Source organism: Malus sylvestris, chromosome 5 (assembly GCF_916048215.2).
Source record: "Malus sylvestris chromosome 5, drMalSylv7.2, whole genome shotgun sequence".
NCBI classification, from domain to species: domain Eukaryota; kingdom Viridiplantae; phylum Streptophyta; class Magnoliopsida; order Rosales; family Rosaceae; genus Malus; species Malus sylvestris.
This window is the reverse complement of record NC_062264.1, coordinates 36086193-36368188: the sequence shown is the minus strand read 5'-3', so window position 1 is coordinate 36368188 and position 281996 is coordinate 36086193. Positions and strand designations below refer to the sequence as shown.

Below are 281996 nucleotides of genomic sequence, written 5' to 3'. Positions count from 1 at the left end.
TACTCAGAGACCACGAGGGCCGATCTCAGAAATCGAAGAGGCACCTGCTTTCTCAGCCTTGTCAGCACCTGTCACATGCACTCAGCTTTGCGGAAATTACGGGCAATCTGTCGAAGATTTCTGGTGAAGTAGAAAGCACGTGAATCTTACTGTTCAATCATCCACTTTCCACACGCAACATCAACTCATGGGTACCACATATAACTTTGCCAAATATCTCTGACAAAGTTTAGACACGTGAAGCTTGCAGCTTCCACTACATCGCTATGAACAAGAAAGGTAAAAGAATAGCAAAGAAACAGCACTAACAAATTTTAGACACATAAATTTTGAAGGTCTAGCTACCATATTATTACCCACAAGAGTAAAGGAACAGCATCACTACTGGATAATTGGAAAGTCCCTTTGTGTCAACCTCTGTGCTCCGTTGCAAGGTAGACTAGCAAAAATGCCCAACTTTTACTCACATTCGAGAAAACATTCCCAACAAGATTGCTTGCTCCAAAATCGAAGAGGCACCGCCCTCCGAATCTCGAGAGCCAGACTCCCAACAGGATTACTTTCTCAAAAATCGAAGAGACACCGCTCTCCGAATCTCAAGAGCCATACTCCCAGCAGGATTGCTTTCTCAAAAATTGAAGAGGCACAGTTCTCCGAATCTCGAGAGCTAGATCCCCGACAGGATCGTTTGTTCGAAAACCGAAGAGGCATCACTTTCTCAACTTCGAGAGCCAGATCTCATTGGATAAAGCTTGTTTGTAATCTTCACACGCAACATCAGCTTTCCAGATACCACAGACCACTTTTTCAAACTGCTCTGACAGAGTTAAAACATGTGAAGCTGGCAGCTCCCACTACAGTGCTATGATCAAGAAGGGTAAAGGAATAGCATTACTACTTGTTGTTAGGGAGACTCCTATATATGTCGACATTCATCCTCAACGGACAAGCAGACCTGCAAAAATGCTCAACCCTTCCTCATATCTGAGAGGGCACTCCCAACGAAACCTCTCAAAATACTCAGCTTTCTTTCCCCCCGATAATACCTCTGCAAACAAGCTACATCAGAGCAAGAATATCTCATATCATCAGGGTTAAAAGCAAGAGTATCCCATATCATGCTTTTTCCCTGTCTTTTCCTTTGGCATTGTTCTTACCTGCAAGATAAGGAGAAAGAGAGTAATTAGTCAGCAATTGGAATCAAGCTTCCAGTCAGGAACTGACTGCCTAGAACCCTTACCTGATTACTTACCTGGCATTTCTCTCGAGTACTCATCTTCAACATCTTATGCTTCCAGAGAAGATACCACATCTGCCTGAGGAACAGATAGGGCAAGTGAGAAGGATACAAGGAAGCGTGTGGAGACAAGCGTAACAGAACACGTGTCGATACATCCACTACTTTGTCAACAGCAAAAGTATCCCATATCAGCATGGTCGAACATACTCTAGATTTGATGGACTTGTTTTGACCCTCAAATTCTTCAGTCGGCCTTATACTCTGGAGGAAACCAGAAAACCCTCCAGCCCAGTTCAAGAATAAGCCTATGGAAAGTTACTTCTTCAAAAACAAAAGTATCTCATATCATCTTTTCTCATTTTTCTTCTCTTTATCCTTCATGCTGCCTGCAAGATAGGGAGAATGAGAACAATCAGCCGGAACTCGAAATCAAACTTCTGATCTGGGACTGATTGTTTGGAGCTTTGATTGCTTACCTTGTCTGTCACCAGATCCCCTAGCTCGGCGACTTGGGGAACTTCTACTACATGGTTTGTATCGCGCTTGACCAAGCTTGAAACTACAAGTAAGCTTCAAGTGAAATTGATACATTATCTTGTGTATCTCTACCAGTTAAAGATACCACCCCTGGACGGAGGAAGAGTACTTCCAGAGAAGATGCCACATCTACCTATGAGACAAATAAGGCAAGTGAAGACGATACCACACTTCGGTACTTAGAAGTTTCGTGATTACTCAGCGGCTTGGATCTTGCAAGTCCCCAACCGAGGAGCTTCCCTCACTCGGGAACTTAGGGGAACATTGTTTGTACCATACTTGACCAATCCCGAAACTACCGAGCACCGGTCAACGTTATACCGTCAAGGACCCAGAAGAGTTTCCCTCCAACTAGGAGGCCAATCACAGAGCGACACGTGTCGACATCAGATGCCAATCATAGCGCGACATGTGTCAACATCGGAAGCCAATCACAACACGACAGGTGTCAATGTCAGAACAATGCTAGAAACTCTCTTCTATAAAAGGAGATCATTCTCCCAAAATATTTCCTAATGTCATTTGTATTAAATCATTCACTTGTACCCACTAAAGGAGAGCTTGAACCTATGTACTTGTGTAAACCCTTCACAATTAATGAGAACTCCTCTACTCCGTGGATGTAGCCAACCTGGGTGAACCACGTACATCTTGTGTTTGCTCTCTTGTCTCTATCCTTTTACATACTTATCCATACTAATGACCAGAGCAATCTAGCGAAGGTCACAAACTTAATACTTTCTATTGTACCAAAGTCCTCACTGATTTTGTATCAACAATCCTTAAGTCCTTACCTTTTTGCATTGGTAATAGATGAGCTAACATGACATATTCAAGATGTTATTCCTTGGTGTATGCTTTTCGCAGACGATATAGGGTTGATAGATGAAACTCAGGAATGGGTAAATGCGAAGCTTAACCTTTGGAGAAAAGTGTTGGAATCTAAAGGTCCTCGCCTAAGCCGATCAAGGACAGAATATATGGAATACAAGCGGGATGGATGAAATGGAAGAGTGCATCCGGCGTGTTGTGTGACCGTCGTATGCCACTAAAGCTCAAAGGAAAATTTTATAGGACAGCAATAAGGTCGGCGATGCTGTATTGCACATAATGTTGGGCGGTGAAGCATCAACACGTACACAAAATGGGTGTAGCGGAGATGAGGATGCTTCGTTGGAGGTGTGGGCTGACGAGAAAGGATAAGATTAGGAATGAGTGGGTTGGACATGTGCAAAGAAGGCATACTGACGCTCCAATTTAAAGATGTGACTACGGGACAGAGGTTCAGGGCCGAAGGGGTAGAGGAAGACCTAAGAAAACTTTGGAAGAGACCCTAAGAAAAGACTTAGAGTACTTGGATCTAACGGAGGACATGACATAAAACCGAGCGTAATGGCGTTCTAGGATTCATATAGCCGACCCCACTTAGTGGGAAAAGGCTTTGTTGTTGTTGTTGTTGTATTTGGTCTAGTTGTAAGCTCCAATGACACAAGCGCAAATAAAAATTCTACCAAATAAAAAAATCGTTTAACCATTTGATTAACGTTGTCCAAATTTCAGAAATCTATTTATAATAATCATTAGACGACTAAATGATTCCATATTTAGTTTTTTTTTTTTTTTTTGCAAAGATGATCTTTAAATAGTAACTAAATAAATGATTCTAATAATCGTTAAAAGATGAGAAGAAGAGTTGAAAAAGTCCCAATTAAAAGGCTTTCAGCATTTGTCTTTTTATTTTAGGACGGAAGAGAATTGAATTCTTACCTAACCTGAAACTATGACCCTTGCATACAGACGCTAGATCTTGCTTGATTTTGTAAGGCTCTTAAATCCTATGAAAAATTATTGGTTTCAATATATCTCCAAGTTCCCTATAGAAGTTGAGTTCTTTTTTTACTTTTTCAACAGCTAGGAATTGTCTCAGACATACGCATGCCAGTGGAATATGATGTGCGTCGAACTATATACTCGTGTCTTTGCATCGTTGCAATTGCCCATATTATGTGTCGAATGCTGAGTATTTTGCCAGCAGTGTTGACACGAACCACAGGTTACCAACCATGTGTCGAAATTTCCCATGACAATAATTGAACCTCCTAGTGTTCCTTCCCTTTGAACAGAAGGGAACTCTCAGATGTTTGAACTAATTATGTAAGTTGCTGAACTATAGCTAGGGCTAACTAGATAGGCTAACAACACATCGTGCTCTTTTGCCCTGCGGACAGGCTCTATTTGCAATCCAATCCTCTTCCAAAGTCCTGCCAGCCCATTTGGGCAATTAGGCTGAGGGGGAGCCCGTGGAAGAGCTCAAACACAAGTCTAAGGCCCGAGTGCTTAAGAGAGAGTGATGCAAGGCTGACATCAGCCACATTATTAAAAATTTTGCGTCAGGCGCTTGCATAACACGCGCGCGTGGGAGGCACATTACCGACAAGATTTCAGGCGGTGGGGCCCATGCTTTACAGGTTGTCTTAGCCATTACTGGGTGCAACGTGGCACCCTCTCGGCTGTTGGATTTCAACGGCTCTTTTTTCCGAACTGTTCGATTTCCAACTGTCAAAAAAATTTCAAAACTCCCCCAACGGCTAGATGATGTGGCACAATCTGAGCCGTTTGATTCCAGCAACGGTCCACGTTTTTCGGCTTTAAAAATTAAAAAAAAAGTTTGATATGTTACCGTTATGCCATGTGTCACAATCTGGAGGGTTGGATTTCAAATTTTCTGTAATCCAAGAAATTAATTAAGTTAATAAAAAATTAAAAAATGTTAAAAATTAATAAAAAATTCGAAATTTAAAAAAAAAAATTATAAAAAATTAAAATTTTTTTTTTCTATAAATACCTTATCATTATCTTCCACCTTACACCACACTTTCATATTTTCTCATATACTTTCAACCACATTCCAATCTTTCTCTCAAAGTTTCTATATACTTTTGTTTCCAAAAAAAAAAGGGCTAATGATGCATGTACGAATTAGACGCTTATTGAAGTTGTACTTTGTCACATCCCCGCATGGGGTCTACCACATCCTGGGCCCGTTCCACCACCGTAGCACGATATTGTCCGCTTTGGGCTTACCATTCCCTCACGGTTTTGTTTTTGGGAACTCACGAGCAACTTTCCAGTGGGTTACCCATCCTGGGTGTGCTCTGACCTCCTTCTCGCTTAGTTTCGGAGTTCCTACGGAACTTGAAGCCAGTGAACTCTCAAAAAGCTTCGTGCTAGGTAGGGATGAGAATATACATTTAAGGATCACTCCTCTAGGCAATGTGGGATGTTACAATCCACCCCTCCTTAAGGGCCCGACGTCCTCGTCGGCACATTTCCGGCCAGGGATTGGCTCTGATAACATTTGTCACATCTTGGCCTGGGGTCCACCACATCACGGGCCCGATCCACCACCGTAGCACGATATTGTCCGCTTTGGGCTTACCATTCCCTCACGGTTTTGTTTTTGGGAACTTACGAGCAACTTCCCAGTGGGTCACCCATCCTAGGAGTGCTCTGGCCTCCTTCTTGCTTAACTTCGGAGTTCGTATGGAACTCGAAGTCAGTGAGCTCCCAAAAGGCCTCGTTCTAGGTAGGGATGAGAATATACATTTAAGGATCACTCCCCTGGCGCGATGTGGGATGTTACATACTTTTGGATAATGACATGTGACGTAATGAGACCGGTTAAAAATCTTATCCGAAATTACAAATAAAATTAGTATTTTTTATTTTATAAAATAAAAAATACTAATATTTTATTACCTATTGCCATGGGAGCCTTTACACACTGAAGATGATTCAATTGCTAATTACCATGAGGAGCCCTTACACACTGGAAGTGTTCTAAGTATCAATTTGGTTGCTGGGCCTTGCTGACGAGGAGAGGATATAATACATGCATGTTTTGTTCAATGAAGCTAGTGTTTGCTTTCTATATATAGATTTATTTTCTCGACAAGACATCCGTTATATCATGTATTAATACATGCTATTTGGGATTGCAAAGCCAAATACTTTTATTAATTGCAATAAATTTTATTAAAATTGCAACTGGAAATGCAAAACCAAAATTACTTTCTCTCAAATGCAGTCAGAGAAACGCTTTTGATTGTCATAAAATGCAAGTCATTTCAAAAGCAATCCCAAATATAGCTTTAATTTGTATCATTGGCTTTTGTTGTTTTGATATTTAATTTGATATGTATTGACTAAATGAATCTTATATATATGGAACAAGAATCACATACATACGTACGTCCCTTATTATTGCCTAGCTGTGAACAAGGTAAGAAAATCTTTTCCTTTCTATATATGATGAGTTGTTTATTCAAGTTTTGCTTAATTAAGCTATATATTGGTCTCTTCTCTTGCTCTTTCATGCATTATCTTCTTTCTTAATTTCTTCTTAATTAAATTTGTTTTCTAGTGAATCCAAGCAAGCATGCCCTCCCCCCATCCCCAATTGACTTGGATATATAGGGCTTGTTTGAAAGTGTTTTTAAAATGACCAAAAGTTAGCATTTTTGGTGAAAATATTTTTGAAACCAATCTTGATTAAATATACAAGTGAATCTTGAAAAAACACTTTAAGTAAAAACGTTTTCAATCATTTTAAAAGTATTTTTAAATGAACTCGAGTTCTTGGTTTCAAGTTAATCTTCAACCCTTTTATGTTAAACCAAAAAATAAAGTTTTGATTTTCCACACGTTATATATATGCAAGTGTACTTTCAATTGTGTTTGGCATATATTTATCTAATTGACTCTTGGACACGCCATAGGGTTAAAGCACATAAACTTGCAGAAGTTTAAAATTATTATCCCATACATGCATCATACATCTCTATCTATGTAAAGTCTTCAGAAGGATTTTGAATCTAAAACCAAAATTAGTTAACCTCAAAAAATATTATTAAAAAAAAAGGTTTTTTTATTAGTACCCCACATAAGTGTGTGTGTGTATATATATATATATATATATATATATATTATTAAATCACTCATGTATATATCTTAACATGAAATGACTATTTAGCCCCAAAAAATTTAAAAGAAATTGAATACACAAATTATTTACTAATATGAACCCTAACTCTAAATTGGTTGTCATAAACCTGAACCCTAAACCCCCTGATTGGCAAAAACCCCCAAATTGATAGAAACCTAAACCCTAAAAATAAAAAAAACGTTACGAATTCGTAACCAGACGTACTTCATTATGGATTTTGTAAGAACTACAACATTTTTTTGTTGTCAAATCTATAACTACTCCAAAGCAAAATTTCAATTTCTCAAAAAAAAAAAAAAAATCACCCATGTCCTATCATTCTTTTTTGGGTCAAAATTTTGTGAGATGGACTCTAGAGGAGTAACAGAGAAGGATACAAATTCTGGATTTGTGCTCTACCAGTAAAATAAACCAACAATCGAATGTCATGTAGTCGACCTCATAATTAGCATTTACATGTTTAGCGAGAGTCTTGAAATTTGGAGGTGTAGTGAGAATGAACAACAAGAAAATGTTGAATGTATGTGAAAAATGTGGGGTGCATGTAGAAAGTATAGAAAAGTATGTAGGGTGTACTAAAATAATTTTTGATTGAAAAAGTAGATGTGTGGTATATTTATTATGTGGGATGTATTCAACAATACGTGAGATGTTAATAAAATAACCCTTAAAAAAAGTTAAGTGAAAAATAAAACTTGAGGATACAACCGTTGTTCGACAATTAGGAGCGTAAATTTTACACTGAGAGAAAAAACCCGCTTTAGGTCTAAATCCAAAATTTTAAGATTTAGACCCATAAAAAATGTCGAAGGGAATAATAAAGTCTAAACGTTTGAGCTAATCAATAACTTTCAACGTCATTGGGTTGGATAAGAGTGAAGAATTTGATATATTAATTCAAAGACAGAGACGAAAGGGTTCTCACTTAAGGAAAGAAACTCAGGTAAGAAACCATTTTCATACCCTTCAATCTCTTTCGAATCTGATATTCTTGGTTGTTATCTTGCCATTCCTGGAACGGTTTTACTTTTTCAAATTGTAAATTTTTTGGTATATTAACTAAACCACCAAATTCCATTGTTTCTCCAATTGGATTTACAAACATTAACAAAGAAAATCTGCACACACAAAACTATTTGCCACAATTTCTTTAAAAATCAACTAAGAGCTTATTGACTTTTCTACGCAAATATGGAAACCTCAATTAGACCTCATTATGCCCCCCCCCCACCCCCACAAATCATAATTTTTTTGTTTTTTTGTTTTATCAAATCCCATTTATAAAAAAAACTCAATTTACATCACGATGAGTACTCGAATGTTTGACAAAATACCTTAAAGAAAGACTCAGATAAAATTTGACTAGACAACGCTTGAGCATCGTTCGTCCCAACCTTTACCCTAAAATAACTACCAAGGGTCTAAAATTTTCTAAATAAAATGTTAAAAGTTAAGAACAGTCTGAAAGCATGGTTTGGATTAATAGGAAAAGCCAAACCTCAAAGCTATATTAAAAAAAGTGATTAGGGAGGATTAAGATAAAGTCCTAAGATGTAACCTAAGTAAGGGATAATGTAGATTAATTAAGAAAATGAGCATATTAAACAAAGAGGAAAGGATTCGTTCTGCACACGGGATGGCCTATATTTTGTTTTGCTATTGGGCAGATGCATCCACAGAGGCATGGAAGCATGTCAGCATATGACTCAGTGAACCCTAGATACTTGGTCACTGCCACGTGTCCGGTTTTGTGTAAATTATTATTAAAATCCCTAGTTTGTCTGGTGTGAATGAATGGCTAAAATGGTAAAAAGAAACAAACAAAATTGAAAGATATGATACTCTTTGGCTCTTTTTATCTTTTATCTTTTGATTCGATTCCCTCAAGCCCAGAATCGTTTTAGTAAACCACCAATTGAAGGGTCCCCCTCTTGGAAACCCTAAAAAGTTTAACTGCTAGATGTTTGCAATTTTATTTAAAAATGGTAAAGTGAAAAATGAAAATCTTTAACCTTAGCTTTCTAACCACTAACCAATATAATAAATATAACTTATAAAAGTAAAATAAAAGTGGAGACCACACAATGTTTATTATTTAGGTGTTCAACTACCTCATTTTGATATTTACACGGTTTATACCGTTGTGATGTGTATTGTTATGCATGTTACTTCCCTTATCATATAACAATGTATTACTGACTTAAAATGCAGTTAAAATAATGCACTAATTCATGAATAAATCACCCATCAGAAATTCATTTGGTCTACTCATTCCGCTTTCACATTATTTTTGAAATTATCAAGCTTTCTCATTAACTATTACTTCAACAAATTATTTTGAATAAAAATATATATATTTTAGTCATCAAACTAGTTGGATAGAAAACACATAAAACTGAAAATAATTTTGATTCAGGTGAAATTTTAAACATCTTATATGAATTATTATTCTTTTATTTTCATATAATATAGTAAGCAACTTCAACGAAATCCAAATTCAGACTTCTAATCTTAACTTACTATGACAATAGGAAAGTGAAGAATCAAAGAACTTATAAACATGAGAAGTAAGCAAAGAAAATTGATCAATCACTCTACTAGTTGATCCAATTTATGGTCTTCAAGGTGCTTGATCACTAGTTTACAGTGAGACCTACGTCGTTTTCTTTATGTGTTTGTAAACATAAAAAAGTTATGAATGAGAGAATTTTTTTTCGCCATACCCATGAACCGCATCCAAAACTTACAAGTAAGAAAAATATCACGAAATCATAGCGCTGGATGGATTCAGTGGTTACAAATTAATAAACTTATCATGTAAATCAACCAATTAAAGGGTCCTATGTTAAACAACCAACTAAAGGGTCCTCTAGGAAAACCCTAAAAAAACTGTAACTGTTCCTAGATTTTTTATATTTCATTTATTTTAAAGAAGGAAAGATAAAATGGAAATCTTAGTCATGTGGTGAGTTGGGTTTTTTACAAGTCAAAAAGCGAAGGTCTTTTTTGCTTCTTAAGCGCTTGGGTTCCGCCACCCGCCGCCTGGTGAAACAAGAACAAAGGAGAGGCCTTTGGGGTCTATCTTGTATTCCAAGTCCTCCTTTTCGTGTTTCACGATAGCCATACCAATCTCTCCTCCGTTTCCATTATTTCCACAGAAAAAAAGTGCAAAAAAGAAGAAGCAGAAGAGAAAAAGTTGCATTGATTTTGCGGTTTTCTATGGTTTTGGCTTTGGTTTCATACTCTGTGTAGATTTTTGGCGATACCCAGTTGAGTATTTATCTGATAGTTTGTGAACCCATATCAAATCCCAGAGAGCAAAGCTTAGGAGGGGACCAAGCCCTTTGTAAACACCGCCATTGTTAACAAGGTTTGATTTCTCTCTCTCTTTTTTTCATCCCTCTTTATCTATCTGGCCTGCACCCATAATATCTATGCAGATTAGCCTCTCATTGGTAGGAAAATTTAATTATTATTCTTTGGTTCTATCAGAACAAAACACCAACTGGGTCTCACTGGCTATAACTGATTAGCCTTTAAGTAGTGCTAGTCTTACTTGTTCTTGCTACTACATTTATTCTGCATTTTTTTGGGTTTGTCTGAGTCTTAGAGATGTTGGGTTTTCTCAGATTTTGATAGCATCAGTCAGCAGAGGGAGGTTCGTTTTTTGTGTGTGGAAAAGATACAATTTTGTGACAGAAATAGACAAAATGAAGTACGTGTTGGTGACGGGTGGTGTTGTTAGTGGACTCGGCAAAGGGGTCACAGCCAGTAGTATCGGATTGCTCCTCCAAGCCTGCGGCCTTCGTGTTACATCCATCAAAATTGGTACCTTTCTCTTTTATAGAGTGTTTTCCCAGTTGGTTTTGTTTTAAATGTGCAACTTTTCGTGTTGTTTTATCCTTTGGATGTGTGTGCAAAACAAATTTGCAAAGCTTCTTTTTGTTGTATTAGGATTGGTGTCTTTTTTATCAATTCCGACATTGTAACAGTACAATTTTCTTCCACTAGCTTGAGGGCCTGTTTGGGATTGTTTATGGAAGGGATACAAGTTCTTTCTGACAGCCAATAGTGTTTCTGACTCGTTTGGCATAAATTTTTTTAAGGTTCTTATGACTCATAGAAGTGCTTTCTTCAAAAGCACCTGCCAAATGCATTTTAGGAAGCACTTCCAAGTAATTTTTCAGGCAGCACTTCTGATCTTTAAATAAAATTTTCAAAGTGTTCATATGCTAGAAGTGTTTCTGGAGAAGCGATCCCGAACAGACCCAACTCTTGAATATAGTTCTGTTATACTATTTTTGGATACCAATTTCTCTGATGGAGAAATTATATTGAAGTGCGTGTTTTTTATGCATCAAACTTATTGGGTATTTTACCACATATTCTAATACAATTTACTTCTATTTTTATTAAACAAGGGAATATAAGTTTTGGTGCTTCTTCATACTTACGTACTTGCTAATGTGAAGTTTTATCTATGTGTGCAGATCCTTACTTAAACACGGATGCAGGGACAATGTCTCCTTTTGAGCATGGGGAGGTGTTTGTCTTAGATGATGGTGGCGAGGTAGTGTGCCTGATAAATGGATTTAATCTTGCATGCTTTTCTTTAACTTTTGTGGGGTGGTTTCTGTTGTTAAGGTAGAATGCTCTGGGCATGACCTCTGTTTGTTTTGTTTTTGAAGGTGGACCTTGACCTAGGAAACTATGAGCGGTTTCTAGATCTGACTTTGACCCGAGACAACAACATCACGACTGGAAAAATTTATCAGGTTATTTTACTTGCTCCTTTTGGTTTGTGGAGATATGTTTGAAGTTTTGATACAACTGAAGAATCATTTAAGCCATGCCAAACCACTTTCATCATTTTAATTATTATCTTGGTTGTTTTCAGTCTGTTATTGACAAGGAGCGAAAGGGAGATTATCTTGGAAAGACTGTCCAGGTCTAAATCAACATTCATTTTTTTTTTTCACCTTTCCAATATTTGAATAATTTTTCCCCCTTTGTACCTGACTTTTATTTCTCCCTTCACACCAGGTTGTTCCACACATTACAGATGCCATCCAAGAGTGGATTGAGCGTGTGGCAATGGTACCTGTGGATGGGAAAGAAGGTCCAGCTGATGTTTGTGTCATTGAATTGGGTGGAACTATAGGTACATTAAAATCTGTTAGTTGTTTAGGATGAGGTATTTTTCTATTGCTAAATAGTTTAAATACAATCTTATCGAAATAGATTAAAATAAAAATTTGCTTTCCATATTGCAGGGGATATCGAATCAATGCCATTTATTGAGGCCCTTGGCCAGTTTTCATATCGTGTAGGTAAGGCAACGAACGTGATCAACATAGCTTCTTGTATTACATATATGTAAATAAATTAAATTTGTTACCTCTTTGATTTAACTGGTTTTCCTTCGGAAAATGTTTTTTGTTGTAGGACGTGAAAATTTCTGCTTGATTCATGTCAGTCTTGTGCCAGTTCTCAATGTTGTTGGTGAACAGGTAATCGAAACAGCGTCTATTATGCTACATTATAAACATTGTGCAGGTTAATAGTAGTTATCAGTTCCACTGATTTGGACCCTGCCAAAGTATAGTGTATGCATCTTTTTGACTAATTTGCAGTCATATACCTGCTCTATTTAACTTTTTGTTTAAATATTGAATTTGTAGAAAACAAAGCCTACACAGCACAGTGTTCGGGTACTCCGAGGACAGGGTTTGACACCTAATATTCTAGCTTGTAGGAGTACAAAGGTCCTGTCTTCTGCCTTGCTCTCCAGATCTCTTTTTTCAGTAGTTTGTGGCCGCAGAATCTCAAGTTTTCTTTTTGTCTTTGACAGCCACTTGAGGAGAACGTTAAAGCAAAACTCGCTCAATTTTGCCATGTGCCGGTACCATAACGATACAATATGAATGCTAAAGTTTCTCCTTTGACTTTAACTGTTATTTACTAATTAGGTGACGGCCTTTTGCAGGCTGAAAATATTGTAACTCTTTATGATGTTCTAAACATTTGGCACATCCCTTTGCTTTTAAGAGTAAGTACGGTTCTTTTGAAATAAACTTGGCTATATACTTAATTACAACAAGAAAATTTTCATTCTCTCTTTTTCTGTTTTCTTATCTTTTGGTCTTCTGTTGTCACAAATAGGACCAGAAGGCACACGAAGCAATCTTGAAAGGATTCAACCTTCTTGGGTTTGTCTTGCAAACTCATTATTTGTTTTCCTTATAATATCTTGCTCTCTTACTTGCTGCATGGATGCTCCCACATTCTACGAGTAACAATTATATGCTGCTTCAAACTACCTTTTAACCTTCCCTTAATTAACAGTGTTGCTAGAGAGCCAAATTTGAAGGAATGGACAACCAGGACAGAAATTTCTGCTAATTTACATGATCCTGTGGGTTTTCAAGGGTTCCTCAATTTTGGATTTGATTTCTTTTATTTATGTAATACCATTATCTTGATCTTAACCGTTCGTATGCTTTACAGGTCAGAATTGCAATGGTTGGAAAATACACAGGTCTTTCAGATGCTTACCTCTCTGTTTTAAAGGTAAATCGTTTTGTAATCTCATTTTTATTTTATTTCAGACCTCTTATACCATGAATTGCATAGTATAAAAATTGTGAGATCAGATTCTAATATTTAGCTTCTTGTTCCAGGCTCTTTTGCATGCTTCTGTTGCTTGCCGCCGCAAACTTGTTGTAGATTGGGTTGCAGCAGGTGACCTTGAAGATGTTACTGCTGAAGAGGTTGGCACTAATTTAACTTTCCATATTGCCATAAATTTAGTTTAGCGAAACAAAATCTTCCCCAATGAAAAGCATTTTTGTCCTCTCTCTTAATATTTTTAATTTACTAATTTAATGCTTGCAGGCCCCTGAGGCTTACAAGGCTGCATGGGATCTTTTGAAGGTGATCCTTTTATAATAATCGTTTCCGTTGATGGTCCTTTTTCATGATGTTAAATTGGCTGTATATTCAGGCAGTAGTTCCTTCATTGATCCTCTAAATGGTCTTCATTACAGGGTGCTGATGGTGTTCTAGTTCCAGGAGGGTTTGGAGATAGAGGAGTGCAAGGGAAAATTCTTGCGGCCAAGTATGCTCGTGAAAACAAAGTTCCATACCTTGGCATATGCCTGGGAATGCAAATTGCTGTCATTGAGTATGCACGATCTGTTCTTGGTATGGCTGATGCTAACAGCACAGAATTTGATTCTGAAACTACAAGTCCTTGTGTCATATTTATGCCAGAGGTATGCGATTCTATACTAGTTCATAAGGTGATATAACTTTTATACTTGAATGGCTTTAGTTTTTCTAAAGCTGTCTTCTTTTCAACTGGAAGGGTTCAAAAACTCATATGGGAGGAACTATGCGTCTGGGGTCTAGGAGGACTTACTTCAAGGTTAATGACTGCAAATCTGCAAAACTGTGAGGACTTCGAATTGATTTAAGCTAACATCTTATATATACAGTACATATATGTATGATGTATGTGTCTTCATAAACTTCATGGACCCTGTTCTTCAATCATGCTAATATAGCAATTTGTTTTGGGTTTATGTTTAGGTACGGTAATGTGGCATCTGTTGATGAACGACACCGACATAGATATGAGGTAAGTTTTGTTCGTGGTCAGCACATGTAATTTACATGCATTCTACATAGCTGACGTACAATGATAAAGAAGAGGAATTGTCTTGAGTTGTCTTCTCTTTCATGAAGCAGACTTTGTGTTATGTGTAGGTCAATCCTGATATGATATCGCAACTTGAAAATGCTGGTTTATCATTTGTTGGAAGAGATGAAACTGGTCGGCGCATGGAGGTAACCATACGTTGATAGCTATATATGGATCCAAGTTGCTGAACAATTCTTTTACTTATGAAATATAAATATTTAAATAAATGCAGATTGTTGAGCTGCCTACACATCCATACTTTGTTGGCGTTCAGTTCCATCCTGAATTTAAGTCAAGGCCTGGGAAACCTTCTGCTCTTTTCTTAGGTACTTTTTTGTTCTTTTTCCTCTTTTTTGCTCTGAACAATATTTCGGTCAGGCCATGTTACGTTCATGAAACAATGATGCTATCGATAAAGGTTGCAGCTATGAGAAAATTCTTATGTCAAGTGTTAGTTACTCTGTTATGTTAATAACTTATCTGGATGATTTAGTAAGACATCCAAAGGTCTGGATGAAATTTTGGTTGCATCTTTGTGAAAGTCTCCGAATGCTTAACTTAGGGTACGTTGCACCAAATAAGACAATTGTGCTTTATACCGGCTCTTCAGCACATGGGGATGCACTGCGGATGAAGTGTAGGGATCACTTCAGTTTTTTGTGTGCGAGTGGTTCATTGTCAGAGAACGACAATGGTTGTAGCATAGCATTGGCCGTTCTATCTGTTTTCTGTGATGAGGAAGCTTGATTTTAAGTTGCGTCTAGTTTGGCTAACGGGATTAATTTCTTGTTCTGTCACAGGACTAATATCAGCAGCATGCAGGCAACCGAATACAATCCCACAAAACAATGGCCATTTACCAAAGCCAGTTGCAAATGGGACGAGTAATGGACATGTGACGGTGAAACCCCACCAAAACGGACACGCTTTCAAGCCGTCCAATGGCTCCCTAAATGGTGTGTATAGCAACGGTAATGGCGTCCACTTTTGAGAGAAAAGTTGGTGATGGCATCGTGGTATTGTTTTCTCCGGAACTGCTTTTGGTAGGTGTCGGTTATGTGTACAGACGGTGAGTATGGGTAGATGGCGTAGCGCTAGAGGGCTTGTCTTCGGGATGAAGCTGGATTTTGAGTTTTTGAACGACACAGCTGGTAACTCCAAGGAAGATTTGGCTTGGAAGTTTGATGTTGCTCCATTGAACTGTCTTGGTTTTTTGGCTTCTTTTAATATATGTGAGGACTTTTGACAGTGTTGGCCTTTGGCAAAAGAGATTAGAGGCAACATTTTCAGTGCATGTTTTTAAAGAATTAACATGTTTTCTTTAGTCTGAATAATTATCAAAGACTGAAGAGCTGTGTGCCCCTGTGGTAGCTTCTTTTGTTCCCTTTTGTTTTACATCTTTTGGATATTTGGACATTGGAAATGAAGGGGTTTGTGGTTTGAAAATTATCTTTAGAGGAGTGTTACCCACCACTAATCGGTATTTTTACTAAATTTACAATCTTAACACTTTTTGGTGTTGCACTTATTTTTTATTTTTTTTGTTTTCACAAAACGATCTTATTAAAATTTGATCGAGAGATTGAACTCGAATACAAGAAGACAGATACACTGCCCTACCAACTGCTCAAACCATGCACAACCCAACCATAATTTTATAAAAATGTGACAAGTCTGCCAAACTGCCAATTCATCATTCTATTCAAACTCGTTCTAAGATTTGTCGTCTGCAAATGCTTTTAAAATGACAAAGTGTTTTTCACCTTTACTATGGATTCGTTGCAAAAATATTTTCACCAAAAGCACTTTCAAATTAGCCCGATTCAAAGACAGAGAAGAAGCACATTTGCCAAACTGCCCTCATTGCATAAATATCTAATGACTGAGCATCGGATATGGAAATTGGCGTTTTACAAATTTTCACCTTCTGCAGTTTATGAAAAGCACGAAACTTCCTCATTTAAGAGAAAACGAGGGACGTAAATGTCAGACAGGCAGCAAATCATGCCATGTGAAGGCAACTACAATTACGGATTTGATAAGTTGTACAAGCGTTCTTGAATGATGGATTCAACGTTCCAATTCCGTTCGGCGCAGCTGGGTTCCGCGGTGGAGATCCGTAAGTTCTTCTTGTGGAAGTCGTATAGAGTTCGCCGGTGGCCAACGCTTATATATGTTATGCCTGCCTTTTCAATCTGCTGATATAAATGAGCCTGCCAAACCGGGAGATCATCATTATAACTTGGAATTATATCATGTTATCTTCACAGTGATTCAACAACTATGCTTCTAGGCCTCATGGGAAAAAACTGAAGCAGGTGGACATCGTATGCATATGATATCGAATGAGTGGTACAAAACCAAAACTTCGAACAGACTTGGAACAAGTTCAGTACCCTACACTTCAACTTTTTATAGACCAGATCATTCATTTCGGGTGTTCGTGTGCATAGCGTGAAATTTAACTAAATGTTGCATGTATGGCATCCATTCCATGCCAGTAAACGGTTAATGAGGTTTAACTATAAAGGCGTCCAATGCGTTAGAGATATTTCCTGAAGAGTGCAATACATGTGGAAAAGACTAGGAAGATAACCAAATGAATCTTGAAAGTCTTAGGAAAGAGCATGGTAATACCTCATTGGCTTCATCTAAAGCACTGGTAGATTCATCCAGTAGAACCAACTGTGGTTTCGAAAGCAGTAAACGTGCAAAAGCAAGGCGTTGCTGCTCTCCAAGGGAGAGAACACTAGACCATTCATATGAAGTATCCAAACTACTGAATCGGGATAATATGTAGCCAAGTCGGACATCCTCCAAAACCTGTATCAGGTCCTCCGTTGTGGGCTTACTAGGCTTTTCACTCGTATGTTCCGAAATTGGTGCCTGCATCAAGAAAGGAAGTGACCCTGCAAGAATTACAAAACAATTGTCACAGCTGAATTACAGCTTCCTCAGAACACATACCATGATATATGATATACTGAGATTAATATGAAATAACAAATCTACACGTTTAAAAACTTCTATACATGTGGCAAAAGGAATTGAAGTACATACCAGTTGGTTTAGTACTGCCCGCTGTGGAAATCGCATCCTCAGCCCATGTAGGATAAAGTAACTGTTGGCGAAGTGTTCCCAATACCATATATGGTCTTTGAGGAAGGAAAAATATGCCTTTATAATTCCTATTTGAGGGCCTTCCAAGTTCCCCATATTTATCATTACCGGTATCTACCTCAAGAGGTGCCACACCAGAAGAAATGGACGGTTGATTATCTTCTCCGTCCTTCACATAGAATATGATTTTTCCTTTTCCAGTACTCCAAAGACCAGACATAGCTCTCAACAAAGATGTTTTACCGCTCCCACTTGGTCCTGTTGCCTGTTCAAATGATCATGTACCGGAAAAGCTGTTCAGCACCCAGTCAAGATATATTTAGAAACTAATGATAAATTGAATAGAACAATGGAGTTACTAACCAATAAATGCTCATTCTTGTTGATTACCAATGACAAATCCCTAACCAATGTAGTACCACTTGGCGTCTGCACAGTCAAGTCCTGTATATCCACTAACATTTGTTGCTTTTCTATGGGAATGGATCCATTTGACTCCAGTTCAGATAAATTTTTGACGTTACTATATATAAGACGTATCCCTTCTGAGGGGTCTGAATGGCGTTCCAAGTTGCTGCTATCCAACACATCGTCAAATTCACCTGTATGTGTCAAATATCACTAGGTAAGTAAGTTTTTAAAGTTAAAACACATCTACACCAGTAAAGATCTCCTTGCGTGGAACCAGAAGAGAAAGCATTGCCATATTGGACATCATAAGTAAATTTATTAACAAGGTCAGACAGAATGATAACATATATATTATTACGAATCTGTAAACGATAGAATAATCTAATTAACTTGAAGAGTTAACTTCAGAATTTCAAGTATAAAAGATTTGTTTTAAAAAAGTGGTAAGTACAACATAAAAGCTATGGTGAAGAGTAGAAAAGTTGAGATGAAATTTTGATCACATTCTAGTAGTTTTTGCATCCCTAGTCATAACAAATATTATTGAAGATGGCTTCAAATGCCATGAACAAATACAAAAAGTTATAACCATGTGGTCAAATGATGTCTGTAACTATCTGACTGAATCAAGGAAGACATTAACCCTGAATAGAGATTAGAACATCGATAAGAAAACGTGTCATTATTCTGTCAATTTCTTTCTAGTGAGACTCTAATCCACATTCGTTCAATTTTAAGACCCCGTTGTATCACACAAATAGACAGCTTCCTTATAAAGTTCTATCTGGTCAGATCAAAGTAACATAACAGATCCTTGTTATAGCAGATATATAAATAAAGATACAGAAACAATACCAAGTCGATCAATTACAGCTGAAAATGCACTGATAGCCTGAAATTGGTAGACAATAAGGGAGAAGTCTCCAAGAATATGACTGAAAGCAGATACTGACTGATTAATGACACCAAACTCAATTTTGCCTGAGAAATACATAGGGGCAACAACAGCAGCGGGAAGAATCTGAATAATATAGCGGTATCCATTGGTGAAAAACTCGAGATTTCTTGAAGATATCAACAATTTCTGCAAGGTCGGAATATGAGTTAAAACACAACCAATTGGATGTACATGGCATAACAATCTACATGCACAGATTATAAAGCAGTAAAACTACTAAATGCAAACAGAACATCATGCTCTAGATCAAACCTCACAGGCATTTGTGTACCAAAATTAACTTTAACAGGAAGTCCTAAGCATAACGGTATAATTCTTAGGCCTAATGATGCAGCTCAGCCTCGGGAATGAGCCACAGATATCACCGGAAAAATTTGTTTTTGTTGATTACCAAAGGGATAGAGGTAGAGGTGACATCAACAGAGAGTAATATAAGTTGAAGTTGTGTAGGATGCTTTGTTGTTATTAAGTACACAGTACACACACAAAAACAATAATGCATTGCATCAACTTAAATTTGTGAGAGGAAAAGGAGTCCTCAGAGTAAAGGCTGATGACTGCATGCAGAGAAGTGAAAACAGAAGAAGATAAAAGTTATTCATACACTCAGATTATCAAAAGCACTTGTGAAGCGTTGTAGCAAAAGTTGCATTTCATTTGCTTCACCACTATAGAAAGCAATGGATTCAGCATTTTCTCTGACGCGCACGAGCCCATAACGAAAATCAGCTTCCTTTTTCTCTTGCATGAAGTTTAAAGAAACCAAATCCTGAAAACACAGATACAGCATTCTCAATAAACCGAGTTTCAATTGCATGCATGGGAAATATTTTTTATGTTAAACAGGGAAAAAAACTACCTTTCCAAGAAAGACACTTATAGCTGTTCCACCAATCGAATATACAAGTAGAACAACAAACAGCGGAGGATAGATACCGAATAAGATGTTACTGAATGAGATGAGATCTATCACAGCATTGAAAAGTGTTAAGGCGAAGGATAGGGCAGTCCCTGTGAACGAACTTAGATCGTCAACAATGCGCTGATCTGGATTATCAATGATTGATTGGGATTGAATTTTGTAAAAGGTTTGGTTGCTTAGGTAACGATCCATGTAATATTTTGTCATCCAAGATCTCCACCTCAAAGAAAGTGTTTCTCTTGCATAATCTCGCAACACAAAAATCTGCACAAAAAGTTGTCAACACAGGAAACAAATATATCAGCAAGACCAGGTCATCGTTCCAACTTCCATGTAACTGCACATGCAAACGATCAACAACATTCGTACGAATACAAACCCATTGGTGACGATCAAAATGCAAAGAAGTGGAAACTTGCAAACAGAAATACCCGAAAAAACTAATATGCATCTAACAGCTTTTAATTTATTTTTTTCCAGTGTGGGTTGCAATTTACTGACACAAATCTCTGGTAATAATTTCACCATTCATTATTCTCATGTTGTTTTCTTTTTGAACAAATGTTATTACAAATAGCAAGAAGCTGCCTTTTGTATTCTCCTTTCTGGTGATTACAGAAGGATGGGGGCAAAGACGAAGACCCGAAAAATTGGGAAACAAACAAAGCAGAGGGAGGGATACCTAAGTGAAAGTGCAGCAAGCAATTGGTGCTCACCGGAATTCCACCAGCAAAGGCACCCAAGTAGTAAAACAACTGCTTCGTGAATTGTTCTTGATCCTTGTCTTCAAATCATCATCAAAATCCAATTGTTCAAGCAAAATGGAACAAAATTCAGTAAAAGTTTTAACTTAATTAATCACCAATAAGATTTTAACAGATTAGAGAGAGAGAGAGAGAGAGAGAGAGAGAGAGAGAGACTGGCAAGGGCGTTATAGAAGTCACGGCCGAGGAAATTGAAGCCGACGCTGATGCCGGTAGTGGCGAGAGTGAGAGCGAAGACTGCGCCGAGCTGCATCCTCGCTTGCGCCTTGTCGTCGGAGGACCAATAGGGAGCCGCCACCTTCCAAAATCTTCGGAGGAGCGTCTGCAGTTCAGGCACCTCTCTTTGCTGCAGTAATGCGACCAGCTCATGAGGAAGAAGAAGAAGGAGAATCAAATCAAAGAGAAAAGTAGAGAGAGAGAGAGAGAGAGAAAGAACGGACCTTTTCTGCAGGTGGCGGAACTGGTGTAACGGGCGGCGGCGGTGCAGAGCCCGAGGCGGCTGCGCAGCGGCCAGAAGATCTCGAAGAAGAAGGTGATGATACGACGTCGTGGCTCCTCTTTCTCCTCCTCATCATCCAATTGCTGCTTCTACCAGCGCTGGACATGGTGGACAATGATGGAAATCTGGAGAAGAGGATCCAATTAGCATACGACGGCGTTGGTCCTCTTTCGACTCCGACGCTCCCTCTCTCTCCAATTCGGCGGCGGTTGGCGGAGTTATAGGCGGAAGAAGAGCAGAGTGAGAAAGAGTGTGTTTGTTGTGCCTGTATTATCATTTTTTCCATTTTTAACTAACTTTCCTTTTATTCTCCAGTGATTGATTTTCCAAGGGATTTTCCTTCCATCCAAACAGGTTTTCTTGTGATAATTTGATTACGTGCAAATATCAAATGAGTGTATAGTTACAGTGCAGATTCTCAGAAAATATGGATTATCCATTTCAGCAAGTTTTCATCGTACGAATGATCCCAGTTCTGCCACGCCATCACGCCACCCCTCCCTCGCATTTCCATTTTTATTTATTTTATCTAGGGTGCTTGTGTTTTATTTATGAAAAATTAATAAAAAATATTTGAAAATTTTGAGTTTTAACGATAAGTATAAAATAAAATGTATAGTAAATAGTATCAAGATTGACTTTTTAGTGTAAAATGTGGTTTTTCGTTAAAGTGAACAGTATTTGTAGCTTTTCGTTAAAGTTCTGTTTTATTTATCTAGGGTGCAATTTTGCTAGAAATAGATTTCGATTTAAAATATTCTAAAATATTCCGTTCAATTCAAATGAAGTTGAAACTCTGAAATCCAAAATAATCCAAAAATATAAAAAATTGAAATTGGAATGTATTTAATATTTCTAATGAATTGGTTGATTTATCGGATTTTAAATTAGGATCGACAAGACTCGACCCAGTAGTTTCTACCTTGACAAGGTGGTGCTCTTTGATCCAAAATTCTGAAACTTGCATAACTCTATTACGTGTACTTGGTTATGTACTTATTGACTTTGAATTTATAATACAATGTACTCAAACATGTAATAGTTTTTCAAATTACAACTCCGTTGAATATATTACATACAAAAAAATGAGAATTTGAAAACTATAAATATGTAGATAGATCCATGAAGATGAGATATTTTTTATCTTGGTATTGATGAATCATACAACTCCCCTAATTTTGAACATCAATGGCGGCTAAAACCATGGATTATGATAGGAAAATCATATTTCGATCAAACATAAGAGGTTTCATTGCTTGAAGTTCAAATCTTTACCTCTATGTAGTCACCTTTCGTATAGAGTTGTTATCGCTTGCTTATAAATGTTCAAACCCTAACTTCAATACCTTAATCATAGAGTTGTTTATGCGTATTGATACTAGGGTGCAAGCATCTACCAAAAATCCTTTTACAAGGGAAAATGAACGTGTAGCGAAGAAAAAGGATGCGGGGAAGAGTTATGGAAGCTCGAACTGCTGCACAAACTAGAGGCAAACGGAACACAAAGAATAGCTAATTGAACGATTCATACAAGTACACTGTGTCAACAATGGCTCGAAAAGCATAATTCGACAGAGCGTGGCAATAGAGATCGATAAATAACTCCCTAAGTTCTTTGTGCTAGGGACCTCATTGTTGTTCCTGTGTGAACTCATCTGTTATTATCGTACTTGGTAGTTTGAAAATCGAAAATTTACTACTTCACAACTTTACATGTTAATATACATTATACAATTAATGCTTGTGGAGTGGGATTGAAAGTCTCTAGATTTTGAAGTGAAAGGAAGGTCCTAAATTTTATGAGTAGTGTTGGAACTAAATTCACACATTAACATGTTTGGAGGAGATGCACAAACTCTGACTACCAGTAAAAGAACAAACGATCTTGAACATTGAGCATTGGTGGGGTACCTACCAAAGGCCTTTCGACGATCAAGTTAATAACCATATAAAGACTGAAGCAGTGGAGAGAATCAGCAAAGAGTAGAGAATGTGTTCCAAGTCTTCAATGTTACCAGAGTTTTGCCCTAAATGAGGGTATTTAGACTAGCCGGGAGGGAGATCTTTTAAGATATGGAACCGTACTAAAGCAGGAGAATCTTAAATGATATCTAGAGATAGATGCTTCCTTTTAGAAATGTGATTATTTGCAGTGCATGCCAACTCTATTAGCACGTGCCAAAATGTTGACCCTAAAGCTACCAAGTCTACCGGCACATAAGCCGAATAGCTAATGAACTAACTACGTCCTTCTAGTGAATGTGAGTATGCCAACCCACAACCGAGCTCCATCGGCGAGTAAAATGAATGTGGTGGTGGTGTTGAACGCGTTACTGACTCTTGTATCTGAGCAATCATGATTGAGGAAAGAACACATCTCGGCCTTTGGGTTCTAGATCATGAAGACAAGGTCGCTAGTCACTGTGAAGTTCAAATAAGGTTTCAATTTTCAATGTGTCGAAAACTGAGTAACCTGCTAACACCTCATTTCGCGAGAAGGCTAATGAGATGACATCTTCCAATAAGAAGACCCAAGACTCCTCACTAATAGAAACTTGAATAGATAGTCAACTGAACTCGAAGTAGTATTGTTACTCCTAAGGATGGTTTGTTATAGGATCACGAATCGAAAATGGAATCTCGAATCCCAAATCGAAAATTTTTGGGACGGGAATTTGAAGACCAATCCGAAAACTGAAATTTCGATATTCCTAATTTTCGGGACTCCTGAAATGTTTTCGCTATTTCGAGATGGATCGGGATTGGATTTTGAGTTTTAGGCTTTTGGGTTGAAATTTGAGATTTTTTGGTTGTGGGCTAAAATTTTGGCATTTGGCTTGAAATTTTGTTGCCCAGTTTCATATCAATTGAAACTTAGGCTTTTTACCTCTTGCCAATTTGAAATTCCATATCAATTGAAATTCCAATTTATTCATACCAAGTCAAATTGACGTTTCAAAATTCCAAACTACTTAATTTCATACTTCTATTTCTAATATAGTCTACTATCAAATTACTTAAATTCACCATTCAATATGCATGTAACCAAAAAAAAATATATATATATATATGTGCGGATCGGTTAGGAATTCCTGAAGCATTGAATATGTAATCCCGATTTCCGCACCGAAAAGTTTGGTATGGAGCTCAAAATTTTCCTACTGTACATCTTATAGGTCATCACTTAAAGATCACCTCTACAAAAACAAAAAGAACAGGAAACTACATAACCCTTGAATTGAAAGAAAAGAGCCTGAAATACAGATTTTCGAATTAATACGGGTAATGAGTACATTATCCCACTTTATGAGTCTATGAGTTATGTTTCAAAAATCCAACTGTACATCTCATAGGTCATCCCTTAAAGATCATCTCAGCCAAAAATAAAAAGGATACACAACTTATAGACTCTTGAATTGAAAGAAAAGAGTTTAAAATACAGATTTTTGAATTAATATGAGTAATGAGAACATCATCACACTTTATGGTTCTACGAGTTATGTTTCAAAAATCCGACAATGCAACTCATAGATCATCCATTAAAAGATCATCTCTGCCAAAAAAAAAAAGAATACGAAACTTTTAGATACTTGATAGAAAGAAAAGAGCCCAAAATACAGATTTTCGAATTAATATGGGTAATGAGAACATCATCCCACTTTATGGGTCTACGAGTAATGTTTCAAAACTCCGATTGAATATCTCATAGGTCATCCCTTAAAGATCATCTTTGCCAAAGATAAAAAGAATACGAAATTTTTAGACCTTTAAATTGAAAGAAAAGAGCACGAAATACAGATTTTTGAATTAATACAGGTAATAAGAACATTATCCCACTTTATGGGTCTACGAGTTATTTTTCAAAAATCTAATTGTAAATCACATAGGTCATCCCTTCAAGATCATCTTTGCCAAAAGTAAAAATAATACGAAACTTTTAGACCCTTCAATTGAAAGAAAAGAGCCCAAAATACAGATTTTCGAATTAATAAGGGTAATGAGAACATCTTCCCACTTTATGGGTCTACGAGTTATGTTTCAAAAATCCAAATGTACATCTCATAGGTCATCCTTTAAAGATCATATCTACCAAAAATAAAAAGAATATGAAACTGTTAGACCCTTGGATTGAAAGAAAATAGCCCAAAATATAGTTTTTTGAATTAATACCGGTAATGAGAAAATTATCCCACTTTATGGGTCTACGAGTTATGTTTCAAAAATCTGACTGTACATCTCATAGGTCATCCCCTAAAGATCATCTCTGCCAATAATAAAAAAAATACAAAACTTTTAGACTCTTGAATTGAAAGAAAAGAGCTTGAAATGCATATTTTCTAATTAATACGGGTAATGAGAATATTATCCCACTTTATGGGTCTATGAGTTATGTTTCAAAAATCCGACAAGATAACTCATAGGTCATCCCTTAAAGATCATCTCTGCCAAAAACAAAAAGAATACAAAATTTGTAGACCCTTGAATTGAAAGCATAGAGCTCTAAATATAGATTTTCGAATTAATACGGGTAATGAGAATATTATCCCACTTTATGGGTCTATGAGTTATGTTTCAAAAATCCAACTGTACAACTCATAAGTCATCCTATAAAGATCATGTCTGCAAACAATAAAAAAGAATACGAAGGTTTTAGACTCCTGAATTGAAAGAAAAGAGTTCGAAATACAGATTTTCAAATTAATATGGGTAATGAGAACACCATCCACTTTATGGGTCAACGAGTTATGTTTCAAAAATCCAACCGTACATCTCGTAGGTCATCCCTTAAAGATCATATCTGCCAAAATAAAACGAATACGAAACTTTCAGACCCTTCATTTGAAAGAAAATAGCTCAAAATACAGATTTTCGAATTAATACGGGTAATGAGAACATCATCCCACTTTATAGGTCTACGAGTTAGGTTTTAAAAATTCGACAGTACAACTAATAGGTCATCCCTTAAAGATCATCTCTGACAAAAAAAAAATATGAAACTTTTAGACTCTTGAATTGAAAGAAAAGAACCTGAAATACATATTTTTGAATTAATACGGGTAATGAGAACATCATCCCACTTTATGGGTCTACGAGTTATGTTTCAAAAATCCAATTGTACCTCTCATAGGTCATCCCTTAAATATCACCTCTGGCAAAAATAAAAAGAATACGAAACTTTTAGACTCTTAAATTGAAAGAAAAGAGATCGAAATAAAGATTTTCGATTAATACGGGTAATTAGAATATCATCCTACTTTATAGGTCTACGAGTTATGTTTCAAAAATCCGACTGTACCACTCATAGTTCATCCCTTAAAGATCATCTCTGCCAAAAATAAAAGGAATACGAAAGTTTTAGCCTCTTGAATTGAAAGAAAAGAGCCCTAAATACATATTTTCGAATTAATACGGGTAATGAGAACATCATCACACTGTATGGGTCTACGAGTTAATGTTTCAAAAATCCGTCTGTACAACTCATAGATCATCCATTAAAGATCATCTCTGCCAAAAATACAAAAAATACGAATTTTTTAGACACTTGAATTGAAAGAAAATATCCCAAAATACAGATTTTCGAAGTAATAGGGGTGATGAGAACATCATCACACTTTATGGGTCTACGAGTTATGTTTCAAAAATCCAACTGTACATCTCATAGGTCATCTATTAAAGATCATTTCTTCCAAAAATAAAACGAATACGAAACTTTTAGACCCTTGAATTGAAAGAAAAGAGCCCGAAATACAGATTTTTGAATTAATACGGGTAATAACAACATTATCCCACTTCATAGGTCTACGAGTTATGTTTCAAAAAATCCGACAGTATATCTCATAGGTCATCCCTTAGATATAATCTCTACCAAAAATAAACAGAATACGAAACTTTTAGACCCTTGATTTGAAAGAAAAGAGCTTGAAATATAGATTTTTGAATTAATACAGGTAATGAGAACATCGTCCCACTTTAAGGGTCTACGAGTTATGTTTCAAAAATCCGAATGTACATCTCATATGTCATCCCTTAAAGATCATCTTTGCCAAAAAGAAAAAGAATATGAAACTTTTAGTCCCTTGAATTGAAATAAAAGAGCCCAAAATACAAATTTTCGAATTAATACGGGTAATGAGAACATTATCACACTTTATGGGTCTACAAGTTATATTTCAAAAATTCGATTGTACTACTCATATGTCATCCCCTAAAGATCATCTTTGCAAATAATAAAAAGAATATGATACTTTTAGACTCTTGAATTAAAAGAAAATAGTCTGAAATACAGATTTTCGCATTAATATAGGTAATGAAAACATCATCTCACTTTATGGGTCTACGAGTTATGTTTCAAAAATCCGACTATACATGTCATAGGTCATCTCTTAAAGATCTTCTCTGCCAAAAAATGAAATAATATGAAACTTTTAGACTTTTGAATTGAAAGAAAAGAGCCCAAAATACATATTTTCGAATTAATATGAGTAATGAGAACATCATCCCACTTTAAGGGTTTACGAGTTATGTTTCAAAAATTCGATTGTATATCTCATATGTCATCCCTTAAAGATCATCTCTGCCAAAAATAAAAAGAATACGAAACTTTTAGTCCCTTGAATTGAAAGAAAAGAACCCGAAATACAGATTTTCAATTTTAATACGGGTAATGAGAACATCATCCCGCTTTATGGGTCTACAAGTTATGTTTCAAAAATCCGACCATACATCTCATAGGTCATCACTTAAAGATCATCTTTGCAAATAATAAAAAGAATACGAAGCTTTTAGACTCTTGAATTGAAAGAATAGAGACCGAAATACAGATTTTCGAATTAATACGAGTAATGAGAACATCTTCCCATTTTATGGGTCTATGAGTTATGTTTAAAAACTTCAACCGTGCATTTCATATATCATCCCTTAAAGATCATCTTTGCCAAAATAAAAAGAATACAAAATTTTTAGACTCTTGAATTGAAATAAAGGAGCCTGAATTATAGATTTTTGAATTAATACGGGTAATGAGAACATCATACCACTTTATGCGTCTTTGAGTTATGTTTCAAAAATCCATCTGTACAACTCATAGGTCATCCATTAAAGATCATCTCTGCTAAAATTAAAAAGAATACGAAACTTTTAGACTCTTGAATTGAAAGAAAAGAGTCTGAAATACAAATTTTCAAATTAACACGGGTAATGAGAACATCATCCCACTTTATGGGTCTACGAGTTATGTTTCAAAAATCCGACCGTACATCTCATAGGTCATCCCTTAAAGATCATCTTTGCCAAAAATAAAAAGAATACAAAAGTTTTAGCCTTTTGAATTGAAAGAAAATATCCCAAAATATATATTTTCGAATTAATACGGGTAATGAGAACATCATCACACTTCATGGGTCTACGAGTTATGTTTCAAAAATCCATCTATACAACTCATAGGTCATCCATTAAAGATCATCTCTGCCTAAAATACAAAAAATACGAAACTTTTGGACACATGAATTGAAAGAAAAAAAACCCGAAATACAGATTTTTGAATTAATACGGGGTGATGAAAACATCATCTCACTTTATGGGTCTACGAGTTATGTTTCAAAAATCTGACTGTACTTCTCGTGGGTCATCTCTTAAAGATCATCTCTGCCAAAAATAAAACAAATACGAAACTTTTAGACCTTTGAATTGAAAGAAAAGAGCCCGAAATACAAATTTTTGAATTAATACGGGTAATTAGAACATCATCCCACTTTATGGGTCTATGAGTTATGTTTAAAAAATCTGACTATACAACTGATAAGTCATCCTTAAAAATCATCTCTGTAAAAAATAAACAGAATACGCAACTTTTAGGCTCTTGAATTTAAAGAAAAGTGTCTGAAATACAGATTTTTGAATTAATACAGGTAATGAGAACATCATCCCACTTTATGGGTCTACGAGTTATGTTTTAAAAATCCAACAGTACAACTCATAGGTCATCCCTTAAATATCATCTCTGCCAAAAATAAAAAGAATACGAAACTTTTAGACTCTTGAATTGAAAGAAAAGAGCTTAAAATACAGATTTTCAATTTAATATTGGTAATGAGAACATCATCCCACTTTATAAGTCTACGAGTTATGTTTCAAAAATCCGACTGTACCACTCATAGGTCATCCCTTATATATCGTCTCTGCCAAAAATAAAAAGAATACGAATCGTTTAGACTTTTGAATTAAAAGAAAAGAGCCTGAAATACAAATTTTCAAATTAATACGGGTAATGAGAACATCATCCTACTTTATGGGCCTACAAGTTATGTTCAATGTTCTAAAAATCGGCCTATGAAGCCGCCTAGGCGCTACACAATGGTCATTCGCCTAGATTAAGCTCAAATCGGGGAAAAGATAAGATGGACACCTAAGGGGCTTGGGCGGGCGCCTAAGAGTGCTGGGCGGCAACTGGGGCGCCTAGGCGGGCGCCGTAGAATTAGGCGGTCTGGGCATGGGTGAGAAAGAAGCAACACTAAGACTCTGTTTTAACTTTGCAACTCCATAAAGAAAGCCGCTTTTCCAAGGAAGAAAAATACCATGAGCCACACCCACGTGACAAAGCCTCATTTTTTTCAATTTTAGTTTTTAATTGCTGCCGAATAAGGAAGCGCCACCTAACATCCTAATTAGTAAAAGCCTAACAAATATGGTTCTGACAGAAGAACAAGCAAATATGGTTTCACAAGAAACAAAGCCCAGCCTTCCTTTATTTATTTGAAAACGAGGCCTACCAATTATTTATAACATATGGGTTTAAAAATATTACAAAACCAACATTTACCCTAAAATTTTATACATAAATCCATATATTCATACTTATAATTATTTAATTAATAATTGTGTTTTTTTTTCTTTCTATTTTTAAGTGTGCATAAGCACTTATATATATATATATATATATGGTAAATTTATTTAATTGAAATCAAGGAGGATTGCAACAAAACCTCTTAATTGAAATCTGGGATGCTAAAGATAAGTATCTTACATTACTATATTTCCTTATTTTCCTCCTATTTTGCATTTTATGTGGTTTTAAATTGTGAACTTGTTGTACATGTGTCATCCTACAATACTCCTCACTATGGTTATATGGCATATATGCTTAATGTGTTTTTAAATTTTGGACTTGTTAGATACTCTTTTTGCATTCTATCATTCTTTTATTATCTTATCCATGGATTTCATACAAGTATATTTTTTTTGTAAGTGTCAATATGCACTTATTTACAAGATATACAAGAAATTTACCTAAATCCGCCTAGGTCGCCTAGGATCTAGGCGCTAGCTCGCCGCCCGACCAGTGCATAGCGTTTTTTAGAACCTTGGTTATGTTTCAAAAATCCGACTGTACATGTCATTGGTCATCCCTTAAAGATCTTCTCTGCAAAAAATAAAAAGAATATGAAACTTTTAGACTCTTGAATGGAAAGAAAAGAGCCTGAAATACAGATTTTCGAATTAATACGAGTAATAAGAACATCATCCCACTTTAAGGGTCTACGAGTTATGTTTCAAAAATCCGAATGTACATCTCATATGTCATCCCTTAAAGATCATCTTTGCCAAAAAGAAAAAGAATATGAAACTTTTAGTCCCTTGAATTGAAATAAAAGAGCCCAAAATACAGATTTTCGAATTAATATGAGTAATGAGAACATCATCCCACTTTATGGGTCTACAAGTTATGTTTCAAAAATCCGACTGTCCATCTCATAGGTCATCCCTTAAAGATCATCTCTGCCAAAAATTAAAAGAATACAAAACTTTTAAACCTTGAATTGAAAGAAAAGTGTTCGAAATACAGATTTTTGAATTAATACGGGTAATGAGAACATCATCCCACTTTATGGGTCTATGAGTTATGTTTCAAAAATCCAACTGTACACCACATAGGTTATCCCTTAAAGATCATCTCTGCAAATAATAAAAGGAATACAAAACTTTTAGACTCTTGAATTGAAAGAATAGAAACCGAAATACATATTTTTGAATTAATACGAGTAATGAGAACATCTTCCCACTTTATGGGTCTACGAGTTATGTTTCAAAAATCTGACTGTACATCTCATAGGTCATTCCTAAAAGATCATCTCTGCCAAAAATAAAAAGAATACGAAACTTTTAGACCCTTGAATTGAAAGAAAAGAGCCCGAAATACAAATTTTCGAATTAATACGGGTAATGAGAACATCATCCAATTTTATGGGTCTACGAGTTATGTTTCACAAATTCAATTGTACATCTCATAGGTCATCCCTTAACGATTATCTCTGCCAATAATACATAGAATACGAAACTTTTAGACTCTTGAATTGAAAGAAAAGAGCCCGAAATACAGATTTTCGAATTAATACGAGTAATGAGAACATCATCCCACTTTATTGGTCTACGAGTTATGTTTCAAAAATATGACTGTACATCTCATTGGTCATCCTGTATTAGAGTTGTGACCTTATTCAGCTTAGGCCCAACATTTTGGGTTCAAACAATCCTATAGTTAAAATGAGTACCAAGAAAACCAAAAAGATTGATAGTGGACATATTCAGTAACTTCTTTTATCTATTTGAATCTCAGCTATCAAAGTGATGAGTTATGTCAATTTCAAAGATCATTTTAGCTATAAAGTGAAAAAATAAATGATAAAAGATTATAAAAAATGAACCATTGTCGAGTTGGCTTGGGTTCCATTCCGATGCGTTTAGCTCTCAAGGTCCGAATATTTATCTAAATGTTGGTTATTTGGTCCCGTTCGGTGGATAACTGCCTCCATGTTTTTTTATGTTGTTTAGACTTCAGTGGATAACTCTGAACAACCATTACAATATTGTTAGGACCTAGTTCTGTGTTAACACCACCTGTGTATGCCATTTTAGGCACTGTTGCTTGAGATGTTTATTCCCACAAATTTCCTTCGCTTTGTGGTTTAGATTTGTGTGCTACTTGTTTGAGAATGGTGGGTTCAGATTTGTGTGATTCTTGTTTGAGGATGAGGGAGCTTTCTCCTGGTTAGTTTTTAGGGCTCTCTGCAATTGGATTTCAGATGTCTTTAGGGGGTGGGGGTACGTGCTGCTAAGTTTATTTGCTTTGTGCGTTTTAGTTTTAGGCTCCAAAGATTTTTCCGTGTTGGTATCTTTCACAAAAAGCAAACTAGAAGTTTGGGTGCCAATCATTTTCTTGCTCTAGAAATTCAGTGCCAATCATTTTCTTGCACTAGAAATTCAGTGCCAATCATTTCTTGCACTAGTTATTCAGGCATAAAAGCCCATAACATAAGCTATAAACTCCAAACGTGAGATCTTAATTTTCTCATAGGCCGGTTACTTGGAAAAGAAAATGTTCCATACTAAAAGATTCAGGGTCCATAAACATGTCACAATTGTATTGGTTCGGTTAGTTGTGAGTGTCATTCTCACAGAAAAGTGAAATCATATTCATTAAGTGTCATTCTTTCTTGCCAGATAAGAAAGTGTCATTATTTCTTCTGGGGTACGAAAGTGTTAGTCTTTCTGTACTTGTGAATTGTTTAGTTCTATGCCACAGTTTGTTCAAAGTGTCAATTTCTGTTTCTTGTATTGAAGTGTTGATTTGTAGATTATATAATGAGTTCTTCAATTGTGAAGGTGGATGGTTTGTTAGGGATGATTACTATCACTACAGATTTAGGTATTACCAAAGAATTAACTACTGCCTATATTGAATAAGAGTCTACAGATATGGCTTTGCTTAGTTTGTTACTTGCTACATTATCTGATGAAGCAATGGAATCTATTATTTGATGTAGAACTGCTAGTGAGGCCTGGGCTAATTTGGTAGATAGATTTGCTTCTGTTTATAAATCCAGAGTCAATCATCTTAAAATTGAGTTACATACAATTCAAAAGGGTACAGATTCAATTGATAAGTATTTGCTTCGACTCAAGAATATAAGGGATCAGTTGAGTGCTGCAGGGGAAATGATGTGATGATTGTTGGTTTAGCTGGTCTGCTAAAAAAGTATGCCATTATAAGAATTATGATTCTAGCTAGGGAATCTTCAATTACTTTGAAAGAATTCGAGCACAGCTACTTGGGGCTGAGAAAGAGATAAAAGAGGCGATTAATACACTGTCCACAAAGCATGTCTGTAGTGTATGTTTAGGGGTCTAGTTCTTGTTCTTCTATGGTGTATGGTTCTTCTTCAAATCCACAGAATCATAGTTATCTTCCTGGAACAACTAAGGGAGTGTTAACTCAAATTTCATATGGTACACCTCAATAGTTTCCACTAACATAACAAAACCTTGGAACATCTACTTTTCAGCAAGATTATCCTATTGTTTCACCACCATTTTTCCCAATGCCTTATGCACAATCTCCATATTTTCCTTTGCCTTTATATGGATATGGTTTTGTTGGCAATGTTGGTCCTAACTTTGGTCCTCGAAATCAGTCTTCTAATTCTGGGTTCAATAATGGTTATAGGCCTCCAAATGGTAACAATTTCAAAGGATCAAGTAGTTTCAAGAACATGGTGGTTTTAAAGGTAGAAATTTTAATTCCAGTGGGTTTAGACAAACTCCAAATAATGCTGGCTAGTCTGGTAACACTGATACAAGGGTGAATACTGTCATTGAGTGTTAGATCTGTAACAAAAGAGGACATACTGCTGCTAATTGTGTTCATAGAAATAGTTCTAACTCTGGTTCAGGATTTCTGTTAGAATGTCAAATCTGTGGAAAGATAGGTCACTCGGCTCTTAATTGCTATCATCAAGGGAACTATGTGTATTAGGGTCAACAACCATCACCATCAATGAATGCTATAACTGCTCAACAAAGTTCTCAGCTATTTCCTATTGATGCTTGGGTTGTAGATTATAAAGCATCACACCATATGACTGCTAATGTTAGTGGCCTTACACAAGTGACACCATTTGAAGGCAATGACAAGATTACTATTGGCAATTATACACATTTACCAATCAAGAGTGTTAGGTGTACTACACTCCAGACAAGGGATCATTCTCTATTTCTTAATAATACTCTTTATGTGCCTCGTATTGCTAGAAGCTTAAACAACTCTATGCAGATAACAAGAGTTGGTTTATATGTGATGAGTGTAATTTCTTTGTGCAGGATAAGAAGACAAATAAGATATTGTATCAAGGAAATAGTAGGCCAAAAGAGTTATTTCAAATTCATGTGTTTCATTAAGTTGAAGGAATCTAGTCAACTACATCTAGTTCTGTTGCTTTGCTAGGAAAAATGGTGAAGTCTAATATGTGGCATCAAAGGTTGGGGCACCATTCCAATAAGATTTTGTCTTCAATGCTTCAACAGTCTAGTATTTCCAGTAGTATAGACGATTTTGCATAGTATGTGTAGTTCTTGTATTCAAGGAAAAATGTCAAGAATACCATGTCCAACTAAGATTGATAATTGTTTGTCTCAATTTGATAAGGTCCACTCATATGTTTAGGGACCTTCTCCTGTAAAGTCTTTAGACGGATTTAGGTATTATGTACTCTTTGTGGATGAATATACAAGATACACTTGGGTATTTCCAATGTGCAATAAATTTGATATGTTTGCTATTTTTGTCAAATTCTATCAATATATACTGAATCAATTTGGGATATTCATAAAATGCTTAGAAACTGATGGTGGAGGAGAATATGTCAGTAAAGTGGTTAAAGAATTTCTTGCTGCTAAAGGAATTGTACAAATTTTGTCATGTCCTTACACTCCTCAACAAAATGGAATTGCTGAGAGGAAGCATAAACATATTGTTGAAACCACAGATTTAAATATCGATATTATCGGCGAAATATCGCCGATAATATCGATTTTTCGGGTAATGGATATTTAAATAGGTTTCCGTGTGGTTTTCGTCCAAATATCGCGATATTATCGATAATATCGATAATATCGCGATATTTTGGAAATATCGAGATATTTCGTTGAACGGTGCAATCGGACTCCGATTTCGAACGCCGGAGAAGAACGCCGGAGATGGTGTGGCTGTTCCCGAGCCCATTTCGTCCCAAAAACCTTGCAAAAACACGAATTTTAACTTCAATTTCACATATATGCTTCAAATTTCACGCATGCATCAACGATTCAACATATGATGTCGGTTTAGGGCTTAGGGTTTCAATGGAATCTCACCTGAAAAATCGATGACTGGGCCAACTCCTTGCTCAGCGGCGCACCACCAGAGACGACTGAGCCAAGTCCGACTTCGCCAGAGCCACGATCAACGGCAGCGAAGGATCGAGAGAGTGGGCGAAGGATCGAGAGAGTGGGAGAAGGGGGAGATCTGTGTGTGTGTGGGTCGAATGGAGAAGGGGGAGGAGAGGTCAGGCCTCAGAGAAGAAGACCCCGGAGGCCCGGGAAACAACCGTCATCGCCAACACGCGCATCGACTGGAAGGAGACCCCGGAGGCCCACATCTTCAAGGCGGACCTCCCGGGGATCAAAAAGGAAGAGGTGAAAGTGGAGGTGGAGGACGGGAGGGTCCTGCATATCAGCGGCGAGAGAAGCAGGGAGCAGAAGGAGAAGACGAAGAACTGGAGAAGGGAGAAGCTCAGAAGTTCTAGAGAGAAGGAAGGGAGAGAAGAGAAAGACAGAAGTTCTAGAGAGAGAAGGATCCAGAGTGAGACTCTGTGGGCGTGCGTGGTTTTGGCTTTTGGGGGGGGGGGTTTGTCTGTGACACACTGACTCACTGACTCTCTCTTCTACGTGTGATGTGTGGTGGTGTGAGAAAAAAAAAAGAATCCAATGCAATGATCCAATCCAAATAATTCAAAATCAAATAAAAAAACATATAAATAATTCAAAAGCATCTCCAAATAATTTTGACAAGACACTCACTCTACACATAGAGATGATGAAGATAGTGAAAAAATTGAACCTCATAGGAACTCTATGTGGTACTAAAGTGTAAAATATTGTACTAATTCATTATATATAAATGATTATGGTGTGTTTAGACTTCTTTCATTAATTACTACATATTTTCTACACTCACAATGTTTGTCAGCTCGCTATATAATCAACTTGATAATGTTAAATCCATCATGCAATGCATTTCCTTCCAATTTTTTGTGATAAACTAATAGATAATTGACTAAATAAACATCCTGCAAAGTTTCAATAAAAATTTCCAAGTTTTTCTTACAATTTCCGTGGTTTCCATGTAATTTTTATCGATATCGATATTTTACCGATATTTCCATCGATATTTCCGTGTTTTCAGACTACCGATATTTCCGATATTACCGATATTTAATACCATGGTTGAAACTACTATCACTTTGTTAACTGAAGCTCGTTTATCTTTGGATTTCTGGTACTTTGCATGTGCCCATTTTGTGTTTCTCATTAATCGAATGCCTTGTAAGTCTTTGATGATGTCTTCTCCATATAGTGTGTTGTATAAGAAACATCCTGAATTGAAAACAATGAAGATTTTTGGCATTGCAATCTATCCTTGGTTAAGGTCATATAATGCAAACAAGTTGCAGCCTAGATCTTTGTTATATGTATTTCTGGAATATTATTTGGGATATAAAGGTGTTATTTGTTATGAATTGAAGTCTAAGAGATGCATTATGTTTAGACATGTCATTCATGATGAATCTATGTTCCCATATAAACACAAATTGCAATCACAATTCCCAGATATAACAGGATCTTCTACTAGTTCTTCAATGGTGGTACCTATACCTGTTTCGTTTACTCAGACTACAAATGGAAGTGGTTCTGGAGTACAAGAACATACAGATGCTTCCTTGTTTTCTCCATCTCATGTTAATGTTATCTCTTCACAATCCACTTCCATTCATTTTGGGAATTCAAGTTTTACAACACATCTTGCTAATTCTGGTTCTATTGTGCAGTCTAGTAACAATGGAATTTCTTTACATCAGGAATCTGACAATTTAGTCTCAATACGTCCTACTCTTTCCACTTCAACAATACAACTCATTTCCTTTAGGGTAAATTACATAGTAACCCCTCAGGTTTGAGGTCTATTATAACCTCATACAACAACTTTAAAAAATTTCACTTTCATACATCCAATATCATTTTATTTCAAAATAACACCTCCATTAGATTTTTCATCCATTAGTCTGTTAAATGCTGACGTGGCTACCACATTTGTGCTGATGTGGCTGCCACGTGGAAAAAATAATAATTTTTTAATTAAAAAAAAAAACCTAAATCTTCTAAATATTAAAATTAATAAAAAAATTAAAAAAAAAAAATGAAACCTTCCCTCATCCTCCTCTCTTCTCCCCACAACCCCACATCCCACCCCCACCCCCACCCCCTCACCTCTCTGCAACCCACATGAAAACCCACACCCCACCTTTACCCCCTCACCTCCCCGCAACCCAGATCCCCTTCTTTGTACGACCTACCTAAAAACCCACACGACCTACTACCTCCCCCCCCCGCGACGACCCACATCAGATCGAGGTCCCCATCCAAACAACAATCCCGACCCTAACCCTAAACTCAAATCGAGGTCCAAACCCTCCATACCCACATTGCAATTCGACTCAATAACCCCAAAACTACGATCCTCGTCGTCAATATCTTTATAAACCAAAAGAGATTGAGGATGAGGGGTTGGGTCGGAATGGGCTCAACGTTCTGGTCGTCTCCGTGGCGGTGAATTTGGGTCCTGCGCTGCATCGCGGCCTGTACCGCATAGCTCTCTCTCTGATCCCTCTGCTCCTTATGGAGGTCCTTCGTCACCACCTGATCTCGCCGTCGACCGGGATTTCTCATCGTCGCCATGCTGCTCCTGCTCGTTGTCGTCTTCGATGATGATGATGATGCGGGTGAGGATGTCGTCCTTGTAGTTCGGGGGGGATATGGGTTTCGCACCGGAGGGGTGGTAATGGGATCTGGGTTAGGTTTCGTGCCGGGGGGGGCGTGGTAATAGGATCTGGGTTGGGGGGGTGGTCGTATGAGGTATGGGTTTCGCGGGGATTTGGGATCTGAGTTGTTTTCTGGTGCAGGTATGGGGTGTGGGAAGATGGGAGCAGGGAAGAAGAAGGCTGAGGAGGGTTCACGGGGGTGGGGTTTTGTTCAGCTTCTGGGTTTTTATTTTTTTATTTTTTATTTTTTTTAATTTAGAAGATTTAGGTTTTTTTTTAAAAAATTAAAAAATTATTATTTTTGCCACATGGCACACATTTGGCAGCCACATCAGCACAAATGTGGCAGCCACGTTAGCATTTAACAGATTAATGGACGGAAAATCTAATGGATGTATTATTTTGAAATAAAATGGTACATGATGTATGAAAGTGAAATGTTTTAAAAACGTTGTATGAGATTGTAATAGACCTCAAACCTGAGAGGCTACTATGTAATTTACCCTTTCCTTTATGTCTTAGATCCTGCATAGTTACAAGTAATATTACCTTTCTCAATCACATAATACAACTGTTCTAGTTTCTTCTGTTTCAGCTAATAGATATGGTGGAATACAAACATGACTTCAAATTGGAGCTATTACTAGGAATGACTATACTGCCTATCTTGCTACCTTACTTGAGTTATATTCTTTACAATTAGTTGATGATTTCACTGGTGGTTTTTCCTTTATTGATGATGTGTCTGATATTGAAGAACCTAAGAGTTTTAAAACTGCTAGTAGTATGCACTAGTGGCAAGTTGCTATGCAAGATGAGTTTGATGCTTTGAAAATGCAAGAGACTTGGTGTTTATTTCATCTTCCTCCAAATAGGACATTGATTGGTAGTAAATGGGTTTACAAGATTAAAAAGAATTCATATGGGTCAATCTCGAAGTATAAAGCTAGGTTAGTAGCTCAAGGTTATAGTCAACAACCTAGTTTGGATTTTTCTGAGACCTTTAGTCCAATGGTGAGGCATACTACAGTTTGGATGATTCTTGCTATTGCAGCTCAGTGTGGTTGGATATTAAGGCAGCTTGATGTCAAGAATGCATTTTTGCATGGTGATTTGGCATAAAAGGTGTATATGAAACAACCACAAGGTTTTGTTGATGCTACACATCCTAATCATGTATGTAAATTGGTTATGTCTCTTTATGGCTTAAAACAGGCACTAAGAGCCTGGAATTCGAAATTTACCAGTTAGCTACCTTCCCTTGTATTCAAAACCTCATTATCAGATACCAGTTTGTTTGTCAATTCAGATGATGGTGATGTGATCATTCTGTCATTGTATTTTGATGACATTATATTGACTGGTTCATCTATATCAAAGATTCAAGCTATTATGAATACTCTTGCTGAGCTTTTTGAACTCAAAGACATGGGTAAACTTACCTATTTCTTAGTTCTCCATATTCAATACCAACAAGATGGTTCTCTGTTCATTAGTCAATCTAAATATGCTAAAGAGCTGTTGGTTATAGCAGGAATGGAGCATTGTAATCCTACTTCAACACCATCTAAACCATATACTCAACTTTTTGTTGCAGAAAGAACACCATTGTCAGATCCAAGTCATTACAGAAGTCTAGTAGCTGCTTTACAATATTTGACATTTACTTGTCCAGATATTGCTCATTCAGTCAATATGGTATGCCAATTTATGACAAATCCTACTGATTTACATTTTCACTTAGTAAAGCGAATACTGAGATACTTGAAGGGGACTCTAAATTATGGTAAGAGGTATACAAAAAATGAAGATATATCTATTAATGGTTTCTCAGATTCTGATTGGGCGGCTGATATTAACACAAAGAGGTCTATTACAGGCTATGTGGTGTTTTTAGAGACAAATCTAACATCGTGGCAATCTAAGAAATAGTCTACTGTGTCCAGAAGCTCCATTGAAGCAGAATATAAAGCCTTAGCTCATTGTGCAGCTGATGTGTTCTGGATTAGATCACACTTAAAGACATTTTCATCCATTTTTGTCTTCTCCTTCTTGCTTGCAATGTGATAATATCTATGCTCTTGCAATTTGTTCAAATCCGGTGTTTCATTCCAAGATTAAACATTTAGACACTGACTATCATTTTATTAGGGAGAAAGTTCAAAAATGTGATATAAAAATTCAGTACATTTCAACAGATGAACAAGTTGCTAATGTGTTTACTAGAGAATTGCACAGTCCTGTGTTTGTCAAGCATTGTCATGCTCTTGATTTGGGATCCGGTTCTCAGTCTTCATCATCAAAAGTTGACATTGTTTCTCCGGCTATTGCTCCAGCTTTATGAAGCTTCCGAGGAGCAGTTTTCCATGGTTTCTCTGTGCATGACTGCAAACTCCGCAGTTAAATTCCCAGCTTCATTTGAGGGAGGAGTAATAGCTATATACACATGTCACAATTGTATTAGTTTAGTTGGTTAAAAGTTGCTAAGGATAGTTACGTAATAAGTCAATGTAAGGATCCTAATATAAACCCTTGTACAACTCATAAAATCTTATCTTGCAATAACAAATCTTTCACATTACTTTCTCTCTAAGTTTTCCCCCTCTCTCTTTCTTCTTCCTTGTTCTTCACCGGCATATCTTGAGACTTATCATCCACCGGCATATCTTGAGACTTATCATCCATAACCATGGGTTCCAATGTACGAGATCTTGTGTCACTTACCAATGAGGCCCTATTGATACGATTTCTATCGCCTCTAAGGAAGATACTAATCGTAGAGAAAACGGAATTTCGGAATTTCCACATTGACTGCAAATCCCTCCGACATCATTTGAGAATACAAATCTCTATCGACTCAAAACTCAATTTTTTTTACCCAAGATTTAAGCTTTGGTCTTGATGAAGCGCAAACTCGAGCATGAAAACCCAAACATTAGGCTGGGCCGCTTTGATTCCCACCAATTCACCTCACCCTAACATTTAACCAACCAACTAACGCCATCTCTTGAATAAAAGCAGGAGGGTGTCAAAAAAATCCACATCCACTATGATTTCTGATTGATGAAACTTCAAGTCGTAATTCTTTTAGATTAATTTCGACTAGACCATCGTTAGAACAAAATAAAAAGCAAAGAAATAAATTAGAAAACGGGGGATATTAATTACATGATGAGATTGGGCTACATAAACAAGTACATGTACGTACTTTGATTAAAACACACAGAGCCTAAGCTAACTAGCCAGTGCCGGTGACACCGAGGTCGTCTTTCTTTGGATCTTTACCGGCACCAAAGACAGGGCCACCTTTGCCGGCAGCGTCCTCAACCTTGTCCTGTAGTTTGTCAATCTGAACGCCACCTTGGTCCTGCTTGGATCGCAGCTCAGTCCTGCTCTTGTTCTCTCCTCCTTGAACCGACTCGTACGTTGTCGCCGTCTGTGACCCCGGCGGCTGAGCTCCCTGTGCTCCTGACATAACTATGACAAAGATGTCGATTTCTGTGTATCTGCTTAGCTCTGAGCCTCTGATGATTGACTGATTTGAGTAAATATTGAAGAAGATGATTTAATCTTCATATAGTGTGTGAGACTGGTGGAGGATCAAGTCTTACTGATTCAGCTGATGAAGCCTGAATGAGTTGTTTGTACGACACCTGTGAGCCTGCGTGGCGACCATGCATGCCTTTCTGCCGGTGAGCCTGTACGTGTCTCATGCACGCTGCTGCCATGCATTTCATAAGGATAACACGGAAGACTTGTTATCAAAGCATGCATGCTTATCAAACGTGGATAATTACGGGTCTATATCTCCTGTCTGGTAGAATTTTACGTAGCGAAACATCAAATATTTACGGACATGATGTTGGCGCGAGTCGTCTGTTTTACCTTTTACCTCGGTCTATTGGTGCAACTTTATGTTGGCGTGAGTTGTGTAACGTTTTGCACAAATGTATTGGACTTAGGGTTAATGATGCTGAGACTTTGTGTAATAAAATTCAACAAAAGGTGAAGTAATATACAAGTTTAGTGACATTACCAATGTCATTAGTAGTAATTGTCTCAAGAAGTGATATACAAGTTTGGTGACATTATCAATATCATTAGTAGCAGCTGTCTTGTCTTTTTTTAAATCTCAACACATTCCAAGGAAAATAGAAAATACTTTGGCTCTTTAGAAATCAAAGTTTGACAAGTGGTGTTTTTTCCGAAACGCACTGTATTTGTTTCTTTTAAAATGTATTTCAAATGTTTTTTCAAAATTTATTTGTATTTATAATAAGAATTAATTTCAAAAATACTTTTATAAAAAACACTCTCAGTTATTTTTAATTCCAAACACAGAGAAAAAATTTGCTCAATTAATACTCACCTCCAAAAAAAAAAAAAAAACCTCGATTAGTCTTATTCCTTTTTCGTTTAAAAAAATAAAAATTTACACGTATCAACTCAATTAATACTTCCTTTTTTTCTCAAAAGAGGAAAAAAAATAAATTATTTAGCAAACAATGCTCTATGTAACAATACACAGTACAGAAATAATGTGAGAAACCGAGGCATCACATTATCGCATACACCGCCAATCCTACCAAGAAACCCAACAAAGCGCCGGCCGCGACTTCTACTTCAGTGTGGCCGATCGATTCTTTTAGCCGAGTTGAAGTATTGGCAGCTCTTTCTAAACCTTCCTCGGCATTACTTCCTAAGCCCGAAGAAACCTGCGTCTGAGTAGCTTGCATTGTTATCTCCTTGGACTGAGACGCTAAAGGGCCATTTGTTGCTTTTGGTGAGAGAATGTTTGCTTCCTCAGACAACAGAGACTCAACGCTTTCCGACTTCAACAATGGTTTTTGAGGTTGAGAGTTAATTCTACCTCTGTCCTGGGGGGGAACCGAGTTCACCGTTGTGTTCGGAGGCAGCGTTTTGTTCAGTACTTTTGCATGATTGCCAACTTCTCTTCGCACCCCCTGCAAAAGTAAGGATTTGCCTTTAGTTTTGATCATGATGTTGAAAAAATGCACGTAGACGAACTCATGTGGCGGGAAGAATTCAATGCAGAAAAAAACTACTGTCATTTGTCATTTTCCAATCCACCGTTGATGAAGAATTGCAATACGTTCACTAATCTCACAAAGAGAGGCATCCATCTGTGTTTTTCTCCTTTGTGTATTGACCAAGATGGAACTTAAAGATATCATGCAGCCCCTATAAGTTGAATGTACAAATCTATCACTAGCCAACCTCACACTGATATTTCCGAACTAATTATGTGCAATTCATTACAGCGCCTTGCAAGCTGATTCATAGGTAAACTATCAGAATGCTTTTCCATGCAGCAGTGCGGTAGTTTTTTGCAATATATCAACCAGAAAAATCGAATGCAGTCAGCAAGGTAAACCAGTAATGCGCTGCACCTCATTCTTCTTTAATAAAACCTCATGAAGCAAGTTTCCACACAAAAAAAAAAAAAAAAAAAAAAAAAAAACACCTCATGAAGCAAAAGTAACTGGTACTTTTAAACCACCAATCATGACAAGCGAACAATCCCAATTTAAATTTACATTATTCAAAATGTACCAATTAACTTTCGAAACTAATAGGATTAAGGAAGGAACAATGAGAGAAGACATGGATCAGTGGTGTAAAACTTTAATGAATATTTATATACCTGAGCATCATACATCACAATGCCTGCATAAACAACAGTAAGGCCAAATATTGAATCCGAAAGGCCCCTGGAACGAAACAATACAGTTACGAGTAAGATATCCCACAAAGATGTTTGCTTATATACATCAAATTGAGGCCCAAGAAGACGAGCCATGCATACCTTTCGAGGCCAAGGGTTGTTGCAGTAGCCACCATTGCCTATCCAAAAATGGTAACAAAAATCGAGTTCATCAGCGTCAGCTAATCAGTATCCAAAACTCATCTGAGTAAAATGAATCAAGGGCCTGTTTGAAAGTGCTTTTTGTGCCAATAGCGCTTCTAACAACGTTTGACGGTTAAAAATAACTTAAACTCTTAGTAAACATTTATACGTTCTTCCAGCAAAAGTGCTTTCTAGATAAGCACTTCGAAACCGACCCTAACTTAATTACATCGTTTACTGATTGAACATTGAGCAAAACAGTAGTAAAAGTACAGTAAAAGGGGGCTTACAGAGGAATGGGAAGAAGGGAATCCCCCAGCCTGAACGACCGCCTTGAAATCAAACTCTTTCCCATACAAAATCACAGAAGTCACCGGCTTCGTGAGCTGCCCAACTGCCATTGAAACTCCAGCCGCAATCAAAACCTTCCCAAACCAAAACAAACACAAAGTCCAAAACTTTATCTCAGTAACTAACTCCACCACCAAAAAAATCCCCAAAAAAATGCAAAAATTCAGTAATTCCAAGCAGAAGATGGTAAAAAGCAAGAAAATTTAGAGATGCCCGGAATCGAATTCCACCTTGTTATGCGCGAGCTGATCGATTCCGTCCAGCAACTGAGCTCTGAGGCAAAAGGGTGCTGCTGAACGGCGTCGTTTATAAATGGCTTTGTGCTGGGTTTCCGAGTGGGAAAAAGCCAGAGAATTGTGAAGCGCGGTGGAGCTCGAAACGCTCCAAGGCTGCAGCAGCAACATTGTCTCCGACTTTCTCGGCGTCTCTCTACCTCTCCGTCCCCCTGTCCACGTGAATAACTTAAAAAAAAAAAAAAAAAAAGAAAACCTCGAACGATGTCTTGCATCTTTGTATATATCTCCTTTTATTTTTATTTATTAAATAAAAGTTTGACGAAATACTTTATGTACTGTTTAATTTTAAAGAAAAATTACATTTTTACCTTTATTTTATATTATTTATTACACATTTATTTATCATTTTTTATTAAAATTAAAGTTTTTTTTTGGACATTTTGTTATTTTCTTTTTAATTTTTTAATAAAGAGCTATTCATTAAATAAAAATTCATAAATACAACCGTATTCAGAACTATCTAATAAAAGTACAGAAGAAGCAAAACTAGGGGTATAAAGCAGTATTAAGTAACTTTTTCATCCCTACTTACTAAGTCTTTGTACGTATTAAGTAACATTTTTATCTCTACTTACGAAGTTTTTTTTATTTTGAACAATGCATACTAAGTTTTCTTACAGGTATTTTTATCATACTTTATATTCTATTTATATTGCCTTTGGCAACCATGAATATTTGTAATGTTCGTCTAAATTTTTCACAATTAAATTGAATAAATTAAAAAAATTAATTAGAATATATAAAATATAAATACATGTGTGAATATCAATTTTTGTATTTTATCTCAAATAAATGAATATTGACCTGAAAAAAATAAATACCCCAAATACTAAATCTTTTTTTTTCTCAAATAAAACCCTAAATATTCATCTTCTTCTTTTTTTTTTATTTTTTTATTTATTTATTTTTTTTTTCTGGAAGTAAAACCCTAAATCCTTGTTTTTTTTATTTTTTATAATTCTTCTGAATTTTCCCTTTGGTCTAAATGATTAAATCCTTAAAACCCTAACAAATCTCCTGATACAGCAAAATACTCCCAATTGGTGCAGTAGATTTCAAAAACCCACATCTTCTAAGCCTCTCATCCCACTCAGCCTCCACATTTTTCAAAGCCTCCAACCCCGTCTCCTCCATTTCGAAAAGCTCCATGCATAAGCTGCAATTGGCTCCCTTGCAGAATCAAAATGTTGAACTGAAACTCCTCCCTGATTGGTTTTCAAAGTTCAAATTTTCTCATCGATCCGAAACGGATTGAGGGTTTTACAGCGAATAATCCCGACTAGATTGCAAAGCGCAAAACCCAGAAACGAAAAGCTTGAGAATTTACTTGCAGAGATTAAAACACAATGAGAGAATGAATCTCTTACCTCCTATACTTCGACCCATCTGCTACTTCACTCTCAAGCCCCCGTGGCGGCGCCATTTTAGCACCTGCTCGGAGGCCTCCGTCACTGCTAATGAGCTCTTCACAATCCTTGAAACAGCCAACGGTATTGAGGACGCCCTGGAACCCTTGGCCCCCAAGCTCTCCAGTGATGTAGTGAGATCTGTGATTCGAGAACGGGTGAACCCACAACTGGCTTTTCGTTTCTTCATCTGGGCAACCAATAGAATGAAGCTTTGCAGCCGAATGTCTCAGAATTCGGTGATTGACATGCTTGTCAGGGACGATGCCTTTGAACTCTATTGGAGAACGCTGGAGCAGATACGAGAATACGGGTTTCCGATTGGTTCTGATGCCTTTGCTGTGCTGATCAATGGCTATGACAAACTGGACAGGGTCGAAAAGGCTGTGGAGACGTTCGCCCGGATGAAAGATTTCGATTGTAAGCCTAATGTCTCTACTTACAATTCGATACTGCATGTTTTGGTGCGAAAAGAAGTGTTTTTGTTAGCTTTAGCTGTATATAACCAGATGTTGAAGTCGAATAATAGGCCTACTAGAAATACATATGCAATTTTGATTGATGGGTTTTGCAAGACAATGCAAACCCAGGACGCGCTCCGAATGTTTGACGAAATGACCCAGAGAGGCATGGCACCCAATACCGTAACTTATACTATTGTTGTTTCTGGCTTGTGCCAGGCAAAGAGGACCGATGAGGCTCATAGGTTGGTTAATATGATGAAGGGAAGTGGGTGCTCTCCAGATTTGATTACTTACCATGCTTTACTTGATGGTTATTGTAAGACAGGTAGAATTGGTGATGCTTATGCACTCCTCAGGTCATTTGAGAGGGATGGTTATGTTCTTGGACTCAATGGATATACTTGTTTGATTCAAGGTTTATTTAAAGCTAGGAGATTTGATGAAGCACATGGGTGGTATAGAAAAATGATCAAGGAGGGCATTGAGCTTGATAACGTCTTGTGTACCATAATAATTCAGGGATTATCAGATGCTGGCAGAGTTAATGATGCTTTGAGTTTCTTGAGTGAGATGAGCGAGAAAGGTTTGGTTCCAGATGCCTACTGTTATAATGCTGTCATTAAGGGGTTCTGTGATTTGGGTCTTTTGGACGAAGCTCGGTCTCTCCATCTTGAGGTCTCAAAGCAAGATTGCTTCCCTAATGCCTGCACATACACCATTCTCATTTGTGGTATGTGCAAGAACGGGCTGGTAGGGGAGGCGCAACAAATATTCAATGAGATGGAGAAACTTGGATGTGTTCCTACTGTTGCAACCTTCAATGCTCTTATTGATGGACTTTGTAAGGCTTCTCTGCTTGACGAAGCACACTTACTATTCTACAAGATGGAGATAGGACGAAACCCTTCATTATTTCTTCGTCTTTCTCAAGGAGTTGATCGGGTTACCGATAGTACCAGTCTTCAAACAAAAGTTGAGCAATTGTGTGAGTCAGGATTGATTCTTCAGGCCTACAAACTTCTAATGAAGCTAGCTAATAGTGGGGTTACGCCTGACATCATCACTTACAACATTCTAATCAATGGGTTTTGCAAGGATGGTAACATAAATGGTGCTTTTAAGCTCTTCAAGGATATGCAACTGAAAGGGCTCTCCCCAGATTCTGTTACATATGGAACGCTTATAGATGGACTTCAAAGGGTTGACAGAGAAGAGGATGCCTTCGTGGTCTTTGACCAAATGGTGAAGAATGGGTGCATGCCTAGCTCTGCAGTTTACAAAGCACTGATGACTTGGTCTTGCAGAAAACAGAAGGTTTCTTTGGCTTTTAGTCTTTGGTTGAAGTATCTGAGAAACCTTCCTAGCAGAGAAGAGGAAGAAATTAAAGAAATAGAGGAGAACTTTAAGGAAGGAAAAATTGAGAAGGCAATCAGAGGCTTGCTTGAAATGGATATAAAGTTCAAAGAGTTTAATTTAGCACCATGCACCATTTTGCTTATTGGTATGTGTCAGGTGAGAAGAGTACATGAAGCTTTGAGAATATTTTCTGTTCTTGATGAGTACAAAGTCACTGTCACTCCACCAAGTTGTGTGCACTTGATCAGTGGTCTCTGCAAAGAAGGGAATTTGGACCTGGCAATAGGTGTTTTCATTTATACTCTGGAGAAGGGTTTTATGTTAATGCCAGAAATATGCAACACGCTGCTCAAATGTCTTCTTCGTTCCCAAGACAAAAAGGATCATGCCCTTGACCTCGTTAGCAGGATGAGATCTTTAGGATATGATCTCGATTCTTATCTTCAGCAAACTACAAAATTTCTTCTACAATGTCACGGGAACTAAAAAGAAATGGAAACTGTCTCTCGGATAATTTTTGCTGATGTCTAGCACTGAGGAGCTACTTTGGTCCTGAGCCTGCAATTGCTTGTGGGTTTGATTTTTACTGACAAGGTAACATCTCTTTTCTCCTTTTCACTCAATTTTAATTTGTCTGTCCGGTCTTTGTTTTACATGTTGTGGTGTTGTTTCTTTGTTATGATAATGATTAGCATTGGTTTTGCAAGCTGGCAATGTAGTATTTGTTCTATATGTATAAGAACTTCTAGCGTTGACAGTTTTCTACTTATCATGAAATTCTAGCGTTTATGTTTCTAGATTCTGCTAGAAGAGCTGAATTTTTAACTACATTGGACTTCTTATCCTTGTTTTTGTATTTGTTACTGGGTATATGTGAATTATTGTTGCTTATAAGGAAAACATTGGAACTGTGCCTTTTAATTTTTGGTTTCAATTAGCTTGTGGATTTGTTTCATTGTAGTTCTTATCTTCGAAGAAAAGGATAAACTACAAAATACAAATACAAAAACAAATAAGTAACCAGTAATTATCATGTTGTTGATATTTCTTCCTTTCCCTTATGTCTGCAGATGTACCACATGTATCTTTTCAAGCTTCTGGAGTTGTTCAATTGTAGCTCCCGTCTGTGGAGAAAAGGGTAAACTACAAATATAAAAACAAATAAACAAGCAGCATTTTTCGTGTTATTGATATATTCCTTTCGCTTATGTCTACAGATGTAACACCTTATGTATCGTTTCAAGTGCTATATTGAATTTATTGATCATTATTTGATGTGGCAAATAGATAATTACTTGAGAGACCGGCACATTTGTTTAATGCGTATACTTTTAAATACTTAAGCTTTCACCAAGCGCCCTATTCATGAATAAAGGCTTTTTTTTTTTCTCTCTCTTCATGCTGTTTTAGTCTATTTAATTAACCTAAGCATACTTGTATGTATGTGTGTAGTTATGTGTTTGCAGATATGTCTGTGTTATGGGAGGACTGTGTGTTCCACTTGTTTAACCTGAGTTGTCACAATCCTGTGGACTTGGTGTGAAAGGTAGCAGGCTGAGAAGGCCTGAGCAGCCTCTCCATAAATGGGGGTAAGGCTAGCCGACATTCACCTCTCCCTGACCCTGCGTAAAGCGGGAGCCTTGTGCACTGGGTACGACCTTTAGTATATGTTGCTCTGTTTTATTTTTATTCTTTTTGCAACATGGTGAGCATGATATCGTGTTGATCCCATCTATATGTTTACATAGGCATAATTGTTCTGCTTAACAAGGAAGTCAACAGAAATTTGATCGTTTTGGTTTTCCCTTCTTTCTGTCTGCTTAGACATAGTTTCTCTTTGGCATTTTTCAAGTTACTTCCCTGATATGATTGGTGATTTTTGTTTCAGCAGTCCGAAAAAGCCAAGGAAACATTTCACCTGATCATTCTATGATTTCTCAGGCACTTGTGTTATTTTTTGTTTTCCAGATAAACCAAGGAGCAAGTTTATTTGCTGATAGTCATGCCATCAACAAGAGTATTGCCGGGTTTTCAGTTTCTCATTTTTAGACTAGAATTATGCATGGTAACTTGACTTGTTCTCAGTGGTTCTCTACGATTGACTTGCCAAGTGACTTGATATATCTGGGTATGTAGTATGGAGTTTATTTAGTTCAAGTATGACTTTTCTGGAACCTATGAATTTCAATTACATCCCTCTTGTTCTGGGCTTATGGAAGCATAATTTTTTGGCAAACCATTGCTTTCTACATTGCATTGATTGTCAACTTATGGATATGCACTGCTTCTGGTATGGAATTTCTCATTTTTCAGTTATGTTCTCGGGTTGGACAGAATGCATTGCCTTGCTACACTAATTGTCCTAAGTGGTGCAGCAGCAGTATGTTTAGTGTGTTAAAGAGACTTGTTAAAGCATCTTTGAGTTTCTGTAACCATTGTAGGTGCAATTTAATTGTAATTAAATGGACGTATTGATGTGTAATTAAATATTCTTTTCTCATTTATTTCCATGGACAGTTTTCTACTAATTTTCTTTATATCTATTGCTTATCTCAGGTTTGCTCCTCGCTGGCATGCTTCTCTTTCGAATCTCTCTTTTCGCACCCAAGTTTCTACTTGGGGTTCTTTTATTGCCTAGGTTGGAAGGTTGATTATAAGCTGCAACTTCCCAGAGTTCAAATCGAGTTTTCCTTTGTCATGCCGTGAAAAGCATCTTTTCTCCTTAAAAGTATTTTGCCCACTACCAATTTTGACAGGATCACACAAGAGCAGCCCCTTGCTATATTGGATAAATGAATGGTGAAGAACAACAAAGCAGCAGTCACTAAGTCTTATTTCAACGGCAGCGTCATGCTAAGGAAGATGTCTTCACCCAGGAGAGTTTCCGGACAAGGATTGATTTTTTGCCACAGGGAAAATGTTGGCAAACGACAGCTATTCCAGCAATTCTAGCAAGTTATCATGGATGTGCAGGACACCAAGAAACTTGGCAGGAAGTCTGTTAGCAGTGAACTTTTGTAGTTAGGAGGGTGTTAGTTTTGCCAGAAGAAGCCCAGCTGCGAACCAAGCTACAAGGGCGAGTAAGTTTTGCACTTTTTTTCGACATGCTTTGTGTGGTCAAGACTCAAGAATCATTTGTTTCGGTATCTTGGTAGAAGGTTCTGTTATTATCGTCAGATTAGAGGTTGAACAGTGGATTAATGATTTGTTGAAGGTTAATCTCAACTTTGATCTTCTATTTCTGTTGTAGGTTCCATGTTTTGTTGACAATCCTTGTAAGATTCGGTTTCATAATTCGTGAAGGCTGAAGCTCATCAAGTAAAGAAAACAGAGGAATACTGAAGCATGCTCAGGACACTTGCTTGCTGAATCGGCATGTATGTGATAAATGTATACCTAGGACAAGCCATCTTTATGAACTACTGAGAAAATGCATCGTCAGGGCAAGATTACAGTTTTCTCAATTGAATTGTAGGTAGGTCGAAGAGAGCAACTTACATGTCACATGTCAGACGGCTTTTCCCTATCTCTCCTCGTTACGTGCCACCACGTGGAGAAATTTAGCAACTTTGCACTACTTTTTGTATGCACATTGGATTACTGAATTGAATCTCATGACCCAAAACAAGCTGAGGGAATGAGTCCTGAAAGCTGACGCACCTTTTGCACTACTTTTTGTCTGTGCACTTTGCTACTCAACTGTTGAGGGTGCGGTTACCTTACATGGAGACATTTTGTGGTCCGGAACCCAGTGTTGTTTCCTACTGATGAAGAGACAAACAACACCCCATAGCCCGCCCCCTCTCACATATCCCTGTGCCGGGTTCTGCACACAAAACTCTCCACATGAGAGCTTAACGAGTGCTTAATTTGAGTTCAGCAGGTGATAATAAAATTTTTAATTGTGGCGTTTTTTGTCGATCTTTTATCTAGTACATCATTACTGTGGCATCTTGTATTAATCATAAAATTACATATAAGTTTTTTTGACATTATATGTTTAACACGAGACGCGGTAATAATTATATATCCAGGTCATAGGAATTGCTCTCAGAAACAAGGTTCCACAAAACCAAATTTGTAAAAATCCGAATTGGAAAAAGCAGGTTAACGGGCCCCTTTGAACCGACCCGGATTATGGGGGCGGGGTTTAACCGGAAGCGGAACTGGAAGTTGGTAACTTGGTCCGTTGGCGTAGGGTTTTAGGTTTTAGCATAACAACCTTTAGGACTGGTTTGGTATTGATGTGCTTTGAAAAAAAACTGTTTTTGCTGTGTTGTGAGAATAAGTGAAATAAAGCAGTAGAGTGTTTAGTAAACTTTTTTTGTAAAAGTGCTTTTGAAAAAAAGTGTAATAAACTTTTATGTAAAACAGATGTGAAAAAAAACCGATTTTTCAAAGCTGGGTTTTGCAGCTTCCTGGTTTTAGCTTTTTTTCACCTAAAACTGTGAAAAAAAGTTGAAGCTGAATGTTTGCTAAACATAAAAAAGCTGTCAGCTTTTTTTGATACCAGCTTGTTTTTTTTCAGAATCTTCTCAGTACCAAACCAGGTTTAATCTGCTCACTTGAAAATTAGAAATCGTCCAAACCTCCGAGTCAGTGACTCAGTCTCCATTTTTTATTGGTGAATCGGTGACTCAGCCTCCATGAGCAAAAACAAAACTTGGAGAAGCTTCAACGGTGAATCCCAAGTAAGTTCTCTCTCTCTCTCTCTCTCTCTCTTCCCCTTTTGGTTCTTCTGCAATTGGAAATCCATGAAGGCGTCGTTGCTGCAATGAGTCTGAAAATCCTCCATGTATATGTGGCTTTCGTCCATTAGACTGGGTTTTCCCAGAAAATGCATTCACCCCACCCAAAACAATCACAACCGTTTGATCTTCGCCCATGGCGGCAGTGGCGGCGGTGCTTTCAAGTGGGCATCTTCCCAGGCGGCACTTGCCCTCTGGAACTCCAGTTCCTCCCACTCTGATGAATCATCTGATGATAATTCTGTCACTGTTTGTACCACAAACGTCGCCACCAATGGCGCCAATAGAACCCATTTCTTCTCCGAATTAGATACTTCTGGGGTTGTTAGCAAGCTCAACTGTCTAAGAAACGAACCCAATTTGGCGATTTCGTTCTTTCACCGGGTGAAGGGAGATGGCTTTCGACACAATGTCTACACGTATTCCGCGCTTATTAGAATTTTGTGCTGTTGGGGTCTGGATAGGAAGTTGGATTCTCTCTTTGTGAACCTTATTAATTGCTGTGAAGACCTTGAATTCGAGATTTCGTATTTGATGGAAGCGATTGAGGAGGGAATTGAGGTTTCCCCATCGATGATCCGAGCCTATGATGCATTGCTCAAGTCTTTTGTCAGTTTGAACATGTTCGATGAGGCTATTGATGTTTTATTCCAGACAAAAAGGCGTGGGTTTGTGCCCCATATCTTTACGAGTAATTTTCTAATGAACCGCTTGGTTGAGCATAGTAAAGTGGATATGGCTGTGGCTATATACAAGCAGTTGAAGCGGATTGGTATGAACCCTAATGATTACACTTACGCAATTGTCATCAAGGGACTCTGCAAGAAAGGTAGCTTGGAAGAGGCTGTGGAAGTGTTTCAGGAGATGCAGGAAGCCGGGGTAACCCTTAGCGCCTTTGCTTACACAGCGTATATTGAAGGGCTTTGCACCAATCACAGGCCGGATTTAGGGTACCAAGTGCTCCAAGCATGCCATGGGGAAAATGTTCTTATCGATGTGTATGCTTATAACGCTGTCATTCGTGGGTTCTGCAACGAGATGAAGTTTGATGAAGCTGAAAGCATCCTTCTTGACATGGAAAAGCGAGGGCTGGTCCCTGATTCATATACCTACAGTGTGATGATCTGTGGCTACTGCAAGAGTTCCAAGTTGTTGAAAGCTTTGGCTCTTCATAATGACATGGAGTCAAAGGGTATAAAAACAAATTGTGTGATTGTTAGTTTGATTCTTCAATGCATGTGTAACATGGGCATGCCTTCTGAAGCGGTGGATCAGTTTAGAGAATATAAGAGCTTGGGAATCTATCTTGATGAGGTTTCCTACAATATCGCGGTAGATGCCTTTTGCAAGCTGGGGAAAATGGAACAAGCCTTAGAATTGCTTGAAGAGATGAAGTGTAAGCATATGGTTTTAGATATTATGCATTACACGACATTGATCAAAGGCTACTTTCTCCAAGGGCATGTTGTCGAGGCTGTAAGTTTTTTGAAGGAAATGAAGGAAAAGGGTCTGAAGCCAGACATCACTACGTACAATGTACTTGACCTTTTGGATTATATGGGGGCACATGGTTTTAAACCAGACTCTGTTACACACAACATGATAATTGAAAATTTATGTGTAGGAGGAAAAGTCAAGGAAGCTGAAGCGTTTCTATACAGTTTGGAATATAAGAATGCGGATACCTATTCTGCCATGGTCAACGGGTACTGTGAAGCCAACCGTACAAAAGAGGCCTATGAACTTCTTATTAGATTAGCAAAGCAAGGAACTTTAGTTAAACAAGGCGCTTGCTTTAAAGTACTCAGTAAACTTTGTATAGAAGGTGATAATGACAGAGCTATTTTGTTGCTTGAGGCAATGTTGGCGTTAAATGTGGATCCTAAAAGAATTATGTACAACAAAGTCATAGCTTCTCTCTGCCAGGCTGGAGAGGTGAAAAAGGCCCGTTGGGTTTTTAATTCTTTGGTTGAGAGAGGGTTAACTCCTGATGTCATTACCTACACAATGATGATGAATAGCTACTGCAAGGTGAATTGTTTGCAAGAAGCCCATGATCTCTTCCATGATATGAAAATGAGAGGGATTCAACCTGATGTCATCACTTACACAGTTTTGCTCGAAGGTTTTCCCAAACAAAATGTAAGAAGGGTTAATTCCTCTCGAGATGCAAGTGGAGATAAGGATGAAACTTTTGATGCATGTACTGTTTGGACTGAGATGAAGGAAATGGAAATAAGACCCGATGTAATTAGTTATACTGTTTTGATAGACAGGCAGTGTAAAACAGACAACTTTCAGGATGCTATTGCACTTTTTGATGAAATGATGAACAGAGGACTAGAGCCTGATACAGTGACATACACAGCTCTTCTGGCTGGCTGTTGTAGGAGGGGAGATGTGGATAGGGCTGTAACACTCGCTAATGAGATGTCCTCTAAGGGAATGCTGCCAAATGCCCGTATACTCTGAATTCTACAACGTGGAATCCTAAAAGCCACGAAAGTGCAGTATTGGAAGTAGGAACTTTTGTTGATTATCTGTGCCTGGATAGACCCATGATCTGTGAATCAATGAAGCCCCAACGACATAGCATGGTAAGTTTTCTATTAAATAATGTGGATAATTTGTATTGATATGCATAATGCACAGATTTTTGTTGTTCTATTTTGATGGATGGCAATTATTCTGCAGCTGGAGTGGTGTCCTGGAAAAACGATATGGCTTGCCCAAAATGACTTGGCTGTCACGGCAACAAGGATATGTATACATTTAGCCCTCCGCAGATCCCACAGCGGCAACCAAGAAGAAAACTTTGTTTGTAGGCGACCTGGAAGTCGATTATGCCTAGGTAACACTATAGCCTTGCATATGATTAATTTACAGCATATAAGATACTTGTACTTTAACTGTCATATTTGTTTCTATTATTCGTGTCACCCTTCCAACTTTTGATATTGCATACTGAACAGCTTTGTTGTTTCATTATGATGGGTGATATGCGGTGCTCGAAGTGACTTAAGTCGTGGAAATAGGGATATGCATACATCTAGGCATCCCAGGCCCCATTGGTAGGAGCCCTGTGCACTCGAAGTCAGCTAGAGGAGAAGAAAGCTTTGTTGGTCAGTCAGCTGGAGGTCAACCTTGTGTATAGGTATAATACATATTTGCGTATGATCAAACTACATCGTTTGAGAGTTGCAAAGTAGCGTAAAGCGGGAGTCTTGTGCACTGGGTACGACCTTTATACATAAATATTGCATATTTGTTTCTATAATGTCTTCGGTAACAACACAAGAGAATCTTTCCTGTCATTATATATGCTAGCTTGTCTTCTGCCTTCATCTTATCCATCAAAAGAACTTGATTGCATGACTACAATTCTGCTTTCCCCTTTTTCATTTTAAATATTTAGAAGGGGAACGCGAGAGTTGAACACTAGTCATGAGTGTGGTGGTAAGTGCTCTACCGCCAGAACCATTTTAACAAAGTTCAGTAAACCTCTTTATGGGCTTGAAGTTATTTCCGTCCTGTTCTCTCAGCATATACTCACTATATAATGAATCATAGATATTTTCTGTGATCCTTATCGGGATTTGCCTTTTGTTTTATGTCCATTGCAATGCCTAACTCACTGTTTCTGGTCTCTTTATCTATTTTTTAAAACGTCAAGAAAGAATAATCCCCCACTTAGTGGGAGAAGGCTTTGTTATTGTTGTTGTCAAGAAAGAATAATCGAAAAAAATCTGAGCTTTGAGGTATACTTGTTTGCAGGTCAGTTTCTGCATAAACTATACGCAAGTCATGGGATACATTAAGTGCCGAAACAGTGGAGAGAGTGGCTACTGTGACTGAAAAATCATGACCTGAAAGAAGTTGAGGAATCCTGACATGGTTTTTTCGATGAAAAGAAGTTGAGGAATCTTTATTTGCCTTTTGTTTTATATACCACGAGTGAGTAGGGGTGCAAATTTTAGCTTCCAATTAACGAAAAGATTCTGAGACCAAACATGACACTTTATAGTACAGAAACAATACACACAATTGAAACTAGATGAAAAACAACTTTTGAGTCCCACATCGGGTAATTACAAGCAGTGAAGCCCGCGCGATGCTGCGGGATTCAAAACTGTCTGGTTGCACTGCTGTGATGTGTCCCACAACATCTTGCAATTTGGCAATCCAATATCATAAGATTATAGGATGAAAAAATGTTGGCAAACAAAAATGGCATATAGATGTATGTTTATAAATGTGTTTAATTACCTATGAGAATTTCAACTTTATCTACATGGGATAACAATTCACTGTAATCCACTAAATAAAAGCGATGCTCAGGAATGTGTGGAGGTCCTTCTGTTATTTGTTTGCTAGAAAGCCAAGCGTTGTTAGTAGATGATGTTAAATATTTTGTAGATGCAATGAAAAGAATTCATCTCAAGGTAATTACAAATTCTCACTCTCCCAAATCTTACTTTGTCAAATGCTTAGAGAATTACGCATTCAATAAACCCATAAAAAATAAAAACTCTAACCTACAAAAATAAATAAAACAATATACAATCAAATTACAGGAATATAGACAAAGTACCAGTTACATCTCTAATCTTTTATATGGGGTCTTTTCCACATAACAGCGTCAACCAAAGATCGGAGCATACAAATAAACGATATTAAACTTTTCAACCAACAAAACCAAATATTCAATCAATTCAACCTACATATTAAATATTGTTCTCAACCCCAGTTGAAGAAAGGATAATACAAAGAACTGACTAAGTGAATATTATAGTCAATGTCCTGCAAATTTGCACATTAATATAGATGTGATTTAACTGATCAAATGTGATTTAATTTTGTATTTCAATCTGAACAAAGGCCACCCTTCAGACATAGTTCAACATAAATCAACGCGGAAAATATTAAGAATTAAATTAATCAAATACAAAAATAGTTGTAGGTCATGGGATATCACTTTGGGATTTTCGTGGTTTACCTTTTCTTTAAAAATAAGTCAGTGCTTGATCATCTAGTCCTCCAACCTTCTGTTTCTCAATCTTCTGCAAGATGATTCAAATCAGAACCGTTAAGTTTCAGAAGAAACAAAATTAGAGGAAAAAGTGGTGCTTCCTACTTCAAACAATGAAAATGCGAATATTTGATCCCAATTATCCTTGAGTGACCTAAAAGAAGGCTAGGCGTTAGGACTGCTTACTCGAGCTCAACTGAAGCTCAACGGGGTCAGAGACGGAAATAGAACCCAAGGAGGAGAAAGAACGGTCAAAGCCAAATTCATACAACTAATTACCATTCAATCATATTAGGGGAAAATAATTAAACTATACAATAACAGCAATTAAATCTTAGGAATGACAAAATTTTCTGTAGTTCAAAAAACCCATATGGAAACGTGTAAACAGTTCTCAAGGGAAATTACAAAATCATATTGAAAACCCCTATCGAAGCACATTAATAATCTAACTAATGAATGTGATTCAAGAAACAAACCTTGTTCAAGTGCAATCTACATATTTTACAGCAATAATCTAACCATTTGGCAAGTGGCCCTGAAGTAATGAATCAGTATTACTATTAGGCTTTCATGCTTTAAAATAAAAATTAAAAATTAAAAAAAAAACAGTAGACTTGAAGAAACAGAACAAAATTACTGTATAATGCTTAGAAGAAATCATTCAATTGTAAAATGTGTAGGACTTCTGAATTGGGATTCACCTAATAAACAATGCCAAAACCCCCTTGGCCGAGTTTGTTAATGGGTGAGAAGTTATCCGTGGCTGCTATTATGGTGCTCAGACCGAAATATTGCAACTCGGGGTGTCTCCTCGCTTCCTCAAGTTCATCTATCTCCGCATAGTCTGTGCTATCACATGAACCAATTGTAGACATTCATTAAGATGAAATTGCATTGCTTTTATTTAGATCAAACCGTTAAACAATTCAGAGGGGATGACTACTTCTCATACCTTTTGTTTTACTCTTTTTCTTATGCCGCTAGCAGGCAAACACAATGATTAATACCCATGCCAGCAGTACCGAAACTATTGGAATAGCCATAGCACCCCTCCGTCTCAAAAAACCTTTTGATTTGCTGGTATGCTTAGCTACACATTCAAGTCGGACAAAGGATTAGGAAACCATGAAAAACAGAAAATCCCAAAAAAAAATCAATAAGTAACCTACTTAATATATTAATGTAGGCAGATGTGAATTTGAATGGCTTAAAACTCAATAGGTAACCTACTTAACAAACCAATTTGAATGGCTTAAAACCCAAAAATTGTGAAATTTTATACAAAAGTTTCGATCAGACCTTATTTCAAAAACATTCCTCTGTTCTTCTTGAGGCTGCGGAACAACTCCTCCACCAAAACTGATTTACAGCATCTGTTTCAAGCCTAATCATTATGAGTCAATTTGGAGATTTGCTAAAAGATCTCAAAAATTAAATGAATAATTCAAATAACAAAAAAAACATATCTAAAGAACCCATAACTTTAAAAGAAAAATTGTCCAAAACCCTGAAAATTTAAATGAAGAATTCTAAAATGTCTGTGCATGTTGATTTTCCAAGGGTGGGAGAGGAAATTGTACATCAGACTAACAATTCTTCATATGTTTGAAGAAAAATCTACGTGCATGCGACATCTACAAAGGTTTCTAAGCTTACCCAGGGGCCCAAATACAACACAATTAATAAAACTTCAAAAACTCCCACACAAATTCATTCATCAAACCCCTAAAAAAATTTAAAAAAACCACAAACGAAAAGCAAAAAAACGCAGAAAAAATTTATCAACACAACGACTAAAGACACCCAAAAAAACCAAATTGAAAAATCATGGGGGCAAGTATCAACCAAGAACTCACCCAAATAGTATCCAATGAGGAGAATGAATCACCGGGAGATAAGGAGAGCGGCAAGCCAAGGACGTACAGCGAGTCAAACGTGTGGAGGCGGCGTTCATGTCATGGTCGAGCAGCTCGAATCGGCAAGGAAGTTGTCGTAAGGTTGATGGTGAAGAAATAACGGAGGAAGCACGGAGGAAAATTGTGATTTTGAATGGATTATTGTGATGCATGTGGCATTTAAAACCTTAAGAAAAGATTAGGGGTTCTTAATTTCTTACCCAAATCCACAAACTTGAATCAAATCTTTGCAACCCAGCTTGAAATCCCTTTGAAATGACCTACACGAACACAGATCTTACATGCAGAACATTTTAGATGAAGTTGTGAGAAGGGTTGATGGAAATTGAGGAAACAACCAAATTCCAATCAAAGTTAGACATGCATTCAGAAATTCACACCCATAAAAACGTTTCAAAGCTTACCGATGATGTTGGGGTGGAACCGTGAAAGTGAAGGGGAAAGAAGAGGCGGTCGGATTCGTGTTGTGGTTTATGGATTGGCAGTAGAAGAAGAATTATGCGGTGGGGGAGGAAACAGCCAAATGGTGAGGGAAAAATAACAAAGAAGTCTCCGGAATTTCCACGCGTCGCGAAACTGTTAAGCATTTGACAGCAAAGCAATAGGGGCAAGGTTGTAATAATAGACAAATAAGCGAGGGCAAAATCAGAAATCCACTGTACTATGAATAGTGATTCAGGCGTTTTTCTCTTTTAGTATATATATAATTTACAAGGAAGCACACTAAATTTAGGTATTGCCGAGCCTAGTAGCGTAGGCTTATAACTAAGCAGGCATTAAAGCGATTGATGAATAATGGAGCTTAGGTTAAGTGAATCATGGTGATTGAAATCTATTCACTACTATACGGTGTTGTGAGGTCACTTTAAGCACGTCTCAAGTTACTTGGTTTAGGAGGACACTCCACCCACAATGAGTGGGTCGCAAACAAACAATCACACATTTAGAAGCAACTGGAATTCCCATGGGCTTTCGCAGACGAAAAATACCTAGCCTCGGCGTGCTGCTTGGCCGAACTCCTCACCCTACAGCCCCTTTTTTAGAGAGAAGAGGTAAAAATCGGAGGAAGGAGCAATCTTCTTCAATCAACTGTGACATGATCATTGTAACTGCAAACCGTACAAATTCTCAAGGAAAATTGATTTCCCAATACAACTATAAAATTTATCAAGAGTCCCACCCACATCGGAGAAAAACTTATTTGCGCAAGTGTTGATTTGTAAAGAGAGATTTCAAAGCTTTACCAACGAGTATGCTCCACCTATTTATTTTGAAGCTAATGCCGAGATTACAACTTTGCTCTGCTAGACAATCTAACTCTCAACTCATCAGCCACGGCGTCTATAAATTCTTCGGTATTCAGATACTGAGACCTAGTGACCCTGCACAAAACATGAAACTTTTTATCATACAGGAGCAGAAAACGCAGTTGAAAGTAACCAACAAAATACGACTCTTGACAGCACTTACTTAGGCCCATGGATGAGGAGTGCAAGATCCTTGGTCATCTTCCCAGATTCGACAGTTCCTACGCAAGATGCTTCAAGTTTCTCTGTAAAATCCAAGAGTCTGGCATTGCCATCTAACTTTGCCCTGATACGATAACACAGGTTTATTCAAACTCTTTATCTCATATTTCAAACAATTTCTGAACAGACACAAAATCCAAATACTTTCAACCACCGGACCATGCTGGCTAATACCTGTGTGCAAGACCTCGTGACCATGCAAAGATCGAAGCTATGCTGTTTGTGCTTGTTTCGCCTCCCTTCTGGTGGACCCGGTAATGGCGGGTTACTGTACCATGGGCTGCTTCAGCTTCAATGGTCTTTCCATCTGGGCACACCTGGAACCAAATCCAAGTTTTCATACATCCAAAGTCATAAACGTACCCCCACAAGCAGAACGGAAATACAAGACAGAAACGAATACCAGTATAGATGTCATCAGCCCCAGAGATCCAAAACCTGTATCGAAGTTTATTGAAAGGTAACAAAACATTAGCAAACACATTTGCCGGAACCATCAACGAAATAGTACATTTCCATTTGCTTCCAACAAAAGCAGCACCAAACGTTAAAATGGACAAATAGTTGAATACTAACTCACAGGCTTTAACAAAAGTAAATACAGACCTTGGGCCAAGAAGTCACTTTGCACATCCCCATCATAGTTTTTGCATGCCCAAACATAACCTCCCTCACTTTTGAGAGCATAGGCAACCATATCGTCAATAAGACGGTGTTCATACCTTCAAATCAGAGTATTAATTAGTTGAAAATCACCGAAGCTACGCAAACTAATCTGTGTGCTTGACAAGGTATCTCACCAAATCCCTGCAGCCTCATATCTTGATCTCCAATGAGCTTCATAAACTTCCTGGAAGATGTCCTTGAATCTTCATCAAATTCAAGAGTAAGAAAATGGCAATAAATATCCAATAGTGAAACGTTACATCTAGACATACCAACCGATAATGTAACATGGGTAATTATGAGCACAGAGCGTCCCATACCTTTCTCTGTCTCTCACTCTTTTGCATGAGCACGCACAGATACACTCACGCTCTAAGGTTTATGAGGGAATTTAATGGTTTAATTTTTTCCCCAATAACGAATACTTAGAAAAGAAAAGAAAAGATTAAACGGACAAAGATGAAAGGCAAAAGAATAACAGCAAACCTTCCATCATATTTCTTCAGAATAGTATTTTTAGTGCTAAGATAAAGTGGCCACTTTTTCTGGTAGGCAGTGTTCATGGAAGCCTCAGCAAAAGCTCGGATGGACTGCTCTCACATTTAAACATAATAAAAATAGCTGTTAGCAGCTCATTTACATTGGTAACAATGTTACCAGAATTTTTAATATTTTGCTCAAACGAAATTTGAACCTCATCTGTGTTATACATGGACAAAGCTATGCCTCCTGCGCCAGTAAATTTGTAAACCTCCCACTCTGTCTTCTCATTGGACCCATCAGGTACTGCAAAGCAATAGATAAGGTAAAAATGTACCTTTATGATGTGTGTGTGCAGATAAGCAATTTACACAAGCGCACTAGATTTCAACTTCTCTACAAGCAATTTACCAAAAACCATTTTAAGTTTTCCAGGTCCTTCTATGATTGCATCAGTTGCTCGGTACTGATCACCAAAAGCATGTCTCCCGATACATATTGGCATTGTCCAACCTGAAATGAACACTAACTTATAGCTCTTTTGATGTTGATACGAGGACAAATTTAGATGACATAATAATAGCCAACCTGGAACAAGACGGGGAACATTTCTGCAGATAATAGGTTCTCTAAAAACAGTACCTGCAGAACACGGAAATGCATTGGCTGCTTACAATCGATCAAACACAGAATATACAATGGTAAATACTAAATATCGAGGGATTATTCAACTGACCATTTAAAATGTTCCGTATTGTCCCGTTTGGACTCCTCCACATCTGTTTCAAGTTGAACTCCTTCACACGAGTTTCATCTATTATATCCAAATAAATGATTCAGACCATCGCAATAGTACATTAGCCAAATTATGTCCATCAAAAAAGCCAAGTAGTCCATCAATATACCAGGAGTTATGGTTGCACACTTTATTGCAACATTGTACCTACAATGACAAGAACAGAAACGGTAAATTACAAAAAGAAAGTAAAGAAGCATCAATATGTGATAAAGTTGTCTTCATGAAAAAGAAATTGGTATAACAAATATGATAATGGTACCAATAGAATACGGCAAATAATGCCTAGTACGAACCATTTGAATCGTCATTCCGTTCAAATTATGACAAAAACTAGATTGTGTGAGCCCATTTAAACATGTCAAACTCGTTCCAGTAATATTTAAAAATAGTAATAAAGATAAAATGAAGATAAAAGTAGTAATGTTCTTCAAGGGTACTCCAGTATAGCAAAAGAGCAGTAAAGGAAGAATAATTGGACATACTTAAGAGTAGCTTCTGCACTTTCAATTGTGACTCTATCACTGGTGGCATCACGATTAAGGATCCCGAGATCAAAGTACTTGATATCCAACTCCAGAAAGGGAAAGATAAGCTGTGGAACTCGAAAAACAAGTTACAGATTCATCAAGAACATGAAATCAACGGGAACGCCATGATAACAAAATTACCTTGTCTTTAATCCATTTCCAGAACACCCGAGTCATTTCATCTCCTGCATCACGGAAATTAGACATCATAACTAAACACAGCTAACAAGATGCTGAATAAATCTTTCTCGTACAGCTCCGAGCCTCCGGAAAATACTTATACGTCTCAATTCAGATGTAGCATTGCATCTATGTCCTATGATTTTAATAAGGTAGTTTGCACGCAATTCGGCTTAAATCAACAAAATAGAACATTGATCATTTAAGTCTATTTGAAAAAATCTCAGCTCAGAAACATCATAGTAATGGTGGGTAAGGCAAGAAAGCCCTCAAAAATTGATCAAATCCTGTAATTCTATGATGATCATCTACTTTTATGGAACATAATTACTGGGTTGTCCTTAAAACATGGATTGAAGGGCATGCTCTGATCAATGGGATCAATCCAAAAACACAACTTTACTTTGATAATTGTATTATGCCAATCAAATCCATATTTTCCAGATTAATTCAAGCATTCAAAAAAGCAGAGAAACATGCCGTTTTTGAGCAGCTTAAACAAGAGTTCACAGCAAAACAATGGCGGAAAGTAGAAATCAGAGAATCTCATACCGTCCATTTCGACGATTGGGTTGGTCACCTTGATCTTATCGAAGGCCTCCATTTCTCCCCCGACACCAAAAGAGGTGAAAGTTTCGTGCTTTTTGCCTCGCAAGCTTTGGTCTTTGGCGAGAGAGAAATCAGAAGCAGTCAAAACTGAAAAGTGTGTAAATTTGTTGTTAGTTATGGAAATTGAAAGGTCGGTGGACGAATTGGGAATTGAGAAATGAGAGTTGAGTGATGACAAAAACGTTGTATTTCTCGATCAGATTGAAAGTGCAAGTCCGCGCCGTGTTGATAATTGCTCGGTTGGATTGTATTTACGAGGAGAAACTCTGCCATCTTTCTTCCCTGTTTGACTCAAACTAATTTCCCATTTATTACACGTGCATTCCTTTTCGAATATTTGGATTTCTTGTCCAACTATTTTTATCATTTCATCAAAATCCACCCAAATTCATGGTTTGCATTGTTTTTGTATAACGTAATGTGAATATTTGAACCCGAGACGTTTCTTAATATTTAGAAGAGAAATAGCTAGTTGATATTTGTTTACATTTGAGTTGTGCCACAAGCAATCATACATAGTTGATCTCTTCAACATTTATTTTTGTATCCACGATGATCGAACGTTTGTTTTAGTTTTTTTTTTTTTTTTTGAAACTTTAACAAAAAACTCTTGGTACTGTTCATTTTAACAAAAAATCATATTTTTACATTAAAAAGTCAAATTTTTTTCATTAGTTTTTTTTTTTTTTTTTTTTTTGGTACCTTATCAATGTAAAGTGTTTTTAGGATGAGACCCCAATTTCTTAGGTTGTATTGGAGTTGTACATGTTTTTTTCATTCATGTGATATAGGAGAGGAAAAATCGAGTTTGAAACCTCATGTGAAGGGACGAATGCTAGAAATTTCGCCAATTAGTTTTTTTATTGAACTTCAACTTCATGGTTAGCGTTTTAGTTATAAGAGTTTGGTATTTATTAATCACACTTGAAGGCTTGAACAGGACCAAACAGCCGCCTTATAGTTTTCATCCCAACCCCTTTTCTCAAACATTCCTTGTATTCAGTCTTTTGAATATTCACTTTGGTTTTCGGCATATGCCCTTTTTTTGCAGTCCCAAAGGCCTGCTTGAGTAGGCATCTTTACCAAGTGCAAGAAGGAGATGCCTAAACAAGTCAAGGGTTAGAGACACAATATCCAGGAGGAGTTGTGTAATCAAACACGAAATTCAGAATCAATGGAACAAATATTAGTCCTACTGAATCATTTGAGAGTATGTTACACCAGACCAAATACAAATCATACAATGTAGTCCATATCGACAAATCCTTAACACACAAATCTACGTATATACACACATGAAAGAATGACATGCAAAACTTCGGATGCAATTTCCATCCCTATATATGAGTTTTTATTTCCCCTTGCCTAGAAAGAAATCAATAATATTCTGTCAACAAAAGTTTTCCCTGTGAAACCCTCAACATGTAATGCTATTAGTATTTATCTCATTGGGTTGCAACGTTTTGCTCTTTGTACAGTGTAGTTTTCCTCCCGAGAATGTAACATATCATCCGAAAGGAGTGCTAGAAGTACTCAAACTCTACATAAGATGAATCATTGCTACCGTTCTTCTTATCAACTCCCACGTCTGTCATCTTTTTGTCTGCAGAGTTCACCTCCTTGCTGGCATATTGTGAAAAGTCTACCGGTTCAGGAATGTGGGGAGGCATGGCACATCTCACCAGAGCCCAGTTCACTCCCTCGAAAAATGGGTGTTGCTTTATTTCTGTGGCACCCCTTTTGTATGCAATTCGCTTATGTGGTTCTTTCACCAAGAGTCCTCGTATGAGATTACGCGCCACAACGCTCACTTGTGGTGTTTCTGGGAATTTCAAAGACTGGCCTACAACGTTGAAGAGTGTGGCACGATTTCCATGACCCTTGAAGGGGGTTGTCCCATGTAAGAGCTCGTATAAGAAGATACCAAATGTCCACCAGTCCACTGCACTACCATGGCCCTCTCCACGAATAATCTCTGGGGCTAGATATTCATGTGTTCCAACAAATGACATGGAACGCACATTTGTAGGCTCTGCCATCAGTTCAGGGAGGGAACCATTAGCAGAAAGGCCAAAATCTGATTTGGATTTCCTGTTTTTCTTGGTAGGTAAAATGCGTGGAAAGAAATGGGATGGCTGCATACAACCCTGCACAGCAAGGTCATCGTCTACAATGCCCCCACCACCACCACCGGCAGCACCACCATTGCTTACATGGGCAGATGAAGACTTGACTAGCGTAGGATTGACAGAACAACGGAGTGAGAGATCAAAGTCTGAGAGCATGATATGACCCTCGTCTCTTACTAGAACATTTTCTGGTTTTAAATCCCTGTACACAATTCCTAGCATGTGCAGATACTCAAGTGCTAACAAAATCTGTGATGCATAAAACCTGCCAAAAGATACAAAGTAAGAACAGCAATCTAAACGTCTAAACTTTCATCAAGCTTTAATAAAAGAATTCTATCAGTCAGCATATAACATATGCAGCTCTGCAGCTGGCAAGAACCATTCTTCCCGTGCCACTGTCCATAAACACGGCAAGGATAGAGACCTATAATCTACATTATGTATCCAACTATCAACGAAGTAACTCTTGCATCTATAAACGTAATTTCATGACATCTACATCCCTTACAATGCAAGAAAGGTACTTTAACTGTGCAACTTCAAGCAGTGAATTGAAGCGTCAAACTAGTATTTCCAAGACAAACCTCATTGATTATGCTTGTAAGGAAATTTAATAGTACGGATCATAGATCAAATATATTAAAAATTAATCGCAATCAACAATTAACTAAAAATTATGCAATCAGAAGAACTGGAAAGGTACTAACCGTGAAGCTTCCTCTGTAAAATGCTTGTTTGGTTGCTTCTGCCGAAGAGAATGTAGATTACCTCCACTACAGTACTCCATGACCAAGCAATAGAACTTATCAGTTTCAAAGTAAGAATAGAGAGTGGGCAAGAATGGGTGGTCAAGAAGTCCAAGTATCTCTCTTTCTGTCTGTGCTCGCAACAGCTTGTTTCTACTAGCAAGAGACGCCTTGTCCATGACTTTCATGGCAAAAAATGTGTTTGTTCCTCTGAGTTCAACAAGATACACACTGCCAATATCTCCATATCCTAGGCGCTTGAGAAGCCGAAAATGGCTAAGATTAAGTGGGGAACCTTTAGAGACCATGTTAATGGCATCCCACCGCACGTCGCCACCAGTATGAGGCCTGAGGGGTGCACTGGAGGAGCTCTCTAAGCTGTCAGAGCGGGAGCTAGTGCCGCTCATTTGGGTAAGTTTGGTGACAGAATTGTTACTTTTCATACCTCCTGTAGCCATTCCTGTTGAATTGGTTAGAAGTTCAGAATTTGCAGGTGCCATTGGGCTTGGAGATGGACGATTGTTGGTGATTGTCTCAGCTGTAGCCTTAGTACTGAGTTCTGTTCCTTTGGAAACTTGATCCACTTGCTGAGGTCCACCTGATGGATTATTGGTTGACCTGGCATTAGATTTACCTGTTCTATCTACGTTTTTTGGGTCGTAAACCTTATCATTCGATGAATTGGCACCACTCTTGACCTGAGATTTGATCTTGGTTCCGTATTTTGTTTCTTCTGACGAGCTATAACTCATCTGCATTAGAGCAAGAAAATATTCCAAGACATAAAAATTGCTAGATTAACACCTTTACAGAACAAAAATGCATAACCAAGAATTGATATGGAGCGCTTACCTCAGAAGAGTCAGAAAAATTGGCTGGATTTGAAGACATGAAATTGGGGTAACAATGACACAACACCCCTCAAAGGTAATTCCTGATCATATCATCACAAAAATCCATTACTTCTAGCACAAGATAATGTCGATTTAACCTGTACTCACACAAGAAGATAATCGGAGGTCTTTAGCACGCAAAAGTATACTATACTCATCAAAACATCCTCTACCAGCCAATTACAAAACCCTTTAAACTAATATCATCAGGAGAAGAAAGGAGCCCAAACTCCTCATTTTTTATCATGTTTTATATACATATATTTGTAACAATCACCATTAAAAAATAACATTCCTCTGCTACAAGCAACAATATAACATACTTATTTATAGTCAAATAACATACCCTTTGTATGCATATACAAATAAAAACAGTATGCGGCTGGCACGTATGAGACAGAGACACAAAAACCAAAGTCAACGTACAGAAAATAATACTGCATGAAATAAATCAAATTAGAACTAGTCAAATCTACACAGATAAACTAAGCAAAGAAATCAAATGCAAACGCAAAAACAAAAAAGAAACCCGTCTGCAAGAAAAGAAACCCAGCAAAATAAAAGATTGCAGAGAATGCTGGACCAACCAGAAATACAATGTAAACCCAGCTAAAATAAAAGAAACCCATCTGAAATAAAAGAAACCCAGCTGAAACAAAAGATTGCAGGGAATGCAGAACCCACCAGAAATTCAATGCGGCAATGAAAACCAACAAAGCTGCAATCTTTTCCCCTTTGAAGCAGTGATTGTTTGTTTCCCAAGCAATTGTCAAAGGAAGACGAAATCTTTCTTGAAAAGTGGGGAGAAAACGAAAGAAGGAATCATGGGTTGGAAAGGGAATGGGAATTGGTGGGAATTGAGAAGGGGAATGCGCTGGTTCTTGACTCTTGAGTGGACCACCACACAAGCCCGGAATCAGGAGGAGGAGGAGGTGTGAGGAGAAATGGGAGAGAAATTTGTGGAACAGAACCAAACTAGAATTAGGAAACCCCAATTTTCCATTTTCCATTATATAAATGTGAGAGAAATCAAAGATTTTGGGAATTTTGGGATTGTGTTTTAGTTAACTTCAGCAAAGAGAGGGAGGGAGGGAAACGGTCATGGCTATGGGGATGGATGGTTCGCCGTTTAATCCTCTGTGAAATAGTGGTCGGACTGCCTTCTGTGAGCTGGCCTCTCATACTCCAGTGGCTGGTGGACACGTCGGATACAAAATTTTCCAAGTTAATTGTGATCATCGACCAATTTTTAGTTGTGACGTGTTTTAATAGCAGTGGTGTGAAATTTTATTTTTTAAGTTATTAACTTTTTAGCATACATATCCTACCATTTGCATAATGATACGTAATGTATCATCCTGTGTATCGGTCACACTAAAAAATCTCTCGTGATCATGAGCTCTTTGTTAGATATGGGGAGCCAAAATACCTTGCATGTTTACTAATTTGCAATCGGTAAAATTAGAGGAAAAAAGGAAAGGGATCATTTCCATCAAATCTATCAAATCAGGATATTCAGATCCTTAAAATTTAATCCAACAACTAAAGTTATTATAACTTTGTAAATGAGTCCTAATTTTTAACCGTTGGATCAAATTTCAAAGTCTCGAATCCCTTAATTAGGTGAATTTTGTAGAAGAAATCCAAAGATGATCACTTTCCAAATAAAAAAAATGATGAAAAAAAATAGACCCAGAACAATTACTTTCGTAAGCAGTCTAATTCTTAATTTCTATGATATAAAGATACAATATTTTATTGTCGGAGCCACATCTTGTCAATGAGTCTAAATCATTTATTTTTGTCTCTTAATTCATGTTTGTTTGGAAAATAAGTTTATGAGACAGATATTCAGGGTTAAAATGGTAAATGAAGATCTAATAAAATTTTGAAAGAGATTATAAAAAGATATAGAGTGTTAAAAATTTTGCGCAAAACCGAACCTAATAACGTTTTAGACTTGGCGCATAATCTAAACATTTCTCTCATTGTTTTTTGGTAAATTAAGAAATAAATTAATAAAGGACTTAGCCGACGATGAAGATTAAAACTTTGGTAATTGGACGAGCACTAGGCACGCGCGGCAGAGCAGAGGCAAAAGAAGACGAGAATAGCAAAGCCATTTTTTACTGTTAGCCTCAGCCTGCTGCCGGAGATAAGAAGATGGAGGGTGTCACTGCTACAGCATCACCGGACATACCCATGCACCCAGCAATAGCACCAATCTCGTATCTGCTGGGTACATGGAAAGGACAAGGAGAAGGTGGGTTTCCCACCATCAACTCCTTCTCTTACGTCGAGCACCTCAATTTCTCTCATTCCGGCAAGGTACGTACGCCCGGCCCTCCCACTTTCTCTTTTCAGCAACTGAGTCAGCGAGTTGACTCGGTCAGCGAGTAAACAGTAAACTCGCTCTCTGATTATCTTATCTTCTTTGCTTGCCTCTGACGATCTGGTTACAATTTCATCGCAGCCCTTCATAGCTTACACTCAGAAGACATGGAAATTGAATTCTGGGGAGCCAATGCACGCTGAGAGTGGGTTTTGGAGGCCCAAACCAGATGGTTCCATTGAAGTTGTCATTTCTCAAAGCACCGGCCTTGTCGAAGTTCAGGTGACTGCTTCCTCTAACTCTATTGAATTGCCCCTCTCAAACTTTCTTTTGTTAATTTTGACCAATATGTCGCTGCCCTTTTGTTTTTTCTTCTCATTTCTTCTGTTATTTTTGAAAGGAATTGAAAATTTACGTGCTTTAGCATTTACAAACAACTCCATTCAAATAAAGATCGAGTCTTTTGATGACCCAGATTCACTAATGTACATACCCATGTGGGCCATTTCCAATGCAACTTTCGGTTTCGTAGGATTGGATTGGAATGGAATGGATAACTTACCATATTCAAGGTGTATTGAAAAGAGAAGTGTTATTCACACATCTATTTTTACCTCTCACACACCGTTGTTAATTTTTTACTATTTATCTTCTCCAATTCATTCGCTTCGACGGCCAAACATTGAGAGGGGTGTGTGGGAAGTAAAAATGGGTGTGTGGTTAGCACTACCCTATTGAAAATAGTGGGGTTATTCTTTTTCTTTCTTCAGAGCTTCTAATTTTTGTTGTCTCTTCTGGAAATCAGGTATATTTGAGATTTCTTTAGGTATTTGCTACCAAGGAGTTGATTTGATTTGATTTGGTTTCCCCATTTGCAAAAGAAATTTACTTGATATGGAATTTACAGTTCCTAATTTTGGAATGCTTACTTTTGTAAAAAGTGAATGCAAGTTTAGCTGATAATTATGGCTTCTATCTGCATGACTCTGAAAACAATTGTATGAATTTTTTTCAACAAGTTTTCATGTCTCCTACTTGGTGCTTTATTTGATCTGCTGAATTTTTTGTTCATATAATTCCTTTAGAAAGGGACGTATGATGCAGAAGAGAAAGTAATAAAGCTTCAGAGCGAGCTTGTGGGCAATGCTTCTAAGGTAATTTAAGCTGATCTTTGGATACAATAATTACCATTATTCATGTCGAAGTTCCATAGAACTGGCTCAAAAAATGCATGCTGTTTATTTTCCTGCTACAAGTAATCTTCTGTAGAAGAAATAAATTGATATATATAAATATTGAGGCAATCTATCTCTTACGAAGATTGATGGAAAGATATAGAGATGGGAAAAAGGATTTACACATGGTCTTTATAGATTTGGAAAAAGCGTATGATAGGGTCCTAAGAGACATTCTTTGGAGGATTTTAGAGAAGAAAGGAGTACGAGTAGCATATATCCAAGCTATAAAGGATATGTATGAAGGAGCAAAGACTGCCGTAAGAACTCATGAAGGACAAACCGAAAGCTTTCCCATAACTGTAGGATTACATCAAGGCTCATCCTTAAGTCCTTACCTTTTTGCGTTGGTAATGGATGAGTTAACAGGACATATTCAAGATGATATTCCTTGGTGTATGCTTTTCGCAGACGATATAGTGTTGATAGATGAAACTCAGGAAGGGGTAAATGCAAAGCTTAACCTTTGGAGAGAAGTGTTGGAATCTAAAGGTCTTCGCCTAAGCCGATCAAAGACAGAATATATGGAGTGCAAGTTCAGTGCAAATGGAGGCCAAAACGAGTTAGGGGTGAGGATCGGAGATCAAGAAATACCAAAGAGCGACCGTTTTCGTTACCTAGGATCTATCTTGCAAAAGAACGGAGAATTAGATGGAGATCTCAACCATAGAATACAAGCTGGATGGATGAAGTGGAAGAGTGCATCCGGCGTGTTGTGTGACCGCCGTATGCCACTGAAGCTCAAGGGAAAATTTTATAGGACGGCAATAAGGCCAGCGATGCTGTATGGCACAGAATGTTGGGCGGTGAAGCATCAACACATACACAAAATGGGTGTAGCGGAGATGAGGATGCTTCGTTGGATGTGTGGGCACACGAGAAAGGATAAGATTAAGAATGAGGATATCCGGGGTAAAGTAGGAGTAGCCGAAATTAAAGGCAAGATGAGAGAAAATCGGTTACGGTGGTTTGGACATGTGCAACGAAGGCCTACTGACGCTCCGATTAGAAGATGCGACTATGGGACAGAGGTTCAGGGCCGAAGGGGTAGAGGAAGACCTAGGAAAACTTTGGAAGAGACTCTAAGAAAAGACTTAGAGTACTTGGATCTAACGAAGGACATGACACAGGACCGAGCACAATGGCGTTCTAAGATTCATATAGCCGATCCCACTCAGTGACTTGGATTTTCCAAGTCTCCAATCGAGAAGTTTTCCTCACTCGGGAAATTAAGGGAACACTACCCCAACCTACATGCTCCACTCAGAAAGCTTCAACATACAAGCTTCAACAAAAGAAAATTCAAAGAACTTAGCGAAGAAGGTTTTGGTGTATTTAACACAATACGTTGAAATGAAGGAAAACTTATTTATTGATATCCCCGATAAGCTACAAATGTGTACATATACATGAGTCAAAATAAACAAACAAGAGGGAGCCTTCACAAGGGTTGCTTAGGAGAAGTCTCAGCAGTCGGTAGAGCCCCAGAAAGAGAAGGCACCGGAGGGGGATCATTCGGAACCTCAGTACTGGACAGAACCCTAGAAGGAGGAGGCATCAGAGGTTGATTATTTGGAGCTTCATTACGCGGTACAGCCCCAGAAGACGAAGGCAATAAATGCCTTTGGAACAAACCCACAAATCTCTGATGATCAAGTAAAACCTGACCATCAGTTTCCTTCATCTGGTCAAGCTTCCTCTTCATGTTTGTAGCATAGTCATGTGCGAGCCGGTGCAACTGTTTATTCTCATGCTTAAGCCCTCTAATCTCCTGTTTGAGATTCATCACCTCAGCCGCCAATGATTCAACTTGGCGGGTTCGAGCAAATAGGCGTTGGGCCATATTAGACACAGAACCTGCACACTGAACACTGAGAGCCAGCGAATCCTTAACAGCTAACTCATCAGACCGTTTGGAAAGTAGTCTGTTATCTTTGGGAGTGAGAAGGTTCCTGGCCACCACCGCAGCAGTCATATCATTCTTCATCACGGAATCCCCAACGGTAAGAGGACCAGTAGGGGAGACGAAGGATGGGCGCCATATGTTGTCTGGAGAAGGCGGGGCTGCCTCTTCAACAAGGTTCAAGTCAAAACGACGGTCGGAGGGGCCAGACATTTTCAAAGGTGTTGAAGAGAGAAGAGGTTGGACAAATCAAGATCTTAGAAGTGCAAGAATGGAGCTTCTACTGGTGGAGATTCAAGTGTGCTTTGGAACTTAATGCCAGCCCCTATAAAAATCTGCACTCGACGGATCTTCAGAAATCGAAGAGGCGCCTGCTCAGAAATCGAAGAGGCGTTTGCTTTCTCAAAAGCTGGGCTGCTTAGAGACCACGAGGGTTGATCTCAGAAATCGAAGAGGCGTTTGCTTTCTCAAAAGTTAGGCTGCTCAAAGACCACGAAGGCCGATCTCAGAAATCGAAGAGGCGCTCGCTTTCTCAAAAGCTGGGCTCCTCAGAGACCACGAGGGCCGATCTCAGAAATCGAAGAGGCACCTACTTTTCCAGCCTTGTCAGCACCTGTCACACGCACACTCAGCTTTGCGGAAATTATGGGCATTCTGTCGAAGACTTCTGAGGAAGTAGAAAACACATGAATCTTACTGTTCAATCACCCACTTCCCACACGCAACACTAGCTCATGGGTACCACAGATAATTTTGCCAAAGTTCTCTGCCAAAATTGAGCACGTAAAGCTTGCAGCTCCCACTACATCGCTCTGACCAAGAAAGGTAAAAGAATAGCAAAGAAACAGCACTAACAAAGTTTAGACCCATAAATTTTGAAGGTCTAGCTACCATATTATTACCCACAAGGGTAAAGGAACAGTACCACTGCTGGATAATTGGAAAGTTCCTGTGTGTCAACCTCTGTGCTTCGTGGCAAGGTAGACTAGTAAACATGCCCAACCTTTACTCACACTCGAGAAAACACTACCAATAAGATTGCTTGCTCCAAAATCGAAGAGGCACCGTCCTCCGAATCTCGAGAGCCAGACTCCCAACATGACTACTTTCTCAAAAATCGAAGAGAGGGTAAAGGAACAGTACCATTGCTGGATAATTGGAAAATCCCTGTGTGTCAACCTCTGTGCTTCGTGGCAAGGTAGACTAGCAAACATGCCCAACCTTTACTCACATTCGAGAAAACACTCCCAACAAGATTGCTTGCTCCAAAATCGAAGAGGCACCGCCCTCCGAATCTCGAGAGCCAGACTCCCAACATGATTACTTTCTCAAAAATCGAAGTGACACTGCTCCCCGAATCTCGAGAGCCAGACCCCCATCATGATTGCTTTCTTAAAAATCGAAGATGCATCGTTCTCCGAATCAATCGAAGAGACGCTCGCTTTCTCAAAAGCTGGGCTGCTCAGAGACCACGAGGGCCGATCTCAGAAATCGAAGAGGCACCTACTTTTCTAGCCTTGTCAGCACTTGTCACACGCACACTCAGCTTTGCGGAAATTATGGGCATTCTGTCGAAGACTTCTCGAGAGCACAGACCACTTTTTCAAAGTGCTCTGACAGAGTTAAAACATGTGAAGCTGGCAGCTCCCACTACCGTGCTATGACCAAGCAGGGTAAAGGAATAGCATTACTACTTGTTGTTAGGGAGACTCCTATATATGTCGACCTCCATCCCCAACGGACAGGCAGACCTGCAAAAATGTTCAACCCTTCCTCATATTTGAGAGGGCACTCCCAACGAAGCCTTTCGAAATATTCAGCTTTCTTTCCCCCCGATAATACCTTTGCAAACAAGCTATACTAGAGCAAGAATATCTCATATCATCAGGGTTAAAAGCAAGAGTATCCCATATCATGCTTTTTCCCTGTCTTTTCCTTTGGCCTTGTTGTTACCTGCAAGACAAGGAGAAAGAGAGCAATCAGTCAACACTTGGAATCAAGCTTCCAGCCAGGAACTGACTGCCTGGAACCCCTTACCTGATTACTTACCTGGCATTGCTCTCGAGTACTCATCTTCAACATCTTATGTTTCCAGGGAAGATACCGCATCTGCTTGAGGAACAGATAGGGCAAGTGCGAAGGATACAAGGAAGCATGTGGAGACAAGCGTAACAGCACACGTGCCGATACATCCATTACTCTGTCAAAAGCAAAAGTATCCCATATCAGCAGGGTCGAACGTACTCTAGATTTGATGGACTTGTTTTGACCCTCAAATTCTTCAGTCGGCTCTGGAGGAAACCAGAAAACCCTCCAGCTCAGTTCAAGAATAAGCCTGTGGAAAGTTACTTCTTCAAAAGCAAAAGTATCCCATATCATCTCTTCTCATCTTTCTTCTCTTTATCCTTCATGCTGCTGCAAGATGGGGAGAAGGTGAACAATCAGCCGGAGCTCTGATTGCTTACCTTGTCTGTCACCTCTTTCAGCAGATCCCCTAGCTCGGCGACTTGGGAGACTCCTACTACATGGTTTGTATCGCGCTTGACCAAGCCTGAAACTACAAGTAAGCTTCAAGTGAAATTGATACATTACCTTGTGCATCTCCACCAGTTAAAGATACCATCCCTGGATGGAGGAAGAGTACTTCCAGAGAAGATGCCACATCTACCTATGAGACAGATAAGGCAAGTCAAGACGATACCACACTCCGATACTTAGAAGTTTCGTGATTACGAGATCATTCTCGCACAATATTTCCTAATGTCATTTGTACTAAATCATTCACTTGTACTCACTAAAGGAGAGCTTGAACCTATGTACTTGTGTAAACCCTTCACAATTAATGAGAACTCTTCTATTCCGTGGACGTAGCCAATCTGGGTGAACCACGTACATCTTGTGTTTGCTTTCCTATCTCTATTCATTTATATACTTATCCACACTAATGACCGGAGCAATCTAGCGAAGATCACAAAAAGCGACCGTTTTTGCTGCCTAGGATCTATCTTGCAAGAGAACGGAGAATTAGATGGAGATCTCAACCATAGAATACGACCTGGACGGATGAAGTGTAAGAGTGCATCCGGCGTGTTATGTGACCGTCGTAGGCCACTGAAGCTCAAGGGAAAATTTTATAGGACGACAATAAGGCCAACGATGTTGTATGGCACAGAATGTTGGACGGTGAAGCATCAACACGTACACAAAATGGGTGTAGCGGAGATGAGGATGCTTCGTGGGATGTGTGGGCACACGAGAAAGGATAAGATTGGGCATGAGGATATCCGAGGTAAAGTAGGAGTAGCCGAAATTGAAGGAAAGATGAGAGAAAATCGGTTCCGGTGATTTGGACATGGGCAAAGAAGGCCGACTGACGCTCCGGTTCGAAGATGTGACTACGGGACAGAGGTTCAGGGCCGAAGGGGTAGAGGAAGACCTAGGAAAACTTTAGAAGAGACTCTAAGAAAAGACTTAGAGTACTTGGATCGAACGGAGGACATGACACAAAACCGAGCGCAATGGCGTTCTAGGATTCATATAGCCGACCCCACTTAGTGGGAAAAGGCTTTGTTGTTGTTGTTGTTGTTGTTGTACAGTTGGCAGTAAGATTGTGCTGGCAGGATATTGGTGCTGTAGAGTTTATAGGTATAACATATAAGCTATATTGGCACAGTTGAGAGCTTCTTTGACAAGTATGATGATTTTGCTGCTAGAATCATGGCCGATGAGGTGCCACAAGGATCTTGAGATATTACAAAGAGAGATGAACATTTTACAACTTTTTTTCTTTCGAACCTTTCAAGATCTGTTCAATATGAATTTGCCTGGTGCAATGTGTCGAAAATTTGCAAAATGGGTGGGGGTTTAGTATGAACAAAAGCAAAATAGAAAGTATAAGAATCGGATGAGGTCAGGGCCTTAAAATAGGGAAAGACAAAACCGAAGTATATCTACAGAATAGGTGACAGAATATCATATCTAGATTCGCTTGGAGTCCTTTCCCTTGATGTTTTTTTAGTATACTAGTTATTCTTTTGGTTTAGAGATTTATGAAATCTAGTATCTTATCCGTGGAGGCGACCACAAGTTGAAAAGAAATATGAGTTAGTTTCTAAGATGTCTGATTTTAGATATTTTGTTCTATGAATTATAAACCAATCTTGATGGTTTCAATAACAAAAATGATTTATCTGTCCTTAAAAATGAACTTTGAATAAATTATGATGCTTTTCTGTTTTGGGCATAGGTGAGAGAGATAACCCGAGTTTTTAAGTTGGTAGATGAAGAATTGTCTTATGAGGTTCAGATGGCCACAAATCTCACCAGTCTTCAACCACATCTGAAAGCCTCACTCAAAAGAATCTGATGCATTTATGTTGAAGAAAAAGTGAAGTTTAGAAATTAGCATCGGCTTAAGTGCAAAGGGCATATCAGAGTTTGAAAGAGAAAAAGCACTACAGGATACTATCTTCTGATATTTTATGGTTATGTGATTTATCCCCTGTACTGTGACTCGAATAACCCCTTGCACAAGCTTTGGGTGTATTTATCTCAATATGACAGATATTATTGAAGGCTGTAAGTTTTCGGCAAGTTACTAACTTGAGGATTACAATGACATGTATTTGCTTTCTCAGTTCTGACCTCAGGATGAATTTATTCTTCCAATTCAAACATGGTAGATGAAAGGTTTAACTTCAGTTTGTTGATCAGCCGATAAAGCTCAGTCTGCCGGTCTCTTCCACTTGCCTATCAACATTGAACTAGTGCAGAAGGAATCATGCAGCAGCTGACATGAAACCCCTCTGGTAAGACTCCAATCTTTGTAGGGATGATCCCTTCCATAGTGTGGTGACGGAAAACATGACTCGGTGTTTTCTCGGACATCCTATGTAGCAAGTTAATCTGTGGTGGTTAATAAATCCTTAATTACCAAGCAAGTCATGAAAGCATGCTTGGGAATGGCTCTACCATGCCAAACAAGGTGCCACCGTTCCTCAGGGGCCAGGGCTGCCACAACTCTGGAGCTTTGGGCTTCAAATTGGGCCAAAACCATTGCTGGATTATATCTTATAAGGGAGGTTGTGTGTACACCGAAATTTCATCTCTGGACACTCTTATTTCTCTAGACACCTAATTTACTCTCACACTTTTTTTTTTTTTTTTGGAGATTTTTTTAGGAAAACTAATTAAAAGAGATTGAAAACTTTGAGTTTTAACCAAAATGACAAAAAGGTGTTGTAAGTGAAGAGTACTAGGAGTGACTTTTTAGAGTAAAAATGTCCTTAACGTTAAAAGTGAACAATACTATGAGTGTTTCATTAAAACTCATTTTTTTTTTTAGAGAAGATGATTGGTTACAATGGAAAAAATAAAATCAGAGTTTAGGGGTTGATGATTTGTCGAGAGAGAGAGAGAGAGAGAGGAGAGTGTTGCTGCTGGAGAAAGAAGGTTGATGTTCATGGGAGTCGTCGGCGATGGCGATGGCAATGGCGGCACAAGTGGTGTTGATGGTGGTTGCTTTGGGGTGATGAGTTGATTTACCAAAGTTGACAGTTTCTAAAATCAAGTGTGATATCACATGAAAACGAGCACCATCATCCAACATTATTTTTCTTTTAAATAAAATTGACCCGTGTATAACGACGAAACGTGAGGATACAAAGAACCACTCATCTCGTAATTATTTGTCCCCAAACCCACTTAAATTTATAGAACATTGTTTGTCTTGTTCTCTGGAATGATTCTTTCCTCTTTATCTACTTATCATATATTGATACATATATATATCTGGCGACAAGTCTTTTCTTTCGTATTTGTATCGTATTGGCCATGAACTGCACCTTTTAACGAATCACTCTTTGACGAACCATTATGCTAACCGGTAGAGAATGTCCAATCCGAACTTGAACTGCTTGTTAACAGTTCCTTAACGGGTGATTTGAGAACTCTTTGAATCCATGACCAAAGTTACTGAAAAATGTTCTCTTGCTCTTTAAAGTTTAACTAGTGACCTGCAATTTGACATGAACCGAACCATTTCTTAACGGATTCAGTTCTATCAATCTGAACCGATACACCCAAGCTCAAAACTGTAATTTTCCAAAGATATCAATTCAGGTAAGGGTAGAAGGAAGAGGTCAAAATCTCCATCTAATAAGGCAGATTTGGTGCTACTAACTCACAAATTCTCCCAACATCAACAAACATGCCTATGAGTCTGCTGGTAGTGCTAGTCAATTTTGCTCTTGCAATTTGCAATTTGCAAATTGTGTATCAAAACGATGACTATACACTTATTACCCACCCATTCTGCTTCCTTTTTATTCAATTCACAAGTCACAACAACTACTCTTTTGATATTGCTTGTTTGGATAATTTAAACAAAAAATAAAATAAAAATAAACCCCAAATCTTTGTTGTTTTATGTGTTGGGACATATAAGAATGTCAAATCTTTGATGATAAACAGCTAATTTTTCTCCATTGGTGGGATTCGCGTACGTATATTTGTACTATATACACATGTTTGGTAATTGGTGATTGGTATAGGCTTTGAATTCCAACAATGTATAATTTCGTTTGATTCACAAAGAAAGATATTTAAACTCGGGTGCTAAAAAGCGGATAAACTTGTATGTTCAATTAGACCAACCCACGTAAGGGGGAAGTTTTTAGTTTCTTGTAAACTAGAAAGATTGACCTTTTCCCATTGGCTTTGAATGTCGATAGCACACCAAGTTATATAATTAAATCAAAACACTAAATTTCCACAATAATCTTATTGGAAATATGAGCTGGAGAGTGCAAAATAGAGTAAGCTAATTAGACGCATAGTACTGCGATTATGCCCTGACAGTTTGACTGAAAAAGTTTTAGATCAGACAGTCTAATCACGTATCTTGTTCGACCTCTCAATAAGATGTTATTACATTGTTATTTACTTTTGATCCAATTAGCTATTAGTTTTGTGGTTTTTATTTGCTAGTTCAGATGGTCTAACAAGCATATCAACAATACCAATGGTATGTCAGTGGTCATGCATGTCACGTGAACAAATCACCTGACCTAAAATTCTCTAAAGGGCATGTTCATATGCTTGTCGAGTGGAAATACATTTTTTCATGACAATTCATCTTCTACCTTCATCTCAGACAACATTTCAAGTTGACATCTGTTTATACCATATTTAGGGCCTCGTATTTAGACCTCGTATAAATACTCGAGGGACTTAAATGTAATTATGTAATAAAGGAAGGGGCAACTATGTAATTAGGAGATGAGCTCTTATTCTATAAAAGGGTCTCCTCACCCTCACAAACCCTAAGCCTCTCCTATCTAGAGCAAAGCTCTCACACTCTCTCCCTCACAAATACTCTCAAATAAATACATATTCAGTGTGGACGTAGCCCAAACCTTGGGGTGAACCACGATACATCTTGTATTATTTACTTTCTTGCAGATTCACGGTCGGATTTACGTTGTTCCAAGACCTCTGGTTTTGTGCATCAACATTGGCGCCGTCTGTGGGAAACGATACGAAAAGTTGTGTCGGTCCTCTCTCATTTTTTTCACCTCCGCCGTGAATCTGCAAAATCACACATCCCAAATTACTCAGAAAGCAAAAGAACACAAAAATGTCAGTGGCATCTTCCTTTCCCCATACAAAAATCTCACATGCATCATCATCTTCCCCCTCACATTCATCTTCTTGTTCATCAAATCATTCTTTTATGCTGTCTTCCTCTTCAACAAAGCCTTACCATGTAAAAATTAGCATGAGGAGCTCCCATACTGAAGGGCCTATCAGAAGACTTGATGCTCCTTCCAAGAATCGAAACGCGTGTTTGCCTTATCGATCAGCTATCAATGGGGGCGAAGAACTTCAAGTACGTAATCCTCGGCGGTGGAGTCTTAGCCGGATATGCAGCTCGGGAGTTTGCCAAACAGGGCCTTAAGCCTGGCAAACTAGCCGTCATTTCCAAAGAGGCAGTGCTCCCGCCATCTCGGGCTGACCCGCCAGAAGAACGGCCTGACTTGTGATTTTCTCTCCAAGACATTAGCGATAGCCAGATTTCCAAGTTGATAGAAGAACTTCTTTCCATGGCCTCGCCGTCCGAACCACCACACAGGAAGTTGCAGAGAAGAACATAATCCGCAATTCAATGTTGAATTAATCCAATTCTGTGATTAACTTTGCGATTCAGCATTTGCGTTCACAAATGATGTCTCTGGAGGTCTTGCTTGGACAGCATTAACCAAATTGTGACAGTGAAAAAACTTGACAGGAAGGGATTGCAAGGGAGCAGAGAGTTTTGTTCTGAAGTTATCATGTTGAGTTTGGTTCAACACGCGAACCTCGTCAATCTTATTGGTTATTGTGCCTCTTGAGATTCGTAACTGGCGAACCCTTCAATCGACTCCTCGTTCGATCAGGCCACTCTGATCTGCGAGTGCATCGCGAGGAAGGTGTTCCCGCGTGAATCGTACAAAGATTACGATTTATGTACGAAACTATACCACATCAATTCGAAACCATGTGTTTTGCAGCAACCACCAAACTCCTCTTCAAAGTCATCTGCTTCTTCCGCTTCTTCTTCCCCCTCGACCCACATGGCCATGGTAGAGCTCAAGCAGAGAATCCTCACCTCCTTCTCCAAACTCTCCAACCGAGACACGTACCAAATTGCGAGATCTGTGCTCCAAGTGATGGGTGCCGATATCCTATGTCTTCCGGTCAGGAGTTTGTTAACTCTTCCCAAGAAAGTCACAGGAAGTTTGCGCTGGCACTGTTGGAGAAAGCTAAACAGATCTGTGCTAGTCGTGGGGTAAATGCTGAGACAGTCACGGAAGTTAGAGATCCGAAAGAAGCCATATGTGATGCTGTCAAAAAACGCTGGCACTCTTGAATTAGTGATACAGGGTGGGCTTCACGTGGAGGTGACAATGAAGCTGAAGCTTTTGGTGTGATAAGATGATGATTGGCTGTAAGGTAAGGTGAGTTTATGATTGATGAAGACATGTTCCCACTTTACTAAAAACAGCGAAGGAAATCATTTCCAACTGCTCCACCCCATAATTGATGAACTGGCAAAGCAATTGGAAAAGGAATACAGAAAGGAAAAAGCCAGTACTTGTGCTTTTGTCGACCACCAAAGAAGATGTCCATCAACATGCTGAAAAAGATGAAACTTTCATCATGAAGGGAAGTGTAGTCCACCAACGAATGCTTTATTTATTTTTTAATGATGTAATTTATTTTTCTTATATTTCGGAAACATCTGTATAAACCCCATCAGAGGTAAAAAAAAATATATAAAAAAAAAAAGGCAAAGCCCAAAATAAATGGGCTAGAATGTTGTGTGGAAAGCGAAGGCCCATAAGCCTAAAATAGCACCAACCAGGTCATCAAAAGTACGCCCAGTACTCCACAATTATTCAGCAACCCGCCGCTATTACCACCAACCAGGTGATCAAAAGTACGCCCAGTACTCCACAATTATTCGGCAACCCGCCGCTATTATCGACAACCATGTGATGAAATGTACAACTCGTACTCTAATATCATTTGGCAACTAGCCATTCATGCCACCAACCAGGTGATGAAACGTACAACCCGTACTCTCCATCATGCCACCAACCAGGTGATCAAAAGTACACCCAGTACTCCAAATTATACATGAGCATTACTCATGTCATTCATACATAAACATTCATAAGCATCACTCATGACAATCATACATAAACATTCATGACCATCATTCATGTCAACATTCATGAGCATCACTCATGTTAACATCCATGAACATCACTCATGTCAATCAAACATTCATGAGCATCACTCATGTCAATCAAACGTCCATGAGCATCACTCATGTCAATCAGCTTCAAAAGCTTCATTTATAAAAGCTCTAGCTTCAAAAGCTTCATTTACAGAGCTACAGCTTTAAAAGCTTTATTTACAGAGCTCTAGCTTCAAAAGCTTCATTTACAGAGCTCTAGCTTCAAAGCTTCACTTGCAAAGCTTCACCTACAAAGCTTTAGTGCAGGGAATACAAATACCACCTCCGAACGACCGCCACTTCGGCCCATACATGGATTCAATTTGAAGTCTCTAGCCAACAGACTCTATTGACCGAAGACTTGGGGGACTACATTATGTACTATATATTGGGCCTCAACTGGGCCTTATGAAAAATACTTGGGAGACTTAGCCTATTATTTATGTATTAAGGAGCGAGCCCTTATTTCTATAAAAGGGACTCCCTCACTTTCATTAGAGAGCACCTATTATTCATGTACTGAGGAGCGAGCCTTTATTTTATAAAAGGGACTCCCTCACCATCATTAGAGAGCAACGCCGCCAGCTGAGCAACCGCCTCGCCGCGAGCATCACTCCTAACCCATCACTTATGTATTGAGGAGCGAACCCTTATTCTATAAAAGGGACTCCCTCACCACCATTAGAGAGCATCGCCGCCTACTGAGCAATCGCCTCGCCGCGAGCATCAACTCTAGCCCATCATTTATGTATTGAGGAACGAGCCCTTATTCTATAAAAGGGACTCTTTCACCATCATTAGAGAGCATCAACTCTAGCCCATCATTCATGTATTGAGGAGTGATCCCTTATTCTATAAAAGGGACTCCCTCACCTTCAAACGCTGCAAGCCGAGCCAACCAAGGCAACATAAGCCACGAGCCGAGCAGCCGAGCAGCGTGTGCTACTTCTAGTTGAGCGTCATTTCAAATTGAGCACTGCCTCATATCGAGCATCAGTTCAAGACAGTATCTAGTTACTTTGACCCACACATGGACTGAATTTCAAGTCTCCAGCCAAAAGACTCTCTTGACTGAAGACTTGGGGGACTACTATTTATACCATATTTAGGGCTTCGTATTTAGACCTCGTATAAATACTCGAGGGGCTTAAATGTAATTATGTAATAAAGGAAGGGGCAAATATGTAATTAGGGGAGGAGCCCTTATTCTATAAAAGGGTCTCCTCACCCTCACAAACCCTAAGCCTCTCCAATCTAGAGCAAAGCTCTCACACTCTCTCCCTCACAAATACTCTCAGATAAATACATGTTCAGTGTGGACGTAGCTCAAACCTTGGGGTGAACCACGATACAACTTGTATTATTTACTTTCTTGCAGATTCACGGTCGGATTTACGTTGTTCCAAGACCTCCAGTTTTGTGCATCAACAACATCTATTTCTTACTTTAACGTACTTTAAACCTAGTGAGTCATCTAATTCAATCTAATTCTAGTGATGATCAACAAATGAGGCCTAAGTTGGTGCGCAATCTAGTGAGTCATCCAATTCAATCAAACTCTAAGATTCAAAATTATACCATCGTCATCTGCTATATTGCTACTTCGGGAACCTTGTAAAAATAATCATTTTTACAAGTGATTTAATCATTTTTTGTATAAGAGATTTTGGACGGAGGAATTGAAAACGGGATCTCAGCTACATACTATGAACCAGTTGTTTACAAGCCCTTTGCCTGAAACCCGGTCGAAGAAATGCATGGATTCAACCACCTTCAAAGTTCATGTCCGTTGGAAGATGAGTTATAAGACAACTGGATATAAGTTATGTTACGAGACCGTGAATCAGTTATTGAACGGTGAAATTCAACGAATTTATAAACGAGAATATTGACATTAGGCAAACTTTTACTTTCAGCCGACTGGCCACGTTGAGCAAGTGAAAATATCACTCGTCTTACTCCTATATTAGTTAAGGAGGCAGTTCTTACTTATGAACCTTCCATGTATTTGTTTTTAATTTTACGTTACAGAACGTCTTCTTCAAACTAAAACCGTGTCCATCCACCAAGTTTTCTCATAGCCATGCATCTAAAATTAGATCTTTAATCATATTTATCTTAGTCTCTGCTATATATATTTTTTTAAAATCTTTTCTGTAAAGCACAAGTTTTATGCATGAGTTGGCAGATGCCTGTCCTTCATCCATTTCAAACAAACAAATAGTTTTTAATGACTAAAATATTGCATCAAGTCTTGTACAAATGGCATCATTATATTATTAAACAAAATCATATGATAAAAATCTCATATATTAAAAGAATATTTGTTCATTTCAACCCCTGAAGTTATTGATCATGGATGACGCACACATACATTATTGTGGGAAAATTGACCAAATGGTACGTGAAGTTTTTTAGTCTTGTGCAATTACCATTTAAGTTTAAATTTTGGACCCTAAATGGTATATGTTTATGTCACGTACCATGTGGATTTAGGTGCCAAACACAAGATTTTTTTTTTCCAAGATATAGTAAGGCTAGACATTTACATATAAAGGGAATAAAAAAAATTATGTGGTAGAAAATAAAAATAAAAATAAAAAGACAGATGAAATCCAAAAAATCCAAAAAATAAAGGCCCCTCCCTTTATGGTTTCCAACCTCTCACACTTTAGATACCAAACAAAAAAGAAACCCTCCAACTCTTTCTTTTGGGCCTCTTGTTACTCCTCCTTACTTGTTAATTAACATCCAAAATTTACTAATTAGGCCTCAACTGCAAAACCAGAAATCCCAGACTGGCATTTGCTCCTCCTCCCAAAATATAAAACCTAATTTTAGCTTTCTTCCGTTTCTCCTCTCCTGTTTTTATACATTCCCATTTCTACACTTTTTTCATTTGTGAGTTTTGTTTCATTTTTCCGACGATGAAGATGGAGCAAAATTCAACCCTCTTCATCATTTTCCTCCTCTCCGTAATCCACAGCTTCGTGTTCGTTCATGCACTCCGCGGCGCGAGCCCGGAGAAAGCCTTGAAGCTCAAGCTAATCCACAGGTACTCTCCACATTATAATGGCCTGCATGGGGATGAGAAGCCTAAAAACCAGCAGGAGCTCCTCAGGTTGCTCCACCGCCACGACATTGTCCGCCATCAAATGATATCGTACAGAAGGCAACAACAACAAGAAGAAAGCCTTCTTGATGCTGAAGAGGTAATATTAAACAGCAGCCGGATCGCGGCGAGGCGGATGGCTTGGGAAAAAAGAGGCTCCATGGCAATGCCGATAAGTTCGGGTTCGGATTACGGTTGGGGGCAGTACCTGGTTAAAATTAAAATCGGAACGCCGGCACAAAAGTTCTTGTTAGTCGCGGATACCGGCAGTGACTTGACGTGGATAAACTGCAGATACCGTTGCAGAAACCGGTGCGAGAAGCACCAAGGAAGGTTGCAACACAAGAGGGTTTTCCATGCAGAACTTTCTTCTTCCTTTAAAACTGTGCCGTGTTCTTCGAAATTGTGCAAGGTTGGTCTGTGGACTATGTTTTCTCTCCAACAGTGCTCCACCCCATCGAGCCCTTGCAGATATGATTACTCGTACGTACGCTTGCTTCTCAATTTCCATTTTCCTGCTTATTGATTCTTTGTTTTTGTTTTAATTTGCTTGTGAAAATGTCAAATTGGAGAACCCAGCTGTTTCCAGTTTAGGATGAGGTCCAAAAGTTTGGTTCCAAATTGGGATAAGAGAATCTTAATAGTTATGATTTGACGCTAATTATTGTGTGGTATTAGAACATAACTAATATGCTCATGCTATAATAGCAGACTGATTATACTACGTGACTACATACCATGCATTGTATTTTTGTTAAAATTATTTTAAATTAGAAATGGAAATGGAAGAGAAAATCCAAACCAGAAGTAGTTGGAAGTGTCTTTTCTGAGGTACATACGTCCATTTCATTTTTAAAGCCGACCTAAAATTGTTCTACAACTTGTCTTTAGGGAACTTGGTTTTAGTTGTGTTAACAATATACATACTAAATATTAAAGTCGGTATAAACAGAAATTACATGGTCATGTGTTTGTCCAGGAGTTTTATAGGGTCTTTTGTTTAGCATCATCCTCTTCGTCACCCTTGTTGTTCATGGACCATTTTTGCTAAGGCTAAAGGATAATTAGGGTTTTTCTAAAAATCAGAATCAACACAGAGTTAGCTAAATTTTTTAAGAAGTCTCTAATGCAATCAGATACAATTGTGGGGTACTCCAAATTCATCAGTTGCAGAAGATGTAGGCGCTGCATTTTACCTACATTCAGCAAAAAGATTTAAATGGCACTTATTGTAAGTAGTTGAGAGTCACATGATGCACATTTTTTGTACCAAACACAAAGATTTAATATCACTCGCAGGTGGTAGCTTGATCTGTATTTTGTAACGGCGTAATCTTTTAAAGAATATCTAGAGTTTAGGTTGTTGGACATCCTAAATTCAAAACTTAAGATCCAAAACCCTAAATGTAAATCTTATAACGGATGTATATGCCTCTCCACATGCTGAATGAGATTGAAAGTGTGGAAAAGTGTTAACCTAGTATACATTGTTGGTTCATACCCTAATAACAACTCAATCTACACCTATTTATGAATAACCAACAACTTAATTTGTTTTTCACAATGCTATTGTGTTAGGTACATAGAGGGGGCTCATGCATTTGGGCTGTTTGCCAATGAGACTGTAAGAGCAACCCTGGCAAGTGGCACGAGAACCAAACTGGAAAACGTGATAGTTGGTTGCACAGACCACATCAAGGGCAGTGGAGGCATTAGACATGGTGATGGTATATTGGGGTTGGGCTTTGGCAGGAACTCATTCACTACCAAGGCTTCCCTACACTTTGGTGGCAAGTTTTCTTATTGCCTGGTTGATCAGCAAAGCCCCAAACATGTCTCAAATTTTCTCACATTTGGTGGCCACAAAGCAGCTAGATTGCAGAAACAAATGAACTACACAAAGCTGGTTATCGGTGACTCCGAGGATAAGGGGTCGTTCTACGGCGTAAATGTGCAGGGAATCTCAGTTGGGGGGAAAATGTTAGATATACCACCTCGTGTGTGGGACGAAAATCTTAAAGGTGGAACCATTGTTGATTCAGGCACAAGCCTCACATTTCTGAAAGTGCCGGCATATAAAGCTGTCATGAAAGTAATGACAATGGCTTTGTCGAAAGTGAAAAAATTGTCACCAGATGATGACCCTTTTGACTTTTGCTTCAGTTCCAAGGGATTCAACAGGTCTTTAGTGCCAAAATTCGCAATTCACTTTGCAGATGGAGCTATATTTGAGCCACCAGTGAAGAGCTATGTTCTTGAGGTTGCTGACGGGAAGATGTGCCTAGGGTTTGTGCCAACTAATGTTGGTCCCTCTGTTATTGGCAACATAATGCAGCAAAACCATTTGTGGGAATTTGACTTAGGGAGGAGGACACTGGGTTTTGCTCCCTCCACCTGCACCTAGGACTTGTTCAAATACTGGAATTGGATTGATTATGTTCTTGTAATAACTTTTTCTATTTCTTCCCATATATAATTGTGTATGAAATTCATTGCATTCTTATGGTGACGTCTTGTACTTGATCATAAATCATAATTGGGTTTTCACACTTGTATCCATCCAAGTGTTTCACATACGTATATGCCTTAACAATTCTACAAATTAAACTTTTGTACATCCAAGTTATTGACCGACTAATTCTTGGTGTAGTGCGTTATCTCTCTTTGTAATACTAAAAGAAAGTTCAAAGTCGAATTCTTGTTCTGTTACGAATAACTATGGGCTGGGTGAAATAAAGTTGAAACTAATGGGCGTGGGATAACATAATTTGATTTCTTGGACATATTCAATATATGTTGGAAAAATATAACTTCTAAGAGAAAAATTTCATGAACTGACAGATGCATAGGATCAATAATGTATGCAGTTGCTCTTCTCCGCATTCCACATTATTGCTAGACACGAAATAACGCAATGTTCTTTTTGAGAATGACTCTCCTGGGCGCAAGATGTCCACTCTAAAAGGCTGAAGGGGGTAAGAAGCCAAATGCAACTAAGTTTTGGTCCTATCTAATTTTACTTCTCTTGAGAAGAAAAGTTCTTGAATCCGCTTGTGCTTCTATGTTATGCTTCTATCTAATTTTACGTCTCTTTCATTTGATAAGTTTAACGATCACGAGCAAGTATGAATGATTCTATTTCCAAATCAAGTATGAATGATTGAATTAAGAGCACAAAATTATTAAGCATGAATGATTGTCTACATGGGAAAGTGAACACAGAGTAAGTGTGCCTGAATAATTGAACACATATTAGATATATCGAGTCCATTTGAAGAGCACAAAATAGTATATGGTAGCTTCCAAAATGTAAGTCCACAGGAACAGATGCTTCATGTAAATAGCTTGCATGATTAGTTTAGCAGTAGAGTGAGCTTTTTCTTCTTCTTCCTGCAAAACGTGAGAGATACCACTCCTGACGTGCACGCTTGTAATACTAGGATAAATGCCATTATTAATCACCAATCAGACTTTGTCGTTATAAAAGATTGATTGGTTGGTTGGTTGGTTAAGATTCTTCTTTGTTTGTCGTTAATAAACATGAAAATGAGTCATTGTAGGCCCCGATTAATCTATTAGTACAACATATCAATGATCATCCATAACAGTTTAAGACAAATCTATTGCGTTAAGCGACTTATACATCTTTCAGAAAGGATAATTGTCTAGATTATGCATTTCATGTTTAGAGTTTAGATCAGCTATGCGTTAAATAGATAATTTCTTGTCGTTATAATACGTGTATTTGTTTATTAATATTGTATTCTATGTCTTCTTTCATGATGTATCAACTTTGTTGCTAACTCATTATAATATATGGATATACAGTGATAACAAGTGACAACACGGTGATCTACCACACATTCGGTGATCTACCACACATTAGTATATATGTACCATCTTATATCTGAAGAACATAAAATTATGACCCATATTATGTCAATCTCTTTTTGGGAAAGAATATTTATGTTCAACTTTAGAATTGTTGTATCGTAATATTAATTTCTTGTCAATCTAGTATGTTATTGTTAGACAATATATTTAGACCGTTGTGTGTGATTCAAATAATAGTGTGCACATAAAACATATCAGATTGTTTTACTTACAATTAAGGGATATATATACTGATATGCGGTTTAGAAGAATAGAGATCAATGAGAGGGTTGGAAAGGGCATCACGTAAATTTACATGAATCAAGGTGCTTCTCCCGTTACCCTAACAACTCTCATCGCTCACTATTTTTATCATGTTGTGAATAATTTGGCCATCACTCTAATAAGAACAAGTACCAATCTATCTATCTAGCTAAGATGTAAACGTCTATCTAACGGCCATGTGCATTGAGTGATTGAGGTCAAGCTTCATTGTTTAATTCCCTTATATATTTTTTCACATTAATATATAAAATCTGCAGGAACTTTGTTGTCTTCTTCTCTGTCGTCATGCATATACATACTTGGCCTTTTGAGCAAAATCGTGAGTTGTAGATGGGAGCAGGTAATTAAGACGCTCATACAATCAGCTTAAAGTCTTGATCGAACTCCCTCCAGCAGGAGAGCGACTAACACATTGTTAGGAGTATTTAGAAACTCCATTGTTGAATTAGGGTTGGAATTTAGATCCTTTTTGTGGAAATCAAAAGGTGGGCCTTTATTTTGAAGATGAGTTTGAAATTTTTAGGGTTTAGTAGTGAGTTTAAACTTTGTAGTTTAAATTAGTTTAAAGTAAAATATTGCTAATAAATAAAACACTATTTAGCACGGTATGTAAAGTCATCTTGCAACGAACTGAGAATAGATCCATAAAAACATCCAACCTTTCCCAAAATCTTCCCTAATTTAGAATTTGGGAAATTGACATAAACAGCTCCAACCATAGTCTCCCAAATTTAGGGTTTCCCTAAAAATTTACGGGAACTCTTTCCAATTTTGACTATATGCATACAACAAACATACAATGAGATAAGTCTATTTATTGGCGTGGTATGAACAAAAATATGATGTCTCTAACATTTCATTTCCTAAAAATTAATATGAGACAACATCAGATAAAGGATTGGAGTTGCTCTAATGTTATCTCAGTTTCATGTTTTGTAACTGCACATTTCGAGCTTTGTTTGGTGTTGTTACACAAATAAAAGAATGATGAAAGATCAAGTATGTTGCGTTACCATGAAAGCATCAAATGAAGTTATGAACCATGAACTAAAACAAAGCCTAATGAAAGAATGTCTAAATGGGCTGAGCATTGGGCCCAAGTTTAATAGTTTGGTATAAAAGTGGACTATCTGGCCCGTAAAACTCTTGGGCTCAATTTTCAATTGTTCAACTTAAAAACTATTATTAGAGAAAAGTTATATAACTAAATACCACTTCTAAATCACTTAGTATTACATTCTAATGATATCATCTTCACTTGTAAGTGAGAGGTCTTAGGTTTAATTCTCACTAATATTGAAGTTGAACTGCATTATTGTTAACCCATTGTGAGGCTAAACCCACTCCTTCCTCATTAGTGTAGAGAATATTATTTGTTAAAGAAAAAAAACCGGTTCTAAATGGCTTATAAGTTATAACATTTCTTTTTTTACTGCGCATGACAAAGATCTTTTGAAAATTCAATAATTCATTTTATCATAAAAATGTTACTCATGATTTTTAATACATTTTGCAAAGTTGTACAAAAACAAGAATAAAACATATTTACTAGCATTTACACTGCACCATAAGTTTCATTACATTTTTTTTTTCTTTTAATACATCGATATATTTATACTGAGTGGTGAGCAAATGGTTATTAAGCCACACAATGAGTCATCACATGATTTGGAATCGAACTTGCTGTATACAAGACTTGAACATAAGACTTCTTACTTACAAATAAAAAATAAAAAAAAAGACCTTCAACTTATAAATGAAGAAAAATATCTTTAAACCGTAATGTTAAGCAGTAAGGATTCATAAAGCTAATGAAAAACATTTTAGAGATATTTGTAAAACCGATTAAAACCGTGAGTTGCGCTACTTTTTAATAACCCTAGCTGAGTGCAAACCAATAAAAAAAAGTGTTATTAGTGAGTAGTGACGCGATCTTTCCCTCCTTTGTTTTCAAGGCAGATTAAATGTACCTAACAATTTGATTAGGACAATAGACCCAAAATAAATTAAATATATCCCAACTTTGCCAGGTATGCTGATGAAAATTCAAAAGAAAAATGAACACCTGGTTGTGTTGATTGGAGAGCAAGAATGCAAGTTCATTAGGCACTTCTGTGCTGTGTATGGATCAAGTTGTTTGATCAGCCCTCAGCAATAGGAAGTACCTGCATCATGAAACATACATAAGACAATTGTGAGGTCAAATTTCAAACTCATGACTCACAATAAACTGGAAGCCTCGGTGACATCGATCGGGGATTGCTTAGTTTTGTTTACAATGGACAATTTTTTGGATGTGATGAAAGTATAAAAATAATATGAGACGTAACAGTTATTGCATTTTGCAACCCTAATGGGATTGCTTAGTTTTGTTTGCGATGGACAATTTATAATCAAATCGAAATTAACACCATATTCAACGTACATTATTTAATCTTTACGCAAACAAAAGTATTTAGCACTTGGAGGCAAAGTTAGTCAACAATTGAAGGAGATCTTGGCCATGTATGGGGGTTCTTAATTAATTGGTATCACAATACTTATTTATAGACTTTTCTTTTCCTAATATTCAATTCACTAATTAGGGTCAATTGACTTGGTTTCGCTTTTTCTTTTTTCTTATTCGAGATGATAAAGTACAAAAATTTTGACACATGAGTGAATGTTTTTAATAACCATTTGAAATACAAACTTCTTACATAGCTACACCATCTAACCAAACAGGTTCTATGTTTTCCCTTAAGGTTTTTTTTTTTTTGCTTTTGTTAAACAAAAGGCCAGACTAAAAGCAAACAAAAGGGAAATTACAAGATAATGGCGCAAGATCGAGAAAGATGGAGTTTGTTCAAAATAGACCGGATCCAAAGTACAAGAGACGTTCAGGTTGACCAACTCATCAACAACAAAATTCATTTTACGATAGACATGTCGAATATTACATTCTCAATCACGTTGTAACATCACACAACAAACTTAAATCAATTCACCAAGAAGATGATTATCAGTGGCACCATGTGAAAACCCTAATTTCAAAAGTCTTACCAAATTATGTAGAAAACCCTAATTCTAAATGGTGTAAATTGCGTACAATCCAGATTCAATATTTCAAGTGTGCAATACACGGAGATTGAGTTTTATAATAAATTGTGGCTGGCCAATGTCAATGGTTTTAAATGGTTGGAAATGGATGGATGGATGGATGGGTGGGAAGGAACCCTTTCCCACTAAGAAAACTTTTACACGCCCTCTTCTTCTTGGTCCTTCTTCTAGTTCTAGATCTCTGGCTTTTTAGAAATTTCCAGGACACTACCTAAAATTGTTCTACTTCTTTTCTACCGTCTAGTTTATTTTATTTTTAGGCTGACGCTTAACCTAAATTATTGAACTATTCAAGGTCATTTTTATTTTAAAATTTTGCCTCCCCACACATTTTTTTTTTAAATTATAAAAAACCAGGCCAAAGCATTAAGCATGGTATATTTAAAAGTTAATTAGGGACTATAAAAAAATAATAATCCAAATTCATGCAGCGATGTTGCACTTACACCTGCTTGATGCAATTTAAAATCTTAGATCGATTGATGACTTAACTACTATATCTCTTTCTCATTTGCGATTATTGCTATTTTCTAGGTAAGATCGTTCTAGATATATAACTTATAAGTGCTTATTTTAACCTAATTTCTGTGTAGTTTCCACAATGATCATTGTCTTTTTTTTGTCAACACACAATTATCATGAATTGTGCAAGATTATAATTGCCGTGTACTCATAAACCTATTGTTTTTAGAGCAAATAAAATTACAGTTTCACATTATGTGATGCGAAAATTCTACAAAGCACCGGTGTATTACATATTGAACAACTTGATTTGCATGACTAAATTTTAATAATTATTCAACCTAAACATTGATGCATCTCATACGTCTGTGTATTTTAAAAAAATTTGACATCGGTATACAACATGATGTGAAAAATAAACCACTAGCTTTTGATGAGGTATCATTGGTGGCATCAAATTAGTCTGGCTACCAGATAAAAAGCAGCATAAAGGCCAAAGATAATGCGCCTGTTGTAGGAAGGCATCTCAATCGGGATATGTGGATCGTTGCATTACGTTACTATGAGTGTTTCGGGGCATCTTGCAAATATGTTTCAAATCCCGGGTATATATAATTGCAATTTTTATTCTTTAAAGGAAAAGACATATTGTGATTATATAATAGTATTTTAAAAGGAAAACTAATGAAAATGGCTTGAAAACTTTGAGTTTTAATGATAAGGACAAAATAAAGAGTAAAGTAAATAGTACCAGGATTGACTTTTTAGTGTAAAAATGTGGTTTTTCGTTAAAGTAAACAGTACCGGATACTTTTCGTTAAAATTCTATATTTTAAATGCTTATAACATTCTTTTCAAGACGTGCTCATAGTATAATCATTAATTACAATCTCCCTCTACTTAAAGTGATTTGTATCATTGATGGACTTGGATTGTCTGCCCTCCCATTTAGGTGCTTTCTCCGTGCCCTCCTGTTTTGTGTGGTCACGGTTAAACCACGTCAATATTTTATATTATTTTTTTATAAAAATAATGAAACAAAAAGAAATAGTTTATAAAATGTTGACATGGCTTAACCGTGACCACAAAAACAAGAGGGCACGAGGAGGGCACAAAAATTGGAGGGCAGACAATCCAAGTCCATCATTGATGCACAGTTCAATGTATCATGTTATTATTCAATTTTCTTCTTTTATATTTTAATAAAGAAATACATTATAAGTATACAGTAGTAAGTTAAGCATATCTTCGAGACATCCTAAAGCGTTTTTAGTATCATCATTAATTCTATCTTTGCTTAAAGGTTTTTATGCATAATTCAGTGTATCATGTTCATTTTAAGGAGTTCATTTCCATGTACGATTTTGAGGAACAATTAAAAGAGAATTTTAAGATATTAAAAATTGGATAAAATAAAAATGGAGGATGAGGAATGTAGAGAGGATGAGGAATGTAGAGACCATGTAGAGGCTGTAGGTGGTGGTCCAGGTGGAAGAGACGTGAACTAGTATTGGTTTTATAGAGGCCATAATATGTTGAATGGTATTCATTTCACCACCAAAAGAAAAAAAAAAGGAAAAAATAAATGAATGGAGATTTGGAAATTGGGATTTATGAATATGAAAGCTACGTGTATATATTACTACAAATATATATATTTAAAAAAGGCAGTAGCTTCATGCTTGATGAATATTGATAATGTTATGGATCCATAAAAGTTAAAACCTTTAAGCCATGGTGGTGATAAAAAATAGAAAGATCCCATCATCCCACAAATAGGCAAGAAAACAGTAACCTGAGGCAGAAAGTACAACCAGAATAGTATGTCAGCATAGTTGCAGAAAAGCAATATCATTAAATATTTAAATGATTAATTTCCATAAATATTTAACAAGAATAAGGAGAGAACGTGGAGGCCTCAACACCGTCCATTTGCCATAAATTGTTGTTATTGCTGTTGTTGACTTTACTGTGTCTGTCTGCTGTTAGCTGTTTGAAGCTCTTTCTTGTTCTTCTTGTTCTCAAGTAAAACCATTTCTCTCTCTCTCTCTCCCCTTCCAATTCAAAAACTTTATGTGTTTTCTGTGTGTGTGATTTGGTGATTGTTGTTGGGTTTGGATTAGAATTTTATTTTGTTTTGGAAAAACAGAAAAACTCCAAAAGAAAGAAAAAGTGGAAATTTAGTAGTAAAAGCAGCAGAAGAGGAGTGGGATTGTTGGAGTTTTGGGCAGCAGAGATTACAGAGCGCCAATTTTTAGCCGGTTTTGTTGTGTTGTTACAACGTGAGATTGTTTTAGATAGATAGATAGATAGATAGATAGACAGACAGAGAGACAGATACTAATATTGTTTGAGAAATTATAGGATTCTCTTTCAAAAACAAACACACCCCAAAAATATCTTTGGTTTTTATTTTTAGTTTGATTTCATTTGATTGATTCAAAGGGATTTTCTTTTACCTTTGGAGAGAGGCCATGGCTGCTGCTGCTGCACCTCAATTTCATCACAACTGTATGCAATCTCCTCTCCTTTTCTTTTCTTTTAATTTCTTTTTCTTCTGAATTTCGTGTTTTTATTTTTGTTTTGTTTATGTGATTGATTGAGCTTTGTAATCTGATTTTATGTGATCAGCTCTTAAAAAAGAGCAGGAAGAAGAAAAAGATTCAAACCCACATGTTCAATCCTCAGAATTGTTTAGTTCCAATCTGGTAATTTTCAATTTATTTCATGTTTTTTTGAATTTCAATTGTCATGTTGTATATCCAAATAGTACAACTCTTTTTCACACTCCCTTTTTTCCTCCTGCACTCCCTTGTTTGTTTCTGTCTCTTGATTCACCGTCGATTTATTCGAGTCCAAGGGACGAAGAGGGTGTGAAAATCATTTCCCTTATTTAATTGCAATAATTACTGGGTGCTTTTAGGCCTAACCGCTTAAGCTTTCAAGCTTAGATTGAGTTGCCATGTTGAATATTTAGATTTCGATGCGCGATTAGCAGAGTTTTTATTTCTGCTTGCTTTATGATCCATGAAAATCTGATTTATGAATTTTTGGGTTTGTTTGTGTGTGTGTGTCTTAAGGCCCTCAGCAAGGATGGGAGCCCATCTGATACAGCATCATGCATTTCAACCGTGGGAGATACAAATGCTAGTGTCAAAAAAAGTGATGCAGATGCAGATTATGAATCCTTGACTTCTTATCCACCCACCACATATTACGGATACACGTATCCAGGTTTGCTGCAGCTTCTCATAACTCCGGTCCACAATTCGTGTTCATAGAATACTTTTAACATCTAATTGTTACCATGTTCGCAGGTTATGAAATGGAAAACAATGGATACTATGTTGGTGGAACCGGGGTGGAGATGCAATACCCGGTAAGTTCCCTTACTATCTCACAATTGCGCATGAAAAACATTGATATGTATATGGATTCATACGGCTGTTGATTTCAACGTGCCTTTTGATTACTTCTGGTATTCTGCGATTTGTAACAAAATGATCTTATAGTCACTATTGCTTCATTTAGGTCATGCAAGCAGATAATGGATCTTTTGTCTACTTGATGCCAGGATTTCAGCCTGGTTATGATCCCTACTCGACGTACATGCCCATTTCTCCAATCGGTAGTGATGGGCAATACGTTGGTCAACAGATGTATCCCCCCATGAGCCCCGTGTACCAAGCCCCTATTTCCCCTGGATATAACCCTTCTCTTCCTCCTCATGGGGAGTTCGTCCAGTCACCCTACTTGTGGGATCCATCTCTTGTTAGAGATGGAACATTCGGAAATCCCTACAATGGAGTCTTACAAACACCGCCCTATAAACCTAATTTCTCTTCCCCTAGTCACACTCGTGCTCCACTCTCAAAATCTTCCAAGCCGTTGGATGTTGAATCAGGTTATGGTGCGCGAAATCAGTCAAAGCCAGTAAACAAGGTAGAGTACTATTTCTTTCTGCCGGTGGCATTGTATTCTCTTATCTTGGGCATTTTGATGGATTTTTCAATGATGTCTAGGCCTCGCTGCGTCCCTCAAGTCTTCAAACAGAAGCTCTAGCGAAAGGTTACTTTTCGGTAGCAAAGGGTCCGGTCTACCAAGAGACAGGCGGACTTCTCTATCCAAACAATTCTCCAACTTTAAAAACAAATGCAAAGGGCTGGGGTGGCTCTGACAAGTTGAAACCAAGAAGTAAGGCTAATGGTGTTAAAGATATTAATCTGTTTAATGAGAAGAACCATGGTCCCAGAACAACCAATCCTAAAGGTGCATTGGTGTCCGGAGCTGACAAAGAGAATGGAAAATCTGATGGCATAGCATCTGTCATTAGGAAGGATCAATATAACCTCCCCGACTTTCCAACCAAATACGAGCAAGCCCTTTTCTTTGTGATCAAATCTTACAGTGAAGATGATATTCATAAAAGCATTAAGTACAATGTGTGGGCTAGTACTCCTAACGGGAACAAGAGGCTGGACAATACGTATCAAGATGCACAAGAGAAGGCGGCACAGAAGGGCTGCAAGTGTCCTGTCTTCCTTTTCTTTTCAGTATGCTGGAGATTTAGACCTTATTTTTGAAGCAGGAATTTTCTACTGCAGACTTTTAGGCCTTCGGTCTCTGAAATGATTTACTAATCCAATCTTTGCTTCTCTGTTTTATGATGTGCTTCAGGTTAATGCTAGTGGTCAGTTTTGTGGAGTAGCTGAGATGATTGGTCGTGTCGACTTCAATAAGAACATGGACTTCTGGCAGCAGGATAAGTGGAATGGTTATTTTCCGGTCAAGTGGCATATCATAAAAGACGTCCCAAACCCACAGTTACGACATATAATACTCGAGAATAATGAGAACAAGCCTGTGACCAATAGTAGAGACACGCAAGAGGTGTGCAAAACCAACTAATTGTTTGATTTAATTTCTCTGCATTTTATCTCAAATTACCAATCTCAATCTGTGATTACATTTATATTTTGCAGGTGAATTTTCTTCAGGGTATTGAACTGCTGAACATATTTAAAAATCATATGTCAAGGACATCGATACTGGATGATTTTGATTTCTACGAAAACCGCCAGAAAATGATGCAGGAAAAGAGGATCAGACAATCTACACCTTACTACGGACTGCAGGTATGCCGCTGCTCTTCCTTTCTCTCGATTCTTTTCAGTCAAAGAAAAAGACAGATTAAGTAAAATTCTTGCACGTATAAAGGATCAAATGCAATATTGCTGTTAGAAAGATGATTCTCTTTAACTACAAAAGGATTAAGAATAAAGCAAGTAATAAAGTGGAGAGTGCGGTGCCATTCAAATTTTTGAAATGGGGATGACTTTATTCTATTCTTTCAGATAGGATTAACATTTATTATATTTTGTGGGGAATTGATTTCCGAGAGTTTTCTTTCCCTGCATTCCTCTCATTTCTTTGGGCATTGGATTGGATAATTCAAAGAAAAAAATATATAAACATAAACAAGGAGAGGAGTGCAGAAGGACAAAGCGGGAGAGTTAAATTTGTTCTTTCGGTTTGCTTGAAACTTGTTTTCTTCTCAGGAATGTTAACCAGAAATTGTGTTTTATGTGGCAGCAAAAAATAAGTGAGTTAAGTATCAGTGCTGAGTAGGGGCCTCAGGTTAAAGGCAAAGGAAAGGGTGCAGAGATATGGGCATATGACAGATTAGATTATACACCAGAAAACCAGAATCAACGTTTCGAGCAGTTAAAAGATGTAAATTTGCAGATGAAATCCGAAGGCGTAGCATCGCCATCGTCGTTTTCCCATAAAAAAAATAGAGAGATGAAATGGTGGCTTTGGAATCCAAGTCCTCTCTCCCTCCTCTGCCTACATACGTTAGCATTTGTTCTCTCAGCATAAAAGTGTATTTGGTTCTTTGTTTAGTGTTCACAAATGTAATTCGGAAAAAGAAAAAAAATGCTGATATCTTTAATTTCTTAAAAATATCTTGGTGGGAGAATAATCCGTCGATTTTCTATTAGTGCAAAATATTGATGACTCAATCCTAATATTGTGACCTCCTAACGGTGTTCTAAAAATCCCCGCCTACTGCTGCCTAGGTTCCGTCTAGCGCCGCCTAGGTGCTAGGCGGTTGGCCATCACCCTGATTAATGCCTAGACATATAAAAATTAAGAAAGGGCGCCTAGAATTGTTGAGGCGTCCATCTAGCCCGTCCAAACCCGCTTATGTTGTGACTCATATAGACAGAAAATAGATAAATTTTATTTTGCATATTATTTTTTGCAATAAATTGTAAGAGATTTATTGAATACTTAAATGAACACACATTATAGATTTGTTTTCCATATTTTCATAATATATATGTCATTCTATTTTGTAATTTATTTATATATATTTTAAGTATAAATAAACTTATTTACACGAAATATAATAAATTTACTTAAATCTACATAATCCGACTAGGCGCTAGGCACCAGTCCACCGCCCGACTAACGTATTTTAGAACCTTTGCCTCGTAACAAATTACCCGTATTTCTGTTTAGCATTATTGGCCTCTCGCCTGATTCACCAAATATGCAGGTCAATCGGGAATGGATACATTCTGGTGAAGCGCAAAGGTAACCGGAAAGTTCGAAACTAATTGTTGCCGGAAAATTTGATATCACGAACGAAAGAGGGTCAATTTCGCGTCCTTTTTTCCCCAACGAAAAAGTAAGCCACGCGATAGACTTTAGGATGCAAAATAATAGGCAGGTGCTCAATCTCCATGAAGTAAAAAAGGATTTACATACGACTCATTGAGCACCAACACACTTATCCTCAAACCAACTTCTTTCCAAAATCCATATTCTACGGACAGTGACCATGTAAAGTGAGTGGTAATAATGTCCTTCAAAATGCCTAGAGATTTTCGCGACACCGTAAATCGCAACAACACGTTCAACTACAAAATGGATGTAAAAATGGAGACAATCCCCTTATGCTCATTTCAATGGCAGTATGGGGGGATATATAAATTTTGGTCTCAACCTTGATTGCCTGATGTTGACCCACGAGAACGTCCGCGCCCACGCCCACGTCCAGGAGGTCCACGTCCAGATCTTCCAGTTTGTCTTCCGGCAGGTCCTCCACGACCTGTGCTTGGTGAAGTAGAGAGCCCTCTGGCCTGTTGTCTTCGGCGTGCATTCTCCAGAGCTCGTGTTGTTAAATTTATGGTAGTTGACGGAATAATCACAGGAGACACCTGTCTCACCTCTCCTGCAGTAACACTGGGACTAGCTTGTTTTGAAACGCTTACTTCTGCTGTGGTACTTGTTGAAGTGGTATCTACGATTACTGAGGTAGCTTCGGCAGCCTGGTCAGTCTCCGTCAAAGTATGGTCATTACCATCAATTGACTTATCGGAACCATCAGCAGCTTCTTCAGTTGCATCAATGTCATCATTTTTCTCATCATTAAGAACCTCTGGAGAATTAACCTCACCGATATCCACAACAGAACCAGCAGCAACACCGTAATCATCGCCCCTAGCTGGGGAAGCCTCGGGAGTTGTTACAGGTTCAGGTTGAACTTCCCCTATTTCAGGACTGCCCATCGCATCACCACCTTCAAGCTCAGAAATATCAGGGACCAGCTCTCCCTCTTCTCGGTCTCCTCCAAAATCACTGGACTGTTGCTCTAGCTCAACCTGATCTTTGGCTCCATCGTGCGATGGTAGATCTTTTCCATCTGATCCATCCACATTCTCCACTAAATCACTATCCTTCTGTGATTCAACTTGACTCAAACCATCAAACTGTCTTTCATTTGGCTCTTCAACCTTCTCCCCAGCAGTCTCAGTTTCTTCTTTCTCGGCATCAACAGCAGCTTCCTCACTTGAACTTTGCGGCAAATCAACAGCGACGTCTAAAGGTTCATCTTTGACTGGAACACTCCCAAGATTTTCCGAAATAGCAGATGGCTGCCCTTCAGTCCCTTGTAGAGAATCTGAACCTTTGGCCTTCTTTGAAACAGGTGCTGCCACCTCAGGACAAATTTCCCCTTGGTTATTTGATTCCTCACGGGACTCAAAAGTAGATGAAGAAGCAAGACGTTTCCGAAGCAGCTGTTGTGGCAAAGTAGCATTGCCTTGAACTTCCATTTCATTCGATGGTGCTTGTTTGCCCCCATTGCGGGTCCCTTCCATCTCTGACATCTCTACATCACCTTGTTGTTCTTCAGGTCTTACAAGCCGGGGCCTAACCAATCTCCTTCCTTGTTTACGGGTTTCGACATTGCCTTTGGGTAAAGTGATTGTTTTTGCGCTTTCTTCAGTGGCTGTGGATGCTAAGCCCCTCTCTTCAGTTGCTTTGGATACTAAGCCCCTTGCAGGACTCGTTGAAGACATAACCGTGGATGCTTGAGCGGTACCTACATTGGCACACAAAGTTAACGAATTTACTCATGAATAAAGAAATAGCGGCATTTACAAAATGAAGGATGGGAATGAAAAATGAATAAACCAATCCTCAGTATAAAAAGAATTGCTTAACAAAAGTACCAGAGGTAGCCGGTAATGAAGTATCTGCAACTGGAGGAGTGTTTGCAAGAACACCGTGAGCACCAAACTCACTGTGAACTGAATGTGCTGTCTTTTCGAAATTTTCGACAGCTAAACCGTAGGCAGCAGCAAGACCATCCAGTATGGTTCCCGAAAGCATTTGAACAATTGAGGTACCCTAAGTTACATGGAATATACTATTAAAACAAACCCAGATGAAACAGCAAGTATAAACACGGTTTTGAAATATGATGAACAAAGTACATAAAACAAGTTAGAATATAGATATTCATAAGGTGAGTGAAAGGAATCTGCTTTCCAGTTTGATAAATAACAATCAAACCTGAGGGAGACTGTCTTTTGCATGTTTCAGCTTTTCAAGTTCATCTGAAAGCTGCTTCAAAGCCTGCTTATGCTTCTCGAGTTCATTCATGAAGTTCGACTTGTCCTAAAGCAAAAAATATCACATGCATCACTTTGTAATGCAGCATATATTCATATTGAAATTGAAGTACCAAGAACACGTCCAGCTGAATTTCAGAAGTAAACCCTAGGATGTATGGGTAGAATGCATTAACTGATATGGAATTTACAACAATGGACAGATAGAAAACCTGGTCAACATTATTATAGGAATCTGTTACAGCCTTCTCCATCTTCTTGCGCATTGCTTTCTCCATCCGATTTTCATCCTTCTCCTTTCTCAGCTCCTCTCTTTGCCTCTCCAAATGCTTTTCCAGAAGCTGAGCGAGCATAGTAAATGAGTCACAACTGGCAAAAGAGGTTCAAAGAGAGAGAGCGAAAAAACAAAAATGACTATCAAGTTCAACCTGAATTTTCTGGTCTTTCTCTTCCCTAATTGCTTGCACCCCGGTAGTATCTACTGATGCTCGTTTCACTGTAAGACAGTCAAACAGATAATGAGCGGATTATTTTACAACTGAATGGAAAAGGACTGATGGATGGTTTAAACATACCTAATTTGACTTCCTCCAGCTGTCTAGAAAGAGCTTGATTCTCCTTGCTCAGTTCCTCCTTTTCCTTGGACAGTGTCTCCTTTTCTTTTGAAACGGTCTCTTTTTCTCTTGAGAACATTTCGAGCCTCCTCTGCAGATTGATGAATGGTTAATCACCAACCAACAAATAAGAAAAGTTTTCACCTTTTAACACAACACTTAAATGTCAAAAACTAGTCAAGAGAGGATTAGAAATAAAATATGCATTTAATTTCAAGTAATAATTGTTCATTATAAAGGACATGAAAATTTAAAAAACCTTATACTGAGTGGCCATCTTCCTATGCTTCTCGATTTCTGATTTTAGACTTGCCTGTGCATGTCAGCCATAAGAAGGTTATACAGAGAATCGTATAAGAAATCCAATGACAAGCACTTCTACAAATCTGATCTTAGAATACAGAAATTAAGGTGTACCTCAGCTTGCAAAGCATCACTCATTCTCTTCTCCATCTCAGTCAGTTCCAATCTGCAGTTAGCAATATCTCGCTCCAGACGTGATACAGTCTCCATCTTTTCTGAAAGAAGTTTCTTGACTTCTAGTATTTCAGAATCCTTCTCCTCCAATTTTTTCTAAGAACATAAAAATTAAAATTAAAATAAAGAAGCATACAATAACAATGATAAAATAAAGCACAAGAAATCACATTAAGTATTTGATATTTGAAGGGAACTGAAACAAAGTAAGATACAAATGCACTTATAAGCACACCTTAGTTTGTACAGATAATCAAATTATAAAGTAAACCAATAAAGGGACAAACAAGTTAAAGTTTATCACATGCATAACATAAGTTACGTAACCACTGATAAAGCATCGAGGATCAAAATACTATCATCATTTGTAATGTTTTTCAACATCTTTTAAATGTGGACAAGGATTCACACATATCAACGATAACATGTCAGTATATCTCAACTAAGAGGCGAAGATATAATAACTAACAGGAGAAATGCAAGCTTAAAGCAATTAATATGCTTATAAAGGTGTCAGCCTACCTGCAACTGACGAACATCATCCTTTGCGCGATCATAATCTTGAACATCAATATTTCTATACCTTTCAAGTAACTTCAAGAAAGAGAGTACATTAGAATATTGAATATATTTATCAATGAGCTCATTTGTACTTATATCTGCAACAGGTACTACCACAAAATTGGCACTTTTCTACTGGTATTAAGGTCCAAATGAGTCTTTCAGATGCCAGGCATAGATACACAATTATTGATATCTAGCTCTCTGGAGTCTACACAGGTCTCAGTTGGGACTTTTAGTATGTTTATAATAGGTTGAAGTGTGCTGGGAAAGTTTATAGTTCTCAGAATAAAACAAAACCCTTTTTTTTTTGTGGGGGGGGGGGGGGGGGGGAGAGGGAGTAGGGGGCGAGAGAGAAAGATAGAATCCCCCGTCATGAACTGTATACATATTTTCACAGTTACTAGATGTACTTAAAACAGAGAGACAGAAAGCAGTTCCGAGATCAATACCTCACGAACCCTCTGTTCTGAGTGTTCTTTCTCTGTCTTTTGCATTTCAATTTCTTTCTTACAGGCTTCCAACTCAATCTGCCTCTCCTGTAGCAATCTCTCTAGGTTCTCAGTCTCAGCACTAGCTTTTTGTGATATTTCACGGAATTTCTGAAAGAAAAAATAATGAGTCATGTTTACATGGAAGAAGAACAATTATCTACATGGAGGGAATCCTTTCCAGTAAAAATTTGAAATACCTGGCATTCCTCAAAATTGTGCTTGTTTTCTTCTCTGAGTTGGATATTGCTTTCACGAAGTAAGTTCATTTCTCTAACCTGCAAAGACATTTCATCATGACAGCATAAATAAAGTTAGAAGGGGAAAATAGTAGGTATTGGGATATAATCTCAAAATAGTCTGCTGTACAATGTCCACAGAAACACAGAATAGAGTTCAGTGTCGAATAAACAACGGTCAAACACTTGAGTGGAATATACTGACACTGCACATGTAGTTTGAGAAACACCATATTACAACAAAATAATGGAAAGAGATCAAGCAATAACAGCTAAGAAGTATAATATACCTCTGGAATTTGAGAACAATAGAACACAATGAAAAGAAACTAACCTGTAGTTGCAAGGATTTCATTTCCTCCTCAGTGAACAATGATCTTGAATTAGTGCGCTCGGCATGAAGTGATGACTGGGCTGTTTCTGAAGCCTTGAGGGCACTCTCAAGCTACAAAAGCAAATATAAAATAAATGCATGAATTCAACCAAGGACAGATGAAATAACCATGATAACACAGAAATACAAAAATCACAACAGACAAACATCCTCAGGATAAATGCAAGAGCACATAGTACCATCAAATGATAGGAACAAAAACAAAGAGACCTCCTAGTCAGAAAATTTATAGGAAAACACAGCAACATGACAAGGCTTTTTTCAGTCAAGAGTTAAAAGTTCAATCACAACCTCATTTTTCCATTTGTAAAATAACAAATAATGGCGGATAAGCAAAAAGAAAACGCCTTTTACAAACCCACTTGTGATTGTAATCGAAGCTTTTCTTGTTTCATTAAGGAAATCTCTGTCTCTGCCTGTCAAGTTGAAAACAATAATAATATCAAATTATAATATATATAAGTCTCTGCCTGTTAAGAGAGAACATTGATAACAGCAAAAGAACTTACAATTTCTTTTGTCCGTCGAAGATAACTTATCACATTTTGTAAACCAGCATCACCTGAAATATCTGGACCAGTGATTGCAGAAGTTCCAACTGAACCACGATCTCTTTCAGTCAGTTGAATGTGCAAAGCCTCAAGTTGACTGTGCAGTATTTTGTTCTGCAAACAAAGTTGGAGCTTCAGAAGAAGACAAGGGAATATGAAAAAAGAAAAATTCAAATATGGAACAGAATTCCAATAACATGTGCTAAATGCAAGGTTCATTCACAAAATTTCATCTAACGTATCAAGTCCTAAAATTGGTTATCAAATACAGGACTATGTTTCAACAAACTTGACTTGTACTGATTATTAACAGCAATTTACTCGACCTCAAGATATTGACATAAAACTGACCGAAAAAGAGGACAGTCTGCAAATCATGATAAAATGCACTGCAATAACCTGTTCGTTGATTTCAATGTACTTCTTCTCGGCAACATTTTTTGATTCTTCTAATATTGCCTTCTCAAATTCCCACTTAGACTTGAGTTCATTCTGTAAGTAAAATAAAACAAAATCAGCTTGCATAACACAACCAAACAAGACTTATGGCAAACTGACATTTCCCATGAGAGAGTAAACTGACAATTCCCATGAGAGAGTAAAGTTACATTTTCGCCTTTGAGTGCATCAACCAATTTACGCAACTCTGACATTTCTTCCTGGAGCATAGCCAAATCTTGCGATGTCTTGGTCAACTCCTGTATTGTCTCGGACTGGAGGATAACCTGAACGAGATAAAGAATCATTTCTTAGCCATCAGTGAATAAAATGTATATACAATATGTAAAACATGTCAATCTCAGGTGCTCAACAGCTACTGAAGGAAGATTATAGTAATAATTGCTGACATCCTTTTATTGGGATAAATCGGGGTATCAGAGCCTTTGACGACTAATTTACAAGAGCATGTACAACTTCTTAAACAACAGTTAATTACATATTCATAAGAAATATTCAGCTGATTGGACTCGATCACAGCCTTAAAATTCAATTCCGACAAGCAACACAAGTAAACGAGAAAAAACCACCTGAAAACCCACTATCAAACCACAACCCTATAGAGTAAAAGACTTAAAAAAAAAACTGCTGTCAAGAAACCCCCAACATTTCAAACCTTGACAGGACAGGCCCATTGGAACAGTTTAATCAATGAGCATCAATAGTCCCAGTTTGGATAAGTTTATAAACCATTTTTCTAATTGAAAAGCAACAAATCACTTGACCCCTAATTATACAAGAAACAAACACATGCAGATTAACCTGTCTTTCATAATTGGCCTGAGCAGAACGTGATCGCTGACGTTCTTTCTCCAAGTCTTCTTTCAAAGCAGATATCTGAATCTCCAGTGACACAATTTGGGAACTACAAATAAAACAGAGATGAGATGCCAAATGGAATAATCAAATTCATGACGTAATGAAAAATATGAGGAACCCACGTTTTAGTTAAGGTTTCTTCCTTTAAACTTGTAATTTCTGATAGAGTGGAAGAAAGAGCTTCTTCCCTTCCTGCAGCCGCTGAAGCAACTTCTTGAGAATTCAAACTACACTCGTGTTCAAGTTCAGATACTCTCTCTCTTAGAGAAAGAAGTTCGACTTCAAGCGATTTCTTTAGTTTTTCGGCCTGTAAAGTATTTGGGATCATAATTCCGTATAAACTGATGGACATTGAAGTACTAATTCATCCATAAACTAAATACAGAGAGTAGTACCTCAATCTTGAAGTTTTCATGGGCAGATTCCATCAGCCTCAATGCATCTTCATTTACCTGAGCTATGCTCTTATACTGTGAAATTAAAATAGAGATAAATCATAAGTTTCAGTAGGCTTTAAGATATTAAGCAAGTCAAGGAACAGTAAGTACCTGTAGCATGTGATCCTTGTTAGCTTGCACTTCCTCTTTCAACTTTTCAATCTCTTCCTTTGCAGCACGCAATGTCACCAAAGCCTAATCAACCAAGGCAATGTCAGGATCAAATGACTCAAACTCAATACAAAAGAATGGTACAAGCTCCCAAAATAAAAAGCAACCACCGTCTACAAATGAAAATAAACAAATGCATAGGTTGGATCTATGGAAATCGTTAAATATCAATGTCAGTAACAAAGAAAACAGAATAATATTAGAAATGGCAACCCCGGAAACATCAATTAACAAAGAAAAAGTAAGCAACATTCAAGAAATAGGCAAGTAAACGGCAGAACTGACCTCATCACTAGTCAAGGAGGAGGATCCGCTCCCACCATCGACATCAACAACCTGCATCAGTACGAAAAGAGATGCAGAGGAAAACTATATCAGAATTACTTCAGTCCCAAATTAAGGAAAATCAAAGCAGGTTAAGAATATGACATATATCACAGACGAACTTCAGACATGTCAAGAACACCGCTTATTAGAAAATATACCTTAACGTCAGAGGACTTAATCCTTTTGTTCAGATCAGTCAGTTTAGCCTGTGTTATCAACAAAAAATTCATATCTTATCTTGTAAATCATAGACATTGAACGGGATAACAATGATACATGAGCTTATTCTGTGAGCCAATTGAAATTGCGGTTACAAACATATGGTGGAGATTATATATATAGAACATGAAAATGAAGGGAAAAAGGACCTCGGCTACAGCAGCTCTAGTCTCAGCAGATGCAACAGCATGCAAAGCATTAGCCAACTCTTTTCCCATTTCTTCAACTTGTCTCATAGCATTTTGTACGGACTGCTCACGGTCAAGTGTGAGAGTACGGGCATTGTTTCGCTCTTCTTGTAGATCTTTCTTGACATCAGCCCACTCCCTCTGAAAATGTAATCATATTGTAATATTTACGCCCTTGAATAAACAGACCTTAACATTAAGTATGGTTTCTATTTGAACACTTCCACATGGATCAAATTAACAACCCAAAGTGAAAAAACCCATAGACAGACCACCCCATCAACCCGGAAGAAAAAAAATATCTGAAGCATCACGTGTACACATGGAGCTAGAGGTGGAACATTATGACTACATACCTCTATTTGTTTCGTATACTCTTCTTGTCTTCTCCTCTCAGCAGCTCTTGCCTCCTGTAGTTGCATGATAGAAAATCAAATACAGATATGAGATGTGAGGGATGAGCATAAACATCCAATTAAAATTAACTTAAAAAGAACAAAGTGAGATGAGCTACCTCACGAACTTCCTCGGCACTCTGAATAGTGTCCAAGCTGGCCTGCAGTCTATGGACCCTTTCCGACAAACTACGAACTTCGTCACAAGCACGCTTCTCAGCATGTTCCAACATTTCCTTTTCATGCTTCAAAACAGACACCTGTATTGATACAAGATGTTAAGTGAGGACTTTCAAAAGTGACCAAGCTTTGTAAACTAAGATAATAAGCGTCACCTCCATAGTCAACTTCCTAGTACGCTCCTCAGCAGTTTGAACAGATTCAGAACTTTCACGCAGCCTTCGTTGGTAGTCAACTATCAACTGAGAGAACTCAACGTTTCTTGCTAAAACACCATTTGTTTCATTTCTCTGATATTTATGCATTACAAACAAGAAAACATAAATTAACACTTGAACATATATTGGTTATATGACTCATATCACACCGCACCAATATTAAAACTTAAAAAAAAATGAGCCATGGGCAGAGAAATATTTGACAACACATTCTATCACCTGATGCTCAAATTCTTTGATAAAGCTCTCAAGTCTCTCTCGAGAAAAATTTGCTTCCAAAGCCAACTTGTCACGCTCTGACCGCAACGATATGATCTCACTCCTGACCATAAAAACCAAAGTGTTATTGAATAGGCAACTAAATACATGAGGTTGACAGTATAACAAACTAACCAAAAAGGAGAGCAAAACTGCATTGCAGAAACTTTTACTAAACCAATAAACCCAAAAAAGATGGATTATATTGGGAAAGAATTGTTGCGCCTGCCGAAAAGCAGCCATCAACTCCCACCGAGCTTCATCCAGCTCGTTGATCATACGAAGGCACTGCTTGGCTTCGTAGATCTCGAGGCTGATCCACTCAACTATTGTAACAAATCAAAATAATAGTAGGCGCCAAGATTATCACAATAATAACTAACTATTCAAAAATTTGACAAGAGGTCAAAAGTCTAGATGAATACCAAGAGACGTTTACGTATGAAAAGCATACTTAAGAATACAATAAAAGATCTCTGAGGAGGAACAGTTAACAACTTTGTTTACCTGGTACTTGCCAGATCTTCCTCCAGACATTTCACTCGTTCTGCCGTCTGGTCTTGGGCCTTTCTTGTAGCTTCCTACATTAGTTCATATTTTCTATCACATCTTATGGCAGTACAAATTACCTATTAAGGGTACAAGTCAGCAATACAGTTAGCAATACAGTTACCAAGTTTGTTAGTATTTGGTTAGAGTTGTTAGGCTTTCTAGTATAAAAACAGAGTGTGTAATCTTCATTCTTTGAAGTCAATATACAAATCTCATATTTCTCTCTAAATTCTCTCTAGTTCATCTTTCTCAGTTACTCTTTCTTTTCCATTTTCTTCGATTCTCAAATATTTCAACGTAGTTAACATGAATCAGAGCCACCAAGGCTTACGCCATGGATCTTGGTGGTCGATTCCTCTTCTCTCATTTTTTTTTCTTCATTACTTTCAATCGTTTCTGCGTATTTGATCGTTTATGCCTCCGTATTCATAGTTCGATTCTCTATTTCTTCTACTTTGCGGTTATGGGTTCATACTGTTGATGCAATGAGATTTTGATTACTTTCGAGGCTCTAAATCATCTGGATCGGATCTTCATCGTCTTCAACTTTTCAAGAATTGAATTATTTCTGGGTTTTTCAAGAGTTGAATTGTTTCTGGGCTTTTCCTCTGGGTTTCAAGATGAAGCGGTGAATTGGAAGCAGTTGTCTAGTGCATTCTTGCACATTATATGTTCGACGAAATGTCAAGAGTGATTTGTTGGTTTCTTGGCTCTATTTCTTTCCTCTTGGTGGAGTTCGCAGATCACCTCTTTGAGCTCTATTTCTGCCACTTTGATCAGTGCTCAGTTTTCTGGTGTGGAGGAAAGTTAAAGAAAAAAAAATAATTGTGCAGTCCACATGTTCGACGAAATGACAGCTCAAGATTTTTGTGAAGGTTATGTTTCCGGTCACTTTCTCTGAATTCTTTGAAAAATTAGAATGATTTCTTATTGTGATTACTTCTGGGATGTGACAATCAATTGTTTTCATCCAAATTAAGGCATGAAATCATCTCATTTTCGATCATCTTTTCTGAGTTTCATGTTGTTTTTCTGATATTGGGGTTCAGTATTGTCAGAATAAGTATTTTGTTGATGGTTTGTGGATTTTACTCTCAATTGGGTGATTCTTGGTGTCCTGCTGGTGAAGTTACTCATCCTTGATAATGCAGCTGTTGCTATCATAATTTGTTCTAAATGGGACTTAGTTTCAAGATTATATACCGTAAGTCCTTGAATTTCTGCTGTCTCTTCATTGGGTAGGAATTGTTCAGGAGCTTATCTCAGCCTATAATTTCAGAGTCTAACCAGCTTAATTGTAGCATGTATCTATTAGAAGTCCGGTTGTATGTTTCTTGAAGAGATGAAGTTTGAAGAAGTTGTTGACGGTAAATCCCACGAAGGGTAATCCTACATAGATGTTGGTTTTCTGTTGTTGAAATTGTGAAGGCCGATGCCATTGTTCAAAGAAGTTGTTTCTAGTAAAATCCACAAAGGGCGATCCCGTGGTGCTATAGTTAAGGCCGATGCCACACTATAGTTTGTTAATTTTCTGTTTTTGTAAATATTAAAGGCCGAAGCCAATGTTGAATGAGATTGTTGATGGTAAATCCTGTTGGGTTTTTGGCTCAAAATTAGGATGATGCAATAAATTAGGTTTGTGTTACCTATTTGGTTTTGGTGTCTACTTGGGTTTGGATTTGACTTCTTAGTTAGTTTCCTTGGTGGAGAGATTTTGTTAATTACCTATTTAATTAGGTTTTGGATTTATTTCCTATTAAGATTCTCATTGTAACCTAAGTCCTATGCACTATAAATAGGACCTTAGGGTTAGTGTATTGAGTGTGCCTCATCATGGTTTAGAGAGCTTTTCTCTATTTTGGTTTTGGGTGGAGGTCACCGTTTGGAGTCATGAGTGTGGCAAATTCGTGGCTCATTCGTGTGGTAATTTGGTGAGAGTCAATTTGTGAGTTTGTGAGTTAGAGAGCAATTTGGGAGAATCTTCTCCATTAGTTTTGGGTTCTCTATTCGTTTGGTTTAGGGTTTGTAATTTATGGGATTTGGGTTGTGAGAGTTTAAACACTCTTTTGTAATCTCCGTTTGTTTAGTGAACTTCCTTCCGTGCTTCGCTCGTGGATGTAGGCTTTACGCCGAACCACGTAAATCTCTTGTGTTAGTTTAAGATTGTTTATTTTATCTTTCACCTACAACGTTGATATTGGTACTTTGTTAGAATTCGCTTCCGTTTGCGCATAAAAGTACAACAAGTGGTATCAGAGCCTAGGTTGGGCTTTGCTTGGCAGTCACTATGAAGCCTTATGTGTCATCAGTGAAAGTTGATATTGAAAAGTTCGACGACAATGACTTTGGTATTTGGCAATTGAAGATGCGTGCTTTGTTAGTTCAAAAAGGGCAAAAAGAAGTCGTTTGATAAGTCTTTTGCTAGTGTTGATGCAAACATTGTAGAAGATAGTTGTTCTAAACTCCTCTAAAGGTTATGTGAAGAGGTGGAGCTTGGTACTCAAGCTCTTTGGGTGGAGTGCAATTCGCACTTTTTGTTCGTATGTTCAAGCTTTTGCTTGGATTTTGTTTCGTATTTGTTAGTTTCCATAATGGAATTTGTTGGAGAAGGCGTTGGAGGAAATTTCAAGTTTGAAGACTTTTGGATTTTTTGAGTCTAGGTGGAGATCAGTTTCGAAAGAATTTGGTGCACGTTTGAATTTGTATTTTGGTATCCCAAATTTGGAAGTTTGCTAATTTCTCATCGAGGTGGAGATTGTTGGGTTTTTGGCTCAAAATTAGGATGATGCAATAAATTAGGTTTGTGTTACCTATTTGGTTTTGGTGTCCTACTTGGGTTTGGATTTGACTTCTTAGTTAGTTTCTTTGGTGGAGAGATTTTGTTAATTACCTATTTGATTAGGTTTTGGATTTATTTCCTATTAGGATTATTATTGTAACCTAAGTCCTATGCACTATAAATAGGACCTTAGGGTTAGTGTATTGAGTGTGCCTCATCATGGTTTAGAGAGCTTTTCTTTATTTTGGTTTTGGGTGGAGGTCACTGTTTGGAGTCATGAGTGGCAAATTCGTGGCTCATTCGTGTGGTAATTTGGTAAGAGTCAATTTGTGAGTTTTTGAGTTAAGGAGCAATTTGGGAGAATATTCTCCATTAGTTTTGGGTTCTCTACTCGTTTGGTTTAGGGTTTGTAATTTATGGGATTTGGATTGTGAGAGTTTAAACACTCTTTTGTAATCTTCGTTTGTTTAGTGAAATTCCTCGCCGTGCTATGCTCGTGGACATAGGCTTTACTCCGAACCACGTAAATCTCGTGTTAGTTTTAGATTGTTTGTTTTAGCTTTCACCTACTACGTTGATATTGGTACTTTGTTAGAATTCGCTTCCGTTTGCACATAAAAGTACAACAAATCCCACGAAGGGTAATCCCGTAAGAAGTTGTTATACCGGCATGAGGGTGTGCTACAACTACTTTATAGAAGGTTGTTCTTGTGTAAAACTCCTGATAGAGGCAGAGGAATACATGGTGTCTTTATCTGTAAGGCAATGGAAGAAATTTGGACTGACAAACATAGGCTTTTGGTCAACAGCTACAAAGTGGTCATGGGGTACGCTTGTTTGATAAAGCTAGAAGCTTCAGTGATATGGTTTGAGTATTTTTTGGCATAAGATAATAGGCTTTGTGGGTAACACGCCTCACCGAGTTTAAGTCACTAGGAAAAGTTGCAGTTAGGCTCATCTTCCTTCATGCAACGTCATGTGGGTTCAAATGCAATTGATCTCTATTGAGATGGGTGTCTGCCTATGGCCACTCAAGGGTGGGAATGGACAAGGCACATAAATTGATATTCATTGCAGCTCATTCCAAGCTCGAAAGGCGGGATTTTTCCTGCGACGAAGACAAGGATGCGGAGCTACTTGTCTTAGCAAAAGTCTAGCTCTTGCAATCTTTATTTGCCTATGTGCGGTTCTTAATTGCCCATGCACTTACTCTCTGTCGTATGGTCGTGTGAAGAAACTAAGGATGAAGATAGGGTGCTTTCTTGTTTGCAGCAGGCTAATCCAAAGTGGTGACTCTAGTCAAAGTGCTACATAGGGACAGATGTTTGGGTATCAATCCAATGGTGGTTTTCCTAAGTCTACACTTTCAGCGCTACCATGTCTCGAATCTTCCAATCTCAAACTGGGTTTCCCCAGTTGAGATTGAGGGGGATTATTAAGGGTACAAGTCAGCAATACAGTTAGCAATACAGGTAGCAAGTTTGTTAGTATTTGGGTAGAGTTATTAGGCTTTCTAGTATAAAAACAGAGTGTGCAATCTTCATTCCTTTAAGTCAATTTACAAGTCTCATATTTCTCTCTCTAAATTCTCTCTAGTTCATCTTTCTCAGTTACTCTTTCTTCTCCATTTTCTTCGATTCTCAAATATTTCAATGTAGTTAACATTACCGAGTAACAACAATTCCAAACATGCACTTCCTTATATAATGTCCAATGATCACAATACCTGAGAACTCTCAAAGAGAAGCTTGACGTCAGTTCTTCTTTCTTCTGCAAAAAACAATAAGTAAGTTGTACCACAGTACCTTTTTTTTTTTTTTTTTTTTTTTTTTTTTTTTTTTTTGCATTGAAGCAAAGTATGTTAAGACCTCTCAATCTACAATACTACTCCATCTACTAGCAAATCTGAAGATAGTCAGCTTTTTTAGAGGTCTATATCATATATGTGTGTGTATATAATATGTAGAGAGAGAAAGAGACAGCGTATTTATGAATTGTACTTCCTTTGATCTTCAGACTTTTTTTCAAATATATAGTTTGCGAGAGGCAGACCTGGAGTAGCCTCTTCTATACAAGGACTAGACGAATGAAGTTTATGCTCCTCTTCATATAGCCTTTTGTACATTGCAACCTAGGCAGAAATTATGAAGATGCAAGAGTCAGGGCAATTGTTTCATCACCAGTATGTGATTGCCATCACAAAAAGGAAAAAAGAACTATAGTACAAATAACAAATATGTGCGCCCTAGCTACTCAGAAGGCTTAAGAAGAGCTTACAGAGGTGTGAAGGGATTCAATCATGCGCCCTTGCTCTTCAGCTCTTTGTAACACTGCCGCAACTCTAGAGGCAGCTTCATCAGTGTGCTTCTTGATCTCCATTTCAAAATTCTCCTGTAGTTCAACATTCGCATCAGCTTATCAAATAGTTTTCACAAGCAAAGGTGGTAGTACTAACTACTAAGTTAAACAAACAAGTTCCATACTGACAAACATTGAAATTTGAAACTCACACCAACCTTGAACTCCATTTCCCTATTTTCAAGCTGGTCAGAAAGATTCCGAACAAGGCTCCTGAGCTGCACATTCTGATCAACTAGTCCATTTATGTCCTTGAAGGTCAACTGTTTGCATTGTTAAACCCAAAAGAAATTCGATACAATCAGCCATACACAAAAAAGAAAAAGCATATGTTTGAAGTGTCATATTAAAGAAAATGCGCATCAAGCTTACAAGATGTTCAGATATCACTCTCTCGGCATCAGATTCAGTGTTCATCTCAACAACGGCGACAGTATCATAGTCATGACTATCATGACCAGATGATGTCCCACGAAGCTGTATATCACGGCATTCCTTCAGAAGGATTGTCACCTACATGTTATCGTAGAACACAAGATAATTAAATAATGGCATAAAACAAAAAGGACCAAAAATTTAAACTCATAGTGACCAATAAAGCTTGCACATTTTTGCAATTAGCGGGAGTGTATTTTTCAAATAAATATTGAAAGACTATAGGACACTACAAACTATGGCAATAGGTTATCTTGTAAAACATCATGCAGTGTAGTCAGGCAAAATGTATACAAGCACTCGATGTAGTACAATAGCATATTGATGCACGTGTAAGACATGTATTATTAATAGCATATGATATAATTCTCGAGGCAAATAATAGCACGAATAAATAGCATATGATCTTGAAATATAGAATTGGATATTTGATTAATATAGTGAACTATCTTGTCATACCTATGAAGCATAAATATAGATACGGATATGGATATGGTGTGATACGAATTAATGTTAGTGCGTAATGTGTTACCGTGATCCACTTAAAGGTCTGATTAGACAGTAAAATGAGGATGATGACCTGTATGGAGTATTTTTACTACTGGTATGTTGAACAAATGAAGGTTATATAACATTGCCACTTGCCAAAATCAAGAATTTATTAAAGAATAGTCAAGCAAACGATACATGCATCTTATTATCAATCTGCACTTTTATATTACCTCTCGCTGGAGATCAGCAATCTCTTTTCGTGCAAACGTGTAGTCACGCTCATGCCTCCTTACCTCAGCCTGGAAAAAAATGCGTAAGTATATATGATAGATAAAAATGAAGTATGTACAAAAATCAGGATAACGTCAAAAACCTTTAACTCCTGGATGGTCTTCTCCAAGTTTGCCTGTTCAGAAATCGAGTTCTGCAATTTCTGGTTGATCATAGAATATGCCTCAACCATTCTCTCATGTTCATCTACATAGATGACAACAGTAATTTCAGTGCAACAAATAGTATGCTGTAAGTTGCAAGCAAAAAGTTTACCTCATCCACTCACCAAATAATTATTATAATTTTAATAATAAACACATGGTTCAACCATATGGTCAATCAGAAGTAAAAATAATAGATCTTTTTTTTGCTTTTGTTAGCCTAAACGTGGATATTTATATGAAAAAATTACGCAGCAGTAGAAATTGCCCAGAAACAACTAGATGAGGTGCCAAACCCATAAACCAGAAGTCTAACTCTTTCTTATATAGCCTAACTGTGAAGAACCTAAATGACAGCAAACAGTGTCATGTTGAAATTGAGATGTACAATCCTGCTCAGGGAGGCAACAAATGTCTGTTTTTTATAATGGCTGTTTAGAACTAAAGCATCACTAGTTGGACTCTTAGTAATTCAGGGGAACGCCTATTCATATACCATGTAAAACATTTCAATAATTTACTTTCATTCCCTACAGATGCTATTTACATCATTGGTCCTCATCCTAGCATGCAATAGACTTCTCAAACACATAAAATGCCAAACAATAGAATATAATGTCTCAGTTCCTGATGCAGAGTAAGTATTAATTCACTTAATCCTTATTCACGAATCACGAAAAATGATCATTACTATCATTAGTAAAACATGATTGCTTCCAAAATAAGAATATATATATATATATATAAGAATATACCTCTTTCATCAAAAATGACTTCTGCTTTCTCCTCTAATTCATATAGAACCTGCAATAATTGGAGTCAACACAGAAGTAAATCAGCCTAAAACATAAAAACTTAGGTTAAAAATTTGATACAAAGGTTTTATCAGGAAAAAAAATGTCTGTATGCAAACACAAGTCCCAAAATGTTATGCAAGTTCAACAAACACAGGCACTATATTGAGTATTGTCCACTCCTAAAGAGGACGTATTAATAATTTGATAAAAAGGTTTTATCGGGAAAAAAAAAGCCTGTATGCAAACACAAGTCCCACAATTTTATGCAAGTTCAACAAACCGAGGCATGATCTTGAGTATTGTCAATTCCCAAAAAGAGGACGTATTATAAATCACAATATAGATCATACCCGTTGCAAGACTGCCTCAGATTCCTTCCTTCCCAACTGCTCATGACGAAAGGCATCAACAGCCTCTTGGTACTTAGCATACATTTTTGCAAGCTATATAAGGAGGGGAGGCATTCAGTAGAAAAGGCAAGAAAAAAACCACAAACAATAAACCGAAGAGATGACAAAATATGACTCGCAGTATATTGAAATAACTACTCACACTCCAGCCATCCCGCAGAAGTGAAGCTGCTAATGCTGTTCCTGAAACACCAGCAGGAATCCTTGGGACAACCGCTTGATCAGCCTCCATAATGTCGGTAGATTCAAATGAATTCATCCATCTGCAACAAAAAAATCATTTCAGACAAAAAGATACATGCGTATCAGTACAGTCTCATAAGAGCTCGAAACCAAAAATTCTTCAAACGTACGCTTCGGTACTAAAACTACTGAGTGGAAGAAGATTAAGCTCAGTTGATTTCCTGCTAGCTTCGATTTCTGCTTCACATTTTTCAAGTTTCACTTTAAGATCTGCAGCTTCCTATAATCATCATAACCCAAGGGGCAAAAAAATACAGTGAAACATTGTTACGCACTGCCTTTACTAACAGAAAAAAACTAAACATCGTAATGAAAATGAAACTCAGACACCTTATTGTCTGGAGGTCCAGAGAAAATAAACAGAGCCAACAACATTATAACAAACGAAAAAATACAATTACCAGCAATATCCCATCTCAAATCATCATACCCAAAAAAGATTGCAGAATAACAATGCTCATGAAAATTTAAAAATAAAATAAATAAAATTACCCCTTGCATCAATGGGAATGGGGGAAGAAACGCACATACCTTCTCAAGTTGATTTCTTGCAGACTCTGCTCTTTCAAGTCTTTCCTTGTAATCATTTTCCTCTTGATTCAAATGTGTCTACATGATAGCACACAGAAAATTATAATACAGAAACTCCAAATAAAAACTAAATTAAAGACAAACGAGATTAACCAAGAAATTATCACCTCCAGAGCCTTGATCACACCTTCAAGGTCTCCTGCCTTTTTGGACCATTCCTCAGAACTTTCTTTGTATAGTTCAACAAGCTTATTTAACTGCAAAAACAACAAATTTTCACATTAAATATAACAAAATAAGTAATTAAAGAAGCCAACCATTGTAATACAACTAACTCATCCTCCACATTCTCAAAGCAGAAAACAAGTTACTAGTACTTTATTAACTAATAACATATAAAACTCAATTCACAACGACTCCAGTCGAACATATGGCTAAATAAAATAAATTTTAATATAAAAGATATTTCAAGGAACTCACTGTTGAGAGTTCAGCGGTTAATCGCTCTTCATTGGCTGCAGCAGCATCTTTAGATGAGTGGAGCTCCTATAAGTGTGAAATAAGTATGAACATGTCAGTTAAAACATAACTGACAAACCACACAAAACATATATTAGAACACCAAAAGGAATATATCCCCACCTCCTGTAAAGACGTCAGCCTGTCGCCTAATTCCCCCACTCTTTGCTTGTGCCATTTTAAAGAGCTAGAGCAATCATTGAATTGTCTCTCAACCTGGAAATGTTAAAAATCAAGCAAAGAAATAAATACATAAATGTATGTGTATACTTCACAGGCATGCTTACACAGACAAATGCTATGTCCATGTCAGACAAATCTGCCTCAACATCATGCTTTATAGATGCTCACATAAAACATAGAGAATCTATTTTCATAATGAAAATTACACTTACATCTGCAAGTTTAGAAGACAAATCTGCCTCAACATCAGCATGCGTTCTACGCAGCCGAACGAGACTGTTAACTTTCTCTGTTAACTCATCATTAAGCCAGACATTATGCCTCTCAATAAGTTCTTTCTCCTGTAAATTATAGGATTTGGCACGGTAAACACATTTACGCTCCAGAAGATGTTGAAAGATAACATTATTTTCCAATGGTGAGCAACTATCTAACTAAAATGTAGCAGCATAAGAGATAGTGGAATAGTGAACTAAAAATAAGTTTCATTTCTTGACGTGAACTATAAATAAATTTTACTTGGACTGACCTGTGATAGACGAGTACATGCAGCCTTGGTACGTGCTAATTCTGCCTCCGCTTCGCTCAAACGGGCCTCCCTTTGAGCAGCATTGTCAGAAGATAATACCTTCAGAATCAACAAAGAGGAGGCGAAAATGTCACTAAATGTATGGCGGACATGGTTTCACCTCGGAAATGCTAAATAGGAAAATGCAGGAAATCTTACAATCCTGTCGATATAGGACTTGATGGTGGCGTTCTTTTCACTAATTTCCAAGTCCTTTTGCTCCACCAACTCTATCAACTGCCTCTTCGATTTGTGCAATTCCGACACCTCCGCCTTAATCCTCTCTGTCTCCCCATCCTTCCCAATCTGCACACACAGCAACGCACGACCGAACGCATCAATACACCAAGATCAAAATATATTCATACGTACAAAAAATCGAAAACCGAAAACTAAAACCAAACAAGCATAGAATTGTAGGCTATAACTATAACAACCTCCCCAAAAACACTAACAAACACAAGCATTTGATTAAGCAAACTCTAAAACAGAAAGCAACAGAATGAACACAGAAATTAAAGCAATATCGAGCTTCGTACGGATTGGAGATGGAGCTGGTGCTTCTGCGACTGGAGCTCGGCGACCTCGGAGAGGCGGCTGTCGAGGGAGGACTGAAGCTGCGCGTATTGAGACTCGAGCTTGGAGAATTCGTCGGCGATGGAAAGGTACTTCTGCTCGAAGAGGGAGCAGGTCTGTTCGGCCGTGATGGAAGCGGCGTCGTTCTGGGCCCTGACGGTCTCAAGCTCCTTGTACAGGTCCCGAATATAGGCGTCGGCCTTGTCCGCCACCCAGACGGCGTCGTTGCCGTGGCGGGAGAAGTCCTCGTCGGAGACGAAGAGCGGCATCGTTTCCGGGTATCAGGTAGGGGTTGGTGTTTTGTGTTGTGCCCTACTTTTAGAACGATCGATCAGAATTCATGGGAAAATGGAGAGAAGATGACAAATGGGAGGAGAGAGTGGGAAAGTGACGACGGAATTGATTCCAAGGAGCGCACTGGAAATATGCGGCGGTTCGGGTTTTTTCTGTAGGCCCTCCTCCGACCCTGGTTTGTTTCCGTTATTGGACCGGGACCTGGGCTGGTTCGGATGGATCTTATTGGAGAAGGAGACCGGGGCTTATTGTAGACCCTCTTCAGCCCATCAAAATCTGTGATTATATTTCGGGCAGGCCCAACATAGAGTTTGCTTCACTCATAGATGTGGTCTTGTTTTTAATTTTGATTTTTGTTTTTCCAGATACGCGTAAGAGTGATATTACCATCTCATTGTCTTATTTTTCCAACCTATTTTATTTTTTCACCCACCAAAAGTGTTAAAAGAAGAAAGCACTCTTTTCTCACCCCTACTCCCTCCTCCCTCCTCCCTCCTCGGTTGGAGTGCCGCACCAACTCCCAACACCCAACCCAAGTCCCCCAACCATCGGAACACCACCATGGCAACAAAACTGCCTCACCACCCATCTTCTTGTTCCCTACATAATCTAGATATTTTATTTTCCTATGAATTTCAAGTATTGCAATGGAATTCAATGAGTGGGTTATGTATTTAAAGTTTTAGAAAGAAGGGAAATGAGAGAGAAGGGATGTCAGGTTTGGGTTGGGATTAGAACCAAAGAAGGGGCTAGGAGGACATAGAGTTTAAAGTTATGGATGTTATGAAGCAGTGATAGGTGACATATGATCGGTTGGTTCATTTTGATTAGATCCCTGGAATTCGGGTTTTGGAGAAAGAAAAAATGGAAGTAGAAATATTTGTTTACAAGAGACAGGATTTCATCCTAGAAAGGCACAATAATTAAATTCAAAGAGAGAAGAACTTTTTTTTCTTTTACAGAGATGGTGAACGGGCATAAGGAAATGGGCAATTTGGCAATGTGTAGTGGGCATAAGGAAATTGGCAATCTGCAGTACATTTTTGTTTTGGTCCTTACATGTCATTTTATGAGGGTAGAATTGGCATTAAAATTTATACTAAAATGTGGATGGAAAAATAAGACAATGGGATGGATTTATCAGCACCCTATGCGTAATTACAATTTTGTTCTCGTTTTATTATTTTTAAGGAAAACTAATAAAAATGGCTTGAAAATTTTGAGTTTAAATCAAAATGACAAAAAAGTGTTGTAAGTGAATAGTAGGAGTGACTTTTTAGAGTAAAATTGTCATTTTTTGTTGAAGTAAACAGTACTATAAGTGTTTCATTAAAACTCCCTTATTTTTATTCAATTAAAATTTTAAAGGATTTTAAAAACCCTTTAAAAATTCATGCAGTGGTTTAATCAGGATTTTAAATGAGTATATGACAATTTATGTATCAAGATTTTTTGTAGCACTCCTCGACTAACTAAGCATTTCAAACATTGATTCCGCTTGCATTTGCACTCTTAAACGTGGCCCTAAGCGCATGTTAAATTGGCACGTAGCTCCCTTCATGCAAGGGGACAGAGCTTCTGCCTCTGCCGTAAGAACAGTGGCAGGCCATGGGGGTTTTGCACCTGCAATCGAAGGAAAGGTTAAACTTTGAGAACACCAGTCAAATTAAGGTGCATAAGTATGATCTTTTTCTTTGCAACCGAGAAATGATGACCTCAGAGTCAGAGGTATTTTATTTTAACTGGTCCGTTGTTGGAGATACTCTTTTAAAGAATTATAATTTATTTACTTCCTTTTATATTCTTTCCTTTAACTAAAATTTATGTGCGCATCACGTAGCTTGCTTATGTTTCTCGTTCCTGCAGGTGAGAAATCCCCCCTCCTCGGGTGGAGCTCCTTTGTTTACAAGAATAATAGGTATACCTTTAGTTTGCTTCTAGCTTGATAAGGAATTTGTTTTCCGGTCTTTTTGTTATGAATTGCCAAAACCATTTTGGAATAGACATGGTTTTTACAATAACTTAAATTTGCAGTAATTAGCAATTCAGATTTGAATGGTCGAGATCGTTTTAATATCCCACATCAATCAACAAAGATGGGGTGATGTGCCTTATATGTACATGCCCACCTTCTATAGCACGAGGCCTTTTGGGGACTCACTGGCTTCGGATTCCATTGGAACTCCGAAGTTAAGCGAGTTCGGGCAAGAGCATTCCCAAGATGGGTGGCCCACTGGAAAGTTCTCGTCTAAGTTCCCAGAAACAAAACCGTGAGGGCGTGGCCGGAACTCAAAACGAACAATATCGTGCTACGACGGAGCCGAAACTGAGATGTGACAATCGTACTATTTCTTTCAAAACCTGGGTCTCCTGGGCCTCAATTGAATATTTATCGCTCTTCCTCACACACCTGCAACACCAAAACAACTCGAATTCTGAGAGAGAAGCCAACGGCAAAGTGAAGTAATAGAATTCTAAGAAAAGGAGACTTATTGCTTAGAAATTGCTTGTCCTCTTTCCTTCACTTCCCTCACTATTTCACTTGAACATTTACCACATACTACAAACAACTTTATTTTTTCCTCAAGTGCAAATTTTGCCAGTGGTGATGCCATGGTGGATAAAGTAGGTTGGTGCTATCCATTTTTTTACTTTTTATACACTTTTTACAATTTATGGCTGTCGAATCAAATGAATTAAAGAAGATAAAGAAAAAAATAACAAATTATGTGTGAAAAGTAAAATAAATGTGTGAATATCACCACCTACAAAGTATTATTCTCTAACCCATTTTATTCCTCGTTCAAACCATTCTCACTCTTCTTAGTCTAACTTCATAACAATAAAATATTACTTGTATAAAAATAAAGATAAAAAGTACAAAACCGATGGCTCTACAAAAAAAATTTCATTGTGGGACAGAAATATTAAGGTCCACTATATAATTCCTTTGTCAACACTAATCAAATGAGGCCCTCTACTTTGTGTAAACATATATACAACTTCATCATATCCTCTCAATTATTGCACTTGAACACCCCCAACCACTGTGCAAAATGCCCTTAAAAATGTCAAGCAATCCTTTTTAGAAATTGATAGGCAGAGAAGATATATAACTTATTTAGTTAATAAACATTTTAAAAAGGGGTATATATAAGTCACTATGCAGCAATCAGAACAGAAGCACATGCCATTTGATTGAAAAACACTCAAAACCTCTCACATCAAATCCAAGAATACAATGGCGGTATAATATTTCCCCAAAGCAAAAAGGAAAAAAAAAGTTAGAAAAATACACTAACAACTCAATTAACAAAGCGGTTGAGAGATACACATAATGGTAGTATCCCACACAGGACACAGCCTGTTAAAGGAATTCAAAAGCAAAAACTGACATCCAACACATGCCTTGCCTCCCAAATGCATATGCACATGATGTCTGTCTCCTTCTTGAGCTTCCACTACACCACCACCACCTCCCTCCATCCCAAACCTTTCCTTTGTCTTCAATTATCAAACTCATCTGTCTACTTCAAACCCATTAATTAAAAGAAATTAAGAATACTACAATCAATCATCTATACGTGAAAACTAACCGTTTGATACATTTTCGATGTTGATCGCAAATTTTGGCTGTGGACGCATTTCAAACCCTAATTAAAATCTCACATCTAGTCACAATTCTTTCCTCTAATCTATATTATACACACAACTCACAACCATCAAAAGTAACTACTTTTTTGTTTTTCTGAGATATAGTTAGCAAACTATATGCACACGCTTCTCTAATATTTTGAGCATCGAACACACTAGGGTTATAAATTTTGTCCATGACTTTCTTCTCCTTCTTCTTTTTCTCCCTTTGATGTCAATAATTCTACAGAACTTCTTCCAATGCCGGGCGGCGGGCTGCCAATAAGGTGCATTGGAGGTGCCTGTGGCAAGTGATCAGATGGTCGTTCGTGAGGCCTGAGGCTTGTATGAATGAATGAACGACTGTTGGACCCACAAACCTAAATCCCCTCCGAACCATGTCCTTGCTAATCGACTCTGATTTTGAAGTTTTCACTGGGATTTTGTAGCCTAATTTATACTGTGGTGAGATGGGCTTTTGATTGACAAATCCCCAGATGTACTTGTCAAATGATCCAAATTCCTTCTTAATCTGCAAGAAATTATACAAAAAATGAGTTCATTAGTATAAATACAACACATAAGTACTGCTGCTAAACCAAACGATATTACTTTTCCAAGTGCTAAATTAAAAAGGGATACTATATGTAATATTTTCAGAAAAAAAAAATTGTTATTAACGATCCAAGATAGTACTCTACAACTGAGAGATAAATACATATAATTATTTTGAAACGTCAATGACTCAATAATAATTATATATTGCAAACATCATGCATTGCATCACAGTTGGAGCTCACCGGTCAAGCTTTCCATCAAACAATAGAAGAAAAGAATCATAGATTATGGTTTAACCCAAAAAGAATAATAGATTAATTAAGATTCTACCCAAAAAAAAAAAGATTAATTAAGATGTTAATGATGGTTAAGTCAATATTCTCTTTAATAATATTACATTATTTTAATGGGTTTCTCAAACTAATCAAAATGTTTCTTTAACAAGTCCATGAAAAGAAGGCGTGATCATTGATGAGAAGAAGAAAAAAGGTCCTTAAAAGAAGGGGACAGAATAGATGGAAAAGATTTGATAAGAGGACAAAAAACAAGAAACTGCAGGTTTTGATAGTATTTACCTCAAGAATCCTGTTAGAGTTGTCTACAACTCCTCGGATCCTGCTGATTTCAATGCCATATTCAGAAGCAATTGACATCATCTGTTTCTCACTTAAATTTGCCACAGTTTCTGCATCAAATCCTGAAAATGCATTCCTGCAGCGATGGAATATAAAAATGCAATTTCTTAGAAACACACATGTTTGATCCCATCTGCTTAATTAGTAAAAATAAGCAGGATAGTAAAATAAACAACAACAAATGACTACTACTTGATCGTTCTTGCTTTCACTTTAATTGTTAAGTGATCAGTTATTGTGTGAGTATCATTATATACACTTGTCAATTGTTTTTATTAGAAAAAATAAATGACTACAAAGGCTCACCTGAAATCTTGACGTTCCTTTAAAATGGAAGTCCAATCTGAGCCAACTTGAGCTCCACTTAACACAAGGAGTTCAAACAACATCCTGCAACATGAATCAATTGAAACCAAATGAGTAAAAAAAAAAAAACAAATGATTACTTTATAAATCTTTTTTTCACCCTAATTTGTTGCTTACGTGATCAGTTATTTTCAGATAAACGTTATATACACCTCTTAATTTTTTTTTGTGTGCAAAAGATGCTCAATTGGACTTACTTGTCATCATGGACAGGAACTCCCCATTCTTCATCATGGTAAGCAACATAGATGGGATCTGAGCATAAAATAAAATTAAAATAAAACAATTAATAATCAGTTAACAAACATTACTTATAATTTACATTTCACAAATTGAGTCCAATAATATAATTGAGTATAATTTTACCTGAGTTAGCCGTGATAAAGCTGCACCTTTTCTCTTCTTCAGCGGCCTTGGCTTCTACATTACTAGAAGCGTCAACAGGGACAACCCTCTCAAAGTTGGCAGACTTTGACCTACCGTAATGCGCAATTCTCATCTTTCTCTGTGCATGTTGAAGCGCCATCTGCTCCCTCCTCCCAGCAGCAATGCTACCAGGTGCCTCAATGATCAAAGAAGACGAATAACTCAACGACGCCTCGATATTTGAAGGAGAAAATCCACCATTACTAAAGCGGCCATGATCAGCACCAACATCAACACCAACGCTAGCCCGCTTAAAACTCTTGGACTTCTTTCTCTCCAATGTCTTAGCTCTTGTGGTACCTCCTGGTGTCACAACTTTTTCGGAACTCGAATTCAACGCATTAGGGTCATTTCCTCTCTTGATTGCTGGTGGCCGTGGAGACTTCGATTTTGGAGAAATGGGAGGTGTTAACAATGGTGAGGCCTTGTTGGTAGTTCTAGGACTTGTACTAGCAGAAGAAGCTGGCAATGGTAGTGGAGGTGGTGGTGGCGTCGATATTCTCTTAATCGAACCACGCCGGTCTAGGCTAGGAACCCGGTTGCAATTAGGCTGAAGGACTGGCCTGCCATTGATTCTAGCCACAATGGGTGTGACTTCAATCCCTAAGGTCACCTTGGCCTTTGAGCTGCACATAATTTCTTATGTTTATATATGTATGTATTTTGGGTTTGGAAATGCAAATAGCTAGAAGAAGGATAAGGAATCTAGGGTTTTGAGGAAAATTTGGCTCAATAATGTGCAGAAGGGAAGAGATCAATGGAGGAGGTGGTGTGGGAGTGAAGGAGGGGGAAAGGGAGGGAATGGGGATTTTATAAAAGGAGAGGAAGGGGGGACAGGTAAAAGAGGAAGTTGTGTAACATGGGGAGGTTGGGGCCTGCCTTCTTACTTGGCCATTTGGGATTGTTTCCTACTAATTATTGTTAATATTATAATTTGTTTAATGATTTATTGCATAGGAAGAGAATCAAATTGAAATTGAAATGGGGATTTGTTGGGTGGGAGAATTATGGGACTATGTGCTGAAGCCACCATGTTTTTTTTCACTTGGGACTTCCCCCTCTTCCAACTTTACAGATGATTTTTGGATATATTCTTCTGTGATATGCCAGAACTTAAAGCTTGAGTGGTGGACAAGGAAGGTAACAATGCAAGTGAAAGACCAATTATTGATACCCTCTTTTTAGCTGGACGGAATCTCTCATTCTCTCTCAAATATTTTTTTGTTGAGTTGAAGCCAATATGAAAATACTCGACTTTTATGTGTAACAAGTGTGAATTGAAGACCTACAAATGCTCCAGTTAAAAAATGCGTTCATGAGACAAAGACTCAAGGCAATAGGGGTAGAGAAAGATCTAGAAAGACTTGGAATGAGACTTTAAGAAAAGATAATGAGTACTTGGAGCTAACGGAAGATTTGGCGGAAAACGAGTGTAGTGACGTTTTAGGATTCATATAGCTACCCACTTAGTGGGATAAGGCTTTGTTGTTGTTATTGTATTGTAATGAGTTATTTTTGTATACATGTACGTAGTCAAGTAGTATTCAAAATAATGTAGGTTACATAACGTGTAAGGAGCCGAGCACTGTTCAAAGTAACGTAGAGAGTGATTATTTTATAATCAAAACCTAACGGCCCTTTTGAGTAAGCACAAGGTCACTGTGGTTCGGATTTACTAATTGAACTAATCAAATGAAAGATATTAGAAGTCCATACAAGACCTTTCTGAACTTACACATGTAACACCATTTCATTAACTGATATCTTTATGTAATCATAGGATTCTCACACTTACTTTCCAAACAAACTGGGCTGCTTTTGTTTCCAATTAGGTCATTATCCAGTGAAGCTCTTGATACCTTTTCTTTCTTTGATCTCTTTTTTTTTTTTTTCCTTTTTCCAATTTGTTTTGTTTCTTTTGTATAGAAAATGCCGAAAGGATACTTGCAGGCTGGAATATGGGCTTTTGAACATCTGCAAGAAGGGATGAACTAACAAAATAATGTACATGAAGAAAGGAATAACCATACCCTAACAAGGTTTTACACACAAATGTTATGTAAACATATTAGACCTGCATATTTCAACCATATTAGTGATAAATATTAGGGAATTACATCAATAATGACTCCTTTATGGCGTGATCAACTTTTTTTTATTGTGGAACCTAATGTTAAACTATTCTAACTATTTGGTCATTTCGGACCAAAATGCTCCTATGTTCGACCATTCCCTCGAGTCGGATTAGTTAATCTTTTCACATACTAAAAGAGTTAATGACTCATTAAATTAAGTCATTTCATACAATATTTCTCCTCTAATGTTTGCTGGATGTGGTTCCAGCTCAAGCAGATATTATAGCTAATCTAAAGCATGGTCTCTAAGATATGGTGCTGTCATCACAGTGCAGAAAAACTGTTTTGGGATCTTTGCACCTTGTGTACATTGAGCGGATGACATGTGTCATCTAGTACATGTAGTGTTTTGTGAAGTCATGAGCAATTGAGATTTGTACTCGAGCTACCATATAAGACTTGTGAAGCCTCATTGATGGGTTGCGGACCCTTAATTTTGTAGCTTAAGCTTTTCTATCCTCTCAGACTTTTTTACAAAGTCACAGACTCACAGGGCCTGCAGAGAGCATAAGAAACTTTGCTTTAGTCCCAAAAGTCAGCTGGATTCAGGATTTGAAAACTTGGAACTGCAGAAGCATTTTTTATATCTTAGAATTTATTGCTCTTGGCCTAATTGATGAGAACTGACTTACCTATATTTGGAATATCCAAGCTAATAACGCGTTGTTATATGATAATTGATAAACACAGTACATGATTGATTTAGAACTAATATCATCACAGTAAATTTCGAGTTTTGGTAAGTTTCTCTCACAACTGAACTGATAATAAGATCATCTTGAGCAATGTTAACTGGGTATTATTAATCAACAAATCACTCTAAACTTTTTAACCCATTAGGCTAGTGGTCAAGTCTAATTGGGTACACAAAAACATGTCACATGGAAAAAGAACACCTACCTACATGGGGTGTTATAAGTTACAAACCCTATCCTTAAAGAACAGATAGCAAGCATCTAACTTTTCCTATTCATCTCATTTTAACATTCTAATTTGTATTTGGAAATGGGGTTGGTGTGGACCAAACCCTTGTCTAATGTCTATCTACAAATCACACCTCTCACCACATGAATTTTCTGGGTAATTGATTATGATTGATTTGATAATTTATTGAATTACTTTTATTTTAACAGACAAATTATAGTTTGACAATGATATATTTTCTTTTTTAGTAAGGACCCATTATTTTTTTACACAAAATTACAATTTAACATATATGCCAAGAAGAAAATTGTGTTAACAAGCAAGATTCTAATCACTTTAATAGTGAATACTTTACAAATTCATGAATGCCAACAACCTTGAACCTTTCTCGACTCCTCTTCTCATCTTACAACGATAATTTAAACTGTTATTTTAAGTTCTAACCTACCCAAACCATAATCTATTTCAGCTATAATATCACACCAGTGAGACATCCCATGTGATACAAAACCGACGTTTAAGCAATAATTAGTTCTCTTCTCCACAGACAAAAACAGGCAAAATCAATCATCTGACAACTTCCATTATGCAACCCCGTGTGTCTACTTCTACTTCATCTTTGTATTCTTCTTTTTTTTAGTTATTTCCTAGAGCCTTCCCTTTGGAATCATCCAATTCGGATTGTACGTTTTCCCTTCAATAATTTGTTAAATCGTTGAGATTGAATCGATGAGTATTCTACTTTCATTATTTTGCTTTTTCAAACGAGCATATGGTCAGACCTAGTGGATACTTCATCATTCAACCTCTTTGGAATCATCTTTACTAGTTAATCACATTTTGTAGAGATGAAAAACATCAGATTTAATTTGGTAGACACGTTATAATGAAAAAAAAATCTATATGCCTTGTGGTTTTAATTTAATTTGATTAATCATTTCTTTTTATGTCAAACTTGGCAACCTATTTGGAATCATCTTTACTAATTAATCACATTGTGTAGAGACAAAAGACTTCAAAATTTCTATATATATAAGCGATGTTGTACACTAAACTACATTAAAATGCGGAGACAGACTAAAATTCGAGGTCAAACGAGCAAACACACTACCCTAGTCAACTTATTTAAGCTTATATATGCAAAATACACCAGATTTAGTTTACTAGTCATATTACTCTTAAATAATAAATATCTGTCTGCCTTCTGGGTTATATTTAACTTAAAATAAATATTGGGAATACTGTTGAAAAAAATTAGAGATTTAGAGGGAATTTTGAAAACGCAATTATGAAGCTCATTTGTGCTTAAAATATTAAACCTAAAATCTGGTTAAGGATGTGTCTAGGGTTTTGCCTTTTTGTTGTATTCACCGCCACTACGAGAAGCTTCAAGGACATCACATAACAAGCATATATGCATTTGCAGATATGGAAAATGTGAAGCACTTTCTGACACATTCACTTGCACAGAAAATCATATTCGTGGCAGAGATGATGACTTTTGTTTGAATTCTTGGAAAAGAAAACTCCATTTCACAGCCAAAACCCTGCATGAGAGCATTTTTATATGATTTTGCACTATTGTACGGACCAAATGGGTGGGGAATATTTGAACTTGCATTAAAGACGTGCAGGTTAGGGCACTAGTGGACATGAAACCATGGGAACAAAAAGGATATAATTTACCTTGTTTTTTGTTGGCACGGTTCATGATCATAATGTAAGAAAATGAGTATGAGATTGAAGAGTTTTAGGCCAACTATATTGGATTTAATTGGTATAGAAAAATCTCGCTGAAAGAGGAGAGCTAGTCCTTATTCAAATTGGATTGTATTATAGCATTGGAATTGATTTCCCAATAGATAAGGGAACACATTCAGTTTCCTATATGGATTTAATACGGAATTCTTATTGGTTTTGGCAAGAATTGTATATCTATATATAGTGGACGCTGCTTTTGCATATATTACGCTCATTATTGGACTTAAACTTATTGTGAGTCAAGCATTTGACTTTCGGTGAGAGAGGAGAAGGTTCACTGAGAGTTTTGCTGCTATGGCTTCGACTGCAGGTGCTCTTCATACTTGGATTATGCTTTTGTGTCTTATTGTATTGTGAATCATGCCTTGATCTTAGTTCTCTTATTTAGTCTAACGCATAAATTCATGATCCAAGAACAAAACGTTTATATGAAATTGAGGTACAATAATTATATCAATATATGTACCTGTGTACGTGAAACACATTATATTTGGTACATTTTGTTTTTATTTTTGTTACAATTATACATCGGCATTATTGGAGAGAGATGATGAGTACGTACTAATTCAAAAAGATTAACGTGCATTGGAAGCATGATTAGGAATTTTTCGAGTACCATTTTGTTTTTTCATGTATTATACGCGTTTCTGATCATGGTTTAGGATTTTCCATTTCGCTTTGGTCTAAACTCTGAAGTCATGATTTAGGAGTTAAATAGAATAAATTGGTCATTTTCATCGAATATTATTGGCTAGGTTGGGAACTCTGCAGGATAATCCCACACATGCCCCTAAATAGTGAGCTTTTTGTTTTCAAACCCTGAAAAATGTTTTGAATCTGAACTTTTTTTTGTAAGGCTGTGCGTGGGCTGATCAAAATTAGGTCAGATGTGGAGGCCTAAGAACTCTTTTTCTAGGCTGTGCATGGGCTGATCAAAATTAGGTCAGATGTGGAGGCCTTAAGAAACTACTAAGCCCATACATATTTGAGAGGATGACCATCTTCGATCTGGTTGTAAAATCATGAAGATTCATAAGATTGTCGGGGACTAAGGGTTGTGTGGCTCGGTCCAGGCTGCTGCTGTGGATGGACATAATCTCTTCTTCAAAAATACCACAATAATCTACAAGTTAGAAGTTGGTGTTAAATACTAATAGCACCCACGCCCAGGTTGTTTAGAAAAACTTCATATATTGATGAGTTCGTTGCGGCTAAAGTCACCCAAAATGTTGAATATATGATTAAGTTTGAACCAATATCAACGTTAAATTAATTTCTTACACATGTGAACCATTTCTCGTTGTAATTAAAGGCTAACTTATTTGTTAAAGTGACCAATTCTCATTGGGGTTGTAATTAAAGACAAACTTACATCTTGAAGTGACTAAAAATATTCATTCTTGCACTTGACTCTTGCACAAATTTCATATAGTGCTTTTTGATTTAGATAATCAAAAGTGCTTTTGATAATATTGAGGCATACGAAGTCTATAATGCTTATAGATTGTACAATATTTTATAAGATTTTTATTAAAAATTTCAATGTGCTTTTGAAAAGAAAACCGTTTGTAAGCAGAAATGCTTTATAGAGAAGTATCAATTGGAGCTTGAAAACTTCTAGAAACCATTTCGAGGTTCTCCCAGAGAGTTCTCCAACATTGACTTCATGCTTATCCGTTAGCTGAAAAAGCACTTAACGAAATGGACCCAACAAAGTCCAAGCATCAAAACCAATATCATCAAATTCTCTAGGAGAAGCCAAAGACTATCCAACTCCAGAACCTTCAAGAAAATTACCGTCTCCTATTCCCTTCAGATATAAATACTCATCAAACAATTCACCAAAACCCTCACTTAGCAAAATCTGCAAAACCACCATCCTTAACTAAAACAAGAACGCAAATTAATAGCTTTTTTCATCCAAATCTCTAAAAATGTCCCTTTTATTACAATCTCTCTTGGACCAACCCAACTTTGCTCCTTTCAAAGTTTTCGACCCAGAAATATCCAACCAAAACAACACGTACATGGACTGGAAGGAGACTTCAAATGCACACATCTTCGAGATAGATCTTCCAGGCCTTACAAAAGAGGACGTGAAGCTGGAGCTGCAAGAAAACCAAGTGCTTCATGTTAGTGCAGAGAGAAAAGCGGAGCCCGAAATGGAGGACCCCAAGAACGAGACGTGGCACTGCAGGGAGAGGGAAAGTGGCAACTTCTCGAGGAATTTCAGGTTGCCTGAAAATGTCAAGGTTGATGAGATTAAGGCTTCAATGCGCGACGGGGTGTTGGTAATTACAGTGCCTAAGGAGGACTTGAAGAAGAAACACAAGCATAAGAAGGTTGAGATCTCTGGGGATGATGAAGGACATGCTTCCAAAGGACTTGGACGTTTCGTGTGCTGCAGAGCTTAATTAGAGAACATAATTTGTCTGATTAATTTGCTTTTTTGTTTGGAGGATGTAATTTTTGTTTATGATTAATTTGTATGGTGTGAATTTGTGTGGTGATGGGGTTGTATGTGTTCGATTAATAATACTTGTAAGGGCCTGTTGATTTCACGTATAATTGCAGATTTAATATAAGGAAAATTAATGAAAATAAGTTTATATTCTCTGATTAGCCTTTTATATTCTCTGAACTCATCCTTAATTGGGTGCTATAAAATGTACCCAAAATAGTTTAGGGCCAAATCATTGAAGGCTTGCTACATTTGGCCCGTTTCAGAAAAAAAAAGCAAATAGTAGTTTATAATTAATTTAAATAAAACAAAGTAGTTGATGTGTGAGTGTGTACCATAATATATCTTAATAGGCTAAAAAGTAATAAAATATTGAGAGGAATAAAATGTAACTACTAACTGCATGCACTATTGAAGATGGAAAATTATATTTGCACTATTTCTTAAAAAATTATATATTTTAGTATACTAGAGTGGTTGCAAGAGTCCGGACCCAAACTCTCCGGATCCTTCTTCTTTAAAGGTCGTATTGGCGTCGTGGCTTTCTCGGAATCAGCGTCGTAGGTTTTTCGGAGCTAGTTACCGGCAACATCGTAATAGTTGTCGACAATCGCGATTCTATATAAAACTGACCATGTAGAAGTTTCCTATAAACATACAAAAAAAAGTGAAGAAGAAGACCCAGGAGTGAAGGAGAAGGATTATTGAAGGAGAAGAATTGAAGAACCAGCAGCAGTAGAAACAAAACTGCAGAAAAGAAAGAAGAAGAAGGAGGATCCGGATAGGATCCTCTCCCGTTGCAAAATATGGCCAACCCATTCGAGATGGCCTTAGGGCTTGTTACTATGGTCATCTCCAACCGAATGATCTAGAGAGTCAGAGAGTCAAAAATAGCTTGAAAACGGTTTCAAACCGAGGGCCAGGCCAAAGGGTTTGTGGGCCCTATTAGACAAAAAAATGTCAAAGGGCCAACCGACTAGCCCAAACCAGCTAGCCGACCTCGGGCCAGGCTAAAATTCAAATTGCAACATCTAGTTGCTGATGTCAGCTAGCCATTATTTTTAATTTTTATTTATTTATTTTTTAACTAAATTTGTTTTTAAAATTGTAAAAATTCTTTTTTTTCCCCTATAACTTCCTAAATCATTAAACATTACATAACATTAAGTAACATTAAACAACATTAAATAACATTAAACAACATAAAAATAAAACATTTAACAACATGAAACTTAGCCATTGGATTTGAATTTAAGTTGTAGTTTTTAAATAATAAATTATGTTTGGCACTCGGTTGGAGATGATTTTTTGTGACAGGGCTAAAACAAGCCATTTGGCCAGCCTTCGGTTGGAGATGGCCTTACCATCTCCAGCCATCTCCAACCGAGGGTCATAGGGCTCGTTTTAGCCCTCTGGCCTTCAAGATATTAATATTTTAATAAACAGTACATAGCTATATTTGCCTCCATCTCCAACCGAGAGCCAAAAAGCCAGATGACTCATTTTAGTCCTGTCACAAAAAACCATCTCCAACTGAGGGCCAATTGGCTATAGTATGGAATGTGAAGAATTGAAATAAAATAAGGTAAGACAGTATGAAATGGTGAAAAAAGTGGGCTATTAAAAAATAAATAAATAAGTGGGCTTTGACCAAAAAAGTTCCTAACCACTAAACCTAAAGTGGCCTGAAAGAACAACAAAATAAAATAAAATAAAATAAAAATAATAATAAAAAAAGATTGGTTTGGGCAAGTGGAAAAAAAAACAAAACAAAATGGGTTAGCCAACGGGCTGGCTGACTAGCTGAAGATGGCCAACCGATTGGCCCTCTGGCCCGTTTTTGTCCCATGGGGCCAACGAGCCATTTGGTCTATCCCTCGGTTGGAGACGATTTACAGGCTATTTTCGGCCTTCTGGACCCTTTGGTTGAAGATGGTCTAAGAAATATGGTCATGCATTGTTCATTAAAATATTAATTTCTTAAAGGATTAGAGGGCTAAAAAGAGTCATTTGTCCAGCCTTCGGTTGGAGATGACCTAAAGCTTCCACATTTTTTGTTTAGCAATTCGTGACCACTTTTCAAGATTTTGAAATATAGTCACTCGTGGCTTCTCTAAGGAGTTATGAGCACTTTCAACATGTCTTGAGGAGTGCTCAAACCTCTCTTGAGGTCTTTAAGTAGTTTATAAGCATTCTCAACACGCCTCAAGCAATGCTCCAACTCCTCTAGAGATGCTTCGAGTGGTTAAAATTTTTAAAAGTAGAAGGAAAAAAAAATGCTAAAGATCTTTGGAACTCAATTAATATAACCAAAATTTAACTCCTTTCGAGAAGCATCTCATAAAGAAACCCTAAATCCTAGAATATCCCTTTATAAAAAAAAATATTAAAAAATGGAAAAAACTTCATTTGACAATTGGAGCAATACAGAGATGATTACCGCCATGACCTTTGTGCAAGGATGACATGCATAAATTGAGAGATGAATTCAAAATTTAAGCCACTTAGTATATGATCCAGTGATATTTCCTTTTTACTTGTAAATGAGAGTTTATAAGTTCGATTCTTAACAACGGCGGATTTGAACCATATTACTATGGTTAGCCCATTATGAGGTTATCTCACTTCTTCATCTCTTAGTGTAGATAATATCGTATGTATTGAAAACTTCATTATTTCTCTTTCTTTTGGAAATAACTAATAACTTAAAATCTAAATGACAATATGCAATTGAAGACAATAATTTGGTGTTATGACAAGGGAAATAAAAACAAACAAAACAAAATCCAAATACTAAACGCCCCTAAAAGGGATGGATCGGTAGGACACTACTGACTTTTCCCTATGCCATTTTTTTAAACAGGATAAAAGGGAAATATGCGTTTTGGACTGCTATCAAAATACTTGATTACTCAGCCCTCTAATTGTTTTTTGAGTAAATTGTAGCAATGGTCTCTTAACTTTAACTCAATTAGAGCAATGGTCTCTCAACTAAAAATCAATTACCATTGGTCCTTCAACTCATCAAAATGTGTGGGTATGATCATTTTCGTCAACTTCGTCAAAATTTTGTTAAAATAACTTATGTTGGAATGACCATTGCTACAATTGGGTTCCCTCAACTCATCAAAATGTGTGCCTATGATCATTTTCATCAACTTCGTTAGAATTTTGTTAAAATGAGTTATGTTAGAAGGATCATTGCTACAATTGGGTTAAAGTTGAGGGACCATTGATCCAATTGGGTTAAAGTTGAAGGATCGTTTCTCCAATTGAATTAAAGTTGAAGAATCAATGGTAGTCAATTTTTAGTTGAAAAATCATAGCTGCACATTTTGATGAGTTGAGGGACAATGGTAATGGATTTTTAGTTTAGGGATCATTGCTCCAATTGAGTTAAAATTAATAGATCATTGTTACAATTTACTCTTGTTTTTTAGGTTGAGAAACTTTAATATAAGACGTTTTGAGAAGTTCAAATAAATATATACAAATGTTGAAGGCCTAGAAATCTTGAAGAGCTAATACACACACACACACACACAAATTAATTTGGGATCCAGGTGTAATTTGTGCTGGAGGTCTGGTGTGGGTTCTTCTCCAGTAGGACCTTCCCCTAGTGGGATGGGGTGGTCTCAGCTAATGACCTCAATTAAAAGCAGTCTCAATCTATTAAAAGAAAGAATGGCAACTATGGTTAGGTTAGGTTGCATGTTCACCGTACAAAGGATTTTAGGGTGATAGATAGTGTTGTCAATTCCCTTAATTCAAGGGATGTGTCTCTTGTTGTCAATTCCTTTAATTCAAGGGATGTGTCTTATTTGTTCTTTTTTTGTTAGCTTTAGACGTAAATCAAGCAGGGATAGGTAGTCTTGTTTTCTTCCCTCTAACACATATATATTTGGTATCTCTTGTACCTGATTGTCTCATGATGAATTCACAAAATTCAATATGGTATCAGAGCAGTGACCCCAACCGACCTGTCTCTGTGGTGTTCTCTTGAGAGAGTTGTGAGCTTATTTTTGTCCTTCAATCATGGCTGAAGAAAGCTCAATAAATTTGGAAAGAGACGGCTTTCATGCTACTCCACCATCACCACACTCAGATATTAATATCAACCCAAATCAACGTCTTAGTTCTGTTTTGCTAAATGAGTTTAACTATCTTCCATGGGAGAGAGCAGTTTCTCTTGCTCTGGGAGGACGATTAAAGCTTGGTTATGTTAATGGTGCTATTCCAATGCCTGAGACTACCTCACCAGAGTATGATGCTTGGCTATGCAAAGACCAGTTGGTCATGTCATGGCTACTCAATTCCATGGATCGTAAGATTGCATAAATTTTTAGCTATGCTGAATCGTCCATGACTTTTTGGAAAAATCTCAAGGAAATGTATGGAAATCAGAACAATGCGGCTCATGTGTTTCAGTTAAAGAAGGACATTGCTGGTTTGCAACAGGAAATGAAGCCATTTGTGCAACATCTTGGAAAGTTGACCACTATGTAGAACGAGCTGAATATGTATCGACCACACACTATCGACGCTGCTGTGCTAACTAAGAGAGCCGAGGAAGACAAAATATTCCAACTCCTAGCAAGCCTGAGCCTTGAATTCGAAGATCTTCGAAGCCATATCCTCATGAATCCCGACCTGCCTTCTTTTTCAAGTGTGTGTGCCACAATTCAAAGAGAAGAGGTTCGAAGGAAAGTCATGACCTTGGACATAAAGGCAAATATACCAGAAGCTATGGCTTACTTCTCTAACCAAAAACTTGGTGAGGAGAGAGGCTACAAAGGAAAGAAAACTGGCTTAAAATGTAGCCATTATGAAGTTGGTGGGCACTCAAGAGACCGATACTGGATTCTTCATCCAGAGTTAAAACCAAAGTTTCCTAGGGATAACAAAGGTGTCTCAAAAGGCTCGTACAACCCTTCTTACAAGGCAAATCATGTTGCCACAACTTCTTCTGAGGGAGCACTGAAGTTCACCACTAATCCAGCTGCACTGATCAACGAGTTTACTATGTTTCTTCACAAGAAACAAGGTTTTGGAGATAGTGAAGGACCACTATATCAGTGTGACAACAATCAAACTGCACTACTAGGGTAGTTTGCTGGCTTCCTGGCTGGAAATGAAGGCGTGGTATAAAGGGACATCCTAAGTATCTTACACTCATTCTCAACTGCTTTCAACATTGGTATTGTGCATGATTATTGGATTATAGATTCTGGAGCCACTAATCATATGACTAACAAGTCTACAAACTTGCATAAATTTGAAAATTTTTCTTTTCCATCTCAAGTGCCAGTTACTAATGGAAAAAATGCTATGGTTGTGGGAAAAGGAAAAATACATTTGATCTCAAGTGATGTCGAGTCTGAGGCTCTTTATGTTCCCTCATTCCCTTTTTAACTTTTATATGTTGGCAAGATCACAAACTCATTAAATTGTCTTGTCATTTTCTCTCCCAAAAATGTGATCTTTCAGGATGTAGTCACCAAGAAGACGATTGGTGAAGGATTTTTCTTAAATGGTCTCTACTATCTTTCCAAGCATATTCAAGTTCCCAAGGTTTTTCAAGTCACTTCAAGCTTAGCTCAAGAACAACAACTTTGGCACCAATGTCTAGCACATCCTTCTGAAAAAGTTCTATCCACCTTGTTCCCAAACATGTGCAAAGTTACAAGTCCTTGTGATGTTCATCATTTTTTCTAAGTTTACTAGATTACCATTTACTTCCTCTTTGTCTAGGGCTAGTAATCCTTTTGAAATCGTGCATTCCGATGTTTGGGGACCAATTCTAGAGTCTTTTGATGGATACAAATATTTTGTAACTTTTGTGGATGATTTCACAAGGATTACTTGGTTGTATCTTTTGAAATTTAAAAGTGAAGTCATGGAAGTTTTTCAAGATTTTCATAGACTTGTGGCCACCCAATTTGCTTCAAAAATTCATATTTTACGATCAGATAACGGCACAGAATATATGTCTTATAGCATGTCACACTACTTGAGCACGCATGGTATATTACACCAAACAAGCTGTGTTGGAACACCTCAACAAAATGGGGTGGCCGAGAGGAAGAATAGAGATCTACTTGAGAAGACTAGAGCTCTTATGTTTCACATGAATGTGCCTACGAAGTTTTGGTCTCAAGGAGTTCTTACTACGGCATATCTCATCAATAGATTGCCTAGTAAAGTGTTGAAGTTTAAATCACTCTATGAGGTCTTGAAAAATAGAAAGATCAACTTTTCCCATTTGAGAGTCTTTGGGTGTACATGCTTTGTTCACATTCAAGCTCAAAATCGTGACAAGCTAGACCCAAGGGCTACCAAATGTGTCTTTCTAGGTTATTCATTTACCCAAAAAGGTTACAAGTGCTATAATTCAACAACTAGAAAAATGGTTGTTTCAAGGGATGTTAAATTTGAAGAACATGTTCCTCACTTCTCACAATCACTGGATTATTCTAGACAGGGGGAGCATTTGATGGACTTATTTCCTTTTCCATATCCAAACGGAGAAGATGCAACATGCACTCCTAGTGATCATGTGCCGGATAATGTTAATCTTCACTCGGTGGAACATCTTGAAGATGAAACCCCTTCCTCATCGGAGATTCACACTGCACCCTCCAGTGATCCTTCCAACCATGATGTTGTTCAAATACCTGTAGTTCAATCTCCTACAGTTCGTCGCAATCCTGCACGAGAGAGGAAACTTCCATCCAAGTTGCATGATTATGTGACCTACACTGCTAGGTATCCCGTGACTGATGTTATTGACTATAGCAAAGTCTCATCTTTTTTTGCTACATTCCTAAGTGCCATTAATGAAGCTCGAGAACCCCAAAGTTTTCAAGAAGCCAATCTTCACAGTGAATGGAGAAATGCTATGGCAGATGAGCTTCAAGCCCTCCATGAAAATAACACATGGACTATAATGAAACTTCCAAAAGGAAAGAAGGCAGTGGGGAGTCGTTGGGTGTACAAAACTAAGTTTCATTCAGATAGCACAATCGAAAGAAATAAGGCTCGCTTGGTTGCTCGAGGTTTTACACAAACCTATGGCGTCGATTATAAAGAGACATTTGCTCCAGTGGCAAAAATGAACACTGTTAGAGTATTGTTGTCGGTTGCAATTAACAATGCATGGCCTCTTTTTCAAATGGATGTTAAAAATGCTTTCCTGCATGGTGAACTTGAAGAAGAGGTTTACATGAAGTTACCCCCAGGTCATCCTCAATCAAACAATCCAGAAATGGTGTGAAAACTCCATAAATCCATTTATGGTCTCAAGCAAAGTCCACGTGCATGGTATGCCAAGCTCAGTCATGTTCTGGAAAGGGTTGGTTTTTGTTGAAGTATTACGGATTCTTCCCTATTTGTTCATTCCAGCTCAGTGGGTAAACTAGTTGTGCTCATTTATGTTGATGATCTAATTGTGACAAGTGATAATATGTCAGAGATTAATGCTCTTAAACAGTATCTCAACAACAAGTTTGCTATCAAGGATCTTGGCACTCTCAAATACTTTCTGGGCATCGAGATGGCACACTCTTACAAGGGTTTCTTCCTCAACCAACGCAAGTATGTCATGGATCTTCTTCACGAAGCAAAAATGACAGATTGCAAGCCTGCTCGTACCCCCTTGGATAGCAACTTGAAGCTAAAAACTCACGGTGATCCAGTTCCCAATTTAAGTTACTATTAAAGAATGGTTGGCAAACTCATTTATCTGACTATCACACGTCATGATATATCATATGCCGTCAGCATTGTTAGCCAGTTTATGCACTCTCCAAGCATGGATCATTTGAAGATTGTTCATCGTGTGCTACGTTATCTTAAGGGTTCCATTGGTAGAGGAATTCTTATGCGCAACAATAGTCACACTCAGATCTCAGGCTATACCGATGCTGACTGGGCAGGCAAATCTCTCGATCGCAAGTCTACCACTAGTTTTTGTATGTTTGTGGGAGGCAACCTAGTTACCTGGAAAAGCAAGAAACAAAGTGTTGTTGCACGCTCTAGTGCAGAGGCAGAGTATCGTGCTATGGCGTCGACTGCTTGTGAACTTATTTGGCTCAAAAGCCTTCTGTTGGCTTTAGGTTTTCCTCATTAACAACCCATGTCCCTACACTGTGATAATCAGGCCGCGATGCACATTGCATCGAATCCTGTATTCCATGAGCAAACTAAACATATTGAAGTTGATTGTCACTACGTCAGAAATTAAGTTCAATCCAAGGTGATCGATACTCACTACACGCGCAGTCATGATCAACTTGCGGATATTTTCACAAAAGGATTAACCTCTACTAATTAATCCATTTGATCCAGCTTGAGGGGGAGTATTGGAAGAAAGAATGGCAACTAGGGTTAGGTTAGGTTGCATGTTCACCGTACAAAGGATTTTAGGGTGATAGATAGTGTTGTCAATTCCCTTAATTCAAGGGATGTGTCTCTTATTGTCAATCAAGGGATGTGTCTTATTTGTCTTGTTGTCAATTCCTTTAATTCAAGGGATATGTCTTATTTGTTCTTTTTTTATTAGCTTTAGACGTAAATCAGGAAGGGATAGGTAATCTTGTTTTCTTCCCTCTAGCACATATATATTTGCTATCTCTTGTACCTGATTGTCTCATGATGAATATACCATTCACAAAATTCAATACAATCTATACAAAAAAATGAGACTTCCAAAAGCTACATGTTTGCATGTTACTTTTTGTGTGTTAAGACTCAATAGTGCTTCTCACGTATTTTCGAAACCCCACAAACATATCAACTCAATCTCTAGAGCTTTATATAAAATCATGGGCGGTCTAGGTTAAAACTAAGCATACACAATAGTACCAACTACCAAAAACAAGTTTTCTTAAACATGAAGTTGTGTATTTCTACACTGTCTGTTGTTCTTGTTCTGTTGGAGCTGTTCTTGATCGATGTTGTATTGGCGACTAAGTTACCTTTAACGGCAACTCTCAACGTAAAAAAGCTTCGGGCAAAAGCTGTTCGTGCCGAAGATCTTTCGTCTTTTGATCACTATGTTAAAACATGTCCACAAGCTAAGGGAATCATTCAGCAGAAAGTCAGAGATTGGATTCAGAAGGATTTCACTTTGGCTGCTAGCATTATTCTCTTGCACTTCCACGACTGCGTTGTGAGAGTAAGCATGCATTCGCATTAACTTTACTTACGGTTAATAGAACAAAGGCTTAGCATATCAGTAAATGACATGCATCATATGATCATAATGAACATTGCATCGCAGGGCTGCGATGCATCGATTCTTCTTAACCATCGAGACAGCGAGAGGAGGGCATTTGCTAGCAGGACACTCTGAGGTTTTGAAGTAATCGACGATATCAAGGCTGAGATTGAGAGGCAGTGTCCTAAAACAGTCTCATGTGCTGACATTCTCACCGCTGCAACTAGAGATGCCACAATCATAGCTGGAGGTCCATTTTGGGAAGTCCCCTTTGGGCGCAAAGATGGTAAAATTTCAATCCTCAAGGAAGCTGACAGTGTTCCTCAGGGATACGAGAACATCACTCAATTGTTCGATTTTTTCCAAGCGCGCGGCTTGAACATGCTTGATTTGGTCACCCTCTCCGGGGCACACACCATTGGCAGAAGTTCTTGCTACGCCTTCAAGCACAGGCTCTCTAATTTTCCATTTTACCGGTTTGAGAATCTAATTGCATTTTAATAAGTTTGAGCTTGGATTTGTGTTTCTGATGATTATCTTGTATTATGATAAATTTACAATATATTTATATAAGTTATGATTAAAGGGTAGAAATTTTATCAAGATATCCTACTTTTAATTTGTGCTAATATGGAAATATATTGTGCCAACATGGCAAAACTTATCACACATAAAATGGTAATGCAATTAAAATCAATACGTGAAGCTGATAATTCTTTGACTCGAAGTTTGAAAGAACGTATGTCATTTGACTATGATTATAAATACGTTGAAATACTTTTAACTTTTTTAGACTCTACTGAAAATTAATCTTACTTTTCGAAGTGTGAGATATCTCAAACTTGGAAAGTATAAAAAATCAATACATGGAGAAGAGATCCTCTTCAGATCTCTTCCACCAATGTCACCAGATCAATTGATCCAAGCCTTTCAAAGTTCATCCAACGGTAAAAAATTATTACAACTTTAAAGAATCAGAAAAGATGGACCGTTGGATGGAACTTAAAAAATTCAAATCACTTGATTCGATGATCTTGGTGGAAGAGATCGAAGATGATCTCTTCTCCAATACGTGCATCCAAGTCATCATCACTTTCTTCTTTGCCGACGCCCACCCAAAACCCAATTAAAAAAAAAAATTAAACTAAGATTTGTATTATCAAAATGTTATTTTAATTCCAAAAAGAACTTTTTTTAAGTCAATTATTGTCGGAAGCCAATCCCAACAATCAGTCCAAGAACCAATCAACAAAAAGCAAGAAAACAGAGAGTGAGAGTGATCGGAATTCGGAGAAAATGGCGAGGAAGGCGGTGCTGATAGGATGCAACTACGCAGGAACGAAGGCGGAGCTCAAAGGCTGCATAAACGACGTCAAGCGAATGTACAGCTGCCTCGTCGACCGCTACGGCTTCTCCGAGGACGACATCCAAGTCCTGATCGACACCGACGACTCCTACACTCAGCCCACCGGAAAAAACATACGCCGGGCCATCACCAACCTCATCCGATCCGCCGACTCCGGCGACGTCCTCTTTGTCCACTACAGCGGTCATGGGACCCGCCTTCCCGCCGAGACCGGCGATGATGATGATACGGGATATGATGAGTGCATCGTCCCCACTGACATGAACCTCATCACTGGTTTGACTCCGTTTCTCTTATCTTTTCTGCGCAATTTTGATTATTGTTGTCACGATTGCTTTGATCTGTTTGGAAAATTGACTGAAATGATCGTTTTACGAATTTCAATTGCTGAACTGATGAAAATTAAAGATCGACGACATATTGATCAAATATTGACGGACATATTAATCAAGCATTGACGATATATCCATCAAATGCTCAAAAGGATTTGTAAATTGATCATTTCAGCCAATTTCCTTTGTTTTAATCTCTGGTGCAAAATCGGTGGATTATAAATAGAATTTGATCATATTTTAGAAAAAGTTGAGATCTTGCTTGATGATCCAAAAAAAATTGGATCAAGTGAATCCCTTTGGTTGGAATTCTGGATTTAGTCTTTTGGTTCTTGATCCGCTTTTCTGCTTTTACATTGCGTGTAAGCATAAAGTTAAGTCATTTCTATCTAGTGTTCTTTCTAATATAAATATGGGGAAAGGGATCCGGATCCCTTCCTCCTAATCCATCAAATTTGGAATCCGTGCTGTAAAAATTTGATCAAACAGCTGAAGTTATTATAACTTTTAAAGTGGGCTCCTAGTCGTTGGATCAAATTTCAATGGTATAGATTCCTTAATTTTGTGGATTAGGAGGAAAGGGATCAGGAGAGGATCCCTTTCCTAAATATGGAATGCTGAACACCGAAAATATAGGAGTAGATTCTCTCCCCTCCTATTCTCCTCGCCCTCTCTCTCCTCCTCTCACACTTTCCTCTTTTGTCTTTCTCTCTCTTTAAAGATGTTGACGTGGGGAGGGAAGGGGAGGGAGATTAGGAGGGGAGAGAATCTTACTCCGTAAATATAAGCGTAGTGTTGTGTTTCAAAAATGTGTTAATATGATATGGTCATATTTGTATAAGATTGCTTGCTTTGTTGTCGGGTTGATATTACAACTGTTTTTGGATGGTACTTGTCAACAGATGATGACTTCAGGGGGTTTGTAGACCAGCTGCCAGCAGGTTGCAGGCTGACAATTGTATCAGATTCGTGCCACAGCGGTGGGCTCATTGATGAAGCGATAGAACAGATAGGAGAGAGCACCAAGGGGCAAGAGCGCGAGCGCGAGTCCGGCTCCGGCAGTGGCAGTTTTGGTGGATTCAAGAACTTTCTCAAGGACAGGGCGGGAGATGCACTGGAGTCTCGTGGGATCCGAATGCCATCTGCATTCCGCCGCGGTCGACATAATGAAGAAGAAGAAGAAGAAGAAGAAGAGACGGAATACAGAGAGATCGAAACTGAAGATGGGGACAGGGTCTATGTCAAAGGCAAGTCTCTACCACTCTCTACTCTCATAGAGATACTCAAGGAGAAAACAGGTAAGGACGACATTGATGTTGGGCAGCTGAGGCCGACACTTTTCGATGTTTTCGGAGAGGATGCCAGCCCTAAGGTGAAGAAGTTCATGAAGGTGATCATAAATAAACTCCAAAGCCAGGAGGGCGGAGGCAGTGGGTTATTGGGGAAGATTGGAAGCTTGGCTCAAGGGTTTCTTGAACAAAAGCTTCAAGACAACGATGAGTACGCAAAGCCTGCTTTAGAGACGGAAGTGGGCAGCAAGGAAGAGGTTTATGCCGGAGCAAATCATCGCGGCTTTCCTGATGGCGGGATTCTCATAAGCGGTTGCCAGACAGACCAAACGTCTGCAGATGCCACTCCTCCAGGAAATGCAGCTGAATCTTATGGAGCTCTTAGTAATGCAATTCAGAAGATACTCTCAGAGCAAGACGGTGAAATTTCGAACCAAGAGCTTGTTCTTAAGGCGAGGGAGACTCTCAAGAGACAGGGTTTCACTCAGCGACCTGGCCTCTATTGCCATGACCATCACGTCGATGCTCCTTTCGTTTGCTGATCTGAAAGTATATATATATGAGAGTGAGGTACTTTGTGCTGTGCAATATATATAGCTATTGTGATAAATAACTATGAGTGGGTTACTTTGTGCTGTGCTTGTGGAGAAGACTTGCGTAGAATTGTGGTTCACCGCTACGTAGCATCTCAGTCTAATATTTGCATTGCCGCCACATGGAGAAAAACCTGTACCTAGCAATGCATTATAAATTGGGATGCCAGTCTGATATTTTCGCTGGTTTTATTGGATATTCCATCTTATCCATTTGATTTTTAATGAATTTGTTCTGTATTTTTTTTCTTTTTTGACAGTATTTTTCTATTTCATCTAAGCAATATTTGCATGTCATAAATTGTATTGAACAAAAAGGGGAATTTCTATTTCCTCTACCATTTGAATAACTGTATGGTAGTGATACAAATTGATTCTGGCAAAACTAATGACCAAAGACGGCCTACTACTCTAACCTCCAATGCCGTAAAACGTCATCGGCGATATACAAAATAAATAAGGCAAAAAAAAACAAAAGGAGCAATGGAGGTTGAGGAACAAATACAATCAAAATCAACGACTGCACGGTTCCGTTACAGTGTGCAGAAAAATTATCTTCGTTTTTCTCTTACTTGGGTATTTGGCTTCTGCCTTCGTTCTGGAACTATTCCTGTGCTTCCAAGATTATCACGGCATAGAGGAGCAACTCCGCAAAATTTACAACCAGACTCTACCGCGTCATCTCAATCGTCGATTTCTTGAACCCATGCAAAATCTGTAACATCATCAGAGCAGCCTCTGTCAAATGAACTTCTAAGGGGAACGAATGAGTTCATATCGTTAGTCATTGACGAGTTTTACTTGCATAAGAAATTATCTTAGTAAATGCTCATCGTTAAAACAGTTTGAATTGGAGTGTCCTGGAAATTTCTTACTGGTCAAGGGCACTGAGCAGAGGAAAAAAGAAATTAACAAGAGAAATGGAGAGACCTTGAAGTACGGATTCCACTGCCGCATTTGGGACAGATAGACCAACGATTCTGCGGTTATCCGTCGTGGTTTCTATACGCACAACACGTAGCCGCTTGTGGCTTTGCCGTTGCTGGAGAAATTGTCATAGGAGTTATCACTGGTTAGAAATGCTTATTTGTACTTTCACTAAATATAAGTTACTCGGGAAAAATTAAGTGCAACTTGTAAGAGAGGCAATCTGTACTTTATTCAATTTACGTCACTGAGATCACCGAGTCACATTAACTAGCAGATCAAAACAAGTTACCTGCTTCGAAAGAGCCTTCTCAATAGTGCCCCAGACAGGAAGAATGAGGCCACCTAATACATTTACTTCCTGCAGTCTTCTGCCAACAGTACAGAAGTTGCCAAGCTTACAATTGCGTCCATGCATGCACTGCAAAGTAAAGGTGAAGTCACAAGATTATTACAATCAGCAAACGATAAGTATAAACAGCTAAGGAATTTTCAACTAATCGGTTTGGAATGTGAACTGCTAAATACACAACTAGCGGATATGTGTCGTTATCTGATACGGAAACAATATCCAAGTCTTCCAGAAAGAAATAACGAGTCAGATGTGCAGGTGTATGTTTAAAAAAGGTCAAGTTGAAGGTAAACATAATATACATGACGATTTGACAAAATCAGTGCCTTTTTTAACATTCTTGATTGATCAATAGTTGATTTGAAAACATACGAAATACAGATTTTCACCATCACGTTATAGATAACAGCAACAAAGTTATTTAATAACAGTACAGAACTATTTGCACCAAAATAATACAGCCATTTTGAATTAAGTTCATCAAGTATCTACACCTGTTTGGACGAAACTTCATATTCATCTTCCCAACCACCGCGAGCCTTCTCCACCGTTGAAGTTTTTCTGTATTTGCTTTTTAGCTCTGACAGAGGCATTTCTCTGGATAGGGGAAAAGTAGTATGTGAAAGTGAAATATATGTATTTTAGAACAAGATGAAGGAAGAACATAAAGCATAAATTTAGTACCTCACTGACTCTCCAACCGCAGGACGGACTATCTTATACAATCCAGAAGTAGAACTGAAACAGATTTAAGGTAAAACAATGAAACTAGAAAACGAAACAGCAAGAATCACTAATTGAAGTACAAGAACTATGAAGGGAAGGTACATTATAATAATGATGAAGAGAATCTCAAAAGGGAAAAAAGTAATAAAACATATATATATATATATTTCACTCAAGCAAATATGGGTTCAGATGCAGACCTCTCAAAGGCTAATATGACATGACGTCTCCCCAACCATTCCCTCCTAGATTCATAGAACCCATCATTGGCAGAACCAAGTCCATCCTTTTGTTTCTCTTCAACCATGGCACTAGCAGACTACCAAGGATAAACATAGTTTAGTATGGTGAATTGACATAGTGATAAGCCACCACTCAACTAGTCACTTGAAAAACAAAAGTACCTCCCACGTAACCCCACGATCCAGGGTAAATGTAAAAAGCACTGTTGACGCTCCAGACATTTGATCAACATAAACAGTCTGCATGAAATTGGAAGTCAATATAAATATAATATCTAAAGCAAACAAGCAACAATTAATTAATTAAGCAATGCTTGACCTTTGGAGTTCCTTGTAGCTCTATAACATTGGCTTTCATATCAACAATCCCAGAGTCAAGATTCCCTTCAATGCGTGCATTATGGACAATAAGATCCAAAATGCTAACGAAACACTCAAACAGCCTGTGTATTGCAATGATGTCAGCATATGAAACCCAGCTCTAACTGCTATAAGGAAACTATATTTTAATTGTAATGTCAATCACAGACCTATTCTGTATATCGGGCGGTACTCCTAAAATCCGATTGAGGAAACGTCCAACATCATGCATATCTGATTCAATTATACGGCCAGTGAGCCTGCCATGATCTTTCCCATGAGCTACATCATAAGAAGTAGAAGTCACCATCAAGAAAATAAAATATAGCTAAAAGCAAATTCTCTGCGACATTCTATCATGTAAAACAAAAAATTTAAATCAATTAACTGCACAAACAAAGTATAATACACGCCACAATAGCTCAAAAATTATTACCATCCCTAATTATTCCTACTAAAACAAGAGCAGCTTTAGCCCTCTCGATAAAATCTTGGATTGTTTCCGGTTTTTCTGATGAACATCCTGGCGGTACAACAGGCAGAGAATCCTGAAAATTGAATTCTAGTTATTTTCCATCACAATTTAATTTTGACTTATTAATAAATTATGGAGCGATATTATTTTTCAGAAGAAGTTCATACAAACCTGCTCCATGATTCCTCTATACATCAACATCAGGGCCTTCTTTCCATAAGCACTATCGTAGTTATAGGCACTCAATGATGGCCCTGCCCTGCAATACATCAGACCAAATAATGAGATAAGCAAATCACTCACAGGATGGAGAATAAAATTACAATACATATTCTTATACCACAATAGTAACAACTACCAAATGTACATATAGATGAAATTCAAGTAACCTGCGGTCACCCTGTGTTAGTGCTCCTAGAGATTCTAATCTCTTTGCTACAATGGATGCAAATCGACGCTCTCCACCAAGGTTAGTAAAGAGAAGCCTGCAAAAGAAATAATGGAGTAAACCACATCAACTTGAAAAAACAACTAACCATGCATGATCCTTGTATCCATAATAGCATGCGTTAAATAACTAATTAGTAATCATACAGATCAGAAAACGATAAATGAATAAATAGAAAATTTTATCGTGTAATCTTAATTTTATTGACTCCCAAGAGACAACTCATCTGGTCGTAAAACCACCCCTTGAGTTGGTTTGACCATAGATTCAACCAAAACCACTCATACATCAGCTTTGGTTTCACTAAGTAAGGATATTTGGTTTCACTAAAAAACTAATGAAGGATATCTGGATCTGATACACCAAAGTGTACTGGCACAGTGGACAAGCCCTTGCTTCTAAAAGTAAGAAGAAACAAGTCAAGACTAATATAGCTACCAGCCTACCAGCATAACACCGGTGACCCAAATAAAAGAAACAATGTATACATGTAGTGTCTATCTACCTGTATTCAGGAGCGGAGGCTTGATTTGACCGGTGAGTTCTTCCAAATTGTTGAATCGCACGATCAGCACTCCAAGGAAGTTCCAGAGTAAGATGCACCCTTCGTCTCTGTTGTTAAATTAGAATGCAAGGAATTAGAGAGAGAGAGAGACAGAGAGTGACAGAGAGAGACAGAGAGACAGACATAAGACAGCAACTGTTCAGAAGATAAGTTCTATAAAATATAGGCATACCTGATTTGTAGCTCTTCTATCTGCCTGCAAAGACACGCCAGCAGATCCAGCTTCAGAAATGATGGCAACCAACTTCTTGCCTTCCATGAAAAGCTGCTTCTCATGCATGTTTACCATTTCCATGGAAATTTCCTTCCTAAACCGATTTACAGTTTAGCCAGTTTAAACTTAGTTCAAATAAGTAAGAGAGTGAAAAAAATACCATAACTTACGTGTTCCGTGCCTGATAGGTAACACCTTTTCCACCAGATGCCCTCACAAGCATACCTCTCCTTCCAGTCATTTCTGCTACTTTATCAGGGCCTCCAAGCTGACACCCACGCCAAAAGAAAATTAAGAAAAAAAATTCTGCTTCACAAACATAAAAAGTTGCAGTATACTGTCGAGAGCTGTGGAATATGAACATTAGTTTAGAATCTGGAAAATAGCAGACGGTCTTGGCAAAGTGACTGTTAGATGGGATCAAGCAAGTGCTTTGTATACAGAACAAGACTGATTGTCAAGTAGAGACTGAAAATGGAAATAAAAAACAATGCAACCTTTGGATCAATGGCCTCTTTTGTCTACCATCTTTTTTTACTGGTACCTTTTACCCACCAATATTAAGTCTTTGAATTAAGGCAGGCCGGAATATTTTCATACGAAGTGTAAGAAACCGACATAGTATTGTTATAAACAATTAAATATGCAGAATGGGAATTAGCATTTCCTTTGGATCAGTATGACACAAGCAAACCAGCATGAATGGCAGGACCAGTACAATAAAAAAAGAATGGTGCAACTTGGTGTGAACAAAACCAAAAGTGTAACACCATTCAGGGGTTCTCTATTATGGAGCAAGTTTAAAAAAAGATCTAAAAGCACCATTAGTAATGGAATCATACAGGCCCTTAAGATTCGTCGTACCCAGTGCACAAGGCTCCCGCTTTACGCAGGGTCTGGGAGAGGTGAATGTCGGCTAGCCTTACCCCCATTTTATGGAGAGGCTGCTCCCAAATACAGGCCCTTAAGATTAAAAGGGATAAATTTATTATTTTTTCAAAGAGTCAGCTTATTCCAGTAGGACTTTGACTAAGCTCATGGATATTGTTTCACCTATCTATTTCCTACCATGGTCATCCAATTTTTGAGCCGTAACTAAACGGACTCGGAGGTTAGAAAAAATAAACCTATCAAAAGTTGAGAACTGGATTTAATTCTGAGTACCCTCTCCATTATGCCTACATAACTTGCGGCACTGTTATGAAGACTGAAGAGTAAGATATTCTTCATGTCTCAGTTGACAGAATCCTCGCCTTCTCTCTTTGTAGCGGCAAGAAATCTGTCCTGGAAAAGAGCGGAGGTGTTCTTTCCCTTTGGTACAAAGGAGAGCACAAGAGGTTTTTTTGGAAGGCCAAATTTGTTAGCAACTTCCAACGATTGGGAGTTGGACAAGATAGCTCATTTCTTTGATATCCTTTATGATGTCAATTCCTAGGAAACATTATGCCAGAGACATACTCCACAGATTTACAATTAGAGATGGTTGTGCTATAGATAAATTTATGACCAAAACTTTCCTTTCAACAAGTATGTTCAAACTTATGTATGAAAAATGCTTAATATAATATAGCATATACTGCACGTTATAAGAAAAGACTTGTTCAGTTTGGACTTTGGACCTAACTCTTAAGTATTTCAGAATCTAACACTTTCACAAAATGAGGATAAAATTAGACTACAGCATGGCATAACAGCCTACAATAACTAACAAATCATAGGCAAGCTTTTCCAGTTGGATTTTATGGAAAAAGAGGACAAGCATGGAGGTTCTACGAAGGTGGATCCAAAATTTAACAATGAACATGTGATTTAGTATTTTCAAAACTACATGGGAGAGAGAGAGAGAGAGAGAGAGAGAGAGAGAGAGAGAGAACATCGCCACTACCTGATCAATGATATCATCCAAAGGATTGTTCGGAAGATCCAAAGAACGAACTATCTCCAAAATGTTTAACTTACGAGCCAAAGCTTCTTCATACCTAAAAGGTTATGAAAATTGCATTGATGTGGTTAAAAAATTACAATAAGACAGTGCATATCAACATGTCATGAAAAAATAAGTTATTAAACATGAAACTCTTGTGAGGAAAAAGAATCAAATTAAACTAACATCTTCGTAAGTACAGCTATATATTCTTGTCTTCTTTTCAAAAATTCCTCTGTTTTTTCCTTGCATGAATGACATGACCAATCTACTGATACTTCATCTGTCACAGGTGGGATAAGACATGCAGCATGGACCAGTTGGCCACAACAGGAACAATGAAGCAGTTTCTTTCTTTCCTGCAGCAAGTATCTAATGGATAAGTAACATATTGCAAAAGCAACCATCTTAACATGCCAAATGGAATATATGGCTGGAAAAGGGAAAAAATCCAAAGCTTTGTGGGGTTGCCTGGTATCGGCAATTTTCTGGAATATATGGCTGGAACGCAACAAAAGGATTTTTGAAGACTATACTGGAGTGGGGGCAGAAGTACTTTGGGGGAGAGTTAAATATTGGGCATCTTTTTGGGCTTCGGTTACTAAAGAGTTTAATAATTGCTCTCTATCTCAAATACTGTGGGATTTGTTAGCAGCAGTTAAGTGAGCTTGGTCTAGAATTGGCTACTGTAGCCAATTCCTATTAGGATTTTCCTTTCTAATTTGTTGGTGGACTTCTTATCCACTTCTGTGTTTTTCTCTATTCTTTAATAAAATTGTTTCTTCTCAAAAAAAAAACATGCCAAATGGAATTACCTCCTCAGATTGGCAAATTTCACATATTTGAAACTCGTCGTCAGATTCAGTAGATTCCTGAGCAGAATCAGCTGCATTAATCAAACGATGCTTGAGAACAAGAAAAGGTACCAAAGTAGTTGCATCATTTCTCAACTACATAAAATACAACCGGTTGTAATTGATGTGCCCTAAAAGGAAAAAGATGTTGAATAAACATATATGAACAAGTTAAGCTGAAAACTTGGGTAGGTGCACTCTGCAAACAGGCCAAAAGTGATGCACCAATAAGAACCATAGCAATATCTCCTTCAAGGTGACTGAGAATCCAAACAAAACATGCTTGTGGCTTATTGTGAAGAACAAGTAGTTACCAAAAACAAATAATATTAAGGGCCCAAATACAAGCGTTAGAGTCTTGGAGATAAGCCAGTTTCTAGAAACTCACTTTCAGAATCTTCATCACTTGCAGGTTTCCATTTTGCAACTTTCCTCACTCTCCCTTTCATTGATACACCAGGAGTTGCTGAGTGCCTCTTCCGCTGCAGCTCCTTCACATTATCTTCTCCTAATATAACTTTAGAAAGTAAATTGGTAGTGACATTAAAATAAATGATTGCAAATAATAGTAAATCACATACATACCTTCGAGAGGTTCAGGCTTTTCAGGCAAAGGATAATTTTCCTCAACAAATTTCAGTAAAAGTTCTCGAGGTCCGGAAATAAAATCATCAAGTTCAAGACCCTGCTTAAGCATGGAAACACAAAATAAATAAAGACGTACAAATCAAAAACCAAGTCCAAAAGAAATAACAATTGGCTCACATATTTGGTCACAGCTTCCTCAGTTCGCGCCTCTCCAGTACTCTGAAGGCCAATAACCACACACTTGCCATCCATCAATGCTTGCTTAGCCAGTCTTACAGCAGCCGGCACCTTAGCTGACATGCACATATGTCTAAAGAAACGCTGCAAGATATGCACAAAACCAAGGACAACAAAAAAGTTATTAAAAAAAAATTTGAAAACGTATTTGAAAAGTTTAGAAAACTGTAAAATTTTAAAAGAAACATCCAGAACAGAGACTATTGAATACCTGATGGCTAGCCCAATATAATCGCCACACTTGACTAGAAATTGGCTTTTCATTAGTGAGAAATTGAGATGCTGTTAGTATATCCTGTCGCAGCTCTGTCCAAAATTCTGCTGCTTTTTTGTACATGTCCTAAAAAGACAACAAAGTAACATAAAAGAATAAAAATCTTTGCTTATAATTAAAAAATCAAGTAATCAAAGATAAAAATATGCCCCTCAACATCAGAGTTACAAATAAGAGATGAGTATGTTAAACCATCATTTCAGCTTCTAGCGGTGCTTCAACAACTTCAAACTCTACCCCATTGTAGCTAAGAGTTCGACATACATACATCCCCCTGAAATATCAAAACACACACATTTTTAGATCATAAATGATGGCATTTTGACATGGGCGTCAAGGACTTGCATATCAGTTATTATATGCTCCTAATTTAAACTTTACACGTAATTATTCTCAGCCTTGTTACCTTGCTTTCATATCCATGGCAACAAGTTCCAGTGCTCCAACACCTCCCTTCTCAATAGCACCTACACACATTGTGCTGTTAGAAAAAATATTCTACTTTCTGTAAGAGAGTAAAAGTTTATAAATATGACAAACAAATGTATAGGTATTCTGTGAAAAACCCACCTAGAAATTCACGGAAATCAGCAAAAGATGTTCCAGGCCCCCAAAGACCAAGCCGTACCATGTAACCCAAATTTCGTGGTTCAGATGCACCAGTTGCTGAGCAATAAATAACACGAGCTTCAGGAAGCTTAGCCTGTGACAAAAGAAAGAAAAACATTATGAGTTAATACACTCACTTAATAGTTAATACTATTCTGGCCCTTTTACTGCAAAAATTTATTTAGTATTGTACAGAAGAACCATCGCTATTGCAGTCAGGCATAATTGCATAATGTGTCAGAAGAGGAGTTGTATCAGACTTTATAAAGTAAAATACAAAATGGGGACTCTGCAAAGTCAAATATCTTAAATATGCCTATTATTTATTAAATTACCCAAAACTGAAATTACTGATCTAAACCTTGAATAAATAAACAATAGGCAATATTTGTGCTTTCAAAATTCTGATAGGGCAAACCTGAATTTCAAGAACTGCTTCACCAGTACGTGTTGGCTGACTTCCAGATTCAGGCACCAGATTTTTGGCCTTGTGGCACTACAATGAAGCCATTGACCTTTAGAATGAAAAGCAGAACATATTGGCACCATGGAATATTTCATTCCATCAATTAAAGCATAGGTTAAAAGTCATTGGAAAAACATTTAAAACAAAAATATACTACCTCATCAAATATGATGAGACCATTAAATCCTGGTCCACACCACTGCACAAGCTGCCCCATACGTGAACGACCTTTCTCAGAGGATGCAATGAGGCTGCTGTATGTCAGAAAAATAACGCCCTCCTTGACGCCAACAGACTTTGAATCAAGTTTGGAATAAGGCAGCTTGTTCAAGGCATGTACTGCAATCAAGATTATATCAATTGTGATATTGTTCAGAAGCATAGAACCTCTCATGATGGAAGAAAGGCTTAATTCCAATTGGAGATTTATGAAATTCAAAAAACCAGTAACCTGTAGCTAAATCTAATCAGAGTCCTGATGCCCTACCCTATCTGAAAATTTAATCTTTTTTGAACTCTCATCCTTTTTTATGATTGGCACATGATGTCATCTCATGCCACAACCTTTTACCAAACAATGTAATATAATAAGTACAACCAAATGCAAGCCTAATCACTGAGTTTCCAATTATAAGTGAAGAAAAGGTAACAATCCTTCAATTTTTGAATAAAAGCAATCAGATATTCTTTTCTAGAATAAGGAAATCCATGACTTAAAGCACAGTTTCAGTAGGATTCTACAGAATCACTATCACCAATTACTTGCCAGTTGCCAGTACAACTTTGGCCAACTGCATCAGTACCATCTTTCCCTAGCAGTTCTAAACTTCTTTCCACTATTAAACCATCCTCACAGAATTTTCAAATGTCAATAAGCTTGAATCAAATTATAACACCACAAAACAAAATCATTAACCACAGCAACACACTGGGCAGAAACTTCATGTACTACACAGATGAGGAAGAAATTTATATATGCAATTTTATATAAATGATTTTCACAATTCGTCCCAGTATACAAAATTGTACTTCTAAATACAAAAACAGAATTAGACCAAGCATGTTTAGAAAAGCACACACATAAACACAAACAAGAAAACACTAGACCAAGCATATTTACCTTCAATGCAAGTTGCACATACATCATCTAAGTCTCTTCTTGCATCAAACTTCAAGTCTGAACCAACAGAAACCCACCTGTTTTAGAATCAACGCAGAGAGGATAAAAGCATTAAACAAAGAGTTGAAAAGCATAGTTCCGGCCTAGGAACACATTCAGTATTGTAATTCCAACCAACAAAACAAAAGGCAGTTACGGATTGCTTTTAAAACAATATCAAAGTAAAGAAAAATACTGAAACTCCCACGAGTGAGATTCTCTGATAAAGAAACCCACGTAGTTGAAATTTCTCTCCAGTCCACAGAGCAAAACTTTGTATGAACAGGCCATGTTTTAAGTGTGGCACTTTTTGTTGTTACTGAACAGACAGTACCTAATATGATATTTTTTTGTCAACATTGAGTATTCAGTGTTTCAAAAAAGGAGCCTTGAGGCGCACCTAGGCGGCCTTCGAGGCAGGGCGGTGAGGAATACGCCTCTGCCCAGCGGGAGTAGGCTTAAACTCGCCTAGGCATGGTCGAGGCATGCCTAGGAGCCTGAGGCATCAGCTGGGGTTTTTATTTTTATTTTTAACGTTAGGGTTTCTCACCCACAGTGAAGAAATTTTATATTTGATTGTTGATTATTCTTCTATAATGTTTGATTTCGACTCTATTGTTGATATATATATATATATATTAATAATTTTAAGTTATCCATGAAATGCCATGAAATGCCTTGGCTTCGCCTTCTCCTTTTAAAACATTGTGTGTACTTACTTCTGCTGCTAGTGTTTTAACTTCCCACATGTACCATGTATTAAAAAGACACTTCTATAAGTGATTCTCATATGTAACTGGCTATAGGTAATTGACTGACAGTAACAGTTACAATTATAACTAGCAATAACTCCAATTGATGGGAGTTTTCCATATCATCCTTTTTGGTCCATGGGGGCACCCTTTTATCCTTTTATGCAAATGACTCTTAAAAGCCGCCCACAAACTGCAACCAAAAACTTACACTGCTTTCTTCATCCCACGGTGCCAATTCTCCCATATTAACCCTGCTATTGTTCGACCTTTCCCCACACCAGCTCCATCCCCGACAAAGAATCCCGCCCTCTCACCACTTGGAAGATGTTGCAGGTGTCTCTGTCAAGGAAGCAAACGCAACTTTACAAAGGAGCAGACAATTAACAAGTAATAAAGAGTGGCAAGAACAGGACGGCAACCTGACAAGCATAGACCAATGTTTCAATCTGTAAACATGACAAAGCCTTTTTATTTTCCAAATCATCCTTGATTTTCAGATCATAAGTGGGCTCAGGTGGCTGCACAGCAGACAAGGACGATGTTTCCACAACAGGATCTGGATGAGGTGGGCCAATGGATAGTTTTGGAGGGCGCTACACAAAAGCAACATAAAATGTATCTCAGATGCCGGTTCCAGTGGTTTAAATAACAAGTAAAGACACTGACATTGTCAAAGAGAAAGAAAACTCCAAAATAGAACTTGTAACCATGAAGCCTTAGCAGTTATGAACGTAAATTACATAGTACTTGTAGAAGAAAAACAAAAAAACTCACATAGTCCGTAAATGTTTCTCCTGCCATGCCACCTTCATCCTCTTCTCGCTCCACTTCAATGGCAACCTGACATGTCAGAAGCAGCAGTAAAAGCATCAGCCTATGTGTATCTGGCAATAGCATTTCCAAAGATAACGTTCTACAAGAATGCCCAATTTTTACTGTCGTAGAATATCCAAAGCCACCACCAAGCATGAATTTGCTTTGCAGACTTAATATACATGCACCTCACTGACAGAAAATTTCATAAATGGACACCAAGTAGTGCAGCATCATAATGCTACAGTCGTGATCCTATATAAATCATAATTGGTCCAAAAGATATGCAGCTTTTGGTGTACTTTACTGGATAACTTTAATAGAATTCAAAGATTTAATATTTGAGTCCCTAGGCTTTGCAAGTTTTGTTTTATTTTTTAACAAACGATATTATCTACACTAAGGTGGTGGGGGAGTGGGCTAAGGAGTGGTTTGGGAGTGAGGTGCTTAAAAAAAAAAAGCACCCATGAAAAAAAGCTGTGAGAGTTTTAGGTGTTTGGTAAACTGAAAAAAAAGGGCTTATTTTGGAAGCTGCTGTGAGAATAAGCTGAAATCAAAGGAAAAAGCTGAAGCTGCTATTTGTAGCTTTGGAAAACTGGCTTTTTTTCAAAGCACACGGAGCTATAGTGCTCCTTTAATGAAAAGACCCACTATCTGCTTTTTTTTCCAAAAACACTTTTACAAAAAAAGTTTACCAAACACTCTGCTGATTTATTTCACAGCCGCTTATTCTCACAGCACAGCCGCTTAGACCTAGTTTGGGAGTGAGGTGCTTAAAAAAAAAGCACCCATGAAAAAAAGCTGTGAGGGTTTTAGGTGTTTGGTAAACTGAAAAAAAAGGGCTTATTTTGGAAGCTGCTGTGAGAATAAGCTGAAATCAAAGGAAAAAGCTGAAGCTGCTATTTGTAGCTTTGGAAAACTGGCTTTTTTTCAAAGCACACGAAGCTACAGTGCTTCTTTAATGAAAAGACCCACTATTAGACTGCTTTTTTTTTCAAAAGCACTTTTACAAAAAAGTTTACTAAACACTCTGCTGATTTATTTCACAGCCGCTTATTCTCACAGCACAACCGCTTATTCTCACAGCAGCTTTTTTTCAAAGCACAGCAATACCAAACCAGCCCTAAGCCTCACAATGGGCTACCAGTAATGTGATTTAAATTCGCCTTCGGCAAAAATAAAACCTAAGACCTCTCCCTTAACATTGAAGAGGAATACCAGTACTAAGTGGCTTTGCAAGTTTGAATGCTGCAGTTTCTGACCTGAAATAGTATTCTTTAATTTAAGTGACCTGGTAGAAGTTTATCCCCCCTATCCCACCCAATAAATTTCCATTTTGTGCAATTAAATTACTTTAAACTCCAACGGTAACCAAACATGCAGGAAAGGTGGAGGTTTTGAGCACATACGTGGACAGTTAACTATTGTTAGTGATCCATCAGCCAGTCACTTCGAAACCGGAATCAAAGAACACTGTCCCCAAATACAAGTCCCCTAGTTGAAACCTCCAATAAATACTAGCTAGAAACCGAAATCATCATCGAGGGAAGTAATGGAAGCACACAAAAGTAAAAGTTTCTAACATACATTGGTCGGAGTCTCTCGCAAAAATAATTCACAGTATTCGCTCCTACGTCCTAAACCTTTTACTTGTTATAACACTATCAAGAAACCATATCTGTAAGGGAGTATGGTAACAAAGCAAAGTATTTCTAGCACTCATAGTATTAGCATTAACACGTTTCAAATTCATACTTCCACATTCCCGAAAACTCTCAGCAACCAAACAATTACCTCATTGACCTCCTCGGGCGGAGGCGGCAGGGGCAGACGGGGAGGGAAGAACTGCTGGAGCTTTGACACATCGACGGCGAGGTCAACTTGGCACTGAGGGCACCGGAACCTCGCGAGGCCATGAGGCACGTTGAGGATGGCCTTGCAGTTGGCGCAGGGGATCTGGATCTTCGAGGGATCAACGCCGTGAGGCGCAACATGGGGCGGTGGAGGCGGCAGTGGAGGCGGAGTACGGGCCTTGTTGGGCCCAGGGTGGGCTTGGGCATGGGCCTGGGCTCGGGTCATGAGCTCGGGCGGCAGCATCTGGGGCAATTGGCAGTCGTCGCAGGCGAATTCGGTGACCCCCGCGTCCAAAGTCAGGATCTTGGCGCAGCCGGCGCAGCGGACCTGCACTCCGCCTGGGGTTCCGGCGGTCTGCGATTGCAGTGGGACTGGCGGAGGTTGATGCTGCTGCATCATGGTGGATCAGTATCTCCGCCCTCCTCCTCCTCCTCCTCCTCCCTTTGCTCTCAAACGGCTCAATTGTTCAGGAAATGGTTTGGATTGGATTGAGAGAGAAGGAGGTTAAGGCGCGAAGAGAGGGTTTGGGAGTTTCGGGGTTTCCCACTTTCTTTCTGTGTCTGCGTTTTTTGCCTCGGTGGACCGTGTAAATTATGGAGACCAAAGTGACGATTGAGATTTCGTTCTATCTCGCACTTGTCTCAGCCTGGCACGTGCACTAGCACGTGACCTTCCCATTTTCATTTCTTTTTCACCAAGCACGTCAATAACTTGTAACTCGAGCGGTTAAAAACTTTTATTCTAAACTCAGATTGAACAAATTTGGACAAAGAAGAAACAAAACAACTTATTACTACGATAAACTATTGTTGAAAAAAACGTTACTAGTTACTTTCCACATCCACAAACTCCATTAATTTTGACATCTAAGTGCCACTTAGTATTACAATCTAGTAGTATTCATCTTCATTTGTAAGTGAAAAGTTTTAGGTTTAATTATCGTCAAGGCGAATTTGACCTACATTATTGTTGGTTCATTATGAGGCTTAGTCTACTTTCACATCCATTTAATGTAACTAATATCGTTTGTTAAAAAAAAATGTAACAATGCAAACAGAAAAGTATTCCCAAAGCATCTCCATGTGATGGTTATATTTTTGTATCTTGTATGATTTTGATGAGAGAAATATCATAGTCATAGTGTCTGTAATGCATCCTAGGTTTTAGAGATTTGATTGGACATTTTTCAATGTGGACTTTCATGGTTAATGAATGAGATAACAGGACTCATTGCGTATTTAGTAATTTTTTTACTGTTGCTAGACCCATCGCTCTACTCTTATTTTTCACTCACGTTATACTCACCTCACATATAATGTTAAAACATAAAAATATTGTTTTTCCACCCACAATATTACTAAAATTTTAGGTGGCTAATCTAACATCTAATCTAACAAAATCTATTGTTAAAAATAAAAATAAAAAAATAAAATAAAATAAAATAAAAAAACTAACCAACCCACAACACCCCCTCCCTTATCCCAAAAATCATAGTCCTAGGACCACCTTTTAAAATCCTAGACCCTCTCCAACCTACATCCCACCCAGAAACCCAGTAGCAAAACCACATCCCTAAGAGGCTAAGACCACCGGATGCAGACCTAAACGGCGCATATTTACGAGGAAAATAGAGACTGGGAGAGAGAAAAAGAGAAAAGAGAGGAGATTAAGAGAGGGAGAAAGAGGAGGCGATGAAGAGGGGGAGAGAAATGAAGCAATGAGTTTTCATGTCATCAATTTGGCTCTGCCATGAGGGATGCATATGGGTGGACTTCTCGTTGTGCGATGGGGTTTTTGTTATTGGTTTTTCCTTTTTATGTTTGATATTCTAGTTTTCTTAAATATATGACTCGCAAAATATAATTGGTTAATATATACCTTTTAACAAAATATATTGTTTGACAAAAAAAAAAAAACCAAACCTACCCCAACACCCCCTCCCTTATCCCAAAAATCATAGTCCTAGGACCACCTTCTAAAATCCTAGACCCTCTCTAACCTACATCCCACCCAGAAACCCAGTAGCAGAACCACAACCCTAAGAGGCTAAGACCACCGGATGCAGACCTAAACGACGCATATTTACGAGAAAAATAGAGACTGGGAGAGAGAAAAGGAGAAAAGAGAGGAGATTAAGAGAGGGAGAATGAGGAGGCGATGAAGAGGGGTAGATAAATGAAGCAATGAGTTTTCACGTCGTCAATTTGGCTCTGTCGTGAGGGACGCATGTGGGTGGACTTCTTGTTGTGCGATGGGGTTTTTGATCTTGGTTTTTCCTTTTTATGTTTGATAATTTAGTTTTCTTAAATATATGACTCGCAATATATAATTGGTTAATATATACCTCCTTAGTGGTAATTTTCAAGGGGGGTTAAAAAAATCGAAAACTGAAAAAAACCAACCCAAACTCTGAACTGAAACCAAAAATTCGAACTGAATTAAACAAAACTAAATCGAACTGAAATGATTTGGTTTGGTTTCAGTTTTAGTAGTTCAGAAACCAAACCAAACCACATTAAATATAATTACTTTTATTTATTTATATTGAATATTTATTTTCTAAACCCAATTTTAAATCAATCATTAATATAATTTTAGGCCCAAATATGTTGAAAACTTCAAGCCGAATAGAAATCCCAAACAAAAAACTTATGTGTACATAATTCAAGTTTTCTTTGTTGTGTATTCATTTGCGAGAAGCTTTATTTGTATGCATGTTTTCTTGGATTTATTCTTGTATATTTTTTATACTTGGAGATTTGGATGGTTATGGTTCAGTGATCTCCTCCACTGCAATTGAGTGAACAACTCCATTGCAATTGGCGTCAATGGTGTACTTAAAAAAACTGAGGAAGTTGAAAAAAAAAAAATTGTACCAAACTACAAAAGTAACAAGCAATTTGTGACTCAAAAAACTCAAAATTAACACTGATGGTAATTACTAACTGGTTAAGTTTTTCAGTAAGGCAGTGTTTTGTGTTCCATATCTGATTGTTGTCAATAGCTGTCATTTGAAAGTTTCGTAGAAATAAAAATAACAATCGAACCAAACCAGAAAAAAAAATCGAACTAAATCAAAACTTTGGTTTGGTTTTCGATTTCGGTAAAAAACTAAATAGATTGAAGTCGAACCCACCCATAGTCTTTTCATAGGAGGATAAATTTATCATTAAAAAGTGGGTGAGAAAATAGGATTGAGAGGTGGGCATAACACCACTCTTTTTTCTGATTAAGACAAGAATAAGAGGCTCTATTTTGTTTATTTTGAAGAGAAATATCTGAAACTACATATATCCTTTAGCGATGCATTTGTTTGCCTTCACTAGATTGGAATGGCTTAGCTACGGTTACTAGTCCGCGTTTGATGCAAGCAAAAACTGATCTTATGAGATTAAGTCATACTCGATTAAATGCTTCATTAGGTGGTCTTAGCGGCACCTCTTGAACAGTAGAAGGCTTGCTAAGACCGTTTCGCCCTCGTTTGCACCGCTTCACCTTGTTTGCTTTGTACCTCAGAGCACTTCCATCATGCTCTTTAGCCCTGTAGACAGGCTCCATTTCCAATCCAATTACCCCCCCCCCAAACTAGCTTTAGCCTATTCGGGCTATTGGGCTAAGGGGGAGCCCGTGGGAGAGGGCAGGCGGGAGTCTAAAGCCCAAGTGTCTGATGGGAAGGGACGTCATCAAAAGGTCAACCATGTTCTGAAAAAATTTGCGCCAGGCACGTGGGCAACATGTGCGAGTAAGGGCGCGTCTTGGGCATATTTTCAAACGATAGGGCTTGCGTGTTAGTCCCACTCAGTTACTTTGAACTTGGACTGTTTGATTTCCAGATCAACTGTCCAATTTTTTAGGCTTTAAAATTTTTTTAGAAAAAGAAAAAAATCAGAAATGCCACGTGTCTCATTTTAGACTGTTGGATTTCAAATTTTTTGTAATCCAACAATCCAGATTAATTAAGTTAATAAATTTAAATATAAAAAAAGTATTTAAAAACCTGAAAAAAAATTTAAAAAAAAATTATAATTTTTTTTATATAAATACGTTACCATTTTCTCCCACCTTACACTACATTTTAATATTTTCAACGATTCTAAATAGGTAAGGACATGTCGCGTGACGGAATTGGTTTTCGAAATCTATTCACAAAAATCATACTTTCGGATAATGACATGTGGCATGATGAGATCGGTTAAAAATCTTATTCGAAATTTAAATTTAAATTAATTTTTATTATTTTATAAATTAAAAAATACTAATATTTTATTATTTATTGGCTATTCAGTTTATGGGTGGAGATGCAAAAGGCAATTACTGTTCATTAAAGGCAGTTACTATTTAGTGGAGGAGATTCAATTGCCAATTGTCATGGGGGCCTTCCTACACTGGAAGTGCTCTCATGTGCAACCACAACTTCTTGAAATCATTTGCAACCACATCTTCTTACTCGAAACATTCTTGGGTGGATCGAGTTTTGAGAGTTTGTGACTGCTAAGTTAGGGTTTTGAGGTTTCCTGATAAAAATCATTTGTTGCCAGCAGCATCGAACATGTTTCTAGTTTACATCTCAAAGACGAGAATTTTTTTTATTGTGACAGAAACACGGATGGTACATCATGTGTTTTTATGTAAGTAGTGGAAATTTTTATTTTTTAAGTTATTAACTTTTTAACACACATTTCCCACTATTTGTATAATGACACGTGATGTACCACCTCGTGTGCCGATCACACTGAAAAATATCTCCTCAAAGACGCCCACTTTATATTCCCCAATATTTCTTCTACATTTGCTTCCAAAAATACGAGATTAGTGATTGGAAATGTAAAACCCTCACATTTTTTTCTTCAAATCCAGTTGCTTTACCAACCCATCACCTAAAAAATCCAAGAAAACCAACACAATTTCAATGTCGATTACCTCATAAACTCATGTGGTTGTACACAAAACTTGCAAGTTCAGCCCCAAAGGCTTATCAGGTCGCACCTGAGAGTTCTGCTAGCATTTTCGAAGAACCTTTTTGCCAAAGCTAAAGTTTTTCAGTTCCCTTGGAGTTTCCCGGGAGGAGCTTGTTAGCATCAAGAAAGAGGGAAGTTTGATGGGAAAATAGGGTAAAAAGATGGAGAGCTTATGAGAGAGAGATAGAGAGTTCTAGAAAGAGAATTAATTTTTATTATCTTGTTTCTTAGTACGACATTATAACAAACATTTTATTAAGTCAATCTAGCTTAATTTATTTTAAGTCAGTCCAGCTTAGGTTCCTAAAACTAATTCAATCCAATATAATCAGGTACAAAAAACGCACCCTTATGATCTTTGTTTATACCATATTTAGGGCCTTGTATTTATATCTCGTACAAATACTCGGGGGACTTAAATGTAATTGTGTGATAAAGGAAGAGGCAAATATGTAATAAGTGAGGAGTCCTTATTCTATAAAAGGATCCCTCACCCTCACAATTAGGGGAGGCCAATTCCTAGGCCTGAGATCCCCTCTCTCACCCTCAGAAGCTCTCAGAAGCTCTCACCATCTCCCTCTCCCTCTCTATCCTCTCAGAGAAATACAATATCAGTGTGGATGTAGCCCAAACCTTGGGGTGAACCACGATACATCTTATGTTATTTACATTTCATGCAGATTCACGGTCGGATTTACGTTGTACCAAGACCTCCGGTTTTGTGCATCAACAATCTTGATAAGAGAAAATTTGTTTTGCATCATAGATTATATAGTGTGTGCTTAAATAACCAAGGATTTTTTTTATAAAGTTCCATCAAGTTTGTGTTGTATCATATATTCATGGCTTTTTAGTCAAAATGGTCCATGAGATTTGCATAACACATCACTTTGGTCCTTGAGATTGAAAATCAAAAGAAATGGTCCTTTAGATTGTCCACCATCCATTATTTTGGTCATTCCATTAAAAACTCCATTAAGTGTCTCAGAGCTCTTGATCGGAAGTTTGGGTAATTTTCAAAGCTTCGTAACTCAATCGTTTCTTAACCAAATTCGACTAATAATATATCAAAATGAAGATAGGAAAGTGTAGAACAAGATTATACCTATTTGTAAGCCCAATGGTTGTCGGAGATGGCCGAAAAATAGCCTGAAAGGTGACTGGTCGGCGGGAAAACTGGAAAACTCGGCGGAAACTGGGTAAACTAGGTAAACTTTAAACATTCATAACTTATTCAATCAACTAAATTGTAATGCCCCTTCCCGAAATATTTATTTTCGGAAAAAAATATCGGTGATAAGGCCCAAACTAAACTATTGTTTAGTTCACTACCAACATCCACGATTCTTTAATTAAATTTCTAGATTCCACCCACAATATATAACCATAATTCACTTTTCCACGCATACTATTATATTTTCGTTTTATTATTAATTCTTTCTCTTAGATCAAAATTTCAACTAAAGATGTAATTTCGATTAATTTACCTCATTTATTTTATGGCTGCATCTAACTTCACGTTAGACTGCTTACGTACCCTAAACAGGGATCAAGCCATTCATAGTTCGCCAATTCAAATTCAATCAAATTCCGAAATTCATACAAGTGACTAACAATCATCAACTAGCTTCAAACAAGTGAATCACACCAAATGCTTATCAAATTTGTTTCATAACATCAAAATTAGCTTAAAAATATGGCGTCGACTCACAGGCCATGTGCTGCTGCACGTGCCGCCGCCGGGGGTGGTCAGGCACCTCGATTTGTTGGAAAATTCAATTATTTTCAAAAATTACAAAATTTTACATGCAAGTATATCTTAGTGAAGGGAACAATTTTCATACTTGTGGCAAAGTCCAATTTGGCCGAGAAATGCCTCAATTTGCCACGAACCCGCCGGAACCCAAGAATTTGGATGTCCTCGATTCGACTCCATAGCAGCTCCAACGCCCCTATACTTGTTTGGGCTTTGTTCCTAGGTTCCAAATGAGTGTTTTGGTGGTGGTAATTAAAGGATTTTGCTTCAGGATTTGAGGGATGGCCGCCATGAACCCGTAGCCCCGCCATCGGGTTTTCACAAATTCACCCCCAAATTCATTTCTAATTTTGGGTGGGAATGGAAGAGGGAAGGCTAGGGAGTTGTTTCCAGGTGATGATTTGCCTCGATTTTCCATGAAACGTCGTGAATGGCGTAGATTTTTCATACCTCATTCGGGTCGGGTCGGGTCGGGTCGGCATCCCCGTTTTCTCCCCCTTTCTTCTTCTTTCATTTCCCCTTATTTCCCCCTTTCTGATTGGGCCATCCATCCTCTCTTTTCCCTCCTTTCTCTCCTTTCTCTCCTCTCATTTTCATCTCAGCCGTCCACGCGGCTCAATGGGATTGCTCCAGAAATTGGAGCCTTCTAGAGTGAATATTAAATTTACAAAAATATCTCTAACTTCAAACGTTAATAACTATTTCATTATAATTCTGTTTCACAAACGGTTTACACCTACACACTCGTGAGGTCGAGCTCTATCCAAATATATCAAGAAATACGATAAAATATATGAGGATAGAATATGTCCTTATATAATTACGTTAAACCAAATAGGTTTTTTTCGTCATCTTCCTCTTATCTTTAAATTTTATGACGTAAATTATATAAATTTCAGGAAACAAAACTTTAAAAATCTCAATTCAAATTTCCATACCCATAAATCAATTTATTTTCGGTTTTTCTCCACATATTCATATATTTAAATTTTTAGGGTATTACAGAAATCAAGTGATTCAAAAATGAAAATCATACTTCTTGACGAGAAAAAAAAAAGAATGGTACTTGTCTCGACGACTAACTCGTCATGATTTGGCCGGAAAACAGTTCAAAAGTGGATGTCTTGGTCTTGAGTTAGCCTCTTTTGAGCCCTTTTCAGCCAAACCATGGTGAATTAGACATTGAGAAAGGTACCATTCTCTTTGTCTTGTTGATAAGTATGATTTTCGTTTTTGAATCACTCGATTTCGTTGAGTATTGAAGAAGTTATGAACGTTTAAAGTTTACCCAGTTTCAGGCGAGTTTTCCAGTTTTTTCTAGTCATCTCTAGCAACCATTGGGCTTACAAATAGGTATAATCTTGTTCTACGCTTTCCTATCTTCATTTTGATATATTATAGGTTGAATTTGGTTAAGAAACAATTGAGTTACAAAGCTTTGAAAATTGCCTAAACTTTCGGCAAAGAGTTCTGAGACACTTAGCGGAGTTTTTAAGGGAATGACCAAAATAATGGATGGTGGATAATCTCAGAAGCCATGTATATTGATTTTCAATCCCAGGGACCAAAGTGATGTGTTATGCAAATTCCAATAACCATTTTAGCTAAAAAATCTATATTCATTAAGTGAGTCACACACTTAGGAGTTAAATACAATGAATAACGTTGGATACAAGAAGGTTGGTGGGCAAGGTGTAAACTAAAATAAACTTTATGAAAAAATCTAAATTATTTTAAATTGTCTTCATTTTTAATATTTTGTTTTCGTTCATTCTTCTTTGCTTATTTCTCTCATATACTTTCTTATATTTCAAGAACAAAACCATAAACCAAACACAAAAATGAAATGTTCATGTAACAAACCATATCTCAACTTCAAATTCCTCATTCTCATTAACAAAGGAAAACAAAAAATTCAAAAATAAAATAGTTTAGAAGGTTTGAGATTGTACTTTTGGTATCGTTTGGTATGCAGACGAGACAGGACGGAACGGAATGAGACGGGACAAGACGGGACGGAACGGAGATGGAGCAAAGATGCCCTCAGATGGAAACAAGGAGAAAGAAGAAGGAGACAGAGAGGCTATAATTTTGTGCTCCACGGCTGTGGAACGAGTCGTTTCAGAGGGGTAAGGTGGAACAAAAATTTACCCAAAATTCGTCCCATGGAACAACTCGTTCCACCCGTTTTAGGCGCACCAAACGTAGGACGGAACGTCTTGTGCCACTCTGTTCCGTCATGTCCCACGTAGCAAACGGTACCTTTAGGAACGTTGCGATTCCACTACAACAATGGATAGGATCTTGTGCGACACATTTCTTTAACTTCACTTTTTATAGGGTTTTTTATATGACCAATGAAGGAGAATATTGTAAGAGAAACTGATTGGAAACTTCCCAAAAGTATTTGAATATGAATATAATATTAAAAGGCAAAATGCTTTGTTAGAGCATCGAAGCAAACAATATGCTTATTAGCAACGGTTATATTTTCATTCATTTAATGAGGTCTACTTATTGACCAAAAAAATTAAGGTCTATTTATAAATTATTGAAAACTACTTGGCTCTTTGTACGGATTCAAATCTTCTGCACTCGTTTTATGGAATGTGACTGGAACACGATATGATACATCATATGTTATTATACAAATGGTGTGATTAGGGATGGGCAATGGTTATGGCGGGCGAGTAACCGCGGTTAATTTACCCATAACCGTTTATACTCATACCCGCGCAACCGTTTACCCGTTGAGTAATTGCCTAAACCGTTATACCCATACCCATAACTGTTTATAAACGGTTAACCATACACATAACCGCATACCCATTTAACTTTAACCGTTTAATACCCGTTTACCCATTTATCCTTTTTAACTCGTTTATCTTTTTTTTTTTACCATTACCCTTTTTTCACCCGTCTACATATTTTTTAACAACTTGAAAATTAAAAAAAAAAATTGTCATAATTTTTTTTTGACAATTAACACCGTTATAGGTACATTCATCATACATTTCCATATTTTAATTTTTTAAGTCCTTAAACCATTCCAATAATTGAAATAATAGTTTACGGACGTTATTTTTAACTGTTACCAATGAAGGTAAATATAATATTTGCTAAGTATTATTGGGTTACAAAAATTGTTTAGAAGACATTTCTGTCAAAGCATTTCTTTCAATTTTACGGTTACCCGCAATGAATTTAAATTAATTTGGCCAATTCCTTGATGATGAGAATCATCATTCCTGTAGTAGTGTTATTGAGAAAATGACCGATGAATTCCTTGCTAATTTATTGGGTGCTAAGTATTATTGGATCGATAACATGGTTTTTGTTAGTTTTACATATATAAAATAAATGGGTAAACGGTTACCCGTTTGTAACCGCGGTTAATACCCATAACCGCGAATTTAAATTTCACGGGTAAACGGTTATACCTATAACCGTTTATTTATCTAAACGGTTACTCATAATCGTAACCGTTTAATTTAAATGGGCGGGTAACCGCGGTTACCCATAACCAATGAGTATTTGCCCATCCCTAGGTGTGATATGTGTGTTAAAAAGTTAATAACTTAAAAAAATACAATTTTTCACTAGTTATATAAAAACACGTGGTGTACCACCCATGTTCCGGTCACAATGATTTTTTTTCCATTTTGTGTGTGACCTTTATTATTGATTAACGTGTGTTGAGTTTATGATAGCAAAATTAAAAATCATTTTTTGTGTGGCTTCTATCATTGATTGATATGAGTTAAGTTTATGACAACAAAGTTAAAAAGAATTAAAATTATTAACATGTATAAATCAATAATAGAGGTCACGAAGATGCCACATACAAATGGGCATAGAAAAATTTAATCTTCTCTGTACGTAAGGAGTTATTTCTCATTTTATAACAACGTGACTTCATTTTACTTTTAAAATATTATAATTCACATTGTTGCTCTTTATCATCATTTAAATATCATTTATAGAAGATTCATTTAATTTTGAGATCATGTAGCCATTTATGTTTTTTAAAAAAAGACAATTATGGTAAAAGTATTCTTTTGACCGTCACTTTGTTTTTTTTTTGTTTCATATAGATGATTAAACAATCACTAAGTCGAAAGAAATTTCATACAAAAAGATCTTCAAATATGATTTTATGCGGTAAAATAATATCCCATCGTCATGTCAAAAGGCTTGACACCTTACATATAAGAAGCCAAATAGTGTCATAGTTTCTAAATTACCTAGGACTAGTTTGATAATGCTCTAAAAATCACCGAAAACATTTTTGATGAAAATGTTTTGAAGGCCAATCTTTAATAAAATCCTAATTGGATTCCGGAAAAACACTTTAAATGATTCTTCCAAAAAGCAAATATCTGGTGTTTGTTTCAAAAAATACTAAAAACGCTTTTAGAATTCAAAATTAATTTCATCAAAAACATTTTCAGTTATTTTAAAAACATCTCCAAGAACGGCCCGTTGAATACTCCTGGAAAAAAAAGCATGTGAAGTGTAACGGTCACCTAACGTTCACTTGCAAGAAATCTCATTTTTACTCCTCAGAAAGTCTTCTGCTTCCTTAGTCTTCATAGGCAGCAACAAAGCAAGGCACATATTCCTAACCTCCCTTCCCTGCAACTCCTCTCCCATATGTTCTTCCTTTTTTCCCTTCTTAATCGAAAGCAGACACAGTGCATAGTTTCACTCTCACTGCTCTCTACTTAAAAGTTGCATCTCTCTTTTGCCCTTTGTTTTCCACTATATTTACTGGCCTTGCTTTGAAGAACAAAGGAAGAGTAGATGTTGTTATGGGCAGCCTCTTCTCATTTTTCAAACACAAGCAGAACAACAGCCGTGGAGTTTCAAGAAGTATCTCCGGTAGCACCGCCGGCAGCAATCACAGCGTAACTGGAAGAACGCCGTCGTATGATCCAAAGATGTTCAGAAAACGGAGCACAAATGATTCAAGTGGAAGCAAAGCAAAGAGCGGTACAGAGAAGAACCTCTCCACCCAGAAGAAGGAGAAGTACGCTTATATTCCTGATAACTTCACATCCATTGAACAGGTCTGTCTGTCTCTAATAATTTTGTCTGAAATTAAGCAGAGAGCATATGAAAATTTTCCTTTTTATTCAAGTGCATGAAAATTAATCATTAATTTCACCTAAAATTTAGGGAATATCTGTTTTAATCAGAGGATTGTTTCTTCTCTCCTTTAACCGTCCAAGGTTTTGTTTTGGATAGAATTTTGTTTTTGTTCTTCTTCTCCTCTAACTATCCTTCGTAATTGGTAATTGACCAAAAATCTTTGGTCTTGTTCTAAGGGTTACTATGGACTTTTCAACATAAAACGTACAATGAGTCAATGACCATGTAAGCCTGTAAGTCAAAACCAACACCAATGGTGTTAGTGGTTGATGATTAATTTCAAATCAGTATTCTTAAATAGTATGTTATGAGTTCGATTCAATCACATGATGGTAGTTAGAGGGATACTGAAATAACTTTAGGATTTGGATCCTTGTCGGATCATTTTCTTGAAGATCCTAAAGATCAACAAACACGGACTGTTGATAAAAAATCGTGCGGTCCCAATTAAATGCTTTTTATATTTTTAAAAATAAAACAGTATCATTTTACGTAAAAAATATAAAAAAATGAAAAAATTGTCACCGCATAGTTTTTTATCAACGGTCCGTGTTCATTGATCTTTAAAATCCTTAGGAAGGGGATCCAGCGAGGATCCAAACCCATGACTTTATGAGTCTTCTCAACTTTCAAAAGATGAACTGCAATGGTGATGAAATCACCAATTAGTCCTTTTTTTTTCTTTTTCTTTTTTTTTTTCGAAAAAAACATCCTCTAAATCAAAATTAACCATTTTTTTCCTTTCCGATTAATTGACTTTCAATGATGGCTCTAGACCAATTTACACGACTATTCGAGTACAGTTTAGACTAGAATTAAGAGTAACAAGTACCACTACCTACCACTAGACTGAAAACTAATTGGTTAGCTACATCTTTCAACACCATTTATGGTCGTTGGAGTTGGATCTGGAGCAATTCAAATGACTAAGATCCAAAACCATTCGATGATCTCAAAGACATGACATCATTATTGAACGTTTCTGTTCTCATAATGGCTTTTGGGAATATGTTATTGGATGAGCTCAAAGTGGAATCCAGATCCTCTCCGGATCTAACAAAATTGAACCTAAATATCAAATGATTCGGATAATTAAAATTTGATCAAACGACTATAATTATTATAATTTTTAGAAATGTCTTAACTTTGTAACTATTTGATCAAATTTCAATGATACGGATCATTTGATTCTTAAGCTTAATTTTTTACATCCGAAAAGGATCTGGGTCCCTCAAAGTGTGCCCCTTTTTTCTGTTGATATAATATTGGTACACTTGCTTTAAACATACTTTACCACATGGGTTCCACTAAAATAATTATGTTTTTTTTTATTTCATTAATTAAAGAGTAGGACCTACCTTTTAATTATTGGTCCTAACTTCTGGGATAGGAATAGTATCCTCTCTGTAGATTCCTTTGGTCCGGATCTTCCAGATCCTCCCCCAACACGGGTTTTCTCCTTCCTCCTCTGCGGTTCTGCTTCTTCAAATTTTCTTCTTCTTTCTTCTCGGTGATTCTGCCGCGTCTTTTTCAATTCTTCTCTGGGGCCGTCGTCTCCTCTGACATTCGCCCCTTCTCAACCGTCCCGCCGTCTCGAGGCGGAGGATCCAAGGCTGCCACTGCCATCGCAACTTCTCACTTGGATAGCGTCAAGGTCGTCTGATCGTGCCATCAAAAAAACTGTTCTGTAACATTTTTTTTTTATAGTTTTGAGTGAAAAAGAAGCCAAAAAAACACAATGCTACAAAACTCAGTTTGAAAAATCAGTTTTTTTTCACATATTTTTTACATAAAAATTTATCAAACACTGTAATACTATTTTTTTTCAAAAGCATTTTTACAAAAAAAATTACCAACACTCTATTATTTTTTTTTCATAGTACAATAGAATTAATTTTTTTTTTAAAACACAACAATACCAAACTAACCTTTAATTCTATCAACTTAATTAAACTCGTACATTGATAGCACGATATTTTAGTACCACTAAAAAATCCAAATGGATATCCACTCATTTAGTGGAGTTGTTGTCAGTCCTCCATAGTGCTGACTTGGGGAGTCTATAACTTATTCAAACAAGTTTGGAGGTTTGGATGGTGCTTTGAGTTGTATTCCAAACTTATTCCTCTTAGTCCTATCCAATTCTAAATCATCACAAAAAATAAATGATTTTATTTTTCATTGAGTGGTTAATTTCAATTTATTTAATTAACCATGGCCCAAGCAGCTATCACCATGTCAATTATTAGAGAAATTTTTCATTGTGACGATAACAAAAGTGATACATCACGTGTTTTAATAGAAGTAGAGGAAAATTTTATTTTTTAAGTTATTAACTTTTTAGCATATATATTCTACTATTTGTATAATAACACGTGATATACCACTCTGTGTACCGTTCATACTAAAAAAATCTCTTCAATTATTAATCATGCATGTTGCACGCATCCTTCTTTCTTTTGCATTAGTGACGTGTGAACGCGTCTCTTTGAAGAATTAAGAATCTTATTTTTAAGGCACACAATGGCATATTGGATTTCTTTAGCTTAGCCAATGGGGCAGTGTCAGCACATTGACCACAAGCAAAGGCAGTGGGGATAGAGATCCACTCCGGATCTCGCTGTTCGGAGTCTGAGGATCAGACAATTCGGACCGTTCAAATTTAATTTAACAGTCTCCATTAATTTATTTAGCCGGCTCACCTTACACAAACCAAGGCCTCCAATCTCTCTTTTCCACAAATTATGGGCCCCGATTTTCTGGTCCTTGGCTCTAGATAGTAAGGTTCGGAGAGGTGGTCCCACAACCTTACTGCTTGGATATTTTAGCGTACTGCTGAAACACAAGTCGGTACATCACGTATTTTGATATAAATGGCTGAGAGTATATTTTTGAGTGTTCCTCCACTTGTTTCATGATCATGATTATGACATGCGATGTACCTCCTTGTGTTTCCGGAACACTTAAAAATCTCTCATGCTTATCTTTGCGAATACGACTATGCGACTATGCGTCTATCTCCCTCGTTGTATGATGTGTAACAACTGAAAAAAATAAAATATGAACATCTTTAACATTGTAAAAAATGAATACAATTGATTCATTTTGCAGGTTACTGATGCCTTGAGGAGAGAAGGTTTAGAGTCATCTAATCTCATTGTGGGAATCGACTTCACCAAGAGCAACGAATGGACAGGTTCACGGACGAAAACTAAAACTGCAATGGCCTTCATATACATACACTTTCATGCATCATGTATTTTGTGTATGGACATCTTTGAAGCTGATGATTTGTTGTTGTTGTTGTTGCTACTGCAGGGAAAACTTCATTCAAAAACAGGAGCCTGCACGCCATTGGCGATGAACCTAATCCATACGAGAAAGCAATCTCCATTGTCGGAAAAACTCTAGCTCCATTTGATGAAGACAACCTAATTCCTTGTTTCGGCTTTGGTGATGGTAGGGGCCTCTGGTTTGAAGCTCTGGACTATTTTCTTTCGTTTCATGTTTTTTTATCACTGCAATGACTTTGCCTCCCTCCCAATTATTTTCTAGGTACCACTCATGACGAAGGGGTGTTCAGCTTTCACACCGATCATTCTCCCTGCCATGGCTTCGAAGAAGTTTTGGCCTGCTACAAAAGAATAGTTCCAAATTTGCGACTTTCGGGTTGGTGCAATCTTATGTTTTTGTGTTATAATTTAGAATATCATTAGGGTCAGAGATTTATAGACATATTTTGTGTTTAAGGGCCAACTTCTTATGGACCTGTAATTGAAGCTGCAATGGATATTGTGGAGAAAAGTGGGGGGCAATACCATGTCTTAGTTATCATTGCAGATGGCCAGGTTTATATTTGATGCTCTCTCTCTCTCTCTCTCTCTCTCTCTCTCTCCCTCTCCCTCTCCCTCGACTAAGTACGAGTTTCTTAATTGTAAAGGTCACGAGAAGTATCAATACTAGCGACAAAGAATTGAGTCCACAGGAGGAGAAGACGATCAAATCAATTGCAGATGCAAGGTAGAATCTGGAATTTGTCATTTCCTTTGTTTTATGTATATCCATGCAATGCAAGAGTTTTAAGGATATCAATGCAATTGAAAACTTATGTGAGCAGTTTCTATCCACTCTCGATTATTCTTGTTGGAGTCGGCGATGGTCCCTGGGAAGACATGAGGAAGTTCGATGACAAGATCCCTTCACGCGATTTTGATAATTTTCAGGTATTATAATCTATATACCACTAACTTAGCTGTCAATGCAGAAATTTTAAGCAGACATTAGTTCACCAACTAGTTTGTTTTCGTGTAGTTTGTTAACTTTACCGAAATTATGTCTAAACGCGCGACTTCCACTGAGAAAGAAGCTGCATTTGCTCTGGCCGCCCTCATGGAAATCCCAATCCAGTATAAGGCAGCTGTTGAACTCAGTTTACTTGGGTATGGTTAGCATAAACATCATTTTGATTGGAATAGCTACGAGCACGCGTATGCTTACTAATATAAGTTTTATTGTACCTGGAAAAAGACGCACGGCAGGGAACGGCAACAGAATTGTTCCACGCCCTCCACCAGCTCCTTACTCTCCTCGTGCACTGCCAACTCGCGAACCAAGTGGTCTTTCAGCACCTGGGGGTGATGAACGAAGCGAGCTGGTATATTTTCTTGTAACTTTTTCAATTGCTGTACGTAGATGACCAAAGCAAAATGTCTTTGAGCTCCTTACAAATTCGGATTACTGATTTTGTTTCCTGCTTTTCAATTTGAATGCAGGTCTGTCCAATCTGCCTAACTAATCCAAAGGACCTAGCCTTTGGCTGTGGACATATGGTGAGCTGCACTAGCACAACCATTTGTCTTTGTTCCTTCCTATTTTACATGGCACTAACAGTTATTTCATTGCAGTCCTGCAGAGACTGTGGACCGAGATTGTCCGCCTGTCCAATTTGCCGCCAGCCAATCCGCAGCCGTCTCAGGGTTTTCGCTGGATAACCGAACGAATCCTGGATAACCGCACAAAAGGATTCGTTCGTTGTTTATCAGATTGTGTATATATAGCTTTTAGAGATTGTCTGCCTTCCGTCAGTGACACCCGGGTGTTGAATTGCACCAGATCGCACAGCCCTGCTTTCTAACTCTAATGTGTAATGCTGCTTTATTTTTAATCATCTGTAAGATGTTTGGTTTGCTTAAAATCATCAGAACTCGTGAGTTGTGCTTCTTCTTTCAACTTTTGCGAATTAGCGAGAAAATTGATGGAGTTATAATTCGTTCAATTTGCTGAAGAATCAAGTTAATACGCAAATGAAAAGCGTAAACTTCCTAGAACAAAATGTATTAGGTCAATAATCCAGAGCAATTGCTCTAACAGTGACAATGTTGACTATCCGTAAGCTTATCAAATTGTATAACTCGTCTGGGATACGACAATCACTTTAAACCATCACTGTTTCAGTGTTTCTTCTTCCATTATCCTATCCAGTCTCTGCAATGTGTTGAAAATTTGGTCTGTATACGGGTGAGATTCATCATCTGCTCCAAATGTGTGATACATACATTCCACCTCGATCGAACTACTTCCAGTTGGTTTCTTGACGTTGTTGTCTCTCAGTAGCTTCCTCACTCTACCAGCATCCTCCCATCTACCTGCATCTTCATACATGCTGGCCAGAAGAATATACCTCCCAGCATTTTCAGGGTCCAAAACAAACAACTTTTCTGCAGCTTTTTCGGCGAGTTCTATGTTATTATGTATTCTACAAGCTCCCAGTAAGGCCCCATATACATCTTTACCTGCCTCCATGGGCATGGTTCTGATAAGTTCAACCGCCTGGTCAAGTAAACCAGCTCTTCCCAGAAGGTCGACCACACAAGCATAATGTTTCTTGCTTTTCGCTACTCCATATTCTCCCATTTTCTCAAAAAGTTCCAAGCCTTTTGTGATGAACCCCGAGTGACTACAAGTGGACAGCAAACACAAAAATACAATACCATCCGGGCGTAGGCCAGACTCCGCAAACTGTGAAAACATTTGGAGTGCCTCATCTGCATGCCCATGCATTCCATAACACCGCATCATTGCACTCCACGCCCCCACATTTTTCTCGCTGATTTGATCAAAAATAACTCTGGCACTGGTTTCGCGACCACAATTTGCATACATTGTAATGAGAGCGCTGCCTAAAACAGCGTCTACTTTCATACTTGACTTTATAATGTAAGAATGAATCCAAAAGCCAACTTCGATAGCTGATGCTTCAACACAAGCCGGAAGAATGCACACAAGAGTGGCATGGTCAGGCAAAGATGCAGCATGATCTTGCAGCATGGTGTGGAAAAGCATTAGAGCCTCGTGAGGATTTCCATTTGCCGTATACCCCGAAATCATGGAATTCCAACTTACAGAATCTTTCCCAGGTATTTCATCAAACACTCTTCTCGAAATCTCAATCTCCTCAAACTTGGAATACAAGGCAATAAGAGCATTCCCAACAAACAAATCCGAGTCGAGTCCACATTTCACGACATGTCCATGAACAATCCGACCTCGTTTTCCATCTCTCATTGCACCACAAGCCTTGAGCACAAAAGGGTAGGTGTACCTATTTGCAGGCACACCACTCAACCGCATTCTATCATACACATTGAGTGCTTCAACAAAAGGACCCACATTCGCATAACCCTGAATAACCATGTTCCACACAAAAACATCTCTCTCGAGCAATCTATCAAACACCTTCCGTGCAGCTTCCATGCTTGATTCACTGCACTCAACATACTTGCCAACTAGCTTTGCAACGACAAATGGGTTTTGCTCAAAACCTCCAGTGGTTATCTGGGCATGGAGTTTTTTGATCGATTTGGTGCTTTTACAGTGTTGCAGCAAGTAGGTATAGTGATAAGAGTCTCTGCAATGAAGTGTCGTGTATGTTCTGCCACCAATGAAAAACCCTAATAATCTGAAGGGTTCCTTCCATGAAATTAAAACCTCCGCTTGTCTGGCTAAACCATTTATCTGGGTCTTGAGTAGCAGCACCATTACAGAAGGTACAGGAAATTACCAAGATGCTACCATTGCAGTAGTCTATCTGTGTCAATGGCAATACAAGCTCACAAATTGTTAAATGAATGCAAAAGGGAATGAATTCTGCTTCATTGCCCTGTAGTCCAACCCCCCCAATAAGCAATTCTAATATTTAATTCAAGAAGTAAGGTTGCATGAGAATTTTTATCGTTCTATTTTAGACACTACTTGACTCCTTACATGTAAAGAGTCATTCTTTCTTACACGACGACCCAACATCACTCACTACATAAATATCATAATCTGAACCATTCATTTTCTTTATCCTCGTCTAAAGATCATCTCTAGAAAAGTTCATTTTGTTTAAAGATCGTTTAGTAATTCATATATGTCAAACAAATTGATGGTTATGAACCATCTACTTGTTCAATTTATCCGAATGGTTGAATGGTCTTTAATTGAATGAAACATTCTAATGACTTTTAGATTATGATAAAAAAATGGTTTGAATTATGATAATAATTTCTTCCACTTCAAGTCTAATTAAGTTTTTTTTAGTTGTATTCAATTTGAATGAGGTCCTCTAGTTATTGCTACTACAAGCACACACATTCTATGGTCGAAGGCACTTTCTCTTTAAGGTATTGTATGGCGTGGCATCGTCCGATCACTTCATCTTCGACTTCTTCGATGGCGAGGCCAAAACCCACTCCGGCAGATCAAGTACATGACATGTTCAACGACACATCTAGGCTCGATACACTGCTACTTCTGCTACCTTCAGCTGGTGATGGGGGTGTCACAGTTTCACTCATGTTACAACATATCAATTTTATCGTCCACCCATATTCTAGCAGCGAAAGAGTTGCGTCAAAGTCATCCTCCCTCGTTCGACCAAAAAAACAAAAAACCATCCTTGCTCACTCCGTCGATAAGAGATACCATCAATTAAAAGTGTTTGCACCAGCACCAGAAGCCCCCAGTTCAACTTTGCCATCCCAATATCGCTTGTATAAAAATAAAAATGCAATTTAGAATTACACAGGATCACTCAAAACTAGTTAGCAACTTAATATGGCACTAACCGCGCGTTTGGAAACACTCCACAATATTTTCTCATATTCCAAACCGTTCATGATCTTCATTCACAGTTTATCCTTGCAAAATTTCGTCTAAATCGCAAAGCGTTTCAATATCTAATTGTGACAAAAATCAAATATCTAAAGTGGAAAGCGTCTTAATATTCATTTAAAAAGCAGACACATCCCACAAAGTTGTGCATAAGTATAACATCAAAAACGCAAAAACCCATCATCCATGTAGTTGTTCTGAAGAAATGTACAGATACCCCTGACAGCATAACTCCATCTACTTCTGTTCTTTCTCAGATTCAGTATTGCTTGGCTTCGGAATTGGTTGAATTCTCACATATGGATTCCTAGTCAATGTCTCTCCTTTCAGTGCAGCAACATAGCGGTCGTTTGTGTTCTCCTTTCGCTGCAACTCCCCAAGGAATTCTGCCAATCTTTCTTTATTTACTTGCCCCATCCTCTGATTCACAATTTCAAGCAAAAAACTGTCAGCATTTGCGGTGATTCAGAGTACGAAACCGTTTCAAGAACAACCCGAAATTGAAATCCATTTGAAATAAATAAGTTAGCTTAGCTTTCGATAACAAGATGTTATAAAACTTATTATCAGCAACAATGATGATGCTGTTGATACTAACATGAGATTTCTTCACTTTTTCCGATCCAATAGGGATCAGTACCGAATGCCTTTGTAATAGGTGAGACACGAACGAGCAATGGTTCCTCAACAAGATTTGATTTGATTTATTCACTGTTTCTGATGAATTAAGCTAATGGGAAGAATATGTAAAATAAGGTAAATGTTGGAACCGAGACCAACTTAGAGGGGTTATCGACGAGCAATCATCTGTTCTAGAGCCGAATGAGGAAAAATGGAAGCAAAACTTGCCTCAAGACTTCCAATACGCTTCACGATCACACCGAATTTTAACAAAGTGTAAACAATAAAGTAAAAGGCAAGGTCCTACAAATTTTGTGAGGCACAATCTTAGCAAAACAACCTTGTTATAGATATTGGAGAAGCAAAACTACTTGGTTGAGTTGGTTCCATATCATCAAACACCACAATTTTTCGACATTCTAGCATATGGATGTATGTGCTTCTTGCGGGAAGCGCTTTAAGAAAGTAAAAACATTTTTTCTAAAAGCACTATCAGTCATTTTAAAGGCATTTCCAAACGAGCCCGTACATGTGTTGTAAACTCGTGAATGAAAATTAATCAACCGGATGTATATCCTTTACCTAAAGTAGTTTGAAGCTTACACACATTGGTTTCAACACACCAAAATTTTCAGGTCACTTCATAGACGAAGACGGTTCATTTTATCAAACACATTACTCATATAACATATTACAACTTCATGAACAAGTCAAGATTGCAGCTTTGAATTTGCATCAAACAAGAACAATCCACACAAACCTAATCATCAATTTGATCACCTAACTTCCTCGCGATTCGAAACGGGGTTCGTCTAATACTCCACAAATTAACAATTTTTGCGGAATTACAAGCAAAACCCATTTCTTAAAACCGAATATAATTTCAGAAAACCATGGAGTTTAACAGAAACGCACCATGGATTCGGGTCGGGCGTTGCGGCGGAGCTCGGCCTCCAGCTGTTGGTTTCCGGAGTTGGTCGTCTGCATAACGAAGTAACCAATAACGCCCGGAACGACGCCGCAGACGGTGGCGAAGGCCAAGAAGAAGGGCGTCGAGTCACGGGTCTTGTTCACTATCCACCTCCACAGCATCGGCATTCTCGACTTGAAGCTCGTCGGTCCGTCTCTTTTGCCTTCTCTGGTTTTCGGTTCGTTTTTCTTCTGTTCAGGTTGGATTGGGCTCTTATTGGACTTGACACGTGTCTTTCTTCCGTGGACTAAAGACTTAGTACGTGGTCTCTTTAGCTGGACTGAGGTGTCACAAGTGTCTGAACCTTTACTCTGTACGGCCCATTGGTTTCGGCCCAATGACAATGCTTTTCTTACAATTTTTGAGGTGGTTTTTGGCGGTGAGTATTTATCCGACCCAACTGGCTAGACCAGCCTATTCGAATTGTATGTGAATAGTTTGACCAAAGATACAAAGAAAAATTAATGAAAATAACTTGAAAATTTTTATTTTTAATGATAAGGTAAATTGAATAGTATCATGACTGACGTTTTAGTGTAAAAATGTGATTCTTTGTTAAAATGAACAGTACCGGAAACTTTTCGTTAAAGTTCGCAAGATACAAAGATACATTCAAACAACCTATAATACCAAGGGCTGGTTGGTATTGCTGTGCTTTGAAAAAAAACTGCTTTTGCTGTGCTGTGAGAATAAGCGGCTGTGAAATAAAGCTGTAGAGTGTTTGGTAAACGTTTTTGTAAAAATGCTTTTGAAAAAAAAAACAGTATTATAGTGTTTGGTAAACTTTTATGTAAAACAAATGTGAAAAAAAGCCGATTTTTCAAAGCTGGGTTTTGCAGCTTCTTGTTTTTAGCTTTTTTTCACCCAAAATTGTGAAAAAAAACTGAAGCTGAATGTTTACCAAACACAAAAAAGCTCCCAGCTTTTTTTTATACGAACTTTTTTCAGAATCACTTCAGTACCAAATCAGGCCTAAGATGCACATATAGTATTGTCGAAGTCAAATGCGTGCAACTCAAAACCATCAATCTTTAGGTACGGTCTAATATCTTAGTGGATAGGATGTTAACCTTCTACAGTTCTTCTACCTATGGGTTTAGGATACGAACTCCCCCCTCTCTTTAATAATCCTGAAATAAAACTAAAAAAAAAAAACCATGAATCCCTATTAATTGATAGATTGGAATTTAAACATGAACACTAGCAAAGAGTCATCAAAACCTGCGTCACTTTATTAGTTTAAGTTAGATGATTAACTACTTTATTAGTATAACTAATTAACTACTTATCTGGTGGTTTACACTTTTATTCCAATTGGTAAGGAAAGAAAACTGAAAATCAAACCCCCTTGGTCTTAGTTGCGGCTGCAAAAGTGCAGACCACCACCATGTCTCGGTGTTTGAGATTGAGTTGATCCAACTTTAACCCTTCAACTTCAAGTTGTTAGATAGGCATGAGTAGTTTAGGTCAGAAAACTAAAGCTGTTTTCATGCGGTTACCAAATGACAGATGTGGCCTCCCAGAAGGGGCAGAGAACCCACTTGAAAGATACATCCCCAACAATTTTTCAATGTGATCGGTACACGAAGTGGTACACCACATGTTGCTATACAAATGATAGGATATATGTGTTAAAAAGTTAATAACTTTAAAAATAAAATTTTCACCACTAATATAAAAACACATGATGTACCCCCTTAGATTCCGATCACTATAAAAAAATTTCACACTAGAAGGAAAAATAAGAATCTAATTAAACATTTGTCTTTTCTGCACAAAATAAAATGATGTCGATAGAGATAGATAGAGAGATATAGACACAGAGGACATTTGAGAATCTTTTGTAATTGTTCAAAGCCAACCTTCTCTCTCTATTCTCTCTACAGTCTTCCACAAGCGCCCACAACATCCCCACCACCATTCCCCTCTTTGCTTTGCTTTATCTCTTACCCTTATGTAAGATCATCATCGTGTGAAAGGTTGCATGGCTTTAGAACCATTTAAAAATCCACCTCTCTCTCTCTCTCTCTCTCTCTCTCTCTCTCTCTCTCTCTCTTTGTGTGTGTGTTTAATATTGAGTGACTAAAATACATGTTAGGAAAGTGGTTTACAAATTTAATATTGACTGAGAGTTAGAGTTTGAATCATGGTTATTATTTTATTTCATAGTATTGCGAAGGACGGTTGGCAAATACCACAAAAAAGTAATTCTTTGCAAAGACCTTATAACCCTCTAGCTCCCTCCCTTAATTAATCTCTATCTAAATGTAATTGGTTATGTACAACTCATTTGTTGTTGTGGTTGAGGTGTAAAAGCCATAAAGCCATTTAAAGAAAGAAAAACAAATATAAAGGCCTGTTTTTCTGTAATCATGACCATATAAGTTCACTTCTCAACCTAAGAATTACTGTTAAATTAAGAAATCAATGCTAACACTTTAAGCTTTGCACATATTCCTAGTTCTCGCTTAATTTGATGAATACATAATCACATCTCTCATAACTAAGTTTTGCACATACGTGAAGAATATGGTCAATAAATGTGGCGGATTTAGCATTTTACCTTAGATCGATCGAAAGCCAAAATTTTTACACCATCATCTTATACTAAGGTCAACTTTCATTCATGCTCGACGAGTGAGTCTTGCAATCTAGCTCCCTCATGCATTTGCACTTGAGGGCATGTGAACAACTCTCTCGTCACCTTTTTGGCTAAAAGCATGTGTATATACAAAATAATTATACATAGGGTTTAAGACGACTTCATTCCTTATGATAAGTTATAAATATCATATCTAAGGCTACTCTATAATGTATTTTAATGATTGGAGTCCCCAAAAAATGATATCCGAATTCAAAATTGTTTGGTCATCTATGCTAAAAAACGCGGTTCATTGTGGATAATAAAAAATTGAATGGATAATCCTTGACAGAAAACAAAAAATTGAATGTTCTGATTGTTGAATCACATCCTAAAAAAAAGAAAGATATTGAATACCATAAGGGGGATAGGGTTCCACCAATATACTCAATATGTCTTCTATATTACTGATATCCTGTAAATATTGTGTTGATATAGGATGTTGGCCGGGTACCAAATGGGTGCGGAAATATCTCATGACATGTTGTCGTTATGGTTCAGTGATGTCCCAATACATTATCACAACATGTTGTCCAGAATCTCACTTCGTGAGTAGGAAAGCGAGATCACCCTTAAAAAGGAGCTTATACATCACTTAATGGGAAAGAATAGAATCCTATCCATGACCTAAACCTAATTAAGTTTATTATGAATAGTATAATTTCATTGATATACACAACAAGAAGATACAACCATTATATGTAGTTGTGGGTGCAAGTGGTCCTCTACCACAGTGGTTAAGAGGGTGTTGCCCTTGCACCACCGCATGGGTTTGAACCTCGTTAGTTCCCTAATCTAACAAGTTTGTCATTTGACAAAAAAAAATATACAGTTGTGGGTAGGCTAAAATAAGGAAATGCAATGTAGTAAATACAAAAGAACCAATTGCAATCAACTAGGAAAAGGAAAGGCAGTCTATCAAGGATTAGATGGTATTTGAACATTCCCGTCTGGCGATGGAGATGTTGTTGACGTGATCTGAGAAGAGATTTTTTAACCTTAACATATTTTCCACACGCACCCACCATGCAGCTAACCACAATGGCTTTATCTACGGTACACATAGTACTATTTGTTAGTTCTAAATTCTAATATGTTCATGTAAAAGAATCTGATCCACAAAATGTAGTACAACTACTTCTATAGGAAATTTTGGTTGCGTAGACAAAATCATTGAACTTAGGATAGTGTTATTCACACATTCATTTTTATTTCTTACACACTCTTTTTAATTTTTGGTCATTGGATAAGCATTGAAGAAGATTAATGACAAAAAATTAACAAAAATATGTAGAAGGTAAAAATGAATGTATGAATAACACTTTCTCAAATTAAGCTAGTAAATTGGTAACCATCTTCCTAAATCTTGCATTGTGAAGCACAATAAAACATATGTAATTTCAACTTTTTTTTTCTGTGTGATTGCTATATATATATACACACACAGCGTTCTTTTTCCTTTCTAATCATGCGCGACTCGGTTAATCAGTATGAGAGTCATGGAGAGAGAGAGACCAGTCAAAGATTTGTGTCGTAATCATGAAAGATGTTAGCATGTCTTTACCCAAATGAAAATGATATTTTAAGGAAAGGAACTAAAGGTTCACTATAGAGAACAAAAAATGGTAAAGAAAAAGCAGTTTGGATGGCAGGAAAAATAAAAGGAAAATTATTAAAAAGAAAAAGAAGACTGTGAAGGTGTGTCAGGTATATTTGTTCAGATGATCAGGGGTCCCCCACCAAGTCATCAACTGTTGAATGATAAAAGATTAAAAGTGTTCTTTTCCCTTTGTGATAAAAAATAAAAAGAGATCATAATTGTCCAATGGCCCCATCAAACTCATCCATGGTAAAGCTGAAAATAAAAGAAAGAAAAAATATCCTCCAATTTGTTGTATGATCATGAGTTCTACTTCTTATACCGTAACAACTTGGTTTTTCCAGAGTTAATGTATCTCTTTAATTTAATAATATAAGTAAAATTATTTGTATGAAATATATTCATTGGCGTGTTACATTTTGATTTAATAATACAATGCTAAGAATATATATAATGCTATTTAGGTAAGAACGGTATAGTGGAAATAAAATCAATTATAAATAAGTCCTTATCCAACAAGAGGGCGTATGAGAAGATTAAACATGTGATCGTTTAACAGAGTCTCTGTTAATTATTACTTGTTTATTCATGTCGAAATACAATTGGATTAAAACTGAAAAGGATCATTTGATGCTGTGACTCATATATATCATTACTACTTTTATCTGTTCAATACAATGCATGAAGTACGTATGAACAGAATTGAATTGGGGTCCTTTTTTTTCGAGAAATATTATACTCTGGATAATATACTTGTGCCCTATTCATATACCATATGAATATTGTATAATTATGTTCCCATCTGATTTTCATGCTAAAATATTGTATTAATCCATTACGACCCACATCCATTACGACCCACCTCCTGGAAAAGTAGATCATCGTCATCAATCGTATGCTATACTAAAAGTACCAATACATGTATTGTTCATAGCTTTAGTTTTAGGGAAGACACTCTGTTATTTGTCGTTCAAGACATTACCGAGAATTGTATGCAAAGCGTTGTCCTATAAGAGAATATAGCTGCTATATTTAAAGTATATTTATCAACTTTATTTCTTGTCCTCTTTGATGTTTTTTATTCACGATTATCTTGATAGAGTTACCATATGATTTCTCTTCACTTAAGTGTGATTTAAACCTAGCTAAGAACTTCTATTGTCCCCTTCCTTTTTGTTCCATGTACTTTACATTATTCTCTAGTTTTTCAGATCGACTTCTTGTGCATTCTTTAACGTCAACTCGAAATTGGTGAATAAATCGTAAAACAAAAGGCCATAAAAATGTTTAACCCTATTTATTAGGTTAATTGTTTTGTTTGGATCAATGGTAACATAATATTGTTTCAACGTGAAAGTTTACTGTGTAAGAATTTGAGTATGATTTGGTTTATTGTGGCCGGCTGTTTGGTTCAAATTTAATGCAGGAAGTATTGTAGGAAAATGTTTGGTTTAGTTTCAATTGAATAAGGATTGGAATGTAATTAACAAACCCTGTGAATACACTCATTATAGGACCATGATTACTTGTCAGTTTTTCTACTTGGATTCTAATAGGAGAGATAAGTACATGTATGTATGTGTGTGTGTGTGTGTGTGTGTGTGTGTGATGGCCTCTACTCTCACAAAACTACGTTTTTATATATTGAATCGAAAGCCTATTATCGATTAAGCATATCAGAGTTTTGACAGAGAGGACTGCCATTGAGCTCGATTATGGCTTCGTCTTCTACAAGTCCTGGATGTATGATTGTTGGTTCTTATCATTTTGTCGCTTAGGGCAATTATAGAGACTTCATAGTGTCATCATAGTGCCCATATAGAGCTTGTGCAGTGCATTTTAAAGCCTTTGTAGTTTTGATTAATATCGTGGTTTATTTGCTTAACCTTGGTCTTGTAATTGAGCGTGTTACTCTAACATACTCTACAAGGTTATTCTCATTGTTCTCCCTTTTCTTTTTAAAAAAGGGGACAATTGGTGGCAAACCACGGTTATCCACCTATTTCGGGGGCCGAAAAGACTCATAGAGACATTTCAGCCTCCCCTAGCCACATGTCTAGCTTCCACACCAGCAGCGGGTTTTGAACCTGAGACCTCCAGTTTTTAGTTTTAAGGAAACCTCGTAATTCGTCATTTACCACTGCATGTTCAGATTATGTTATCCATAAATCTCTTACCAAGATTGAATAGCATGAGTGGCAAAATTATAAAAGGCTAATCGATATATTACTAGTAGTTTTGAAATTTGAGGAGCTCCCCCCCCCCCCTCTCTTTTTTTTTCTTTCTTATCGCATGAATCGATCACTTGAACCAAAACCTTTAATTAGAGGGAGACATAGTTTTTTTGTTTGTTGAGTCGATTAGAGAGAGAAATAGTTGAACAAACATACTGCCTACGTTTATGATGATCTCCAGACCTCATCAAAGAGCTACTCTAATCCCAAATGTTCATAATCTAAGCCCTAATCTATACCTAGGTATGCAAAGAATATAAGAATGGATTGCAAAATAACCAAAAAAGCTGTGGAAAATGATAACGTCATTGATTAATGTATTCAATAGTACAATACATCAAATATTGTGTGTATAAAAGTAAATAGATCGATCGAGTAATGTATACAATAGGGTTTGTGATTGGAGAGGGATTATCAAATAGAAGAATAGCCTATTAGGGCATAGTATTGCGTGTTGTAGGGTATGGACGGTTGAGTGGCCCACGCAACCTTTTGAGGGGGCCTCTGTTTTTCGTTAGTTTGCGAGCAGACAAAAGCAGGGAAGCTTCTTATCCCTCCCTCAGCGTTTTCACACAAAACCTTACACATGGAATCTCTTCAAAAGCCAAGATCCAAATATCACCATCCTAATATAGTAATATTCCCTCTCTTTTCAACCCCACTTCACAGTCTTAACTACCAAAAAAACCATTCTCTCTTCTCTTGGATCTCATCAGTCGTGGAAACAGCAATATAAGTAATACTCGGGAAATCTAAGGGCAAATGTTAATTGTAGCTTTGATGCCAACAGTGGCCTATAAAGTCCATTGTCGCACAAGCCAAGCCAGTTTATTAGTTCAAGACCAGTGTTCTGCTCTCTCTCTCTCTCTCTCTCTCTCTCCGTGTGTTTGTCTTCATCTCTCTCACAGTCACACACTCGGAGAGTGCTAGCTGCAATGGCACCCATGAGTCTTCCTCCTGGATTTAGATTCCACCCAACAGATGAAGAGCTTGTTGCTTACTATCTGGATCGAAAAATCAATGGTCGGACCATTGAGCTAGAAATTATCCCAGAGGTCGACCTCTACAAATGTGAGCCATGGGATCTGCCTGGTAAGTATTTGATTTTGTTTCTTGCCTCGTGTAAATATATAATTCCAGTAATAATAATATGAATTTCAAGCGAAATTAATTAAGAAAGTTGAGGTTTTATCACAAAACCAATGGAAAATATATGGAATAGTCCAACCCTTATAAGTTCTTGTAAAGTCCCTCGATTTATCAACGTAGGATTCACACTCTCAACACTTGAATCCATTACAACAGGACTCCAGAAATCCTCTAACTGTGCGTAGAGTTTGACATATTCTGTTTACTGTAGATAAGTCGTTTCTTCCGAGCAAAGACATGGAGTGGTACTTCTATAGCCCGAGGGATAGGAAGTACCCCAACGGGTCGAGAACGAATAGGGCCACTCGAGCTGGGTACTGGAAAGCCACTGGAAAAGACAGGGCGGTGAGTAGTCAGAGGCGTGCTGTCGGCATGAAGAAGACATTGGTGTACTATAGAGGTAGAGCCCCTCATGGTATTAGAACCAACTGGGTTATGCATGAGTACCGGCTGGTCGATTCTGTGTGTGCCAATGCGTCATCATCTCTAAAGGTATATATAAGTATTGTAGCACATCACTGGTTGTATGGTTTAATATGCATATAATGACAATGAATAAGGGCTAGCTGCTTCACTGAATAAGATATATCAGTCTTGCACCCTTATAAATTAGGGTTTGGTGAGTTTTCCAAGAGAAAAAAGATTTTTAGGGTTTCTGATTTCTAGAGAAACTTTAATTATGTACAAATTATTGTAACTACCATAGAAGAATTATTGGTAAATTAGGGTTTCCAATAAAGATGTACATGAATCCAGTGCTTGACTGATATATTAAAGAGCACTTCCCAGTATGCACTTTAACTAGTGCACAAAGCAGTTAGCTAGGAACATTAATTGAATATGAACATCTTCCTGTATAAATATCATAAATATCATCATATACAGGTCATAGTTTACGGCATCATTTGTACATATGTAATGTCTTGGACTCGAATAAAAGCAAATTTCAATATCACTCTTTGTATTTTTTATTGCTTTAATTTCTTTCTTGTCCTTTAAAAGGAATTAGCTTATCAACATGATGATTAAAGACTCTTCAGTCTACACTTAGGTGTACTTGCTAATATCTTTTTCTAGACTTTAGCATCAGATATATTTCTGCTCTTTTTTTCTCTCTTCTTTCTGGATTTGCTTTTCAGTTCTTGTCCTTGTTATGCTTACATGTATATATGTAATTTTATCATGCCATGTTTAACTTTTTGGTTATTTTGAACTACCACAGGATTCTTACGCATTGTGCCGAGTGTTCAAGAAAACAATACAAATGCCCAAGAATAACAAAGAAGAAAAGCCAATTGGGATTAACAATGCAGACAAGGATTCAATCTGGGTCTCCAATGAACAATTGTTTGGGGAAGAAAATAGTGGCATTAATGAGGGAGCTTCAAGAGGGATTGAAACTGATCAAGATGAGAATTATTCCACCCATGGTTATCCCAAATTTCCATCTGACACCTCTTCTTCAGATCTCACTCAAGGCACACCTACTGAAAATGGCATAGCTGATGATTTACAAGCTACATTTGCTTCTGATGAAGCGAACAGTTCTGCTGATCTATACTCTTTTGGTGTCCACTGCTCCTCAGATCTAGTTCAGGTTTGTACTAAGTACCATGTACAATTTCATTTCTTTGGAACAATACATTTACGCGCTCATGATAGGAAGTGGTACAGTGGCATTAGTTGGGTCATAGGATAACAGGATCATATGATAATAGTCAGGGTCACTTGTTTTTAAACAGTCTATATATTATTATGTTATCAAACTATTAACTTAAACATTATATTTAAGCATACATGATCACATAATCAATGATTAAGATTAATAGTTTTGCAACCATACGCCTACATTTATAACAAAATAATATGCTCTTTTAAAGTCTTTTATAATCTTCCTGATATGATTGCTTCCTTTGCCAAGGCTACATTTTGGGAAATATTCTACTTTTGTAGATAGCTAATCTGCTTTACCTCTAAGGCTTCGTGTTCACACCCCCGTATATATATATATATATAAAATTATAAGTTGAAGCTACGTAAATGAATCATGATCATGGGCACATTCAAACACACGCAAACCCTACTATGATTGGTTGGATGTGGCCCACAAAAGAAGGCATTGGAGTTTTCTTTTGATCTTAAAGCAACAAAAGTTGCAAGTAATGAGTTTTATATCTTTTGCTAAAGCTTCATTCAAAAATCTTTATAGTAGACTGATCCAAATGGGCTTTCTTCATCAACTTCTATAACTTCTTTTGACTGACTCAAACGTCTTTCTTCCTAATTTTCCTCAGAAGTGCTCCTCTCCAACTTCTCTATCCCCAATGCCTTTTAGTTTTAGTCATCTCCCTAACAATTTGAGCGCTTCCCTATTTCTCTTTTTTGAAAGAAAAAAAAAGCTGTTTGAAATTGATTATGTATTAACTTTCCAGTAATTGCTTATATGAAGTTCATTATATATATAATTTGTTTACAATAAACTTCGTCATGTTATTTTCCATATATACATGTCTACTTAATGTGTGTGTATGCACCAAAACACTAATTTATTGTATCCGCTTGCCAAATGATGCAGGAAACGTATATACCACACAATACGAGCGTATTGAATAGCTATCAATTTCCTTACCCACCCTTACAACTTGAAGACTTCCCGCAGATCAATTTAGCTGCAGAGACAAAAACAGCAAAGCCCGAAATCATCGACGAGTACATGTTGTACGACAAGTTCAAGGATTGCATGAATGGAACGTTTGAAGAGATCTTCTCTTTATGTTCCTCTCAAGACAACTCTGTGGCCCTCTCCATGCAAGACTAAGTACTATACATACTAACACTCACATTTTCATACTACAATTCATTCATACACAAAGGTAGAATTAAAATATTGTGTTCCACTTGCTAAATAACTAGCAATTGTGGAGATTTCGTATTGCCAGAAAATGAGATTATCATGATAAGGCTATATATAAAGTACTTCACAATGGAGAATGAAGTACTTTATATTATTCCCAGAGCATAAATTTTTTTTTTCTTACATAATTTTCCTTGTATTGGTTAATTCCCCCCTTTTGCATGTTGGTGTTGAATCGTGTTAGGTCAATTTTGGGAAGGGAAATGGATAAGCTGATTATTGTAACGGTATTATTTGGAAAGAAGAAGATTGTTGGAACAGTGTACGTGTCTCTCCATTGGAAAATGGTTACTATATTTACATGGATTATATACTTAAACTAAGTACTTAATTAAGTAACCAGTTAGATAATCATGGGGCATTGAGGGAGTGCGAAAGGTGCAGTTGCACAGGGCCTCAAATTTGAAGAGGCCCTCAAAAATTTTGTCACCTAATATTTGTATGTAATAATATTCTATATTTAAAATTGCTTTTGTTATGAAATAATGTTCTATATTCAAAAATTGATTTTGTTAGAACTTTAAAATCACATCTTAAATCTCATCTTACACCCCTTATAAGTGTAATTTTTTTTCTTTCTAAATACAAAAATTTAGAGTACAATAATACACCATAAAAGACGGTATTTTTTTATATTATTATATAATAATGTTACATATTCAATTGAAACTTTAAAGTTAGAGTTTTTGAAGTTTGTTTTCTTGTTTAGTTGTTTAAGATTGAACTGCTTTTGACTATTTAGTGAACGTTGTGTTTGTAGCTCTTTTTACTTATTATTAATGACATTTTTAAACTTGCAATCAGTGAGTGTTAAACTTTGTTTTGATTTAAGTGATTGTTTTCTAGTGTCAATACATTGTCCTACATTTTTTAAGACTTATCTTAAGGAGGGGCACTTTAATAAATTTCGCACAGGGCTCCCAAAATCTCAGAGACGGCTCTGACCATGAGACTTGGACAATTAACTCAAAGATGATGGTCGAGGTTTTGAACTGACTAGGAACCGTATAGTAATTCTGATACGATATTAGACCACTACTGAATCCAATTCGAAATGCATCTTTTAAGTTATGGAAGTGATCAACAGTATATTTAAAGTAACAGTTTACAAAAATTATGAAATCATTTCTCAAACAGTACAAACTACAACTATTTTAGACAACAGACTTCCAAAGCTTCCTGCCAATTCTGCATGTTTTTAATTTTTTAATTTTTTTTATTTTAATTTTAATTTTTTTATTTTAATTTTAATTTTTTTTATGGAAACTGATTAATATATTAAACCAGAGGAAAGCCACAAAGGGCAGAAAGCCAACAAGGGCAACCGAAATACAACTAGAAGTGAGAGAGGGGGTACAAACCGACACACCCAAAGCCTTGGCGTCAACCCAAACTCACAACCAAAAACTAACTCAGGGGCAAGGAAGGCCGTCTTTGTTTAGAATGCTTCATGATTTTCACTGCAAGTTTTTGTTTTGTAATGGAAACCATGAAGCATTTTATCATGGGGTGTGACGGTCCCGACTACAGAAGCAATGTTTATGTCTAAGACTACGCCATGTTTATGTCCAAGCTCGTATTACATATTTTTAACATATCATAACCTGAAGAATATGTTTGACCAAAAGAAAAAACCTTAAGAATATGAATATGTAAATCTTTCAAAGGAATTATTATAGGAAACATATGCATTGGGCCGCTGTAACAACCAAAATCTACCGGTGCATTAGAGAGAGGTCAACATGAGCAGTGTGATGAGGACCAATGTACATGTTGGGATTCATGACATTTATTTAGGAAGCCCAAGGGGCCATAATCTACATTATTGAAAAATGAATTTGCTTATAAAGAAAAATGGGTATATCTAATCATGGACAGCTGGTGCCTTTGAGTACTCCTTGAGAATTAGTTAGATTATTACAAAAAGTCAAGCTTGTTGTAAAATCGACTATGGGTGCAGTGGAATAAATGAAACAAGACACAAAATTTACGAGGTTCCTTTACAGTCAGTGTGACTGGAGTACGTCCTCGGGGCAGCAGTGGTGCTTTCATTATAATTTGAAATAATAGGAGTACAAAGATAACTCTCTCTATTATCTCCTCTCATCTTCCTCTATTTTCTCTCTTCCTCTTCCTTCTCTCTCTTCCTCTTCCTTCCTTCCTCTCTTTCCTTCCCGTGAACTCTCACATCCATCTATCCCTTTGTTGTGTTTCATAAGGCTTGTTTTTATACAAGTAAATCACATGCTAAATAGTGGAAGGGCAACTTGCCCATTATTTGAGTGGACATCCATTTCTACAACACTCCCCCTTGGATGGCCACAAGTCTTCGATTGACTCGTTAAAATCTTGATCTGTTTTGGATGCTCCCCCTGATGAGTATCTCCTCCTGATTTCAAATCATTTAGGTTGATCGTTGATTGTTCTGCTTTAGTCTCTTAGTAAGAAGAGTTGCTGAAAGAGTTGCTTTACTTGTTGTTAACTTTCCACAGGCTTTTTCTTGAACTGGGTTGTAGGACTTTCTGCTAGACTAGCATCCAAAGGTTTGAATTTACTCCTTTTATCTGGAGCGGAATTTGATTCAAGAGTAGTGAACACTTGATCTTGAATCAGACTTGTGATTTCTTCAAGGACCTTCAAGGCTTGATCTTGAATAAAATTGGACCATGAGGAACTTCATGTGGCAAGTGATCTTCAGTTTTGTCAGGGATGAATCAGCATGCGTTTGTTGCGCTTGTCTCCACATGCTTCAATGTATCATTTTCACTTTCTTTACTTGCTCCCCTTGCGTAAGTAGTATTTTCCCTGCTTTTCCCCCATGCATGTGTGGCATCTTCTTCGGCAGTATTTTCCCTCTGATGTCGGAGTGGAGTGCAACCCTTGCATTTGGATGGTTCATCACTTCTTGGTGACTGGAGACCCAGCTCCAACCGTTGAAGATGACTACTCGAGAGCAACACTAGGTAAGCAATCAGGAAATGTTCCAGGCAGTCGGTTCCTTATTGGGAGTTTGAGTGGAGGTTCCGACATATTGCTTTCTTTATCCTTGTCTTCGCAGGCAAGAACAAGGACAAAGGAAAGGACAGGGAGATTGCATGATATGAGATAATCTTGCTCTGGTCCCTGAAGATATGTGATAATCTTGCTCTGGTGTGACATGTTTGAAGAGGTATTCTCGGAGAGGAAGAAAACTGAGTATTTCGAGATGCTATGTTGAAGATGCATTCTCGGAGATGAGGAAGAGTTAGGTATTCTTGCAGTGTTGCGGGTCTGCCTTGTTATGGAGAACAGAGGTCGACATATATAGAGATTTCTCAATAGCAAGTGGTGGTGCTGTGCTTTTACTCTTGTCAGCAACTGTGGTGTAAATAGAACAGTAAGATTTACGCGTTTTCAACTTTGTCAGATATCTTTGACAAAGTTGCACGCGATATCTGAAAAAGCTGGGATTACGTCTGAAAAATGCCAACGAACTTTATTCAGGAAAATCTGGCTTTTGAAATTCGGAGAGCGGTGCCTCTTCGATCTTTGAACAAGTGGCTCTGCTGCCTCTTCTTTTATAGAGACATCAATTGTGTTCAAGAGTATGCTCAGAAAGTTGCTGCCTGTAGAAATTTCCTCTATCTTGCACTTCTGAAATTTTATTTGACCTTTGTTTTTCCTTCATCATTTCTGAAAAATGACTTGCCCATCTAACATTTGCTTAGATTTGAGTCTTAGGAGTGATACAGACGAGCAGCGTCATGATAATATATGGCGCCCGTCCTTCTTATCTTCTAATGGTCCTCTTACGGTTGGGGACTCTGTGATGAAGAATAACATAACCGCTACTGTGGTAGCTAGGAATCTTCTCACTCCAAGGGATAACAAGATCCTTTCAGAACGGTCTGAAGAGTCGGCCGTGCAAGACTCCTTGGCTCTCAGTGTTCAGTGTGCTGGCTCTGTGTCCAATATAGGCCAACGCCTACTTGCTCAAACTTGCCAAGTTGAATCATTGATGGCGGAGGTGGCAAGTCTTAAACAAGAGATCAGAGGGCTCAAGCACGAGAATAGGGTGTTACACGTGCTTGCAAATAGTTACTCTACGAGCATGAAAAGAAAGCTCGACCAACTGCAGGAATCTGAAAGTCGAATTCAAAGTGATCACCAGAGGTTCGTTGCTAGATTCCGAAAGCAACTGATGCCTTCCCCTTCTGGTGTTTTGCTAAGTACTAGGGTGCCACATGATCAATCTCCAGTGCCTCCCCATTTTGGGGTACTTCCGAGTACTGAGGCTTCACATGAGCAACCTTTGTGAAGGCTCCATCCTGTTTACTTGTTTTAACTCATGTGTATGTACATATCTGTAATTTCTTGGAGATGTTAATAAATAAGCTTTATTTCATTCAATGTATTGTGCCAAATACAATAAAGCATATACTTTACTAAGATGTGGTACTTCTGGACCAAGTATTAATTTATCTTTACCCTCACGAAGATAAATGATTATTCTTAGTGTCTTCATCATATGAGTATTCAACTCATAATCTTCAATCCATATGGTTCTTTTAATATCATAAATATCATGGATAAGATTCGTGTTGGTAGATTGTTCAATCTGCAGCTCGAGACAATAATTCCTTCAACACTTTATAATTTTTCTAGACTCTTCAGGAGTCCCAATTTAATATCATCAACTCTTCAAGAGTTCTAATTTAATGTCATTGACTCTTGCAAGAGATTTTAGTATGTTGCAACAATATCATACTGATAGTACTCACTAAGGCAATTTATATCATCCATTGATATTGAGTATATATTTTATGCTTTACCCTTCAGGGGCTTACTTCAAGATTTTGAATCCTTCAAGGATTTTCTACACTTCATGACACATTTTCCTTTGGAATTCATACAGAGCAATTTGCTCCCATGTATACTTGAGGGATTTACTTATGGAGATATGATGTGGGCGACTCACAACCCTTCGTATATAATTCTCCATTTATATGAACTCGTTTATAAGAGTATAATTTCAGGTTTCAATTAGTAACCTTGTGTCATATTATGTGAGTGTATTACAAATGCCGATATGTAACCTCCTTGGTTCAACATCTTTTGGCTATTTGTATTGTATTCAAATATATATAGGTTCATTTGTCCACGTTTTTACAAAATTGTAATGGAATTGCCTTTCTCCATTTTGGCCAATAATTTTTCTTTTGTCGACGAACAAAAGAACGTGACTCAATATTAACACAGCTCATTGATGAATTTAGTAGCTACTTGTAAAAACCAAAATTACCATTGGTTATCATCAATCTGTGATCCCATATTCTCATGTGCATGCGCATGCATAAAAACTTTTCATTTCTTTGGATATCCATTGCCTCTTCAAGGGCATGATGCTATCTCTTCCAGGATAGTCATAATTTAGAGAATGTGGATCATAACCTCCTCTTGAGCTTTATAGAGCTTGGATTTTAATCTCCACTTCCGGGAGTTGAGTCTTTGGAACCTATACATCTATCATGCTACATGCATGAGACATCAATATTCCCATGTCTGTGGATTTTCCTATCTGGGACGTGTATCCATGCGGCGACTGTCATGCTTCTGGCATGCAACAGTTATGCTTCGAGAATGCAATAGTTCAGTAGTGCCATATTATTCTTCTTTCGAATAACTGAACCTTTTGAGTCTAAAAATCTGCCACGCTTCAGGCGTGCAACAGATAAATCATTTACTGTCTCATTATTTTATCCAACAGAGACATCAATTCTTGTAGACACATTTGCAGTAAGTATATATGATTTCATCACTTTCGTTGCATCATTCAATTATTCATATTTCATTTTCTCATTGATTGCTTCGTGAATCAAAATAAAATAAATTCTCTTCGTTCTTCTGGAACGATCCTTTCTCGTCATTCTTCTGGAATGATATTTTCTCCCCCTAACAGCGGAAAAATTGTCTTATCAAAATGACAGTCCGTAAACCAAGCGGTAAATATATCCCCAGTCAAGGGTTCTAAATATTGAATGATAGATGATGTTCAACATCAATGCCTAATCTACGATGATGCCTCATTTCAGTACGTTGTGGCAGTCTTACAGGCACATAGACAACACAACCAAAAACTCGTGAAAGTATAATGCTTGGTTGGTTCCCAAACACGAGTTGTACTGAGAAGTATTGATGGTTGGTAACATGTCTCAATCGAATTAATAATGCATCATGTAAAGTTTACATGTTCCTATGTAGAAAATTGGCAATTTCGTTTTCATGAGCAGAGCGTTGGTAATTGATTTCACCCACTTAATAAATGCTTCTGCTAAACCATTTTGAGTATGGACATGAGGAACTTCTGGTCCTTGTTTAATAGTCTGTGAACTGAGACTCTTATGTCCTTTATTATAGTTAAGTTGAGGCACTGAGGCACTTTAAACTTACGGTACTCATCAAGGAATTTCATGTCCTGATCTTCAGGATCAAAGGACTTCATGCCTGATCTTTTTGTATGATGGAACTTCGGGTCCAATCATTTTATATGATGAGGATCAAGAAACTGCAGGTTCTGATATGATCAAGGAACTTTGGGTCTTATATATACTCATTGTAACAAAAGATAAGTACAATAAATAAATTAAAGCAATATGCGGTAATTCCAGCCATAATGAATAAATTGCATTTAAATAAATAAAGCTTGTGACAAGGGCTTTAATTCAGCACCATCAAAACTTAAAGCAATAGGCGGTAAAACCGTTCATGATAAATAAATTGCTTTAAAGTAAATAAAGCTTGTGACAAGGGCTTTGATTCAGCACCATTCACATAAATATCAAAGCTTTAAAACAAAGGGTAATAATTCTACCCACTGTAAATAAATTGCTTTAAATAAGTAGAACTTGTGACATGGGCTTTAAACCAACACCATGCACATAAATATGCCAAAACAGAAAATGCAATGATTAAGTCCTCATGTTTTGCTTTTTCATTTTGTTGGTCTGCCACTTCTTTTGTTTCATCCCTTTTATTTTTATTATTATTTCACAGTTCGAAGTCATTTTGGTTACTCAGTAAATAATAGTAACAATAAGTTCCAATTGGTGTTCCTCCTCCTGTGAGTTTCGAAAAAGTCGAAACGGTTCCTATAAGTTTTGGAGTCAAGAGTGTCTGCAACTTATGAGAAGATCAAACCGTTAGATTTAGTTCAAAATTTAGTATGATATGGATAAGAGGATACCAAACAACTTTCATGAAGAAACAATTTCGATTTGAGCTACCGAAATGGAGTTTTGGTACTCATAAGGTGGCTGCCCAGTTTTCTGCGGAAATTGGAAACTGGTTTGGTATTTCAGACATCTGCGACGATCGCACCGTTAACATTTTCTGAAATTTTGATATGTTGTAGATACTGAGCAGACGAACAACTTTCAAGAAGAAAGTATTTCAATCCGAGGTCCGCAAGTTGGAGTTCCGAGGCTATTTACATGGCTGTCAAATTCTCTTACAAATTTTGAGTCTTTTACTCTTTTGCTTCTGCAAAGGATGATATACAGTCATATAACAATATATATAGTTGCTTCAAGAAAATCAATTGTACTGAGATTTGAAGATGAAATGAAATTTTTTTCTTATCTACGAGATTCCAACTGAAGGAGGTGAACAGGATTTGTGGCGTTGTGCTTTCCACTGACATGAGAGCTTCTCGTGCTGATAACGTGTTGTAAAATCGACTATGGGTGCAGTGGAATAAATGAAACAAGACACAAAATTTACGAGGTTCCTCTACAGTCAGTGTGACTGGAGTACGTCCTCGGGGCAGCAGTGGTGCTTTCATTATAATTTGAAATAATAGGAGTACAAAGATAACTCTCTCTATTATCTCCTCTCATCTTCCTCTATTTTCTCTCTTCCTCTTCCTTCTCTCTCTTCCTCTTCCTTCCTTCCTCTCTTTCCTTCCCGTGAACTCTCACATCTATCTATCCCTTTGTTGTGTTTCATAAGGCTTGTTTTTATACAAGTAAATCACATGCTAAATAGTGGAAGGGCAACTTGCCCATTATTTGAGTGGACATCCATTTCTACAACAAAGCTATAATATTTGTTGGCTATCCTAGATCGGTGAGGGAATAAGAAAGAAAGAGTTTACATATGATTACTTCACTATAACTAATATCGATGTTTTTTGCGATAAAATCTTGCACCTGACGGATTGGGCAGGTAGTAATTATGGGCCCTCGCTCCATAGATTTGAAAAACTCAACTTGGTATCAAGCCCCGTGCAAGCCGAACAATTTTGGACTCCATGGAGCCGACCTCTGAGTTTCATCTCCATGTGTGACCCAATTATTGGTGTCCCACGTGCGGGGGCGTGTTGGCTATCCCATATCGTGAGGGAAAGAAGAAAGAAAAAGTTTAAATATAATTACCGCGCTAACTAACTAATACCGAGACCTTTTGTGATAAAATCGCACCCCACACCTGACGGATTGGATATGTGGTAATTATCAAGTTGGAGAAGTATTGGTGTTATTAAAGTGGGACCCTCGGCCCGTAGATCTGAAAAATTCAACATATATATGTATATGTCATCATTTCCTTTGGATTTTTCTATTTAGCCATTGGCAAAATTTATTTCAAATATAAACAGTCGAGCGCACTACAACAATAAAATGTTAATATGTTTAGCAAAGATTTTTCCCTAGCTGAAAGTCCAATTCCTCCAGAAGTATATGTTCTGGGCAGTTACTCTCGCGCTGTTAAGTTTCATGCGACGATTAATTCGCTGAAAAATGGTCAAAGAGTCGCCAAAAGGTGGTTCCCTCACCATAGGATACCTCAAAACGTGTAAAATCTGGAAAATATGGCGAGAAAAGTTCAAGAAAACTTGGTTAAATTGTTTGAACGCAAAACAAGTCTAATATCTCCATGCAAAATTACACATAGAGTTCAGATCCTGAGATATTTCTCCACACGACATAAGTGTAGACTCGACAAAGCTAAAATCAACACTAGAACTTTCAAATATTGAAGCATGATCCATATCCTCAATACCCTTAATTTCCATCTGATCCAAGAGCGTATCCTTTTCTTGCTGTAGAACTACTTCTTCTCCCTTTGACTGCTCTCCCACTAATATTCTTGGTGCTTCAAATGGTTCAGTACCAGAAGCCCAGATGTTACTATTTTCCAAGAGTCCAAACACTGATAGGTTCACCGAGGAAGACGGCGATGAAGAGGAAATATTATTGATCAGTGTGCTGTGATCAGTGGATTGTTGATGAGGCAACCTGGTGATGTCATTGAAGGTAGGATCGTCAACCCTAGTCCAAGAAGCATTACTAGGGTTTTGACCATGATCATGATATTGATCAGTAGATAATGTCACATTAATAGGTGATGCATTTATTTCAGTTAAATGTACTGAAATGGGTTGCTGTTGATTATGTGACTGTAGCAGTGGAGATTGGCTGCTGCTTGCAGCGTTGTTAGAAGCTGACCTCTGATGATGAGATTTAGGAAGCAAGTTGTGGGTTTTTGGGTCTAAACCTTGTGACATGAGCTTTTTCTTAATGCATGAATTCCAGAAATTCTTCACCTCATTGTCTGTTCTTCCAGGGAGATGCTTGGCAATCTGAGCCCATCTGTCACAACCAAACCAAACAACATCAAATTGTGATGAATCCACTTTTTCTTTCGTCCTTTTGGCATATGATGGAATAGAGTAATGTTAGAGTGAACATTAATTTTATTCACATAACGTTAGTTGAAATTAATGATGGGTGGTGCTACTGCTAATTAATTAACAACTGATCATAATAGTTGATGTAATTCAACAACTGAGCATAATCGATGCCTCTAATCTTACATTTTTAAGAAATGAAATATTGTTTGACAAAAAATTGGTTAATTAAATCCTCACTTGTTACCCAAAATTCTGTGAACATCAATGATAGTCTGTTCTTCTTCAGGAGTAAAGGATCCCCTCCTGAGTTCAGGTCTCAAATAGTTTATCCATCTCAACCTGCAACTCTTGCCACACCTCTGCAAGCCTGCCAGTACCCCAAGCTAAAAATAAAACTTTCTCACTCACAAACTCATGAACTTGATAAATGTAATCAAGTATATGTGTGTGTATATATATAAATATATATGTATGTATGTATACCTGCATGTTTTGGGACAGAACTCCAGCTGCCATGACCATGGGTGGTAATGTGTTTCCTGAGCTTCTCATCTTCTTCAGGTGACCATAGACCTCTCTTCACCTTCTGTTTGCCGCAGCAGCGGTGGCCCATCTCAACCCAGCTTCAACACGCTCTTCCTGATCTACATTTGTATATCATACATACTAAGGGCCATCACTCTAACGGGCGGTCTCTCTGCTTGTCATTAGTAATGAATTATCTACAAACAATATATGTACTTATATATAGACATATACTTGTTTATAATCAGACGTAAAATATATCAGTTTTCAAACCAAGTAGATAGTCAATTATTTGATTAATTAATTAATGTAACAGAGAGACTCCTATATGTACTACTGTGTCTGACATATGCATGACCAAGGCCAAGGCAATCTTTAAGTATAACATATGTTCGATATTCATAATTGATTGCTGCACAATTACATTGCTCATTCTTTCTACAACAAGGATCCTCATTGTAAGGATAAAAAAAGGGATGTGTTATTCACACACCCCTTTTTACTTCTCCTATACCCCTTATTAATTTATTTCATTTGATCTTCTTCAATTCATCCGATCCAACGGTCGAAAATTAAAAAGGTGTGAGAGAAGTAAAAAAAGGTATGTGGATATCACATCCCTAAAAAAATGCACCCAGCTTTCTTAGGACTACCTACCCCATAATGCACTTTAAGGACTGAAACCATTCATATTTTAGGTTCTCAATCAAAGGTTATCTCTAAAAAAATTATCCAAATCCAAAACTATTCTTCAGATATATAGCTAAAATGAAAATGCGGATAAATAAAAGAAGTGATACTCACACACCTATTTTAACTTCTGCACATCATTTTACCTCTCACCATGTAACATGTTTTTAACACCAAATTTTTATAAGGAAAACTAATGAAAAATGCTTGAAAACTTTGAGTTTTAATGATAAAGACAAAATAAAAGGTAAAGTAAATAGTACCATGATTGACTTTTTAGTGTAAAAATATGATTTTTTATTAAACTGAACAATACCAAGTGTTTTTCGTTAAAGTTCCTATTTTTATATCTTTTAAAATTTGGAGTGTGCTAGAGCCCTGAGCAGACACTAGCTGGCTCCGCCCTTGCCTATAATAAAAATATGCACCTTCTCCAAAATTAGAGGAAACCCGAGCCCACATGTACAATATATAACATTTGGGCAACATCAGGGAGATCCCTTTAATTTATCTTCACTTGTGTTGTGTTTTTTTAAGGGAGTTTTAACGAAAAGTATATGGTACTGTTCATTTTAAAGAAAAATCACATTTTTTACACTAAAAAGTCAAACTTGATACTATACCCTTTACCTTTTATTTTATCTTTATCATTAAAACTTAAAATTTTCAAGCTTTTTTCGTTTATCTTTTATTTAATTGAGATTATTATGGGCCTCATCAAAGAGTAAGAATCCGATTGACCCCAGTTCAAAACACATTTGAGAATTGCCGGAAAACATAGGATGCAACCATGAGAGGGAGGGCACAACATTTAATTGATTGACTGCAACTTTATTGGCCTTCTCTTAAGCCATCGGTCGCTAATTACAACTCCATCACAAAACTCATGTCAAAGCTTATGTTCATGTTATACCAGTGTTACTCTAATTAAAACAAATAAAAAGCAAATATATTAGGGCTAAACAAGTAACTAAAATCTATTTAATAAAATTAATAGAAGATCTCTGCAAAATTTGGTCATTACTCTTTCTCTGTACTGTTTCTTCCCATTCAATAACTGAGAAAGCTTTCTAGTCACTAATGCTATAGGCAAAAACATATGTGCTTGCTTAAACAAGCAACGTCTCCCCCTTGGTAAATTGCTTTGCCAAAGTAAACAAAAAGCCTCCACTTCAAGTATATACAAAAAGTTGGGTTTCCAAAAACGTGCAAGTCATCATCAGAATATTCAAAACAAAAGAAAAATACATTGATAAATTGTTTGAGGTATGTATATCATAAGTTAATGAGAGAAGAGGGCACTGCTGATTAACCCAAGAATGTAACAAGAGGCCATTATGTTGTACTAAAAGCTGAAGTTTCCACGTTGATCATCTCAGATAAAACCAAATACTGGCTCTTATCTTTCAAGCTACCTATGCGTGTTTTCCCTTGTCTTAGTCATGCTTCATATTTTAAATTAAGTCTAACTAAAAAAAGTAGAAGCATAATGACTGGGAGCAATAGAATTTGGAGTACAGTTCAAGAGAGCACATTCCAAAATACTATTATTCCACAATTACAAATTCATCAAAAGTAGAATAAAATTCGTTAGCCACATATTTGACTTCTTCCGATACCCAAAATCCTAATCACGAGGACTGAACTTTGCAAGTCGCATTACTGAAGGCACCACGAGATAAGGTTCGCACCAACCTTAGGTGATCTTGCAATCACCCACAAAGAAGCCCTTCAATGACTCACCTCCAACAAACATTGAGTGTTCTTCGCATAGTCCTTTGTCAAGCACACAAACCATACAAACCATCACCTCAAATTAGAACAACAGATGTCAAAGTCGCGACTACTACTACAACTATGAAAACTCTCCTCGGCATAATGGGAGAGCAACCACAATGGGAAACAGAGAGGGAAAGAGAGGGAAGAGATCAAGAAGGATTGTCGCCGACTTCAAAACCAAAGACAAGGAGTCGGTGGCTAGAGTTTTTCTTTAAAGGGGTAGGGTTTTTCTTTGAATGTTTATTAGTTAGAGAACAAAACAATTCTCATAATTTTATTTTAATAAAAGTAGAAAACTCAAGAATCAAAATTATTCTAATTCTTTTTCTTTGTAAGTAAACATGCTCTGAGATTGCATATATATGTGAGTGTCATATAGTCTTTTAGCATGATAATGATTTCCTTTTGAGAGGGACAATATATCAAATCTGTTGTGGATTTAAGAAATGAATCATTCATGGATGCTGGCTACAAGAAATTAATCACGTTTTTCTCGCAATGGCTTCTTAAAGCAGGGGAATCATGTTATGAGAGTCTTGTGACCCACTAATTAGTGGTATAGTTCAGTAATAATTATGTTTTAACATATTATAAGAGTTAAAATATAATTAGTCAATAAGTTCTGTGGAGTTCATAATTGCATAAAAGGAGTCAAAGTAGTGTGGCTGCTGCGCGCCGAGGTACCCCAAGAGAGGGATAGTGCAGGGGAGCAATTGCGCTAATGGATGGGAAATCTTGAGTAGAATCTCTCCGATAAAGAACTTTACCATGCAGCTTTAGTATTCTGTACGTTCTTCTTATTTCATGGTCATAAACATGCATGTGGTTCAATGAATGTATTCAAACTGTGGAGTCGCCATTATGCCCAACGAGCTTAGGTAATCATTAAAAAATGGACCAAAATATAAAAGAAAGCATTAGAGAAAGGACAGACTTTACATACATTAACTCCTTAAACAAATAAGGAACACAAACTCAAAACATAATTAGCTAACAGACCACAGATAAGACTAGTCGAGTCACTAATATTACAAACTAATGGTACATTTTTTGTATTTATAAGTAAGAGAACTTATGTTTGATCTCATGAATAGCGAGTTCAAATCCCCCATTCCCAAATGTCTTCGTACATAAAAAAAATATTGACCAAAATTTAATAAAAAATGAAAACACAGACAATATTCTATTAAAAAACAGACGTCTTGAAGCCTAATTAAACACAAGAATTCTCAGTTTTTAAAACAACCCAACAACTAATTATCTTCTAAGAATAGGATCGTCACTTTCTTTCAAACCCTATTCATTAATGTCAATGTACATTATTCCAGATATTTTAAATTAAAATGACAACGACTCAATCTGAATTTGAGGTTTCTTGTGGTTGCATACATGTTTTGTTTTCAACAATTTAACTGTCTTTTGCAAATTAATCCTTGTCTTGGACGTCAATATATAGATAAAAAGGACCAATAGCAACTCATTTGTTTGCTAATCTGATTACTGCAATTTTTGTCTCTTTATAGACCAAATTTTTAAATTTTTACAAATCAAATTATGTATTACCAATAGAAAATAGGGACATTAATCAATACTTCAATAATAATTCAATCATCAACAACTACATCATCTGATTTACAAGATTTACAAATTTGATATCGCTTGCATTACCCCTAAAATAATTACTGATATGAAATCTTTTCGTTCTCATTCCTGCTTTACTCTTGTGATATTATGAAAAGATCTGCAGCCAAATCGAGTTGCTCGCTGTACGTACTGTCTTGCTTGACATGCATTGTTAATTAATTTATAATTGATAATGACATCATTTGGTTAGAGTTGTCACCTTTAACCTAGGCTTATATTTGAAGTTTCATAACAATCATATACTTTGTCTTCTATAGAAAGCGATATAGATATATTATTTGTTAAGAAACTTCAAATATAAGCCTAGGTTAAAGGTGCAGTTTGTACAATTTTGAATTAGTTCATACTTAGACGTACACTTAATCTTTGAGACAATCATACTACTAAGACGATCTAATGGGTATCTAATGGGTAGCATTCAAGAAGAAGAAAACATGGAATATAGACAACAACAAAAGAAGTAATGGGTGACGTCAAAAGTTTGTGCATGTTCAGGCTATTCTTTTTTGGATGCTAGCTCCGTGTATGCGAGACAAACGACCTTAGAAGGCTCATACATGTCAAAAAACAGACTCTTTGAATAGACCATTAAAGACTAAAGACCCACGTCCGCTTAAATGTTCCACATGATCACAAAAATTAACCAGCAATTCGTCGACAAGAACAATCTCACAACAAAGTATGGCTTTCATCTTTTAATCTTACGTATACATGATTAGATCTGATTTAAACAAAGTCAAATCGCAAAGGCACACGTATATTATATATATAATTCTTTATCTTAGCCAAGTAATATCCCACTAAGAGTTAATGGCCGCAACGCCGTCCCTAATCAGTTACTATCAAATTCATGGTTACTTCTCCTATACGTCACTTCTCTAAAATGAAAATTGTTTTTCATTTTTCTTGTACAAATGATTAATTATGAGCATAATTAATAAATATTCAATAACACGATCAAGATGTCACTTCATCGATTTAAAATTCATCACTTTAGCTTCTGATTCAATTCCTTCCTCAACGTAAAAATATGTATTAGTTAGCAACTTAGCATAATTTGTATCGGATAAACAGTTTCTTGTAGAACAAGAAAAGAAAGGCTAGGCATATTAAAATTCTAAATTTCACGTCGAAGAAAACCGTGTTGGAGTGAACTAGTGGATAATCAAGCATACACTTTAAACCAACCAAATATTCTAGTGAAGATTAGAAACACCTCTATCCTGAGTCCTGACTGACCAATTTGACAAAATCTGACGACCAATGTTGCCCTACTTCTGCAAGTTTGCAAATCTTTGGTCTCTGTGTCTCTATGTTGTTCCAGAATATGAGCAGCTGTAATTACAGAATAATTAGCTACAGACACTTTAACAATTCTTCACAAGGTTACCAACTTAACTATCTGCAGCAAGCAAAACCAACTGGTCAGTAATAGTCTGAAAGGAAGAAAGTCAAAGCGTTTGGAGTTGAAAGTAATTGCTATTTACCCTTAGTTAAGCTTTAGCTCATTGATGTGGGGTTTTTGGTAATTAGGGGATGGAAGAAAGTTCATGATTAGATGATTGGTAATTTTTTAGATTGTTAGGTAAAACTTTTTTAATAGTTGTAATATGTTTACATTAGATTCTGATCTGATTGGAAATTTGGAAGGAAGGCAATGAACTGTAGTGAACTTATGATATTTTTACTTTCTGTCTAAGATCACTCATGAATAAAGTCGGATGATTAGTGAGACTTGATGTACAAGGCTTACTCAGATAAACTATCCCATGCCTCATGATCAAGGCACGCATGTCAGATGCTCATGACCAAAGTCAAACATGTTCACGTCACTTGACAAAGCCAACCACGCACTATCAAACCCATAACATGAAATGAACTAAGAAACATGAGATTAAGGGCTGGTTTGGTATCGCTATGCTTTGAATAAAAACTACTTCTGTTGTGCTGTGAGAATAAGCTCATTTTTGCTACTTCACGTTTTCAGTTTTTTTTCACCCAAAACTGTGAAAATAAGCTGTTTTTAAGTGTTTACCAAACACATTTTTGAGCTCAGGTTTTTTTTTATACCTATTTTTTATAAAAGCACATCAGTACCAAACCAGTATTTAGAAGCGAAAGCAAAATATGATTACAAAGACCAATTAAATCACAAAGCAAAATATGATTACAAAGACCAATTAAATCACAAACAAAAGAAGAAAAAGGGATTTGACGTTATGCTGTATTGTAATCTTGTTAAACTACACCGACTTAAACATCAGAGTATTTTCCTGAACAAATGGGAAATAGCGAGCAGCAAGTAGCAGCGCACAAACTATTGTGGTTAAACTGGATCAGTAGAGGTTTGCAAAAGACTATCATCCCAAATACTTGGGCTCATCACTCATTAATCTGTTTCACTAGGCTTCTTTGTCGCTATTTAATATTTGGGCCTCTTTTTTTGGTTGTTAGAACTTAGTCCTTGGGCTTCCCTTCACAAAAGCTAAATATTTGTAGTGTACTAATTTTTTTAGGATTAAGTGCCGTTTTAATCCTTAAACTATCATTTTAGTGAAAATTAGATCGTTGAATTATTTTTTTGGTAAAATAAGTCCATAAATTCATTAGAAATTGCTAATTTCATCCCTACTGTTATATTCAAAGATATTTTATCCAATTTTTCGTCAACTTAAGTCACTTTACATATTTTAGAGTGCAACACCGTCATTTTCACGCCTATAAGCCCTTAACGTTTCATATACGTTTTGAATCTATCATCTAATGTACCCTCCAAAGTTAACTCCATACATTATTTCATTATGAAAAATTGTCAATCTACCTCAATGTATATCACATGCAATTAGCGTGACTTAAATTAACGAAAAATTGAACATAGTAGTTTTGAATCTAATATTAGAGATGTAATTGTCAGATTTTTATAATTCAATGATCAATTTTTTTGAAAAAAATTGTTTAGAAATCTAATTTTCATTCAGATGATAATTCATAGACTAAATTAATAGTTCAACCATTTTTTTATGTGAATAATTGCAACAAGTGGATAATTCCATATGAAAATCAAATTTTACTTGTACACTTATCAATATTTTGCACAAAATTTATATTATTTTTCAATATTTCATAGCAATATTAAATGATACAAACAATGAATGACTGGAAATTTTTTTGAACAAAATATATTATCAACACTAAAAGGGTGGGAGACTGGCCAGTTAGTACTATAGTCTAGTAGTATTCCTCTTCACGTGTAAGTGAGAGGTCTTAGGTGTGGTTCAAATTCGCCTTTGGCGTTAATCGAACCTAAGACCTTCCAGTTAAAAGTGAAGATGAATACTACTAGACTATAATACTAATAGCATAAATGACTGAAATCAAAATTAAAAAAAAACAATCTAGTGATATTTATCTTCACTTGTAAATAGCCACTCAGTACTACGGTATAGTAATATTCCTCTTGGATGACAAATTCGATACAAAATTAAGTTGCCCATAGCCGAACTCCCCCTCCCTTTAGTGTAAAAATATCGATGTATTAAAAAAAAGATGAAAGGTCTTTTGGACATGTAACGCTTCGTGCATTCGCTCACGCTACTTATTGGAGATACTATTGTTTGTTAAAATAAAAAAAAATTAATTGTGTAAATAAACATTTGAAAAAAAAGCTTTTTTAATTAGCACTTCACATTAAAATTTAATATTAAGTGGCTTATGTAACCTACTATGCAATGCCAATTTTGACCTATGAGGTTTAAAGAAAATAAGAAATTTTTAAATACATCCCAAATTACTTTTAACGTATTATTTATCTTCTTCAACTATAAAAAAACCTTCTCACACTCCACTCAATTGTTGAATAAAATTCTAACTATTGAAACTATAAACACATTGATTGAGAAAAAAAATTAACGAATGGAACACGATATCAGTATTTCAGAAGCTTCACATAAAGTAAAATTTCATATTTGTCATTTTTTTAATTATTCAACGATATCGGTAATTATTTAAGTCTGCTTTTGCTTTCCATACTACCCAATTTCATAGGAGGCAAACCCAACAACGCCTTTTCCGTTCTTATTCATCTTATGGGGTTTACTTTTGCTCTGTTAGGTTCCTCCTAGTTGCCATGTTTTAGCAGAAATCCTTTTTTGTTAGCAAAAGGCTTAAGAGACAGAGAAAAAGAGATTGGCTGTTATGACCCAATGAAACTCAAGCTCAACAGATCGGATTGTAGACTTCTCTTTTTAGAGAATGTTAAGGTTTTAATCCTAAGTCAATTTAATTTATAAAAATTGAAAATGGATGTTATAAGATTTGAAGAATGTGGGATGTATAGAAAATGTGGGGTGTATGTGGAAAATATTAGGCGAATGAGAATGTGAGGTGCAAGAGTATTATAAGAAAGTATGTGGAGTGTAAGGATATTATGATAAAGTATTTGAGGTTTAATCAACAATATGAAATGTGTTAATAGAATAAGCCTTGAAAAAAAAATGATTGAAAGATGAAAAAAGAAAAGAAAAAGAGGGGGCTTCCGGAGTGAAATTCTCCTCAGCGAGTCACAGTTCACCCTGTCTGTAGCGCAGAAAGACTCTTAAACCCCGAAAATCTCCCGAGCCTAAAACCCATAAATCGCAGCAGAAATGAGAGGAGGAACCGCCATTGGAATAGGTAGGAAGCTCACCAATCCATCCAACCTCTCCATCTCCAAAGTAACCCTAATCCCCTTCTCCACTTCCTCCAACAGCGGCGGCGGCCGAGGTCGTGGTCGCGGCGGCCCATCTCCCCCCCGTAAGTTCGACTTCGTTGCCCCAAATCGCGTCCCGGGTCAGTCCGATTCTGACGAGCCCAAATCTGACACTCCCGCGTCCGTTCCCGGAATCGGCCATGGGCGTGGCAAACCCTTGGCTTCGTCCCAACCACCGTCGTCCTTCTCTTCCCTCGTTTCTTCCGTCAAACCCAATTCACCAGCTGGGCGTGGCCAGCTGGGTCAAGTGCAACCGGGCCCACATGCACGTGATCCGGTGGCCTCTGACGCCGGCCCCAGCAAACCCGCTACACCCATTTTCTTCAGAAGGGATGATGGGTCGGACCCGCCGTTGCCGGGTGGCGGGCGTGGGAAACCAATGAGTCAACCGGGCCCGGAGCTCCTAATGAAGGAGGTGAACACGCATTTTGTGGCCCCAAAGGGCAAAATTGAGAAAGAGAACCGGTACATTCAGGCCAGACCCGACCAGGATCCGGCTCAGAAAAGAACCGCGCCGAGAGGTCCCAAGTTGACCCGGGAAGAGGCGGTGGCGAAAGCACTTGGGATACTGCAAAAGGATGATGTTGAGGGTGGTGGTAGTGGCGGTGGCGGCAGCGGAGGTGGTGGAAGAGGCAGAGGGAGAGGGATGAGAGGAAGAGGCCGAGGCAGGGGAAGAGGAGATTTTAGACGGAGTGACAGAGGCAAGGACGTGGATGAAGGAAAAGGTTCGGGGCTTTATGTTGGAGACAATGCTGATGGTGAGAAGCTGGCTAAGAAGCTTGGCCCTGAGAATATGAACAAATTGGTTGAAGGGTTTGAGGAGGTGAGTAGTGAAGTGCTTCCTTCGCCGTTGGACGAAGCGTTTGTGGATGCCATGCATGCCAATTATATGGTGAGGAGTTCTTCCATGTTATGTATTTTATTGCTTGCTAAGGAAGTTTAGCTAATGAGTAGCCTGGTTCAGATTGTGTATAATATGTTGTCTGCTTATTTGAGAATTTTGTAGTTAACTGAGCCTAGTAGTGCATTTAGGTTGATAATTTTGGATAACTTATGAGCTTCAACTATTTTATTCTTCCGACAGGTTGTGATAGTTCATTGTTTTTTCTGGATTGCAGATAGAATGCGAGCCAGAGTTTCTGATGGGGGACTTTAGTAAAAATCCAGATATTGATGAGAAGCCGCATATCCCTCTTCGGGATGCGCTTGAGAAGATGAAGCCTTTCTTGATGGCCTATGAGGGTATTCAAAGTCATGAGGAGTGGGAGGTATGTTTTATTGGTCTTTTGTTATCTTGTCTGCTGATTTTGTTATTCTGCAATCAAATCCTGCATCTTTGTCTACAAGTCAAGCTATACGCCTGTATTAGGAGCTTGGGTTTTGTTTGGCCTTCTTTTGTGGCTAAGCTATTGTGGTTCCATAGTAGTTAAATTTGATCTTTGGAAGTTTGGTTTGTTTGAAACAAGAAACCTTTTAAAAGTTATATCTTATTTATCTTTTGCTTGATTGGGCTATCATCTTTTCTTTGTTAGTGAACATGTGCCATCTTTTTTTTTTTTTGTTTTGTTTCTTTTCTTTTTCTCTCTATACTTTACCGGGTAGTGATATGATAAATTGAACTTATTTATGCTTGTCTTAGAATTCATCACCTTATCTGTCACATAATAGTTAGTCAAGGTGTTTAAAATCAGGGAGTTCTAGTTGACAGAGTGAGAGTGACAAAGATTAGACTTTAACCATGACACAGAATGTGGGGGTTTTAATTCATGTATCACCAGATCTGTTTGTTCTCTAAGTTGACATTTTTTCTCTTCGTCATGGATTTTTATTACCTAAATATAAAGAGAAAAGTTGACACTTCCTATTGTACTTGGTTTTCTGGTTATAGTTTTGGACATTTCGTATATGCCGTTGGTTAAACTTTTGTTGACCTATGCTTATGGTTTAAATTTTCTTTCTGTTGTTAGAACCAGGCGACTGTAAGTAGTGATGGACTTTCAATTTTAAAACTTTATTTTTCTGCCTCTGGTTGTATTTGTTTAATTCATGGAAATTGGTCTGGTGATCTTCAAACTTCTAGCGTACTTGTGAATTATAAAACTACAGATCTAGTAAGTGTGTGGCTCATTTGTGTCTCTTATTCTATGGCCTCTTTGATATCATCAGGAAGCGGTGGAAGAGGTGATGGAAAGAGTTCCATTGTTGAAGGAAATTGTCGATCACTACAGTGGACCAGATAGGGTAACTGCAAAGAAACAACAAGAAGAGTTAGAAAGAGTTGCTAAAACTTTGCCTGCAAAGGTACCTGAATCTGTAAAACAATTCACTGATCGTGCAGTACTCTCTCTCCAGGTATGTATTTTTCCTTGTGCACATGTTATCTCTAGCTCATCTATGCATGAAAAACAGCATTATAATTATTATTTTTTTGGCTTGTTGATTATGTTGGTTCTTTCGTCAAACCATCTTGTGTCACGTTTTGGAGGTACTGTTTATTTTGTCTAGTAATTGTTTCACTGCCTAGTGTGAGACTGTGAGGACTGTCTGTAAAGAAGAGTTTGGCAACATGGATTTGACTTGACTGTATACTAGGATACATGGTAAAGGCTCTGTTGGGATATTGTATATGTACACTCGTCGAGGCAACATATTTAGAAGCATTGCATTTGTTAAAGTGGTAAACTGTTTGATATTACTAGAAAACACTCCTTTTAAATAGCATTTCACAAGCATGTCAGTACATTTTGCTGCTTGTTTACCGGCCTTTGGTCGAGGTGTAGAAGTAAGAATTAATCATATTTACGAAGTAATATTAAAATGCAATGCCAATTATGTACACATTTGTTGACTAAAGATTTTTTGCAATTCCTTTTAACATTCGTATGTTGCAACTTAGGGTTTGCTTTTTATTTTCGTCTATTTTTATTTTGTTTGTACTAAAATGTTCGTGCGAGAAATGCTACACAAGCATTTGCTCATCACTTTCCTTTGATGTGCAGAGTAACCCTGGTTGGGGATTTGATAGGAAATGCCAGTTCATGGATAAACTAGTGGACAAGGTTTCCAAGCACTCCAAGTAACCTCAGAACTTTTATTGTTTGACGCTTAGTGCTGAAAATGCCCACCACTAAGCTCATACGGAAAAAGAAGTCGTAGATTGTGCTTTAATTTTTCCAGTTCAATTTTCTTTTCCTCAGAATTTTGTGCTCGTGCTGAGCTTGTTTCGTTGTCATTAGCAAAGGAAAATGTTAAGTTGTGTTAAATTGTCGTCTGCAACGGTCGCAGGAGAGTTGCACCATTTTTTTTTCTGCAATAATTTGCTCTCTATGCATCATTGGACTTTTGCTGAAGCACTTAAAGGCTTACAGCGTCCGTAGGGAGAGCGTGTCTTTCTTTTTGATTGAATGCGAATAGCATATTTCCCCAGTTAGCTGATTATGGTGCGGATTTTATACATATCGGTTATCATGTTCGTGCATGTTGGTGCGGGGTTGTTGCATTAATTTTCATCAGTGAGATGAGCTACCTGTGCAGTAACAAACCAACCTGAACAAGGCTGTTAAAATTTAGTGCAGATATCAAGATAGGCAATTCAAGGGCCGTTTGATAACCATTTTGGTTTTAGTTTATGGTTTTCGACCTTTATTGATAAAGATAGAGGGAATGCATATGGAGGAACGATGATTGAAGAATGGTGAGATGAGGGGTGGAGGGAGGGAGGGAGGAGGGTGCAATGAAGGAGAATGAGAGAAGCAAAAACCTACCCAAAATTGTTTTCCTTTTAGTTTTCGTTTTGTCTATTTCTCCATGTACGTACTTTCCACTTTCTTCCCACCATCCTTCCTCGCTTTTGATTGTCCTTATTTTCTTTCTTGTATTTCTCATTTGTTCCAAACAAAATTGAAAATTATATATACTAAAACTCAGTTTGAAGTCACTGTTCATTAACAGTGATTTGACGAAATTGTCCCTCATTTGCTACCTAATTCTCAGCCTTTTTCCTCTGTTATACAGTGAAATCACGTATTTACCCCCATTGTACGCGTGTTGGTTATCGTGGAAGGAAATGAGGCTGGATGTACGCGTGTTAGCCATTTGGGAGGGGAAGCAAGTGTTGGGGATGGTGCAAGCATCTTCTTCTCTCTCTCAGATCTCTCGAGCTCTCTCGAACGTTTCAATAACTTTTCCATTTGCTTCCCTTTTATCTCAACCTGAAACCAACAAATCCCAAAAACCCTCGAGCCCTCCAACAAAATCAGAAAAAAACACCATCTTCGCCCAAAATTTTGAATTTTCTCAAGAATTCTCGCATTTTCCTGAGATTTTTTTCTATGGGCTTTGGTAGCAGATGAAGATCGATGACAGTGATCGGAGTTCGTCACATGACATTGTGGTAAGCTATTGAATCTAATTGGCGATTTTTTTGTATGATTGTTTGTTATTGGGATTTGGGATGTTGGGAATAATTTGTTTGGTTTTTGTGTGGATGCAGCTTGGCAACGAACAATTTGATCACATCCTGAGTTTTCCGACTAATTTATTCAATCGGATCGGTTCTGATTTTGTCCCTCCATAGCATCTGCAGCACTATCTGCCTTGCTTTCGTCACAGCTTGGCTTTCGGTTCCTCAGGTAAAGTTTCCACCTTTTTTTCTTTAGGAAAATAACAAAAATTCCAAATTTATTGAATTATTTAGTGATTTTCTATTGAGTTTTTTCTTAAAATTTTTAATATAATTTTTTTGAATTGGAATAGGGGGAATGGTGGATGTGAGAGTTTCTTTTACAGCAGTTCAAAGGGAGAGCTTGAGAGACAGTGGACTCTTCCCCTATTCCTCCACAATCGCTTTTACCAATTTCCAAGAACACATTAAATTCCCTCAAAATATAAGCCGAGGTATGGAAAAGCTTCGAATTCCTTGGTTTCCTCCAATTAGTATGCAGAACTCTCAAAAAAGAAAGTAGTGAGGGTTGAATTTCTACTCTCATATATACACAGATAGATATGGAAAAGCTTAGAATGGTGAAGTGAGGGTTCAATGACTTATTACTCATTTTGGTCTATTTAAATAAAGTTCTCTGATTGGTTTGATTTGTGTTGTGTACATTTACTTCTTGGGTATATTTGTGTTTTTGGACTTATTTGTTTCTGTATCGGTTTCTGACAGAATGGATAGGGTGCCAAAAAGAGAGGTGGCATTAGGAATAATGGCTTTTTTGAGAGAATTAGAGTTTGATCTCTTCATTTGGGTTGTGCATATTTCGTTTGATCTCTTACTTTGGGTTGTGCAGATTTCATTTGAATTAATTTGGGTTGTGAGGAAGTGAATAATTATTTGAATTAATTAATTTCTCTTGGGTTGTGCATATTTCCTTTGAACTAATTTGGGTTGTGTTTGAGCATTGTACATGCATGAACGTGGGTAAAGAGTATGAGGATAAAGGGAAGAGAAAATGTTGTGATCATCCACCTCAAACGATTTGTTGAGGTATTTTTTGTACCTTTTTTTGTTTAAAATTATATGTTTTTCATATGTTAGGAGTATGTCATCGAGGAATGTTAGTGCCTCTTTATTCAATTTTTTCTTTATTTAAATATATATGTGTTTAGAAGTGTAAATTTGTATAATTGAATCTTTGCTCCAATTTTATATTTCATTTTTTTGTGACTTTCTGCAAAACTTGGAATCAGCTTTTCACATAATATAGATGATGAATATAAGAAACTCATACACAGAATTACTCCACCAAGGTATATACAAATTAAAATCATAACTTGTGTCAATATAGAAAAAATTATTTTTTAGCACAAAAGTTTGACATAATAATTTTTCTCATAATTTATAAAATATTGTACAGATTTATGCTACCTGGCAATCAACGACTAATATTACTTTCAAGAAGGCAAGACCAACATATGGCATGTCACATCGGCATTTTTTTCACAAACAGATGGTAAAATTGTACACATCACTTAGACAAGTTTCAATCTTTTTTGCTTCCATTGTAACACATTTCTAATTAACATTTCGTACTAAATTTTGATTAAACTTTATTTAAATGTTTGATTTCAGAATTTCACAAGTCGAATTACCACCTCAATAATAGGAAAAAAATACATTTGATCTTCGGTTATAAGGTGACCTCACCTCTCCCTCCCTCTCTCTCTCTCTCCCTCCCTCCCTCCCTCCCTAAACTCAATTCTGAACTTTTTATGCATATTTTTTTTTGAATCATTGGCTGTCTTTATTATTTTTGTAGTTGTATTCACAACTGTCCAAGAGAGTACAACAAAAGGTCAATTTTTCCATTGGAAGCACCTCAAGTTAGGAACAAGTCTGTTATCCAATTACATTCATGGCATATAACACTTGAAAGGTCAATTTTCCATTGGAAGCACCTCAAGCTAGGAACAAGTCTGTTATCCAATTACATTCATATGGCATATAACACTTGAAAAAGCTAATGATGTATTTCAACATTGTTTAGCATGTAGCAAGCTTTGTTTGACTGATATACTCAATACTACATTTGTAATTTTATCATTGGTCCAACTTTTTGAATAAACAATTTCTCTTTCTTTGCACTTTGAAAAAATGGATTTTTATATTTTTTGTTAGTATCTAAATTTGTTCCGTTCATGATAAGGTTTAGCAAAATATCTCATATGATTTTCAATCCCGCAGCATCGCGCGGGTGCAAATTTCTAGTTAAAAACTAAAAATGGTTTTAAGTGGAGCCAAATGTTTGTTGGGTTGTAGATGCTTAAGCGGGGCCTAGGAGGTTTTTTAATTTTAATTAAATTTTTTATATAACAAATAAATAAATGTCTATTTATGTTTAAAAAATCATTTATATGAGGATATATAAATTGCAAACGAAAAATGACATATAAATTCTAAAGTACTAGAGCATATTGAAAATATAAGGAACAAACATATAATGAATGTTCATCTAAGTATCCAACAAGTATTTTTCAATATATTGAAAGAAAAAAAAATGCAAAATGGAAGAATCTACTTTTTGTTTAAGTTAGAGTTGCAACTAGACGGTCGCTTAGGCATGTTTAGTTGCTATTTTTGATTTTTTTTAAATGCCTAAAAATTAATCGTGGTGGTGGCCAGTTGCCTAGCGTGTAGGCTAGGCCTAGGCAATATCAGTGTTTTAAAAATCGTCCTAGGTGTTGGATGGTAATTGACCACTGCGATTTCCTCCTAATCAATCACAAAATCAAAAATCATATTAAACGGACGGTTGGGCAGCGCTGAGCAGAGTTGGGCAGGGGCTAGGCGAACGTATGTAAAGACGTTGGAATATGAAAAAAAAAATTGCAGAGTAGTGTCGCGCGCGAGGAATAAGAGGATCCGAGTCCCATCATTTCTTAATTGCATGTCTCTTCTAAGTTGGTCCCACCACTTCATTTTAACGAGAGATTTTTCAGTGTGATCGGCACACCAGGTGGTACATCACGTATCACTATACAAATGATGAAATATGTGTGTTAAAAAGTTAATAACCTAAAAAATAAAATTTCCCACCACTTACCTAAAAACACGTGGTGTACTACTTATATTCCCGTCACAAAAAATTTCTCCATTTTCACAATGGTTAACAACATGTTTTCTTTTATGATGGTCCCACCATCTTCCTTTTTACTAACTTTTATATGTTTTTTTTTTTTTTTTTTTTTTTTTTTTTTGAAGAAGAAGAAGAAGAAGAGGAGGAGGAAATTTATATGCTTTTCTTAGCAAGCGGAAACACTGCAAACCATCATCACTCTTTTTTTTTGGTAGTGTTTTATAATTATTTTTTATTTTGAGAGCATATATATGCAGGTATCCCCCATCGCAGTTTACTTATTTTATATATACGAGGGATCTCATAATGAAGTTGTGAATATAGGGGAAAAGAGTTGCACATGCCGATAATTTGATCTTGACCAACTACTTTGCTCACATGCTTGTGCTACATATAGACACCGACAAATTTCATGTTATCCTGTGTGTTCTTATTATTATACTACAAACTCCTTGGTTATTGCGTATGCAAAAGCTATCTGGATAGTTGGTGATCAAACTGATTAGATAGTAACTAATGATGTGCGTGAAAGAATTATCCGACAACCAATTACACGAAGAAGAAGATATGGCAAGCACAAAGAAAAGAGGATCCCATCACACGGAGAAGAAAAATCTACTCGAAAGTGTTCACAATGTGGTTCAAACGGCCATTATAAGCAAACTTGTAGGAATCTCGTTCAACTTCATCCTACTTAGCAGAATCCCTTTAAATTTACAGTTTAATGAATATAATTTTTTTTTCTATCATTTTATTATTTATATTGGTTATACAATCCTTTAAATTTGAGACAAGTAAAAGTTAATTCATTTTTATTTGTTCACTATGGTAGTTCACTTGCTGCTATGTGAAAATAGTATATTGCCCTTCTAATGTTTTGTGGTATGTTGCCCTTCTAGAGATTTAACTTCTTTATGTTAATTCCTAGCAAAATAAGAACAAGAGATCTAATAAGTAGGATGTTAATACCACTTTCTTTGATTAATTATTAAAAAAATAAAATTAATAGAAACTAAAAATTAGAAAAATATTAGTGAAAAATATGAGAAAAATATTAGTGAAAGCACTACTTGATTATCGCACAAGAATCTTTTAATCAACAACTAGTTATTTGTATGAATTAAAGGTATTTGTGTCTATTTAAGTGATATTTTGGATATATTTGAAAGTTTTTATAAAAACTGACATTTTTGAAATTAATAGTTAATATTTGGTTATATTTAATAAATACTCCTGTCTTCCTTTCTTCATATCCAACTACCATAAAATGAAAAAAAAACAATCCAACACAAATTTCATTTAAAAAAAATAAAACTGGTGTGTCCATTTTTTTTGTTTTTTCACTCATGAGCAACATTTCATTGAAGGTTTGTTTCATATTAGAGCAGTTATATAATTGTTTGCTTCTTAAATTTTGTGTTTGGGTTCTTTGGATATCCAACTCAGACTTCAATGCAATTTTGCATCAAATTTTCCGGACCAGGATCCTCTCCTGAGCTAAGGATGAGGATCCTCCTCATCAAAGGGTATGGGCCGTTGGATGAAAATCCAACGGCTACAATTATTATAACTTTAAAGGGATCCCCTGTTTGTAACCGTTGGATTTTCATCTAACGGCCCACATCCCTTGATGAGGAGGATCCTTATCCTTAGCTCACGAGAGGATCCTGGTCCAAATTTTCCAACTATTCATTCTGAGAGAAGGGCCGATATGTTCTCATCCCTGTACATAATAGATTTCTTTTTCAATTATCACCAAGCTTGAAACACCTGTGAACGAATAATGAGTTACGTGGCAGAGAAACTTTGGTGCCTTGGCACAACTGAGAGTTGTTGGGAAGATCAGAATGATTAATGGGTTGAATATGACATTAATGGCTTTTCTTTTCTTAATAATGTTTCTACAGATTTTTTGGGAACAGGAAACCTAGTTGGGGAAGAACGACTGCTAAACGGTAAAGGGAAAGTCAGAGAAGAAAAGAAGAATGGGAAGAAAATAGGAAAAAATATGGGTCATTAGATGAATCTAACCGTGTATGTTAATTAGAAGAAAGATTATTTATGATAAATTTAAAGATGAGTGGTCTCCCCACATCTAAAGAAGAAGGAATGAAATTGAAATCTAGAAAATAAAAATAACTCAATTTTCTTTTTAGTTTATATTTTGTGCACCTTTCTTACACATTCTTCCCTACACTTTTCATTCCTAATTTTCTCCACACATTTACCCATACCTCAAGCACAAAAAATAGAAATTGAAAAACTAAAAACCAAATGATTATCAAACGAGCTCTTGGTAGTTTGAATTATTTATTAAATTTTAAATAACAAAATAGGGTATTAGAACTTAGAAGATCATATTCAAGGATGACAATCTAATTTTCACAATTAAATTTGCATGAGAATTATATTTTTTTCTTAAATTTACATTATTTGAAACCTAATAAGATAATTTACAAAGACAATTCAAACCAAACTCTACCTCTACATGTCATCCACCACTCAAAAACGCAAACCTTAGATATTTTAAGAGACAAGCCTTACAAGACAAAGAGCTAATTAACAAGTTGGGAAATCAATCTAGGCATGATCATCAACCGCATTACAAGCAGCTGTCTCTTTGTACTCTTCTTCATCCATCGTATCACAAATTCCTCTCCCTCTTGTCTCTGGCAAACAAACCACAAACCACCCACAAACCCCAACCACAACCCCAAACACTCCATACGACAAAAACCCACCGTTGTCTCTCCCCGCGGCCGCCAGCATGGGACTAAAAACGCCTCCTACCACCACCGCCTGCCTCACCATCGAAAGAGCCGAGTTCCTCACGCAAGTGGGAAATAGCTCAATTGTAAATAGAAGCAACACATTGAAAGCCAAGCATGCGCTGAAAAAAGACACCAGCTCGAACCCTATTTGCAACCCTGTCCATATCGGATGGATACCTTTTAACACGGACATGATGCTACAGAACCCACTAAGAACAGTGTAAACCAAGATTGAGGTTTTTCTGTTCATTTTGTCGATGAAAAAGAACGCAATTAATGAAGCTGGCAATTCGGACAAGGCGTTGAGCGTGACGCCTAAGTAGAGATCGATTTTCAAGCTTCCCAAAGCTAATGGCATGCCATAATACACCATTCCGATACCACAGCCGATCGCCATAACCGCGGACAATCTCCGAAAAGCCCATTTTCGCTTCACCAAAGCGTTGATTGCAGAGTAGAGATCGACGTTCCCTGTTTCATGCTCGAAGGATAATCTCGAAATAAAGCTCGAGGTAAGTGCTGTTTTGGTTGTAGTACTATTGACGGGTGCAATGCATTTTAGGGTTTCAATTGCGTCTTCTTTTAGACCTCGCACAAAGAGCCATCTTGGTGACTCACGAACCAAAAAATGAACCGTTATCGAGTACAATAATGTGGGGATTGAGGTCCAAAAATAGAGTGTTCTCCATGAGTGAGCTCTATGAGCGTATGCTATAATTGGGAGGGAGAGAAACCCTAGAGTGAAGCAGAAGAATCCAATAACACCAACCTGTCCCCGCCACCGCTTTCCGACGAGCTCTGTCGATAAGACAAGGGCGGAAGTACCGATGGTGGCACGGGCAAACCCGGTGATGAATCGGAGGACGGAGTACATCCATATGTTGGTGGAAAAGGCGGTGAGGAAGGTGGATAAAGACATCAGGAGACATGAGAGAAATAGCATGTTTTTGCGACCTAGTGAGGTGTCAGCAAGTGAGGCCAGGGTCAGCCCGCCAATTAAACAGCCTATGAAGAAGGCTGAGGCCGGCAGTCCCGTGATGAGTGACGACGAGCACTCGAGGCCCCATTCGGAGATGATGGAAGTGTGTTTGGCCCTGTCCCAGGCCCATGCGTTTTGAGGAAGTTGACAAATGTTGGAGGCTGAGTTGCATGAGTTGGGTAGGTCAGTGAGGTGGGTGCAGTGCCATGTTGGCACAGAGTCGGTGAAGACAGCGATGAATGTTTGTTGGGCATCAAAGAACCATGAGAATGCTACAAGGGTGGCTTGGAGAAATTGGGCCCATCCAAAATCTCCGATGCACCGCTCGATCACGGAGTCGAGGGATGGGAGGTGTTTGTAGAGCACAGGGGGTTCTGGCTCAGCCGAGTTTGGTTCGGAGAGAAGAGGGGTTGAATCGGCCATTTAGTTCAGAGCTAAAAGAAAAGGTTTGAGATATGATTGTGAAATACAATGAAGGTTTTTATGGAGCTAAGAAACACACGGAGCTAAAAAGAAAAGGTTTGAACTCTGGGCCAACTTTCTCAAAGTTGTCGTGTTAGTTATCAATTGTCATTGATCATGTAGCTCAATCATTGTCTTAATGCCATTTAAATAAATAATGAAGATGTGAAAGAAAAAAAAAAACGATGTATCATACAGCTGTTTCATTAATTCAGTAGGCTAGTACAAAGGCAGGCCAAAGTTGGATTATACAGATGTAAAAGAAAGAGATGTATCATCAAGTTGGATTATATAGATGTAAAAGAAAGAGATGTATCATCGTTTCTCAAGCATATCACATGTAATTAGTCTAAGTGCGATAATAAATGGCAAACATCCAATTGAGTGTAAAGTATAAAGTTTTTAGCCGGCTGCGCACAATGTGACCCACGTTACTAGATATTGGCTCCTTACAAGTCAAATTTTCATGACCTCATTTAATCGTAAAATATCATAATTTGAATTATTTATTCTATTTGTCATCATGTGAAGATCATCTCTAAAAAATATTTCATTTGATTTAAATACTATTTAGTTATCCATACAAATCAAACTTGATGACAGTAAATCATGATAATATTACTTGTTATCAGAATCATCTATTTATTCAACAAATATGGATGACTAAAAATAGTCTTCACCTTAAATAGATTTTCTAAGAGATGATCTTTAGATAATGAACGGTTTGGATAATGACACTTGTATACAAGGAAAAAATGTTAGGTCGTCAATAGGTCCTGACATGTGAGGAGTTAAGTATATCTCATGTTATTAACCCATCTTGACATATATTTCTCTATTTACTTATCATGTGACAAGTCGTGTAATGAGTTAAATAAAAACGATTAATAAGGTTATGAATCCGTTGCAAACAAGTTTGTTCTTGCCACAATGAAAAAAAGATTTATTGTTGAAAAAGTACTTGTATCTTTATACATACCTAAATACTCGTAGTGTAGATTTGATCATTTCATGGATTTGAATATTTGGAAGTCCATTGAATACTAACACAGCAACACAAGACACATATTGTTTGAAGCTCAGATCGTATAATATTAATAGAAAACTAGTTATAATACAAATAAATTGATGACAATGTGTGTCAGACCATATGAATTTTATACCTAATCATGCCTGGCACATGGAAACGTTGTAATTAATGCCTGAAAATCGCAAGGCTCAACATTCGTGAAGAGAAACATACAAAAAAGGGTAGTAGGTCGAAATTGATGAAATTAAATTAATTAGCAACACTTTGGCATAGCCTTTTAACCGGAATAACATTCAATGGTTTTGAGCTTTTGGTTATCAAGATGATCAAAACTGCTTGCAAATTAGCTAACAAAATCTTTTATTATTAAATATATGCAGACTTTGCAGCCCACTGGATATGATTTTTATATCCCACTGGATATATAATTTGCTTGTCCATGGTAACACAAACTGGAGCTCCCCTGGCAATGGACTAAACACTGGTCCAAACAACAAACACCAAGGCCTGCCTAAACAATGAGGTTGCAAGCAAAGATCCTCACACATGTGGGGAAAGACTGTTGTGTAAATCAGCAACACAATATTGTATGCAGTAGAGGCAGTAAAAAAATGAAGCCAACTAATCCAATCTATTCCCTTTTGTTTACTGGCTATTGCGCCTCACAGTACCAGTGTTGAAATTTTCCTATTTCCTATTTCTCTATCAACACAAAGTTCCACTTGCTATTTACTAAAGGTCGTACCCAGTGCACAAGGCCCCCGCTTTACGCAGGGTCTGGGAGAGGTGAATGTCGGCTAGCCTTACCCCCATTTATGGAGAGGCTGCTCCCAAGTCTCGAACCCGAGACCTACCGCTCATGGGCGAAGGCACTTGCCATCACACCAAGTGCGACCTCTCCACTTGCTATTTACTAAATTACTATAAAAAATCCCAGTGTTAAATCTCAAGGTTATGCAAGTGACTTGTAGCTGAAATGGTTAAGAGTGTTTATCCCTACACCTGAGGTATGGTGTTCATTTTCCTTTTACGCAGTATCGTTGTACAGAAAAAAAATCCCTAAGTGATCAACCCCCAATCACATCCTATGTTTTCTCAAATAGGGTCTTATGTTATGAGTATATAGCAGTAGTTATTGTTTTGAGCATATATGCATCATGCATGCAATGTGATGAACAAATCTTACCAAGAAAAACTAACATTGAATAACAATTTTGTGTTCTTAATTTATTTGATGGATTACTGAGTCCCTCCTACCATTATTCCATGAGAAAAGAAAAGTTCAACATTAATTGAGACATGAATAGGCCAATGTTTTCTCCTCGATGAGCTCTTTTGCAGTTGCATCTAGCTTTCCCCTTGAGAAATCGTCAATCTTGAGTCCTGCTTTCAAAATAATTAAAAGTTGATCAATTGGTGAGTGCACAGAAACAGCCTCATATAGAGGATGAGTTTTTACGTAGAAAATGTCTTAAACACTTCAGAATATTGAATGCTGAAATATCAAATGGGATCGATACATGGTTAAATCTATCCATGAACCGTAAATTGAGATTGGCTATGAAGTTTTCAGCAACGACAAGTATCAGCTCAATGCGTTTGAATCTATTCCAACTTTATTTTCCAGAATCATTTCTCGGATATGAAGATATTTGACCATCCTTAATGACAGTAATTTGTTGCTGCCTAAACATGATTTGAGTTCAACACTCGGATTTTTAATCGCTGAAGGAAGATAAACAGTAGTCATGAATTATAACTTACCCTGCACAATTGACCATTGTCCTTTATCACATGTAACAGGGAAGGAGTAGATTAGGCCTTGCTGGATTCCATAAGAACCATCAGAGTACACACCCATTGAAACCCATGTCCCCTGGATGACATTCAAAGAAGCAAAGAAATATTAAATTTGTATAAAGTATATGAAGAAACAAAAAAAAAAGGTTAGCTTTGAAAGAAAAGAATACTGATAAAGATAGCAAGCAACCTTAGGAGTCCCAAGAACCCAATCACGTATGTGATCACAAGCAGAACTGGCAGCAGACAATGCACTTGATAGCTTCCGAGCCTTAATAATGGCTGCACCGCGCTGCTGCACAGTGGTGATGAACTCGGTATTTAACCTAAAGAACAACAAATGACAGCATATTAGTGACACAAAATGGTAAGTTGATGAATGAAAGGTCGAAAATTTTGTCCTTCCATGGTTGAACAACAAATAGACACCATTTCATGCTGGCCCTTTCTATGTATTAAACTGGATGAAGACTTTGTGCAAAGGAGAGGACGAGTTTCTAGCTTCGAACACCCAAAATTCTCCACGTTATATATTTGAGCATTTTGTCATTTCAAAATATTTATAATGAATTTTAGGGTGAGAAAAATTAGAGTTACCATTGATCATTAGCAACAAGTTCCCTGACAGGTTTCTCTCCGCTGCTAGTGGTGACAGTTGCATGATTGACATCAGGATACTGAGTTGAAGAGTGATTTCCCCAGATGATAACATTCTTTACATCCCCAACATGAACATTTAGCTTCTCGGAGATTTGTCCCAAAGCTCTGTTATGATCTAGTCTTGTAAGACATGTGATGTTCTTCTCTGGGATTTTAGGTGCATATTCTTTCAAGATGAGTGCATTAGTGTTTGCTGGGTTCGCAACCACTAGAACCTATTGTAGAAGCAATGAAACTGCATCAGCTTAAGCATAGCAACATTATCTCCAAATTTTCACAATAAGTGATGAGCATGAATTGCTTCAAAAAATTAACCTCCAAAGTCATTTTATCTTTTTTTTTTTTTTATTTAGGGTAACTGGTAACGCATTGCTAAAATTCTTTGCCAAATAGATAATTAAAAAGTAATGTGATATGCACGTATTTCGTATGGCTTCTCACCTTGACATCTGAAGCAGCATGCTTTTCTAGTGCTGAAGCTTGAGCCTTGTAGATTGATACATTTTTCGACATCACATCCTTTCTTTCCATACCTTCCTTCCGCGGGAATCCGCCCACCATAACAGCAATATTGACATCTTTACAAGCTTCCTGAGCATCTGTTGTAGCAACAACACCTACAAAAAGTATAAGGCAAAGTTTAATTAATTATCCTCAAAGTGAATATTATCAGTTTACAATAAATTCGTGTTCAAGATCAGACTTTATGAAGCGTACCTTTGAGAAGAGGAAAGGCAGCATCAATTAGTTCCATTTTCACCCCATTCAAGGCTTCAGCTGCAGGTTCAATATCAAGCATGTGCAGAATTACAGGCTGGTCAGGGCCTAGCATGACCCCCCTCGCAATCATTGGAACAATAGCATACCCTATTTGCCCTGTTCAACATCAAGCATGAACCTTCAGCGAGTTTTCAAGAATTCGGAACTACGCAAGTTTTACATTTAAAAGCATGACCCCTTTCATAACCTTAAATAAACTCATCACAGACAATTATTAGAATTGTATGGCAAGTATTTTCAATATAATAAAATTGGACATCAAGATTAAGCTATAAACTCAGGAAATCATCCAAGACTGGTTTATTGATATGAGAATATATAGCATGCCTGCAGCACCAGTGACCAAAACAATCACAGGATCCTTCTCCATACTCAAGAAGCTCCACATGTATTTTACGAGCTTCCAAAAGAAGGCAATAGTGAACAGAACAACCAAACTTTTCTGAACCAGTACAACATTGATATTCTCCATTTTCTGAAGCAATGCTACAAAATTCTCCATTTTCTCAAGAAAAAACAGATATGCAACAAACAATTCCTGTTAAAATCAAAATAATCCAACCCTAAGTTTTTATAGAGGTCTAAAAATACCATCCATGAGACGAAGAATCTACAGCTAAATGGGACACCTCTTCAACAAGGCAATCAGATACCAAAACAAAGTCCACAAGATATTTATAAATACAGAACTCTTAATAATTATATTCCAAAGAAAAGAACATGTCCTTCTGTTTGGTCTCCTCCAAAACCAAGGAACACAAGAAATTAATAATAATAATAATAATAATATGAAATCTTGGAAAGTTAAATAATCGTGTTAGACTTTGGGACGAGATTTGGGTTTTCTGGATCATGCATTAGAATCCCAAATTTAATGATTTCATAACAAATATCAAATACATAGAACCAAGATTTTGAATTCTTCTCAGTACATCCACATTTTATTTCAATCCAAACAGGAAAAAAAGCTGGAAAAAGAAAGTTAATTTTGAAAAGATGATCATACCAGCGGCACCAGTGACAAGAACTCGAACTGGGTTTTTTGCCATTGTTGCAAAGAGTGGTTCTGGATAGAGAAAATGAGTGCAGTTAGGAGTGTGGATGAGTGAGAAAAATGGCGATCAGGAGTGAGGAGGTTGTTGAAAATAATTGGAGTGGTTTTATAGATGAGAAGGAGATAAGGAGGTGGACATTACAATGGCGGGAATCGAGGATAAAGATAATCCGATAAGCGTTATGATAGGAGATCAGAGTGAGACCGTCAACTTACACAGTTACGCAGCAAAAATTAGATATAGTCACCATGCAAATACTAGTGGGAGATGTCCACTTGTAACGATCTCGTCTCAACGACTGCGTCACTGTGGCATGTTTGGCTTTTGTTTTATTTTTTGTTGCCTTTTCCGCCAAAATGATTATTGAGAATGATATAACTCTTCATTCTGGTTTTTGAGATTTAAAATCGATAGAAGTTGTTCCGAGTTTGTCCACCTTAATCATTTTGGTCATTCCGTGAAAAATCTCTGTAAAATAAGAACAAACATGACAAAAATATTCGTAAAATAAGAATGAAAGTAGGGGACATGAGGGGAGAGATAATGCAGGGGAGAGAATCTGAATCCACAGAAGAGGGACAAAACTGTTCTGTTACACTAAGGGGTATATTGGAAATAATGGTGGGTAAAGATAGAGTGTTGTTTTTCTTTTTACTGGGGTGGGACTATAGGGGGAGTGGAGAAATAGAAGAGAAGCACCACTCTAAAAACATAGTGGTTAATTATCAGATATTCTCTAACCAGCAGACATATCATGTTTTCACCTACTTCGGTACCATTTTACAGTATCCTACATTCGCTTTCACTTTAATTTTCTTCATATTCTACATAAAAAATACAATAAACATATATATTATGTTTTAACTTGATGATATTTGTGGTTAACTTGCTACGTGACATGAAAACCATACCAGTTATATATGTAATTTTTATTTATGTTTGCAAGTGTCTCTTTCTTATTGACATCACACGCAAATTGTAGAACCGGCTGCACATTTACTCATCCATTTTTTTTCCTCTTCTATCTCATCTCTGCCTTTTCTATTCTTCCCCTCTTCCCATTTTCGTCTCACACCCTCTCTTTTCTATCTCCATCTCTTTCCCTCTTCCCTAACCAAACAACACTGATGGAATCGAACCACAACCAATAACATTGGCTCATTTATTCCGTTCAGTTTTTATCTTTGAGATGAAGTGAACCAAATCGGACCATGTTCACACTTATTTACGAGTAGGAAAATTTAGTGGCATTTAGTGGTAAGGTAAGTCTCAGTTTGCAACCTCTTCATGTGTTCCAAATTCAGGGCTCTGTTCTCTTCAGATGTAGGGGCTTCTTTTGGGAATTTTTGTTAGCCCACATCCATGCCAATGAACATTCTTTGCAATTAATTACAGATTGCGTATTACTTTGATGAAGCATGGAAACCATTTATTAAAAACGTTAATCAAATCCTTTTTTTTTTTTTTCGGAAATTTACTATTATTGAGGAGAGGAAGAGAGTTCGAAACTCTTATAATAATTTAGGAGAGAGGAAAGTTTCGAATCCACATGGATAGAAACTCACTACCCTTCCACTAGGATATTAGACCACATGCAAACATTATCAAATTCACAGACTAGACCAAGATGCCAAGATCTGGTTTTATTATAATAAACTGATCAAGTGATAAATTTGTTAATAATCTCACTTCAAAATCCCAAAATCTCACCTCAAAATCATATTCTCTTTGCGTTCTTGTTCATCCATGGTGTCACAAAGCATTCCACCTCTTGTATCCGGTAAAAATCCCACAAAAAATCCAGAAAAAAATATAGCCAATCCAAACACGCCGTAAGAAAGAAACTCATTGCTGCTCCCAACAGAAACCAACATCGAGCTAAAAACAGCACTCAACACATAAGACTGCCGCAGCAAAGATGTAGCAGAGTTCCTCACACAAGTCGGAAACAACTCAACTGTGAACATAGAAATCAGATTCCAAGCCGTCCGTGAGCAAAAGAAAGAAGCCAATTCCAACCCAATTCTCACCCCCTTTTGCCCTGCAACTGCACATACAATTCCACAAATTCCACTCACTAAACAAAATCCGAGCACTGAAAATTTCCTGCTCCATCTTTCCAATATAATGCAAGTAATTGGATACGAGGGTATTTCTAACAAAGCATTAAACATAACACTCAAATAAATGTTAAACCCCAAATTTCCAACCCCTAATGGCATTCCATAGTACACCATTCCGATTCCAAACCCTAGTACCATTACCGTCAGGGTTCTCTTCATAGCCCATCTTTTTGCAAACAAGTCCTTCATTGACTTGTACGGATGATCACTGACATTTGAAGAGTCGACCTCCACCTCATGAGATGAGACCAACAACAATTTTAACTCACTTGGGTAATTTTGTCCGGCAGATTTCAACAGTATCGCTACAGCTTCCTCTCTTTTACCGTTCTTGAACAGCCATCTCGGAGACTCGCTGACAAAGAACTGAAGCAGTAAGCAGTATAAAACTGCAGGAATCGAAGTGCACAAGTACAGGGCTCTCCATGAGTTAGCTCTGTTGAGATAAGCAATCAGTGGTAGTGACAAAAACCCGAGAGTAAAAAAAAAAAACTGCATGATTCCCACTCTAGGCCTCCATTTCTTCCCAACTTTTTCCATCAGCAAGACAAGAACACATGTACTAATTGAGGAGCGGCCGACCCCGCTTATGAATCTGACTGCTGAGTAAACCCAAACGTTTGGCGAGAAAATGGTGATAAACGAAGCTAAGGACATCGTTACACAAGAGATCAAGAGGAGCTTCTTGCGACCGAGTGAGGAGTCAGCTAGGGTTCCTAGAAGGAGCCCACCAACCACACCGCCCATGAAGTAGGAGGAGGCAGGGAGGCCTCTGATGAATGAGCTAGAGCATTGGAGGCTCCAATCAGATATGATTGTGGTGGAGGAAGTTGAATCCCAGGACCAATCGGAGTCGGCCAGGTCACAGATGTTGGAGTTTGTGGTGCATGAGGTGGTGGTGGTGGTGGAGCAGTGCCATGTAGGGATTGCATCTGTGTAGACACTGATGAAGGTTTGTTGACCATCAAAGAGTGATGCCAAAGAGACAAGGATGGCTTGGAGGAATTGTTTCCACCCAAAACTTGATTGATTTTGCTCAATTATTTGATCCAAGGAATTGAGGAGATTGGTCCTCAGAGTTTCTGGGTCTTCCATGTTTGGATCAAGGCCAAAAGGGGTTGGATCAGCCATTAGATATAGCTGCTAGCTAGAGCATCTTTGACAGACTAGCTAAACACACACTTTTTACAGTTATTTTTTCCCACATATTCTTACGACACACTAATTTAACAAATTAGTTATTCACGAGTCAAATTTAACTTAATTTAGGAACCGGACCAAATGAATTTGTAATACTATAAAAATATCTGAATTGTGTTGGAGATTTCACAGCTGGCCATGGATTCAAAAGACTTACTAGTCTTCTTATTGCATCGGTTCTTCGTAGACACATGTACAAGGTGTGCACTTTCACTTTCAATATTTAAGTTTGCTATCTTGTCCTTACCAATAACAACAACGTTTGTTGTCAGTAGATATGACGTGTACAATAACAAGTAGCAGATGGAGAGTTCAAGTGCTGTATGTCCCTTGGCATAACGAAGAGGCCAACTGATCATACAAAAGAAAATGGAAAAATAAATTCTGATTTTCTAAGATTTATTTTTGTTCATTATTCTAATTCTGAATTACGAGTTGTGAGCTTCGACCTAGATCACATTTTGGGACGAGTCTATATTATTCAGTCAGAGTTTCATAGAGAGAGGCACTTGGGTTAAGCCACATAACAGATGTGGCAGAATTAGAATGTGCCACATGTTCAATTTCTTTTTTTTTAGGAAAACTAATGAAAATGACTTGAAAATTTTGAGTTTTAACGAAAATAATAAAAATGTGATTTTTCGTTAAAGTGAACAGTACCAAAATCTTTTCGTTAAAGTTTCATTTTTCTTCCTAATTATTTTTGCACCATAAAAAGTGTATACCTCCTCATTTTCCCTGACCAGAGGAGAGAATGATAATGTCATGAGGAAGAAGACAAGATATCTTGATGTGGTTTGTGGGTTTACTCTGCATGAGAGCTTTTTAGGAATAAATACCAGTCTAGGGATAATCATAAAAGAATTTTTTTGACAAAAATGATAGATTGATATTTCATTGATCATCTCAAATAAATAGAGGTGTTAGTTGCGCATCATGCTGTAGTGATTAAGAAAATGATTTGGAGTTAATTTGTTCAAACAAGACAACTATAATAAATCTCTAAATGGCTACCGCATATATGAAAACTACACACGGTACCCATACTAATCTATTACATAACAATAGATGCAACATATTCGTATCAATGATTACAATAGATCATTACCTAATAGCAAAGCCACATAAATCATCCGAAAGAGCGAGACCACATAAAATCATTGTTAATTAGTAAGGAGAATCAAAACTTTATTAAAATAAATTGCAGAGTGTAGACGAATGTTGGATTAAATGACGAATTGTTGAGTTCAAACAAAATTTTCTTTAGTTTATTAGACATTGCTTTACGTGCGTATTTCCTTTGATAACTTTTTATAGTAGTGAAAGTTAGGAATAAATATATTTTGGGTGTAGCGTATTAAGGTTTGTATAGACTTTTGTTGAGTTTTTTTATTTCACCATGTAAGTAGACTTTTATTGACTATTATAAACTCCATAATATTTTTCAACCAAAAAAAATAAACTCCATAATCTTTCATATGCTTTTTATGATACACTTTTGTGGAACTTTTGCATAATTTTAGAGAGTTCAATACTATAATTTTTAGATTATATGGATTGTCATAGACTTTTAATGACCAATTTATTAATAAACATTATTATTATCAAGTTTTGGGAACTATTATTAGTACTCCAAAAATTTCATTCTACACTCATCACAAGTGTATTTTTCTTTCTAATTATAGAAAGTTTGGAGGGCAAAATGAGATTTTTGGAGTGCTAATAACAATTCCTAAGTTTTTACTATTAAAATGTTGATGATGACCATGACAAAGTGGTCCTATGAGGTGGTAGTGGTAACAATGGTGGTGAAAGTGTCACATTGTAATTGTTAACAAGATGGTGGTAGTAAAGTTGGTGCCTTTAGTGGCATCAATAATAATAGAGGTGGTCATTGTGGTGGCAAGGTGTTGTTGGAGTGGTGGAGGAGTAGGGATGGGGACGGTGGTGATGGGGTGGTGATGATGGTGGTAGAGGTGCCGGTCATGGTCATGGTGGTGACGGTGGTGGTCATAGTGGGCTTGGCAATGATCGACATGGTGGTGTCAGTGGTAGTCATAGTACAGTTGGTGATGATGTTCATGGAAGTGACGGGGGTGGTGGCTATGGGGGTGGATAAGTGGTCATGGTAAGGTGGTGATGGCGACATGGTGGTGAAAATAGTAATAATAATAGTCATTGCATTATGATTAGTGGTAGAGTTTATCATTTCAGAATTGAGAAATAAAGAAATTCATCAAAAACATAGATGGAGGGGTGGGATTTGAGATAACAAAAAACTTACCATAAAAACACTACAAGCCCATAGAACCGGCATTGACAAACTATAGATAAGGAAAAGGTATTTGGTTTGTTGGATTGAATAGCAGAATGACATTTCTATGGAATGATCGTTCCATTGTTTATATGTATGTATGTATTTTGTCAATCATACATATATTTAGAATTGCTCTTTAATTTTCATTCCCAAACCAATGGAATAGGCATTAACAAACTATAGATAAGGAAAAGGTACTTCCAAACGGGCGTTTCTATCATTCAATTGGCCCTAAGGATTTACTCGAACTCTAAACTCGAGACTCAAGACCCAAAACCTTTGAACTTGAGACTCAAGACCCCAAACTTGGAATACAATATCCCTGACTCAAGAATTGCGAACTTATGGCTCGTTTACATACCCATAATTAAAATATAAGAAATTGAATTGAGGAGGAGTTGAAATGAGGAGGAGTCACAACCAGATTCTTGTTGAAATTGTGTACTTAAATATTCTAGAATTGGAGTAAGAATGAAACTGAGTTCATATAAGTTGTTTACTAATCCACCTTAATTAGAATAGAATTGAATATGATTATTAAAATGCCTTTATTCTAAATAGCATATTTATATGCCAATTAATTGGATAATATTTTTATTCAAATTAACTGTATAATTACTGATCATTTTTGAAATAAAATAAAATCTTAATCAGTAATTACCCTAAAAACATTAATTATTTTGTTACTTTTTTTAATTCATATGTTTATAAACAAGAAATTCAAGAAAATTAACCCAGCAAAAAAGGCCGTTTGCTAGGCAGTGGACAGAGGTGGTTGGCAAAACTGAAATTATAGTAAATATCTAAGGGTATAATGGGTAAGAACAATGGATATCGATTCCTCCGTACATCCAGAATTAAAATACCACCTCAATTAGGATGTCCAATTTCTTCAAAATGAGGAATTGAATTCCTTATTTTGTGTGGATCCCATCTTTCCTTTTATTCCCCCAAGTTTAGTAATTAAAATTCAATTCCGCATTTTGATTTTAATACGCTGTTGTAGTAGACCCATAACTGACTGTTCAAAGAACTACATCGAAGAAGCTAGGACAAACAATGACATATGTTTGCCTTCACACAGTGGGCTTGTCCTAAACCCAAGTCTCATTATCATTTCAAGCTATGGACCAAACATCAAGGAACCCAAGCCCTAAGTTCCTAGCTAGTTATTTTTTAGTATTGAGATACAAATTTTGAGTAAATATCCAAAGGTCTGCGGACATTGACAATGATGGACAAGCTTGTTATCCCAAACTCATATGCCACACGGGCTGAAATGCACAATTCCTTGAGGATCTAAGCCAATGTGGCAATTACAAACCTCTCCCAACAACTGAAAGCCACACTTGAACCTTTCCCAATATAATATAAACAAACAAAGAGAGAGCTTGGCTTGAAAGATCACCCATACCTTAAACCCATCACATCCGCCTCTCCAACACCACTCACACACACCCAACCTCTCCTCAGTCCGCCATATACCCTTCAAATTTCAATTCCCTTGTCTTTGATGCCGACCTTCCACCACCACCACCACCACTTGCCACTTTGCTCATTTCATTTGTATTTGCCTCATTGGATTTGGGACCAGCATCCGGCCCGACTCTTGTAGGTCCCACCTTCTCTCCACTATCCCATCAGGGCTCCACAGCCGGCCACGTTGACAAATTAAGGTTAGTGTTTACTTGATCATGCGAAAAAATGGTATCAATTATGTAAACGAGGTTTCATTGAGTTAGTAAGAATTGTTTTCTTTCGTTAGATCAAGACTTAAGTTGGAGTCCTACTACAGGCAATATCTTTTGACGAACGATCTGTAAACAAATAAAATAAAATAAAATCCTTTGTGTAAGTCCTAAAAAAGATTTGTAATATATTCTGATATTAAAATGGGTTAGCCTATTTTACTAAAATTGGTATCAATTTTAGGGTTTGGTGTGAATTATATTATTCTTAGGTTGGGTGGGGCCCATTTTGGAAACTGTGAACAAGTGTTTAGTGTTTTGACCGAGAGAAGAATCAAAAGATGAGAGGCACCCAGATACCGAGGACTAAAGTGCTTAAGCTAAGCGGAACGAGATCCTTGTTTTTGGATTTGATTTTGATAATTTGCTCTGAGAGAGTAATTAACGTGTAAAAGAAGATTTGGTAAATTTGTCCTATATGGGAGTGGGTGCAAAGCCTGCAGTCATTCAGCCTGTGTTACCAACTTACCATAATAACCTTGTGTAAATTCACGAGAAAAAGTACTCCCAAGTTCCCAATACACGCATTTAGCGGGGAAGAAAAACACTCGTTACATTTGATTAGCGTATTACTCTTCTTATTTTCAAGTTCGAATATTTTTCTCGTAGTTAAAATATTTGCCTTTTTACGGAAAAAAAAAACAATAGACTAGTCTAACAAATGAGACTACGACGTGTATTACCAAAAACTGTGTCATTATGTTCGTACTACAACTATATACCATTTAGCAACTTTATGTTTGCACTTGCCAAAAACCAGAATCAGAAATAATACTCCGTAATTTGTTTGGAAAGGGCATTAGGGTCTTTTACTACTTGAGATAGGCCAATCCAAACAGACCCTCTCTCTCTCTTCAGTTGGGTAAGAGAGAGGCTTGAGCAGCTCGAGAAAGAGAATAATGAATATATAAATAAAACGACAAGAGAGAGAGACCTAAAGAGAGCAAGAATAAAGTAATAGACAGGCCAACATGCGATAGTGTAGTTTTATTATAACCCTACCATTCTCTGCCGTTGGACAGATAAGCTGTCCCTTTTGTCTCTCTCATCCCCAAACAATCCCCTTCTCACTCTTTTGCAATCCCACCTTCATATAACATAATCTCCCTCTCTTTTAAAACCTCACAACCCCAAACCCTACTTTAATCCCTTCATTCTTTCCATCTTTCTCTTCAACCATATATCTTCATCTTCCAAATCAAGTAACTATGGCCTCAAAAGCAAGGAAGAAGCAGATATGGTGTCCACAGCCACTGACGCCGCTCATGGAAGGGCCGGACCCCGAAATGCAAGAGGAAGGTGGCAAAAAGGAGAGCTCTTGGGAAGTCATACGTGAATGGTTTAGGGCACAAAAGGGTGGCCCTCCTAGTCCCGGGAATAACTTATCGGCCTCAGGATATGGGAGCGGTAGTACTATTCCAGCCAAAAGACAAGACTTGAGGCTCTTGCTTGGTGTTTTAGGCTGTCCTCTTGCTCCAATTCCACAAGCCAATGACCCAGTTGATCCTCACCTCCTTCACATTAAGGACATCCCATTTGTAAGTGAAAAAACCCACATTATATTATCATTGTCATTATCTTGTACAAGCGATACAGGAATAGAGGGGTGTTGAGCGCAGAACCACAGATGCATGAGTGAATCTTCTCTTAATTTTCTGGTATATGTTGTTTTAGTTAGTAATTAATTAGTTAATTTACTTTTTTGCTAAATAATGTGTAGGAAACTTCTATAGCGCATTACATTATAAAGCAGTACTTGGCAGCCACGGGGTGCTTGAAGCAACAGAAATGTAACAAAAACATGTATGCAAGTGGGCGTGTGAAAATGGTTTGCTGTGAAACTGAGGTTTCTGCAGGAAGAAATGTAAAGACTTCGGGAACAAGAAGTGGGGAAAGCGGGTGCTTTGTTCTTTGGCAAATGTTGCCTGGCATGTGGTCTTTGGAGTTGGTCGTTGGAGGCAACAAGGTGGTGGCTGGTAGTGATGGCAAAACGGTTTGGAGGCACACTCCTTGGCTTGGTATTCATGCAGCCAAAGGCCCCCAGCGCCCACTGCGTCGCCTCATACAGGTATACATATACAATGTTCCTCTCACAATAATTTTCTTGCATAAATCATACCATTAAATAATGTTAAAATGTAGAATATACGCTTGTTATATGCAAGAAATTTTGTCGTAAATTTATGATGCTACATATTAATGATTTCTATTATGATTTTGGGCATAAACAACTTTTGATTTTGAACTATAAAGAGAAGGAACCGTAGCGTTCAATTATTCGAAATAGCCTTTACCAAACAAAGATAGAGATTGAGGAACAAATCACAATCCCAATAAAATGATACTTGGCTGACAATGATAGGGAAACTGTCGCGTGCTTTGCCCTACAGACTCTTTTTTTTGGTACAGCTCCAAAGCGACCTAAGAATGGCACGTGATTACCGTTCTTACGTCATATACTGGTCAGATGTATTATGTACATCTTGTTCTTGGGATTACCACATATGCTGAACTAAAGTGTCTATGTATTATTTCTTGCTTTAACTTTTTCTTTTTCCCTTTAGTAAATGCTGCCGGATCTAGTGCAGCGTACCTACATGCTCTTTCTTTTTCGTTCTTCTTCCTTCTTTTTCCCTTTTATTTTTCCTTTTCGTTAAGAAAAATTCCCTTTGATAAAAAATAAATAAAATACTATTACCTAATATATATATGTATATACTTAGTATTGGTTGATCAATACTTTGTAGAAAATACTTCGAACGAAGATAAAAAGGCATTAAAAGAGATCAATAGTACGATGAGAATGTGCATGAGCCATTCAATCAAAATGAAGTATTGGTGATATATACTCATAATTTCATAAATTTGACAAATATTTCTATGTTTAATTTGCAGGGCCTAGATCCAAAGAGCACAGCAAGCTTGTTTTCCAAAGCACAATGCTTGGGAGAGGAAAGAATCGGAGACGATGATTGCTTTGTACTAAAAGTCTCTGCCGATCGAGCGGCGGTGATGGAAAGAAGTGAGGGTCCTGCAGAAGTAATCAGGCATGCATTGTATGGATATTTTTGTCAAAAGAGTGGTCTCCTCATATACTTAGAGGACTCACACCTCACCAGAGTTGAAACCCCAGAAAATGAAACTGTGTACTGGGAGACCACCATAGGAAGCAGCATTGCTGACTATAGGGATGTGGATGGTGTGCTCATTGCTCATCAGGGCCGCTCGATCGCCACAGTTTTCCGGTGTGGCGAGGTGTCGATGGAATACACAAGGACTAGGATGGAAGAAGCTTGGAGCATTGATGATGTTGTGTTTAATGTACCAGGGCTTTCCATGGACTATTTCATTGCTCCTGCTGATATATTTGATAGTACTGTACCATCACCATGATCATTAACTGTCTACTCCGAACTGATGGAGCTTAATTACTAGGATATTAGTTTGGTTTTAATTACAAAAATATTGGTGGGTACACTTTGTTAATGTGATGTAATATTTTGGGGGTTTTTTCTTCTTTTTTTTTTCAAGTGTATTATGTAATATGTAGTAGGGTTTGAAGTAAGCTTAAAATGACAAATTCAAGCATGGGGTGGAATAAGGGATCTTGTTGTATTCTAATCTAATTCATTGTCCTTTTTTTTTTTCTTTCTAAATCTAATGCATTTAGGAAGTGGCCTTTGTTTATTTAAACTATTTGTACCATAATCACTAATCAGGTCTCTTATATACGTATAGATGCGATCAGTAATGCAATTAACAAATGAAATGTGTACGCAAATAATTAATATTCTCTAAATACAGGTTAAATTCATTATATATAAGTACAAAAAAATGTAATCAATAAATGTGATTGTACACAAAATAATTAAAGTTCTCCAAATTTACATTTGGTGGTTTGATAAGAAAAAATTGAAATGATGAATTGTCCTTCCACAATGGATGGGTGGCAAAGTCAAAATCAAGGAAACTGGCAATCAAGAACATGAAATGTTTAACTTTCTTACTTCAGGTGGGCTATCTAATTTAACAGAGTAGCCCATATATAGTTTTATTTTTCCTTCGGCTGACTAAATTTCGGTTCCTTCACACTTAAGACCCTTTTGTCATGCGGAGATCCAAGCATGAAGCCCACCGAATCCACGGTTGAAAACCTCTAAAACAAAAAATAAATAGATATGGCTGGCCTCCTTTAAGATGAAAATGGGCAATGGTCTAGCTTCAATCGACGGAGAGGTCATTTGCAAGCCTTCGTTCTTGAGAGTCACACACAGAACTTTGTAAATTTGGGAAGTTTGTTTGTAGCATGTTCCCTAAAGTGTTGTGCCTCAAAAAAACCAAGAATGCCTAACATAGTAACCAAACATAACCATATACCATAATTATAAACATTAGACATAAGAAAATGTGTGATGTTATTCACAATGTCAAAAGTGTGTATAGTGTACACATACGTACTAGCTAGATCCATGCAGAGAACCGCTAACTGGTTAGGGTTGCACTCCAGTTTCTTTCCAAATGAGAAAATATTTCACATAAATAGCATCAGAGTCGATTCTAAGTTTTTGAACGCGCAAGGTGAAATTTACAAAAACCTTTCTTTGTTTGTAGCTAGATACATCTTTCACAAGGAAATAAAGCTTCGAAATAGTCCATAACTTCATTCAAATACAAACCTTTATTTCAACTCGTTAGATGCATCCAAAACTCGATATCTCTTCACCATGACAAGTAATAAGGGAAACATTTTGATTTGCCACCTATAGTTTTACCAAAGTGCAATTTGCAACCTGAAAATGGAGAACGAAAAATTGAAGCAATGTATCACTTGAATTATAATTAATTAATTGCAATCTGCCACCAAAAGAGGTCACCAAAACATGCACTGCTTCAATTTTTTTAATCGAAAATTTGACTAAGTTAACGATAGATTGTTGATTGCAATTGATTATTGATTCATGTGATGCTTCAAATCCCTTCCAGGTGAAAAATTGTGACATGAGTGAATTTCCAGTGGCAATTTAAGAATTTGTGCAAAGTATTAATAAAACTGACTGGAATAGAGTGCTTGCATTTGTTGTAAATTATGTGGTTATCCATATAGAGAAAAGCATTAAGGGCACGTTTGGTGGCCCGGCTAGGATTGGATTTGGTAGTTTGGATTGATTAGGCTAGGATTGGAGTGGATAGGTTGGGAGAGTTGTGTCTGTTGTTTGATGCAGACAACTCAACCAAATTCAATTTGGGATAGGCTGGGAGTTTTCTTGCTCAACTCTTTGAACGGGAAGAGAAACCTCACCATGTTATCATAATAAAAACCATTGTTCTAAAAATCCCCGCTTAGAGTTGCCTAAGCCCTATCTAGGCGCTATTGTAAATTAAACCAAAAACCAATGAAGCAATAAACAAAACATAATAATTTCAGAGTTCCTCCAATATAGGAGTATCTCTCTGACAACGGAAACTTTATTGATTACCAACAAATACAAGAGAACTCACAAATACAAAGTATTCTCAAGTATACAAACTTATGCATCTAAAAAACTTTCACACACAAAACTCTATCCCACATCCATCTATTTATACTAATAGATGTCATAGGTTTACACAAAGTCCCTAGAATATAGGAAACCAAATCCTATACTAAAACCAAATCTCAAACCAATTAGGAAACACAAATCCAAATATCTTGAGTCCAAGATATCCTAATCCTTGTTTGATTCTTGTTTTAGTTTAGGCATGTTGATTTAATGCCAGATCCAACAATCTCCATCTTGGCATGAAATCCAAAATGAGGCATCAAGATCAAACTTGCTTCAACTGCACCAAATCCAAGCAGTGCTCGAACTTAGCTACATTAACCACCGTTGTCAACATATCAGTTAGACTATCTTCTATAGCAACCTTTTTTTAGACGAATCTCACATTCAGCTACCACTTCTCTCACAAAATGATATCATACATCAATATGCTTAGTCCTAGCATGATGTACCTGATATCTGGCCAAATAAATGGCACTTTGGCTGTCACAATATACATCCAACTTGTGTTGTTCTACACTTAAATCTCCCAACAACCCCAGAGTCCACATTGCTTATTTGATAGCTTCAGCAATCGCCATGTATTCTGCTTTTTTGGTTGATAATGCCATCGTTGGTTGTAATATTGATCTCCAACATATATGACCCTTTGCCATAGTAAACACATACCTAGTCATCGATCTTTACTTGTCTAATCTCCAGCAAAGTCCGAGTACACATATCCAACTGAGAACTTATCAATTCCTTCATCACATTTTTCAAAACAAATACCTTTGTCCCTCGTTCCATGTAAATACCTTAGTATCCACTTAGCAGCATTCCGGTGCTTTCTTCCAGGATTATGCATGAATCTACTAACAATTCCAACTGCATGTGCTATATCAGGACGAGTACACACCATAGCATACATTAATTCTCCAACCAAATTAGCATATGGAATACCATTCATCTTCATCAGTTTTGAGACATTGTTGATTGCTCAACTTGAAGTGAGCACCTAATGGAGTTCTTACAGGATTAGTGTCTTTTGTTACTCCAAACTTTTGTAACAACTTCTCAAAATATTGCTTCTGAGACAAACACACCAAACTTTTTTGTCTATCCCTTGTGATCTCTATTCCCAATATTTTCTTAGCTTCACCAAGATTCTTCATTTCTAACTCCCTTCTCATTTGCTCCTTTAACTTTTCTATCTCTGAAATATTGCTTGAAGCTATGAACATGTCGTCCACATAGATTAACAAGTACACGAATGAACCATCTTTCAACTTCTTGTGATAAACACAGTGATCATAGTGACATCTTGTATAGTCTTGACCCTTCATAAACTTGTCAAATCTTAAATACCATTGCATGGGCGACTGCTTCAAACCATAAAGAAATTTTCTGAGCTTACAAACCAATCTTTCTTTGCCCTTCACTTGATACTGCTCGGGTTATCTTATATAAATCTCTTTATCCAAATTACCATGAAGGAATGCAGTCTTCACGTTTAGTTGTATCAATTCAAGGTTGAAATGTGTAACTAGGGCAAACAATATTCAAATGGAGGAGTGCTTAACCACATGAGAAAAAAAATCTAATTGTAATCTATTCCCTCATTCTGAGCATATCCTTTAGCCACTAGCTTAGCTTTAAATCTTACCAAACTCTTGTCATCCACTCCATCATTCTTTGCATAAACCCTGCAGCCAATTGTTTTCCTTCCTCTAGGCAGCTCCACCAATTCCCAAGTCTTATTCTTGTGAAGGGAAAACATCTTATTGTCCATTGCATTATACCATTTACTCTCTTCTTCATTATTTACTGCCTCTTCAAAAGTAGTGGGAATTTCAGCCTCAATTACTGGCAATACATATACCATGCAGGCCATGCAATCTTTATATCTCGTAGGTAAGGATATGTCTCTTTTCCCCTTCCTTTGGCTATTCAATCATCTTATATCTTTAGTTCTTCTGATGGTGTTTCTTCTTCGCGATCACTCTCTTCATGTTCAAGTTGATCGCCTTATTTTTCTTCTTCTAGAGCTTCCTTACTTGGCAGCGAATTCACAATTACTCGTTCCTAAGCTCCACCATCTGAACATCTTCCTTCAATTTCATGTGACTTTCATCAAATGTCACATCTCTACTTACTATAATCTTGTTCAACTCGGGATACCAAAGTCTGAAACCTTTCACACCACTATTGAATCCCATAAAGATAGCTTTCTTGGCTCGTGGATCCAGTTTGTTTTCCTTCACATGAAAGTAGGCATTGCATCTAAACACTTGTAGCTTATCGTAGTCCTGAGCTGGTTCTCTAGACCACACTTCAATGGGTGTTCTACCCTAAAATGCTATTGATGGTAGTTGATTAAGCACATGACATGCATAGCTCAAAGCTTCTGCCCAAAATATCTTTGGCAGCTTAGCTTGAGATAGCATGTAACGAACTTTCTCGAGCAAGTAACTATTTAGTCTCTCTACAATCCCATTCTGTTTTGAAGTATGTCAAACACTGAAATGCCGAGTACTCCCTTCCTTTTTACACTATGAAGAAATGATCAAAGGTATATTCCCCTCCATTGTCACTTTTCAGTATCTTAATCTTCTTTCTAGTCTTGTTTTCCACCATGTTCTTCCATTCCAGAAATATGTCAAGAACCTTGTCCTTTCGTTTCATCATATATATCCTTGATCTGTGATAGTAGTCATCAATAAAAGATACAAACCATCCTTTTCCACCTAAAGAAACATTCTTTGCAGGCCCCTAAACATCAGAGTGAAAATAGTCCAAAATCTCTTTTGTTTGATTAACAGTTGAGCCAAATTTCACCTTTGTTTGTTTGTCGAGAACACAGTGCTCACAAAACTCTATCTTTCTAATTTTTGCCCATTTTAAACACCCTTGTTTGATCAATCCTTGCAATTCTTTTTCTCCTACATGTCCCAACCTCATGTGCCATAATGCAGGCAAGTCATTTTTATCAATTTGCACTTCATCAGTTACCATAGCCGCTCCATTTTCCAAATTCTTTCCTTGTAGAATATAAAGTAAGCCATTACAAGGAACTTTCATTATGACAAGTGCTCTTTTAGCAACTTTGAGCACATTGTTATCGGAGTAAAACTTGTAGCCTTGTGACTCGAGAATGCCTAGTGAGATCAATTTTTTATTCAGATTTCAGACATACCTTACACCTTACAATTCTCGAATCACACTATCATGATGTTTAATCCTGATGCTTCCAATTCCTTGAGTTGTACATGGGTTATCATCTCCCATATACACAGTTCCATTCATAACTTTGAAGTTTGAAAACCAATGCCTTTGAGAAGTCATATGATGGGTATAACCTATGTTAAGCACCCACTCATTCATATAATCCACAGTGCTCGATGTAGTTAGGGCATAGACAAATTCCTCATCCACGACTTCAATCATATTTGCTTCTGAGTCATCCTTATTCTTTCTAGTCTTTTATTTTATTTTAGGGTAGTACTTCTTCCAGTGTCATTTTTCATGACAAAAAGCACATTCATCTTTGTCCAAGAACTTCCTATTCTTTAAGACTCCTCTAGTATGAGACTTACTATTTTTCATGTGTGAACCTTTCTTTTCTTTCAATCTCCCTCTCACCATCAAAGCTTCAGAGTTATTCATTTCTTGCTTGTCAAGGTGTCTCACCTCATGATTCATAAAAGCACTTGAGATTTCGTCATACTTAATTGTCTCCCTGCCATAAATCCAAGTAGTTACGAAAGGCTCATAGGATTCAGGAAATGAGTTCATCAGGATCGAGACCTTGTCTTCATCCTTGATTATCTCTTTAAGATTTGCCAGTTCAGCTAGAAGCTTATTAAACTCTTCTAGATGGTCAATCATCTTCGTGCCTTCTTTGTACTGGAACTTGTACAACTTGCTCTTGAGATGCAGTTGATTCTCTGCACTATTCTTTATATATTTTGTCTCCAATGCACCCCATAATTCCTTCACAGACTTCTGTTGCTTTCCCAAGCATAACCGAATTGTAGAACATGCATGAGCATTCAATCTTTCCTATTCTTATTTTTTCATCAAAAACGACATGTCTCCTAACACAACAACCAAACCTTGTTGTATCAGGACATCTCAAACCTCACATTGCCACATAGCAAAGTTCATTCCGTCAAATTTCTCAAATTCAAACCTAGCACTCTGAACCGTCATATTGATTCCACTAGTGCCAGACTTTTCTTCAACATCATCACCATTGGTAGAATCTGTGAAATCCCATTCCTGGATTTCACTGTTATAATCTACGTATTTGTATTATTGAGATTTTAGATTGTTTTTCGAGAATTTATTTTAATTTGTTTGAAATTAGATTTTAATTAAATTAGTTTCGAAGTTTGAAGTTTGGAAAATTAATTATTTAAAATGAGTAGACTATTCGAGGTTACAAGTTATATTTTCGAATAGAGATCGATCTCACAAATGAGTAGGCGAAAACTGTTCGTGAAATGGAGTTATAACGAAGAAATTAGAAACGTTTTAGTGGTTGGGAAATAAATAAATAAATAAATGCTTAGAAGCTGCCATGTGGCAGCAAGGGAGAGGGGAGAAAGGAGAGAGTGCGGGAGAGAAAAGGGGAGGAGGAGACCAATCAGAAGGGAATCAAGGAGGGGAAAGGAGAGAGACCCGAAATGGGTCATTTTTGACCTGCGAATGATCGTTTTTGACCCGACCATATCTCCTTCATACGAACTCCGTTTTGGGTGATCTTGGTGTCCATGGAAAGCCCTTGACGAGCCCTACATCCTGGTGGTGTTAGATTTCCAAATTTCTTTCCCATTTTCCAGTTCGAAGCCATAAACCCACGGGTGTTCCGGCAACTTTATCCCTTTTCCCGGTGGCTCCAGCAAGTTTCACCATCCATGACCACTACCAAAAGACTTCCCTCAACCCTAGGAACAAATCCCAAGTAGTGTTGGAGGCGCCTGAGTTCGATTGGAAGCCGAATCAAAGCACACCATTTTCTAGGGTTTCGGCGGGTTTGAGTGAAATTGAAGTGTTTCCAAGCCAAATTGGACTTGGCCACAGGTATAACGTTTGTTCTACTCTTTGAGATCTTTATTTCTGTAATTTTTGGTAATTTTCAAAAATAGTTGAATTTTCCGGCAAGTCGGGGCGGCCAACCGCCACCCGCGGCGGCGGCCTGACCAGTGGGCCGACGATGTCCTTTTAAGTTCAATTAGATGCTCTGATTTCATAATTGATATTCTTATGATATGGTTTGATTGTTTGAACCTAATTTCATTACGATACGTGGTTAGGTCAAAAATATGAATCAACGATCCGACCGTTGGATCGTCACCAAACCTTAATGCGTGATAGAACATAATATTTTTAGATCATAGAAACCTAAATATCAAGAATCTGACGTATGGATCTTCCCTAATTGGATTTCTAAGTTTGTAAAATTAAATGTCGACCACCACTTGAATTTTGAAATTGGCGGAGATTCGACCGTCGGATCGTGTTGAGATTTTAGTATGTTGTTATTTGAGCATAACGTGGACTTTGGAAAGTTACGGATCCGAAATTCAATGTGTGGATCTTCTGGATTGAATTGTGTAGAATTGTGGACCCTACCTTTGACCGAAAGTTGATTTTTGATCAACATGTCTCGAAATGTCCTAATTACTAAAATTAGTACTGTGGGGGACTAAGTGAAGTCTAGTGGGCCTACATTGGTTAGATAGCGACTTGAATATATGAAATATGATTATTATCTTAATTTCTTATATTAGTACATTTATGAATATGAATTGGTCTTATAAATATGATTTCTATTGAAATGTGAATTTTATATATTTAGCCATAGACCTATGCTAATTAAATATGATTTGGCTTGTGTATTGATGATGTTTGTGATATACATGTGCTTAATTAACTTTTAATAATGTGAATGATAATTATGAAGAATGTTATGACAATTATGGGATCTAAATATTGTTTGATAATTATTTGGATATGATTGCCAGCTGAATACTTATTTAAACTTGGCACTATTACCTAGCATGAGATGGAGATGAAAGTCAGGAGATGAGTTAGGTATTTTATTAGATTTTTAGTATAATTAGTAATTGAGGGAATTCCTTGTGTTATGCTCCATATGACTAGATGCTGGTTGATATGCGGAGTCGATAGCATGTATGCGTATAATTATGTATAAGGTGTGATGACGAGACTGCACCATGTAGACGTGGTGTATGGCTGGTCCTGCTTGGTTAATTCGCGTTAGGGAATCACTACGTACTTGGTTATCTTGACCCTGCTTGGTTAACCCGCGTTGATGGTCCTGCTTGGTATATCCATGTTGGGGGACCATATGCATTCTAGAAGTGAAGAGGATTAGTTATACTTGGTACATTTAATGGAGGAATCATATGCTTGTTTGGATTCCGTTGAGTGATGGTCCAGAATCGTATCCACTCGGATTCTGTTGAGAGATGGTATGGAATCCCTCATACTCCGCGATCTCATTGAGTGATGGTCCGGAATTGTATCCACTTGGATTCCGTTGAGAGATGGTCCGGAATCCATCATCCTCTTCGATTTCGTTGAGTGGTCCGGAATCATATCCACTCGGATTCCGTTAAGAGATGGTCTAAAATCCCTCATACTTCGTGATTCCGTTAAGTGATGGTCTAGAATCGTATCCTGATTTGGATTACGTTGAGTGGTCCGTTATCCCTACTCTTGCTTATTTCCAAAAGTTAGACTTGTTCCTTGGATTCGAGTGAATGGGATATACCCACAATAGATCTTTTGAATATAAATTAGATTTATCAAATTATTACTTGAAATCCAAGCAGGGAACTATGTAGAATTCCTTTATTAATTTTGTGCATTGAGGTGTGATCTGATTGACTGATTAACATAATTAAATGTTAATATCGTGCCTCATTGATATCATGGAATGGGTTACTTGAGATGATTGTGAAATGATGTTGAATATGATTGTTATTAATATGATCAGATCAGTGATTAATGCGACTAGAGGATACTATTGTGCTGTGTTGATTCTTTGATATATTACATGATATGAATAGCAATTTTATGTCAAAACATAATGATTTATTTGATGGATGAAATAGAAACCTTGATTGTCATGCGGGTTGTTATGTAGTTTGAATCGAATAATTCATGCTTGTCAAGTCCAAATGTTTGATTGAGGAATGTTATGCATTTTGGCTTGAATAGAATGTGTTATATGTCGAGTTATAGCGAAGTTGAACTACGAATGACTTGATCCCTATTGAGGGTACGTAGGCAGTCTAATGAGGAGGTTAGATGCAGCCATAAAGTATAAGAAAAATTATCACGAAATTCGAATCTTGAGTTATGCATTGTCCATATCCCGGAGGCGGGGCATGTGAGTGATATAAGTATTTTGTAACGTCACGTGTCAATCATGGACGTATGTTGGGATCGGGGCGTGACAGAATCACCAGTCTTCATCATTGCTTGATAGTCACAACCCACGTAAGAACCTAAGCTCTTGATACCACTTGTTGTAAACTAAACCAAAAACCAATCAAGCAATAAACAAAACACAACGATTTCAGAGTTCTTCCAATATAGGAATACCTCTCTAACAACGGAAGCTTTATTGATTACCAACAAATACAAGAGATCTCACAAACACAAAGTGTTCTCAAGTATACAAACTTATGCATCTCAAAAACTTTCACACATAAAATTCTATCCCACATCCATCTATTTATACTAATAGATGTCATAGGTTTACATAAAGTCCCTAGAATATAGGAAACCAAATCCTAAACCAACTAGGAAACACAAATCCAAATATCTTGCGTCCAAGATATCCTAATCCTTGTTTGATTCTTGTTTTAGTTTAGGCATGTTGATTTAATGCCAAATCTAACAAGCGCTAGGCGGTTGGTTACTACCCCGATTATTGTCTAGCTGTTTGAAAATTAAGAAATGGCACTTAGACATGTTGAGGAACATGCCTAGCCCGCCCAGACCCGCCTAGGCACCTGCTTAGGTTGCGACTCACTTAGATAGAAAATAGATAACTTTCATTTTGTATTTTATTTTTTTCAATAAATTGTAAGAGACTTATAATTAAATGAACACACATTATAGGCTTGTTCCCTATGCTTTCATTATGTTCCAATACTTCATAATATATATATATCATTATATTTTGTAGTTTATGATAAAATTATATATATTTTAAGTATAAATAGACACTTATTTACACGAAATATAATAGATTTACTTAAATTCGCCTAGCCCGCCTTGGCGCTAGGCCCAGCTCCCTGACTAGGACCTAACGTCTTTTAGAACCTTGATAAAACAAATAGAAATCCCTAAACCCACCACCCACCACCCATTGACAATCCACTACACCTGAAATCGAAGAAGCGGACTGCCGCCAAAATTGAATAAGATCGCTAAAAATTTGAAGAAAAAGGTCAACCATGAAATCGAAGAAGATTGCTGGAAAATTGAAGAAGAACGACAACTAAATTTTTGAAGAGGATCGAAGGTCAAATGGAAGAAGATGTTCGCACAAGAAAGAAGAAACCATGCTGATTAAGAAGGAAATCCCGGAGACATAATTGTAACCTGTGTATATGAGGGTTAGTTACATAACCCCTCTTATTTTAGATTCATAACCAATCAGTCCTAACCTGTCCAAAATACATTTAACATCGTCAAACATCGAACTGGACTCATAACCCTTTTAATTGAACATAATATGCTCCATCCAGCCCACCAAATAGGCCGTAAGGCCTTCTGCAATAGGCCGAAAAAAGTTAGTGTGATACTAATATATTGAATTCATATAAGAATCATACATCTATAGTGGGCCGAATTTTGAGTGTGACACCAATTTATTGAATCAATGAGTTCAATATATTAGATTCATGAGTCCAATATATCAAACTCATGAGTGTGGTACCAATATATTGAATTCACACTATTACAGCAGTAGTGTTATAGAAATTAAACTCAGGATGTCTAATTCCTGTATATAAGTATCACACTCACTTGAACCACTGTGGAAGGCCTAATCCTATATATAGGGATTTAATGAGAAGAAAATGATACACTTTGATATTTCCAGTTCCTCTCTTATTTTTTGTATTTTATTTCTAACACGTTACCAGCATAATTTTCTAATGCACACATATTTTTCTTCATCAACAAAGTCATGTGTCACAATAATATGCAATACTTGGTGTTGGGATATTTTCTTTAGTTACCGCACCTATTGGGAGAAATCGCATTGCTACTCAATGTCTCCTAGTCAATTATGGATTGCTTGAAAACTCAATTGGAGTTTGAAATATTAACTTTGAATATCTCGTAACTATAAATGTTTAGTGAATATCTTGTAACTACTAATGTTTGAAAACTCAATTGGGGTTCCTAGTCTATTTGGACTTAATTTAAGGACGTATAGATGCATAAGGATTCTTAATGGGCTTATGATGGGTGTATCCTATTAGAGTTATGTATTCTATATTAGTAAGGGTCTTATTAGTGTGCTACAAGCATTAAACATAATACTCCCCCTTGACGATAGTACTCTAACGTGTTTTAAATATATGAGCACCTTAAATTAAATGTGGATGATATATATTGCATCCGATCATTACCAATTTGTATGTGTGTGTGTATACACACACACATACGTACATACATGTACAGCATATTAAATACAAAGCATAAGTTCTTTTTCTTGTTAGCCGATATATGTGTATCAATCAAACTACAATATCTCAAGATCATCACTCCCTATTCGTTATTGTGCCAATCCCATATGATCAAATACAAAATAGCTTTTTCGAACTTTGAATTAACTAGAAATTATAGGCTTCTTCAGATACTAACTAAGTTAAAGGATGTCTCTTTGTCTCCTTCATTTATTCTATGGATCAAATAAATGCTATTGGTTTTTCAATATTTTTATTTCGGTGATTGCTTTCTCTTTTGGTAGGGGGTGAAAACGCAGAGAACTAGGCATGCCATTCTCAAGAGGTGGTGTCTTAGTAGTGGTGGTACTAATGCTTTGCGAGGGTTCGAGAGACCCCCCCCGGGGGGGGGGGAGGGACAAAAGAAGCTTCTGGTGTATACTTAATAAGTAGCAGAAAAATTCTTTACTAAAAGGTCCCAAAGTTGCCAAATGAGTAATGCAGAATCCAAAGTACTTGTGAATTGGAGAAGTACTGCAAATGATTTGCATTTGCATGCATGGAAGAATGTGCCTTGAATAACAGCTTCCTCAAATCATAATCATATGCTGATCATGATTCCTTATAAATTAATCAACATGCAAAATATTATTATTGCATGCAAACTACTGTAATATTATATAAAATGAAAAACCTAATTAACCAAGATAGCTTCATATATATAGCAGCAGCTTTCGATGCAATGAGAGTACCCTTTAACTTTGCCCACATAAAGATAGAAGCTTCCTCGATATGTGCACGCGTGGGAGTGCGTATTCTTCCTTGCTTTTAGGCTTTATCATCTTTTCCTCTCTCTCTCTCTCTCTCTCTCTCTCTCTCTCTCTCTCTCTCTCTCTCTCTCTCTCTCTCCCCTGAGTTGTGTCTATGTGAAGATCGGACAGGAGCTTTCCTGCCAACTTGCAGTGGCTAAATTTTTCCCTGCAACCAATAAAGCTATTATGGCATCACTTTCTTTTTCCACACACGAAAGAGAAACCCCCTCTCACTCTACATGGATCTAATCTACTTAGTTAGTCCTTAATGAGATCACCTGTTAGAGGCAGTTAGATACTCACATTACCTCTGTCTTACTATAATAATGTTAGTAACTGGAATCCATGCATGATAAAAAATCAAATTAAGTACACCAATCAAGAGGACTTTTATTTTCTTTCAATAAAACTTAGACACACAATACCAACATTTGTTGACACATTTATGTAATAGATGTGAACTTTATGATTGCATGGGGGACTCAATGTATCTAACATTTGTATTAACAAGTGTGTTGATTTTGTGTGAATTGCGAGATAAAATAAATTACTATATACATCACCTAAATAAGTAGTTGCGTTAAAAATTGTTGGGTAAAGAGGATAAAGTCATGTACATACTACTTGTTGGGTAAAGAAAAAAATGATGAAAGGTACACTTGTTGTCCTCCTTGTATGACACCCAAGGAATGTGAAAGACTAAAGAGTGAAAAAGGAGCTTTGAAAGATAGATACTATTGGTCGGCTCTTGTAGAAATTCTTTCTCATCTTTAAAAGGGAGCCTGTCCTCTATGAGATCTTCCCATGCCAAATGAGTATTGTTCCTTGAAAATTATAGAAATCAATTTTTCTTTCTTTACTGTGCTCTATGCATGTGTTCGTTAGCGCTTATACGATCTTGTACTTTATTGGGGTTTATGTTTTGTTAAATTCTTGGTTATTATCCCAATAGTTTTGTCTGCAATAAGAAGAGTAACTAACTTAAAAAGCAGCATTATTCCTATTTGCTAGTCTTCCTGCATGATTTAACAAGAGGTTCCACCATAAAACTAATTGGCAATATGGGGAGTAGCCCAAGTCCATATAAGCACATAGCAAACCTTGTCTCTCACCGATGTGGGACAACTCTCAACACGCCCCCGCACATGTGGTAGATTTTCAAGCCTACACATGGACAACAACTGGGTGACGTGGAGCGCATGTGGCCGTTTGGCTTCACACGAGGACAATCCGCTTTGATACCATGATGAAATTGAGGTTCCACCATAAAACCAATTGGCAATATGAGGAGTAGCCCGAGATCATATAAGCACATAACAAACCTTGTCCCTCACCGATGTGGGACAACTCTCAACATAACATACATGAGATCACATTGACCATACACTAGTACTATTACCTGCAACACAAAAATGAAAAGGAGAGAGGGGGGAAAGAAAAAAACCTTCCAACTGCTTGACCTTACCCTTATATATTATGGAATTCAAAAGCTTGTAAAAACCAAAGTACCGACTGTAGAATGACCTAAGCTATAACCTTTTTATTTTTATTTTTATAACAAACGATATTATCCATACTAAAGGGGTGGGAAATAATATTATTTACACCAAAGGGGTGGGGGAGTGGGCTAAGCCTCACACCGGGCTAGCCATAATGATATGGTCCAAATTCGCTTTTGGCGAGAATCAAACCTAAGACTTTTCATCACTTACAAGTGAAGAAGAATGTTACTAAACCGTAGTACTAAGTGGCAACTATAACGCTCCTAAGACTAATTAAATGTTAGTAACTAGAAGTTGCAGCTAAGTTTCTTTTTAATTAAAAAAGAAATTAAAGAATGCATGATGAATTTTCAAATAAAATGTCTTGATTAATAGCTACGAGAGACATGAAAGTTTTCATGCTGTATATCACTTGAAAAAAGTACGAAGTTGTATTACTTGCAAGTAATAAGGAACAATATATTAATTACTCTACAGTACCTTGCTTTCTCAATCATACTTAATAAACAAAGAAAATATACCTGCAGGTCGCAATTTTTATTTATTTAAAAAAGTTATATATTCATGAATAGTATTGTGGAATTAATGTTGCACCTTGCTACTCATATATAGTTTTATTCATGTCAAGATCAAATTTTCCATGACATCCATGGAAATGGGGAAATTAAGTATCAAACACTTACAAGGATCGGATCACATTAAGTAACAAATGTTGTAACTTTATAGGTTTGCCATGCATGGCATTTATCATACATTAATTAGTAGAAACCCTAACGTGACCTAATAACCTTAATGAACATCGTACAAGAAAAGAAGAAAGAAAAAAAGAAGAAGGAAACCTTCATGTCACGGACCAAAACCCTAGATCGATCTCATACTTCAAAGCTTAATATCAATTGATTTTGGGCTCACCCGAATGGTGAATTTCTTCCTTGTCGAACGCCGGTGTTGATCATGGGGTTCATCCTGTCTGAGCCTAGTGGTGCTCTCCGTGGCGAAGGCCTTTCAAGTTTATTTGCCGAATCAAACTTCTTGTCATCCCCTTGGAGCATTGGCTTGGATTCGTAAATGTCTGAAATAGAATCGATCTCTGATCCTCTCTCGATAGATGGCGGAGCAATTTGAATTGAATCTGATGATTTGAAAGGATCATCCTGAGGTCCAAGACATGATGCGGCTGTTCCCAAGTCTTGAAGCCGGAGATCATCAGACCAAATCAAAGGGCTCTTGCCGCTACCACTATAAGGGCTAGGCCTTTTCTTTGGTCCCAAGCAAATGTTGTTATCGTTATTCGGCATGAAACAATGATCAAGAGGTGGCCTGTCCAAGTTTTGTTGAAGATCAAGGTGATCTCCTCCATAGATGTTAAGGTCTTGAAAAGATGGAAAGTTGAGAGGAGAATTGAAATCTTTCAAAGATCCCATGTCAGTAGGGTTAACACTTTGGTTTGCAATATTACCCTTGTAACTTCCTGCAGCAGCTGCCATATTGTTCTCACCAGCAAGGGTTTGGCAGGCCTTCTCTAATATGCTTTGCATGTACTTTCCCTGAGCCTCAATTCTCAATTGAAGGTGTTTTTGGACCTGTTATATATATAGTATAACATGCTATAATCAGGATCAAGGTCATGAAATATATGTCCAAAACCTTGCTTTTGATCACTGAACTACTTAGAATACTAATGCATGAGTTGAAATATACCTCCAATTGTTCATGCAGTCTTCTCTGCACCTCCATTTGCATCCTAATTGCATCAACCATGTTGGAATTAATTCCGTTATATACAGTTTTTCACATGCATTAAACAAGAAAATCCAACCCCCCCCCCCCCCCCCCCAACAGCCCCCAACAAAGCATGAAAGGATATATAGCCAACCGAGTTTTTTAGTTAAAAACAAATAACTTCTTTGTAGAATTGATATAAAGATTGTACATATTTTCACTTCAAGATTTTAAAATTACTAAAATATATGAAAAAGAAGAGAAAGAACAAGAATAGACAATATATACATACTCATTCATACTGCGGCCTATTATGGCAGAAGAAGATGCACTATTTCGTTGGAGATCCAGTGGAGATGCTGCCATGAAAATAAATGAACAGAAATCAGATATGCTATTTATTGAAAAATAATAATTTATTAATTGAAAACAGTCCAAAATTTATACACACATGTATATGTATTGTAAGGAACCCTAGAAAGGAGTCACATAAACTCATACCATGATCCTTGATTGAGTGGTCATTGAATTCCTTGTGAGGTTGCTTTCCAAGCCTAAATTTCTATACAAGGGAAACAAAAGAAATTAATGAAAAGAAGGGAAAAGAGAGAAAAAGAAATATCAATAACCGACCCGAAAATTGGAATTTTTGTAAAAGTGAAGAAAAGAAAAAGAAGTTTGAAAAAACATTGTGTTTGTATGAAAATTAAACCTGGAGGTGGCTCTTGAGGTGGTAAAGTGTAAGACCCTTCACACCCATAACCCTCATGATAGTTTTAGGTGTAGCCTCTGAAAAATGAAGAGAGAAATCAATGAGCTTATGTGCATAATATGCATGAAATTTTTATATATAATGAAGCTAGGTGGCTTCAAATGGTGGTATTACTGTCTGGTCCTCCTAGCTGAGTGACAGCATCGACAAAGCGTTCATGGAGCTCGACGGTCCATCGCAGACGAGGCTTAGGGTCGGTGGTGAGGACAAGGCCAGAGTCCCCTTGGACACACATGGGTCTGTCATGGGAATTCATAGTTGATGGCTTCTTGTGGTGTTGGTGTTGGAACATTATTCTCTCTTTTTTGGGTTTTTTTCTCTCTCTCTCTCACTCAGAGCTGAGGGCTCTGGGAATACCGAGAGATTCAAGAACAAATGCGATGCAAATAGGGAAGAATAGGGTGCGGTTTTGAAGAAGAGGAGGTGGGCTGCCTTTGGTTTCTCTCTCAAGTACTAGAAAGCATGGGAGACAAGCTAACCTTGTTTAAAAGAAAATTGTTTATCATTTAAAATAAATAAAAAATTAAAGCGCACCTTATTCTACATTGTGCTGCTAGTCTTCCTTTGCTAAAAGTTACTCTCTCTCTCTCTCTCTCTCTCTCTCTCTCTCTCCACCAATTCTACGCTAAATATACTATTATGCAATCATATTATAATGTAATTAGAGAGTATTAATTTGATTGGTATTTTTAGAGTGGTGCATCTTTAGTTTGTTATCTCCAAAAGAGGAAGAGATCTTTGTAGTGTTATATATTCTATTAGCATGTGAAACCTTTATTTTTTGCATTAAGATATGAGTGAGACCCCTCATGCATGTCAATGATGATGGGCACTATGTTGTACTTTAATTTACCCCCTTATTTTTCTGAAACCATATATCTATTATACATATAACACTGCATATATATATGCTCCTCTCTCCCTCATCATTACATATATAATTAAATCTTCACCATCTTTTTCAGTATACTTATTTTGAACCAATTATAACCAATATATCCAGCATCATATGGTGTTTAGAACACAAAGACACATCCTTTATGTCATTACCAACAAAAAGGTTTCAAGTATCATTACCATTTTTTTCATGTTTGTATTAATGTAAGATTCATATGCCAAAAACCCCATTAGTTTTCTAATTTTTGCCCCCTGTTTTTCATGCTCCTAGATGGTTCAATGAGTGTTTAGGAGTAAATAAATTGTGTTTTCATTTAAAGGAATATATTAGTATTTTTTATGTCATTCGATTTTATTTAAGCTCTTTTTTTTTTTTTTTTGAAGATTCTGACTCTGTCATTATTGAATGCACGGTTAGGCATTGTATCAAGCTTTTGGGACATATATATGATTACAAGAACTTGATTATCAGTAAGATATATAATCGAAATGGCAATATAGATGTGACCCATTAGATCTTATTCTAAAGTTAAATTATTTCTACTCTTTGAAGGAAGTTAAGGTTCTACTATAAAATGAATTGATAATATTAAGAGTAACACAACTTACTTAATTATAAGTCTATGTAAAGTCCCTCTTCTCATCAATATGTGTGGTGAGTTAACATAATCTTTATCTATAGGTTTTCATATCAATCGAATGTATGTTAAACATTTCATGCCATAATACTCCAGGATGTATACAATGCTGCGTAGGACATGTTTTCTACATGCCTATTGGTATATCCAAATAATATTGTTTGCAAAACCCTCATCAAACAAGTCTCAAGATTGAAGATGAAGTACCAAATTAATCTGTTTTATTTGTAAGATTAAAGATTAATGAATGCGCTTGATTTTCTATCATGGAGGAGAGAAAGCACTAAAAAACAAGAAAATAAGGAACAAAACTTTAGGGTACGTGGTTGGTAATATATGAGGACGTGAACATCAATGCATAAAGGGTGGTGTAATGTGAAGCTTTTGATGACAGGAGTAGGGGACCTTGACCTTATACTTCTAAAGCTTAATTTGCTGGGCCTCAATCCCTTATCTCACTTTCCTGGAATTCAAGACTGCTGCTCAGCTGCAATGCAATATATTTCTACTCCAATCCAAGCAACAACAAACAAAACAACTCAAGTAAGGTCAAACCTAATAAGTTGCAACATTGCCCCACTCACTCTACATTTAGGGTATGAACAGCATGAAGGTTGGACCCAATAAGTGAAATTAAAGGGAAAACACAAAATGGAGAACATAATAAAGCTCTCTCTCTCTCTCTCTCTCTCTCTCTCTCTCTCTCTCTCTCTCTCTCTCTCTCTCTCTCTCTCTCTCTCTCTCTCACGCAAAATGTCAAATATCTACCCAAGTCATTATCTATGCTAATTAGTTCTAGTACTTCACCCAAAGATGGGGAATCAAGCTGGAGCTGGAGATTTTGAGTATAAAAGTAAATGTTCTTAAGTACTTGAGCTATAAGAATCTTGCATATTCAACAATACTCTTGAGTCTTGTGTCACAAGTTACTTTTCTCAAGTTTTAGTTATCAACTCACGTGGCCATTCCTTATTTATCGTAATTAAGTGAGAAGGTAGACTCTTGACAAATAAATTCACGTCATCTAGGATCCAAAATTTTGAAATAATAAAACGAAACCACGATTTTATTAACTTAATTCGTCTATACATTTTCGTCTATAACCAGAATCGTACAAATGACTCTCAATAGTATTTGCCCAAATCTCAGTTGGGAATAAATGCTTTCTTCTTTGACAATCAAAGGAAGATTCTTCTCCTAAAGATCTAGAACTCCATGAGCTACACAAAGCTCAATATTTTACAAGATATATATAACATTTTATGACCGTCCTATCTTGTATACACATATAATTTGGTCCCATTTAGTAAAAGATGTTGACCAGGTCCCACCCAATTGTTGAAATCAAACCTATGCATGCATGCCAGGTAGGAAATCAAACATTGCAGCATAGATTGATTTCGAGTTCCTTAGATTTGACCCTCCCCCACACCCTTTGCATGTAAACGAAATTGCTTTTATAATTTTGGCACCTCCTCTATCCAAAAATGTGTGTGAGAGAGAAACAAAGCATTTCAATTTAGAATTGGAGATATTCTTCTTTAAACCACCGATTATATTATAATTCAAGCAAAGTTATGATTTAACTTTTAGTTGATAATTATAATGGTTTTAATTGAAAGCCAAAAACGAGTGGAAAAGTGGGTTGGCTTAGTGTTAAGGGCATGTTTGCTTGAATTTCAAGCATCTTTTTATGTGATCTATAGAGAATTATTCGATAAAATGAATATATTCCTTAGAAGGTGAGTTTGTGGGACCCTACTTTATTGTACAATTTGAATACTTTACAAAGCTTCCCGCTTTTCTATCGAGTTCCCAAGGAGGATTGGATTGCTGGACACAGCCTGCATGCATGTTGCTGCATCTGCATGCATGCATGCATCAACCATGCATGGTTTCGTTGTAGCAACTCGATCAATGAGTAAGTGAATGATGAAATGATGAACTGATGATGATGTTTTTCTTTTTATATTTCTTTTTTTCTTAATTTTTTTGCTAGCAGAGATAATGGTTCAGATGATCACGATATGAAAAAACAGGTTTGATCTTGAAAGCATATCTGACAAAGGGAATATATGACATTCCATAGTCATTTTCACATCTTTTCACACGAATCGCAATATATTAAGAGACATCATTTCGTTTGCAGCTTCTTATATCACTTTTTTAGAAAATTGAAAACTCATTTAGTAACTAGTTTTAAATTTTCACAAACTGAAGACGAAAAACCAAAAAGTAAAGCTGCTTTTTTGAATTTTCAAATTTGTTAATTTTTGTTTTGAAAAAAAATTAAAAAAAAAAACTAAAATTGAAAATAAAATAGTTATCAAATGATCCTTAAATAATTTTTGGTTTATTTTTAGCTACGCCCTTGGAAACTCTATTTTGGTCTCACTATGCTCCTTGTTACTCAAAAGGATCACTACTTTATTCCCTGAAACTCAAAAATCGTTTCACTTTGACTTGTGAGCTCTTTTTTCTCCCTGAAAATTATAGGTCACCTCCTAAAACATATGTGGGACCCAACACACAATAAGACTATGCCACATGTGCAATAAATTTGATTATAAATCTCAATTATGCGTTAACATTCAACAATCGGAGAATATTGAGTTTAAAAGAAATTGAAAAGATGAAAAAATAAAAAAAAATAAATTGATTAGCCTGGCACACCCATATCAAACTCACATAAGAAATTAACAGATCTAAGGAAATGTTGATCGAATTTTGAGTTTTATAGAGACGACTTTCGAGTTTCAGGGAACAAAATGAGATCAAAATCGAGTTATAGGGGCAAAATAAAGCGAACTTTGAGTTTTAAGGAATAAAGAGGTGACTTTTTAGTTATAAAGAGCAAAGTGAGATAAAATCGAGTTTCACGCCGCATAACTTAAAATAAGCCTAATTTTTTTACTAATTGAATCAATTCAGAACACTTGGACAAGCTGCTGAGCTTCTATTGTACTTTTTATCTTTTAGTAAGTTAGGGAAAAAAATTGACAAGTTCCTATAGAATGTGGGTTAGCTAGCCCAACCCAGCTAGCCCGAGCCTGGCTAGAAGATAGTGGTAAAAATTTGGGGCCTCCAATTTTGTAACAACTTCGCCATTACTTGGGAATTGCCTAATCTGATATTGTAATTTGACCAATGTTCATTTGGGAACTGCCATTAAGTCTGCCCGATGTGAAGTAATGTCTCCCATCCGAAAGTTAAAACTCTGCAAATATTTTTAGTGTTAGGCACTCCCTCAATTTCCAATTAGTTTGGGGTGAAAAATCAACTTCTTTAATCTTATCCGGATGTGAAGTCCAATGACAATGCATACTCTACATCACCAATATATCTTTTATGTGTTAAGCTTAAAATTTAATCACGTAGGGAGAATGTACGTAAATGCGAATGAATGTTCCACGTCCAAAAGTTAAGAAACCTTGCAAAACTGTGTAAGGAGTTGGTTAGTCCCCTATTGCCAATTGAATTTGAGGTTAAACCTCAATCTCATCCACTAGTTTACTCTGTCAAAAAAAGACCCAAATTCAAATCTCATAAAACAATGGTCGGTTGGATACCTAGAAATTTTGCTATGGATTTCAATTGGTACCAAAAAAACAAAAAAAAAACACAACTGGTTGCAACATCAAAACTGAAAATTTATTTATGTTCTCATAAAATTACATTGGAACTTAAAATATACTTTTCTACTACAACGAATACTTTTATTTTGTGTTGTAGCAAAACTACACCAAACTAGACACTTATTTTCCCAGTACAACACATTTTCGAAGTAACAAAGGTTACATCAAGTTCCAACTTGCGTTTTAAGCTTGGCAATGATCCAGCTAGAAACCAAGCACTTCAGTTACTGCTCATATTCCCCATGCACACGTATTTAACCTGCAATGCAGCATTGAGAATTGCCTTAATATTACACATAGAAGTATCGTTCTTACGAGAGTATTGTATGTAGTGCCTAATTATCTCATCTACAAGACAGGCGTGAACGGACATTTTGCAACATTTGAATCTACTGATACATCGGGCCATTTCGATATGTTATGTTAACTATAACAAAAAGTGGTATATTCAGTAAACTTACTTCCAAATATTCATCCATCCCATACTTGGAACCTTCTCGTCCAAGACCAGACTGTTTGACACCTCCAAAGGGAGCCACCTTCATTGATACAGATAATCTCATAAATAACACAAGAGCTAGAAAACAAAACTGCTGGTGGATGCAGTTTGGGACCCACCTCTGTCGAAATTAGGCCTTCATTGACACCAACAAGTCCATATTCAAGAGCTTCAGAGACACGCCATGAACGTTGAATGCTATTTGTAAATATGTAAGCAGCTAACCCTGTATATGCATGCGGGAATGTGTTTACGAGCAGCAGGATACAATTTTGAATGAAAAAGTTCACCAGTTTCTCTAGGGTCTAATGGAGGACAATGTATCAAAATAGGAAAAGGAAGCTCAAAAAAGAACCTGCATTGGTGTCATTAGCAATGCGGATAGCCTCCTCCTCAGTTTTGAAACGCAAAAGCGGTGCCACTGGCCCAAATACTTCCTCTCTGAACCAAGATACAACGTTTTTTTAGTGCACATAATCTACTAAATAACAGAAGCCAATAGTTGTTGAGCACAACCAAATAAAAATTTGCAGACCCCAAAGCACCTTTACAATCATCTCAGCCAGAGTGACGAGTGTTAAGGTTCATTAGTTCAAATAAAAAATCCTAATAGTTTGATTATGGAATTCAAATATTGCTAACATATCATATAATTTTTCCAAGTATTTACCTTGATATTAGCATATCACTCTTGACATCCCTGAGAACTGTAGGCTCATAAAAAGTCATTCCAAGGCTATGCCTCTTGGCTCCAACAACAACTTGTGCTCCCTTAAAAAGATCAATCATTAAAGAATTCGAGTCGGTACTGTTTGAATGAAAAGTTTCATTTATTTTATGTCCTCAACTAATTGAATAAGTGAGGAAACACAAAAAACACTGGAATAGCAACATAACAGTAAAGAGGAAGATAAATGGCAGTCAATGTTTCATGAAACTGATCTTAGTTCCAACCAGCTTGAATGCCGCAACAAAGTCACATAGTTCTCCCAGGTCAAGGTTATATTCTTATGGTACCAACATCATAGATCAAAAGAAAATGTAGAAAACTAACCTTTGATACAGCATCTTGAACAAATGATTCGACCTGTAATGTGAATTCCCAAAGTGATATACAGAAATCCATAAAGATTGAAGGGAAGATGTCATACATCAATTCTAATGGAATACAAATTTGAAAAAGAAAAGAAAACCTTTTGTACCGCTGCTTCATTGATTAAAGGGCCCTGCAAAAAAAATGAAAGCAATAGGTTAAACCATGGTTACATAGTGGTGGCTCCAAGTGTAAACCCTGGAAACCAAAAAGGCGATCACAATAGAAGTTAGAACAAAATGCATGAGAGAGACTACCTGCACCACACCTTCACTGAAGCCATTCCCAACTTGCAGATTCTGGACAGCTTTCACAAAAGCATCCATAAATTTCTCATAGATACCTGAACAGATAAAAACTTACTTACAAACCAGCACTATGCATTTTGAGTCCTAAATTGCATGAAAATCTCAGTATGCAAGAATCAAAATCAGGACATAAACTTGAGGAAAAATCTGGATTTGTTAATCCAGATGGGAACAAGAACTTTAAGTATTAAAATCAGAATCAACAGATACATCACAACTACCCACTCTAGTCTGCATACAAAATCTTGTTTTTTTATAAGAGCATATATAGCCAAAAGGAATGGTTGGAACTCTTGGAAAACAATTTTTATTGATAAAAGAAGTCAACACATTCCGTTATTCCCAACCATCACGTAATTACCCACCCCCCCCCCCCCCCACGGCGGGGTAATGAGCATAATACTTGAAAAATAATAAAGGATATAAAAGTTGCAAACTACAAAAATAATGGTGTTTAAATAACTAGGGAGTAGGGAGCATGTATTGTAACAAGGACTTTCAAGAATTAGCAGGCCTCGCTATCACAATCTGATACATGCCATTCGAAAGCAATTGCTGCTTAATGGAAAAACAGACACCGGAACTTCCAATGTTTATAGAAGCATACGCCAATGATCAGTCTCAGAATCTATACATGAGGGAGCATTCACTCAATTAGAAAAGTAATACAAACTGAACAGCAGTATGATTTCAAAAAGCATAGAGTTTGTAACTTATTAGTTAAATGTGTTCCCATCCCTACCTTCTTGTACGATAATTCTATTTGCACAAACACATGTCTGTCCACTATTACGGAACTTTGCTGCAAGCTACAAAACAAATTGTGGGTGATGGTTCAGCTGATGACTGTAAAAAGGAAGTACTTTCAAACAAACAAAAAAAGGTACAAGGTACCAACAGCGCAAATAGGATATAGCTGTAGCTAACTTCATCAACCGGAAATGGGAACATATTTCCTGCTAGTACATAGCTAGAAAAACTTGAAACTACAACATTCACTCGACACTTCCTATTCAGGAAAACATTACTGTGCACGATTGATGCTTTAATTCTTCGGAATCAATAACCAAATAGAAACCAAACAATCAGGTTGGATGCATATATTATTTCCATGTCGAGTAAGTAACTAATGAATGCAAATGTTAGCTGATAAAATGTTACCCTATCGCAGATTGAGAAGTTTAGGTCCTAGTTGGACTTGGAGAAATCCTCCTCCACAAAGTAGTCAAAGAAAAGTATTTGATTGGGGAAATAATTAAAATAGGTGCAAAAGTGAAATAAATCAGCATAGATACAATATGGAAACAACACAATTAAAATGCATTTAGACAGTTTTACTCACAGCTCCTTTCACAGCCACATCCAGGTCGGCATCATCAAAGACTATGCAAGGTGCATTGCCACCAAGTTCAAGAGATACCTAAAATAATCAATAAACAAAAGCGATTTACCACATGATTCCTCAACTGCTCGGACCATCAACTTTTTTCCAAAACTCTATATCCAATAACCTATATCTTTACCTTTTTAACAGTCCCAGCTGCACCGGCCATCAACTTCTTTCCAACTGTTGTTGAGCCTGTGAACGTGATCTTTCTTACCTAGATAAGTTGTATGATACAAGAATGGTTAATGTTTTATAGTTTCTAAAGCCATATACCTCCACAGGAAAAGTGCATTATTGTGTCACATGAGAAAGGACTGGCTTATGTATAAACTATACACCTGTGGGCTTGCAAGTAAAGCATCCCCAATTTCAGAAGCACTTCCCATAACCACATTCACCACACCCTATATAACAAAGGGTAAACACTATTAGAAACGGAAGAATCAGTAAAAGTCAACTGCGATGACTGATGAGTGATGACTGAAGCAAAGTTTGGGAAGCCAATATGTTCCTTAGAGAAGATGTAAAATCAACACGAAGCTACAACAGATGTTTCATAGAACATGGTCATGCATCAAGAATTTTCTTTCTAAAAATAAAAATTGTCAATACTCAACACTGAGATGTAGAATAGTAAAAAGCCATCGATGATTGAATCTCCAAATGGATATTTGGTCTCAACTGTTCTTTTCTTTGGAAGAGTAAAGATGGAAAACATATTTTGTGGCCATGATGGGAAAAGTCTACCAAAATCAACCATTCATAAAACCATAATTGTTAAAACATAAATACCTACAGCTTTATAAATACTTGTAGCACTAACCAAGAAATTAAGACATTCATTTCCAGCACTCAAGTGACAAATGACAATCTATATTACATGCCACGCTTGACTGTAAGAAATATTAACCGGAACAAGTATTACAACAGCTTCCAGGTAAGAAACATTACCCACAACTCGAACGGCAAATGAAAAAAATGTACATTAACCTTAATACGAAGTGTATATGTGTGCGTGTGTGTGTGTACATGTAAGAAACATTACCGGTGGTATTCCAGCTTGAAGGGCGAGCTCAGCTGCTGCTAAAGCTGTGAGGGGAGTAAACTCAGAGGGTTTTATGACTACTGTGCAGCCACATGCAAGAGCAGGACCAACCTTAAACAAAGTGGGGAGTAGAATATGAGATTTTGTAATGATAGTCATGCACTGAAAGATTGGAATGCTTTCCCTCAATGAAATCTGCACAATTCAATAATACTAAAATACCTTGCGGGTAATCATAGCCAATGGGAAGTTCCAGGGAGTAACTGCACCAACAACACCTATAGGCTGCAAATTAAAATTTAATAAGAGGTCAACAAATTACCATAAAAGTAAATACAGCCCCCTGCCTTCCACCAAAAAAGAAGACCAAACATCTTTCTGTTGGTCTATTATACAGTAAGCATATAATAGCAATCTTCAAAACCCTGAAGTTGTTCATTGGACGGGTTTTGAAGAGTTTTTTGTTGGTGTACTTATATGATTGAACAGAAAATTTAACATAAACAGAAATGTATCTTTTGTGTCTTTCCTTTTCTAAAGAATTTTTCAGCAAACCAATAAAAAATATTCCTAATATTTGGTTATTGGATGAACTAGTTCTAATTCAGAGTAAATATAGGACATCAGAACATCAAAGATGCATATCAAATCACCTGCTTCAAAACAAACAGTCGCCGATCAGCAAGAGTAGCTGGAATTATATCACCATATACACGTTTTGCCTCCTCAGCATAGAACTCAATAAACGCAGCCCCGTAGTTCACCTGCAATATCAATCTGTGTGACATGTCGATGATGAATGAAAATGCAACGCATTCAAAGCTAAAGCTGATTGCTTAAATTCCTTAAACAAAACTCTGAAATAAGATACCTCACCAATCGCTTCTCGTAGAGGTTTCCCTTGCTCCAAGGTAATCAGTTGCCCAAGCTCTTCTTTGTGGGAAATTAGTAGATCATACCTTGAAGGAAGGGAAGGAATATGAATATCAAGATTCAAGATCAAATGATAGTTCTACAACAAACAGATATAGAATCACAGAACAGCAATTATACCATTTCCTCAGATACTTGCTCCTTTCAGAAGCAGCGAGCTTGCTCCAAGCTACATGAAGAAAGTTTAGATATTTAAATTAGTAAAAGAATTTTTTACAACCTCAAGCTATGTTAAATATGACGCCCTCCATATTTACAAAGTGATGAACACATAAGCACTGTTAACTCAGTTTAAAGAAGTATGCTAAATGCAGAAGATAAATTTTTTCAAGCGTCTAATGTAATCACAAATTCACTATATGGATCAGTTCCCATACAACTAAATGCACCATAGGCTGAAGATATTGCATCATTTGTCTCCTTTTGACCCATGCATGGAACAGTTGTTATAACTTCGCCGGTTGCTGGATTCTGAACCTGCATGATAGGAAATAGATGGATATTTGAAGGATCGGAACCAGTCATCCAAAGGGGCAAATAAAGAGATCTTTGGTACATACCTTTATAATGCTCCCATCATATGCATCAGACCATTTCCCCCCAATAAGGCCTTGACTACGTAAGAGACCAGCACCATTAAGCTGAGAGACAAAGCTTTTCGCGTCCATGCTAATCTGACACATCCAAATCCGGCATTCAAACTTTGATATATATACACACAAAAAAAATACAACTTCAAGATAGACAATTCTAAAAATAAATTGTAGAAGACAAAATCGGATCATGTTACAACTTCTTGACTATACCGAAGAATAATCTAAACATAATCAAACAGTACTACTAGAGTGGGAAGAAGAAGAAATATCCTCATATCAAGAAACACATAATAACCTTATATGTATTAAAACAAATAAAAGAAGACCCTTAATTTTGTAAGATGGCGAAGGAAAAAAATAGATATTAATCCACAGGGTAAGCATGAAAACACTTGACATCCTCCTGCAAGTCTGAGAACACATTCAAAATGCATGGAACAAAACCAAAGTATATCAGCATTTAGTGGTTCCAATAAAAATTGGAAAGCTCCTTCAACATCCCAAACCTTAGCAACATCCCATTTTCAATCCAATCCATCATCACGGAGACCCATCTCGATCATATAACAAAGCAATCGAATGGGGATACAGCAAAGCTAGAAACCTTAAAACAAAAAACCCAGAAATTTACATAAAGCAACAATATTTCGCATAGAACATTGAGGCAATTGCCAACCTGATCAACCTCAATCAAATTGATAGTCAATATCCAAAACCAAACTCAAATTTAATCAAACCCAAAACGTACACATCCATGATCATACAATGCAAGCAGAGGGAGAGAGTCACTTACTAGTGCTGCTCACGGTTAAGAGCGTGAGGGTATTGCAACTGTTGGGCAACATAAATACAGAGAGAGAGAGAGAGAGAGAGGACATATGACAAACAGGTGGTGGGTTACCTGGCGAGAGAGAAGAGGAGTTGGGGCGTGCATGGAAGGCAAATGTGAGAGGAGCCTGAAGGATCGAGCTGCCATGCGTGACGCTCTGAAGGTCATGTCAGATTTAAATTTCTGTCTTTTTACTCCTTTTCTGCTGCTTCTATGAACCTCACCGCTCTGGTTTTTTTCGACTGCTGAAGCTCAGTGCTCTCACTGAAACTCGCGCTGCCTTCATGACTGCAATTTTGACAATAGTGGCACCCTCTATGGAGGGGCTTTTTTGTTTTGGTGTGTCAGCATTTTGGGGTGTTTGGCAACGACCCTATTCATTTTCTGGATTGAGGTTTGTAGGCAATATAAAGCTCCAGAATTACTCAATACAACTTAATAAGCACGAATTACTAGATTTCAGACTACTTAACGAATTCATATAACAACCAAGATTGTCATGTCACTTTTCACATATAGCACACTGTTTTTCAACGACAATTTCCACCATCATAACAAATAGTCGATTCAATGAATAAAAAATACACAATATTAGCATTTAACTACGTTAATCAACCATCATGATCAAACATCACCCCACTAAGTTTAACAAGCCAACTCCATAATGTTTGTCATAGTTTTCTACTTGAAATCCAAATATCCAACATTGTAACCTAAAGTCACAACACTAGAGTAAACTTCAAAAATTCTATGCTCGAGAATCTAGGATTCTGGACCAACTCAAAGAAACTGAATAGGAAAAGGGATTTATGACCACTCAACAGAATTCAATGAAGATAAGGTTCCCAATGCGGATTACCAAAACCATAGGTTTCCATCCCATGGTCCCTCAATGCAGATTAACCAGACGGAGTCAGCTCTAGAATGCGAATGGTCCCCCAATGAGTATTAATCAGCGAAACTATATGTATGCATCCAATAGTATGGTTTCCTAATGCGGATTAACTAGGTGAAAGAGATATAATGTAATCAAGTAGGCAGTGACCCATCAATGCGGATTAACCAAACAAAATCATCTATATATATAATATCAAGTAGGCAGTGACTTCTCAAAGTCACCCCTAGAGTGTGTTTGGTCCTCCAATGCAAATTAACCGCGCGGAACCATCAATGGACATAATGTGATTAAGTAGGCAGAGGCCTCTTAATACAGATTAATCAGCAAAGTCACACGTAGAGTGCATACAACCCCTAATGCAGATTAAACAGGCAGGATTATAGACATGTCTCCAATAGTGTGGTTCCCCAATGCGCATGAACTAGGCGGAACCACCCATAGAAATAATGTAACTAGGTGGGCAGTGACCTCCCATTACTGATTAACTAGACGGAGTCACTCCTATAATGCGGATGATCCCCTAATGCGGAGTAACCAAGCGGGACCATAGGCATATACATAACAATATGGTCCCCAAATGCATATTATCCATGTACCACATTGCTACAAGGTACAATCACATATCATACAACATGCGTCATACATTCTACATCCCACTTCAACAATATGATTTACATTGTGAGCAAATATACGATCAATTACACATGACAACCAAATATCTAGTCACATAGATACAAAAGTTCTACTCGATAATTCTAATATAATCTCCAACTCATATCCTCACACTAGCAATCACACGCATCATTTATCTTACCTAAAAATCCAATACACACGTGAATCTCGATAAGGATCCACCTATATGCAAACTGAGATGCACATCCCGGGGATGGCCTACTGACGTAAGTAGGCCACTAAGCTCTATTAGGCCCATAGTAATACTAACTTACACATTTAAGAATGATTCAAAGCAATGTTAACCAAAAGTCAACCCTTGATCAACTTGGTCAACAGTAGGGTTAACAACTCTATATAAATCAATCTGGAAGATCCACACATCATATTTTCGATCCGTAAATTCCTAAGAGCCTCACATTAATTACACAACAACATATTATAATTTCTTGACAATCCAACAGTTAAATCTTTGCCTAGCACAAAGGTTGAGTGGCTGACATTCACGAAACTAGGCTCAAACAATTAAATCACATCAAACAAATGTCAAATATGGATTCAAAGAATCGCAATTAGCTTAGAAAAATAAGGTCCAGTCCTTGGTCACATGCCGTTGCATGCGGCGGCCAGCGGTGCCACCTTGCCACAATTTTTGACAATCACCAAAATGGCTCAAAATTCAATAAGAGGTAGTTTACAATGAAGGGAGTACAGTTCAAAGTCGTAGATCGCTAGAAAAAAGTGGCCTGCGCATGCCACCCTTGCTGCACCAACGGGCAATCAGGACCCATAGATGAGAGTTATCAACTGATCGTGGCGGTTGGCGTTTAGTTGGATAGAAACGGTGGTTTCGCAGTGGAAGAGCTTAGGAGATGTCGAGCTCCAACCACCAGAAATGGAGACCAAATTGATGAATTTGGGGCGGGTTGGGTTCATGGTGGTGAGAGGAGGTGATTGGTGGTGGTGGTGGCGACGAACCTCGTTGCTCAAGCTCATCGAAAAATCGTCGAAGATTCACCCATTATACAGGTCAAGACTTGAGTCATAGAGGGGGGTCCGGGTCGACCTTCCCCTTCTAGGATGGATACTCCAATAGTTATGGGGCCAGTAACGTTTGGTACGCAGACGAGACGAAACGGGATGGGACGGGACGGAATAGGACGGGACGGGACGGAACAGGACGGGACGGGACGGGACGAAACAGGATGGAACGGATGATGTAAATATTGAAAAAGATAAGGAGAAATTTTGTCATAAAATGTTATAAATTTGTGTTCCACGGATGTGGAACGGGTCGTTCCAGGGGGAAGAGGTGGAACGAAAAATCAGCCAAATTTTGTCCCATGGGACAACCCGTTCCACAGTTTTTAGGTGCACCAAACGTGGGACGGAACGGCTCGTCCCGTTCCGTCCCGTCCCGTCCCACGTACCAAACGGTACCTAAGTAGAAGGTCAAATGACAGATTTGGCCCTGACTTTAAAGGTTGGTAATTTCTTCGTTACAACTCTTATTCACGAATGGTTTTGTCCCACGTGGAGTCAAGTTCTATCTAAATATATTAAGAGTGACCCTGAAAGGTCTACAGATTTTTAATGAGTATTTATGAAAAATCAAACTTTGTAAATAAGTAAACAAAACCCAAAATTAACAGAAAATAATAATAAAACCTCGAAGGTACTAAATACGAAAGGTTGAAGTGAATTCGGGGACGAGATTTCACAACAAGTGACCTTGTATACTTCTTCAAGTTAGGAAATTAAGACCAACAATATATTTTATTCAAAAGTATTGTTTAGTAAGGTCATCTCCAATGAAGAATGCTAAAGGTTCAAAAGCCAAAAAATGACCTGATTTGTCCAGAAACCGATAACTGGACTATAATTCTATAGAGCTCACTAGACCATTATTTGGTCAAAAGGGCATCAGACTGGCCAAATGTAGCCCCTCCCCCCTTTTAGTCCATTTATAGGTCCAACTCCTCAATTGTAATAATTGACTCAAATTTAACGGTTAGATTTGAAACATTCAACGGTAGTTTAATTAAATTAAGCAATAAATTTAAAAGTATAAATTCAAAACTAATAAACTATTTAGGGGGCTATGTTTAGCCCTTTTAGTTGAAGATGGTATGTGAGTATGGTCTTACACTGTTCATTTAAAATATTTTTGCAGTGCTATAATTCTGGACAAAGCTATATTTAGCTCTTTCTGTTGGAGACTGAAGACTTTAGAAGTAAAGTTTGAACCTAAATTTAAAATCTTGATATCTTAACTTTATATGATCTTGTGGGGCTCAAATTTTATTTTCAAATTCTTGATGAAACAATCATTTTAAATAAATTATATTGTGGAATCCAATTTGCTAACTTGAAGAAATAGAAACTAACCTTATATATTGGGTTGCTACCTCCGTTATAGTAGCTTTTTTCTTACATGGCATAACAAATCTAACTTTGTTACTAAAAAACAATCTCTTTTAGATGCTATGTATCATTTAAATATTACAATTGTGTGTATAATTGACACAATGGTATTTTTTGGGACAATAGTATTAGTTAGTTCTAACTAAAATTATGTTTTTAATGATTTAGGAAAACAACTTACATGATATGGATGTAAAGTCTTGTGACTTCTCGTCAGTGGCGGATCCACAGTGGGGTCGTCGGGGTCGCACGACCCCTTGGAAACCATGGAAACAACCTTGAAGCTCCCATATGCGACCTCTTGGAGCTGGGGTCGTCGGGGTTGTCGGGGTCGGACTCGCACGCCAACTGTTGGACAAAAAGCCTGAACGAAGACTCGGCAGGAAAAGGAAGAAGAAGCAGCGCTCGCGCGCGCTTCTTTTTTTTCAAAACAGATGAGCAAAACGGCGTCGTTTTGGCCCAGGAAATTTTTTTAAATGACCTGGCCAAAACGGCGTCGTTTTGGGCCAGGCCGAACAAAAAAAAAAGAAAAGAAATTCCCACCGTGTCCCCCCCAGTCCCAGCCTTCCTACCCGACTCCTATACAATCAAAAGCCCCAATTTCTTTTGTTTTCTCATCCTCCAACCCTAACTCAATCCCCCCAAACCCTCAACTCCTCTCCTCCCTTGCTGCTGCTGCCCCCAAACCCTCAACTCCATCTCCTCCCTTGCTGCTCCCCTGCTGGCGGCTCCAACTCCATCTCCTCCCTTTGTTTATATTGTGAGTATTTATTTTGAATATTTTGTATATGTAGAATATATTTAATTAATTGAAATTCAATTCATATTTATTTTGTGAGTTTTTATTGTGAGTTTTTATTGATGGTTTGTGACACACCCTAACCCGAAAATTAGGACATGCTGACCGTCACGTGAGCGTGACGTAACCATAAGTGCAGGCGGAAACGATAATATAACAAAAATACTAACAAAAAAAAACCACTAATTGCAGTTATTAACAACCTATCATTCTATGTGCATTATAGTGTACTAAACACACATAAACAGAGCATAAGCGTCTAGGTGCAGTCAAGTAGGACCATAACTAATTTACAACACCCTCGGGTGAATCCTACATTTATTTAGTCTGTCAGAACGCCGAAGAAGTCCTCGTAGGCCACCAACACCTCAACTAGAACCTGGAGGGGCGCAAAACAGAAAACGTGAGTGGGCGAAAATAAAGCTTTTCCAAAACATTTCATAACTCCACATTTATAACCCCTCTTTGAAAACCTGTATACTTTCCCAGAAAAATAGTATATAAGCATATATATATCTCAACCATCTCAATCATCAATCTCATAACATATTCAATAGAAAACGTGCCATGTTCAATTCAACAGTTTAGTATGAATGCATTAACATAAATCAGGTGAAAGAATAAATCAACCGGAGACCCTACAATGGTCCTGTACGACTGAATGTAGAGCTCAAAATCTCATCTAACCGGAGTCACCAACTGTGACCTGTACGGCCATGCCGGAGTCACCTAGTATGACCTGTACGGCACTACACTGCACATAAGTCGGAATTACCTAATGTAATCTGTACGACTTAATGGTGTAATAATATGCTCTAGTGCTTTTCTCATCAATCATTTGTGCACATAATCTAAGGTCACCTACCAGTCGGAACCCCTCTAATGGTCTGTACGACTGGCATGTCGGAACCACCCCCGGTGGTCTGTACGACTAGCATCTACTTGGATCCAAGGTGAGCATACGATGCAGGGTGAATAATATAAGCACTAATACCAAGGTGCAGTTTATGAGCTCAACATATCTCAACATCATCATAACAGTAATAATACTCACCTGATACTCACCTGTGCGTTCACCGCACCATTTCACATATATGCATCATACAACAATTCATAATATTCATGATATTCTAAGCATGGCAACCCAAACTATATTCCATATCACAATTCAACATACTTTTCATTTAAATTGATTTCTGGGGAAATCGGGTATATAGGTATATATATAGAAAGCAATGCCCACTCACTGGTATGTTGCCGGGTCGTAACCCCCTTGACGCCCCTGGATGTGCTCCTCCTCGCTATAAGTCTCACCTATACAAGAAGTACCCGAAATAACGTTATTTAACGCATAACCCAACTCTTAGCTAATAACTCCTCATATGTTGCTCAAATTGGGTATATGAATATACCACGGTGACCTACACAACCTCAGGATCATCCCCATATTTTTAAAATAATTTTTGGACCCTTCACGCGCCCCCACGCGCCTGAAATGGCACGGACCTACGCGCCCCCCACACGCAGCCACGTGCGTTGCACACTGACGGCGTCAGGAATATTCCGAGAATATTCCGTTAAAACCTAACAGTTCCGTTAACGGCGTCAGGAATATTCCGTTAGAACTAACGGAATATTCCGGTTTCTTCTCCGATGGACTCTCGCCGAACTCCGGTCACCAGAAAACTGGGAAAATTTCTATTTAACTATTCTCACTCGTTTTTCGTCCATTTTTCTCGAATTTTATACCAAATTGAAGCATTTAATATGTACAATCACGTTGGAAGGGTTTTAAACACTAAAAACCACGGAATCATACCTTCCAAAATTTCGAGAAATTGGCTAAACGTCGAACCAAGTGATTCCGACGTCCAAAACTTCCAAACAACCCACTCCGAGCTTCCTTGGGACTTCCTAAAGCTCACTGTGATCTTAGTTTGGCCTAAAACACAACCACTTCAAAGATCATGAACAGTACATAATCACGGTGTCTTTAGAAACTAGGGTTTTCGAAATGAAACTCACCTTAAACTGGTACCTACGTGATCGTGGAGTCCTCAGGAGTGCAATGGTGGTTTTAAATCCGGCGTTGGTGTTGATTTTAGGTGGTTTTGGTGGTTGCCCGTGTGTTCGAGAGGGTGAGAGAGAGAGAGAGAGAGAGAGAATGTCTGAGGAAGAGAGAGAGAGTGAATACGGGAAATGGGGAAGGAATCAGGGCATGAGGCCCTACCTAAACCTCTAACTAACCAAATTAAAACATACAATTGTAAATCCAAGTCTTAGTTTAAGTTCCTAACACTAGGTAATAATCTAATTAACAATAGTTTAGGAACTTTAGGTAAAACTAAATGTCGAATTTACGCACCTTAATCCCGTTTAAGGTCACTTTTGTAATTTCACGTCCTCGGAATTAAAAATTCCGGGACGGGCCGTGACAATCTCCCCTCCTTATAGAATTTCGTCCCCGAAATTCCAGCCACCAACCACACCATCAATACTCATAAAATAGCCTCGGATACATATCCCTCATCCGTTCTTCTGTCTCCCATGTAGCTTCTTCCGCTGTATGGTTCCTCCACAATACTTTTACCAAGCTCACTGTCTTATTCCTTAGAGTCTTGTCTTTCCAATCCAGTATAGTCACTGGTTCCTCATCATACGTCAAATCCGGATTAATTTCCAAAGGTTGAGGAGGAATCACATGTGAAGGATCTGAAACATAATGCCGAAGCATCGAGACATGGAACACATTATGTACCTTAGACAACTCTGGAGGCAGCTCCAACCTATAGGCAACTTCACCAATCCTCTCAGTGATCTCATAAGGTCCAATGTACCTGGGACTTAGCTTTCCTTTCTTTCCAAAACGAACCACCCCTCTCCAAGGCGATAATTTCAGAAATACATAGTCGCCCACATTATACATTCTATCCGTGGTATGTCGATCTGCTAGGCTCTTTTGCCTATCTTGGGTCACTTTCAGGTTAGACTTAATTACCTGAATATTCTGAGTAGTCTCATCCACAATCTCTGGGCCCTCGAGTATTCTTTCACCGACCTCTGACCAACATAATGGCGTACGACAAGCTTTACCATAAAGCGCTTCAAATGGAGACATTCCAATACTCGAATGAAAACTATTATTGTAGGCAAACTCCATCAAATCCAAGCGATCATGCCAAGAATCACCAAATTGCATCACAGAGGATCTCAACATATCCTCGAGTGTCTGAATAGTTCTCTCTGACTGACCATCTGTCTGTGGATGATAAGCTGTACTGTAAAGCAATCTAGTACCCAAAGCTTCTTGAAAAGCTGTCCAAAACTTAGAAGTAAATCTTTGATCTCGATCAGAAATAATATTCACTGGGACACCATGATACTTTACAACCTTCGATGTGAATAACTTAGCCAACTTATTTAAAGGGTACTTCTCCCTTACTGGAATAAAATGTGCTAATTTGGTAAGTCGATCTACAACCACCCAAATGCCATCAAAACCATTTTGTGTACTAGGCAGCTTATACACAAAATCCATCGTTATATTCTCCCATTTCCACTGGGGAACGGGAAATGGTTGCAATCTTCCAAACGGCTTCTTTCTTTCAGCCTTAACCTGCTGGCAAACAATACACCTACTTACATACTCTGCAATTTCCCTCTTCGTACCCGGCCAATAGTAAAATGGTCGAATGGTATGATACATTTTAGTTCCCCCTGGGTGCATAGCATAAGCCGAACAATGTGCTTCATCCAAAATTTCTTTCTTTAGTTCCTCATTATTTGGCACATACATCCTGTTCTCTTGCATAAGCATACCATCTGATCCTCGGATCCTGAGATCTTTCTTTTTCCCTTCCTTTCTTAAACTGACCAATTCTTGGATTTCTTCATCCCACGATTGAGCTGCAAGCACCCGATCAATTAAAATTGGCTTGACTTGAAAATTGGAAAGAAAAGCTTCACTTTGCTCTTCCAATTCTAACTCTACTCCAATAGATCTTAACTCTGCAAGAAGAGAAACACGGCTGGCATACAAAGCATTAAGTCGTCCTTGAGGTTTCCTACTCAGAGCATCAGCTACCACATTTGCACGACCCGGATGGTACTCAATCGTGCAATCATAATCACTTAACAATTCTAACCATCTTCTCTGACGAAGATTAAGATCATGCTGCGTGAAAAGGTACTGAAGACTTTTATGATCTGTAAAGATCTTACATTTCTCACCATAGAGATAGTGTCTCCAAATCTTCAAAGCAAACACAATAGCTGCCAACTCAAGATCGTGAGTAGGATAGTTCTTTTCATGAGTCTTCAACTGCCTAGAAGCATAGGCAATCACTTTACTATGCTGCATCAAAACACAACCTAAACCATTCAAAGAAGCATCACTGTAGATCTCGAAGTTACCATTATCATCATGAAGTATTAACACAGGTGCATGAGTAAGGCAATACTTCAACTGCTGGAAACTTTGCTCACAACTATCATCCCACTCAAACTTAACCTCCTTCCTGGTTAACTTCGTTAATGGCAAGGCAATCATAGAAAAGTCTTGAACAAACCGTCGATAATAACCTGCCAAGCCAAGAAAACTCCGCACCTCAGTGACGGTTCGAGGTTGTTCCCAACTTTCCACTGCTGCTATCTTTTGAGGATCCACTTGAATTCCCTGAGCTGATACCACATGTCCCAAAAATGCCACTTGATTCAGCCAAAACTGACATTTACTAAACTTGGCATATAACCGGTGCTCCCTCAATTTCCTTAACACCAAGTTAAGATGTCGAATATGGTCTGATTTCGACTTAGAGTATACCAGGATATCATCAATAAAAACAATAACAAACTTGTCTAAATATTCCTGGAATACTTCATTCATCAATCTCATGAAAGCTGCAGGGGCATTAGTCAATCCAAATGGCATCACCAAAAACTCATAATGCCCATAACGAGTCCTGAAAGCCGTTTTATGAACATCCTCATCTTTAATCTTTAATTGATAATACCCAGATCTCAAATCGATCTTAGAAAACACACAGGCACCTTTAAGCTGATCAAACAAATCATCTATACGAGGCAAGGGATAACGGTTTTTAATCGTTACCCGATTCAATTGCCTGTAATCAATACACAATCTCAAAGTTCCATCCTTCTTTCTCACAAACAACACCGGAGCTCCTCAAGGTGAAGAACTAGGCTGAATGAAACCTTTATCAATTAACTCTTGCAATTGAATTTTCAACTCTCTTAATTCCGCTGGTGCCATTCTATAAGGAGTCAATGATATAGGGTTTGTACCTGGAAGCAATTCAATCGAAAACTCCACATCTCTATCTGGGGGCAATCCAGGCAAATCATCTGGAAATACATCAGGATAGTGTCTGACTACTCCGACTTCCTCCACACTACTGGGAGCAACATCATTCAAAACCACATGTGCCAAGTATCCCTGACAACCCTTGGATAACAATTTCTTCGCCCTTATGGCTGAAATAACACCATGCCTCACCCCACTTCTTTCACCCACAAAAGTAACCTCAGGTAGTCCAGGACGAAGAAAAGTAACTGATTTCCCGTAACAATCTATATGGGCGCGATTATAATGCAACCAATCCGCCCCTAAAATCACATCAAAATCCACGATGTCTAACGGGATGAGATTAGCAGGCATAACTACATTATCTACCATCACTGGACACCCAGGATAAAAACTATCAACATAACATTTATCCCCTCTAGGCATAACAAATTCTAAATCAAACCCTAGAGGCGAAAGATGAGGTTGTGTCATTTGAGCAAATGTATGAGAAATCACAGAATGCGTAGCACCACAATCAATCAAAACCCTAGCAAAATGACCAAGAACATTCAACGTACCCATAATCAAGTCTGGATGGTTCTGAGCATCTTGCAGTGATATGTGGTTAACACTTCCCTGAGTTGGCTGTCGTCCTCCACGACCTCTGCCACTCTGATTACCTCGCCCCTGATGAGTACGTCCTTGACCTGCCTGGGCAGGCTGCCTAGACGGCCCTGCACTACTAGCAGCAACCCCTCTCTGTTGAGGCCGACCCCCCTAATACCACTGAGATCCGCTAGCTGGCATAGACGGATATGAAGTATAACCTCCCTGATCCTGAGAATATCCACTCTGAAAATAAGGATCCTGGGAATATTGATACTGTCCCGGAGCATAAGGAGCAGCATCACCCTGATAGTGATAAGCACCACCACGACCAAACTGGCCATAACTGCCTGAATTTAAGTTCTGCTGAGTCGGTGCTGGAGCTGGCATAACAGGCTGCTGGGGCCTCTGCTGACTTTGGGGACAATGTGCAGCTCGATGTCCTACCTGACCACATGTAAAGCATGCACCACTGATTCTCCTACATTCCCCATGATGTCGAAAATTACAACGGCTACATAACGGAGGACCAGAACCACCAGTACCAATAAAACTTCTCTGACTAGGAAATCTAGGTCCACTACCAAACCTACCACCTCCTCTCCTCGGACCTGTGGTACTAAATCCACCACTGGAAGAACTCGAACTCATTCCACTCTTTTTGAAATTCTGCGTCTTACGGGGTCCTTGGAAGGAGATACCTTTACCCTTGCCTTCATTCCTCTGGTTGCCATCATTCTTATCTTCCTCTTCATCACTATCACTAGGAAGTTTCTCGGACTCCTCCATCCGAACCATAATTTCAGAAAACTCATGATAATTAGCACAAGGAAGTGCGCTAGCAAAGGTTCGCCATCTCTTCTTCGATCCCAACTTAAATCGACGAAGCATTTCCTCTGGATTAGCAGCCACATCCGGATCATAACGAGACAAATCTGTAAACTTCCTGTAGTATTCACATGCCGACATCTTCCTTTGCTTCAATTGGGTGAACTCCTGCTTCTTACTATCAATGTACTCTGGGGGAACGAATCTTTTCCTAAATATTCCCTTGAATATGCCCCAATCTTGTACCATCTCAGGTGCAAGAAAATTAGTTTCATTTCTCCACCAAACTGCAACCTCTCGGCTTAAAAACCAAATGGTAGTCTCGACCCATCTATTCTCAGGTAGGTTCCCTTGACTCCTCATCACTTGAAAAGTCTGCTCAATCCGATCCAACCACTTTTCTGCCCCCTCATAACCTTCATTTCCCTCAAAGGTTTCCAATTTCAGATTATACATCGTCTCTACAGGTGTTCTCTGAGGAGGACGGATACTAGCCTGAAAAGCCTGAGTTATTGCTTCCCCTAACTGAACTATATCGGGGACATTAGGTTCAGTAGCACGGCGAGGATCTCTACGAGGCGGCATAATTCTGACAGAAAACATCAAAAATCAATAGAAGAACTCATTAGTTATACAGGACTGCAACCTATGCTCTGATACCAAACTGACACACCCTAACCCGAAAATTAGGACATGCTGGCTGTCACGTGAGCGTGGCGTAACCATAAGTGCAGGCGGAAACGATAATATAACAAAAATACTAACAAAAAAAAACCACTAATTGCAGTTATTAACAGCCTATCATTCTATGTGCATTATAGTGTACTAAACACACATAAACAGAGCACAAGCGTCTAGGTGCAGTCAAGTAGGACCATAACTAATTTACAACACCCTCGGGTGAATCCTACATTTATTTAGTCTGTCAGAACGCCGAAGAAGTCCTCGTAGGCCACCAACACCTCAACTAGAACCTGGAGGGGCGCAAAACAGAAAACGTGAGTGGGCGAAAATAAAGCTTTTCCAAAACATTTCATAACTCCACATTTATAACCCCTCTTTGAAAACCTGTATACTTTCCCAGAAAAATAGTATATAAGCATATATATATCTCAACCATCTCAATCATCAATCTCATAACATATTCAATAGAAAACGTGCCATGTTCAATTCAACAGTTTAGTATGAATGCATTAACATAAATCAGGTGAAAGAATAAATCAACCGGAGACCCTACAATGGTCCTGTACGGCTGAATGTAGAGCTCAAAATCTCATCTAACCGGAGTCACCAACTGTGACCTGTACGGCCATGCCGGAGTCACCTAGTATGACCTGTACGGCACTACACTGCACATAAGTCGGAATTACCTAATGTAATCTGTACGACTTAATGGTGTAATAATATGCTCTAGTGCTTTTCTCATCAATCATTTGTGCACATAATCTAAGGTCACCTACCAGTCGGAACCCCTATAATGGTCTGTACGACTGGCATGTCGGAACCACCCCCGGTGGTCTGTACGACTAGCATCTACTTGGATCCAAGGTGAGCATACGATGCAGGGTGAATAATATAAGCACTAATACCAAGGTGCAGTTTATGAGCTCAACATATCTCAACATCATCATAACAGTAATAATACTCACCTGATACTCACCTGTGCGTCCACCGCACCATTTCACATATATGCATCATACAACAATTCATAATATTCATGATATTCTAAGCATGGCAACCCAAACTATATTCCATATCACAATTCAACATACTTTTCATTTAAATTGATTTCTGGGGAAATCGGGTATATAGGTATATATATAGAAAGCAATGCCCACTCACTGGTATGTTGCCGGGTCGTAACCCCTTTGACGCCCCTGGATGTGCTCCTCCTCGCTATAAGTCTCACCTATACAAGAAGTACCCGAAATAACGTTATTTAACGCATAACCCAACTCTTAGCTAATAACTCCTCATATGTTGCTCAAATTGGGTATATGAATATACCACGGTGACCTACACAACCTCAGGATCATCCCC

General features: G+C 37.3%; 30 protein-coding genes, 3 long non-coding RNA genes, 1 other non-coding gene and 1 pseudogene across 57 annotated transcripts; 17 read left to right on the top strand and 18 right to left on the bottom strand.

Moving 5' to 3' along the window:
- Positions 1–9752: 9752 nt before the first annotated feature.
- On the top strand, positions 9753–15933 carry LOC126621999 (uncharacterized). Its single transcript, XM_050290634.1, has 22 exons — positions 9753–10152; positions 10412–10610; positions 11273–11352; positions 11471–11557; positions 11680–11730; positions 11826–11943; positions 12056–12112; positions 12228–12292; positions 12464–12547; positions 12634–12684; positions 12769–12831; positions 12945–12991; positions 13128–13197; positions 13290–13352; positions 13463–13552; positions 13677–13715; positions 13829–14056; positions 14149–14234; positions 14373–14421; positions 14550–14630; positions 14717–14810; positions 15285–15933. The coding sequence occupies exons 2-22, from the start codon at positions 10493–10495 to the stop codon at positions 15473–15475; spliced, it is 1812 nt and encodes a 603-aa protein (XP_050146591.1). The 5' UTR covers positions 9753–10152; positions 10412–10492; the 3' UTR covers positions 15476–15933.
- A 396-nt stretch (positions 15934–16329) lies between these two features.
- LOC126621998 (ABC transporter D family member 2, chloroplastic) lies at positions 16330–21577 on the bottom strand. Its single transcript, XM_050290633.1, has 10 exons — positions 21100–21577; positions 20816–21005; positions 20612–20679; positions 19833–20159; positions 19578–19742; positions 18871–19099; positions 17968–18206; positions 17545–17869; positions 17122–17393; positions 16330–16697 (listed from the first exon to the last, which is right to left on the bottom strand). Exons 1-10 carry the CDS (start codon positions 21442–21444, stop codon positions 16512–16514), a joined length of 2346 nt encoding a protein of 781 aa, XP_050146590.1. The 5' UTR covers positions 21445–21577; the 3' UTR covers positions 16330–16511.
- A 16403-nt stretch (positions 21578–37980) lies between these two features.
- On the top strand, positions 37981–40409 carry LOC126622844 (uncharacterized mitochondrial protein AtMg00810-like). The gene is made up of 4 exons (XM_050291544.1): positions 37981–38101; positions 38207–38287; positions 39375–39858; positions 40217–40409. The coding sequence occupies exons 1-4, from the start codon at positions 37981–37983 to the stop codon at positions 40407–40409; spliced, it is 879 nt and encodes a 292-aa protein (XP_050147501.1).
- Positions 40410–41168: 759 nt separating this feature from the next.
- Positions 41169–41609, bottom strand: LOC126622224 (uncharacterized). Its single transcript, XM_050290904.1, has one exon. It carries the CDS (start codon positions 41538–41540, stop codon positions 41304–41306), a length of 237 nt encoding a protein of 78 aa, XP_050146861.1. The 5' UTR covers positions 41541–41609; the 3' UTR covers positions 41169–41303.
- A 902-nt stretch (positions 41610–42511) lies between these two features.
- On the bottom strand, positions 42512–44773 carry LOC126622220 (uncharacterized). The gene is made up of 5 exons (XM_050290898.1): positions 44516–44773; positions 44225–44359; positions 43893–43930; positions 43731–43797; positions 42512–43029 (listed from the first exon to the last, which is right to left on the bottom strand). Exons 1-5 carry the CDS (start codon positions 44687–44689, stop codon positions 42622–42624), a joined length of 822 nt encoding a protein of 273 aa, XP_050146855.1. The 5' UTR covers positions 44690–44773; the 3' UTR covers positions 42512–42621.
- A 746-nt stretch (positions 44774–45519) lies between these two features.
- Positions 45520–51799, top strand: LOC126622213 (pentatricopeptide repeat-containing protein At1g79540). Of its 4 annotated transcripts, none has more exons than XM_050290891.1 (4): positions 45520–48401; positions 48878–48945; positions 50364–50887; positions 51058–51799. In XM_050290891.1, the coding sequence occupies exon 1, from the start codon at positions 45936–45938 to the stop codon at positions 48291–48293; it is 2358 nt and encodes a 785-aa protein (XP_050146848.1). In that variant the 5' UTR covers positions 45520–45935; the 3' UTR covers positions 48294–48401; positions 48878–48945; positions 50364–50887; positions 51058–51799. The 4 variants fall into 4 exon arrangements, with proteins under 4 accessions (XP_050146848.1, XP_050146847.1, XP_050146846.1 ...); XM_050290890.1 differs by having other exon boundaries at positions 49776–50887; XM_050290889.1 differs by having other exon boundaries at positions 49696–50887.
- Positions 51800–52112: 313 nt separating this feature from the next.
- On the top strand, positions 52113–56564 carry LOC126622212 (pentatricopeptide repeat-containing protein At2g26790, mitochondrial-like). Of its 4 annotated transcripts, XM_050290886.1 has the most exons (5): positions 52113–54341; positions 54381–55152; positions 55250–55406; positions 55570–55709; positions 56330–56564. In XM_050290886.1, the coding sequence occupies exons 1-2, from the start codon at positions 52601–52603 to the stop codon at positions 55025–55027; spliced, it is 2388 nt and encodes a 795-aa protein (XP_050146843.1). In that variant the 5' UTR covers positions 52113–52600; the 3' UTR covers positions 55028–55152; positions 55250–55406; positions 55570–55709; positions 56330–56564. The 4 variants fall into 4 exon arrangements, with proteins under 4 accessions (XP_050146843.1, XP_050146840.1, XP_050146841.1 ...); XM_050290883.1 differs by having other exon boundaries at positions 52114–55152; XM_050290884.1 differs by having other exon boundaries at positions 52114–55152; positions 55528–55709.
- LOC126622225 (uncharacterized) lies at positions 56518–60056 on the bottom strand. 11 transcript variants are annotated; one of them, XR_007623371.1, is made up of 10 exons: positions 59908–60056; positions 59444–59779; positions 58887–58960; positions 58540–58677; positions 58289–58431; positions 58064–58122; positions 57552–57615; positions 57031–57090; positions 56822–56925; positions 56518–56721 (listed from the first exon to the last, which is right to left on the bottom strand). It is a non-coding gene; the product is annotated as an uncharacterized LOC126622225 (long non-coding RNA). The 11 variants fall into 11 exon arrangements; XR_007623368.1 differs by having other exon boundaries at positions 57031–57615; XR_007623369.1 differs by lacking the exon at positions 57031–57090.
- Positions 60057–60580: 524 nt separating this feature from the next.
- On the bottom strand, positions 60581–64629 carry LOC126622218 (isocitrate dehydrogenase [NADP]-like). Its single transcript, XM_050290896.1, has 16 exons — positions 64476–64629; positions 64237–64380; positions 63646–63689; positions 63460–63569; positions 63084–63121; positions 62915–62992; positions 62767–62820; positions 62590–62691; positions 62393–62484; positions 62185–62288; positions 61833–61901; positions 61639–61754; positions 61436–61470; positions 61207–61349; positions 60974–61096; positions 60581–60885 (listed from the first exon to the last, which is right to left on the bottom strand). Exons 1-16 carry the CDS (start codon positions 64564–64566, stop codon positions 60792–60794), a joined length of 1437 nt encoding a protein of 478 aa, XP_050146853.1. The 5' UTR covers positions 64567–64629; the 3' UTR covers positions 60581–60791.
- Positions 64630–65457: 828 nt separating this feature from the next.
- Positions 65458–69186, bottom strand: LOC126622214 (serine/threonine-protein kinase RHS3). Of its 2 annotated transcripts, none has more exons than XM_050290892.1 (4): positions 68749–69186; positions 68024–68162; positions 67133–67923; positions 65458–66687 (listed from the first exon to the last, which is right to left on the bottom strand). In XM_050290892.1, the coding sequence occupies exons 2-4, from the start codon at positions 68060–68062 to the stop codon at positions 65817–65819; spliced, it is 1701 nt and encodes a 566-aa protein (XP_050146849.1). In that variant the 5' UTR covers positions 68063–68162; positions 68749–69186; the 3' UTR covers positions 65458–65816. The 2 variants fall into 2 exon arrangements, with proteins under 2 accessions (XP_050146849.1, XP_050146850.1); XM_050290893.1 differs by having other exon boundaries at positions 68024–68105.
- A 920-nt stretch (positions 69187–70106) lies between these two features.
- Positions 70107–78170, top strand: LOC126622222 (peroxynitrite isomerase Rv2717c). The gene is made up of 4 exons (XM_050290901.1): positions 70107–70392; positions 70538–70678; positions 71482–71550; positions 77781–78170. The coding sequence occupies exons 1-4, from the start codon at positions 70228–70230 to the stop codon at positions 77898–77900; spliced, it is 495 nt and encodes a 164-aa protein (XP_050146858.1). The 5' UTR covers positions 70107–70227; the 3' UTR covers positions 77901–78170.
- On the bottom strand, positions 72986–75487 carry LOC126622221 (uncharacterized). The gene has a single exon (XM_050290900.1). It carries the CDS (start codon positions 73745–73747, stop codon positions 73073–73075), a length of 675 nt encoding a protein of 224 aa, XP_050146857.1. The 5' UTR covers positions 73748–75487; the 3' UTR covers positions 72986–73072.
- Positions 78171–86057: 7887 nt separating the features above from the next.
- Positions 86058–89003, top strand: LOC126622216 (aspartic proteinase NANA, chloroplast-like). Its single transcript, XM_050290895.1, has 2 exons — positions 86058–86910; positions 88006–89003. Exons 1-2 carry the CDS (start codon positions 86243–86245, stop codon positions 88829–88831), a joined length of 1494 nt encoding a protein of 497 aa, XP_050146852.1. The 5' UTR covers positions 86058–86242; the 3' UTR covers positions 88832–89003.
- A 266-nt stretch (positions 89004–89269) lies between these two features.
- On the top strand, positions 89270–91193 carry LOC126622227 (uncharacterized). Its single transcript, XR_007623376.1, has 2 exons — positions 89270–89402; positions 90843–91193. It is a non-coding gene; the product is annotated as an uncharacterized LOC126622227 (long non-coding RNA).
- Positions 91194–96096: 4903 nt separating this feature from the next.
- On the top strand, positions 96097–100175 carry LOC126622215 (YTH domain-containing protein ECT2-like). Its single transcript, XM_050290894.1, has 9 exons — positions 96097–96657; positions 96778–96854; positions 97227–97380; positions 97464–97525; positions 97678–98088; positions 98169–98699; positions 98824–99036; positions 99129–99281; positions 99739–100175. Exons 1-9 carry the CDS (start codon positions 96621–96623, stop codon positions 99772–99774), a joined length of 1674 nt encoding a protein of 557 aa, XP_050146851.1. The 5' UTR covers positions 96097–96620; the 3' UTR covers positions 99775–100175.
- Positions 100176–100858: 683 nt separating this feature from the next.
- On the bottom strand, positions 100859–121402 carry LOC126622210 (nuclear-pore anchor-like). Its single transcript, XM_050290882.1, has 47 exons — positions 120948–121402; positions 120568–120714; positions 120370–120468; positions 120053–120181; positions 119781–119873; positions 119619–119684; positions 119306–119395; positions 119139–119216; positions 118718–118827; positions 118507–118627; positions 118305–118397; positions 117913–117961; positions 117097–117200; positions 116954–117022; positions 116169–116309; positions 115955–116059; positions 115716–115829; positions 115491–115569; positions 115165–115208; positions 110615–110688; positions 110069–110171; positions 109787–109921; positions 109571–109711; positions 109413–109466; positions 109018–109197; positions 108808–108855; positions 108608–108658; positions 108263–108346; positions 108110–108184; positions 107837–108021; positions 107658–107760; positions 107006–107122; positions 106797–106889; positions 106356–106511; positions 106209–106262; positions 105787–105897; positions 105414–105491; positions 105175–105324; positions 104684–104755; positions 104102–104257; positions 103944–103997; positions 103646–103775; positions 103499–103566; positions 103283–103411; positions 103012–103116; positions 102669–102846; positions 100859–102538 (listed from the first exon to the last, which is right to left on the bottom strand). Exons 1-47 carry the CDS (start codon positions 121251–121253, stop codon positions 101154–101156), a joined length of 6306 nt encoding a protein of 2101 aa, XP_050146839.1. The 5' UTR covers positions 121254–121402; the 3' UTR covers positions 100859–101153.
- Positions 121403–124453: 3051 nt separating this feature from the next.
- On the bottom strand, positions 124454–127799 carry LOC126622219 (uncharacterized). The gene is made up of 5 exons (XM_050290897.1): positions 126837–127799; positions 126668–126725; positions 126411–126494; positions 126045–126180; positions 124454–125443 (listed from the first exon to the last, which is right to left on the bottom strand). The coding sequence occupies exons 1-5, from the start codon at positions 127528–127530 to the stop codon at positions 125156–125158; spliced, it is 1260 nt and encodes a 419-aa protein (XP_050146854.1). The 5' UTR covers positions 127531–127799; the 3' UTR covers positions 124454–125155.
- A 5734-nt stretch (positions 127800–133533) lies between these two features.
- Positions 133534–134330, top strand: LOC126622223 (18.1 kDa class I heat shock protein-like). The gene has a single exon (XM_050290902.1). The coding sequence runs from the start codon at positions 133651–133653 to the stop codon at positions 134128–134130; it is 480 nt and encodes a 159-aa protein (XP_050146859.1). The 5' UTR covers positions 133534–133650; the 3' UTR covers positions 134131–134330.
- A 2243-nt stretch (positions 134331–136573) lies between these two features.
- Positions 136574–136674, top strand: LOC126624860 (U6 spliceosomal RNA). The gene has a single exon (XR_007624245.1). It is a non-coding gene; the product is annotated as a U6 spliceosomal RNA (small nuclear RNA).
- A 6345-nt stretch (positions 136675–143019) lies between these two features.
- On the top strand, positions 143020–143948 carry LOC126624425 (peroxidase 7-like; annotated as a pseudogene).
- A 613-nt stretch (positions 143949–144561) lies between these two features.
- Positions 144562–147203, top strand: LOC126621767 (metacaspase-4-like). The gene is made up of 2 exons (XM_050290346.1): positions 144562–145036; positions 145995–147203. The coding sequence occupies exons 1-2, from the start codon at positions 144691–144693 to the stop codon at positions 146921–146923; spliced, it is 1275 nt and encodes a 424-aa protein (XP_050146303.1). The 5' UTR covers positions 144562–144690; the 3' UTR covers positions 146924–147203.
- Positions 147204–147275: 72 nt separating this feature from the next.
- Positions 147276–161409, bottom strand: LOC126621765 (protein FORGETTER 1-like). Of its 3 annotated transcripts, none has more exons than XM_050290343.1 (32): positions 160757–161409; positions 158924–158989; positions 158569–158742; positions 158358–158488; positions 157356–157432; positions 156393–156574; positions 156188–156265; positions 155731–155863; positions 155567–155627; positions 155353–155434; positions 155098–155226; positions 154827–154970; positions 154647–154746; positions 154450–154578; positions 154023–154093; positions 153394–153566; positions 153169–153262; positions 151454–151551; positions 151242–151377; positions 151010–151116; positions 150446–150541; positions 150228–150315; positions 150018–150129; positions 149752–149863; positions 149541–149664; positions 149384–149461; positions 149180–149298; positions 148938–148991; positions 148748–148850; positions 148194–148322; positions 147905–148016; positions 147276–147689 (listed from the first exon to the last, which is right to left on the bottom strand). In XM_050290343.1, the coding sequence occupies exons 1-32, from the start codon at positions 161213–161215 to the stop codon at positions 147658–147660; spliced, it is 3783 nt and encodes a 1260-aa protein (XP_050146300.1). In that variant the 5' UTR covers positions 161216–161409; the 3' UTR covers positions 147276–147657. The 3 variants fall into 3 exon arrangements, with proteins under 3 accessions (XP_050146300.1, XP_050146301.1, XP_050146302.1); XM_050290344.1 differs by having other exon boundaries at positions 154450–154569; XM_050290345.1 differs by having other exon boundaries at positions 154450–154563.
- A 10678-nt stretch (positions 161410–172087) lies between these two features.
- On the top strand, positions 172088–178123 carry LOC126621243 (E3 ubiquitin-protein ligase RGLG4-like). The gene is made up of 11 exons (XM_050289644.1): positions 172088–172599; positions 175793–175877; positions 176000–176140; positions 176237–176350; positions 176432–176529; positions 176622–176701; positions 176799–176904; positions 176993–177120; positions 177209–177335; positions 177454–177510; positions 177586–178123. Exons 1-11 carry the CDS (start codon positions 172342–172344, stop codon positions 177670–177672), a joined length of 1281 nt encoding a protein of 426 aa, XP_050145601.1. The 5' UTR covers positions 172088–172341; the 3' UTR covers positions 177673–178123.
- Positions 178000–179903, bottom strand: LOC126621239 (pentatricopeptide repeat-containing protein At3g46790, chloroplastic-like). Its single transcript, XM_050289640.1, has one exon. It carries the CDS (start codon positions 179717–179719, stop codon positions 178124–178126), a length of 1596 nt encoding a protein of 531 aa, XP_050145597.1. The 5' UTR covers positions 179720–179903; the 3' UTR covers positions 178000–178123.
- An 892-nt stretch (positions 179904–180795) lies between these two features.
- LOC126621248 (uncharacterized) lies at positions 180796–182624 on the bottom strand. Its single transcript, XM_050289652.1, has 2 exons — positions 182372–182624; positions 180796–181255 (listed from the first exon to the last, which is right to left on the bottom strand). The coding sequence occupies exons 1-2, from the start codon at positions 182552–182554 to the stop codon at positions 181073–181075; spliced, it is 366 nt and encodes a 121-aa protein (XP_050145609.1). The 5' UTR covers positions 182555–182624; the 3' UTR covers positions 180796–181072.
- A 7003-nt stretch (positions 182625–189627) lies between these two features.
- Positions 189628–193224, top strand: LOC126621246 (NAC domain-containing protein 54-like). Its single transcript, XM_050289648.1, has 4 exons — positions 189628–189993; positions 190262–190542; positions 191273–191647; positions 192626–193224. The coding sequence occupies exons 1-4, from the start codon at positions 189837–189839 to the stop codon at positions 192866–192868; spliced, it is 1056 nt and encodes a 351-aa protein (XP_050145605.1). The 5' UTR covers positions 189628–189836; the 3' UTR covers positions 192869–193224.
- An 8598-nt stretch (positions 193225–201822) lies between these two features.
- On the bottom strand, positions 201823–203358 carry LOC126621247 (transcription factor MYB8-like). 2 transcript variants are annotated; one of them, XM_050289650.1, is made up of 3 exons: positions 203115–203358; positions 202869–202998; positions 201823–202590 (listed from the first exon to the last, which is right to left on the bottom strand). In XM_050289650.1, exons 1-3 carry the CDS (start codon positions 203242–203244, stop codon positions 201864–201866), a joined length of 987 nt encoding a protein of 328 aa, XP_050145607.1. In that variant the 5' UTR covers positions 203245–203358; the 3' UTR covers positions 201823–201863. The 2 variants fall into 2 exon arrangements, with proteins under 2 accessions (XP_050145607.1, XP_050145608.1); XM_050289651.1 differs by having other exon boundaries at positions 202869–203014; positions 203115–203257.
- Positions 203359–211763: 8405 nt separating this feature from the next.
- Positions 211764–215442, top strand: LOC126621242 (uncharacterized). The gene is made up of 4 exons (XM_050289643.1): positions 211764–212908; positions 213135–213284; positions 214183–214368; positions 215016–215442. Exons 1-4 carry the CDS (start codon positions 211913–211915, stop codon positions 215094–215096), a joined length of 1413 nt encoding a protein of 470 aa, XP_050145600.1. The 5' UTR covers positions 211764–211912; the 3' UTR covers positions 215097–215442.
- Positions 215443–215775: 333 nt separating this feature from the next.
- LOC126621249 (uncharacterized) lies at positions 215776–218577 on the top strand. Of its 2 annotated transcripts, none has more exons than XR_007622859.1 (7): positions 215776–216409; positions 216509–216647; positions 216772–216912; positions 217417–217504; positions 217875–217970; positions 218090–218154; positions 218277–218577. It is a non-coding gene; the product is annotated as an uncharacterized LOC126621249 (long non-coding RNA). The 2 variants fall into 2 exon arrangements; XR_007622858.1 differs by having other exon boundaries at positions 217184–217504.
- Positions 218578–221972: 3395 nt separating this feature from the next.
- LOC126621240 (organic cation/carnitine transporter 3-like) lies at positions 221973–223883 on the bottom strand. Its single transcript, XM_050289641.1, has one exon. The coding sequence runs from the start codon at positions 223764–223766 to the stop codon at positions 222174–222176; it is 1593 nt and encodes a 530-aa protein (XP_050145598.1). The 5' UTR covers positions 223767–223883; the 3' UTR covers positions 221973–222173.
- A 2153-nt stretch (positions 223884–226036) lies between these two features.
- Positions 226037–230986, bottom strand: LOC126621245 (malate dehydrogenase-like). Of its 3 annotated transcripts, none has more exons than XM_050289647.1 (7): positions 230841–230986; positions 228013–228171; positions 227737–227912; positions 227233–227510; positions 226826–226961; positions 226600–226711; positions 226037–226218 (listed from the first exon to the last, which is right to left on the bottom strand). In XM_050289647.1, the coding sequence occupies exons 2-7, from the start codon at positions 228143–228145 to the stop codon at positions 226124–226126; spliced, it is 930 nt and encodes a 309-aa protein (XP_050145604.1). In that variant the 5' UTR covers positions 228146–228171; positions 230841–230986; the 3' UTR covers positions 226037–226123. The 3 variants fall into 3 exon arrangements, with proteins under 3 accessions (XP_050145604.1, XP_050145603.1, XP_050145602.1); XM_050289646.1 differs by lacking the exon at positions 230841–230986 and adding an exon at positions 229082–229336; XM_050289645.1 differs by lacking the exon at positions 230841–230986 and adding an exon at positions 228403–228616.
- Positions 230642–232531, bottom strand: LOC126621241 (organic cation/carnitine transporter 2-like). The gene has a single exon (XM_050289642.1). It carries the CDS (start codon positions 232382–232384, stop codon positions 230837–230839), a length of 1548 nt encoding a protein of 515 aa, XP_050145599.1. The 5' UTR covers positions 232385–232531; the 3' UTR covers positions 230642–230836.
- A 5007-nt stretch (positions 232532–237538) lies between these two features.
- On the top strand, positions 237539–240164 carry LOC126620772 (uncharacterized). Its single transcript, XM_050289051.1, has 3 exons — positions 237539–238056; positions 238239–238586; positions 239414–240164. Exons 1-3 carry the CDS (start codon positions 237727–237729, stop codon positions 239909–239911), a joined length of 1176 nt encoding a protein of 391 aa, XP_050145008.1. The 5' UTR covers positions 237539–237726; the 3' UTR covers positions 239912–240164.
- A 14494-nt stretch (positions 240165–254658) lies between these two features.
- On the bottom strand, positions 254659–257019 carry LOC126620698 (myb family transcription factor IPN2-like). The gene is made up of 6 exons (XM_050288929.1): positions 256679–257019; positions 256505–256581; positions 256294–256354; positions 256085–256151; positions 255772–255814; positions 254659–255653 (listed from the first exon to the last, which is right to left on the bottom strand). The coding sequence occupies exons 1-6, from the start codon at positions 256854–256856 to the stop codon at positions 254979–254981; spliced, it is 1101 nt and encodes a 366-aa protein (XP_050144886.1). The 5' UTR covers positions 256857–257019; the 3' UTR covers positions 254659–254978.
- A 4709-nt stretch (positions 257020–261728) lies between these two features.
- LOC126624306 (succinate-semialdehyde dehydrogenase, mitochondrial-like) lies at positions 261729–268835 on the bottom strand. Its single transcript, XM_050293344.1, has 20 exons — positions 268497–268835; positions 267560–267673; positions 267377–267476; positions 267120–267168; positions 266938–267025; positions 266720–266830; positions 266289–266351; positions 266067–266177; positions 265360–265425; positions 265158–265235; positions 264977–265054; positions 264377–264443; positions 263584–263669; positions 263427–263459; positions 263288–263320; positions 262904–263004; positions 262589–262674; positions 262353–262459; positions 262196–262273; positions 261729–261993 (listed from the first exon to the last, which is right to left on the bottom strand). The coding sequence occupies exons 1-20, from the start codon at positions 268590–268592 to the stop codon at positions 261955–261957; spliced, it is 1584 nt and encodes a 527-aa protein (XP_050149301.1). The 5' UTR covers positions 268593–268835; the 3' UTR covers positions 261729–261954.
- Between the last annotated feature and the right edge of the window lie 13161 nt (positions 268836–281996).

Bases quoted from the DNA above. Each gene is read 5' to 3' on its own strand.
- LOC126621999 (XM_050290634.1), top strand. From the start codon at position 10,493: ATGAAGTACGTGTTGGTGACGGGTGGTGTTGTTAGTGGACTCGGCAAA. The intron at 12,548-12,633 runs GTCCTGTCTTCT...TGTCTTTGACAG, and splicing joins TAGCTTGTAGGAGTACAAAG to CCACTTGAGGAGAACGTTAA. The intron at 13,353-13,462 runs GTAAATCGTTTT...TTCTTGTTCCAG, and splicing joins CTTACCTCTCTGTTTTAAAG to GCTCTTTTGCATGCTTCTGT.
- LOC126621998 (XM_050290633.1), bottom strand. From the start codon at position 21,444: ATGGAAAAAATGATAATACAGGCACAACAAACACACTCTTTCTCACTC. The intron at 19,743-19,832 runs GTAGTTTTTTTC...CTGTGTTTTCAG, and splicing joins TAAGTGTCTTTCTTGGAAAG to GATTTGGTTTCTTTAAACTT. The intron at 16,698-17,121 runs GTATTACCATGC...CCGGTTTGGCAG, and splicing joins CTTTAGATGAAGCCAATGAG to GCTCATTTATATCAGCAGAT.
- LOC126622844 (XM_050291544.1), top strand. From the start codon at position 37,981: ATGCTGCTCCTGCTCGTTGTCGTCTTCGATGATGATGATGATGCGGGT. The intron at 38,288-39,374 runs GTTTTTATTTTT...TTGTCAATTCAG, and splicing joins GGGTTTTGTTCAGCTTCTGG to ATGATGGTGATGTGATCATT. The intron at 39,859-40,216 runs GTATACAAAAAA...TCATTTTATTAG, and splicing joins ACTCTAAATTATGGTAAGAG to GGAGAAAGTTCAAAAATGTG.
- LOC126622224 (XM_050290904.1), bottom strand. From the start codon at position 41,540: ATGTCAGGAGCACAGGGAGCTCAGCCGCCGGGGTCACAGACGGCGACA.
- LOC126622220 (XM_050290898.1), bottom strand. From the start codon at position 44,689: ATGTTGCTGCTGCAGCCTTGGAGCGTTTCGAGCTCCACCGCGCTTCAC. The intron at 43,931-44,224 runs GTAAGCCCCCTT...ATTTTTGGATAG, and splicing joins TCCCTTCTTCCCATTCCTCT to GCAATGGTGGCTACTGCAAC. The intron at 43,798-43,892 runs GTATGCATGGCT...GTTTCGTTCCAG, and splicing joins ACAACCCTTGGCCTCGAAAG to GGGCCTTTCGGATTCAATAT.
- LOC126622213 (XM_050290891.1), top strand. From the start codon at position 45,936: ATGAATCTCTTACCTCCTATACTTCGACCCATCTGCTACTTCACTCTC.
- LOC126622212 (XM_050290883.1), top strand. From the start codon at position 52,601: ATGTATATGTGGCTTTCGTCCATTAGACTGGGTTTTCCCAGAAAATGC.
- LOC126622218 (XM_050290896.1), bottom strand. From the start codon at position 64,566: ATGGCAGAGTTTCTCCTCGTAAATACAATCCAACCGAGCAATTATCAA. The intron at 61,755-61,832 runs GTGAGATACCTT...TCTGATTTGAAG, and splicing joins TATGAGGCTGCAGGGATTTG to GTATGAACACCGTCTTATTG. The intron at 61,471-61,638 runs GTCTGTATTTAC...ACTTCGATACAG, and splicing joins AAGTGACTTCTTGGCCCAAG to GTTTTGGATCTCTGGGGCTG.
- LOC126622214 (XM_050290892.1), bottom strand. From the start codon at position 68,062: ATGTCTTCAAATCCAGCCAATTTTTCTGACTCTTCTGAG. The intron at 67,924-68,023 runs GTAAGCGCTCCA...GCTCTAATGCAG, and splicing joins ATTTTTCTGACTCTTCTGAG to ATGAGTTATAGCTCGTCAGA. The intron at 66,688-67,132 runs GTTAGTACCTTT...ATCTTTTGGCAG, and splicing joins TTTACAGAGGAAGCTTCACG to GTTTTATGCATCACAGATTT.
- LOC126622222 (XM_050290901.1), top strand. From the start codon at position 70,228: ATGGAGGGTGTCACTGCTACAGCATCACCGGACATACCCATGCACCCA. The intron at 70,679-71,481 runs GTGACTGCTTCC...TAATTCCTTTAG, and splicing joins CCGGCCTTGTCGAAGTTCAG to AAAGGGACGTATGATGCAGA. The intron at 71,551-77,780 runs GTAATTTAAGCT...TTTTGGGCATAG, and splicing joins TTGTGGGCAATGCTTCTAAG to GTGAGAGAGATAACCCGAGT.
- LOC126622221 (XM_050290900.1), bottom strand. From the start codon at position 73,747: ATGTCTGGCCCCTCCGACCGTCGTTTTGACTTGAACCTTGTTGAAGAG.
- LOC126622216 (XM_050290895.1), top strand. From the start codon at position 86,243: ATGAAGATGGAGCAAAATTCAACCCTCTTCATCATTTTCCTCCTCTCC. The intron at 86,911-88,005 runs GTACGTACGCTT...CTATTGTGTTAG, and splicing joins CCTTGCAGATATGATTACTC to GTACATAGAGGGGGCTCATG.
- LOC126622215 (XM_050290894.1), top strand. From the start codon at position 96,621: ATGGCTGCTGCTGCTGCACCTCAATTTCATCACAACT. The intron at 96,658-96,777 runs GTATGCAATCTC...TTATGTGATCAG, and splicing joins ACCTCAATTTCATCACAACT to CTCTTAAAAAAGAGCAGGAA. The intron at 98,700-98,823 runs GTATGCTGGAGA...GATGTGCTTCAG, and splicing joins CTGTCTTCCTTTTCTTTTCA to GTTAATGCTAGTGGTCAGTT.
- LOC126622210 (XM_050290882.1), bottom strand. From the start codon at position 121,253: ATGCCGCTCTTCGTCTCCGACGAGGACTTCTCCCGCCACGGCAACGAC. The intron at 118,628-118,717 runs GTACGTTTGAAG...TTTTTGTTGCAG, and splicing joins AGTAGTTTTAGTACCGAAGC to ATGGATGAATTCATTTGAAT. The intron at 106,512-106,796 runs GTTATTGCAGTG...CTTTGTTTGCAG, and splicing joins ACATTGAAATCAACGAACAG to AACAAAATACTGCACAGTCA.
- LOC126622219 (XM_050290897.1), bottom strand. From the start codon at position 127,530: ATGTGCAGCTCAAAGGCCAAGGTGACCTTAGGGATTGAAGTCACACCC. The intron at 126,726-126,836 runs GTAAAATTATAC...TTTTATGCTCAG, and splicing joins CTTTATCACGGCTAACTCAG to ATCCCATCTATGTTGCTTAC. The intron at 125,444-126,044 runs GTAAATACTATC...AATTTCTTGCAG, and splicing joins ACTCTAACAGGATTCTTGAG to ATTAAGAAGGAATTTGGATC.
- LOC126622223 (XM_050290902.1), top strand. From the start codon at position 133,651: ATGTCCCTTTTATTACAATCTCTCTTGGACCAACCCAACTTTGCTCCT.
- LOC126621767 (XM_050290346.1), top strand. From the start codon at position 144,691: ATGGCGAGGAAGGCGGTGCTGATAGGATGCAACTACGCAGGAACGAAG. The intron at 145,037-145,994 runs GTTTGACTCCGT...ACTTGTCAACAG, and splicing joins TGACATGAACCTCATCACTG to ATGATGACTTCAGGGGGTTT.
- LOC126621765 (XM_050290343.1), bottom strand. From the start codon at position 161,215: ATGATGCAGCAGCATCAACCTCCGCCAGTCCCACTGCAATCGCAGACC. The intron at 155,227-155,352 runs GTTTAACATACT...TTGTCTTTTTAG, and splicing joins CGCTAGAAGCTGAAATGATG to GACATGTACAAAAAAGCAGC. The intron at 151,378-151,453 runs GTAAGTTATGGT...AAATCGGTTTAG, and splicing joins ACCTATCAGGCACGGAACAC to GAAGGAAATTTCCATGGAAA.
- LOC126621243 (XM_050289644.1), top strand. From the start codon at position 172,342: ATGGGCAGCCTCTTCTCATTTTTCAAACACAAGCAGAACAACAGCCGT. The intron at 177,121-177,208 runs GTATGGTTAGCA...ACCTGGAAAAAG, and splicing joins GTTGAACTCAGTTTACTTGG to ACGCACGGCAGGGAACGGCA. The intron at 177,336-177,453 runs GTATATTTTCTT...ATTTGAATGCAG, and splicing joins GTGATGAACGAAGCGAGCTG to GTCTGTCCAATCTGCCTAAC.
- LOC126621239 (XM_050289640.1), bottom strand. From the start codon at position 179,719: ATGGTGCTGCTACTCAAGACCCAGATAAATGGTTTAGCCAGACAAGCG.
- LOC126621248 (XM_050289652.1), bottom strand. From the start codon at position 182,554: ATGCCGATGCTGTGGAGGTGGATAGTGAACAAGACCCGTGACTCGACG. The intron at 181,256-182,371 runs GTGCGTTTCTGT...ATTGTGAATCAG, and splicing joins ACGCCCGACCCGAATCCATG to AGGATGGGGCAAGTAAATAA.
- LOC126621246 (XM_050289648.1), top strand. From the start codon at position 189,837: ATGGCACCCATGAGTCTTCCTCCTGGATTTAGATTCCACCCAACAGAT. The intron at 189,994-190,261 runs GTAAGTATTTGA...TGTTTACTGTAG, and splicing joins TGAGCCATGGGATCTGCCTG to ATAAGTCGTTTCTTCCGAGC. The intron at 190,543-191,272 runs GTATATATAAGT...GAACTACCACAG, and splicing joins ATGCGTCATCATCTCTAAAG to GATTCTTACGCATTGTGCCG.
- LOC126621247 (XM_050289650.1), bottom strand. From the start codon at position 203,244: ATGGGCCACCGCTGCTGCGGCAAACAGAAGGTGAAGAGAGGTCTATGG. The intron at 202,999-203,114 runs GTATACATACAT...GGGTACTGGCAG, and splicing joins TTCTGTCCCAAAACATGCAG to GCTTGCAGAGGTGTGGCAAG. The intron at 202,591-202,868 runs GTGAGGATTTAA...TGGTTGTGACAG, and splicing joins CACAGAATTTTGGGTAACAA to ATGGGCTCAGATTGCCAAGC.
- LOC126621242 (XM_050289643.1), top strand. From the start codon at position 211,913: ATGAGAGGAGGAACCGCCATTGGAATAGGTAGGAAGCTCACCAATCCA. The intron at 213,285-214,182 runs GTATGTTTTATT...TGATATCATCAG, and splicing joins AAAGTCATGAGGAGTGGGAG to GAAGCGGTGGAAGAGGTGAT. The intron at 214,369-215,015 runs GTATGTATTTTT...TTTGATGTGCAG, and splicing joins GTGCAGTACTCTCTCTCCAG to AGTAACCCTGGTTGGGGATT.
- LOC126621240 (XM_050289641.1), bottom strand. From the start codon at position 223,766: ATGGCCGATTCAACCCCTCTTCTCTCCGAACCAAACTCGGCTGAGCCA.
- LOC126621245 (XM_050289645.1), bottom strand. From the start codon at position 228,577: ATGGAGAATTTTGTAGCATTGCTTCAGAAAATGGAGAATATCAATGTT. The intron at 227,913-228,012 runs GTACGCTTCATA...TACTTTTTGTAG, and splicing joins TGCCTTTCCTCTTCTCAAAG to GTGTTGTTGCTACAACAGAT. The intron at 227,511-227,736 runs GTGAGAAGCCAT...CTTCTACAATAG, and splicing joins ATGCTGCTTCAGATGTCAAG to GTTCTAGTGGTTGCGAACCC.
- LOC126621241 (XM_050289642.1), bottom strand. From the start codon at position 232,384: ATGGCTGATCCAACCCCTTTTGGCCTTGATCCAAACATGGAAGACCCA.
- LOC126620772 (XM_050289051.1), top strand. From the start codon at position 237,727: ATGGCCTCAAAAGCAAGGAAGAAGCAGATATGGTGTCCACAGCCACTG. The intron at 238,057-238,238 runs GTAAGTGAAAAA...AATAATGTGTAG, and splicing joins ACATTAAGGACATCCCATTT to GAAACTTCTATAGCGCATTA. The intron at 238,587-239,413 runs GTATACATATAC...TTTAATTTGCAG, and splicing joins CACTGCGTCGCCTCATACAG to GGCCTAGATCCAAAGAGCAC.
- LOC126620698 (XM_050288929.1), bottom strand. From the start codon at position 256,856: ATGTTCCAACACCAACACCACAAGAAGCCATCAACTATGAATTCCCAT. The intron at 256,355-256,504 runs GTTTAATTTTCA...TCCCTTGTATAG, and splicing joins ACCTCAAGAGCCACCTCCAG to AAATTTAGGCTTGGAAAGCA. The intron at 255,654-255,771 runs GTATATTTCAAC...TATATATAACAG, and splicing joins GACTGCATGAACAATTGGAG to GTCCAAAAACACCTTCAATT.
- LOC126624306 (XM_050293344.1), bottom strand. From the start codon at position 268,592: ATGACCTTCAGAGCGTCACGCATGGCAGCTCGATCCTTCAGGCTCCTC. The intron at 266,831-266,937 runs GTATCTTATTTC...TTGATATTGCAG, and splicing joins TACGAGAAGCGATTGGTGAG to GTGAACTACGGGGCTGCGTT. The intron at 266,178-266,288 runs GTATTTTAGTAT...ACTTTGTTTAAG, and splicing joins TGGCTATGATTACCCGCAAG to GTTGGTCCTGCTCTTGCATG.